Source organism: Cupressus sempervirens, chromosome 3 (genome assembly GCF_028749045.1).
Source record: "Cupressus sempervirens isolate cs-2001-9-10 chromosome 3, ASM2874904v1, whole genome shotgun sequence".
Lineage (NCBI taxonomy): Eukaryota > Viridiplantae > Streptophyta > Pinopsida > Cupressales > Cupressaceae > Cupressus > Cupressus sempervirens.
The window spans coordinates 59,842,398-60,130,755 of record NC_143120.1 but is presented as its reverse complement, the minus strand read 5'-3'; positions in this window follow the sequence as shown (position 1 = coordinate 60,130,755).

The following is a 288,358-nucleotide window of genomic DNA, read 5'->3' as shown; positions in this document are numbered from 1 at the left end:
TCTTATTGGAGAAAAATCAACCAAGAAAATTGAAGTTAGGAAGGAATCAAATCTAGTTATTGAAACCCCTTAACCTAAGGAAATTGATTAGAATAGGATTGAACCAAGAAAATCTACAAAAGTATCTAAAGAAGTTTAGCAAGTAAATCAACCTAAAAAAATGAAGAAACAAAGCAAATAGAGAAAGTTGAACCACATAAGGAGGCTAGACATGAGTTCAGAGGTAGATGTTTTATATGCAATGAAGTTGATCATATGAAGAGAGATTGCACAAGTAAGTATTTTAAACCTATTACTAATTTCTATTATTATAATTGTCATGGTTTTGGACATAAAGTAGTAGATTGTAAGAAACCTAAGTTTGATGGTAATAATGGAAATAGTAGAATGTTTAGGGATACTAACCTTGTAGGAAATGAAAGAAGGAGATTGCAAAGTAAATCTAATGATGGAGGAAGATCTAATGGAGCAAGAAACTAGATTATATGTTACAAATGTAACAACTATAGACACATTGCAAGGAATTGAAGAGAACAAATTAAATTAGAATGGAACTAAATAGGAAGAAAATAGGTACTATCCTCAACCCAAATTCCTAAAGAAATGATCCAAATTGATTAAGCACAAGAAAGTGGTCAATGCACAAGTGTATCAAGCAATGGAGAATAGGGAGAAAGGAGGTCCTATGGTCTTGATATTTGAAAACTATGTGCTTAAATATTGAATATATAAAAAACAAATACTTACATTGAATTTGGATAAATCTGGAACGTGCTAATTTCTAATGTCTGTATAGTTTTGGGAATCTCTACAACCTATTCTAGATTGGAAATGTCGAGACAAAGAAACCCAAATTTTTTTTTTTCCTTTCAAAGGGAGGTCAACCTTGACCTAGATAGAGGGGCACAATATTACCTCAAGACATACATGCACTGCTTTGATGAAATTTTCATTCACAGATCTCACAAGTTCAACAAAAAGGGTATCCAAATCTTTTCTTTAATTTGTTGTTCCACACTTAATTGTCAAAAGTAGAAAACCTTAATATGCATTAATCAGGCTACTTATTTAATTCCTAAAGTATTGACTTGAATTTGAAGTATTTATAATTTAATTAAATTATATCCTAAGGCTAATGTACAAAGGAATTAAAAATATTTAATTTAATAATTGTGATCACTTTAATTAATTGAATGAGGTTATTCAATTAAATGAAAAAGGCATTTATGAGGTCATATCTCACTTTATTAAATTAAATAATATCTTCAAAATATTCTCTTTAGTTCAGAAATGGAAACTCTGAGTGTACTATCTCTTGAATTGGAATCAACTTAGTTAACTTGTTCTCACACTCATGAAAAGCTCAGTTAACTACTTATCGTACTTAGGTTTGAAACAATTAACTTCACTTGCACAAGGAAGTTTCCATTTCAACTGAATCTTCTCTTTGATATTAACTCTCAATCCAAATTGATCTTGACCATTGATCAATTCTTGGATTCTATTTAAGGGACTCCCAATCCCTCATTACAAAAAGTTAGAATTTGAATTGTATTGAATTATTGTCGAACTAAGTATTCACTTGCTTTCTAGCTTTCATATTGCTTAGCATCTTGAATTATCAATTAGATTAAAGAATGCATACATTTAGCTTAATATCTTTTGTTTTCTAGATTGATTCTTGCACTTCATATAGATTAATTGCATAATCGTACTTTGCATAAAATCCTTCATTCTAGAATGGTCTAGTTGCCTTCTCCTCGTTATAAGAGCATATAAGCATAATCCTTCTAGTTAGGAGGCAACAAGTTTCATTGTTAGGCCTCTTGGATAAACAACTCAATATTTATTTGAGGATAATTCTACATCTAATGACCATGTTGAAGTGTAGGTGAAATATCCAAGGTCATATTTTTACGTATACATTTATGGCATCCATGGTGGGGCTAAGAAAAACAATTTTTTTGGCCTCATCTATCTTATTTTTGGACATTTTCATCATTCAATCATACTTACACATACAATTTTCCAGATTTTCACATGAAGATTTGAGTGTTTCACTAGTTTTTGTCCACTTTCTTGCATGAAAAAGTGCCCCATTGCATGGTTTCTCACATGGCACCTCATTTTCTCATGTGTGTAAGTGCAAGAGCTTGCACAGAATTGCACAAAATCTTGAAACAACATAGTTAAGATGTAGTTTTTCAATATGTTGTTTATCATTTTTCGCTAACATATTTTCTCTGAAGCATCTTTATTTCAATTTTTGTAATTTTCTACAGCCTAATAGTTTTCTGTAGGATGTTTGATGAAGACTCCTTCACACAAACTTTCCCAAACATGAATTGGTTGTGTGTTTGCAGGACACTATCAAAGATATGATTGTTGAAGACCAATCTTAAAATCCACTAAAACAATGTGTCTTTTTTTCTTGCTTTCCAACCATAGTCTAATTAGGGCTTGTGAACTTTGTAGGGTGCAAGAGAGAGGAAAAGGGGACTATGCTCTTCATCACTTGGAGGTCATGACCAAGGGTGAATCAAAAACCTAAAAGCCTCTAAAATATGACATTTGAGGGAGGCAAGCAACTTAGTGGTTCTCTAGTGTGAATCCTCTTCTATGATGAGATGATGATTTCCTTTTAGGGGATCAAAATCTTTAGAAAAGATGAGTCTAGATTCATTAAGGTAAGTTAGTGATTAATATGTTTTGTGTGTTTGGGTGAGGAAATAAGGTAGAGGAGTATGCTCTTCCCCTTGAGGGAAATCAAAAACTTTGACCCTTATGTTCAAACCACTAGTCCAAGTCAATCCTTTATAGGGCCTATCAGAGTGATCCAACCTCTGGGAATGACCCAAGTGAGCATACTCCTTTTGTCAGAGATTCCAACTCACTATAATAAAGAAGCTTTGTAGAGAAAAAGACTCCAAATCCATATTAATTCCCTCTCCTTCATTCTTGATGTCACATATCAAGGAGAGGCTCTATCTATTGCACGGGCTAGTAGCGATCCTAGTCTTGCTAAGAAAGTGTGTGCACTTTTAGATGTTGGTGTGGGTTGCTAGTCTCAATTTTTCTTGTGAAGCCACTAGGGATTAATACGAATAGAAGCCAAGTAAAAACCTTTAGTTAGGGGCTATGTGGTTCAACTCTGAAAGGAGGCATAATCTTTGTGCAAGGAGGGGGAAGAATCTCTCCTATAGAACTCACCACAGGCATGCTACTGGGTGTTGGAAGGTGGTATATATGCTTGACCCCTGCCACAAGGGTGTTCATTCAATGTATATGTTATTGAGCCCTTCAAATACACGAAAAATATGGGTGCCCTCTATGGGGTGACATGGCTATTTGAGGTGCATGCATGTGCATAAGTTGTGGGACAAAGGTTTTGCCTTCCCTACCATTTTTTGGTTTTAGGGATAAAGCATGTTTGTTATCAAGTCTTAAACATGTCCAAATCTATCTAAATAAATTGAAAGTCAAGACTCCCTCATCCCTCTAAGTTGCTTTGTCCTCAGTGGGATTGTATTCGACTACTGTTTGCTTCCCGTATCTTGTTGAAAACACTTTGTATTACTTGAAACCTAATGCTATTTCACAATCTGAAAATCAACCTTGCAATTTTTTTGTTATTTGACAAACTTACCAACAATCTATCTAGAATAATCTAAAATTTTCAAAATCTCTTCAAAATCTAGTTCAGTTGTTAGTCTAGTCCTAATTTACATGCATAGTTTGCAATATTTTGTGCAAGTACTTTTTGTCCTATCACTTCTTTGCATGGTTCTATCTAGATCCTCATGCGATTACTTGCACATCCTCATGCAAGATCTTGCTAACATAATTTTGGTTTGTCTGCCAAATCCTAGCACTTCTTCATACAACCTGTACCACATCTTCACACGATTTTAGATTGTTGTTTTGAGACTTTGCTTGTACTTGTGTACTTTCTTCTGCACCTCCTAGAAAATCTTCGTGCTAGATCTTGAGTCAAAACTATCCAATCAATTTGTTCAAGCTATCTACACTCTATGTCTAGTCTATTTCTTGCATCCATTTACCTCTTCTCTATCTATGAATAGTCCCAAATAGTGGCATCTTGCTTGGCTGATGACTTGTGATCTATACTTTAACTAGTTTCATCTCTCAATTGTCTTATTCTCATCCATTAGTGTTCATTATACTCTATGTCATGATAGTCATAATCTTTGGCTATTCTACCCTTTACTCAGACTACTCATACCTTAATGTACATCACTCTTCCATTAATTTTTGAGACTACATTTTAGTGTGATCCTTGTCTTGGTCTTTTCTTCTTGTCCTTATCTATTACTATCACAACAAGGAGTGAAAATGTGTTTTATCCCCTTAGACTTAGGTGAGGTCGAGCTAGGGGTCATAATCATGACAGAGGTTGCCTTCCATTTTATATATGATTTGTGTCCAATTCCAATGAGGAATCTGCACAATTTCCTTCACCTATTAGATCACCTCAAGTCTAGTGAACATTCTCCATACACTTACAATAAACCAAGAATCCCTTGTATCAAGAGGATCCTAAGGCTAGCAAAGGTCCCACATCTCTAAAAAAAACTTTTGAATTCTTTTTCAAAGGACCTTTCCAAGCACAACATATTGAAACTGAACGTGTTCCTACAATGGCTGATTACAAACTTGAACATGGTAATCACAACAAAAATCACAAACAACCTAGGAATGACAAAGAAAAAGACCATGATACTGATGGAGAATAGGAAGAGGTGGAAATACTTCCTAAAAACATAGCAAAGTTTCATAAAGGAATTTTTTTTCAAAAGGTCATGGAAATCCTACTTAACAAGGAGAAAGAAAAATACTTTACCAAACTTTCCCAAGAGGGAGCTAAGCTACCCCATCATTTCAACGTGGAAACCATCATCACACTTGAAGAGGAAACTAAGACTTCCAAACTCCAAAAACAACTAAAAATCATGTAAGACCAACTAGCTTAGATGATGAGTGATAAAGACAAATCCTCAAAAACATACACCTTAGATGTTTTTTGTCCATTTCCATTTGACAAGAGCATAGACATGCCTCCTTTTGCAAGAGGAGTATAGCTAACTAAGTATGATAAATACTTCGTAACTATTGATCCCCAAGATTATTTGTGGGAATTTGGTGCCTTTTCTATGGAATTTATGTATAATCAAACATATCTCATTCATTTATTTGCAAGAAGTCTAGGTGGTTAGGCTATGGAGTGGTTTTTACACTTACCTCCTAGTATCAAGATGTTTGATGAAATTCCCAACTTGTTTGTTCAACAGTATTCTCATAACATTCAACACCTTGTTAATATTCAATATTTATGTAACCTTAAGTAAAAGCTCAAGGAACCTTTCCTCACATTCCTTTAGAGGTGGAGACAAGTTTACACTAAGTATTCACGCAAGATTCCTGAAATAGAAAAGCTTGATGTTTTCACTGATAATATCTTGCCCGATTTTGGGTATAGAGTTCAACTTTAAGGTCCACACACCTCTGAAGAAATGGTCACACAAGTTATCCACAAAGAGGAATTCATGGTCAAGAAGGACGAACTTACCCTTCAAAAGGACACAAAAAAAGGATCCACCTTTAACAAGGACAAACCCAAGTATGTCAATAAGAACTGAGAAATTATACATGATGGGGTTGTTGAAAATGTCACTCCTAAACCTACTAAGGTAGCCTTTAATCTCAAAAATGGTTTCAATACAGCCAAGAATGTTGAGAAATCTCCTCTTGACAATAAGACATGTGGGAATAGATTGAGAAACTCATGGGCCACATGCCCTAAACAAGATTATATGCCTCTAGGTGAACCTTTGGATGTAGTTTACAAGACCTTGCTACAAAACAAGCTCATTTCACCATTGGACAAATCTCACCCCTATGATCTACAACCATGCTCACCATGGTGGAATGAAACCACATTCTACAAGTATCACCAAAATAAGGGTCACAAAACTAGAAACCACATAAACCTACATCACAAATTTTAGGACATGATTGATGATGGTGACATTGTGGTAGACAGACATAACAAGAACCTAGATCACAAGGATTTTGAGGAGCCCTTCCCATCTTATGAAAAAGGAGAGAGCTCAAAACCAAAGCCTAACAACAAGATAAACTATACATATCCTAACAATGATGATGAGATAGTCCATATGGTTGAAATTATGGATTTTGAGTACTATGATGTTGTTACCATCAAGGGCAAGAAAAATAACAATAAACCCAAGACACCATTTTTCTTGAGGGGCACTACTTCCCACACAACTGATAATACATCTTTAGAACATTGTACCAACACTATTACATGTTCTCACACCAAGTTGGTGCTCAAAGGCCCTATGCCTTCTACTCTTGATCTTGAGTAGCACAAAGATAAAACCCTTGCTGGTCCATCTGGAAAAGGTTCAAAACTCTCAACAAATTTAGTAGCCACTAGTTGCAGTGTTCTTGATCAATTGAAACAAACTAATGCTCAAATCACAATCTTTGAGTTGCTTAAAATCTTGCCTGCTCATAGGTAGATTTTGGACAAAGCCCTCACTAAGGAAAATGTTCCTCAAGATCTTGATCTTGATTGATTTCAATCTATGGTAGCTTATGTGACCCCACCTTACTTTATGTCCTTCTTTGAGGAGTGTGATAATTCACTAAGTCAGCCACACAATCAACCTCTAAAATTAAGGTCATGATACATTAGACATGTGTCTGTCAGGTACTCATCGATAATGGTGCTAGGTTGAACATTGTCTCTACTGCCCTACTTAGACAATTAAATTATTCTGTGGACTCTGTTGATCCTCATCACAAGATCACCATCAAAGCATATGACAAAGTTGAGCAAAAGTCTCTAGGTCTTGTAGTATTGCCCTTTACGTCGATCCTATAGAAAGGGATGTCACTTGTTAGGTCCTTGAAATTCCCTTGGCTTATAACATTCTGCTAGGAAGGCCATGGATATATGAGATGTGCACTATGCCATCCACATACCATCAATGCATAAAATTCCTATTTCATGGCTGTGAAGTCACTATTCCTACCAATACTAGCTATAACTACAATATGTTGAAAGATGCTGAGAACTTTGTCCCCACTAATAGGGAATCTATTGATTATCATGACAACAAGCTGAAGCAAATTGAGCAATTAGTCAAGTTGAAAGAAACTAGCATGGGTGAATACCACATTGAACTAGTGCTATCATTAACATCTCTTCCTAAGTCTCCTCATCATTATGGGAAATCATCTGAGGCAAAGAAGCCATTTGTGTTGATGCCTCAAACCAAGTATAATGGCACTTTTGTCAAGGCTACAGTTCCCTTAGAGGATGAAAGAAAAAATAGAGCCATTACTATGTGACTTTACAAAGAGGAGATTCCAATTGACCTAATAGATCAAGCTCATGAGATCACTCCTGAGAAATATGGCCCTAGTCTTAGAGTCATGAAGTTCTTTGGCTATAAGGGAACTGGTCCTATTGGATGCAATAACAATGGTCTAGTTGATCATATCAAAGCAATAGCTTGAATAAAAAAAGATACATCAAGTCTAGGTTTTAAGAAGGTTCCCTTCCATTTAGGGGTTAACAAATTCATACTAGAGCCTGAGAGTTCATCTAGAAATGAGTCACAAGCTGAGTTAGATAATCAAGAAGATAATTCAGATGATGATGATCCTTATCCTTATCCTATTCCTCATGATCTTGACAAATTCCTTGTTGAGCTAGATGAATTTGTGCCATATGTCAACACTATGGATGGTACTAGTGATTCTTCTAAGGATAATATTGATCCACACTGTGCCCATTCAAAATAGGGAGAGTCTAGTCAGGTGTTGCATGTTGAGTATCTATGTAAAAATCTAGATGATGAAGGAGAGTATGTCCCTATCACTGTTGGGGAATTCTATAGCTTGTCACCATGCAACACTAATTCTAAGGAATATGAATTTGACTCCCTTTCAAAAGTGACTATAGATAAAGACATTGACCAAGTTCATATCTATGAAAACCAACTCAAAGTGGGTGAAGCATCTAGGGTTAGGTTAGACAAGTTTGATCCAACTAGTGTGCTCGAGCCTTTGATTGATGATGTTAATACTCAAAGGCCTTCAAACATAGTTGTGGATGAAGCCACTCTAGGTCTCGAATTTCCAGTCTAAGGATTTAATGACTATGATGTGAATGTAATCAAACTCGCCACTACCCTTTCACTCACATATCCAAAGCTTATAGACTAGAATCCTAATACATCTAGTAAAGTCCCCACATTCTAGAACAACTATGCTCTTGCTTGCTACTTGAATGACATCGAACTAGTAATGTCTTCCACCAATGAACAAAGTGTCAACATGATTAAAGCTGACATCAAATATCTCAATAATACAATTAAAAAGAAAAAAAATAAAAGGTCTGATGGTGAAAACCACATTGTGACAATGTCTAAACACAAAAAGTAAAAATAAAAGATGCATCCAAGGGTGAAAACCTCTCTAAGGCACCTACAGATGAGATATTTTATGCACTTCCAAGTCACTTTCAAGAGAGATTATCTGTGTTGATAGAGATGACACAACCAATAAACTTGGGCATAAAAGAACATCCTCACATGATACATCTGGCACAGTTACTATCTCCTGAAGAAAAAGAGAAATTCATTGCCTTCTTGTGAGAGAAGAAGATAAATTTTTCTTGGACATATTTGTAAGAATCTACCTTAAGGCAAAATTTACCCAAGACCAAGAAACTTAAAATACAACAAATTAGACCAGCGTATGATCAAAATAACTGTATAGTATTCAATTCTATGTGCAAGTACACTAGGATTGCCTCAATATGCCTCTAGAATGCCTTGGAATCAACATCATGATAAGTCCAACAACTAGGCACATGTCCACTAGATATGGTTTATCCTCCATTATGCATGAAAGTAAGTGTGATGATGAGAGGATAAGCCTACAAAGGTGAAACATGCACATCAATGTTGTAGACAACATGTGCTAAATTAGGAGTGTGAAAATTTGTGTTGTCTACATGACAACTCAGTGAATGATGCAAACTCCTATGGTGTAGACACCATGTGCATAATTAGAGTTGCATACTTCTATGTTGTCTACATAACAACTCTAGAAGATGTGCAAACTCATAAGTGTCTCATAAAGAGAAATAATAAAATAATGCACTAACCTAAGTAAACTTAAGTAAAGTGTAAATAGTAAATACCTATTTACACCAACACCCCCCCCCTTAAGTGCAACTTAGGGGAGTGCACTTAAGCTCACTAATGCATAATGGGTCCTGGCTATTAGGCCATATTAGGTACCCATGTACAAAAGTAATGGTAAGAATGATGCAATGCAATCTCTCATAAAGCGGAGAAAGAGGGAAAACCTCATGGGAAAAACCCTCCTCCAAAAAGAGAGATAAGTAAAATAGAGAAAAAGAGAGAGAAGAAGAAGACCCCTTAAGAGGAAAAAATCCCTCCCAAAAGAAGAAGAAGAGAGAAGTCAAGGGACTCCCCTATCTACAACATCCTACACCCCCAAGAGATCTCACAAATGAATGTACTTGACCTTGGTGAAGGGTTTGGTTAAGATATTAGTGACCTCCTCTACTGTAGGACAGTACTATAGTGCAATGATCTACTCATGTATAAGCTCTCTGATATAGTGCATATGAACCTCAATGTGCTTTGTTTGCTGATGCTGAACTAGATGCTTAGAAATTTCAATGGCACTTTGATTATCACAATGAATAACTGTCAGCTTAGGTAGATCAAATCCAAACTCCTCCAGGATGTGCTATAACCAAAGAGCCTTTTTAGCTGCATTGATAGCTCCTCGATACTCAGCCTCTATGGAAGAAAGAGCAACATTTTTTGCACGTTACTTTGCCAACAAATAGGGCTAGAACCAAGGTAAAATATATACCCTGAAGTAGATTCTGAGAATCTAATTCTCCTACATATTCTGAATCTGTGTATCCAATCAACTGAAGCCTTATACCTACTACATAATGAATCCCATGTGTATGTGTTCCCTTGATATAGTGCAAAATGTGCTTGGCAGCCTTCCAATGAAGCTCATGAGGTTCTTGCATAAAGCATGAAACCATACCAACTGTAAAAGCAATATCAGGGCATGTGTGTGTCAAGTAGATAAGGCTCTCAATTAACTATCTGTATAATGTCACATCAACAAGTGAAGATGTGCACCTAGCCTCTAGTTTGACACCTGATAGGAAGGGAGTAGGATCAGTCTTGCAATCACTCATGTGAAACCGAGAAAGAAAGTCAAGAGCATACTTGGGTTGTGAAAGTCTAATCCCTGTTGAAGACTATACGATCTCAATGCCAAGGAAGTAATGTAGCAAACCCAAGTCTATCATGGAAAATTTGTCCTAAAGAGAGGTCTTGATAGTGGCAAAGATGGATGTAGTGATCCCTGTAATGATTAAGTCATCAACATAAAGCACTAATATCAAGTGAGAGTCATCCTTATGAAGAATTTAGACATTCAAATCAGAATGACATCTTGTGAAACCTGCTGAGAGGAGGAATGAATCCATTTTGGCATACCAAGCCTAAGGAGCCTACTTTAAACCATAAATAGACTTCTTTAATCTATAAACCATAGTAGAATCATGTATGAACCCCTGTGGTTGCTCCATATAAATTTCCTCATGAAGGTCACCATTCAAAAATGTGCTCTTAACATCCATCTGGTCTACAACCCATCCTTGAGTTGCAACAATTGCTAGTTTCAGGCGAATGGAGTTCATTTTGGCAACTGGTGCAAAAGTCTCTATATAGTCAATACCCAAAACCTATGAGAAACCTTTGGCAACTAGGTGAGCCTTATGTTTATCAACACTTCCATCTGTTGTAAATTTGGTTTGATAGATCAACTTGCATCAAACCACTTTTCTTCCCTTAGGAAGGGGAACTAAGTCCCATGTGTTATTTTTCATCAATGAATTGTATTCTTCTTCCATAGCTTTATCCCATTATGGAATCCCTAATGCTTCCTTTAAAGTCTATGGATTTGGAGTAATGGCTATGTATGCATGTGGAAATGACTTGTGTTGTGACCTAGTTCTCTGAACATCTAAAGGATTTCCCACCAATGAACCTACTACATTAAGAGTTTGCTATGCCCAATGAGGTTTAGTGGAAGAAGATGAAGGAATATCCTCAACTATTTGTTGACCCTGCAAAGGTTGTTTCCTACGAGTCAAGGTTGGACAAATTTCATCTTTTGAGTCACTTTCATCATTAAGATCACTATCCACATAGGAGGAAGAAGGAGGAGTTGAAGAAACCAAACTTGGATAGGTCTCTTCAAAATGAACACTCCTCTCATAGAAGATTTCATGAGTCTCTGGATCCATCAGTTTATATGCCTTGAGATGATTAGGATATCCAACAAATATGCATTGTTTTCTTTGTGGTTCTAATGCCTTTCACTTTTGTGGAGGTATCCTAGCCCATGCTGGACAACCAAAAACTTTGAAGTGCTTAACACTTGGTTTCCTACCACACCATGCCTCAAAAGGTGTTATCCCATCTAAAGCCTTATGCAAACTTTGGTTTTGAATGTAGTTGGCACAACACATGGCTTCAGCCCAAAACACTTGATCAAGAGACTTGTGTTGAAGCATGCAAGTAGTCATTTTCTTAAGGGTTCTATTCTTTCTTTTAGCTACACCATTCTACTATAGTGTGTATGCAACTAAATGTTGAAGATCTATCCCCACATGTGTGCAATAGTCTATAAGTCTAGAGTTGACATATTTTTTTCCATTGTCTATCCTTAGGATCTTAATGGCTTTTCCAGATTTCTTCTCAACTTGAGCTTTGAATGTGATAAAGTTGTCAAAGAATTCACTCTTATGACCAAGGAAAAAGACCCAAGTGTACCTTGAAAAGTCATCAATAAATGTGAGAACATAGCAGGCCTTACCAAAAGAAGGTATTGGAAAAGGGTTAGCTACATCACTATGAACCAATTCTAGAACAACAATTGCCTTCCAAGACTTCCCCTTATCATATTTCTCTTCAAGATATTTACCTGCTTCACAACCTAGACATACTCCCTCTGAAAACTTGACTTGAGGTAAACCAATGACCATTTCCTTGCTACTTAATTGCTAAAGGTGGTGATAATTAAGGTGTCCAAATCTTTCATGCCATAGTTTACTTTGAGTGTTTGAATGAGTTAACAAGGCAAGAGATGTGGACTTAGGCACAACATGTGAGAAAGAATAAAGTCTAGTCTCATGAATTGCCTTTCCAATCACCACCATTTAATCATCTTTTAAATTTTTTACCACTACTGTGTCGGGGAGGAACTCTACTTTTTTGCCACATCCATAGTGAGTGATTTGATAGACAGAGAGAAGGTTGGTACTAAGGTTAGGAACATGAAGTACATCCTTGAAGATGCCATTCTCTAACTCAACATTCTATTTACCTTCTACTTCAATTTGAATATCATTGCCCACATAGATGTAAGGTACATTTGAAGGTTTTAAAGAGGAAAATTGCTCCCTTGAAGCACCCATATGATGAGTTGCTCCTGAATCTAGAACCCATTCCTTAGTATTGTTTGTATTTTCAACTAAAGCTTGGCCCTTTCCCTTTGAAGAAGATGAAGAACCCTTGTCCTTGTATGTATTTGGAACATCAATTTTTTGTTTCCTCATAATGTTGACCAATTCATCAATCTACTTATCTTTGCACTCATGTTCATCATGTCCATTCCTCTTACAATAGGAACATGTTTTCTTCTCCTTCTTGTTGGAATTGTTCCCCTTTTGATTGTTCTTGGAAGAAGACTTTCCTTGTTGTGAAGAAGAATGTTGAGTGGAAGAAAATTGATTGGAGGATGATTGTTTTTTTGAGGAGAACTATTGTGTGTCATCTTGTGGCTTAGCCTTCCATTGCTTCTGTTTCTTGTTTGAGTTTTTGCCACTTGAATTACCTTCATTTTCTACCAAGGCTTTGGTTTTGGAAGACTTGAGAATTCCCATTCCCACTAGATTGTCATGTTCAAAGATCAACATTTTTGAGAATTTCTCGAATGAAGGCTTAACATAGGCACTACCCATTATCACTTTGTGTGTATTAAAGCTAGAAACAAAAGGAGCATATTCAGGTGGAAGATGAGTCATTATGTGTCTGATCATCTTTCCATCTTTAATGGGTTTACCACAATCCTTTAGCTGTGCCCTATACATTTCTACTTGGGTAAGATAGTCTTTAATTGTGTCAAAATTTCTAGGATCCAACTTGAGAAGTTTATCCTCTATGGTGTAAGCCATCTCTTCATCTACTGTCCTGTACAAAGCTTCTAGTTTAGCCCAAACCTCTATTGGATCTGTAAGCTTCCTAATGTGAAATTTGATAGGATCAGAGATATTTTTCAACAAGGTTTCTAAGGCCATCTCTTGTTTGGATTCCTAGTCTTCTTTATGAGCTTTATCAACATCAGTAGGAGGTTTCTTGGTTGCACTAGTGACATAACGCCATAAACCTTTTTCTACCAATGGTTCTTTAATGTTTTCTTTCCAAGTAGCATAATTATGTGGAGTTAACTTTGAAAAAGAACCCATGATTCAATAACACAAGATAAAGGAGACACAGTATATAGTACACACTCCCCCCTTTTCACTCAATAAAAAAATCCCCCCCCCCAAAAAAATGATTTTGGCACTCTATGTATAGTGCATTTACAATGGGCCACTTGCCAGAATGGACAAAGTGGGCTTTCTAATTTTTTTGATTACAACCTTTGTATAGAGTACAAATCTAGACTATTACAATGTAGCTCAAAATTACATCAATTGTGAAGCATTACAATGCAAAACAAGACCTATCTCTGAAGGTGATACTTTTGTCCAAATAAGACTATAATCTGACTACAGATCTGAAAACTAGACAAAAAAAATACACTTTAAAAAAAAATGGGACCTAAAAAGGAGTACAAATGAGCCCGTATGATGCCTTTGAAGTTGAAAAAAGTAAGACAAGTATAGTCACCAAAAAATCCTTATACTGACCAATCCAAGCACCAAAACCAGAAACTAGTTGCACCACTAAAAAATTCAAGAAATATTACCCAAAATATTAAAAAATCGCACCTGATTTGGAGTATGTATGATCAAGGTATGGCCATTTGAAGTCAAGTTACCAAACCAAAACTACATATGAAGAGGGGTCGATAGAGGAAAAAATTGTGTTAAATTTGATGGTCAAGTAGCAATCTCAATAGTTAAAAAATGCCTTGAAATGATGGTCAAATGGCCATCAAATTTAGGCCCGTATATTGCTAACATCAGCGTCTTCGCAATCCTATGATGATGTCACCCTGTACGGTTGATGATGTGGAAGAGTATAGAATTTTATGGAAAATATGATTTGTCACCTGGCGTGGCATACAGTCAGTTGATGGGGCACCTTGTGGCACTGACTGAGTAGATGATGACTTAGCTTACATGGGCTAACTCGTGGTAGGCATGTCCAAATGAGATCACTCCACATGTTAGAATGGGTTCGCTGCTGTGTCCATCTAGCCAAATCTTTATAAGCCACATGGCTATTTGATGTTAATCACAGGTGGTGCTAATGATGCAGGAGGTGGGGCTAGGTGGTCCACGTGTTTGACACAGAACTAGTCACGTGTCTTGAGCTAAAATTGCCATGGTCGTAGGTTTGATATCGCCACCCATTACTATGAAATAGTAGAGGTCGCCGAAGTTTCTTTTGCGATTGTCGAGATTTAAAAAAGTGGCAGGGGTACTATTAAATTTAGTCCCACATGCATAAGGGAAAAGGCTTATGCACTTTGTAAAAGGTGAAGCTCACAGCCTTTGTTGTGAAGGATATTGCCCAACTTGAGTTACTGCATGTTAGCAAAATATTCAACATAATTCAATTTGGGCGCTCATGGATTCAAACTACCAAATTTTAGTTGTGGGAAATATTAATGCCACTCGTCAATTAGAAATAAGGCACCAGATTTTTGAGCTAATAATGCTATCCAAAATCTTGCAAAAATAATCTGTATTGCGCAGGGCCAGGGTTGTCATTGCTTGGTGCTTGTGTTATAAAGTTTTCTCTGCCTGGCCGCCCAAAAATATTTAGAAAATAGTTCAAAAATATAGAAAAATTGTAGGAAAAACTAATGAATAAATAGATTCAAAAATAATTAATCAGATAAAAAAAAGATGATACCCAGATTTGCAAATTGGGTCTTCAGGTTTCGATTTGCAAAAAAAATTTCCCTCCCAGTTGACTATGGCCTAAAATAGGCAAATTTATAGTCAATCTTCACTGAATCATCACTTTAGATGCAATATCAAGGTCTTCTTTGGCTCTAAATGCTCCCAACTGTAGCTAATGCTCCGAATCTAAATCAGGTCCCTTAGAGAGATGAAACAATGAGGTCACCAATGGCTATGTGATGAGTATCTCCCTCAGCTCTAATACCATGTAAGAATCTACCTTAAGGTAGAATTTACCCAAGACCAAGGAACTCAAAACACAAGCACAAATTAGACCAGAGTATGATCATAATAACTATATAGTATTCAATTATATGTACAAGTACACTAGGAGTGCCTCAATATAAAGGCCTCTAAGATGCATCTAGAATTCCTCAAAATCAACATCATGATAAGTCCAACAACCATGCACATGTCCACCAAATATGGGTTATCCTCCATTATGCATGAAAGTAAGTGCGATGATGAGAGGATAAGCCTAGAAAGGTGAAACACACACATTAGTGTTGTAGACAACATGTGCTAAATTAGGAGTGTAAAAAATTGTGTTGTCTACATGACAACTCAATTAATGATGCAAACTCCTATGGTGTAGACACCATGTGTATAATTAGAGTTGCATACTTCTATGTTGTCTACATGATAACTCTAGAAGATGTGCAAACTCCTAAGTGTCTCATAAAGAGAAATAATAAAATAATGCACTAACCTAAGCAAAATTAAGTAAAGTGTAAATAGTAAATACCTATTTACACCAACAATATTTTGACATGCCAGGACTAGATCTTGATTTCATTATGCATCATTTTTCTATCGCACCAAGCATTAAACTAGTTAAACAAAAACTTCAAAAAATGCATCCTCATGTTGCATTTCTCATCAAAGCTAAAATGTAGAAACTTCTGAAAGCTAGTTTCATCGATGCTATCGATTATGCTGAATGGATATCCAACATTGTTTCAGTCTCCAAGCATGATAAATCTATTAGAGTTTGTGCTAGAATCCACAATCTCAACTTAGCATGTCTTAAGGATGATTTTCCACTTCCTAACATCGATATGATAGTGGACATGATAGTTGGATATGAGATGTACTCACTCATGGATGGGTTTTCTAGTTATAATTAGATCAAAATTATGCCAAAAGATTAGGAAAAGACTACTTTTACATGTGCATGGGGAACCTTCAGTTGGAATGTATTGCCATTTGGCTTGAAAAATGCTGGTGCTACCTATCAAAGAGTAGTCACTACAATTTTCCATGATATGATGCATAAGACCATGGAGGACTACATGGATGATAACTTGGTCAAGAGTGTAAAACAAAATACTCCTCTATAAGATTTGGGACCTATCCTAGTTTGCATGGAAAAGTTTAGTCTCAGGCTCAATCCTAAGAAATGCGCATTTGGTGTCACATCTAGGAAACTACTGGGATACATTGTGTCTACGAAAGGAATAAAGGTGGATCTATAGAAAGTTCAAGAAATCATGGATATGCCTCCACCCTACAACATCAACCACATGAGAGGTCTATAAGGAAGACTCCAATCTATTCATAGGTTCAGCTCACAGTTGGCAAATATATCACAACCTTTTACAAAGACTTTACATAAGGGTGTGAAATTTAGCTGGAGTCAGGATTGTGAGCAAAGCTTGACATAGATAAAACAATATCTTGCTAATCCACTAATCTTGATGGCTCCTATGTATGGGAACCTTTGATTTTGTACATCTTAGCAACTAAAAAATCTCTAGGAATCTTATTAGCTCAAGAGGATAACAATAACAAGGAAAGAGCTATTTACTATTTGAGTCGCACATTGATCTCTTATGAGATGAATTACAAAATCATTGAGAAAACTTCCTTGGAAGTTGTCTTCGCTTTCCAAAAGTTCAAAACATACATACTTGCTCACACTACATGGCTAGTGGCTAAAATTGATCCATTGAAGTACTTGCTCAACAAGGTGGCTCTAATAGGAAGATTGGCTAAGTGGGTCATGATACTTAGTGAGTTTTACATTCAGTATGTTGAATGAAAGGCTATCAAGGGACAAGTGATTATAGATCAGCTGGCAGATGCACCTATGCAGAATCTTCTCCCAATGAACATTGATTTCCTTGATGAGTTAATTCTGGCACTCACACACCAAACATGGGTGATGTTCTTTAATGGGTCCTTCACACAACAGGGATATGGTGTCGGGTTACTCTTCATAACACCATAGAGATAGTTATTGCCCAAAGCCTACAAGATTTTGTTTCCTTGTACAAACAAGATTGCTAAATATGAGGCTTTAATTAATGGCATGAAGATTACAGTTGAATGGAGAGTGGATTAGTTAAATATCTTTGGGGACTCTCAACTCATAATCAATCAGGTTAATGATGTGTATCAAACAAAGGATGAAAAATTGATCCCTTACAAACACATGGTTGATGACATGAAGAAATATTTTTCCCTAAGATCACCTTCTAGAAAATTCCTTGAAGAGATAACAAAGCAACTGATGCCATGGCTACTCTAGCCTCTTTCTTGTAAATACTAGAAAATGATCTTCAACATGAGTTCCTGGTGGAAGCATTACTCTACCTTGCTTACAATACCCTTAATTCTAGGATGATCTATTCTATTGTAGGACAAGACTCATCTCACTACCACCACATCTACTCTTATCTCCATGACCAAACCATTTCGAATGGTCTAACCTAGAATGAAAAACATTACCTTATTTGTAATGCTTCATGGTATGTCATTATTGTTGATGACTTATTTAGGAGAGGTCTCGACGAAACACTCCTTAGGTGTCTAGAACCCAAAGAATCCAAACACACATTAATTGATGTTCATGAGGGCATTTGTAGATCTCACTCAAATGGCTTGACACTAGCTTGCAAACTCATTAGAGCTGGTTACTATTGGCCAAAAATAGAGCTAGAGGCAATCAAGTATGCCAAGTCTTGTAAACAATGCTAGCTCCATGGGAATCTAATTCATGCTCCAGCCAAGGAGTTGATTCCATCTACCATATTGTGGCCATTTCAATAATAGACCTTTGATCTTGTGGGTTAGATTCACCCATTTTCTTCTAATGGACAAAAGTTCATTATTATGGCTACATACTACTTCACAAAGTGGGTAGAGGTAGTATCTCACCATAGCAAATGGAAAATTATAGCTATTTTTATCACAAACTACATCATCTATAGGTATGGTGTACCATCCTTCATCATTACTGATGATGGAGGACAATTTAAAAATAAAGACCTCAAGGAGCTGTGCAAAAAATTCAAAATCATGCAACATTGGTCTTCTATCTATTACCCCCAAGGTAATGGCCAAGTAGAGGCATCCAACAAGGTGATACTCAAGATCCTCCATCGTACAGTCAACAAATCTGGGAGGGACTGGCACCTCCAGATTAATCCAACTCTATGGGCATATAGAACAAGTATCAAAACTCCAATGGGTACAACGCCCTTTGCTTTGGTTTATGGAGTGGATGTTGTGCTTCTGATAGAGGTTGAGAAACATACTTTGAGAATCTCTATGAAGGGCCTCATTACTGATGAAGAATATACAATATCTTGACTTCAAGAGCTAGTGTTACTAGATGTACATTGATCAGTGATGTGTGATCATCTATGAGCTTATCAGTAGTGAATGTCTAGAAGCTACAATAAGAAATTCAAGCCACATGACTTCCAACTGGGTGATCTCATCCTAAGAAAAAATCCTAAGAATCAACAACAACAGGTCCAAAAAGGGAAGTTTGAACCAAACTGGCTTGGTCCTTACATAATCACTATAGTGTATGGATCTGGTGCTTACCAACTTTCTACAGCTGAGGGAGAAGTTCTCAAGGAGGCTGTCAACACTCTCCACTTGAAGTAGTTCTATAGCTGATCTGATCTTAGAAGCTATCCTAAAAAAATCATTACCTTGGTGAAAAACTAGCAATAGGCACCTTGGTAATAAAAAAAAATCAAAATGAGAAAAATACAAAAAAAATGAAAAATAGGAAAAGTGCCATTGACGAAAAACTGGAAACAGGCATCATGGTAGAGAAAAAAAAAAAAGCTCTGCCAAGAAGGTGAAAACCTGGCAAATAGGCACCTCTTATTCCCAATGTTTCATCTTGTAGAACATCTTTTGGCTTCCTGTACAATTTCTTTCCTACTTTGGTGTTCTACTCTTTCACTCATGTATCCATGGATTGAATCTTGTCGCAACTTGGGGGTGTAGACACCTAAAAACCTTTAGAAAATAAAGTATTTTTATTTTCTGAAAAAGTCCTGATGACATCATCATTTATTAATTAATTAATTAATTAATTAATTTTTATGCCATTAAATTCCTTTATCTTAATTAAAAATATTTAATTAAGGAATCCCTCCCAAAAATGTTTAAATCTTATTTAAACATTATTTCCTTATTTATTAATTATTTAATTAATAAATTGACCAAAAATCCTAAAATAAATAAAAAATTTATTTTTTGCCCAAAAATTGGCCAATTTCCTTATGACCAATAACCTCTTCCAAAATCTTCTAATCCTTCTTTAATTTCGATTAAAGGCTAATCCCATCATTTCCTACCCCTAACCCCAACTCAAAATATTTAATTAAAATTAAATATTAATCCTCATGTTTATTAAAAAAGTTTTAATAAATATCTCCTCAACCCAAACCCTTGAAATAAATAAAACTTTATTTATTTCCTAAAAATCTAATTTATCCTCACCTTAAGAAGTTCTAGACTCTTCTAGAAAGTCTTCATCCTCATCCTAGGAAATTCTAGACTATTCTAGAAAGTCTTTATCCTCATCCAAAATCTAGACTCTTCTAGAAAATGTCTTTAAACCTAATCCTAATCCCCTCCTAACCTTGTCACATTCCCTAAACAATGGGTTAAGACTTACTAACCCAAGCCAAAGTTAACAAATATCTCCTCCTTCACCCACCCTCATTAAATGCCATCCACTTGCCTATCCCTAAGCTAATCCTAAACCATCCTAATCCATCCTCTAATCATTTGCACAAGCCTAAACAAGCTTAAAACATTTCTAATCAAGTCCAAGTCGAATTTTCTCTCATCACCCTCAAAATATCTCAACCATAAAACTTTATGAAGTCCACTAGGTCATAAATGACTCTTACAAGCCCTTTTATTGCTCTTACAAGTCATTATGAGGGTCTTTATGAAGATTTTATCTCTTGAGCCTCCTTTGTTGACTCATCCTTGCCCTTTCCTCCATCCTCTCACCATGTGACATGTGTCACTCCTTGATTGGCTATAAGGAAGCACAATCCATGTGCTCTCCTCTCATGCAATCTGAGCCCTCCATGAGCTTTTTCCCATCCTTGCATCTTAGCCCTCAATCCCTCAAGCCTCTTGCCTATAAATTGGATCCTTCCCCTTTGCAAAATAACACAATCCATGAAGTAAAGTTATAATGCTATTTTGAGAGCCAAATTCATACTAAATCCATCTATCCACACCAAAAATCCACAATCATCCATTGAAGCCTTTGGAAGCATATTGAGCATACATCCTATCTTTTTAGATAAAGCTACTCAACAAGAGAGCTTCTCATTGAGAGAGCCCATTAATGGCTCATATTCTCAATTGAGAGCTCATCTTAGTCTATCTTGAAGTTTATGAATTTTGTTTAGTTTGTAGAAGCTTTATTTAAATTTGGTTTCTATTAGCATACTAACATTGCTCATATACATTTTGGCACGCCCGGTGGGACCCCGCATGGGTCATCTTCATTAGCTTTTTTAGTCAAGTTTTGTATGTCGTTTGCTGATTTTGGCTAATTTTGCTTGTTTTTGTGATTGGTAGGATTGTATAAATTGGTTTTGTAGGTCCACATGAGCATGAAGAAGACAAAGGAACTCATAGTCTATCTCCTAGTATTTGCAGATTTTTCAAGCTTATAGGTGGACAAAGCACTTGGAATTCTTCTTCCTCTTCTTGTCTATATTCTTCTTATTCCATCTACTTCTTCTTCTTCTTCTTGTGGGAGATCTTGGCCATTTTTTTTTTAAGGAAGCAAAATCATACACACTTCTTTTTAGTGCTTAAAATGAACCCCCAAATCATACTTAAATCCATTAAAAAATTAAAAATTTGCAAAAAAGAAAAAATCTTTTAACAAGTGAAACTAAACCAATCTAATCATTTGCATCCTTGCAACATCAAGGTTTTAGATGCATTCATGCAAAGTTAGGAACACTTCATTTTTGGAAATTTAAAAAGAACTTCAAGTTTCCATTTCAAAAGATTCAAAATCAACACTAAGTGCACACTAAAGTTCTTTTAAAAAATCTAATGAAAACTAAGAGTCCTAAATGGTTGCCAAAAAATTGTCCTAAAATCTTTGTTATTTGTTCCAAACAAATGTCTTGTTGCAAAATCTTGAATGTTTCTTAGGTTTTTCATGCATCAAAACAATCTAGGAATATCATTTTTGGGCTTAAAACATGCAAACTAGCACACAAAATCTTGAATGAAAACCAAAGTCCAAAGAGTCATTTTCACTTTTGAGTACAAAAATAATCTTGAATGATCTAAGGTTAAAACAAAGCACTTCAAAGTTCTTAAAACAACACACAAAATCTCAATCTTGAATGCTCAAAGGAAAAAAACTTGAATGTTTAATCACTTGTCTTTGAATGCATGTTGCTAAACACACTCTTGAATGCCATGGATTAAAATCAAATTTTTCTTGAATGCATGATTAAAACAACAAATCCAATCTTGAATGCCAAGGATCAATTAACCATTGCAATATCAAACACTTCATTTGGAGCTTTTAAAATTGAACAACTATTGACGTGGAGGGCCTCCGGGCGCGCGCTTGACAAAATCGAGTCTCACACATCTTTGCTTTGGGCTTAAAACAAAATCACACCAACTCTTGAATGCTTTAAAGGAAATTAATCGATACTTGACGTGGAGGGCCTCCGGGCACGCGAGTTTTCTTTTGTTGACCCTAACTCTTCTTTTGTTTGCATTCTTCGATCGATTTACTTTTGTTGGCGCTTCAAGTTGGAATTGAACATTGTCTCTTAAACATGAGTGCTTGCAAAGTCTAGATTAGCACACATAAGAGTCAGTTGGTAAAAGAACAAGCATGCTTTTTAGCCCAAGATCATCCAAGTCTTCTCTCCCCTTGTCGTCTTTCGAGGCCATCTTGGGTGCATAAGATTAGGATCCAAAATCTTGTCTTAGCTTTTTAGGAGGCCTGCTTGGGGATTTCATCACCCCTTGGGACGACCTCAACTCCAGCGTTCTGGCGGAGTATAAAGATCGGGAGGTGAATCCAAAGACAACTCTCTTGGGATCAAAATTTTGTCACTCGGGCTAAGCCTCAAGGAACTTTATACCCTTGAGAAGTGAAAGAGGAGAAGTGGGTTACCGCTCCTCTCGGCTGTGTGACATCTTTTTGGTTTCATCTACGGATTTGGGCCTCACGTACCTTGCGTATATCGAGGACTCCCTAGCTAAACCAAATTTCATCATTGTAGAAAGCTTCCTAGGCTGTTGGTGTGTTTGACGTGCTTGCTCCAAACTTTTGTCTGCTTGTTTGTTCATAGCTTTTGAATGAATGCTTGCCAACTTTGGTCAAAATCTCGAAAAAGCAGAAATCTCCCAGCTCAAGGCATACTTAGCGTAGTCACTGCCTCATCAAAAAATCATCCAAGCTCCCCCGCTGCAACCAAATCTATCTAGTTCCTTGCTTTAGAACAATCCCAAATCCAAAGTCCATCCAAATCATCCCCCTAGCCAGCTAGCAACCTAATCCAAAATCACCCAAGCCTTTAAAGAGTTGTTGTCACTTTGTCAAAATTTGCTATCCAATCAATCTATCCTACCAATCAACCAATCTCACCAAGGTTATCCCTTTGACAGAGCATTGTCTAGGGTAATCCAGCTTTGTCACTTGTATCCCTCATCACCTTGAGCTAAAGGTTGGGATCCACAAGTGGTCAATCTCGTGTCATGCCCATAGGATCATTAGTCTATCCTTAAGTTGACACAATCTTCACCAATCCAGTGCATAGGAAAGCAAAACTCTCACTTTTTGATAGCATGCCCTTGAAGTCTTCCATCCACAGGAAAGCCAAAAATCTCCATCCAATCCTCCTTAGGTCTGTCATACAGCTTTGACTCTCCCTAGGAAATCTTTCATCAGCCAATCCAAAATTTGTACTTAACCCAAATCCAACCATGAGCTTCCGTGTTCATCCATACGCAAGACCCCATCCCCATCAAACTCATCATCAAAGCATGAAGTACCAATCCTATCATGATGTGTTTGGTCGCATTGTCCTTGCTCCCGCCACCTCCTATTCCAATGATGATGAAAATCTTGTTGACTATGACAGGTATATTGAAAGCCTTAGAAACATTCCCCCAAGCATCCCCCAAAATCCAAGAGTTATTCCAAACTATCTAGTCATGCCATCCGATATTCCAGCTTCCCCTCCATCACCCCATCAACCAAGCTTCCAATCTTCCACCCCCATCACACTAGCTATTCCTGTCAATCCACCTCCACCTTCGACAGACGAGTCTTCAAGGAATCTCCTAGAGGAAATACAAGAAAATTCGCCTCCAACAGTCAATAAGCCATGTCATCTAATCCAACCATGTGAAGTAGTCAGTGATGAAGCTTCCCCATCTATAATATCACCTCCATCTCCCATAGCTATCATCCCCATAACATCCATCAAATTGCTTAAAATCCTTCCACTTCCCGAAAGCATCAAAATCCCACCACCTATCAAATCCCTCCAAATCCTATCCACATCGCCTCCAAGCATTTCCCAAATCTCTCATAATGACCCTTATGCATCCATCTTCTACTCACCCATCTCCACTACTGAATCTCCCATCTATCCATCCGCTGCCTTTGAAGAATCCATCCCTTCACCTCCTATCGCATCATCCACTCCCAACCAATCCTATCAAGATCCTGCCCAAAAGCATGTTGACATCCCCCAAAGAATAAATGAAGATATCATCGTACCATGTCTTCCATCCATAGTGCAGTCACCATCTCCTCCATCTCCAAAACCTCAAGCCATATCTCCTCCACTACAAGATATCTTGTCATCCTACCAGCTACATCAAGATCCTATCCTTCCATCTCCCCCGCTCCATGCTTCCATCTTACCACCTATCCAAGCTATTCCACCATCTATAATCTACCCTCTTGGTTCACTTACATTCATCCACGGTAGCCCTCTCTCAGCAGAAGAATTAAGAATAGAATCTCCCCATTGCAATACAGCTAATAAATCACTTCTACCATTTTCTACAAGCAAAAAGTTTCCTCAGCTTGCTCAAATGCTCAATCAATGGCATTATAAAGGTCAAGGTTTAGGACCACAAGAGCAAGGAATTAGAGAGCCTATTATTGCACAAAAAAATCTAGGATTTCATGGTCTTGGATATGTATCCAAAGGCTCACCATCTAAAGGTGTTGGTACACCACACCCCCAAACCAAGCCTATCTCCAAGTCCACCATGCCAGCCTCCCATCACTCCTTCAAGAAATCTTATGTCATCCCCCCTCCACCATCTTTGCAACCCAAAACAACCTACCATATCCCCCCTTCATCCGCTAAATCCATTTTGGGTCCCTATGTCCCAAAATCTACCATCCTCCATCCTCCTATTAGCCATTATAAAAATCCTATTCCATCTATTCCTATGCAAGATCAACAAAGGCACATATCAGGGCACATCATCCATCATTATCCCCCTACATTCTCTTTCATATCCTCTCCATCTCACAAAGCTTCTCCTAACCATCTTCCCAAAGCTTACCACAACAATGTAAATGCCAACTTCAAAATGCATAAAGCTAAAAATCCACATCCTAGGCAATCATATGTCTATTCTAAAAGACATACTCCAAAAATGAAAAATCCAATCAAAGAATGCAAAACAATGCAAAAGCCTATGAAAAGAGAATCCAAAACCATGTGGATCCCCAAGAAAAAAGTTGAAACCCAATGCATAATGGCATCCACCATTGCTAATCCCCCATCTAGTGACTCATGTCCCCCATCTCCTAACTCCATCTTGGGTGCCTATATCCCCAAGCATGCTTCCACAAATCCTCCATCACGCCCGCATCTACCATCTATCCCCCATATGCTCTTTTCACACCCGTTCCAACATGTGCCAATGTTGCTCTTGCAAGCATCCCCATCTCATGCTCCTTTTCAGCATTTTCATCCCTCCATCTCCTACCATCAATCCCATCTAATCCGATCTATTGCATAAATCACACATCCAGTGTACCAATAGCTAGCAACAAAATTGAACATTCCAACAGCCAGTGAAAAATCCCAAAAAAGCCAAAATAGCTGAAGAAAGCCAAAATCATTCCAGCTAAGTCCAAAGTCAAAAATTCGAAAAAGAAATGAAAAATAAAGCGTCCACTGGTGAAAACTTGGCAATTCGAGCGCCTTGGACAAGTACCATGATGAAAACTTGGCAAACAAGCGTCATGCGTAATCCTGCCATCCCCAGCTTAGCCTATCACCGTCATGCTTTTGGTCATCTCTTGACATCCACCTCCATCTTCCAATCTATCCACCTATCTTCCATCCTCGAGCTTCCATCTCACACCATCCACTAATCTTATGTAGCTTCAGCCAATCATCTCAGCTATCATCCATCTCCCTAGCCCCTTCAGCTTTTTTCATCCTAGCTTCAATCCTATCACATCCATCATAAGACCTCCTTCTGCATGTTATCTTCTGATTGGGGGCACTATATTCCTTGGAGATCTTGTCTTGTCCATCCTCCCTTGTCATTGGTATCTAGCTCTAGGCTATCCTCATGCAAACCCAATGTCATCTCTTTATATCCATCATAATCCTAGCTATCTACCATCCCATCCAGCCATCTCATCCTGCTTCTCTAGCTATCCTTGGTCACAAAATCTCTCATCATCATTGGATGCATCTTGCCAAATCCATATCTTTTGCTATCACCCCACCCTTAGCTTCTGCCTCTTGCACCAAATTGAGCCATCCCGCTATCCTCTCATCCTGAGCTTTTTTATCCATCTGTATCATACCTATCATTGGTCTGTTAGCTTGTACCATATCTTGATTAGCTCGCTTGTAAATATCTTGGTCTGTCAGCTTGTACATCCTCTTTAGCTTAGTACCATTGTATCTATCCAGCGTTCGTGTTAGTTCGTCCTTGGTCAGCATCTTGCACACATCGCACAACTCTTGGTTAGCTATTCCAATGCATCCTTTAGCTAGATCTCTTGTCACCAAAGTGTTCTCCTTCTTAGTTTAGCTTGCCAGACACATCACTCATCTAGATCCACCAGCTTAGGTGCTCTCCGATAGGTCCTTGCAGGATATAGCTTTCCTCATGTCTGATCTTGGTCCGTTAGTACCTCGTCCTACCCATCTTGTTGGCAAACGATTCTCTTTTGGATTTTCACTTTCTTTTGATTTGGGATCTTCCCTTTTGGGTCTTGAAGTATCTTTTCCAAGAAATCTCCTTGTTCCCTCCTCAAGGTTGCCACGATCTTCCATATCATGGTATGCTACGAATGGGGCAATTAGAGCGTAAGGTCTTGATCAGGTCTTTCGTTTGTTTTTCTTTTCTGCTTGTGGGTTCTCCAATGTCGTTTCCACGTTGCTTCCTCTAGGATTCATGTGTGATGTTGGGGCAATCCTTGCATGTTTGTTTTGAGTTAGTTTGTCAATCCTCTGGACAGTTGGTGAACAGGCCTTGATGTTCTTGGTAACCTTGGCAATTAACCAATAGTCCTATAGCAAATCTAGTGCTCAACTACATGGTGGTACTTCTCTTTGAAGTATCCCCCCGCTCAAAAAGCTTCAATGGTTTTCCTTCATCTCCATTATCCCCCATCCATATTCAGCATCTGTCTCTCCTACCCCAGCTTATGCATCAGTATCTCTTTGAATCACTCCTCACCTTTAGCTTTAGGGATCCACAATCCTAGTCTTAGGGATCCACCAATCCAAATCAACCCACCAAGCCTCATCTTTCAAGATCCACAATCCTAGTCCTAGGGATCTCCGAAACCCATCTTCCACCAATCTAACTCTTTGAAATCCTGTTCCATCAGCTTTATAATCCCCTCATCCATCTCCCTATCCTGGATTCCTTTTTATAGCGCTCTGCTCCTTCATCCTCCACCTTCCCTAAGGTCTTAAGCTTGCTTCCTCTTGTGCATCTGATTCTCCTTTATCATTCTCCCATAGTGAGAGTTTGAGCTAATTCAGCCCCTTCTCTTTGCCAATCTAAGTCTCCTTGCTCATCCCATATTCTTGTACTTTTCAAGACGCCATCGAGCCCCACTTTCTCTCCCCGCTGCCTTCTTGAGGGGGCATCTCACAATCCATTCTCTCCTCTTCTGCTCTAGCCTTGGGCATCTTATTTTCTTATCTTTGATGTCATGCCACTTGCGGCATCACATCAAAGAGGGGCAAAATGTAGACACCTAAAAACCTTTAGAAAATAAAGTATTTTTATTTTCTGAAAAAGTCCTGATGACATCATCATTTATTAATTAATTAATTAATTAATTAATTAATTAATTTTTATGCCATTAAATTCCTTTATCTTAATTAAAAATATTTAATTAAGGAATCCCTCCCAAAAATGTTTAAATCTTATTTAAACATTATTTCCTTATTTATTAATTATTTAATTAATAAATTGACCAAAAATCCTAAAATAAATAAAAAATTTATTTTTTGCCCAAAAATTGGCCAATTTCCTTATGACCAATAACCTCTTCCAAAATCTTCTAATCCTTCTTTAATTTCGATTAAAGGCTAATCCCATCATTTCCTACCCCTAACCCCAACTCAAAATATTTAATTAAAATTAAATATTAATCCTCATGTTTATTAAAAAAGTTTTAATAAATATCTCCTCAACCCAAACCCTTGAAATAAATAAAACTTTATTTATTTCCTAAAAATCTAATTTATCCTCACCTTAAGAAGTTCTAGACTCTTCTAGAAAGTCTTCATCCTCATCCTAGGAAATTCTAGACTATTCTAGAAAGTCTTTATCCTCATCCAAAATCTAGACTCTTCTAGAAGATGTCTTTAAACCTAATCCTAATCCCCTCCTAACCTTGTCACATTCCCTAAACAATGGGTTAAGACTTACTAACCCAAGCCAAAGTTAACAAATATCTCCTCCTTCACCCACCCTCATTAAATGCCATCCACTTGCCTATCCCTAAGCTAATCCTAAACCATCCTAATCCATCCTCTAATCATTTGCACAAGCCTAAACAAGCTTAAAACATTTCTAATCAAGTCCAAGTCGAATTTTCTCTCATCACCCTCAAAATATCTCAACCATAAAACTTTATGAAGTCCACTAGGTCATAAATGACTCTTACAAGCCCTTTTATTGCTCTTACAAGTCATTATGAGGGTCTTTATGAAGATTTTATCTCTTGAGCCTCCTTTGTTGACTCATCCTTTCCCTTTCCTCCATCCTCTCACCATGTGACATGTGTCACTCCTTGATTGGCTATAAGGAAGCACAATCCATGTGCTCTCCTCTCATGCAATCTGAGCCCTCCATGAGCTTTTTCCCATCCTTGCATCTTAGCCCTCAATCCCTCAAGCCTCTTGCCTATAAATTGGATCCTTCCCCTTTGCAAAATAACACAATCCATGAAGTAAAGTTATAATGCTATTTTGAGAGCCAAATTCATACTAAATCCATCTATCCACACCAAAAATCCACAATCATCCATTGAAGCCTTTGGAAGCATATTGAGCATACATCCTATCTTTTTAGATAAAGCTACTCAACAAGAGAGCTTCTCATTGAGAGAGCCCATTAATGGCTCATATTCTCAATTGAGAGCTCATCTTAGTCTATCTTGAAGTTTATGAATTTTGTTTAGTTTGTAGAAGCTTTATTTAAATTTGGTTTCTATTAGCATACTAACATTGCTCATATACAGGGGGCACCACCCTTTAGTGTCCTGGAATCTCTTTCATGACAATCACCAGTTGTTTTAGTTGTGTCTACCTACTATTGCTAGCATCAATCTTTATCGAGATTCTCCTCATAGAATCTCTTTCATGATAGTCACTAGTTGTTTCAGCTGTGTTTGTCTACTGTTGCTATTTTTACTCTTTGTTGAGATTCTCCTCAATGAATCTCTTTCATGATAGTCACCAATTTTTTCAGCTGCATTTGCTTACTATTGCTCATGTCACTCTTTGTTGAGATTCTCCTCATAGAATCTCTTTCATGACAGTCTTCAGCTGTCTCAACTGCATCTACCCACTATTGCTCATGTCACTTTTCGAGATTCATTTCATAAAAAAATATCTCTTGCATCAGTCACTAGTTGTTCTAGCTATGTCTATCTACTGTTGCACAGTTCTACTTAGATTCTTCACATTGAAGATTCTTCTTTGACTTCACTCCCCAGTCATTTTGACTACATCTATCTACTTTCATTACCCTACTAAAGAGATTTCTTTCACCCATGTTCTAGACATTAACACATGACATCAATCCTATAACACAAAAAATTAGAATGATATACTTTGGATATGCTAAGCATTTTATTTATTTGTTTTGCTTTCACTTCATCATGTCTCCTTGAGCAGCTCAATGATGTCATTCTAACTAGAGAAGTAATGACTGGGGCCATGATCTCTTCTTTGCTTTCTATTTGTGGTTTAGTTCCAACAATTTGAAGCATTCATATAAGAGGGGTGTCTACTATAAGAGCATCCATCTCATATTGGATGGTTGGGTGTACCTTGACTCCTTTTATATGGATACATCAATAAAATTAGTTTTTCTCCTTGGTTGTTGGAGTGAACTCTTCATGCTACAATAAATACTGATACTCATCCTACTAAGTGAACATATGGGTAACTGTGAGTATATCTAGCACACTTCTATCTTGGGTTATGAATGTAAGGGTCATTGCAGATAGAATACTTACTAATTACTTAGCATAAGAAGGATCTCTGATGTGTTTGGTGTGTCTACAAGAAAGCAACATTTTGGTCATCCTAGCATTTATGATTTGATGCTTATGTTAACTTGCTAGATCAAAAGGGATAAATATTTTGGTCATTATGGCTTCTAGTGCCTTGAATTCTTATATTTCATCCTGAAAAAACTAGAACATATGTCATATTCATATTCTCATGATTGTAACATTAGTGAGAATTATATTACATCTAGGGTTATGCTATATGCTCAATGATGATAATAGTCGAAGCTTGGTAACTAGACCTAGGGGTACATCTAGTTTTAGGTTGCATCTACTATACGATGGCATTACATACATTACTTGGTTCAGCATATGATTTGATTTCCAATCTACTTCCATCTGCTATGATGAGGGATTTCTAGTCTCTTCAAAGTATCATAATTCTTCATGACTGCACAAGCATATGGTTCTTTGGTTTACCTATTACTATCAAGCAAAAATATGAAACACTACATGAGATGTCAGTCAATTCATGTTTGCATTTCATTCATAAATTCATTTCACTACATTTACAACTGAAATCAAACATGAATCCATACATCACATCATGTTTTACATCTCATAATCACATCAAAAAATATCTCATGTACATCAAATTAAAAGGTAGACAATGACATGTCGGTATCAAAAGAATACATCAATACAAAAAATGGGTGCTACTCAAGCACTGTCGGTCAAAAATGATCCATAATGATGCTATCACACAAATCGATACATAGCCTGGACAAAACTCAGAGGAAAAATATATCATGTCTAACTCTATCTAGTACCCTCACCTCCTAGAGGAGGAGGAGGCAATGACATGTCTGGCCTAACTGGTGGTCTTGCACCCCCTAACTCTCAAGCATACTAGGAAAATTTGGGCACCTACTGAGTCTCATTGGGCACCACTATAGAGTAAGCTACAAAAAATAGGCCACTTGGGTCACCTATAGTTGGACCTCATCTTGCAGCATCTCTTCTCTTCGCTCAACTTCCTAGACCTACTCTCGTAATCTCAGGATCTCATGATCTCGCTTTGCTATCTAGGTGTCCTGTATAGCCACTTGTATCTAGAGCTCTCCTAGTCATTGAGAGGCCTATCATATCCACTCTCTCACTCTCCTTGGAGCATCCTTAGGTCCACTGATAGGATGATCCTACATCTCCTTATCCAACATCTCTGCCTACTACTCTGCAGATGCCTACTCCTTTGTACATGATCTCTACCATAGACTCTGCTCTGCCGTACTGCCACTAGCACCTAAATCTAACCCCATCTATCAGGGGGGATCTATACCTATCGAACCTGGTGTCTAACCTGCTTGGCTATTCCCTGTGGTGGCTATTGTTTGGCTACTAAACTGGACCTTGTAATAGTGCTTGTTGAGGTCATTGAGGCATGGGAGTTCCCATCCCTAATGGATCTATGAACTGTGGGAAGGGATGGTTGATAAAATATTCCTAGTAGGCAGGTGTCATCTTGACATTTTCTATCTCTAGGAGATAGTTCCACTATGTTGTAACTAGGTTGCACACATCTATCATAGACTTCCCAAGGTCTAACCTTGTTGACCACCCTTGATTAAGATCCCTAGCCACCCAGGAATATGAGCAATACTCCTGCAAGATATCTTGGGGCTGCTCATACTATTTCCATTCCTGACTGATTGGGAATCTCTCTATAATATGTGTGGCTTGGCCTAATAGTGTATGTGAGGCAAACATTCAGCTCAACTCTCAAGGAGCATCATCCCAATCCTTAGTCTCTCTCCATGACTGCCATACGATGAATACTAGGTCATCAAGATGTGTCCTCCAATGCTCAATATTACCTAGACCTGCCTAGATAAGTTGGCCCCTATACATGCATACGAATGGCTCCATCGACTCCTGTGCATCCTCAAAAATGGGTCGCATCACTGGCAGATGCTCCCATGCCTAGATCTGCAAAATGTAAACTCCAGTGGCCATGCTCCTTCACTTATTATAGACTATCTCATACATCTCATGATACATATGAGCAAGCATGCATTGTCCCCACCCAAATCTCTCTGAGGCATCTAACATCCGCTACAGCATCACACCCTAGCTGCACTTTAGTTCGTGTTGTCCTCTGCCTAGTACTAGGAAACAACTGATGAAAATGGCCAAAATTGAGGCCAACATATGCGTAGGACCATATGTATGGACGAGCTCATCCCATGTGATGGCTCACCCTATCACTCAACCCCTCTGGAAAATGGCTCTCACTACCTTTGTCCTAACTCTAGGCAATGTGTTGTAAACCATTCACATCCTATGGAAAAGTATGTGCAAAATCCTATGTATGTCCTCTAGGGTGATGGTCATCTCTCCTTAGAGTAGGTGGAAAGTGTTCATCTCTGAATGGAAATGCTCCACCATTGCTGTCAACAGGCTATGATTCACCAGCACTGCTGAGATCCAACATAGATATGCTAAACCCAATCTATCAATATGTGCCATGCCAACATCATTCAAGCTCCACAACAAAGCTTTGTAGGGAAAATAATAGGACTTGAATGCAATGCCATCAAAGACAACTTGCACACATGAGCAAAAATAACATGCAAATAGTTAGTACTCACTCAAAAAGTCAAAATGGCAACAAAACAAATGAAAATTTCTAACAAAACATAAAAAATGAAACTTTTAACTTTTCCAAACATGTTAGATTTTTGCACAAGAATGTATTTTCTTGCATGAAATTTTGCATCTTCCTGCAAGAAGGAAAGTCTTAGTGTGAGGAAAGACAAGACTATGAGTGAGATGCAACCAAAATCCTATGCATCTTGCATGAGAGGTGGGTATCTCCTGGGTGAGATTCCCCACTGGCACGCTTGAAGAAACACCACGCTGGTGGATCTTCATATGAAGAAAGATTGGGTTTGCGTGAGGAAAGAAACCCCCATGTGAGAACTGATAGACCTAACTTGAAAACATGCTAAAATGTGCTAAAAATACCTCATAATGCTTGAAAAAAATCAAATGGAAAGAAATTTTTTTGATCACTCACTAGAGGTCTGTAGTTTGCCAGCTAACTGTGTCATTGGGAGTGATCAAAATGATGTGTATGCATAGGAGTTGCCATCTTCCTCTCAGAGCTCTCTTCTTTACTAAAGACAAAAGGCACAAATGATTTGAAAATGACCTTTTGGACCCTTATATAGGTTTTGACCTAATTATTCAAAGTGTTTTGATTTGCATGAAAATCACCTCCTAGCTAATTTGAACATTCTGAATCCATTTTCGTGATCAAATTCAAAATCTAACACACCTAAGTAGCTCAAAAATGCATTTTAAAATTTTGGGACTGATGTGATCAAATGCTTGTACAATCCAAATTTTTTCTAAGACTTTGTGAATCTTGGAACCTTTTCAACTCAAAATTTCTTCAAATTTCATCAAAAATCTAGAAAAAGTCAACTATGGTCAAGTTTGGTCAACTTTTGGTCAAACTTGGTCTTCTGGACCTCCAACTCAACTTGAATTGATTTCAAATTTTCTTCTAATCATTCTGATCTCTCCACTTCTCTTTTGCCTCTTGCATTTCTTCTGTATCTCTCAATATATTGCTTTACATCATATTTCTGGTGTGTCACCTTTCAATTTTTCTCCCGAGGAGGCAGGATGATTACATCATTGAACTTGAATCTCAAATCATTTTGAATCTTCATTGCTTGGGGTATCTTGTTCCCATCTTATGTCCTCATTGCTAGGGGCATCTCATCACTTGGGGCATCTTCTTCCCTCCTATCTAGCATCTTTGTCATCTATCTCACCTTTTCATTAGTTGATCACATCTTATAGTAGTCTTTATCAGTGTTCGATGGATAGGTATTGGGACATGCTAAACCCTAGCTCTTGAGGATCAAGCCTTGTTCTGAGGATAATTCTATGGCTCATGATTGGATCTTGTTACCTTTTATGCTTAGGTATCTAGGTGTTCTATCTGGATCCCTTAAGGTTAAGCTCTGCTTTGAAGATAATCTTTAAAATGCTTATCAATTTAGGTATCTAGGTGTTCTATCTGGATCCCTTAAGATCAAGCTCCATTCTGGAGATAATCTTTAAAAGCTTGTTCAATCTAGGTATCTAGGTCTTCTATCTGGATCCCTTAAGGTTAAGCTCTACTCTGGAGATGATCTTTAAAATCTTATCAATTGGTCTTTGTGTCATTAATTTTGAAACCAATCTTGTCAATCTAGGTATTTACATGTTCTATCTAGATTCCCTAAGGTTAAGCTCCATTTTGGAGATAATCTTTAAAAGCTTATCAATTGGTTTCTACATCATCAAATTGCAGAATCAATCTTATTTCTTGATTTCTGCATCATGCTTTCTAATTTTCTTTTAATTGAACATGTTGCTTTCACATTCATTCAAAGAGGTGCAAAATGTAATACCACAAAATTGGCTCATTGCCATGTTAACCAATTCTGGTCTATTTTGATAAACTCCTAAGTCCTATTTTAATAGGCAATTCTTATTATGACTTTTGCTACTTGACTTAATTGTCAAATGCAGAAAACCCTAATCTACATTAATTAGGCTACTTATTTAATTCCTAAAATATTGAATCAAATTAGTCACATTAAACCTATTGATTAATATTTAATTTAAATTTGAAGTATTTATACTTTAATTAAATTATATCCTAAGGCTAATGTTCTAAGGAATTAAAAATATTTAATTTAATAATTATGCTCACTTTAATTACTTGAATGAGGTTATTCAATTAAATGAAAAAGGCATTTACGAGGTCATATCTCACTTTATTAAATTAAATAATATCTTCAATATCTTCTCTTCAGTTTAGAAATGGAAACTCTGAGTGAACTATCTCTTGAAGAATAAACTTAGTTAACTTGTTCTCACACTCATGAAAAGCTCAATTAACTACTTAACACAATTAGATTTGAAACAGTTAACTTCACTTGCACAAGGAAGTTTCCATTTCAACTGAAATTTCTCTGTGATCTTAACCATCCATCCAAATTGATCTTGACCTTTGATCAATTCTTGGATTCTATTTAAGGGACTCTTAATCCCTCATCACAAAAAGATAGAATTTGAATTGTTATCAAACTCAGTATTCACTTTCTTTCTAGCTTTCATGTTGATTAGCATCTTAAATTATCAATTAGATTAAAGAATGCATACATTTAGCTTAATATCTCTTGTTTTCTAGATTAATGCTTGCACTTCATATAGATTAATTGCATAATCATACTTCGCATAAAATCCTTCATTCTAGAATGGTTTGGTTGCTTCCTCCTCATTCTAAGAGCATGTAGGCATACTCCTTCTAATTAGGAGGTAATAGGTTGCATTGTCAGGCCTCTTGGATAAACAACTCAATGTTTATTCTAGAATAACTCCACATCTAATGACCATGTTGAAGTTTAGGTGAAAGATTCGAGGTCACATTTTCATGTATATAGAATTCTTGAAAGATAGAATGCTTGATAATATCTCCTTATGAAAAGTAGGTAATTTCTCATAGTAAGTAGATAGTTGTTCATGTGTGATAGATCCTTCATGTCAAAATGAGGGAGGAAGGCTTCCTTATATAGAGATCTAGGGCACAAAATCCTAGAGAAGGCCAAGATGGGAGAATTAAATCCCAATTAACTTTAACCCCTAGAAAAAGACCTAAAATAATGTAATTTAAGAGTGTATGATTTTGAAACCCAAAATAACTGATTTGGAAGTAAGAAAATGAAACTTTCTAAAGCATGATATCTGAAAACTCCCAGAAATTGAAAATTGGACATAGGGTCAAGGATGAGGTCAACCTTGCCCTAGGTTACGATCAAGATTTTCCTTGACCTAGGTTAGGTTCAAGGTCGACCTTGACCTAAAAGGTCATCCTTGACCTATAAAGTCAAAGTCCCAAGTTTCATAGAGAATGTTGTCAGAAATATGCTAGAAATAGAGAGAGAGAGAGAAGAAGAACAAGGGAGAAACTACTAAATCCATGCAAAAATCTATTCAAGATGGTTGGCATTACCCTAGACCACTTACTTGGAGGGCTAAACACTCTTAACATGGAAGTGCTTCCATTTTAAGATGATGCAAGAACTAATTAAGGAAGGAATACACATGTATGTTAGTATGCAATAACTTTGGACACATAGAAAGGTTTTGTAAAATGGATAGAAGGAATTTTAGCATGATTCCAAACTATAGATAAAGAAAACAATCTAGAAAGTTCACATACAGTTTTAGAAGAATTTTTTTTTGATGCACCTGAAGAAAGAATGAAATCAGCCATAGTGTGTGATTCATCTTATTTGAATTAAACATTTTTTACCAAAGATAGAGCATTAGAAAGATAGAACACAAGTTATAAGTCAACTTGAGAGTTATGAAGTTCAATTCAAAATATTTATGTTAGTCTCAAAATGGTTTTGACATTTGAGTGCCAACACACTTAACCACTTTCTACATTGAAGCCGAGTACACTATGTATGCCGAGCCATACCATGTGCTGAGTCAGAATTCCAATAGGTGCCAAGTGATCTTTAGGTGCTAAGAAATCTTTAGGTGCTGAATGAAGATCAAGTGCTGAGTGACTTTAGGTGCTGAGCATGATACAAGTTCCAAGTAATATAAAGGTGCCAAGTCACAGATGATGCCGAGCAGGATAGAATCACTATAGGAGCTGAGTGAGCTAGTTTCCTTATATGTGCTGAGTAACAAAAAATGCACATATGAATTTGAGAAGGCACAAACTCAGATGTAAATCATTTTTATGGCCAACATATGATGAATCTCGAAGGATCTAAGTGATAAGATCAAATCTTTTGTACTTCCTATGCAATCTGCATCCAGCCAATATAAAAATGGAGAAGACATGAAACCAATAATAAAAGTGCAAGAAATGAGTGGGAAATAAAGATTCAATATGGATCGTAGATCCATAACTAACCTTAAGTCTTTGAAAGTCTTTATAAGGAAGATAAAATCTCATTGTGCATATGAGAAAAGGAGTGTATGAGGAAAATATAGTAAAATTCAGAGTGAAGAGTGAAAGGACTTAGAGGAAGAGCAACAATTAGATATTTAGTTGATCAGAATAAAGAAAGCGATACAAATAGATATTAGATTTTAGAGAATCAAGATTAGAGAGAGTAGATCAAGTGCCTGAATTCAACAATCAAGGATTGTAAGCTATCAGGTTTATTATATCTAATACTCTCTAGCAATTGTATTAGAGAGGAAATCCTATGTTGATAGGTTAGCTTAATAGCTAGGTTTTTGATCCTTTGAAGAGGTGATTAAATCCTTTAACAGGGTGACACTTAATGAAAAGTGTTTGTAAATCCTTTAACTAGGTCACTATTGATATAGTGTAAAGCCTTTAACAAGGTATACCATCAGAAGTGGTCAAAACAATTATTGCTGTAGTGATTTTGTGGGTATCATCCCCACCCCAGTTTTATCTTCTTATTCCTGGAGGGTTTCTAGGTTACCAAAATCTAGTGTTATGTGTTGTTGATGCATGTGTTTACTTCATGTTTATTTCATATGTTTACATGCATGCAATCTACTTTCAGTTAAAAGTTTTAATGGATAAAGCGTAATACTTCCGATTCACCCCCCCTCTTAGAAGCATTCTTCCCATTTGAATATTCCAACAATTGGTATCAGAGCATAGGTTCTCACAAGGAGGAGCCTAACAACTTGGAGAAAAAGGTTAGAAGATGGAGGTCTTCAAACTTGGGAAGATAATAGAAAATCAAGTGATTGATGTTCAACTCACTCTACACAAATTAGAGGAAGCTAGAGAAGAATTAAAAAATCTTTGAAAAGAAGGAAGGATATAGCCATAGCTGAAAATGATATAAACTACAAGGAGATTGATACCATAGAAGTGATTTCCAATGGTGATAATAAGAGTTTGATGCAGCAATATAAAAACTAATGGAAAAGAATAGATCTCAAGCAAAAGAAATCAAAACCTTGAAGATTGAACAAGAATCACAAGCCATATTGCTTTGTGAAGTGACTGAACAAAAGAAAATAGCCATTGAAGAAAAAGCCATGATAGAAGATGACAAGAGAAATCTTACAAATAGATTGGAGGAAAAGACAATTGAGTTTGAAATATTCTCAAACTAGAAACCTTAAGCCAGATGATGAATGCACATCATGAGCTGAATATGAAAGATATTGAGATCTCTACACTCAAGATGCAAAATGAAAAATTGTAGAATGACTTGAGAAGAGAAAAGGAAATTTCAGAGAGTTTCAACAAACCCAATGAAGCCATCAAGTACTTTGAGCAGTTACTAAAATGCTCAAGGTCCAGCAATGACACTTAAGGATTAGGATATACTAGCACTGAAGAAGGAGAGCCATCCAAGATTGTAGAAGAAAGGAACAAAAAAGGTAAGAACACCAAACCTACCTATCATTTTTGTGGTAAGAAAGGACACACTTCTAATGTGTGTAGGAGAAATAATGCCCATCAGCATGATAAGCCTAAGAGTGCAAGCTATTTTCATAAGTGCAAGAAGCAAGGACATGAAGCACATGAATGTAGAACTACGACTATCAAGACACCAAGATTTGAAGGTCACTGCTACAATTGCAAGAAGTATGGACATAGAGTCTTTGAATGCAGATCAAAGCCCATGTGGACATCAAATCAATTAGCAAATACAAAAGGCAATGGAAATCACTACTATTGGGATTACAACACTAGGTATAGATGTCATTACTGTTAAGAATATGGAAATGTTCTTGAAAATTGCATAAGGACACATTTAAGAGGAAACTATAGTAGATGGTTGTGTCAAACCACATGTTTTAGTTTCTTGAAGACTGGTCATATTAGTAGGAATTTCCCAACAAGGTCCAAGGCACCAAGTTCTGATTTCAACAAAGGGAAGGAAAAGGCAGGCATTGAACACATCAGAGGAGAGATGACTAGGACATGGAAGAAGATCATGAGGTTTAGTTGGTTAGTAATGAGGTTAAACAACCCAAATTTAGGCCAATTCCAGAAGTCACCTACAAAAATGACCCTACTGGCACATTATCCACTATCCCATCCAAATTAGTTATGGTGCAAGATGTAAGGAAGTGTTATTAATGCAAAATTGGCACCATAGGTGATCTTGAAATATTCCAAGCCTATGACAAACTATGCGAGAACAAGATTGTGAAGGACAAATTTTAGATAGTCGAGAGAAAGGGTTCAACCAATGCCCTAGTTTACCCTATAGGATTCAAAACTAAATGGATACATATTGTTTTAAGAAGAATTCATGATGGATTTTTTTGGCTAGAGAAAGGTCCAATAAAGATTAAAAAAAGGATAGTGCATAGGGTTATGGGTTTTCCAACCCTAGATTGGCCTAAGACCCTATGCAGTGATTCCAAGGAGACCATTGAATAGAATACATGTGAAAAATGGAATAAGAGGGGTATGACTATTGATACTATCATTGATCCTCTTCTAGATTTTGTTGTGAGAATAATATCCCACAAATTTTATCAATCCAGTAGATTGAACAGTGTGCCATGCATAGTTGTTGATGTAGCCTACAAACTGGTAAAGAGAGATCACACATGTGTTCTGTCAGAACTTTTGTTGCAGCAGATAAATGAAAACCTAGGAGCAATAAGGAGATCAAAAGGTGCTCAATGCAAATTTGGTTCAGTTCTTATGTGTATATTATTTTATGTTATGGAAGAGTTTCCTTCTATAGGAAAGGTGAATTGGAATCCTAACAAAACTATAATTATACAAATCAATGAGTTAATTGATCAGATGTGTGACAACTTTGAAGCCCATATGACAAGCTATTTTGAGGATTTCAAGAAATCCATGATGCAAAGGGTAAGAATATAAGTTTCTTTGGTGGAAAAACATATCAATGACATATGCTTCTTAGTTGATATTGATTTCACCTATATCCAAGCAAAAATTCCAGGGGTGAGATGGCTAAGGCCATTGGGTTATGAACTAGATGTGGATGAAGCATCTACAGTAATCACTGCATTTCTTGCAGAAGAAATAGACAAGTCTGCCAAGCCTTTTGGTACATATGATATTGTTAAATCCAAAGTTGAAATAGAGTTAAAGACTACCTCTATAATTAAGAAGAAAGATAAATTGGTGAAGAAAATAAAGAACAAATTCAGTGAAGGAATTGAGGTGGCAGTAGAAGAAGAAGAAGAAGAAGAAGAAGAAGAAGAAGATGATGATGATGATGATGATGAGGATGAACAAGGGAAAGGCCCAAAGGAATTGACTCTAGGCCTAGGTGAAGATAAGGAGGAAGGTTTCGAGGAAGAAGAAGCCAAGGAAGCACCAACCCAAGCTGAGCCAAAGAAAAGAAAGGCAATAGTATAGCCTCCAACCTAGCCTAAAGAAAAGAAGGTTGCTAAGCCAACCCAAACCAAGCCATAGATACTAGTCACAAGGGCTACCACAAAGGCATCTTCACAAAAGGCCAAGGAACAAATTAAAGAGAAGAAGAAGGCCATTGAATAGATAGGTGAAGTGATGTAGAAAAGAAGAAAATATGTAGCACAACCAGATTCTGATGAGGAGGAGAGAATAGAGTCAGAAGATAACAACCAATTTAGAGTGGCAAGTCATCCTCCCAAACCAGCCATAGATAAAATTTGTGAAAATATTAAGAATGTAGATTTTACTGATTTGAAAAGTATTGATTTTAACAAGCTAAGTAGAGAAGAGCAAGACAAAATAGAGGAATCAGTATATTCCATGATGGCTGAATTTAAGTATACACCTCTAGAGCTACACAATACCATGCCTAGGGAATTATATGAGATAATTGAAAACAAAGGGCATTATTATCTGAAAATGGAAAAGGAGATAAGAGAATCCACCTTAGCACAAGTGATGCCTGACCTAACAAGAGGTCAAATAAATAAGGCTAATAAGAAACATAGTGGCAAGTTCACACCAAAGTATAGAGCATTTAGCATCCTACAAAACAAGATTGAAGATGTTGTCAATAAGTCCACAAAAATATGGAAGTTGATATATGGTTTGACTATTGTCAAGGATGGAGAAGAAGATTCCCTTGAGGGACAAAACACTGAACAAGAAGATAAGGCAGAACCTAGTGAAAGAGAGAAAGTAGAAGAAAAGGTTACAGAAAAAGAAGAAGAAGAGAAGAAGGAAGAAGAAAAGAAGGATGAAGAGGAGAAAGAAAAAGGTTAGGAGGAGGAGACACAAAAACAAAATGAAATGGCAACAACTGAATAGGAGCAACAACAAGACCATAGTGTGCAAGACACACAATTGCCACCTCCTAGCCATCCTCATGTAACCGTCACACTTACAGACACTATGAATATAAAGGATGTTCCTGACACTTCTTCCCATAACATCAATCCTTTAAATACAAAGGATCTCAAAAAGATCCTTGACCAATCCACACAACAAGAAAAATTATGTATAGATCTACTATTGGTCAGTGTGGATGAATTGCAAAAGGTAGTAGCTAAAAAAATTAAAGATAAGGTGAATCCACAAGAACCACCTTCCATCATCTCTATAGCTACCAATGATCAACTTCAAGTGCAAATAGTTGTTACATCAGGAATAGTTGACACCATAGTGCAGAAGCTGAGTATAGAAGGAGACAAAGATATAGAAAAAATAGGACAGACTGTTGTATCTGATCCTATAGAAAAAACATAAGGTGCACCTCCTCACATTTTTATAATTGACCAAGGTAGCATACATGAGGAGAAGGAAGCAGAGAAAATCCCTAAAGAGCAAGAGGCAATACAAACATTGATAAATTTCCCTACTTCGGGGACTCCTCCAAAATAGCCAAGCAATGATGCAATGCCACTACAAATGTCAGCACCAGGATCAAGTACTACAAAAGTTGCAAGGGTACTTCACTATGGAGACACTGGATTAGATGAGGAGATAATCATACCTAGTTATGACTCAAAAAAAATAAGCATTGAATAGAAGAAAGAGTCAAGAGATATTCAAGAAGGAGTATAAACAAAAGAAAGTATTACATGAGATTAAGGACATCTTTATGGATGCCTTCAGTTTGTAGTCACCAGATGAGACAAAGCATATAATGGAACAATTTCAGCTATTGTTGACTAGGTGAAAAATGAAGACAAAGAAACTAATGTAAAAATTATGGAATGGTTTGAAAGGAAATTCCAAGGGAAAGTAAATGAGAAAATATCTAGTGAAGTTGCATTTTCCCAGGTTGAATTGGAAAAGATGATTGACAAAGTGAAAAAGGTATATTCTCATTATACAAAAAGCTATGTGACTTTTCATACTTCACATAGGAGACAAGCCAAAGAATAATGAGCTTGGAGAGGAATCTGAAGATTTCAAGCATGCAGCTATCAAAAGATCAGCTCAAAGTGAGAAGAACTTAAATCAAATGCTTCACACCCAGAAGGAAGTAGCTATGTTGAAGTACTCCATAAAGAACAAGCCCATGCTGAAATTGTTCTCAAGAAAGATCCTAATATTTCTAATTTAGATGGACTTTTTCACCTTGCTGTAGTGACAACCATCCAACACAAGACATTGGAAATTGTTTTTCATAATTGGGATGCAACTCTCAAGATGATTATGGAGGTAAATAGTGCATTTTTGGCGAAATATGGTCTTAACCCTTAGTACCCTTTGAAATTTGTGTCAAAAAGGGGGAGATTAAAAATAAAGGGGGGAGATATAATAAGAAGAAATATAATAAGGGAGATATAAGAAAGGGGGAGATACATTGTATAACATAGGTATAGAGTACATAAATAGGGCACAGCTAAAGAGTATCAAATATATCAGAATTTTGGTTACAGGAATGGATAGCACAATCAGCTCAAGGGGAATTATAAAATTTTTAAGGTATTTTAAGGTATATTTTTCCTTGCAAAAATTTTGAACAAGTTTTGAGATTTTGAGATTTTGTGCATACGTTGAACATAATGAATGATGTACTTGTAATGCCCCGCCCAGAGATCCTTGGAAACAAGGATTCAAATCAAGCCAAGATTTTTATTTACAAGTATGAATGCACATGACAACATCATACAAGGATCACAAAGATCACAACAGAAGACTTCACCACAATCCCAGCAACCAACGAATCTCCAAATGCCACTACCAAAAGACAAATGTGAACAAAAGCCAGCAACCACCACAACAAGATGAGGGTTCAAGAACAACCACTCATCAACAAAACACTGAGCTGGGGTAAAATGCAGAATCTTGAAGTTTGGCTAAGCCTGAAATCCTCAAGCCCTAAAAATTGGCTAAGTCTGGATTTCTGAAGCCCTAAAATTTCCTAGAATCCTTAACTTATCTCTAAGAGGTCTGAAACCTATCTCAAATGATTTCTTGCATATATTAAAATATATATTAAGTATAAGAAATTAAATATACATCAACTTATACTTAAATGATATACTTTAAACCCCAAGAGACTAAAATAGAAACATGAAAACTTGATTTCAAGAGAAATCGACAGAATTCAAAATGCAACAGCACAAAATTGAAGAACGCCCAAAAGGGTATCCAAAACCACTCTCAAAAAGTTTGAATCATGAAGAAAAGTGCCCGCTACCAGCATGGGTAGGTTTTTCACAAAAATGGTGCAACACTTCTCCTTAAGGCATGTGACACTCTTCCAGTGTTGTACGACATTTCTCAAGAAGGCATGTGACACTTTTTAGCATCGTACGACATTTCTCAAGAAGGTGTGTGACACTCTTCCAGTGTCGTACGACATAGTTTGCATGGGCGTGCGATACTTTTCAAAGTGTTGCACCATGCTGAACAAATGTCGGCCATAGAAAACAAAGGCACTTCCAGAATTCAGAAAGGCAAAGAATAGACCAAAGAACCTCCACACCAGGGAGTACTGGATCCACATAGATTGAGGAGTGAACACTCGAGAGCAAGAACAACATAGAAAGAAGAACATCTTACCATCTAAACTACAATAGCAAGGAACACACTGAAATAAACAATGTAGTAAATAGAAATACCAGAAGAAACTAAATAACCAATTTAAGTACACGGTTCCTTCCAACTATTAATAGCATCATAATACCATCATGGGTCCTAGCCATCCCCCGCGCGTAACATCCCAAGCCACCGACCAGATCGTTAGTACTGTCATAATAGGGACATCACTACTAAAACATGCAACAATATAAGCATAAGGAAATCTAACATGCTAGTGATAACGCATAAGATAATCCTACCATAGATAACATCACCTATCACATGCTAAACAACAGTAAGCAATAGATATACTACTAAATCAAATAACATCATCTAATCATATGCTAAACATCATGATAAGGGAATGTGTCAAGTAAACTAACATCATCTAAACATGATATAAAAGCATCCCAATGAAAGCATAAATCACAAGAAAGCATACTCTGAAACCTGAAGTACCAAGTGAAAACATCCAGCAATGGTCGCACTAGGACAAAGATTGTCTCTGCACACCAATCCCTAGCAGTGGTGAAGGTAGCTACGCCTCCCAACCACATGGAACCCATAGGTCCACACCCACCATGTTGATGGAGATAATGTTCCAACCACAAACACACATAAAACACAACATCCATGGCTAACACTCACGCCAGACAGTATGATGGCTGCAACCAAGAACCTAAGACAATGCAAGGAGTACAGGTCCTAGTTAGACATTGAAAAGGCTGCTAAGTAGGGGCTGACATCATGGAGAGTTGCTTGGCATGAAAAAGCCCAAGCTCAGATCTATGTAGCTCAACTCCCTCAACGGAAGGCCAATACACTAAAGTACCATTTTATTATCTTAAGTTTTATTACCAATCACACATTTTGTTTAGTTATCACTTATTTAAAAGGTCACTAGGTTGCAAGATAGAAGCCCCCTCCATATGCTACCCTACCCTACCCATGCTCATCCTATGACAAGTGCCCCTGGGCATGCATACTCCCATCCCAACCCCCAATGATCATAACTTCCAAAAGTACCATGAAAGATCGAGCCTCGCAAGTCACTCAACAAATGTATGCAGATGTACTCATGTGTGGCGTACCACCATCATGAAGATCATAACACAAGGATAGGAATGAGAACACAATGCAAAGAAAACACCCAACTGAAAGCAACACGGGAAGGACAGATTCTACATGAATCCCAAAGCCAATAAAACCATACATCATAAAGTCACTCAACTGGCCTCAATCCAAGAGAATGGATTCTACATGAATCCCAATGATGTAACAAGACCAAAATTCATGAACTCACTCAATTGGCCTCAATCCGAGAGTATGGATTCTACACGAATCCTAGCATTCATGAAACAAAAGCAAAGGTCTAAAAGAAACCATAACAGGTATAAAATCACTCAACCGAACACAATGTCAGGAGTACGGATGCAACATGCATCCCAATGTAACATAAAAGTGCAAAAGTGGTCTGACTAATATCCAAATGGATCATCTAGTTCCACGACCCACATTGTGCTAAGAAAACCTGAGAAAACAGGGCAGCATGCAAAATGAGGTAAAAATCTCAAATTTTGGTAAATTCTAAAATTAAAACCCATTTGGCCTTTGGGTTTAAAAACCCCAAAAATCCAAAAATAAATGGAATCGAACATCATATGCAAAAATAGCCAGCACAATGGCGTAAAATCCCAAACCCTAATCCCAAAAAATAGGGAAATGTTCATACCCACCCAACCGTGTAGAACTAGCATACAAAAATGGAGGGGAACACTAGTTCTCAGCCTCCAAACAAACGGCTACCAAAAACAGAAGCAGAAATAGAGCAGAAGCAATAAAACAAGAAAACAAGAAAACCCTACCTCACAACCAAAAGGGAAAAACAGGAATCTAAACCATAAAATAAATATCTCACAAAAGTAGCTAAAAATCATGGGAATCCAAAGTTTCCCCAAGTTGGATCCAACGAGTCCAACCTCGCAAAGATCCCATGCCTGTAGCTCCCACAACGAACAAAACAGTAAATCCTCATGAAGAGGATTTTGGGTTTTACTCTCCAACTTTCCAATTTGAAAGTGAGAAGTGAGGAATTCAATTCCTCTTTGGATACTTATTCACTTTTCGGGTGAATAATCAATTAGGGCATTTAACCAGCCAATCTAGTTAAACCCCGAATCGACCCAAATGAAAATAGGCTATTCCTATAAATAGGAATTCATCTATGAAAAAACTGCCAAAAATTAAAATAAATCAAATAAAAAGCCCGAAAACCCAAAAACACAAAAATCACCTAAACAACTTTCGCAACAATGCAAACCTCTAAATGCACAAACATGCTTACCAGTCTAATCACATAATGCAAATGAGTTTCGATTTAATAATCATCGAAAGGTTTAAATTAAACATTTTAATAAAGGATAGATCGACATATAAGGACAACATTGGTAAAATATGAATGGTTGAATCACTAACTCCATGTGTGACTGCCAAGGATATAAATCTTGTACACTAAACAACACGATCAAGTGCAATTGCATATAATAACATAATTGAAGCAATAAATGCATTAAATAACCTAATTTAACCATTTATTTAATTATATTAAAATAATCTATTTACATCACTCACATTCGCATAAAGCATAACAATGCAGGAATGAAGTAAATAACCATAGCATTAAATCCATCACATAACAAAATTAGAGGTATGTCCAAATACTAGATAACCAGATATCATCAAAAAACACACTGTCATCTCAAAATGACATCATCATGCAATATGATTAACTGAACAACTTAGTAATCTAAAATCCATGATACTGGAATCAAAGTGTAACATCTGACCCTCAGGTCCTCTCAAATATAAACATAACATGAGTAACAAATATCTCTAATCAAAAATGTAACAAGGTAAATGACCGCAGCACATAACCAAATAATCTCACATGAACAATCCATTTAATTACTTACACATTTAATAATGATTGATTACTCTGCATTAAAAAGGCATTTAAAACACATAAGAAAACACAATCATAAACATGACTAACCACTGCAATAGGAACCTAGTCTAGTGTAGCATGGTAATAGAACATAGTGCAATCTCTGTACACATCTCAAGGTAATCATGAAACAACATCATGATACCACATCGATCATGGTAACCATTGGCACAAACATCAGTGAACCATAAATCAAATCATAATCTCAAAGATCAGTCAAAAGCATAATCAAAGCAACTGATACAGAAACATAAATCCAAACACCTCAATGGTGTAGACCACTCAGGGTCACAATCATGATCCATCACAACAAAAGATCAGCAAGGTTGCATCCATCAGGATGACTAACAAAATTCAAATGGGAGAGGCACTACAGTACTCATGTCAAAGGGGGAGATTTTTAGTCTCAGAATGATTTTGACATTTGAGTGCCAACACACTTAACCACTTTTTACATTAAAGCCGAGTACACTATGTATGCTAGGCCACAACATGTGCTGAGTCAGAATTCCAATAGGTGTTGAGTGATCTTTAGGTGCTGAGTAATCTTTAAGTGTTGAGTGAAGATCAAGTGTCGAGTGACTTTAGGTGCTGAGCATGATACAAGTGCCGAGTAATATATAGGTGCCAAGTCACAGATGATGCCAAGTAGGATAGAATCACTATAGGAGCTGAGTGAGTTAGTTTCCTTATATGTGTTAAGCATCAGGAATTAGAAAGTGCCAAGTAACATAGAATGCACATATGAATTTGAGAAGGCACAAACTCAGATGTAAACCATTTTTATGGCTGACATATGATGAATCTTGAAGAATCTAAGTGTTAAGATTGAATCTTTTGTACTTCCTATGCAATCTACATGTAGCCAATAAGAAAAATGGAGAAGGCATGCAACCAATAATAAAATTGCAAGAAATAAGCAAGAAATAAAGATTTAATATGGATCATAGATCCATACCTAACCTTAAGTCTTCAAAAGTCTTTATAAGGAAGCCAAAATCTCATTGTGCATATGAGAAAAGGAGTGTATGAGGAAAATATAGTAAAATTCAAAGTGAAGAGTGAAAGGACTTAGAGGAAGAGAGCAACAATTATATATTTAGTTGATAGAAACAAAGCAAGGGATACAAACAAATATCAGATTTCAGAGAATCAAGATCAGAGAGAGTAGATCAAGTGCCTGAATTCAGCAATCAAGGATTGTAAGCTATCAAGTTTATTATACCTAATAATCTCTAGCAATTGTATTAGAAAGGAAATCCTATGTTGATAGGTTAGCTTAACAGCTAGGTTGTTGATCCTTTGAAGAGGTGATTAAATCCTATAATAGGGTGACACTTAAGAAAAGTGTTTGTAAATCCTTTAACTAGGTCACTATTGATATAGTGTAAAGCCTTTAACAGGGTAGACCTTTCACAAGGAAAACCATCAAAAGTGGTCAAAAAAATTATTGCTACAATGATTTTGTGGGTATCATCCCCACCCTAGTTTTATCTTCTTATTCCTGGAGGGTTTCTGGGTTACTAAAATCTAGTGTTATGTGTTGTTGATGCATGCGTTTACTTCATGTTTATTTCATATGATTACATGCATGCAATCTACTTTTAGTTAAAAGTTTTAATGGATAAAGGATAATACTTTTGGTTCACCCCCCCCCCCCCCCCCCCCCCCCCCCCGCCCCCCTCTCAGAAGCATTCTTCCCATTTGAATATTGCAACAATTTAAAGGATGCAAACAAGATTTTGAGTACCATTTGATCATGTGAAGATTTAAGAAGCAATTCAAAGAAATTTGAAAATAAGTAAAGGTGAATTTGAGAAGCAATTCAAGTATTTTATAAAGCTTTCAAAGTATTTGAATCTATTGAAATGGAGAATCCTAGTATCAGTGATGTTAATGAGAGACCAAGGTATGTATTTAAAAGGTGCCCTTTCATATCTAAGGTAGATGATCCCTTAGGAGCATTTTTGCAAGTTCTAGAAAATTTTCTATATGTAGAAGATATTAGATCATAAATTCATTGAAAATTTGAGAGTATTGGAGATAGTAACATTCATAAGGATTTAGACCTAGTGTGTCAAGGAGACTTGTCATTGAAACAAGAGTTCGCACACTTGAAGGAATTGTACAGAGTAAATAATATGTCCTATATAGATTTTAATAACCATGAATGGATAAAAATCATTCTAAGTCATATTCATGAAGGAATGTTTTGGGTTGGAGATGTGCCTATCATGATTGACAATGACATGATTCATAGGTTAACTAGCTTAAGAAATGAAGGAAAAAACCAAGTCAATGAGAATAGTGTAAAGAAGATGGGGGAAACCAATCTAAAGACCAAACTAGATGGTAGGAATACGAGGATTCACCTGTTGGAAATATAAGAGGAATAATTAAGAGGGGAGAGGTGACTCAGTTACTACTAAAATAAATCCCAAATCCCTTAGATGTTAGTACAAAAATACAAACTAAAAAACTAAATGCTGTTAAAGCTCGGTAAATACACAGAATGTTGTAACTCGGTAATAACTGAATTAGCTCGATAAATGCTTAACATATAAACCTTTATATGTTGTTTGTGATTAAAAATACTTTAACTAAGTTGCAAAAAATTTTTAAAAAAATAGCATGAACACATTTGACACTAGATATTAACATGGAAACTCAATTTGGGAAAAGCCACCAATTACAACTAGTTACTATTTTTCACTCTTTTGAAGTGAGCCCTGCTAGGAGCCTACCTTGTTAAAGGTTACAAAACACACTGTTAGGTGTGACCCTATTGAAGATTTAATCACCCTATTAGGAGTGGCCTAGTTAGAGGTCTTGAGACAATTCACTAGAACTACCACCTTGTTAGAGGATTTGCAAATAGCTGTTAAGCCAACTCTATTAAGAGATTTAGATCATTGCTACAATGGTTAGAGAGTAACAATGAGATGACCTAATTTTAATGCAACTGAATTGCTGATTACAAATCTCTTTTCTTGCTTGTACTTGATCCTTTTTGATCAAATATATATTTTCTACTCTATAAGGATATTCTACTTTATCATTCAAATTCACTTCCTCTTCTCATCATTAAATCTTTAATAACATCTTCATTTCATGCACACTTTGAAATCACAACTTGACCTTATACTTATATCTTTTACTCTGTCAAGTTAGCACAAATACAACTTAGAATAATCAATATTCATCACCTTAGTTAGCTAGAATCAATAGACAAATCAATTAAGTTTAATACAAAAAAATAAGAAAATCCTTTGATAGCTGACCCAACTCGATAGAAACTAACTCAAAAATGATTTCCTTTCTTAACCAACAGAAGCTTGGTTAACACTACAAATTTGTGAAAATATTTTAGCAATTGAGTGAGCTTGGTTAGCACTGGTTCCATCCAACTTTCCTTCATTACCCAAGTGAGCTCAATTAACACTCACTTTCTACAATTTTTCCTTTGACACTCAAGTGAACTCGATAGACACTTCCTTCTAAACTAGGAAAACATAGGAATGCTCGGTAGACACTAAGAATTGTCTTTACTACCTGAGTGAGCTTGGCATGTATTGACTGATAATGATTATGACTTTTGTGTAACATCAAAGGAAACACACAATTAATTAATTTTATCCAAAAATCTCCCTCTTTTGCATTGATGGCAACACAAAATTTCATAGCATAATGAAATTTTGGATTTAGACTTGAGAACTTCCTCTATTAGTATGAGCTCTTCCTTTCACTGGATTGTGTCTACAAAAAATGCTACCAAGTTCATTCAAAACATTCTCCCTCTTTTAGAAAACTTCTTCTTTGGAAAAATTCTCCCTCTCTAGTTCCTTACTTTATTTAGGTTCCAAAAATTTCTCAAAGATATGATAGTAAACTTCTCCCTCTTTGAAAACACATGCCAAAGACAATAATTCTATAAATTCCAATGTACCTTAAGTATTAATTCATCTATAAGATGCCCTTGCTAATTATGCATCAACTTATTGATCTTCAACAGGTTCTGGTTGATGCATTTGCTAAACTTCATTTAGTGAATTTTAGATGGGGGAATCACCCCTAGTTTACCTCGTAGACACAGAAATGCATTCTTAGGTAATGGCTTGTTGAATATGTCTACAATCTGTTCTTTTGTAGTCACATATTCCAATCTGACTTCTTTATTCTGCACTAATTCTCTTAAGAAATGATATTTTATAGCAATATTCTTTTTTTTGGAATGCATAATTGGATTCTTTGATATGTTGATTGCACTGGTGTTATCAAAATATATGACTACTAGATCTTTGATCTCTACCTTTATTCCTTTCAATAGTTGTTTGAACCAAACAATGTTAGAATAATTGACTACTACTGCTATATATTCTGCCTCTACTATGGATTGAGATGTACAATTTTTCTGCTTGCTTGCCCAAGATAATAGTCTTTTACCAAGAAAGAATGCTCCACCACTAGTGTTTTTTCTATCATCAAGACTTCTTGTCCAATTAGCATTAGTAGATACTTTCAAGTCCAAATTGCCTCCAAGTTTGTACCATAAACCATAGTCTTTAGTACCTTTTAGATACCTCATGACTCTCTTGATTGCCATTATGTTATTTTACTTGGGATTTGCTGAGAATATTGCCACTATTCCAACTGCTAGAGTAATATCAAGCCTTGTGTGTACTACATCCTGCAATTTTCTAGTCATTGATTTGTATGTAGTCTTATCTAATTCTATAGAATCATTATTTTTAGAGATCTTATGTCCAGTAGAAATAGGGGTTTCAATTGGTCTTAAATCTTCCATTCCAAATTTCTTTAGTATCTCCTTGATATACTTAGATTGAGTGATGTAGATACCATTCTTATTATGTTGTATATGCAATCCAACAAAGAATTTTATCTCACTAAACATGGACATCTCAAATTCTTTACTTATTTCTTCTAAACATGCTTTGTACAAATCCTCATTTCCTATAAATATAGTATCATCAACAAATATTTCTACCAACACAATCTTCTTGTCTGGTCCTTCCTTGATATACAAACTACTACTATCATTTGTTCTTTTAAAACCAATCTCTACCAAGTAATTATAGAGTCTTTCATACCAAGCTCTAGGAGCATTCTTGAGACCATATAATGCTTTGTATAACTTGCAAACCATGTCTCTTTTTCTAGGATGTACAAAACTTTTTGGTTGTTCAATGTAGACTTCCTCATTAAGAATTCCATTCAAGAATGCAAATTTGACATCCATTTGATATACTTTAAATCCTCTATGTGCTGCATATGCAAGTAAAGTTATAACACCTTCTAGTCTTTCCACAAGAGCAAAAGTTTCACCATAGTCAATACCTTCTTCTTGAGAATAACCTTTGCACACCAATCTTTCTTTGTTTCTTGAAACTTTTCCATCTTGATTTAGCTTATTTCTAAATACCCACTTTGTATCAATTACATTTTTATCTTTGGGTCTAGGAACAAGAGTCCAAGTTTTGTTCTTTTCTATCTATTCTATCTCTTCATTCATTTGTTCAATCCCACTTCATTCATTATTTTCTAGAGCAATTTTACCACTTCTAGGTTCAAATTTAGCAAGTAAACATGTACCTTGTAAATTTTTCTCTTGTCATTGTTCCATCTAATTTATCTCCAATGATCTGATTAGGTGCATGATGTCTTTTGACATAACTTTCTAACATAGGCTCCTTGGTCTTTGAATGAGTTCCACCATCTTCTTGAATTTTAGTTTCAAGCTTAGGTCCTTCTATCTATGACTTGGGTCCATCAAGCTCAGTTTGAACTAGCTCGGTAGCCTCTAACTCAGGTCCTTCAGACTATAGCTTAGTTTGCACTGTTTGCAACTTGGTAGCTATAGGAGTTTCTAGGGACTTAGGAGATGAAGCTTCTTTTTTCTTAGATAGATTTGGTATGGTATCAGGTTCATAGTAAACAAATCTTATGTAATCTTCAGGTTCCTTCTTACTTTCTTCTTCACTCGTTTTTGCAAATTCATCAATTCTAACATGTGCACTTTCTATGATTTTGTGAGTAGAAAAATTCAAACCTCTGTATGCTTTACTTTGTAAGAGTATCCTAGAAATATGCCATCATAACCTTTTACATTAAATTTTCCTTTTCTAGATTCTTTCAATATATAATATTTGCTGCCAAATAATTTCAAGTAACCTACATTAGGTTTATAGCCATACCATATCTAATAAGGTGTTTTGTTTGAATCTTTCTTCAACTAAACTCTGTTCAAGGTGTGAGCTATAGTTTTGATAGCTTCCTTCTAGCATTTGAGAGCAACATTCTTTTCAATCATCAGGGTTCTTGCACAATCCATGATAGATCTGTTTCTTATTTTAGCTATCCCATTCTACTGTAGTGTACCAGGGGCTGATACTTGTCTTTTGATTCCTCTTTCAATGTAGAAATTATTGAATTCATAAGGGATGAATTCACCACCTCTATCTGATCTTAAGAATTTCAACCTTTTCCTAGTTTCCTTTTCTACTCTTGCTAGATACCACTTGAATTTTTGAAAGGCTTCTGATTTATCTTTTGAATACATTATTATCATCATTCTAGAATAGTCATCAACAGAAAGAATGAAAAACTTTTCTCCACTATAGCTTTCTATTCCAATAGGTCAACATAAATATGTGTGAACAATTTCCAAGACTTCTTTTGATTGATAGTCTTTTCTTTTGAAGCTAGTTTTTTCTATCTTACTAATTTGACAATTCTTGCATAGACCCATCTTAGGATTCTTCAAACTACACATACCTCTTACTCTTCTATGATTGCTTATCTTGACCAGATTATCAAAGTTCATATGATGTAGCCTTTTGTGCTATAACCATCTTTCCTCTACATGAGTAATAAAATAGGAACACTCATTGAGATCAAGATAAAAATATATTACCTTTTGTTTGCTTGCCAAATCCAACCAAATTTCCTTTTCCATCTAGTAGTTTGGCCACTCCATTCATGGATTCTACCTTGAATCCAATGTTGTTCAACTATGCCACACTCATTAGATTATGCTTTAGTCCTTCAACCCAATAAGCATTTTCACATACAAGTTCTTTAGTCAATAAAATACATCCTTTTCCTTTTATGTTACAAGGTCCATTGTTTCCAAATCTTACACTACCTCCATCATAATATTCCATATGCTCAAAATTTATTTTGTCACCAATCATATGATGTGAGAAGCCACTATCAATAATCCATTTATCATTTTTGTTAACATGAGAGATAAGTTCCATTTTGTCTCCTTCATCATCAAACTCATCTTTCACAACAATATATACCATTTCATCTTCACTATTATTAGAATCTTTAGCTATAAAACAAGATTTCTTACTTTTGTCCTTGAAGTTTTTGTAGCTCTTGGAGTCCTTCTTGCCTTTATTCTTATTACTTTTCTTCTCATCCTTGATTTCCTTATTTGGAAACCTAGCAGAAATGTGACCAACTTCTTCACAAGAAAAGAAAATTAGATGAACTTTACCTTTCTACTTTCCTCTTCCTTTGGAATAATTCCTTGCAAGCAGGGCTTCAACAAATTCAAGATCACTATCAGAACTATCTTTTGACGATCCGTCTTCTTCACTTCTTGATTGACTGGACTTTAATTTATTACCCTTTTCTTTGAGTAAGAGGTTTTCTTTGAGTGTGGATTCAATATTCTTTGAAGCAAGAACATAATTATCGTATTTGTCTAATTCAAAATTTGTCAATCTTCCAACTAGAGTATCCAAACCTAATTTATTATTTGGATCACATCTCATTTCTTCAATAGTAGTAGATACTCTAATTGCATAAATAGGAAGAAGATTTTTGAGCACTTTTATTACAATAATTTCCTCCTTAATATCTCCTCCAGTTGCTTTGATTTCACTTACACTAGCCTTGATCCTTTCCACATATTTCAATGTTTTCATCTTCTCTCATTCTCATTTGATCAAACTATCCTCTAAGGATTTTTGCTTTGGCTTTTCTTACATTGTCATCTCCTCCATAGATATATTTCAATTTGTTCCACATTTTATAAGAAATTTTACAATCCTTTACCTCATCAAATTCAACATAACTAAGAGCAAATGCAATATCTATCATCATGATATTATGATTCTTTTTTTCAACAATATCTTTAATTGATAGAGTTCTAGTGGGAGTCTTGTATTCAGCATCAAGATAATTTTAACCTCATATGTCCTTACCATGTTGCAAAATTGTTTCTCTTAGACATCCTAATCTTTAGCTTAGGTCCTTGAAACATTCTCTGCAAGCACCAAAAGCTTCGATACCAATTGTTGAAAATATAAGAGGATTAACTAAGAGGAGAGGGGTGAATTAGTTACTACCAAAATAAATTTTAGATCCCTTAAATGTCAGTACAAAAATAAAAACTGAAAAACTAAATATAGCTAAAGCTTGGTAAACACACAAAATGCTATAACTTGGTAATAACTAAATTAGCTCGGTAAATGCTTAACATATAAACTTTTAGATGTTGTCTATGATTAAAAATACTTTAAATAAGTTGCAAACACATAAAATAAAATAGCATGAACACATTTGACACTAGGATTTAACATGGAAACCCAATTTGAGAAAAACCACCAATTGCAACTAGTTACTATTTTTTAATCTTCTAAAGTGAGCCATGTTAGGAGCCAACCCTATTAGAGGTTACAAAACACATTGTTAGGTGTGACCCTATTAAAGGATTTAATCACCCTATTAGGAGTGGCTTGGTTAAAGGTCTTGAGATAATTCAATAGAACTGTTGCCTTGTTAGAGGGTTTGCAAATAGTTGTTAAGCCAACTTTGTTAGGAGATTTAGGTTATTGCTACAATGGTTAGAAAGTAATAATGACATGACCTGATTTGAATGCAACTAAATTGTTGATTATAGATCTCTATTTTGGATTGTACTTGATCCTTCTTGATCAAATATATCTTTGCTACCCCACAAGGATATTCTACTTTATCCTTCAAATTCACTTCCTCTTCTCATAATTAACATCTTCATTTCATGCACACTTTGAAATCACAACTTGACCTTAAACTTATATCTTTCACTCTATCAAGTCAGCTCAAATACAACTTAGAATAATCAATATTAATCATCTTAGTTGGCTGGAATCAATAGACAAATCAATTAAGTTTAATACAGCAAATTAAGAAAATCCTTTGATAGTTGACCCAACTCAGCAGAAACTGACTCAGAAATGATTTCCTTTGTCAACCAACAGAAGCTCAGTTAATAGTGCAACCTTTCAAAAATCCTTTGGCAACTAAGTTAGATCAGTTAGCACTAGTTCCATCCAACTTTCCTTCGTTACCTGAGTGATCTCAGTTAACACTCACTTTCTACAACTTTTCCTTGAATACCTAAGTGAACTCGATAGACACTACCTTCTAAACTAGGTAAACACAAGAACACTTGATAAACATTGAGAACTATCTTTACTGCCCTAGTGAGCTCAATATATATTAACTGATAATGATTATGACATTTGTGTAACATCAAAGATAGCACACAATTAATCAATTATATCAAACATGACCTCATAAAGAAAAAAAATGTGACAATGATCAGTAAGATCATTTGTTATAAAATGAATCATAGTTCAAGATTAAACTCATTACCCACTATATTCTTACATGGAGGATACTTGATGATTTCTAACAAGGAAAAGGTTAATATGTGTGACATTCTAAGGCATCAACTATGGACAACATAGAGAAACTAAAGAAGACAAGAAGTGTGGTGTTTAGGTTTGAGTCACTGCTGATACACTTATTCTTCTAATTTATTAAGTAATCTCTTGATATGCCTAATGGGAAATGGGATAACAATAACTAGTGCACCATGAACTTGGTCACATACCACTATAGGAAATAGTCTAAGGAGAGGATTGTTGAAGAAATAAACAACATGATGAAAAGATTTCAAACTATGATGAAGCAGAGATTTGGAATACGATCCTCACTAGTAGAAAAGTACAAAGAAGACATATTTCATGGTTAAAATAGATGTAACTTGTATGGAGGAAATTATGCTCAAGGTAAAGTTTATAAACCCTATGGGCTATGAGTTGAGTGAAGATGTAATAGAAGGGTATGCAAAGATCATACTTGAGTTTGAGAAGGACAAAGGAACTCCTAGATGTGGATCCTCAAAGAAGTAGAGAGAAAGATCTACAATAAGGAGATTAAGAATAATATTAAGAAGAAAATTCAATCAATTCTCAAGGAATCTAGAATGACCAAACAAGAATATGAAGAAGTAAAAGGTATATCCTTGGAAATGAAGTCTAGTAAATAGACTAAGGTGTTTGTGGCCACACCTCTAGTAGTAGCAAGACTTTTTGAAGGAATCACCATGGCAGAAACATCTTTACAAATATCTATTGTGTCCTATACTATAGTTGGACAAGTGTAACCTACTCAAGCCAAAAGTTAGAAGATTGAAGTAATGTAGATAGATGAGGAGAAATCCACTACTCCTCCAAGCACCAAAAAGTTAGAAAGAAAGGTTAAGGTTGAACCTAAAAATCCTTTAAGAAGGAAAAGAGTCAAGAAATAGGCCAAAGGACTTGACAAGAGAAGAAAGTCTCTTAAGATTGTTGAATCTGAATAAGAAGAAGTAGAGGAAGATGAAGAGACTGATGACAAGGCTATAGAGATGGTATTAGGTGAAGCCAAAAATTCAATAGGGAAGAAGGCACGAAAACTAGAGGTAGAAAAGATAAATGTACAAATTATAGATAATGATAATTAAATTTAGTTGAATAATTTCTATAGTATGTATAGCAATATGGATAGAACACAATTAGAGAGTGCAGTGGTAAGAAATATTATTTTGAAGAATAAAATATTTGAAGATGTATAAAGACATATACTAGAGGACTTGTATAATAGATTAATAAATAGAAGAAGATGAGTTATATATGAGGATAAGAAAATATGGGAGAACATGATCAAAAAAAATTTGTGAAGTCAACACAAATGATAACTTAGTCAGTATGATGAAAGGTATTGAACCATGGTTAAGAAACAAAAGAAGAGAAATTATTTTGATGCGAGGAAACTATGAAGAGATCAAAAAAGAAACTAAGGAAACAATCATTAAGTATATTACATCTATTCCTAAGATCTTGGAATAGAGTGCAAAGATAGGGGGAGAAATCCCTATGACTATTGAATAGACTACTTCAATAGTAGTAAAAGCATAAATTAATGATACCAAGATGGAAGATCTATCTTCAGAGATCTCAATTGGGCTAGATACCATGTAGATTGGTCAAAAAAAAGTAATAGTTAATGTCCTATAGGATCCTTTCAAGGATCTTGGTCAAACCATTATTGACAATATAGTTGGTTATACTAGCTTTGATGAAGAAAATGAGAAAAGAAAAAGTGAAGCAGAAGAAAAGAATAGAAAAGAAGAAGAAATAAGGAAGAAGGAAAAAGAAAAAATTGAAAAGAAATAAAGAGAAGAGGAAAGAAAGAAAAAAGAAGAAGAGGAAAAGAGAAAACAAGAGGAAGAAAAGAAAAGAAGAGGCAAAAAGAAAGCAAAAAGAGGAGGAAGAAAATAAGAGGAGAGAAGAGGAAAAGAAGAGGAAGGAAGAGGAAAAGTGAATAGAAGATAAAAGGAAAGAAGAGGTAGAAAAAAAAGAAAAGAGAAGAAGAAGAAAATAAGAAGAGAGAAGAAAGTGCACCTAGCACTACTCTTAGTCTTGTAGCACTCATAGGTTTAGAGGATGATGATCAATCAAAATTGATATCATCACTTAGAAAAATTATCAGCAAGAAGAAAAAGGTAAAAAGTTTGTAGAAAACTCTCATGGAAGTAACTGAGAAGATACAAGGATATTTGACTATGAAGTCACTTGATTCAAACCTTGAAGATAGGGAAAAAGTTATTATTCAAGAATTTGATGTTGAATTCACAAGATTGTTAGAGATTGCAATAGCACAAGATTAAGCCAAGCATGATGCATAGATATTTGACACTAATAGTTAGAACATCGGAAATGATTTATTGAATCTTGATACTTGTATCAAGACATTAAGGAAATCCAAGCTTGAAGGTAAAAACCTATATGTGAAGTGTGCAATGTATTTCTTTTTCACAAAAGACATTGATAATAAACTCAAGAAGAAGAATTCAAAAGTAAAAGCATTGTTAGATTAGGTATGTCAACCTGTTGTAATGATTGAATCAATTGAAGCATAGGTTGGCATGGAATATGATGAAATAAGTTTGTTGGAAGATAGAAAGAAAATGATGAAAAAGAGGTTCTTGCTTCTAAGATAACACCTATCTATGAAATTAAACACAATTAAGTGTTAGTTGGAGAAATGTTTGTCAGTCAAGACATCATTTGATAGTTTTGTTTACTTAGATTTCAATGTGGTGGAGATTACATCCTATGGATTATTTTCTCTCCTTAGCATCTAAGAAGGAGTAAATGATTCATGGGAGAAGAACATGAATAATATGACAATCAACTTTGGAGACTGTATTTTGTGCTTATTAGCCTAGTAGGGAGGTAATGAACTAAATTTTCACATGTAAATAATTTTTCACACCTTTTTAATTGATGTCAAAGGGAAGAAGTATATAAGAAAAAATTATAAAGTATTATGAGGTATAAGGTAAGGATGGTAATATGTTATGATCCACAATTTAGTAATTTTGAAAAATTTGTAAAGGCTAAGTTTTGAGAATGTTTTTGTAAGTATAGTTTGGGAACTTAGTCAATTTTCCCATATATTTCCATCAATGCCAAAGGAGGAGATTTTTAGAAATATGGATAAGATAGTAAGGTCAAGGGTTTTCATTTATGGAAACATATCATTCTAGAATAGAAGGCAGTACCTGCAACTGAAGAATCCATGATTAGAGACAAAAAATTGTCTAAGTGGTGTAGGAGCACCTAGGAACTAGGTGAGGGTCCTGGCTATTTTGGCTTATAGATGGTTCTAGCCAACCATCAAGAAATAAGGGCTATGTATGAAACCTGAATGTTTGTGATTTTTTAGTAATGGTTAGATTTGTGGGTGTGAAGGAGCTAAGGGTCTACATAGTCTCCTAGTTGCTTGCTTTGCTTAAATAGGCTTGCATAGTGTATAGGTCAACCAAGGGTTGATCAAAATTCCTAGATTGGGAAAATAAAGTTAGCAGCCAATTTTAAGTCATATGGGACTTCTATGCAGAGTATTGGTTTCATGAGTGACCAAAATTAAAAAAAAGTTGCAAAAGTTGCTCAAGCAACTTTTCATTTTTGCAAAAAGTTGCATTTTGACAACTTTGCAACTTTATCTTAAAATTGAACAAACTAATTATTTTTAGTTATGGGGTAGATATAGGAGGTGCACATACATAAAAGATATATATGGCCATCACACACCCAGGAAAAGGGTTGGTGTGCTTAAAGTATGAATTTCAAGTTTTGAAGGAGAAAGCTATTAGCACTCTTATACATAGGATTGTTGAAAATTGGATAATGAAGATATGTGATTATTTTCATTTATAGAAAAAAATGATTTACATTCTTGTAGTAAACCTTAAAAATATAGATACTTGTCTTTTGGTACTAAAAAAATTGTCTAAGTATGAAATTATTTTATAGTAGTGTATTCTTTTGTATGTAACTTATTACTGACATCATATTATGATTAGCCAAGTTAGATGGAGATAGAATACATGTTGATGATGACATTTAAATCCTCAAAAATCAATATAGTCTCTACAAAAAAGAGATATTCATGTTTTACAATTGAAATAGGACAACAAAATTAAAGGCAAAGTAATTATTTTATTTACAAAATAATTTGTTGACTAATTAGGGCTAACATCCTAGATATTTACTCTAAGTTAGAAAAGTGTATTATGGTGTTAGCTGACCTAGCAAAAATTTGTGAAAAGGCATGGTATTTATGCAAAGGATACCTTGAAAATTAAAAGTGTTGTGTGTTTGTGCATTTGTATTGTGACAAATGATATGCAAACTTTTTGTAAAGCAATATATGCAAAGTAGTTGAGAACTTGATTTGGTGATTGGAGATCAAGCTAAGGTCAGAGATTAGTCAAGAAAGAAGTTACATCACCTATACACTAGAGGAATAATTACTTGTTTAGGTAGTGAGCTCTTCTTGTAATTACAATTGTATATTTTGGTAGTGGGCTCATCTTGTATCTACTATACTACAACTCCTAACAGGGATTCAAAGTCTCCTTAAAGGGACTATTTATACTAAATTTTCTCATTGACTCCTAATAGGGTTCATCCTCTAACAAGGAACATATATATAAAAATAATATCTAGTGGGTATCATCCCCCCAGAGGTTTTCCTTAGCTAGGGTTTCCCTAGTTAACAAAATATGGTGTTATGAGTTATCTTTGTGCATGGTTACTATTACTATTTAGCATTACTTGTTTACTTTCTTATGTATGGCTCAAAGTAATAAATAATATTCAGTTGGCAACTAAATTTTGTAAATTTTGTAAATGGATTGGAGACCTAAAACCTAAAAAATATAAAGGATCTTAGAAAAGGGCATCTAGATAATAAATTATGTTTAGGGGTTATTTGTAATTTTTCTTGGTTATTGGAGCAAAACCTGGATAGGGGGCCTAATTGGGGCTCCAGGGCTACTAGGTCTAGAAGGAGAATTGGTCTACTTGGTGAAGTAGGTTTGTGGGATAGGGCCCAAAACCACTCCAAAATATTAAAACCAATATTTAGAATAAAAATTGAAGGTGTGGGAATGTCTACTTGGTGAATACTCATATTCTTGCAAAGATAGAAAGAAGTGCCTAGTAGGAAGACTAGGTAAGAAAGGGAGAGTGGAAGTGACACAATAAGTTGATGAGTTAGGTCTTGTAGAAGAGGATAGGAGTGAGGATCCTCTTGGGAATAGGGAGATTAGGTAGCCATGTAAGCTTATGAAAATCCTTGGAAGGTTAAGTAGGAATTCTCAACCTAGTTTGTGGGTCCAATTACACCACTAAGTGTTAGATAGTTTTGATATTAGTTCACAGGAAACTTTAGTATTGTGAATTCTACAGTAGTAATTAACATGTGTGCAGTCAATGATAGGTAAAACAAAGTGTCATGATGATGTACCTAAGTGCACAAATTAGTATAGTCAATATGGATAGAATTATAGATAAAACACTAGTAAAGATAGTAAACTCAGTGGAACAAAGCACAATAGAAATGAAGGAATAAAGAGTTAAGAAATTATTTTGGTCTCAAATAATCAATTATAATGTAAGGATGAAATCCTAGATATTTACCCTAAGTTAGCATAATGTGTGTAAGCATCAAGCTGACTACACAAGTATTTTGTGAAATAAAAGGGTATAATTAAAGAGTCACTACTTGTGAAGTAAAGATATGTGAGGCAATGTGAATGCGAAGTATATTACATATCTATGAACCAAGTATGTGATATGACTACTTATATGAGAGATCTATGATTTGAGTTCTAACGTAAGATTAGAGATTATGTGAAGTACAACATTAAACAAATAAGAGGTTATTGTATCTATCCTATTTTATTTAAGGAACTAAATTATATAATTGCATGTTTGGATAGTGGCCTCTTCTTGCATACATATATAATTGTATTACCAACTCCTAATAGGGTTGAGGCTTTTAACATGGCCTAGTCCTCTAACAAGGACCGAGACATGATATGTAATTTATAGACTCCTAATAGGGTCAATATCCTTAATATTACTCTTTTTTTAGTGGATCATCTTGTGGGTACCATCCCCACTTGGGTTTTCCCTTGGCTAGGGTTTCCCTAGTTAACAAAATATGGTGTTATGAGCTCTCTTTGTGAATGGTTTTATTTATTCTTCAACATTATTGGTTTACATTTATATTTATGTTGTAAAGTAATTAATAATATCTAGTTATATGCAAATTTTTCTATAATACTAATTCACCCCCTCTCAAAATTATCTATTTCTAATAAACCACTCAAATTTCTCTATGCTCTCAAAATCTATATGCAAGGTGAAAAAATATCTTCAAATTTTCAATAGATAATCCCTTTCACTTCAATTAGGGTCCCCATTAATGTTTTATTCACTGGAAGGTGGAATCCAGCTATCCCAGTCGATATTATGCCTTTGAACTTAGTCTTCACTATATGACTTGGTTATTCCATCTTACTCAACCTATACACTAGTTTGACATTTAAAGTACTTGGTCCATATTGCAATGCTTAGTCAATATAGAAAATTTTACTAATGTTTGACACCTATTATATAAAGATTCTTTTGTACCTATACTTTCATGGATCTTCTCTATTGCATCTTTCCTTATCTAGATATGAACTTTAGCACATTTTATGTTAGGAACTAGTGTAAGATATATCATTAATTATAACGTTCCTTACATACCTTTCTTGATTAGTTTGAGATTATATGATCACCTCCTCCATTGGATTGGGTGATCTCAACTCCATTTATTCTATTGTTTCCATATTCTACCTTTTTCTTCTAGTTTTGGTTCATCTCCTTCCTTGTTTGTTCAATGCCCCCTTTTACTTTACCCTTAATGTGATCATGATTCGAAGCTGATACTTGGGTCCTACAATTTTTTCTTAAATTTCCAAACTTGTGACATTTTAAATATATATTCTTAGGTGGATCATTTTGTCTTTTATTAGTCCAATAGGGCCTTGTTTGTGATTTGCATTCATATGCTCTATGTCCATACTTTTCACAATTTTATAATTAAACTTTAAATCTAGGTTTAGTAGGAATGTTTTTGATTCTTGATCTACATTCATGCATTTAATGTCCTTTCTTCTTGTAGTAAAAATAATAACTAGTAAACTTAGGTTTAGGATTTTGCATACCATTTTTGCTTCTATAGATGTTTGCAATATGACCAATTTTTTGATAATGATAGCATGTAGGATTTCCTTTTGATTTTGCATTTCTTGGTTCTCCACTCTTGGATGACTCTCCTTTCTTGGTAGATGAGTGTTTCTTTGTATGTGCTTATCCAGAAGTATTGCCAATTGACTTAGGTGATCTCATAAGTTCTTCAAAATATTTCATTTCTTTATTAGACTTGTTCAAATTCTCCACAAGTTATTTCTCAGTATTCAATTCATTCCTCAGCAAGTCATCTTGTGATCCTAGATTTTATATTTCCATATCCTTCCTATTTAACTCCTAATTTTCTAGTATTAATTGATTCATCATGTCTAGTTGAGTCTGTATCACCTACTTTAGTAATTGAAAATAGAATACTATGATTAATAAAGAACTCACAATATCAAATAGACTAACACTTATGAAAGAACAAAGGGAACACTATGGAGGGAAGTAGACCAAGAATGATAAGATCCTTGAGTGCAACCTTGATGACATTGGTGTGTCTGACTGTAGATGGATGTATGTTGAAGAGTGCTTTGAGCTTCAAATTTTGATCATGGGATTCAAGTGTGGAAATGGATGAAGGATTCAACAATGGAGCTGTGTATGGATTTTGACATGGTGATGATGTAAAATGGTTGTGTTGTAGTGGTTAATGGGGCATTATAATTTTTCATGAAATTTGATATGAATTGTGAAGGGACAGGGTTTTATTTATAGGCTAAGGGGTGATGAGATGAAGGGTTAGGATGTGAGGATGGAAAAACGGTGAGGGAGGGCTAGGATGCAAGGAGAAAAAAGCACATTGACTATGCTTCTTAAAAGCTCTATCCTTGTAAAAAGTATCATAAGGGGATTGAGTGGTCAATGTAGAGGGTCAAAAGGAGTTACAAGGGTGGAGGAGTGTGGAAGAGTGTGGAAGAGGGTTGGGGGGGTTAGAGGAATTTAAGGGCCATTAAGGCATGTATGGGCCTTAAAGTCTTTGGATAGGAATTTAGGAACATGGGGAGGAATTTTTACTTTAGCATGGGTTAGAAAGTCTTAACCCTTGCTTAGGGTTGTGCACATGTTTAGGAGGGGGGTTGGGAGGTAAGTGACTTAGCTTTGATGGGATGGGTTAGTTAGCTAGCTAAGTGAGGTTAGTGTCGATGAATGGGTTGGCTTAGGGGTAATGATAGGGTTTAGAGGTGGTTTAGGAATTTGGGATGATTTATTTAATAAAAGGGAGATGTGGGATTAAATTAAATAGATTTTTGCATTTATTTAATTTAATAGATGAAAGGGGATTTATTTGATAAGTTTATTTTAGGTTATCATTTAATTTTATCAACTGGTCTATAGTTAATTAAATAAATAAATAAACTAGGGGATGGCAATTAAATAATTAAATATAAAATATTTATTAATATGTTTTAGAAGATGACTAAATAATATTACCTAGTGGTTATGTAGGGACAACACTATTTCAAAGAAGTTTGAAACAAATGATGTGAAGATGATTTTTAAGGCACTAGAGTTGTCCTAGTCTGGAGTAGAAGAAGAGAGAATGGACTATGTGATGCCCCCTCAAGAAGGTAGTGGGGAGAGAAAATAAAGCTCAATGACTTCTTGAAAAATTTATAACAAGCTAGGATGAGTAGGACACTAAATTACTAAAAGAGTGTTAATAATGGTAGTTAATTTGCAAAAAATAATAGGGCAAGAGGAAAAGGGGGTTGTTGGAGGGGTCACAGAGGAGGATAGGGAATTATAAGGGGTCTAGGATGGCTAGAAAGGGTTATTGTCTCTCATATTGATGTTGAGATATTGTTATTTGAAGCTCTGATTTGCACGACAGGGTGGTTGCATAGGGATGACTAGAGCATCATGCAGAAGTGGTATGACAATTATGTGTATGATAGACACTAGACCAATCGGTAGGCTCAAAAAACTTTTCTTTGTGATTTTTGTATTTTATTGTTAGTAAATAGATTTGTCCTTTCTTATTTCTTGTGAAAATATGACTCTCAATGCCCAAGTGATGAACAATATCTATTTACAACAGTTGAAAAGCCATTCTTTGATTACTGGCTTCTCTCTAAATTGGTAGGTATAGCTCCCTATGTGAATGATGTTCAAGAAACTATGTTTCATTCCTAAAACTAATGTGGAGTATGCTCTTAACCTAAGAGAAGAAGAGGCAAACCAAATTAAGCCTAACTAGAACTTAATTCGGGCAAGAAAAACTTCTCAATACTAAAACAGATTCATGTACCCACACATCTTATGAATCCATAAATCTATTCGCATAAGGCTAGAATAAACCTAAATTCAAATCTAAACTATAACTAATAAATTAGGAATGTTAACAAAATATTTTAGCTGAATGAATCATAACAATACTTATCACACCCATTCATGATCTTGAAAATAAGGGAAAGAAGATCTGTTCCTCCTTAATTATTTGTAAAGCGAAAAGGAAACATGGACTAAATGCAATATTTACTGGAACAGAAAAATGATTGACATAAAATACCATTTAATTGAATCTACAACAAAAAGTACTTCACACCAAAAATTTTCTGACCTTTCATTAATCATTCAACTTCATACATATAGAGTTGAGAGATGACCGTTATAATAGGAATTTTAATTGGTTCATCTTCTGAGGATGACAAATGGAAAGATGCCAATTTGTTGTATTACAAAATTTACAAAATTTGCAAAATTTAAATCAAAGAATGAAAAGGGAGTGTCAAATAATTATTTAGACCTCTTTCCCTCTTCAGTTTTCACCCTATATGCCTTGGCAACTACTATAATTGGGATCATTTCTTCATGACTAGGCACATCTGCATTACTGAATCTTAAGAGCCACTTCAAATGCTCCTGAGACAACTCCTTTACTACATTTAGCTAACTTGTCAATCCTCCAATAGCCACATGTATGTATCGACCAAGTGTCTACAACTCTACCAATCTATTTTGACTGCTTGAAGTCATTCTAGATAGATTACTCAAGTATGTGGAGAAGTTATTTTTCATTACTTCTACCCTAATGAGAGCTTTCCCTTGCCCACTATTTTGTGGGTCAGTGTGTAATCCTCACATGAGTTCAAATGCTCTGTCTTGGATCTTCTTCACCTTTTCCCTTGTTTCTTTGAGTCCTTCTTCAGCCTCTTGAATCATCTCCTACTTAAATTGCATGTTTTGAAGCCATTCGAATAGAGGTTCAGTCCCCTTCTTCAAAATATTCACTTCAACTACCTCTTTTGCCTTCATTTGGATGACCATATTCAAGAGAGAAATACATTCGTCACACCTTGCCTTTTCTGTGGCCAAAGTGTTGTGATTAGAAATGATATTATCCTTCTCAATTTCTAATCAAAAGATAACATTTCCAATTTGATCAATCAGAACAGCTCCATCTGCATTGAGTTTCTCAATCCATTCTTTTCCAATCTGGCCAAAATGCCTATCCTTTTGAAGCTGTGAGATGAAGGCTTGCACTTCTTTTGCAATAGGGTTCTCAGTAGTAGCCACACCAGTAATGGTTGCCAATGGAACAACCAATTTCCTGATAAATTTTTTCAATTCTTTAATCTCAGCCTTCATTCTAATTTTTGACAATTTGAGGTCTCCAATTGTTCTTCTATCACTTCATTGCTTGATCTCCATAGGCCCACCTTTGTATCATGCCTATCCTCTCCAAGATCAATTGAATGTAGAGTGAAATCATCGGGTGTCATGTCCTCAATTCTCCCTACTTTGTTTGGGTTTGCTACCTCCATTATTAAGTGTCATGTTTCTGGATCTTGCCCAAGTATTGATAAATTCTTTTGCTTCTTAGCTTTTACTACTGTAGATCTAGAGTGAACTTCTTGAGATACAATATCCTTTGTAGGGATACTCTCTTCTTTCCTCTTTCTTTTCCTTTCTAAGGTATATTCTAGCCAAGAATCTATGCTGATCACTTTAGAAGCAACCCCAGGTGACTCTATACTGAACATCTTCTTCCTCACCGGAGTCACTGGCACTGAAGTTGCAAAAAAAGGATTCTAAGGATCCTAAAATAGAAGACTAGTAGAACTCGAGACTTTCCCTTGCTCTTGAGTTTTCCTTGTGGCTTCATTAGATTCAGTGGATTCACTGCTACTACTTTGTTCATCCCTAATCTCTACTATCTAAATGGGGGAACTAGTTGGCTTCAAAAAAGGAGCGCTTGTGATGCAGAGCCACACCTTGGGAAACTTAGGAGGAAAAAATCAGCTTGTAGATGGACCAAGGCTATGATGAGGAAATGGAGTAGCAGTCACATGAGGAGGTGAAACTAGAGTAGCAACATGAGGAGGTGAAACTAGAGCAACAACACCATCTTTAAGCTCTTTGATCCTCTTTTCTTCGATGTTGGCTTGGGCTCCAATAGCTGGTAGAGGACCACTTTGGCAAGTTGGAGCTATTGAGATGTTCTTCTCCAAGGGTTGATCACCTCCTCCTATAGATTAGGTAGGTCTTTGAGCAGTCAAAGTTGTAACACTAGGTGTGGTACTTTGAGAAGAAGTGGGAGTAGCAGTGGTTGGAGAAGCTTGAATAGTCTTGTTCCTACTCTAGCCCTTTTTTGCTGTCCACTCGACCCATTTTCTGGTTCTTTTGACAATCCAACCCATCATAACATCAAGGTCTTCCTCCACATCAACATATGGCTCAAAACTGATAGGAGTATTTCTGAATTTGGTCAAATATGTATTACTATACATATTTTTCCCATCATCCTCTAGCCCTTCCACCTCTAAGTTAATGCCCTATGTCTTTATTTTTTCTATTGTCAATCTTGCAAAAGCCCGATCTCGACTTTCAAACTCATTTTTACAAATCACCCAATAATCTTCCACAGTAGTAACATGCTTAATCACACTTCCAATTTGAAGCACATCTCTAGCATACCCATTTGGGTCAAACATAGCCCTCAACACTTCATATTCTTCTAATTTGAACTTGTTCTTGAATGCCTTGAGCATGTTTTTGGCATCTGATCGGGAATCACAACTGTATGCCCCAACTTTTATGGGAAATTCATATCCCTTTTCCTTCAAACTAGCACTCAACACATTCACTTGGATTACTTGTCTCATGATCTCAATGTACATGATCATACCATCTGGATATCTGGGTAGCTTCATGGAAAATCCATCGAAAGTTGCAAGATGCAAATATGAAAAAGATGAGAATTGGATGAAATAACTACCCAACTGACTGATGGCTGCCATTTCTTCTAGGCTAAATCTCCTCTCTGGACACCCTTGGAGTTCCCTACAAAGCCTCATTGTAACTGCATCATTAACTCTAATATAATATGCATAACTATTCTATAACTGTAAGCATGGGTAAAACTGATAACTCTTTACATCATTTGGAAAATTCTCTATTCTGGGAAGGCTTGATCATAATTGTAGGGAAGCCAACATATATATGAAGAAAGAAGACATATAAAATGAATTGTAGAACTTGGCTGCACTAAGAGCCCTAGACAGATGCTTACTTACCTCATATGCTCAGTCAACATATTGTGTATCCGAGTAGATAATTTGCACTAAAAAGAAGTATTGTTCCACAAAGTTAAGGGCTTCAACCTCACCTTTCAATTGATGCAAAAGAACTAGAATTTCCATGATCTCAGGCTTGAGATCAGTACCAAAAAGGGTTTTAGGAACTTTACTTTTAGCTCCTCTTGGCTTTTGTAACCAAGATCTCATGATCTCCTTTCGCCACACCATCTTCTTCAGAGAGAATTCGGACATAGCTCCTCCAATTGTTAATTCAAAGAACTCCTCTCTTTTTAGAATTCATAAGCAATTGACTACTATTTGTCTATCAATTGAGATTAACACTGTTTGATCAGGCAATAAGATCTGCTTCGTATCTGGGTTATAGTGATTAATACATTCAATAATTAGCTCCAGGGCTTGCACTAATACAAGAAATCTTGCTACTTCTACCAACCCACTTCTTTAGAGTTTCTTCATTATGGGATGGACTGGTTCTACCCTCAACCTTCTATGGAAATCTTGCATGTCAAAGAAACGGAGTGAAGTGTTTGTGATATTCTACCATGTAGACTTGATTCCTCCCAATCCATCAACTCTAGCAAATCTTGTTTCCATTTCGATTGAGGTAGAGATAATTTGGAAATTTTAAAACTCAAAATAAGATAGAGAGTAGAACTTTATAACTATGGGGATTTTGGAATCAATAATCAACTTAATAGGATAATAGTTCAAATGAGTAAGCAGTAGTTTGAAAATCTGTTATGTTCATCTCTATATAGAAACTCCAATCCACCCGTTAATCTTTAAAATCCATGCTACACAAATGACTTAAATGATAAATCTATTAGATTAGTAAATGTGGAGGTTACAATAGATTCTTTCTTGTCTTTTCACTATTTTTGTTGGCCCAATGGTTATTTTTCTTTATTACGGCTTACTTTCCCGTTTTCCACCAAGCTGCGAAGAATTAAGAATGGAGTACTCCGTGAGTAAAATTTTGATCAGCCATAATTTGAATAGAATACCTCCCTCAAAGTGATCAAAATGCTTCCCTTACCTTTTTTTAGCCTCCTATAATTGATTCGTCAAATAACCATGCTTGCAAGAGTGATCTTCCACTAGATGTGGGAAACTGCCTTCCTAGTTCAAAACCTACCGAGGAGAAGCTATTTTTGAGTTTTTTGCTGATGCCCTTTGTTTTACCTTCTCTACCCTAATCACTTTGATTTAAGCCTTTAGAAAATATAAAACTAACTTCGCAAGTGAAAGGTGGGACCCACTGGCTCACTTTATTCTTTTACAAAAACCTTTTTGGAAAACTGACTTCTTGGTTCAAAACCTGTCGAGGAGAAGTTGTTTCTAAGTTTTATACCATTTCCCTGTTTAATCATCTTAGTGAGTTTTGAAAGGTTCTCATAGTGAAAACATGGCAACACTTGAATGATCTATCCATAACATAATTTTCTTCTCTTCATTTAAGCTCGAGAATCGCATTTGGGAATCTTGATGGGGTTTCACCTTTAGGGTGCGAAACCCACCAAGGAGAAGATGAAACTGGATTTTCTGCCAGTCCAACTTTCTATAATTTCAGAACAAAATGAATTATGAGTAAGTTCATCTGAAGTAAAATAATTTAATAATCTCCATTGAGAAAGGTCCTAAACTACCCCAAAGACTCATGATGATAAACAAAACCCTCCCGGCCATATAATGCGAGAGAAGGGAAAGATGAAAACCCAATGGAGATACTTATTACTTGAGGAAGGAAAAGGGGCAACCTACTTGACTAAACTAAAAACAATACAAGCTAATCTCCACTTTGCAAAATTGGTACATGGTGAAAAGTGAGGCAACAGCTAGCTCTGATTGGGGACTTGGGTAGAGTATACCCAAGCAAAGAACTTAGAATCTCTAGTTTCACAAAGGAAATAAGGTGGAAGCACAACAAAAATAAGGCAGGACAAATAAGGAGATGAAAGGGAAGGAAAACCTAACTAGGAAAACATAGACAAGAACTAAACGTAACTATAATACAATATAGGGGTTACTTGTTTTTAGTTTGCAATTTGATAGAGCTTGAGACCCTGACCATTATAAGTCAGGGGTAATACTTCACCATCTTCATATGCCAACTTGAAAGAATTGTTTTTGAATGCCTGTTGAATTCTGAATGGACCCTTCAATAGAGCATCAAACTTTCTATGCATTCCTTTTAGGGCCTTTTTTTTGTCCCAAAGCAACACCATATCTCCTACCATAAACTTTTTGGTTCTTGTTCTTTTATCATAAAGCTCTTTCACTCGCATCTGATGCTGTGTAATGTGGTCCACAATCTCTCTCCTTTCTTCTTCAAGTTTGCTCAAATATAAGATCCTCTTCTCCAGACCATCCTTAAAGACATCATCCTCAATTACTTCTCTGAGTTTGTTTGTGGCTAATTCCAAAGGTAGGGGTAGGTTGGCTTCAGTTTCATAAACTAGTTCAAAAGAGGATATACCAATTGCCCTCTTGGATGTCACTCTATCTACCCAGAGTGCCTCATGAATCTTTTTGTGCCAAGTTTTTTGATTATCTAAGACTTGCTTCTTAACAATATTAATTAAATTCTTATTGCTAGACTCTTCCTGTCCATTCCCTTGAGGGAAATAATTAGATGAATGACCAATGGTGATCCCATACTCAAAAAACAAAAATCAGTAATCTCGATTGAAGAAAAATAGGATGCATTATCCATCACTAACTTAATAGGAACACCAAACCTAACCAAAATGTTTTCTTTTATGAATTTGCACACCACCTCAGAAGTAGTCTTCTTTGTAGCCTTAGCTTCTACCCATTTAGTGAAGTATTCAGTTGTGGTTATTATTTACTAATGACCAGCACTAGATGTAGGGCTAATAGGACCAACAAAGTAGAGGCCCCACTATTGAAAAGACCCTTCAATGATAATAGGTCTCAAAGGTAAAGTAGCTAATTGAGGACGTCCAAAGAACATCTTGCACTTTTCAACTTTGCTACCCATGTATATGCATTTTTAAACATCCCAAGCCAATAATAACATTGCCCTAATATTTTAAATGCTATGACTGAAGAAGAGAAATGTCCCCCACAAGCTTCATCATGGAATATCTTCAACAACCTTTCTTGTTGTTGTTTATCTACACATCTAAGGAAAGTACCATCAATAGCCCTTTTGTAAAGTTTATCATCCCAAATGACATACTTAGCTTCTTTTAGTTTTAGATCTCTTCTTTGCCTTGCATTTAGGCCCTCTCGACATTCACCATACATTAACAGGTAAGAGATGTTCTCAAACCATGGATCATAGAGACCTATAGCTAACACCAATTGTTTTTCACCCGATTCTTTTGACCTTCCAGTAATTTTGTTTTTTGAAATTGCCTTGCATAGAGCATTCCCTCTTATCAACTTGGTAGGTTTAATCTCTATATCATATTCTTGTATTTTTTCTACCCACACTCCTCTGACATTGCAACCTATATCCTATTGTGTTGATACACTCTTTACTGCTACATCTAGGGAAAAACTATTGAATGTGAATGCAAGACATAGAACCAAAAATGTTTAAGAGCCTTGACCACTAAGAAAGCATGTTTTTCAATTTGTGCATATTTGAGTTCATGGTTCTTTAAAGGTATGCTCATAAAAGAAATAAGAGCTTGTACTCCTTCATCGTTCTCCTACATAAGAATAGCTAACAATGTGTGTTCAAAAGCATAGCAATAAATGATAAAGTCCCGCTTATAAATTGGATGACATATTACTAGAGCATTAGCAATAACAATTTTTATATTATGAAAAGCTTGCTTCCCCACCTCATTCCATTTGAAATTTTAATTCCCTTTCATCATATCCACTATATGTTTAGTAGTTTTCGCAAAATCAAGCAAAAATCTTCTGAGAAAATTCACCTGCCCAAAGAAAGATTTAAACCCTATTTTTTTTGAGGGTAGGGTTAGTCTTTGAATAGCTTCCACTCTTTCAAGGTCAACTCTAATGCCTCCCTGGGACACTATATGGCCAAGGAGCTTTCCTTCTATCACATAGAATACTGACTTCTTTGGGTTGAGAGATATTCCATGTTCTCGACACCTTTGTAACACCTTCCTCAAATCTCCTATATGATTTTTTCTTTTTCTTGAGAACACAGTGAGGTCATCCAGGTATATGACTATGATTCAGTCTTTTAAATCAACAAATATGTTACTCATGCATCTTTGGAATGTAGCACCAACATTGATAAGTCCAAAAGGAATTCTACAATACAAAAATGTACCCCAAGGGGTAGTGAACACCATCTTATGTTGGTCCTTCTCCTCTACTTCAATATAATTATAACTTGAGAAGTCATCAAGCATGGACATCATTTCAGATCCCACCACTATTTTCAATAAATGGTCCATATTAGGAAGAGCAAAGTTGTCTTTCAAGGATGCCTGATTTAAGTTGCAGAAATTAGCATAGATTCTTATTTCTCCATTCTTTATTCTAATGGGTACTATGTTGGCTATCTAGGTGGAATGATGAATGGGATAAATAATTCTTGCTTTTAGCATCTTATAAACTTCTCAGAAGATGGCATTAGCGAATTTAAGATTATAGTTCCTTTGTTTCTATCAGAAAGGGGTTGAATCAAGCTTCAGTGGGATCTCATGTTTTAGCTTCCCATTTTTATAACTTTTCAAATCTTCATACCTCCAAGGAAAAACATCTCTCTATTCCATAAAGAGATTCTTTGTGGCCTCTTTCTCTTCAGGTGAACAAAACTTCCCAATGTTAACTAGTTTGTGATTATGAATGTCTCCAATGTTAACTACTTCATATTCACCTATTGTTAGCCCCTCTTCTGCTCTCTTCTACTTTATGTAAGCATCGTGTCTATTAAACAATTTTTCTAAAGCCACAAAATATGGAGGAATGGTATTACCTTTCAGTGAAACTTCTCCATTTTAACCCCATTTCTCAATTACATCAGAGCTTTCATGATCACCTCCACTAGACTCATGTTGAAAACTAGACTTGTCATTCTCTAAAAACATCTGCAAACTCTTGCCATCACTAAAGACTTGCCAAGATTCTATGTTATTTGGGATGGCAGATCGATATACAATTTTGATCTGGTACTTCTTATCTTTGAAATCTGGATGAGTGATGTAACACCCCAACCTTGCTTCCAAACCCCAAGCTCTCTCTCAGGGCTACCTTAGGTCATTCACTAGACCCACTAGGGCTTCTTCACACCCTATAATTACTAGGACCTTGCTCAAGAGATCCTAATCCTTCAGTTGGGGGTACACCAACAAAGTAACATCAAATTTCTTACTAGCCAGCTCCAGTCCGCTATTAACCCTCAAGTCCATCTATAGCTCCAAGGGTACCAGTTCTTCATCTAGGTTTTTTTTTTAGACTCCTTCTAACATCCATGACCCTAAACATTTCTGATTTCATAGGCACATTCAATCTACTAGGGAAGATACACCAAATTGCTCCAAAAAGGCTACTAGGAATTAGCCCTCCTAAATAGCTGGAAACAAGATTTCTTGAAAAACTTCTTAAAAACCCTACAAAAAAATTATATTTTTGGATACCCTTTTTAGAGTACTTCAAGATTCTGTAATTTTCTAGCCTCCAAACTTTCCGTACAATGAAAGTACAGTTTTAGGCCAAAAATGAGGATTTCAAGTGCTTTATCGCTGTTGTGATGGAAAACCACCTTAGACACCTTTCCAAGACCTCTCCTTTGGACTGGAGCAAGGTTAGACCTTTTCATTACTCGCTGTGTAGCCGGATTAAGGTATTTGTACACTCAATCCTCTCCATAACTCATTTTCCAACTGTGATTCCTAGCCAAGTTGCATTTGGCTTGCCTAGGGCATCACCTTAAAAATGCTTGCTGATGTTTTCAAGGGCCCTCCTTCTTGATAAATAATGTACATGGATCCTAGTTCCAAATCCCAAAATACCAGAGGTTTCCAATGGTGGGAAGTGGCCCTCAGATCCCATTTTCTAAGTGGAGCCCTGTTCAGATCAGCAACTTGCCAAGAACAAAAAGATTTTTCTACACTAATGCAAACAAATTAAAATGATCAAACCAACACTACAAAAAGATTAAAAAAAATATTTTAGAACTTTTCCAACATAAAAATCAGGCCATTCAATCCTCCTCTATTAAAAATGCCTTCAAATGCATAAAACCGGCAACAAAATACTTGCTCAATTCGTACAAAAATGCAAAACCAACTTGTCCAACCCCCTAAAAATGGCTGTCCTCACATTTTTAAAGGCTCCTCCATCAGTTCCATAACTGTTCTAAACAGTTAGGACGTTCTAAACACACAAATGCCAAAAAGTTGCTTTTTGCAAGAAAATGTTGTCATGACAACATGACAACATTTCAGCAACTTTTGTTCTACATGGAGTTAGACCTCCAAATTTGGCACAAAAACAAAGTAGACATATAATATGTATAAAATGACTTCAAATAAACAATTCAAAGCCATTGGAACCTTTCTAGACCATTTTAGCCTTTTTCGGACCTAAGTCACCTAGTTGACAATAGTCGGCAACTTCTAGCAACTTGGTCACTTTGGGTCTTGCCAAGTCTCCTAAACACACCTAAGGACCACATAGGACCTATTATTAGAATAGTGATGTGGCTAGAATCACTACAAGCCAAAAATAAAGAAATACCTAGGTTTCACACTTAGCCTACCTAGGTGCTCCTGCACCATACTCCCCCCTCCAACAAAGAACTCAAGGTGGATCAGTTTGCAACAAATCTAGAGGTATGCCAACCTTCTTGAACTCTGTCTCAGAAACCCATGTAGCCTCTGAAATTGGTTTCTCCTTCCATTTGATGAGGTGTTCCATGTAAACCTTGTGCCTTGTAGTCTTCTTTACCCTTGAATCTAACACCTTCTCTACCTCCAACTTGTTGTTTGTAGGTGTTGAAGCAAGTTCAAGATCTTCATGAACATCGGGACTGAGCTGAGATGGGTCACCTTTGTATGCCACCAAGTCTTGCACATTAAAAATAGGGGATATGCCCAAATCGGAAGGTAAATCTACCTTATAGGCATTTGCTCCATATTTAGCCAATATTTTGCAAGGCCCTACCCTCTTCATCTGTAACTTAGTAGGAATGCCTTTTTGAAGCCTTGCTTTGTTCAAATGGACCATCACATAGTCCCCAACAGCAAACTGAACATCCTTCTTCTTTTCATCCACCTTGGCTTTGAGTTTTAGAGTGTTGTCTTGAATAGTCTTCTTGACTTGCTCCTGAATCTCCTTCATGGTTTGTACAAAGTCTTCAGCTTGACCACTAATCTGATCCATGTTTCCAAGAAACCTTAGTTCACACACACCTCTTGGGTGCATGCCATAAACAATTTCAAAAGGACTCTTTCCGGTAGTCCTATTCTTGCTATCATTGTAGGCATATTCTGCTTGTGAGATGATAACATCCCAAGTCTGACCATACTCCTTAGTTAGGCACCTAAGAAGGTTACCTAAAGTTCTATTAACCACCTCAGTTTGACCATCAGTTTGAGGATGGTAAGCTGAACCAAAAGACATTTTAGTGCCAAGCTTCTTCCATAAAGTCTTCCAAAAGTGACTCATGAATTTCACATCTCGATCCGACACAATGCTTAATGGAAGTCCATGAATCCTTACAACCTCTTTGAAAAACAAATGAGCTATATGACTTGCATCATTAGTTGTCTTACATGGAATGAAATGTCCCATTCTACTGAATCTATCAACAACAACATAAATTCTATCATACCCTTGCTTAGTTTTAGGCAAACCAACAATGAAATCCATACTTACACAATCCCATGGTCTGCTAGGAATTGGTAAGGGCTGGTAAAGACCTGCATTGTTCATTCCTCCTTTTGCCTTCATACACACCATACATTGCTCCACATACTTGGTTACATCTTTGACCAATTTAGGCCAATAATAGAACCTTTGCACTAGTTCTATTGTCTTGCTGATACCAAAATGCCCACTCAAGCTGCCATTATGCTTCTCTTGTATTAGGTTCTCTCTCAGGGAACCTCTTGGTACACACAACTGGGTACCCTTAAATAGCAACCCATTTTGCAAAGTGTATTCTGAAAATCTGCTATGAAAGTGGTTTCCAAAATCCATGCATACCTTAAAGGCTTCAGCAAAGTCCTCATCATTCTTGTAAAGATTCTGAAAAATCTCCACTCCAATGCTATGGAGCTGAATCTCTTGGACTGTTAAAACCCTTCTACTTAATGCATCAGCAACCTTGTTCATTTGTCCTTTCTTATGCTTGATTGTAAAGGTGAAGGCCTACAAATATTCCATCCACTTCAAGTGCCTGTTGCTCAACTTCTCCTATGTGTTGATGTAGCTAAGAGCTTGATTATCTGTAAACACAACAAATTCTTTTGGCAACAAATAGTGTCTCCACTTCCTAAGACACTGGACTAAGGCATACAATTCTAGATCATAGGATGAGTATTTCTTCTTGGCCTCATTTAGATTTTCACTATAGAAGGCTACTGGTCTACCTTCTTGACTCAACACCCCACCCACCGCTAGGCCACTTGCATCACATTCTAAGGTGAACAAATTTTCAAAGCTAGGCAATTTTAGGATGGGTTGAGTAGCTACTTGTTTTTTTAACATATCAAATGACTTTTCAGCCTCTAAAGTCCACCTAAACTTGGACTTGACTCCCCCTTTTATGGTATCAAGAAATGGTGCACAAATACCACTAAAGTTCCTAATGAACTTCCTATAAAATTGAGACAAACCGTGGAAACTTCTTACCTCACTAGATGTGGTAGGTGTAGGCCAACTTAGGATAGCAGCAACTTTCTCCTTGTCCATCTTCAAAGTTCCTTTAGACACCACAAAGCCTAGATACACCAACTCTTGCTTGAAGAAGTCACACTTCTCAAGGTTGATAGATAGCTTCTCCTCATGAAGCCTCTTCAAAACCGCTTCTACATGCTTGACATGTTCCTCTTTGGTCTTGCTGTAGATGAGGATATCATCCAAATACACCACCACAAATTTGCCTGTGAAGTCTTTGAGCACTTCATTCATGAGCCTCATGAAGGTGCTAAGGGCATTGGAAAGACCAAATGGGATCACAAGCCATTCATAAAGACCATCAGTAGTCTTAAATGCTGTCTTCCATTCATCTCCCTCCTTTATTCTAATTTGGTGATACCCACTTTTCAAGTCCAGCTTAGTGAAATACATAGCACCTCCTAGAAAATCCATAAGGTCTTCAATTCTTGGAATAGGAAACCTATACCTGATTGTAATGCGGTTAATGGCCCTTGAGTCAGTACACAACCTCCATTTTCCTCCCTTCTTGGATGCCAAAACCACCGGGACTGCACAAGGGCTTATGCTCTTTTGGATCAAACCTTGGTCCATCAACTCTTGGACTTGTCTTGCCACTTCAAGGTTCTGATCTGGGGTTAACTTGTAGGCTGCCTTATTAGGTAGTGAGGCACCTGGAACAAAGTCAATTTGATGGCTGATAACTCTTCTTGGTGGTAGGGTAGCTGGTGTACCATCACTAACAATCTCCTTATACTTTACAAGCAACTCTTGTACCTCTGCTGGTAAAGGTTCTTGGACTGGCTTTTCTTCACTTGAAGCCTTTAGTATGACTGCAAATCCTTGGCTCTCCTCATGCTTGAGGTCTCTAATAAACTCTTTCTCTCCACATAGCAACACATTAGGCACCTTGGACTGTGGTTCATCCCCTTCTAATAATGACTGAATTTTGAAGGTCTTGCTTCCTTTCTTAAATGTTATGGTATTTTCCTTGCCATCATAGACCACTTCCCTATCAAATTGCCAAGGTCTCCCTAGCAAAAGATGACAAGCATCCATTGGCAAAATATCACATAATAAGCGGTCTTTATATCCTGCAATTGAGAAGTCCACCCATGCTTGTTCATTCACTAGGATACTTTGCCCTTTGTTAAGCCATGTGACCTTGTAAGGGTTTTCATGAGGTATCTTCTTCAATTTGAGCTTTGTAACAGCCTCCTCTGATATTACATTATCAGTTGATCCAGAATCAACCACCACCTTGCATACTTTTCCTAGGATCTTGCACTTAATCCTAAACAATGCCCTTCTATGTCCAGGCTCATTAGAAGCTGGTTCCTTGATTAGCACCCTCCTAAACATAAGATTCTCACCTTTTTCAGACTCAATATGGTCTATTTCAACATCCTTGCAACTTCTATTATCTTCTTGTGCATATGCTAGCCTTTTATCTTGGCTTGAGGAAGAGGGTTTGTCCGGGCACCTATAGGCAGGATGGCCTAGTTGACCACAATTGTAACACTTCATTGTTGCAAAGTAAGAGCTACTCCTACCTCCTCTACCCCTACTTGATCCTCCTTGATTGCCTCTCCCTCTATTATAACCACCTCTTGAAGAGTGGTCAATAGTTTGCTCCATGGGTTTGCTTTCACTTTGGCTCTTTTGATCACTACCTTTGCCTTGGTAGCCTCCTCTTTGATTTTTCTGATTTCTGCCTTTGCCTCTATCTTTGAAGTTAGAATCTCCTTTCCTCTTGTTCTTTTCTTCTACCTTCAAAGCTAGCTGATGACATCTTTGGATAGTGGTAGGGGCCCATAAGCTAAGCTCCTCTTGAATGTTCCACTTCAAGCCACCAAGATACCTTGCCACCTTGAGTGACTCCTCTTCTTGCTTCTTGGATCTCAAACACAACCTCTGAAATTCTTCAGTGTAGGAGGTCACATCAAGATCTTTTTGCTTCAGTCCTTGCCTCTTTTTATGGATTTGGATCTCAAAGTCTTCAGGTAGGAAGTTCTCCTTGATTTTGTTTGCCATAGCACTCCAATTTGCAATTGGATTCTTGCCCATGCTGACTCTTTCATCTTGTACATACTTCCACCATGTTAAGGCTGAGCCTCTAAGCCTTGACTTAGCAACCTTAACCTTCTGTGCCTCTGAGATACCCTCACACTCAAAGTGGTTCTCCATACCCTCTAACCAATCCATAACTGCATCAATATCCATCTTACCACTGAAAAGTGGCACTCCTTCCAAAGCTTTACCTCCTAAGGCTTTGATTGCCTTCAAGAAGGGCTCTTCTTGCAAGATAGGATCAGGTTTAGGTACAATATCTTCCTCTGCTACCTTTTTACCATTCCCATCTTCTTCTTCATCTCTTTTCTTGGCTGCCTCTACAACTGCATCTAGTTTTTGCTTCACCTCTTCTAGTGCTTCTTCAAGAAGCTGATTTCTTTGCCTTTGCTCATCAACTTCTTTAGCTAACTCCACATTTGTCACCATCATGGATTCTCCTACTGATTCTTCAGCGGCTTCCAACATTAACTACCTTTCCCAAATCTTTAACTAGGCTCTGATACCACTCTGATGTAACACCCCAACCTTGCTTCCAAACCCCAAGCTCTCTCTCAGGGCTACCTTAGGTCATTCACTAGACCCACTAGGGCTTCTTCACACCCTATAATTACTAGGACCTTGCTCAAGAGATCCTAATCCTTCAGTTGGGGGTACACCAACAAAGTAACATCAAATTTCTTACTAGCCGGCTCCAGTCCGCTATTAACCCTCAAGTCCATCTATAGCTCCAAGGGTACCAGTTCTTCATCTAGGTTTTTTTTTTAGACTCCTTCTAACATCCATGACCCTAAACATTGCTGATTTCATAGGCACATTCAATCTACTAGGGAAGATACACCAAATTGCTCCAAAAAGGCTACTAGGAATTAGCCCTCCTAAATAGCTGGAAACAAGATTTCTTGAAAAAAATCTTAACAACCCTACAAAAAAATTATATTTTTGGATACCCTTTTTAGAGTACTTCAAGATTCTGTAATTTTCTAGCCTCCAAACTTTCCGTACAATGAAAGTACAATTTTAGGCCAAAAATGAGGATTTCAAGTGCTTTATCGCTGTTGTGATGGAAAACCACCTTAGACACCTTTCCAAGACCTCTCCTTTGGACTGGAGCAAGGCTAGACCTTCTCATTACTCGCTGTGCAGCCGGATTAAGGTATTTGTACACTCAATCCTCTCCATAACTCATTTTCCAACTGTGATTCCTAGCCAAGTTGCATTTGGCTTGCCTAGGGCATCACCTTAAAAATGCTTGCTGATGCTTTCAAGGGCCCTCCTTCTTGATACATAATGTACATGGATCCTAGTTCCAAATCCCAAAATACCAGAGGTTTCCAATGGTGGGAAGTGGCCCTAAGATCCCATTTTCTAAGTGCAGCCCTGTTCAGATCAGCAACTTGCCAAGAACAAAAAGATTTTTCTACACTAATGAAAATGAATTAAAATGATCAAACCAACACTAAAAAAAGATTAAAAACAATATTTCAGAACTTTTACAACACAAAAATCAGGCCATTCAATCCTCCTCTATTAAAAATGCCTTCAAATGCATAAAACCGGCAACAAAATACTTGCTCAATTCGTACAAAAATGCAAAACCAACTTGTCCAACCCCCTAAAAATGGCTGTCCTCACATTTTTAAAGGCTCCTCCATCAGTTCCATAACTATTCTAAACAGTTAGGATGTTCTAAACACACAAATGCCAAAAAGTTGCTTTTTGCAAGAAAATGTTGTCATGACAACATGACAACATTTCAGCAACTTTTGTTCTACATGGAGTTAGACCTCCAAATTTGGCACAAAAAAAAAGTAGACATATAATATACATAAAATGACTTCAAATAAACAATTCAAAGCCATTGGAACCTTTCTAGACCATTTTAGCCTTTTCCGGACCTAAGTCACCTAGTTGACAATAGTCGGCAACTTCTAGCAACTTGGTCACTTTGGGTCTTGCCAAGTCTCCTAAACACACCTAAGGACCACATAGGACCTATTATTAGAATAGTGATGTGGCTAGCATCACTACAAGCCAAAAATAAAGAAATACCTAGGTTTCACACTTAGCCTACCTAGGTGATCCTGCACCAATGAGGGAGCAATAAAGAGGCAAAAACTACTAAGGAGTCAACTTTGGTATTCATCTCCCTTGGAACTGCTTCAATAGAAAAAGCATCCAGACCTTCAATCTCATCCCATACTCTATTCCTATAATTTTTAAGGTTGTGGTTTTAAATAGAATACTACCCTTTTATTTGCTTTACTATTAACTCGGCATCACCTTGAGCTTTTAAAATCTTTATCCATCTCTCTTTTGCTGACATTATCCCTAGTAATAAGGCTTCATGTTCTATAGAATTATTTGTATTCCTAAATTCTAGTTTAAAAGCCATAGGTTCTGGTTCTCCTTTTGGGGATATCAATACCACACCTACTCCAGATCTTGAAGAAGCATAATTTCCATCGAATTCAAGTGTCCAAATATCTGATATATTGGAAATTTTATCACCTTAATTTTCATCTATTTGTCCATTTATGCCTTCTTTAGTAAACAACATATAGTTACCAAATTCTAGTTCTTGATATAGAATTTGAGCTTTAGGATCATCTAACTTCAAAATTGTGAACTTTTCTTTTTCTTCAGGCTCTAGTTTCACTTTATTATTCCCAATAGGTATTACTACTTGGGACCAATCTAGTTTTATTTCTCCTCCTAAGTCATGATAGAAACTTCTACTTAACAAAAGTCCATAACTTGTTGGGATATTAGCTACTAGGATAGTCAATAGGAGCTTCTTTTCTAGATGTGAAGCTAAAGCTACCTGAACATCTTTAATCTATATGAATAAGGGAACTTATTTGGCATCCATTGAATAGCATCTTCCATTCACTTTAGTAAGATTGAGACCCAAATCTTTAGCTATAGAATAAGGCATAACATTATCTGATGCACCTGAATCTATTATACAATTACTGAGTCTACACCCATTGATGTACAATGAGATATAAAAAGGTTCAGGCTTTCGCCTAGAAGAGGTTGCTAAGACTGTGGAATCTTCTTGATTAAACAAACCATATGTTAAGGTTTCATCTTCTTTTTCAGCCATCATGTTACAATCAGCATCTGATGAGCTTCCTTTACATCGGTCTACCAGTATTTTTAACTTGGAAGGGTGTGATTTTAAATAATCAATAGTGAAAATTTGAATTTTTGACTCCTCACAAAACTAAATGAAATCAAAGGATGTCTTGTCCTTACCTATTTGTGAAGTAGATGCTCCTTGATTAGTATGTACATTTCTTGTTGAAGGACCAAAGTCATTCTGGTGAGTGTGGGTAGAGGTTTGATTCTTTAACCTTTGTCCATGGGTAAGCACTATGTATGAAGTTCCATCAGTAGTTGCATAACACTCACCTTTTGATTCAAAGTCTGATTTGTATTCTAAAAATAAATTTCCAGAGTCAACATTTGAACAAGAATTAGGTTTTGAACACAGAGCTACAATATTTAATTCATTAGTAGATAAAAACTACATCATACAAATAGTCTCCAAACAATTCTCACTATCATGATCTATGGTCAAATGGAAGACACACATATTTCCTTTTTTCAGTGCTGCTTCAATTTGCAACCTAGGTTGTGAACCTATCAACTACGGAAATCTACTTTCATTGCTTCTTCCTAGTGAGTTTTGGTAATTTTATTGATAAGAGTTATCGAATCTAGGTAATTACTTTTTCATCGCTACTAGTTCATTAGACAACTTCTAAATCATCTATTTTGATGATGTGGTATTACTAGAACTCCCTTTAGTTTGAAGTTCTTGTTTCCATTTCTTGTGGAAATTAAGTCATCCTCACATTCAATAGCTTTCTTCTATGCATCAACCAGATCAATGGGGCATGCTCTTCTTAGATCATAATTGATATCTAGAGGCATAGCACTAATAAAGAAAGTTTTTAGATTGCCAGGTGTGGGTCTATTAGTAGTAGGAACTCTGCTATAAATCTTATTGAAATTGGCAATGAAATCCCTCATGCTTATAGTTGGTAGCTTCTTAATTGAAGTCAATTGTGTTAGCAAGGCGTGTTCATCTTCTGCAATTTTGAATCTAGCCTCAAATTCAGTTCTCATCATGTCCCAATTAGTTATTAAGCCATTAGATAGATGATAAAACCAATCTACTGCACTATCTGTGAGGGTTTCTACGAACAATCTTACAACAACATCTTCATGTCCCACTCCTAAGATATGAGTAGCTGCAAAGAAAGCCTTAATGTGTTCATCTATAGTGACTTTTTCATCACCTAAGAATTTAGGAAAATTCTTCCTTGAGCTAGCCAGAAGTGGGTGGTAAGCATTTAGCACTAACGGTCCTATTGCCACGACCCATGGAGTAGCCATGATTGTTCTAGCAGCATATGGAAAAAAATTAACAACTAGAGGGGTAGTAACTCCATGAAGTACTAACACCTGACAAGTGGAATGTGAAGTGTTGGTGTCTTGATTTCTAACAAGGGAAGTGGATCTACTCTGACTTTTACCTTCACCTTTCTGCTTTGGAATGTCTAAAATAGGAAAGCTGAGCTTTGCTAGTTTATCAAAGGTGGAATCTTGCCCACCCTGTTCCTTGGTACTTCTAAGGAACCTAAGTTGTTCTAGGATGTTGGGTCTAGTTTATCTCTAAGCTTACTATCTTAATTGTCTTTCTACTCTCCAAATGTCTCTCCTTTGAACAGCTCTTTCAAAGGCTTTAGCTCTTCTTTCTTCTTCTTCTAATACCTGGCTAGCATTTCGATAATGTTCAGTGTTTCTTTTGTGCCTCCAAATGAATGTGTTAAGGGATGAAATTATATCCTCTTGGTCATCTTGAAAACCAAGGTTGAGTTGGAGCACTGGGATTATGTTTTCATGAGGAAGTAACATTTTCCCTCATGACATAGGCTTTTTGGTCAAGTGACTGTTCATTTCCTCAGTAGAGTCGCCAAAAGTTTGTTAGTAAACAGATTTTTCCTTTCTTGTTTCTTGTGAAAATATGACTCTTAATGCCCAAATGATGAACAATATCTATTTACAATAGTTGAAAAACCATTCTCTAATTACTAGCTTCTCTTTGAAATGGTAGGTATAGCTCCCTATGTGAATGATGTTCAAGAAATTATGTTTTTTTCCTAAAACTAATGCAGGGTATGCCCTTAGCCCGAGAGCATCTTTCATCTCTTCAGTCCTCTTTTCTTTGGTGTTGGCTTGGGCTCAAATAACTAGTAGAGGATCACCTTGGCAAGTTGGAGCTATTGATATGTTCTTCTCTGAGGGTTGATCACCTCCTCCTATAGATTGAGCAGGTCGTTGAGCAGCCAAAGTTGTAACACTAGGTGTGGCACTTTGAGAAGAAGTGGGAGTAGCAGCGATTGGAGAAGCTTGAGTAGTCTTGCTCCTACTCTAGCCCTTTTTAGCTATCCACTCGACCCATTTTCTAGTTATTTTGACAATCTGGGCCATCATAACATCAAGGTCTTCCTCCACATCAACATATGGCTCAAAACTGATTAGAGTATTTCTAAATTTGGTCAAATATGTATTACTATACATAATTTTCCCATCATCCTCTAGCCCGTCCACCTCTAAGTTAATGCCATATGTCTTTATTTTTTTTATTGTCAATCTTGCAAAAGCCCTATCTCGGCTTTCCAACTCATTTTTACAATCTGCCCAATAATCTTCCTAGTAGTAACATGTTTAATCACACTTCCAATTTGAAGCCCATCTCTAGCATACCCATTTGTGTCAAACATAGGCCTCAACACTTCATATTTTTCTATTTTGAACTTGTTCTCGAATGCCTTGAGCATGTTTTTGGCATCTGATCGGGACTCACAACTATATGCCCCAACTTTTATGGGAAATTTGTATCCCTTTTTCTTCAAACTAGCACTTAGCACATTCACTTGGATTACTTGTCTCATGATCTCAATGAACACGATCATGTCATCCGGATATCTGGGTAGCTTCAGGGGAAATCCATCAAAATCCGCAAGACACAAATATGAAAAAGATGAGAACTGGATGAAATAACTATCCAACTGACTGATGGCCACCATTGCTTTTGAGCTAAATCTCCTCTCTGGACACCCTTGGAGTTCCTTGCAAAGCCTTATTGTAAATGCATCATTAACTCTTATATACTTTGTATAACTATTATGTAACTACAAGCATGGGTAAAACTCATAACTCTTTACATCATCTAGAAAATTCTCTATTCTGGGAAGGCTCGACCATAATTTTAGGGAAGCCAACATATATATGAAGAAAGAAGACATATAAAATGAATTGTAGAACTTGGCTACACTGAGAGCCCTAGATAGATGCTCACTTACCTCATACGCCAAGTCAACATATTGTGTATCCGAGCAGATAATTTGCACTAAAAAGAAGTATTATTTTACAAAGTTAAGGGCTTTGACCTCACCTTTCAATCGATGCAAAAGAACTAGAATGTTGATGATCTCAGGCTTGAGATCAGTGCCAAAAAGGGTTTTAGGAACTTTACTTTTACCTCCTCTTGACTTTTGGAACCAAGAACTCATGATCTCCTTTCGCCACACCATCTTCTTCAGAGAGAATTCATACATAGCTCCTCCAATTGTTAATTCAGAGAACTCCTCTCTTTCTGGAATTCATAGGCAATTGACTACTGCTTGCCTATCAATTGAGATTAACACCGTCTGATCGGGCAATAAGATTTGCTTCATATCTGGGTTATAGTGATTGATACATTCAATAATTAGCTCTAGGGCTTGTACTGCTACAAGAAATCCTGCTGCTTCTACCAGCCCACTTCTTTGAAGTTTCTCCATTATGGGATGGACTAGTTCTACCCTCAACCTTCTTTGGAAATCTTGCATGTCAAGGAAACGGAGTGAAGTGTCTATGATATTCTGCCATGTAGACTTGATTCCACCCAATCCATCAAATCCAACAAATTTTGTTTCCATTTCGATTGAGGTAGAGATAATTTGGAAATCTTAAAACTAAAAATAAGATAGAGAGTAGAACTTTGTAACTATGAGGATTTTAGAATCAATAATCAACTTAATAGCGTAACAGTTCAAATGAGTAAGCAGTAGTTTGAAAATTTGTTATGGTCATCTCAATATAGAAACTCCAATCCACCCATTAATCTTTAGAATCTATGCCACACAAATGACTTAAATGATAAATCTGTTAGATTAGTAAATGTGGAGGTTACAATGGATTCTTTCTTGTTTTTTCACTATTTTTGTTCGCCCAACGGTTATTTTCCTTTATTATGGCTTACTTTCCCGTTTTCCACCAAGCTATGGAGAATTAAGAACGGAGTACTCTGTGAGTGAAATTTTGCTCGACCAAAATTTGAACAGAATACCTCCCTCAAAGTGATCAACATGCTTCCCTTACCTTTTTTTAACCTCTTATAATTGATTTTTCAAATAACGATGCTTGCAAGAGTGATCTTTCGCTAGATGCGGGAAATTGCCTTCCTAGTTCGAAACCTGTCGAGGAGAAGCTATTTTTGAGTTTTCTGCTGATGCCCTTTGTTTTACCTTCTTTTCCCTAATCACTTTACTTTAAGCCTTCAAAAAATATAAAACTAACTTCACAAGTGAAAGGTGGGACCCACTAGCTCACTTTATTCTTTTACAAACACCTTTTCAGAAAATTGACTTCTTGGTTCGAAACTCGCCGAGGAGAAGCATTTTTTGAGTTTTTCGCCGTTGCCCTTTTTAATCATCTTAGTGAGTTTTGAAAAGTTCCCGTAGCAAAAACATGGCAACAATTGAATGATCTATCCATAACATAATTTGCTTCTCTTCATTTAAGCTCGAGAATCACATTTGGGAATCTCGGTGGGGTTTCACCTTCAGGGTGCGAAACCGCCGAGGAGAAGATGAAATTGGATTTTCCACTAGTCCAACTTTCTATAAGTTTGGAAAAAAATGACTTGTGAGTAATTTCATCTAAAGAAAAATAATTTAAGAATCTCCATCGAGCAAGGTCCTAAACTACCCCAAAGACTCATGATGATAAAAAAAACCCACCCAGCCATACAATGCGAGAGAAGGGAAAGATGAAAACCCAATGGAGATACTTATTACTTGAGGAAGGAAAAGGGGCAACTGACTCAACTAAACTAAAAACAATACAAGCTAATCTCCACTTTGCAAAATTGGTACATGGTGAAAAGTGAGGCAATATTTATGTTATAGTGTTCCCACAAGTTTGAAAGCATGTTCCTATAGGCACAGGTCTGACATGATCACATAAGGGATCAACAGGACAAAGATCTTGCTAAAGTGTCAAAAATGGAGAGGAAAAATAGAAGTCATAAGCCATTTTTATGAGAACACAAATTTGGCTCGTAATTATTACAAAAATTGAAATTTGTTTAGAATTTCCCATAGGTTAGCGATCTCAATAGTGGGAACACATTCCATGTAATGAGAATGTAGTCTTGCAAGGAAGGGTGGTTTTAGGAGAAAGTCAACATGAGAAAGGGAAAAGATTGATAGGGAGGGGTAAAGGATTGGGCATGGTCCTGCAATGATTTGGAGTTGTGAGAACATAGGGGTGTAGGTTAGGTAGTGGGAACATAAGTTAGGGTTTGGTGGGACTAGAAAATGTTAAGGAGTGATCCTGCTAAAAAATGCAGCTGTAGGAATGTGGGGGAAAAAGATGGCTTGTGGGATTGCAATTGTGAGAACATGGGAAAGAAGTAAAGGACTAAGGGGGTGGGAAAAGGTGGGGTAATGAAACATGGGTAGACTATTTTTGGAAGAGGAATAGAAAATTAATGTCAATTTTGTTTGGCTCAAATGACATGGTCATTAGATGCCTTGGTGTCACAAGAGCAATGCATTGTTGTGTTACATGCCTAGAAGTAGTTTACATCAATAGACTAGGCAAGGATTGATACCATCAGACTTGGGTACCTAGCTAGGCTACCACATACACAGATGTACAGGGTGATGGTGACAACGTTATGTGAGTGATGCCATAGTGAGATTGCCACATTCCATCTACTAATAGGAAGATGATGGTTACCCTAGAGGACATATATAAGATTTTCTTGGTACCCATGTTGGGTATGCCAATGATTATTAGCAAGGAGTTTTCAAGAGAGGTGGCTTTATAGTGATTGGTGGGGCTTAGAGTCTAGTTCCATATTTGGAGGGCCTAGTTTCCATTAGATGAGCATTTGGATTGGGTGGCAATGGAGTAGAGGATATACTTTTATGTGTGCAAGTTGGTCTTAGGGTACATTGTCCTATATACTATGGTACAAGAGTGACATTGGCACTGATACCAATGATCATTCATATCATGGATGATAGAGTCCCTACTACGTGGGGTTTGTGAATGCTGGTTGAGCTATACCAAGATTTGTATCAAATTGTATACTAAGTGGTAGGGCACTAGGGGAGGAGTGTGAGTTTGCTAACATTACTAAAGGTGTGTACCTAGAAGCATATTTTAGTGCTTAGGCAAATTGGTCAAAGACAAAGGTAGGCAAAGGAGCCAATCATGTACAACTAGGGTGATCCTCTCACCTATCACCACATAAAGGAGGTTGAATACTAACAAGTCTAGTTAGATGAGGTTCTGTTTATCATATGGAGGTTGTCTATGGGTCATGGGCCATGGGTGGAGGAGAGGAAACATCTTCTTTATACCATTTTTCCATGTTTCATTTTTGGGTGCTTGGAGTATATTGCAAAGCAGTATTAGCTAGGTAGCACCCTGTGTCAGTTTGGATGGCCACAGAGTTCCCTAGGGGAGCCAAACTAGTATCAACATGTGATGAGGGAGTCAATGACCAGTTTTGGGCTAGCTTTATAGAGGGATGGGTTACTATAGGCATGGCAAGATTGAACACCACAAGATTGGGATTTTTTTGGTAGGGTGGCAGATTTTGGCTTGACGCAAGAGTATAGACATTATTTTGAGCACCCTAAGATAGTAGGTGAGCCTTAGGTTACTAGAGCATTGGTAGTGGTAGGAAAATCACTCAAGTGATGAGGCATGGAAGATATGTGGCTAGGGGCTTGAGCCAACAAGTAAAGGTGATGGTAAAGGAGGAGGTGCCACCGAGGTAGAGATGGAGGGTTGTAGGAAAGGAGAAATAAGAGGATGTTAGGTAGAAACTAGATAGAGGAGATGGTAGATAGGAGGGGGAGAGGCCACATGAGGAGGGTGGATAATGGTCATAGGGGATAGTGGGTGGAGGAGGGGATGATGGACTGGCAGGTAGGTATGTGTCCTTACAGTAGGAAGATGAGGCTACTAGCCAGCTACTATGGGACCTGCAATAGGAGAGAGACTAGCTCTGAGTAGATTGAGATGAGTTATGACATGAATTTAATGTGTTGTAGGGATAGGAAGATAGAGTGGAGGTAGATCTAGGGAAATTGTGGATGGAGTTAGGTTGGTTAGAGGGGAGATTTGATGTGATGGAGCGGGAGAGGCTATAGGCTACATTAGGTACAATCTAGGAGGAGAGAGACCGATTGGTGGTGGAGATGATGACTATGTAGGCATAGATGGTGGTGGGGGGAGGGGTAGAGGAACTAGGATGGCTAAGGGTGGAGGTAGTAAATTTGAGAGCACAAATGGTGGTGAGTGGTGGTTTGGAGGCACAAAGATGAATGAGGGGGGAGGTGGAGGATCTTTGGGAGAGAGAAATTTTTTACCATGGGAGATATGATGTAATGGTACCAGTGGATCTAATAGAACATTATAGATTATTGACATGGTGAGGTACAATTCACACACATATAGGCATGCAAGGAGGAGGAGAGAGTGGATGGAGCACTAGAGCTTTTAGAGGACTAGTGAGTCTCAGTACACAGGGAAAAGCCATAGGATAGGGAAAAGCCATAGATGAGATAGGGGGAGTGGTGGGAGGATTGATGAGGTAGAGAGTTTAGGTACCAGAGGAGGGAAAATGAGGTGTACACCACCATCACCAGCACCAGGTGTGTTGGCCTAGTTTTTCATCTTTACCATATGCTAAAATTCATAGTGAAAAGCCCTAGGTAATTTTTAATTTTTTTTTTCTTAGTAAAAACCAAGTTCAAAATTCTCAAAAGATAAAATAAAACCCTATTTGTATGCCCTATTTTTCAAAGAGGTATTCATTTTCAAAATAACACAAGATATAGTTTTCTCTAAGTTTTCTTTTATAAAGATTACTTCATTTTTATTTTTCATGAATAGACCTCTTAATTTTGAAGCTTACCTTAACCATGGTCATGTCTCCTAAGCATCAATGTGAAAATTTTTAAGCTATAGATGAGCAATTATGGTCAATCATTGATCTTAGTAAGATTGATGAATGACACTTACCCACTTTGAGAAGTTGAAAGGTTTTTAGATAAAGTGGGGAAGTGCCCTTGAGCCACATAGATTTGCTGATGATAGATCTTGTTTGCATTGTAATACTCTGACAAGATCCATTTTCCTATAATCTCATTGGTGAGCTCGTTCCTAGTGGGTTGTTCTAATTTTAGTCGTGATGCACCATTGATCTTTCCAAGATCAGTGGTGGATGCTTTACTGCAAGATGGAGTTGCTCAAGCTTTAAGTAATATGGGGAAGCATTGTGTTTACACCTATCTAGAATGATGATAGGTGAGATTTCACATATAGCTCTCATGTATGTTTCTTTTCCACTGCTGATTTTTTCATGATCAACGGCTAGTGCTTACCTGCAAGATGAAGATGAAAGGTTTTTAAACAAAGCAGACAAGCACCTTGTTGACATCTGGCACATGATTATATCATCACCACATTCTCTAAAATGAACTACTACTACTGAAAGATGTCATATACTAGTAAATAGGTGTAATGCATTCATTGGCCAAAATATTTGACTTAGTATTACCCAATGTAACTCTGTTCCACCATTGATCTTTGGCAGATCAATGAATAGTGCTTTCCTGCTATCTCGAGTTGCAAGATCTTTAAATAATGTGGGCAAGAACCTCAATGAAACATGTCTAGGATGACATAATCACTAGTATCTCATTCTATTTGAAAGATAAATATTGTTCCACCATTGATCTTTTCAAGATCAAAGGCTAGTGCTTTACTGCTTTGAGAAAGTGATCGATACTTAAACAAAGTGGGGAAGTACCAATATGACACATAATAGATAATGAAGTCATGGGTCCATCCTTTTCAAAGGTAATAATGGAGTCTCTATTGTGGTAATTGTCATAACACATTGGCTAGTAAGAAGATATGCTATTGGTCAATTTAGTTGACTTGGTGAAAGAAAGGTGTAAGTTGTTGTGATCATCGATCTACACAAGATTGATGATTGGCACTTACCTACAATTTAAAGTTGCATGATATTTATGTAATGTAGGGAAGCACTAATCTTCCATGTGATGAGGTTGGACTAGTTATGACGGACATTTTTTGACTTATGCCAAGTTAGAAAAAGGTGCTGAAATGGAATGCTAGTTGGGTCACAATATTAAATGTCTTATTTGCAAGATACTATGAATTTTCATAACTGTCAATCTTTAGGGGATCAATGACTAGAACTTACTCACATTATCAAAATGCTCAAACTTTAAACAAAGTGGGGAAGCACCTACTTGACATGTGTCTAGGATATTCTAAGCTTTAAAACAATTTTTATTTTTAAACAAAGTCATCTGATGTTGTGAAATCGATAGATGAAATTCAAACTAGAAGCATGACATAAAGTTAACAGCTAAAGGAAATTAATATTTCTCAGAACTCCTTCATGTGATCTTAATGCACTGGTGTAATTTGTAAATTCACCATTATTGAACCACACAATTGCAAAGAATTCTCAAAGTGCAATGGTTTTCAGAGTTAGGGAATTTTATTTTTTGCAAAGTCTTCAGTGAATTACAACATAATTTACAAAGAAAAGGACACATAATTCAACAAGTAAGTGGTCTATAATTGTTGAAAATAAATGAATTAGAATTGTGTGAATTTGATTTTTTCAAAAATGCCTCCATGAAAGGAATTCTTTGGTCACACTGATTATCTTAAAAGATCTGTCCATGATGATTTCCTTAAACAATTTCTTTTATCTATACATGAGATAGCAATAGGTAGAGAGCTTATCCCAAAAAGCCCTAGGTTGGTTGTGGGTGAGGGTTTTTATAATAGAGCCAATTGGGTGAGAGATGCTTAGGTTTCTATAGGAGGCTTAGAATTATTTTTAAAATGGTTTGTTGAATGCAACCTAGACACTCCTTTGAGTAATGTTTGGGAGTTTGATATGGGTAAATTAGTTGTTCCTGGGGTTTTCTTTGATAGTGATGTATTGTCTGATATGGCCAAGAAATATGACCATATCACTAGAATTTTTAAAGAATCATGTTGGAGAAAATCTTTTTAGGGTTTCACCTACACTAATTAGTGAGGTTTTTAAGCTCAACCCTAACCATGTAGTTCATGAGCCTATTGATATGGATGATCTTCAAGCAAGATAGGATACATAGAAGGTATATTTGAGAGCAGGGCTATCACACCAACATATATCTAAGATTCGGTCACTACCCTTGGTTACACCAAGCACCCTAGAGCCATTGATGAGGAAATAATTTGATCCTAGAGCCCAAGCCTTATAATTTACTCTTTGTAAGATATTTGGGATGGATGAGGAGGAGTGCATCTAGGGTTTTATTGTTCTTATTATGGCTCAAACATTGTAGTTTGGAATGAGCACCATTCTTGATTTTTCTACTTTCTTATTAGAAGAAATTCACAATGGTTTAATTGGAATATCTCAAGGTAAGGTGAACAAACCCTTTTTCTGGTATTCCTTATTGATGCATATATGTCTTTATCAGGGGTCACCTTTTTCTCCAAATAAATAAAGCTAGAACTATAAAGGGATGGAGAGAAGTTTCCAGTTCAATTATGTAGTGCTGAGATGACTTAGGGAGCTAGGGTTGCTATCTATGTTAGATTTGATAAATACTTTACATCAAGGATCAGATTGCTCTTAAGAGGGGATAGTCCAAGGATCCCATAGCCTCTACTAGAACTAATCAGACTTAAGGACCATGTCAAGAACTTGTTGGTCAGTCATAATTAGGGAGACATAATTCCACATAATGTTTCCACTATGATTAGGATTTATGGTTTCTTGGGGAAACCTCATGTTCTATCTTTTTATGTGCCCTTGAAGATAGGAATTGTAGAATTTCTATGGCAAATTGAAACAATTGAGGAAAGGGATATGTAAGGCAAAAGTAAAGGAACTTTTTTCCTTGTTGTTATTGTAGCTCATGATTTTGTTTTTGTTAAGAAAGGGTGGAGGAATCTCATTTTATTTTTGAGTAGATACATGGCAGAATCTCATACAAGATGCATTGGTCTAGAAGGATTCTTTGACCTCCTAAGGGAGAGGAAAAAAGATAAGGCTATTACACAACATGTATACTTCTCTGAAGATGTTAATAGAAATATTTTTTCATTAAAAGAATAGGAAGTTAGAAAAGAAAAATGGATAGTCTTCAATAAAGTCTTAGAATTCATTAATACTTTTGACCTTGATTATAATCCCTTGAAAGATAAGAAGTATTGGGGGGCTAGAATGAATGTATTAATGAATAATTTTGCTATAGTAATGCAAGCTATGAATGAAAAGAAGGATACTTTTGTTAAAGCATATCTTGATAAAGTAGAAGAGGTGGAGAGAAGAATAAATATCAAAATGGTAGTTACTCCAGGCCAATATACATTACAGAGAAGGGCAAGATGTATTGTGGCTCAGAATATACAACATGCTTCCCCTTACAGAAGGACAAGACTAGAGAGACCAACTGCCACTGGTGCACCCAAGAGATAGAAACTAGAACAAGGATCCTCTTCTCATGTGGAAGAGTATTGACCAACTCAAACCCCACTTCGAATAGAAGATGAAGCATCTTTAAGAGAAGAATTAAGAAAAATGGGTGGGGAAGGAGATATAGTGCTTACCATTGCTGATATAGAAAGAGGAGTACCTGAGGAGCCTCCCATGCCCTCCTTTAACCTCATCATTTTTTATTACAAAGGTAAGGTGATAGATCCTATTATTGATCAATCCTCTCAAAAATTCATCGATGATGAAAATTTTGTTAGATCTAGGACCTTTGCACAATTTCGGTGGAGGATAAATATAGGAAAATTTGAGGGAAAATGTAAAAAAATAAATGCAGAGCAACCAAATAAATTAGATTTTGACATTCATGAAGAGGTGAAGGCCAAATTTTTGGAGGATTTTGCCTAGCTAACACCTAGGCTAGAAGATAGTTGGTTAGGGAGTCAGGAGTCTTAGTTTTTCTTGAGTGGGACATAGGTAATGCTATGATTTTTGATTCCATCATAAAAGAAAAAGATGTGTAGTATATAACAGAAGAAGAGATATTACAATCACATAGGGGGATAAAATGTAATAATGATCATCAAGCCCTAGTCATATGGTCAATTCAAAAAAAAAAAAAAAAAAACTAGAATGCAAGAAATTTCAAGTGTAGAACATACTGGTGCTCTTACAGTATACAAGGCTGATGAAGTGGATAGTAAAAAAATTACAATAATGGTTCAGGAAATGTTAAATTTTGAGGATTTGGTAGCTAGGAAGGAGAAAAGTAAATTTTAGAACTCAATGCCAAGTTTGAAGAAATACTTAAGGCATACGAGGAGAGACTTGAAAGCCAAATATCCCAAATGGATAAAAAATTAGGAAAGAGGAAGATAGGAGAACCTAGCAGACCAAGGATTGCATATCCTCACCTCCCAGTTGAGCCATTTAAATCCACCCCCATTGTTGAGTTACTGGATACCCCATAGAGACCTGAGTTCTACACTACTGAAGATTTTGAAGAAGAAAAAACCAAGTTATATGAATTGTAGATTGAATTGAATAACCAATATGAGGAAAAATTCATGAAAAAAATCTTATACCTGATGGATAAGATTGATCGGCCAGCATTCTATGATTAGTTGGCAAGAATTCTAGACATGTGGGATGAGATGAAGCTCAAAGATGAAGACACATTAAAACCCATTGTCTAGAAGTGGAGTGAGAGAGATAGTGATGTCACTTCTATGTGTATCTCTATCATCCAGTTATCTTATGATCAAATTGAGAGAACTATTGATATGGTTAATAATCTGACAAAGTTTAGAGAAAAAATAATTTCTATTCAAAAGAGGATAGAAATTTTTTTTTCTAAATATATGGCAGAGAAGTTTGATTATTTCCCTAGTGCATTGAAAAAAGTTGACAATTAAAAGAAAGGGATGAATGGGGAAAAGAATTAGATGAATTATTATGCCAAAGAATGAATAGTTTTGTAAATGAAAAAGGGAATGTACTATGGGAAATAACCAATGAAGAACTTGTCAAAGTACAATTATTCTACAATGCCATTAGAAAAGAGATTGCTGAAATTGAAAAGGTTCAAAATTTTGTTATAAAAAAGTAGAGGGAAATCCTGAATTTTGATTGGCCTAATGACACTATTTTCAACAAATGGAAAGAAGAAATTTTTCCTTTAGAATAGGTGGTAGAATATGATGGGGTAGATGAGGATGCATAAGTAACTGTTACCTTAAAAATTCATGATGGAGACAATGAAGATTCCCGAGTTGAGGTTAACTTGTAGGTACCAAAACAAGACACATCATTAACAAGCTTGATAGCCACATACTTCGAGGAGTTAGAATAAAAAAAGAATTAATCATGGAATTCATAATTTTGGAAGTGTAATAGAAAAGAGGCCCACCTAAAGAATATCCTAATGTAAAGTTTTTTTTGTTACACACAATTTTGTGCTTTTGTGATAGTTACAAAATGTAAATGTCTTTTGTCAAAAGGACATTTGTCAATTTTCTATTCTTGAAGCTTGTTGCATCTCACAATATATAAGTGAGATTCCAAGGCTAGAGAGGGGGTTTGAATTTTTGTCTTTCTAAGTCTTTACTAAGTATGTTCACTCTAGCCTTTTTGATGAATACTTTGTGATATATTTTCTCTGCAGGTTTATGAGAATACATCAATTTGCCAAGATTTAGATGTTTGGTCTTGAGTGATTTTAAGTCTTTTTCAATTGTGTACAATTATTTTTAAAATGAAATTAATAAAAAGATGAACCGTGACCACATATTTTCTGGTTGAATTTTGTCTCCATTTCTTTTACTTGGTTATCTTGAAGTTGTATAAGCAAAGCTTGTTTAGTTGGATGCAATTGAATTGAATTGTATATCAATTCACCATAGCTATTAGTTCAATGAATTAAATAAATTCTTTAGTGGTAATGATAGGGTTTCCATGGTAATAGGAACGATGTATGTAAGTACAATTTTTAGTAAGAATTGTCAATAATGTTGATTATAAAGCAATTAATTAGATCTAGGAATTGAATGGACTCTGAATCCCAATGGATGAGGCATTGATCTATTAAATTCAATTTGTATGTGAAGAAATCATAGGCAATAATCAAGATCAAATTAAAAATCAATTTTTCTTTACTGTTCAAAGGAATTATCAATATTGGTCAGCATTGTTAGGATTAAACTATGAATAGAAATAACAATTACATGCATATATAACCAATAATAGAAAATAATAGATTACATAGAAAAGAACACAAGGCACCAAGATTTAACATGGTTCACCCAATCCCTAGGCTACATCCACCAAACAACAAGTCTGATATTATTACAATCCAATTATTACAACCTAATTACAATCCATAATCCCTTAAAGCTCAATATCGCTATAGGAACCAATTTCACATCACCACAATCAAACAATCCCTAACCCTAAGACCTTTTATACAAGTGTTTTTATGCCACTTTAGGCTTACAACATGTTGGCCATATGTCGGCCATATGTCAACCACAATGTCATCCATGGCCCAAAAGAATTTATGAAGTATGTAAAGTACTTTCCTTATCAGTCACCACAAACTAACAATCTTCCACTTGGGTACTGATTAGACTCCACACAAGACAACAATCTCCCCCTTGGAGACTAATCATGTAGTAATACTACTACCACATGGGGCTCCCACTAGGTCAAAACACCGTAGACTCTGTTGTTCTTTTTTTCATGTTTAGTCTAGGAGACCAACCAAAGCTAAAGATAAGTTTAGCTTCTCCCTTGTTAGTACCTTTGTAAACATATCTATTGGATTGTCATTTTTATGTATCTTTTCCAGCATTAACTTTCCATCCTCCAAAACTAATCTAATGAAATGGTACCACAACTAAATATATTTTGTCTTTGAATGTAGAGCTGAATTCTTTGCAAGATGAATGACACTTTGACTATTTGTAAACAAATAATTATCCCTTTGAGGGTGTCCCAATTCTTCCAAGATGAACTAAAGCCATATCATCTCCTTGGAGGCCTCTATAGTGGCAACATACTCTTCCTCTGTAGTGGATAAATCATTAACCTTCTATAACCTAGAAACCTAGCTCATGACTGTCTCATAACCAGTAAAGACATAACCTATAGTACTCCACTTGGTATCAATATCCCCTACCAAATCTAAGTCAACATAGCCTTGTAAATTAGTAGTAGAGCCCCCAAAGTGTAAACACTTATTTGATGTTCCTCTTAAATATTTGAGAATCCACTTGATTGCATTCCAATGCTCAATTCCAAGATGACTCATATATCTACTAATGACTCCCACTGCATGTGCAATATTTGGCCTTGTACATACCATAGCATACATCAAGCTTCCTAAAAATGAAGCATAGGGTACCTTGGACATCTTATCCTCCTCTTCTTGTGTCTTGGGACACATCTCCTTGGTCAACTTGAAATGACTAGGTAAAGGTGTGTTGACAACTTTAGCATTCTCTATAGAGAAATGTTGCAACACCTTCTCAACATAATCAACTTGAGATAGTTTCAATTTTTTGTTCTTCCTATCTCTACAAATCTTCATACAAAGGATTTTTTTTGTTGCCCCCAAATCTTTCATATAAAATGCATGTGTTAACTAGGATTTTAACCCCTTAATGTGATACATATAAGATCCAACTACAAGCATATCATCAACATATAAACATAAAATAATGTAGCTATCACCATCCAACCTCTTAAAGTAAACATAGTGATTTGAATGACACCTATTGTATCCATGCTCATGCATAAAACTGTCAAATTTTAGATACCATTTTTGAGGTGCTTGCTTCAAGCCATATAAGTTTTTCTTCAATTTGCACACTATGTTCTCCTTACCTTTGACCTCAAATCCCCATGGCTAAGACACATATATCTCTTCATCTAAATCACCATGAAGAAAGGCCATTTGAACATCAAGTTGCTCATAATGCAAATCTTTAGTAGCCATAGTACTTAAAATAGTATGGATAGAAGCCATTTTAACAACAAGAGAAAATATCTCATCAAAATTGATTAATCTTTTCTATGCAAATCCTTTTACAACTAACCTAGCTTTAAATATTTTCTTACCTCCTTTCTCTTCTTTCAACCTATAAAACCACTTATTCTATAAAGCCTTTTTACTTGCAGGCAACTTGCATAAATCCCATGTCTTATTCTTCAACAAAGGGTCCATTTCGTCTGTCATTGTAGATTCCCACTGAATCTAAGTATCCACCTACATAGTTTCATCATAAAATTTATGTTCACTAGCATTTGTTAATAAAATAGAATACAAAGAGGGAGAAAATCATTCTAGAGGTCTAATTTGCCTTGTTGACTATCTAACATTTACTGGTGTATGTGGTATTTGTTTTTGTGATTGTTGCACATCATGAGGAATGGTTGGAACATTATCTTGTGAAGTATCATCCAACACTATATAATCATCTTGCTTCTCATGTTGCTGCAAAAAATCTATATACAACACTTTTTCATTGAATATGACATCCTTGCTTCTTACAATTTTATGATTTTCAAAATCCCAAAGCCTATAACCAAATTCATTAATGCCATATCCAAAAAATAAATATTTCTTTGACTTAGCTTTCAGCTTGGTTCTATTTTAGAATCTATGTGAGCAAATGTTTCACAACTGAAAGTTTTGAGAAAAGAATATATCACCTTCTAACTAGTCCATGATTCCTCTAGAACAACCCAAAGGAGTAGAGGGGCCTCTATTAATCAAATATATAATAGTATTGACAACCTCTACCCACATGTGTAAGGGAAACCTAGCATGCAACCTCATGCTCCTTGCACGATCCATTATAGTCTTGTTCATGTGTTCAACCACTCCATTTTCCTATGGAGTCCATGGAACAATTTTTTGTCTATGAATACCATTAGTGGAGCAATAATATTTAAATTCATGACTACAATACTCACCAACATTATCAGATCTAAGACATTTGAATTTCTTACCAATCTCATTTTCGACTAACCATTTCCATTTCTTAAAAGTTTAAAATACATTAGATTTTTGTCTAAGGAAATAAATCCATACCCTTTTAGTTGCATCATCAATAAATGCAATATAATAATTAGAGCCGCCAAGGGAAGATATGTGAGCCAGTCCCCATACATTGGTATGCACAAGCTCTAATTTCTCCTTTTTGTTTTCCTTCCTAGTCTTTACAAAAATCACTCTCTTTTGTTTTCCATACACACAACTTTTACAGAAATCCATATTAACACATTTCAAACCTGGTAGAAATTTCTTTGAATGAGGTACTTTCATACCTTTCTCACTCATATGCCCAAGTTTATTGTGCCACAACCCTATATCCAATTTTACAGTAGCTATTTGTTCTCCTTGCTCAACTATAGCAACTATTCTTAAACATTCATTTTTTTTTGAAATAATTAAAGTAGAAGGAACAATATGACCTGTAAAAAGATATAAGGTTCTTACTTTCACACCATTTGCTACTACAAGGGAACCTTTTGTAACCTTCCAATTTTTATCATTAAAAGTAATTACACAACCCTCATCACCAAGTTGCCCTACTAAAATTAAATTCTTACTTAGCCTTGGAACATGTCTTACCTCATGTAGTAGCCCATGATTCCCATTCTACAACTTAATCTTAACTTTTCCCTTTCCAACAATCTGATAGAGTTCATAATCCCCCAAATAAACAAGCCCAAAATCCCCTTGGACATAATCAATGAATTAACCTCTATGAGGTGTAGCATGAAATGAAGCACCAAAATCTAAAACCCATGAATCATCAACACTTTCTAAAGATAGAAGAAAAGCATCCTCTTTGGATTTGTTACTAACCACATTTACCTCCTTGTCTCTATCTAGCTTATCTCCTTCATTTTTATTTCAATTCAAACAATCTTTCTTTTTATGCCTTGGTTTCCTATAGTACCAGTAGTCATTTTGTCCTCTCAATTGAGACCTCCTCCCCTTTGACTTTCTTCTTGATTTCCTACAATTTCTAGAATTGCTTCCTCTCTCAGTCATTCTACCTCGACTTTGTGCATTCAAAACACTTCCAAATGTAGATCCACCTAAGGATTTCCTAGAAGTTTCCTCACTCAAAATAACACCAATCACATCATCATATTTTAGGGTACTAGATCTAGGAACAAAATTACTCACAACCATTACCAAACCATTATAGCTTTCAAGAAAAGAACACAAAATCAAGAGAGCCCTAATTTCTTCATCAAAATTGATACCCACAAAAGATAACTAATTAGTAATAGTATTAAACTCATTTAAATGATCTGCAACAGATTCACCTTCTACCATTTTCATATTAAATAAACACTTCATGAGAAATACCTTGTTTGAAGTAGAGGGCTTTTCATACAGTGTCACTAGGGTTTTTATCAACTCTTTTGTTGTCTTCACTTTTGTAATATTAAATTCCATCGATGGTGCTAAGCATAATTGAATGCTTCCAAGTTCCTTTCTATCTAAAAGATCCCAGTTGTCATTTGATATAGATCCCTAATTCTTGGTTTTGCCTTCCAATGACTTCCATAAATTCTTTTGATAAAGATAGTCTTCCATTTGTGTCTTCCTTAACTAAAATTTTTACCCATTAAAACTATCAACCCTTAGCTTACCCTCATCTGCCATTGCTCCCACTTGACCATGAGACTCCCACTCGATTGTGAGACTTTCCTGCAAAGAATAACTAAAACAACACAAACTCACTCTGATACCACTTGCTAGGATTAAACCATAGAAAAAAAAAAATTACATGTGAATATAAACAATAATATAAAATAATAGATCACACAAAAAAGAACATAAGGCACCAAGATTTAACGTGGTTCACCCAATCCCTGGGCTATGTCCATCAAACAAGTCCCATATTTTTATGATCCAATGATTACAACTTGATTACAATCCATAATCCCTTACAACTCAATACCACTACAAGAATAAATTTCACATCACCACAATGAAAAAATCCCTAACCTAAGCCCTTTTATACAAGTATTTTTATGCTGCTTTAGGGTTATAACATGTTGGCCATATGTTGGCCATATGTTAGCTACAAAGAATTTATGAAATATGTATTGTACTTTCTTGATTAGTCACCACAAACTAACAAGCACTTATTTGCATTTGATCTCTAAGCCTTAGTTAGCTACTATTGCTAGAAACACTTGTAAATCTAAGAAGAATTTTGACCAAATCTACTCATAAGACATGTGTATTATCTTAAATTGTCATGAAACGCATAAACTATGTTTATGTTAGAGATAGGAGATGAGAATCAAAATGAAACTAAGAGATTCTTTCTCATTTGTATTCATTTCTTTGAACCATCCCTTAGGTATACCCACTGATGTAGGAGCATCCAGAGGTATAAGGGCAATCCTGTGTCACCCAAAAAAAAATGTACTTAGACTTAGTTTCTGTTTCATGTCTTTACATTTTTGGATACCCATTTGGGTCAAATAAAGGTTCCAACTCTCACAGTTCCACTATCAGTGCATTTGAAAATCTTGAAAAAATAGGAACATGCAATTTGGCCATCATTTTGGTGACCTAGAAGGTGTGAATTGACTAGATGAACGTAATTGTGATTTAGAGCATTCCAAAAAAACAATCAGGTCAAAAGGCCCCACGGTTTGAAAGTTATTGCAGTTTTTTGGGTTTTGGAGACCCCCTAAGAATGCTTCGAAGTTAGGTTAGGGGCATTAAATGACCTCAAAAAGGGCCAAAAAATGGGGGATGAGAAAATCTTTCCATAGGGCTATAGAGCACTTTGAGAGCTTTCCGAAAATGTAAATGGTTCGTCAATTGGAGCTACGGTTCAAAAGTTATGCCTCTCGGAAGTTCGGTTATCATTTTTGGATTCTTCTAGAATTGCACCGACTTTTAACGCAGCTTTCGGAACCTTCTATTTGGTTAGTGGATGCCTACCAGCACTTTCTAGAATGTAATCCTAGTCCTTAACCCTCTGGGGTCTATTTAAGGAGATTTCTGGCATTGTAAAAGGCAGTTCGGAGTGGAGTTTGAGAGGAGGTGCTAAAAGGAGAAATATTCTCCAGATTTATGCTATTGTAAGCCCTTAGGGCATGTTCTGAAGTTTATTTTCTCTGTACTATTTGTACTAGCTTATTTTCTTAGTTAATATAATTTCCCTTTTCTGTTGTGTCCATTCTGTTCTTGGGTTGTGTCCCCATCAAGTGGTATCAAAGTGGGTTTTCTTGAGTGTGTAGATAGAGCGCCGACTATGAGGCAATTTGCACCAGGACTGTGTGGTTGTGGGTTCAAGTTAGAAGATGCCTCCATGAAGAGAGCATGGTAGAAGGGCCAGAGCTATTGATCTTGAGGAGGTTAGAGCCCTCCAGATGCAGGTACAAGCATTGCAAGAGGAGCTTCGTAGAGGAGCAAATGTTGCTGCATGTGACAATAGTGAGGATGACAATGAAGAGGAAGTAATGGGACTAGAAGAGGAAGTTGATGGGGAAGTTCTGAATCCTATAGAGGAAAGGCTTTTCAGGGCCATTACTAAGTTTGGGAAAAGACCTACAATTGAAGTGGGTATATTTTCAGGAAATCTGAAACCAGATGAGTTGATCGATTGGATCAATGAACTGGAAGAATACTTTGAGTATGAGGATATAAGGGACCCAGATAGGGTTAAGTTTGCAAATACCAAACTGAAAGGCCATGCCAAAATCTGGTGGCAAGAGGTTCAACTGGAAAGACTTAGAAGAGGAAAGGAGAAGATCACAAGATGGGATCGCATGGTGGACAAATTGAAGAAGTAGTTCATTCCTGTGGACTACGAGCTTGATCTGTTTAAGAAGATGCATGGGTTAAAGCAAGCAGGAATATCAGTTCAAGAATATACAGAGGAGTTTTACTGACTCTCGATTATAGCAGGGCATGCAGAAGCAAATAAGGAGAAGGTTGCTCGTTATATCAGTGGGTTGCGACCTAGCATCCAGGAGGAATTAAGTCTGGTAAGAATGGCCAGCATTGAAGAAGCATACCAGTTTACCCTACAAGTTGAAGAGAAGCTGAGTAAAAGGTTTGAAGGAAGACAAAGAGGGCGCAGTCAAGGAGGAAGGGGAAGCGGTAGATCATCTGGAGGCCGCAATGAAACCCAAAAGAAAAATGAAGATGTGGGTACTAGCAGAAACCAGAGGAATGAGGGTTTCAACCACTCCCATGATCAAGACTTTGGAAATCAAAGAGGAAGAGGTAGAGGACATGGACAAGGAAGAGGAGGCTTCCGTGGTACTTGTTTCCATTGCAATGAAGAAGGTCATCGTGCCTTTGAAATGCCCTCAACGACAAGGAAGGATAGATAGGAGAGCTGAGGGCAAAGTTAGGGTTTCTCATGTGGATGAGGATGCACAATCATCACATTTAGAGGATGCAGAAAGAGGATAGCTCTTGGTAAATGAAAGAGTCCTACTAAGTGGTGAGAATGAACTAGGACAACGAAGGAGTTTGTTTCGTACCAGATGCAAGTGTGAGGATAAATTTTGTGACGTGATCATTGATGGTGGTAGCACTGATAACCTGGTATCAGAAGAGATGGTCTCTAAGCTAAAGCTCAAGAGGTAGAAACATCCCCAACCGTATCAGATTTCTTGGGTAAAAGATGATCATAAGGTCCTGGTAAGTGAACAATGTTTAGTAAAATTCAAAATTGGGAGTTACCATGATGAAGTTCTCTGTGATGTTATTTCGATGGATGTTTGCCATCTATTGTTGGGTAGACCATGGTAGTTTGATAGACATGCAATACATGATGGACATGCAAACACATACTCTCTGACAAAGGATGGAGTTCACCACAAATTGAAGCCCATGAAAAAGGAAGGTGAAAAGGTATGTAGCAGTGCTAGGATTTGTCTTGTTGATGGAAGGAACTTTTTAGATGGCATGAAACATCAACATATGTGCTATGCTTTGATTCCTAGGAAAGATAAAGAAGGTAGTAGTGAAATACCATTTGAAGTTTCAAATTTATTAGGGGAATTTGGAGATATTATCTCTGATAATGTTCCAGATGGATTGCCACCAGTAAGGTAAATCAGTCATCAGATAGATCTGATTCCAGGAGCTAGTTTACCTAACAAGGCTGCTCACAGGATGACTCCTACTGAAATAGAGGAGCTAAATAGACAGGTTCAGGAGTTGCTAAGGAAGGGCTTGATTCGAGAGAGCCTGAGTCCATGTGCAGTACCTGCAGTACTTGCACCAAAGAAGGATGGAGAGTGGAGGATGTGTACAGATTCTTGAGCTATAAATAGGATAACCATCAGGTACCGATTTCCTTTACCAAGGATGGATGATCTTATGGACTACTTGAGTGGAGCTCAGTACTTCACAAAGATAGATCTGAAGAGTGGCTATCATCAGATACAAATTCAAGAAGGAGATGAGTGGAAAACAACCTTCAAGACCAAGGAGGGTCTTTATGAGTGGTTAGTCATGCCCTTTGGATTGACGAATGCCCCAAGCACCTTCATGCGGCTCATGAATGAGATACTTAAGAAGTTCTTGGGAAAATTTGTTATTGTCTATTTGGATGATATTTTAATTTTCAGCAAGACTTTGGAAGAACATTTACTGCATATTTGTAGTGTCCTTGAAAGGCTAAGGGAAGAGAAACTGTTAATTAATCTAAAGAAGTGTATCTTTGCAAAAAGGGAGTTAGTCTATTTGGGGTTTGTTATATCACCTGAAGGTCTTAAAATGGATCTAGAGAAGGTAAAAGCCATCTTGGAATGGCCTACTCCAAGGTCTGCTACTGAGGTAAGATCATTTCATGGTCTGGTTAGTTTTTACATGAAGTTTATTAAGAATTTCAGTGGCATATGTGCACCCCTAACTGATACAATAAGAGGGGATAGAAAATAGTTCAAATGGACTGCAACAGCTGTGAGAAGTTTTGAATTTTTGAAGAAGAAGGTGACAGAATAGCCTGTGTTGGCACTTCCAGATTTTAGAAAAGTGTTCCAGGTGGATTGTGATGCTAGTGGTAGCGCTATTGGGGCTGTATTAAGCCAAGAAGGTAAGCCTATCGCATATTTTAATGAGAAATTGAATGATGCAAAGAAGAAGTATTTTGTTTATGATCAAGAGTTCGATGCAATAGTTCAGGCCTTAAAGAAATGGAGGCACTATTTATTGCCAAAGGAATTTGTTTTGTATACTGATCATCAGGCATTACAGTACCTAAATAGCCAAGGTAAATTGAATTAGAGGCATATGAAGTGGGTAGAATTCTTGCAGAGTTATACATTTGTGTTGAAGCATAGAAGTGGAAAATCTAACAGGGTTGCAGATGCACTAAGTAGGAGACAGTCACTACTTACAATAATGCAGGTTGAAGTACTTGGGTTTGATGAACTCAAGAATTTGTACCCTGAGGATCCTAATTTTGCTAAAGCATGAAAAACTTGTAAAGAACCTATTGCTATAGATAGAACCAAGTGGTTAGACTATTTGATTCAGGATGGCATGTTGTTCAAAGGTAGTCAATTGTGCATTCCAAGGAGTTCCATGAGGAAAAATTTGATTAAGGAGAAACACAGTGGAGGGATGGTAGGACATTTTGGTTAGGATAAGACCATTTCCATTCTTAGAGAACATTATTTTTGGCCTCAAATTACACAGGATGTGAAGAAGTTTGTACAGAGTTGCCAGGTTTGTCAAGTTGCCAAGGGGTTTAGTCAAAATACTGGCCTATATCAGCCATTGCCTGTTCCATCAAGGCCATGGGAGGACATAAGTATGGATTTTGTTCTTGGATTTCCAAGGACACAAAGGGGTAATGACTCAATATTCATGGTGGTTGATAGGTTCTCCAAAATGGCACATTTCATTCCATGCCACAAAACTCATGATGTTGTCCATATTGCAGACTTGTTTTTCAAAGAGGTGGTAAGACTACATGGTCTTCCAAGGAGTATAGTTTCTGACAGAGATACTAAATTTGTGGGGTATTTCTGGAGGACATTGTGGAAGAAGTTGAGAACAGACCTAAAATTCAGTTCCACGCATCACCCACAGACTGATGGTCAAACAGAAGTGGTAAACAGAAGTCTAGGAAATTTGCTGAGATGTTTAGTTGGGGATAAGCCCAAGGGATGGGATTTCATTCTACCACAGGTAGAGTTTTCTTATAATAACTCTGTAAATAGGAGTACTGGAAAATCACCATTCCAAATTGTATATGGGAATAGCCCAAGGACTGCACCAGAACTGAGGAAGATAAAACAAGGGGAGAGGACAAGTGCTAAAGCTGAGGAATTTGTTGAACATATCAAGCGTCTACATGAGGAGGTTCAGGCACACATAACCAAGATGAATCAAGAGTATAAAGCTAGGGCTGATCAAAGGAGAAGACATAAGGAATTCCAAGTAGGAGATTTAGTCATGGTACACTTACGAAAAGAAATATTTCCAGCCGGTACTTACAACAAGCTGAAAATGAAGAAATTTGGCCCCAACAAAATTTTGAAGAAACATGACTCAGGAAATGCATATGAAGTAGAGCTGCCAGATGGTATTCAGATTTCTCCCATTTTCAACATTGCAGATTTAACAGAGTATCATGATGATGGTGCAGATGAGGAGCTGGTTTTAGAGCCATGTCTAATTCCTGCTTCTAAGAAGGAGGAGATAGAAGACATTCTAGATCATAGTGTCGGTAGGAGTACCAGAAATAGGTAGTATGAAGAGTATTTGGTCAAATGGAAAGGACGACCAATCGAGGACTCAACTTGGATTTCAGTAGCTGAGGTTTCCCATTTGGGATTTCCTCTACCATCCATAAAGTGACAGGGTCACTTTTCAATCTACCTTGGGTGTCTGATGCAGGAGCATCCATAGGTATAAGGGCAATCCTGTGTCACCCCAAAAAAAATGTACTTAGACTTAGTTTATGTTTCATGTCTTTACATTTTTGGATACCCATTTGGATCAAATAAAGGTTCCAACTCTCATAGTTCCACTATTAGTGCATTTGAAAATCCCAAAAAAATAGGAGCATGCAATTTGGCCATCATTTTGGTGACTTAGAAGGTGTGAATTGACCAGATGAATGTAATTGTGATTTAGAGCATTCCAGAAAAAGAATCAGGTCAAAAGGCCCCACGGTTTGAAAGTTATTGCAGTTTTTCGAGTTTTGGAGATCCCTTAAGAATTCTTTGAAGTCAGGTTAGGGGCATTAAATGACCTCGAAAAGGGCCAAAAATGGGGGACAGGAAAAGCTTGTCCATAGGGCTATAGAGCACTTTGAGAGCTTTTCAAAAATGTAAACGGTTCGTCAATCGGAGCTACGGTTCAAAAGTTATGCCTCCCGAAAGTTCAGTTACCGTTTCTGGATTCTTCTAGAATTGCACCGACTTCTAACGCAGCTTCCAGAACCTTCTATTTGGTCAGTGGATGCCTACTAGCACTTTCTATAATGTACTCCTAGTCCTTAACCCTCTGGGGTCTATTTAAGGAGATTTTTGGCATTGTAAAAGGTAGTTCGGAGTGGAGTTTGAGAGGAGGTGCTAAAAGGAGAAATATTCTCTAGATTTATGCTATTGTAAGCCCTTAGGGCATGTTCTGAAGTTTATTTTCTCTATACTATTTGTACTAGCTTATTTTCTTAGTTAATATAATTTCCCTTTTCTGTTGTGTCCATTCTGTTCTTGGGTTGTGTCCCCATCACCCACCTTGGTTTTGCATAGCCTAAAGAGTAGGAAATCTATCTTGATTTCATTGTAGTTGGAGCCAAATAAGAAACACATTTAATTGTTTATAGGATATAGCTAATTCTTAGATTATTTGTGCTTTCATTATTTGGGTATTGAGTATTTTGTCACTTAATAGTTGAGAAACACCAACAGGATGTAGAGAGGTACCCTTCTAAGTCTCATGGAAAGGATGTGATGGATGAGGATGAGGAGCAGTAATATGTTGAATTTTGTACAGATGTATAGTTTTTGTGTTTTTGGGATGTATTTTTGCGGGCACAAACTAGATGTATTTTTATGGATATTAGCACTATATGGATACTAGATTTGGACTATGATGGACTTTAGTTTTTTTTAGGGGTAGGTGATGCATTCATTATTCTTTTGAGGTTGTGACATTAGATATATATATGAGCATTCTTTGGGGTGGGATATGGATGTACTAAGTATTGTTCCATGTGACCTTTTTACTATATTTTTTTGAGTTATCATGGGATGTATGTCGATAGATGTATGAGATGGACTTACATTTTGATGTAGGATGTGATGTTTGTATGATATGAAATGTAGGATGTTACTGATGCTTTGTGATGCAAGATGTGATGTTTTTATATGAGATGTATGATATGCATGATGTGATTTTTTTATAAGATAGACTATGATAGTGACACTCTATGATGTAGGATATGATGTGTTTGATAAGTTGTATGATGAGCTTGAAAAAATTTAGGATAATATTGTTAGAAATGCTTTAGAATAATTGAGAGGGGGGGAGGGGGGGGGGGGTGTGAATTGATTATTCAAGGTCCAAATGTCCTATTCAAAAATTTTCATCAAGTGTGCCCATCAAACTTATTCATTCATCCAAGATTTAACTTTCCTATTTAACAAGTTACTGTAAATCAACATGCAAGCATATTACATAAAAATATTAACACATAACATAGTGATTTACATGGAAACCTAATTTGGGAAAAAACATCAGTACCATGCTACTCAATTCTCACTCTTCTAAAGTGATGCCCCATGAATGGCCTACCCTGTTAAAGGCTACAACATACTATTAAATGCAACCTGGTTAAAGAATTAAACCACCATGTTAGAAGTGGGTGTGGGTAGAGGACTTTAGAACATTCACTTGGAATGACACCTTGTTAAAGGATTCACAAATGGTTGTTAGACCAACCTAAGTCCATAAGATTTTCTTTTACCCTGACTGATACAAATTCTAGAGAGTAACAATAAGGAGTTTTGACCTAATTACAACATACAACTTAGTTTGTAGATTTCAGATTGCTTCTCAACTCATTACATTGCTTGGCTTTCAGTCTCTACAAATCTAATAGCTTTCCCTCCTTTCAAGCATAGTCTCCTTGACTCTCCATACTCAATGAACCAGTGCAATCCTCTATTTTTTACCACTTGTCAAAGCAAAGTCTCTATGCTCTATTCTTCCTTCTCCTAGATGCCTTCTCTTTGACACCTTTCAACCACTTCACAATTTGGCACACCAGCAACTCTTGCTTCTTGTTCTATGACTCCTTAAATAGAAATCTAGAATTTCTTTTCCGACTCAATTCTTCCCTCCTTTAATTTCAACTTGTATGGATTAGGTAGGATTCATTGAATCTAACCCATATTTTGTTTCTTCTAGAAACATCATGAAGAATTCTCTTGAATTCACTCAAAAATAGTTTACATAAAATTTTGTGCCACCATCTCATCATCCTTATCCTCCAACTGGTTTAAAAATTTCAAGGTAACAACTTTGTCAACTTAGATTCACCAAATCTTTGTCGTTTCTAATAATGTAGCAGCTTGACACTATTAAAATTCTGGTGCTTGGCACATACTGTGTTACTTGACATCAACTATGTTTTATTGATGCTCGGCACCTAAAGTTTACTTGACACCTACTAATATTTTTTGACACTTGGCTCCTTCTATATCACTCGACACTTGAACTTCACTCGGCACCTAAAGTTTACTCAACAGACACTAAGTTTTGCATTTGCTCAGCTCCAACTAAAATTTTCTCAACTTAAACTAGCTTGCTTGCCACTTACTGATGAACTTAGTTTAAGCTTTGTAGGAAACCTTGTTGCAACTTATTCCTCCAAAGTTTCTCAATGTGACCAACCTCTATATCTTCAAGTATGTTATCAATACATCATTTAACCAATATCTTAGCTAATCCTTGTACTTCATTACAAAACCATAACTCAATCTTTCCCTTAAGTGCTCTTGTTACATCTTGTTGATTAAATCCTCTTCATCAATCAACTAAGTGATAGTACTTGGATCTAATAAGCAATTGTCATTCCTACAAATAGTAGGTTTGACATCAATGATAAAACAATAATTCAAAAAATTCTTTTAACAACACTCTCCCTCTTTCAATCAATCTTCTTCATCAATGATCTTTTCAATCAGATTTCCACCAATCTCCCTCTTTGACATTGATGGAAAACCAAACTATTCAACCATGTTATCAAAGTTCTAACTAGGTTAGAACAATAAGTCAAATGCCAAAAGGAAATTGTGTTACCATCAATTGTCTCATCTCCTTCTCTTGACCCACTCTCTAAACTGCTTTACTTCTATTTCTCCCTCTTATCTACTGTATCCTTTCTTACATTCTCTCCCTCTGTATGCATTTCTCATCTTCTGCTATTTCTTTCTCCATCCATGTTTTTTGATTAGTTTCTTCTATTTCTCCCTTAGTATTATTGAATATTGTTGATCAGTATCTAATATTCTCCCTCTTTGACAACAATGCCAAAGACATATTAACATCTTAGTATCTTATTATGCAAGTGTAAAATTTCTAGGTTCTTTCAATTTCTCCCTCTATCACCTTGCCTATGATTGATTTGGAACTTCATCACCTTAATTACTTTAGGCATGAATCCTAAAGAAAATATCCTCTACATCAGTGTGTAATATTTCAAGCAGTCAATTCATTTGATGCAGCGTAGTCTTTGCTATTACTTAAGTAGCCTTGGCTAGGGGTATTAACCCTAATTTACCTCTAAGATACTTGAAAGCATCTTTAGGTAGTGCTTTTGTGAAAATGTTAGCAATCTATTCTTTGGAGCTAACATATTCCATTTTGACTTATTTGTCTTCCACCATTTCTCTTACATAGTGATACTTGATTGCAATGTGCTTGGTTTTGGCATGCATTACAAGGTTCTTTGATATGTTGATAGCACTTTTATTATCAAAATAAAGTATCATAGGCTAATTTACCTCTTCCTTCATACCTTGCAAATTTTCTTTGATCCATATAATATTAGTGCAATTGATAGCAACTGCAACATATTCAGCTTCTACAATGGACTGTGAGGTACAAATTTTCTTTTTGCTGGTCCATGTAATCAATCTTCTTCCCAAGAAAAGTGCTCCTCCACCAGTGCTTTTATTTTCATCAATACTACCTCCCCAATCTACACCAATGTAGGTTCTTAGTTCAAACTTTTCACTTGTCTTGTAGTACAAACCAAATTCATTAGTTTCTTTTAGGTACCTCAGTATTCTCTTTACTACCATCAGATGATTTTCTCTTGGATTGGTAAAAAATCTTGCCATTATTCCAATAGTTAATGCAATGTCTAGTGTACTATGTACAACATACTACAGCTTTCCAATCATTGATCTATACATTGTTTGATTCACTTTAGTTGACTCATCATTCTTTGATAATTTATGTCTTGTTGCCATTAGTGTCCTAACTAGTTTTGAGTATCTCCTTGATGTATTTTGATTGGGTCACAAATATATCATGCTTAATTGATGTACTTGTAATCCAACAAAGAATTTGATTTCTCCAAACATTGACATTTCAAACTTATGTTTCATTTGACCAGAACAATCTTTTCATAGAGCATCTTTTTCTCCAAATATTATATCATCAACAAAGATTTCATATATCAAAATGTCTTTACCTTTTTTTTCCTTGATATATAGGTTTTTGTTGTCATCTACTCTCTCAAATCCTATCTTCACAAGATATTTGTGCAGTTCCTCATACCATGCTCTAGGTGCTTGCTTCAAACCATAAAGTGCTTTATGCATTTTGTAAACCATATCCTTGTTGTTGTCATTAACAAATCCCTCCAGTTGTTCTATGTAGACTTCCTCTTCATGTATACCATTCAAAAAGGAAGACTTCACATCCATTTGGTAGAATTTGAAACCTTTGTAAGCAACATATGCAAGTAATGTTCTCACTCCTTCCATTCTTGCAACATAGGAAAATGTTTCATCATAATTCAGTCCTTCTTCTTGTGCATAGCCTTTGTGAACTAGTATGGCTTTGTTTCTAGTTATCTCACCATTCTCATCAAGTTTGTTCCTAAACACCTATTTGGTACCAATTATATTCATATTAGCTGGTCTAGGAACTAGTGTCTAGGTTTTGTTCTTCTCAATTTGGTCTATCTCTTCTTCCATAGCTTTATACCAATCATCATCTTGAAGTGCATCTTTCACTATTTTGGGCTCAACCTTGCTCAACAAGTATGATTCATTTCTTAGTCTATTCCTTGTTATTGTTCTTGCATCCTTCTCACCAATGATTTGATTTGCAGGGTGATGTCTCCTTACATACTTGGCTAATCTTGGTTTTGTCCTTCTTCCCATATCTGATCCTTTAGCTTCAGAGTCATTTTGCTCTTTTCATCTGGTACTTCATCATTTCTTTCATGTATACTATTTTTAGAATTAGAATGTGAATTTTCTTTATTCTACAACTCAACTTCTAAATGTGGCTCAACATTCACTGGTTGTGACTTGGCCAATACTAAGATTTTTTGTTGATTTCCAACTTGATCAGCATTATTATCTTCAATAGTCATTCCTTCATATAAGTATACAAAAGATCTATAATCTTCTGATTACTTGGACACATCAACTTGGACTTCTACATGCTTATCAAAATTTACATTTGCACTCTCCACAATATTGTTCGTGTTAGTATTCAAACACTTATATGCTTTACTTCTAGTGGAGTATCCAAGGAATATGCCTTCATCACTTTTTGCATCAAACTTTCCATTTCTAGTATCTTTAAGAATATAACATTTACAACCAAAGACTTTAAAATGTTTTACATTAGGTGAGTGACCATACCACAATTTAAAATGTGTTGCATTTGCACCTTTCTTGACTTGGACTCTACTCAGGGTGTAAAAAATAGTACTTATAGATGTTGGAATTATAGATGGAGTAACTAGGGGGGGGGGGGGGGGGGGGGGTGAATCAGTTACCACAAAACAAATCCACAAATCCCTTAGATGTCTTAAATACCTATTTACTACTGATACTTGATAAACACTATAAAAATGTTGTAACTTAGTAGATTAACTAGTTATTGATCATCTAGCATTCATAATTATTAATATGCATGCAAAAGTTAAATAAAATGAATACAAGAGACACCAGATTTAACGTGGAAACTTAATATGGGAAAAACCACCAAGTAACTAGCTACCAATTTGTCACTCTTCTGAAGTGAGCCCTGTTAGGAGCTAAGCCTGTTAAAGGTTACAATACACACTATTAGGTGTGACCTTGTTAGAGGATTTAATCATCCTATTAGGAGTGGCCTTGCTAGAGGTTTTTAGAACAATTTAACTGAACTATCACCTTGTTAGAGGATTTACAAAATGGTTGTTAAACCAACTCTGTTAAGAGATTTTAAATCACTGCTACAATGGTTAGAAAGTAACAATGAATTGACCTGAATAAGATGCAACTAAATTTGCTGATAACAGATCTCCATTCTAGACTATTAGATCCTTCTCGATTAAATATAGCTTCACTACTCCTTAATGATCTTTGATCATCCTTCAAAATTCACTCTTAGTCCTTCTTCTCATCCACATCCATCACACACTTAGAATTCACAGCTTGACCTTATATATATACCATTCAGATTATCAAGTCAGCTCATTCACAAGTTACATTTACCAATAACCCATATATTAGTCGGCTACAAATAATAGATTAAACAAATAAACTTTATTTCACAAAATAATGGAATCCTTCACTGGCTGACGTTGCTCGGTAAATACTACTTTTAGAAATAATTTCTTGAGTTAACTATCTTAACTTGGTTAACATTGCAAAAGCTGCAAAAAATCCTTTGGCTGCCGAGTTAACTTGGTAGGAACTAGATTTCTTTCACTATCCATGAAAGCTTGGTTAGAACTGTTTCCTGCACTATTTTCTCTTGATGACCAAGTGAGCTTGGTAACAACTAAATTTCCTTTGCTAAACCTTGAAAGCTCGATAGCAATTGCTTGTGCAAGGTAAAGCCTAGGAATGCTCAGTAGACACTGTAAACCTTCTTTTCTAACCTTCTAAACTCAATAAACTTTGTGTTTTGCCTTGTTGACCATCTGAGCTTGGTAGACTCTGACTGATAACTGATATGACATCTGTGTATCATCAAAGACAACACACAATTGAACAATTGTATCCAACAATTGCCCTCTTTGGCATTGATGACAACACACCATGTCATAGCATAATGAAATTTGAAAATGGGTCTAAATAGATCTTTACTTTACAGAAATCTCCCTCTTTCATAATAATCTCTCCCTCTTATACAAGCTCTCATTTTCTTGCAAATTTTAGAAAGATATGATAGTATACTCTCCCTCTTTGATAACACATGCCAAAGACAACACAAATCAAATGAATAGCATTGTACCTAATGCACTAATTCATATGCAATGTCTTCATTACTTTGCTGCATCAACTGGTAGATTTTCAATTTTGTTCTTGTTGATGCATCATTAAAAACTATATTTTAGTGAGCTTCAGATAGGGGAATGACCCCTAGCTTACCTCTTAGATACAAGAATGCATCCTTAGGTAAAGGCTTTGTGAATATGTCATCAATTTGTTCCTTTGTATGGACATACTCCAATCTAATTTCCTTTTCTTATACCAATTCTCTAACAAAGTGATACTTTATAGCAATATGCTTAGTTTTTTAATGCATTACTAGATTATTGGATATGTTAATTGCACTTGTTTTGTCACAAAATATAACAATAGGTTCTTTGATTTCTTGCTTCATACCTTCCAATAATTGTTTGAATCACACAATGTTTGAGTAGTTTACTACTGCTGCAACATATTTAGCATGTGCTATGGATTGGGATGTATAGTTCTTCTTTTTACTCATTCAAGAAACCAACCTCTTTCCAAGAAAGAAAGCTCCTCCACTTGTAATCTTTCTGTCATCAATATTCTCTGCCCAATCTACATTATTGAACACTTTTAAATCTAGATTTCCTCCAAGTTTATACCATAATCCATAATCTTTAGTTCCTTTTAAATATCTAATGATCCTTTTGATTGCCATCATGTGATTTTCTTCTGGTTTGGCTAAGAATCTTGCCACAATCCCTACTGCAAGGGTAATGTCTGGTCTTGTATGCACTACATACTAAAACTTTCCAATCATAGATCTATACAATTTTTGACCCACTTCCTTCTATTCATCATCTTTGGTAAGTTTCAATCCAATACGCATAGGAGTCCCAACTGGTTTGCATTCTTCCATACCAAACTTTTTTAGTATCTCCTTGATGTATTTATATTGAGTGATGTAGATACCATTCTTACTCTATTGAATTTGAAGACCAATAAAGAATTTGATTTCACCAAACATTGACATTTCAAATTCCTTGTTCATTTGTTCTGAAAATTCTTTGCAAAGATCATCATTTCCTGTGAACAAAGTATCATCTAAAAATATCTCTGCTAAAAAAATCTTATTATCTGGTCCTTCCTTTATGTACAAACTATTTTTATCATTAGTTCTTTGAAAACCAATCTGAATAAAATAGTTATGTAATCTTTCATACCATGCTCTAGGGGCTTGTTTCAGACCATATAATGCTTTATGCAATTTGCAGACCATGTCCTTCTTGTTTGGATCAACAAAACCTTTAGGTTGTTCAATTTAAACCTCTTCATCCAATATGCCATTGAGAAATGTTGACTTGACATCCATTTGATAAACTTTGAATCCTTTGTATGTAGCATATGCAAGTAAGGCTCTGACACCTTCCAATCTTGCAATAGGAGCAAAAGTTTCACCATAGTCTACACCTTCTTCTTGAGAGTATCCTTTGCATACCAGTCTAGCTTTATTGCTTAACACCTTACCATCTTCATTTAACTTGTTTCTGAATACCCACTTAGTTCTAATTAAATTTTTGTCTTTAAGTCTAGGTACAAGAGTCCATGTTTTTTTTTTCTCTATTTGTTCTATCTCTTCATTTATAGCTTCAATCCAACTTTCATTTTCTAATGCATCTTTGACATTTCTAGGTTTAAAATCAATAAGTAAACAAGTGCCTTTCAACTTACTTCTTGTCATTGTTCCTTCTGATTTATCTCCAATGATCTGATCTGGTGCATGATGCTTCCTGGCATACTTGGCTAACACAAGCTCCTTGCCTTTTGAATGACTTGCATTGTTATCCTTCTATGTCTCAACTTCTAGTTCTGGATCTAGTTGCTTAGGCTTGGTAGATGTTGATTCGATAGCTTCTGTTTGCAACTCAAGTTCTTGCAACTCGGTAGGCATTAGCTCAGTTTGAACTTCCTATGACTTGGTTACTAAAAGACTCTGGAGTTGAAGATTCTTGATTAATAGGTATATTTGGCATTGTATTAGGTTCAATATAAACAAATCTCCTATAGTCTTCAAGTTCCCTTTTGCTTTCTTCTTCAGTTCTTTCTGCAAACTCATCAACTTTCACATGTGCACTTTCTATGACTTTGTGAGTAGATAGATTCAAACATCTATATGCTTTACTTTTGCAAGAATATTCCAAAAATATTCCTTCATCACCATTTACATTAAATTTACCTTTTGTATATCCTTTTAAAATGTAACATTTGCTTCCAAATACTTTTAGGTAATTTAGATTGGGTTTGTAGCCATACCCCAACTCATAGGGGGTCTTGAATGAGTCATTTTTCAGCTATACTTAGTTCAAGGTATGAACTGTAGTGCTGATAGCTTCCTTCTAGTATTTGATAGCAATGCTTTTCTCAATCATTAAGGTTCTTTCACAATCCATGATAGCTCTATTCCTTCTTTTAGCTATTCCATTTTGTTCATGAGTTCCTGGTGCTGAAACCTATCTTTTCATTCCCCTTTCAATGCAAAAGTTATTGAACTCATGTGAAATGAATTCACCACCTCTGTCAAACCTTAAACATTTCAGTTTTTTTCCTATTTCCTTTTCTACTCTAGCCAAATACCATTTGAACTTTTCAAATGCTTCTGATTTCTCTCTTAGGTACATGACAGTCATCATTCTTGAATAATCATCAACAAAAAAAATGAAGAATTTTTCACTAGTATAACTTTCAATACCAATAGGTCCACATAAATCAATATGCACAATTTCTAAAAAAAAATTAGACTGATAGTTCTTGCTTTTAAAACTATTTTTTTCTCATTTTGCCAATTTGACAATTCTTGCATAGACCAACCTCAAGTTTATTTATGTTAGGAATGCCTCTTACTTTCTTGAATTTACTTATCTTTATCAAGTTGTCAAAATTTACATGACATAACCTCCTATTCCATAACCAACTTTCTTCAAATTGAGCAATAAAGCATGAACATTCACCAAGTTCAAAATAAAACAAGTTACCTTTTGTTTGAGTGCTTGATCCAATTAGCTTTCCTTTTCCATCTAATAGTCTTGCTTTTCCATGCATAAATTCCACTTTGAATCCATTATTGAGTAGTTGTGCCACACTCAGCAAATTGTTCTTTAGTCCTTCTACCCAATATGCATTATCACATACAAGTTCCTTGGTCAGTGAGATTCTTCCTTTTCTTCTTATACAACAAGGTTCATTTTTACCAAATCTTACACTTCCACCATCATAGTCTTCAAAGCGTTAAAACTTAGTTTTATCACTGGTCATGTGATGAGAACAACCACTATCTATAATCCATGTATCATCTTTTCTCACATTAGAAATGAGTGTCATTTCTTCATCATTATCAGATTCATCCTTTACAACTATGTAAACAATTTCATCTTCTTCTTCATCAGCAAAATTATTAGAATCTTTAGCCATGAAACATGTTTTCTTACCTTTATTCTTAAATGATTTGAAGTCTTTCTTTCCATTACACTTGTGACCTTCTCATCCTTGTTTTTCTTATTTGGGAACCTAGCAGCAATATGTCCAATTTCTTCACAAGAAAAATAGATTAGAGGAACCTTACCTTTGTATTTTCCTTTGCCTCTTGAATATTTCCTTGCTAACAGAGCTTCAACCACCTCGAGATCACTGTCTAAACTCTATTTTGATTCTTCATCATTATCTGATTGAGGATCCTTTAACTTTTTTTCTTTTTCTTTGAGTGAAAGCTTGGCTTCAAATGCTGATTCAATGTTCTTGGTAGCTGGAACATAATTATCATACTTGTCTAGCTCAAATGTAGTCAATCTTCCAACTATGGCCTCTAAATTTATCTTATGATTTGCTTCACATCTTCTTTCTTGAATTGCAAAGACTCTGATTACATAAATGGAAAGTAGAGTTCTAATAACTTTCCTTATAACTGTCTCCTCCTTGATATCTCCTCTAGATGCTTTGATTTCACTAACACATGCTTTAACTCTTTCAACATATTTTGCAATGTTTGCATACTCTCTCATTCTCATTTGATCAAATTGTCCTCTCAATCTTTTTGCTTTGGCTCTTCTAACATTATCATCTCCTCCATAGATATCTTTCAGTGTGTTCCACATTTCAAAGGTGGTTTTGCAATCCTTGATGTCATCAAATTCTTCATAACTCAGAGAAGATGCTATATCTATCATCATGTTGTTGTGAGTCTTCTTTTCAGCAATATCATTGACAAATAATGTACCAAAAGGTTTTGCATATTTTTCATCAAGGTACTTCAGCCCTGTATCACCAATAGAATCCAAATAAAGTCTCATCAACCCTTGCCATGCTGAGAAGTTGTCCCTATTACATCTTGAAATTTCCCTCTTATAAGACATCCTAACCTTTGGCTTAATCCTTGAAATCTTTTCCTACAAGCACCAAAATCTCTAATACCAATTGTTGGAATTATAAATGGAGTAATTGAGAGGGGGGGTGAATCAGTTAACACAAAACAAATCCACATATCCCTTAGATGTCTTAAATACCTATTTATTGCTGATATTTGGTAAATACTATAAGAATGTTGTAACTTAGTAGATTAACTAGTTACTAATCATCTAGCATTCATAATTATTAATATGCATGCAAAAGTTAAATAAAATGAACACAAGAGACACCAGATGTAACGTGGAAACCCAATATGGGAAAAATCACCAAGTAACTAGCTACCAATTTTTCACTCTTCTAAAGTGAGCCCTATTAGGAGCCAACCCTATTAAAGGTTACAATACACACTGTTAGGTGTGACCCTGTTAGAGGATTTAATCACCCTATTAGGAGTGGCCTTGCTAGAGGTCTTTAGAAAAATTCAACTAAACTGTCACCTTTTTAGAGGATTTACAAAATGGTTGTTAAACCAACTCTGTTAAGAGATTTGAAATCATTGCTACAATGGTTAGAAAGTAACAATGAATTGACCTAAATAAGATGCAACTAAATTTGCTGATAATAGATCTCCATTCTGCAATATTAGATCCTTCTCGATCAAATATAGCTTTGCTACTCCTCAATGATCTCTGATCATCCTTCAAAATTTTGGCTTAGTCCCTCTTCTCATTTACATCCATCACACACTTAGAATTCGAAGCTTGAACTTATATATATACCATTCAAATTATCAAGTCAACTCATTCACAAGTTACATTTACTAATAAACCATATATCAATTGGCTACAAATATTACATTAAACAAATAAAATTTATTTCACAAAATAATGGAAGCCTTCATTGGCTGACCCTACTTGGTAAATATTTCAAAAATAATTTCCTGAGTTAACCATCTTAACTCGATTAACACTACAAAAGCTGCAAAAAATCCTTTGGCTATCAAGTTAACTCAGTACGAACTAGATTTCCTTCACTGTCCATGAAAGCTCAGTTAGAACTATTTCCTGCACTATTTTCTCTTGATGACTGAGTGAGCTCAGTAACAACTAAATTTCCTTTGCTAAACCTTGAAATCTTAGTAGCAACTGCCTATGCAAGGTAAATCCTAAGAATGCTCAATAGACACTATAAATCTTTTGTACTAACCTTCTGAACTCGGTAAACTTTGTCTTTTTCCTTGCTGACCATCTAAGCTCGGTAGACTCTAATGGATATCTGATAAAAAATTTGTGTAACATCAAAGGCAACACACAATTGAACAATTGTATCCAACAATAGATTCTCTCCAATACTTTAAAGCAACATTTTTTTCCATCATCAACGTTCTAGCACAATCTATTACTGACCTATTCCTTCTTTCAGCAATAACATTATGAGGTGGGGTTCTTGGTGCTGATGTTGGGCTTTTGATACCTTTCTCATTGTAGAATATCTCAAATTCCTTTGATGTAAACTCTCCTCCTCTATTTGATCTTAGGCATTCCAAACTCTTACCTATTTCTTTCTCAAGTCTAGCCAAATACCACTTGAACATTAGAAATGCATCAGATTTTTTCTTTAGGAACACAACAGTCATAATCTTGTAATAGTCATCTACTAATAGCATTATGTATCTATCTCCTAGGTAGCTTTGCACTTCTATTAGACCACATAAGTCTATATGGACTAACTCTAGTACTTCTTTGGAAGTGTATGTTTTTCTTTTGAAACTAGACTTAGTCATCTTCCCTAGTTAACATTGTTTGCACATTGTATTTTTAGGCTTCTTCAATTTAGGCAAACCTTTAACTTTCATATTTTTGTTGATGCTAATTAGATTGTCAAAGTTACCATGACACAATATTTTATGCCCATAACCACACATCATCAAGTCTAACAACAAGACAAGTTGCATCTTCCATATCTAGGTAAAATAGATTACCTCTTGTTTGTTCACCTTTTCCTATTAGATCTCCATCAGTGTCATAGATTTTGGTAGTTTTGTTTCCAAATTATACTTTACAACCTACATTGCCTAACTATGATACACTCAACAAATTGTAGTTTAGTCCTTCAACATAGTTTGCATTATCACATAAAATTTTCTCTGTAAGTTTAATTGAGCCTTTTCCTTTGATTTGACATGGAGCATCTTTACCAAATCTAAAACTATTTCCATCATATTGAGTGAAGGTAATAAACTTACTTTTATCTCCTATCATGTGATGTGAGCAACCACTGTCTATGATTCACTTGTCATTCTTGTTCACATAGGTTACCAATGCTATTGCTTCATCTTCATCTAATCCATCCTTCATAGCTACTGTAGACACCCACAAATTGGCAAGAATCTTAAATCATGCAATCCTAGTCAACCAAGACTAAATTAAAGAGAAAATTGAAAGAAACACAGCGGACTTTCAAAATCAAAAATCACATAAGGACATTAATCAAATATTAAATCAACAAGACATAAAGCAACTTTAAAAGAGGAAGAAAACAATTCAAATTCATAAAATAAAATTCAAAAAGGGAGGAAAGAAAAAGAAAAAAGTGTTCAAAATAAATCATTTATTAAATCAATAAAATCACTTTATCCTCACAAGATTGAAAATCTCCCTTTTACCATTTAAAAGAATTTGAAAAATCCTCATATTATCCTCAAAACCAAGTCTGTTGGACTCTTCCTCCTGGCCTCTTATGAGATATTTTGAGTTTCACTTTCACCTCCAATCTAAAGTGAAAATCTTGGTTCTTACCCCAACCCCTTCTGAAATCCTATAAACAGGAGGAAAATCTAAGAGGCAAGGGACCCACATTTTTATCCATCTACACTATAGGCATATTAAACTCATTGTTTTAGCATTTTCATTGTAGCAATTTCATAGCATTGTTAGTTTCATTTTGTATTATTTAGCTTCATTTATTGCATATTTGGTTCATAGCATGAACATTTCAAGAGCATTTCTAGGAGTTGTATTTCACATATAATCTACATTTTAGTCATAGATCTGCATTTTTAGCAATATCCCATTTTAGAATTGTTACTAAGAGGCTGGTCTGAGAGCTATTTTAGCAGTTGTAGTTAGGGAGACATGAGACACTTGTAGAGATTACATTCTGATGATGATGTCTTAGGTCTAGTATAGTTTTTCATCAGTCCATTTGCTTTCTATAGTAAGGTTTCATGAATATGCATTCTTGCTGTGTACAAAATGGCGCCCACCATGGGTTTGAACTAAAAGCCTCTCTATTTTCTAGTTTTTAAGTCTAATCTTTCATTTCTAGTATAGATCTATATTTTTATTTCTATTCTCTTGTGCAGATCTAATCAAATACAGGTTCTACTACGTCTGAGAGACCTCATATCAACAAGAACAGCATTCCAAAGTCTTTCTCAAGCATAGAAGGGCTAGATCTAGGTCTTTTGATGCTTCTGTGCTCTATTTCAATGCTTTTGAGAGATATTCTAATGCTGATGAACTCTATTTTTATGCATTTAATCTTATTGTGGTGCTTATACATCATTTTGTAACACATTTGCATTGTTCTGTAACGCATTTGCATATTCTTATAGTTCTTTTAAAGAGTTTTGTGATGCATTTAATCATTATTTTAGAGCATATGAAGCATCTTATAGCTTTTTTGATATTCTTATAGCACATTTGCATGATAAAATAGCGCATTTTCATGATAAAATAATGCTTTTACATAATAAAATAGCACATTTGCATAGTAAAATAATTCATTTGCATGATAAAATCACAAATTTGCATGATAAAATAGCGCATTTGCATGATAAAATAGTGCATTTGCATGATAGAATAGTGCATTTGTGTGATAGAATAGCATATTTTCATGATAAAATAGTGCATATAATGTTTCTTGTGATGCATATGAGCATTTCTATAGCGCATTTGATAAAAAAATGTAGTTTTTTAAATCTAACTTCTAGATCTGAACATCTTTTTCTTACAGGTCCCTTCTATGTCGACAAACAAGCTTTCAAATTGTAGACAGTGTGCAATAGGAATGAAGACCCTCATAAATTCACTTAGCCTTTGCTAGCTTTGAATCAGGTAGGTGGACCATAGCCCTTGTCAATTGAAAGTGTGGCATTTCTAAGTTTTCAAACATAGTTTAATAAGAATGTTCAATCTCACTAATCTGATAAAGAAGTAGGCCTATGCTCTCAACTCCTTAGAGTTGATCAGAATGTTTGACCTTCTATAAAGATCAGTTGTAGTTGAATGAGGCAAAGAACCCACACATAGTCTAATTAGGAGCCCCTGTGTCTTCAGTAGCATAAGGGATAGTAATTAATCCTTTGTGTTTGACATGTTTGGGAAGCCAAAATAGTAGGGATATGCTCTCACTCTCCCAAGTGATCAGATTTCTAGACCTATTTATGACTTCCATTTCTCACTTTTAACTAGGTAGCATAATCTAGCCATAGAAGGGTTACCTCCCAAGTTTCCTTAGCAAGGCCAATAAGAGGGATTACCCCCCAATCTTGCATTCCTAATCGAATGCAAGCCCCTCGTGTTTGGTGCATAGCCTTCCTCTAGTAGTTCCACAAGGGATTGCACCAAACCTCCCTGCCATTAGTGGGAAGCTCTCTATCATAGGAGAGGTAAATCCAAAAATAGTTAGAATACTAAGACCCACTAGTCACTAGCCTTAGATAACCTTGCTAGGAAGCCATTTTTTTTCATTTTCTAGGTGCGTGTGATTTTTTATTTTGTTTTGATTTCACTACTATTGTGCTTGAAAGTGCTTTAAAACTTAATAATGAACACCAATGCAGATCATAAACCTTCGAGAAAGACAAACCTTAAACTAGTATTGAGAAACTAAGTTTAAAATGAAGACATTGTTGAACAATCCTTGAAATAATGCATCTATTGCATAAAATAGTGCTTCTGAACATTCCTATAATGCTTCTGACTACTTTTATGATGCATATACCTATAAAATAGTGCATTTGAGACTTAAAACAATGCATCTGATTCAAGGAATAGTACATATGAAAGTTAAAATACTGCATTTGAGCATTCTTGTGATGCATTTGAGGAAAAGCATGAAATAGAAACTATCTGCAAACAAACAATAAATTTGGATACCCTTTTCTATGCTAGTATTTTACAAAGTCTAAAAATTTTTGTGTCTGATTGAAAAATTCTTTTGAAAACAAGTAAAGCTACATCATCATCAACCCAACAGTTATCATTATCTCACTTTGCACATCAAGCTAGAAACTTTTGAAAACACACATCCGTACCTGACTTTGCAAAAGTGGACCTTATCCTATCAACATTGGAAAACACCTTGTCCAATTTAGCTTGTTGCTACAAAAAAATCATGGTCAATGAAAAACTTTAACTTTTTGAAAAATGCCTAAAAACTAAAAGAATCCAACTCATCTTTCATGCCACCATGCAAAACAAGTGTACCAAAAAAATTGAAATGGTCGCCCATACGAGTAAGTGCTAGGATAGCAAGTAGAACTGTCAAATGCACAGAACCTCTAAACCTCCTAAAATTTACCACAACAAAAAATTGTGCACAGAACAAAGTTACTCCTAAGTCACCCTTATTTGATGAAAATTCAGAATCCCTAGCCACAATGGGCTCATTTCACATGAGGGATGATAGAAGCATTGAATCTAAAATTGAAGATTTTTAGTAAAATCCTAAACTTATCGATATCATGGAGAAGATACTAAAAAAACATAAAGAATGCTACATACTCACATTAGCACAACAAGGTGCAAAATTGCCATCTAATTTTGATGTGACCAATCTAAAATGAGATGAAGAAGAGTCACCTTTAGCAAGACTTACAACTAGAAATGGAAAAGATGAAAAGAGGAAAAACACCACTCATGGAGTTTAGCCTTGAAAAGGTGTGCCCCCTAACATTTGATAAAAACATTACCTTCACACCTTTTTCTCCAAATGTGCAAATACCAAAGTATGATAAATATTTTGGCATGTCAGATCCACAAGATCACTTGAGGCAATTCTATATGCTAAACATGGAGTTTTTCCATGACATGACATACCTAATTCATTTATTTCATAGGAGCCTTGGGGGACAAGCCATGGAGTGGTTCTCCATACTACCCTCCAATATTAAAACCTTCAATCAATTGGCCTCTATTTTTATCACCCAATATTCTTATAACATTGAAAGAGAGGTCACAATGATTGATCTATATAACACAAAAAAACTTCTAGGTGAATCATTCAAGAGCTTCCTACAATGGTGGAGGCACATGTTTGCTAAATATCATAGAGACATACTAGATAAGAAGAAGATAGATATCTTCATCAATAGTCTTTCAAAACTGATGAATTATTAGCTCCAACTCCAAGGGACTAAAGATTTCAAAACCACTCTAGAAAATGTGGCTAAAGTGGAAGAAACTTTGGTAAACGATGACATAATTAAATTATCTAAAGATGGTAAAGGTTTCTCTAGTAATTCCGCACAAATGCACAATTCCCCTAATTGGTCCACTAATAAACAAAAACCATGGTGGAGAAACAATAATAAAAATATCACAAATGATGGGGTAGTTGAAGCCAATCATGTCAAAACTCAAACTCAACCCCCTTTAAATCAACTGGGTCCCAGTGGTGCACTTCAACAAAATAATGCTTGCCCATTTTATCGACGTAACACAAAGACTCCCTCTATGTCTAACCAACAAGTTACTTACAATCAAGCTCCTCCACCACCAAGATATCAATCTTTTGATATACCTAAGGAGTATACACCCATAGGGGTGTCTTATGAGAGTGCTTTATAAACACTCTTAGCCAATGATCTCATCGTGTTACCAAAGGCTAAACCATATGAACCCCAAGTCAAGTTGAAATGGTGGAATGAGAAACACACTTGTGCCTATCATCGCAATAGGGGCCATTTGACAAATAATTGTTTCACTTTTAAGGGGGTCATCCAAAAAATTAATAAATGATGGAACCATTGAAGTAAACAATCTCAGTGATAATAAAGACCATATGGCCTTCAAGAACCCCTTCATGAGTCATGAGAAAGGGGAGTCTTCCAAGGTTAATCAAAATGCACATTTACAAACCAAGATTAATTATGCACACAACTACGATAATACCATTGGCATGATTTTTGGATTTGATGACACCATAAATGTCATCATAATTAAAGATAAAAATAAAAAATAGTCCTCAAATGCTATCACCCAAGGTCAAGCCTCCAAAATTATCCTACCAAGACTAGTGACAAATCCTGACTGAGTAGCTCTAGGTTCCTCCATGCCTAAGTATAACCTAGTTAACCAATTACTAGAGACTACATCCCACATCTCCATTTTCAAACTACTGCAAATCTCCCCAAAGCATAAAGAGATACTGACTAAAGCCTTAGTGCCAAATGATCTAGATGTGAGTAGATTCCAAAACATGGTTAGTAATTTAGTTGCTCCTCACTACGTATATTTTTCAGCTCAAGATGACATATCTATCATACAGCCACAAAATTCTCCTTTGCACATAGAAGTATTCATCCATAGGAACCAAGTTAAGAGGGCATTGGTCAATGGTGGGGCTGGTCTTAATATTTGCATGCTTAGTTTAGTGAAAGCCCTCAAGTATGTAGAGGATGCTATTGACCCAAGAAAAAAGATTACCATCAAGGCCTATGATGATGAAGAAAGGTCCTCCAAAGGGATGGTCATATTACCAATCAGAGGAGGGCCACTTGTGAAAGAAACTATTTGCTAGGTCTTAGGCCTATAATTAATTTATAAAATCCTACTAGGAAGACCATGGATACATGACATGCAAACTATTCCCTCTACCTATCACCAGTGCCTTAAATTTCCATACATGGGTCAAGAAATAACCATACCTGAAGATCAACACTTCACCCAGTATTGTAACTTACTTGTCCCTCATAATAGAGAAGAAGTTGATACACTGACATATGCTTGTAATTATTTTGCAGTTACAGGCACTTCACACTCCACTAACCAAATGAGCAACCACTTGTCAATATCAACAAAGGGTAAAGAGAAAGTGGTTTGTTTAGGTCCTTCTTCTCCTTTACCACCACCATCATCAAAAGATCATAAACAACTACACTATGAAGAAATGGATAAACTAATGAAAGAATTTGATAGAGAGTGTAAGTTGCACCGTAATGGGGTAGGCATGTATCTAGTCTCCCTATTTGATCCCCTTGCTTTCTTTGAGGTATCATAGAAAATTGACTTCCACCAAACCATATCATGTGCATTTCATCAAAGCAAGTGGTACACCTCCAAACCTAGTGGAAGACATTAGTCAACAAAACATTGACATCTCCTCACACCTCCATGGGAAAGGCTTTGACTTAATGAAAAATATGGAATATACAGAGATGGTTCCCTAGGGAAAGGGAAATAAATCATCAAACCTTTGATGGTACAGTTTAGTTCCAATAAATCTAAAATAGGGGTAGGGTATGATGGGTAGGACAAGTCACAAACCTCTTCTACCTCGATGTGGATACCCAAACAAAAGGATAGTTATACCTCAGAAACAACTAATATCATAAATGTGGATATGTACCTCTCAAGTTCACATACTATGGAAGAACTACCCATAAATACCTCCAATAATGAGGATGATGATGATTCTGCTAAGTGGGAATTTGAGTCACTATTTGAGGAATATCTCCACAAAAAAGAATGTGATGTTGTCCACATACCCACCCCCCGATAGTTTTTCTATAAAAAGAAGAAATCATAGTTCAAGATCCACTTCACCAAGAAATAGAGTACATCAAGATGGCTTAGAAGATGATGAACACATTTAAGGGTTTCTCTTTCAAACTTTATTCCCTGAGTTCTTTCTAGTAGAAGTTGAAGATGATTACTATGAGCCTCTCGCAAGCTCTACTTTCCCCAACTCTCTAGAAGAAGTCCATGTCATAGATCTGATGGATATAGTGTATGAGCCATCTAATGAAGTTGTGTCTTTAAACCCCATTGAGCCATTCCCATACTATGAATCACTTTCCCTAGTCCACCCCAAGCTCATAAACTAGGATACAATCGAACCTCATCACCTCCCTCATTTTGACACTGACCATGAAGTTTTCATCTACCTTAATGTGGTAGAACCATCTCGTCAATGAAGAAAAAAAGAAGAGCATAGAGTTAGGTTAGGTATCAATCACCTCAGTCACACTAGAGCAAGGCAAGTTTCCCAAAATGTTATTAACCACCACCAAGTTGTGGCTAATCTTGATAAAAAAATTGGAAACAAATAGAAGTGACATATCCTAAGGTGAAAACCCAATTGTGGCACTCGTGGATGGGGTAATTGATACCTTACCTAAACATTCTGAGGAGTGATCTTCTATTTTGATTGAGTCGACTGAATTGGTCAACATTAGCACAGAATAAGAACCAAAGGTCATTTACTTGGTATAGTCTTTGAATCCAGAAGAAAAGAAGGCATTCATTGAATTCTTCAAAGAAAGATAGATAAAATTCACATGGTCTTATGCAAACATGCCTAGCTAAGACTTGACCTTAATCCTCTACCATCTTAACATCTCTTTGGAGGTCAAGCCAGTGAAACAAAAACTTAGAAAGATGCATCCTCATATAGCCCTATTAGTGAAAGCAGAGTTGGAAAAACTAATCAGTACCAATTTCATTTAGCCTCTAGTGTATGCATCATGCATCTCCAATATTGTCCCAATATCAAAGAAGAATGGTAGCATATGCATCTATATCGACTTCTGAGATTTAAACAAAGCATGCCCTAAAGATGACTTTCCTCTCCCTAATATTGACACCATTGTCAATCTCATAGTAGGCCATTCCATTTTTTCACTTATGGATGGGTTTTTAGGATATAATCAAATCAGAATAGTCCCAGAAGATCAAGAGAAAACAACTTTTACTTGTGCATGGGGCACATTTTTTTGGAATGTAATACCCTTTGGGTTAAAGAACACTGGGGCCACCTATCAATGGGCCATGACCACTATCTTTCATGATGTGATGCATATATTCATGGAAGATTATGTGGATGACATTCTTACCAAATTCTATAGTTAGGAAGAACATCTTCCCATACTAGCCAAAATATTCACCCCTTAGAAGCATTTAAGGTCAGGCTCAATCCCAAGAAATGTTCTTTTGGCATCAAATTAGGCAAGCTCCTAGGATATATTGTCTTAGCTAAAGGGATAGAAGTTGACCCCGAGAAGGTACAAGCCATAGTTAGTATGCAACCTCCAAAGAACTTGAATTAGTTATGATCTCTTCCAGGTAGGCTTCAATTAGTGCACTAGTTCATTTCTTAGTTGGCAGAAAAGTGTATACCTTTCACACACTTGCTACATAAAGACATAAATTTTAAGTGGGATGATCAATGTTAGAAGGCTTTTGAAACACTTAAAACCTATTTGATGAATCTACCTGTATTGGTACCCCTGATATCACACAAACCATTACTATTGTATATCTTTGTAATGGATAAGTCAATTGAAGCCCTCCTGGCACAAGAAAATGACCAAGGAAAAGAACGAGCCATTTACTACATCAATCACACCTTATTCAACTATGAGCTTAATTATTATTTCATTGAAAAGGCTTGGTTGGCTGTAGTTTTTGATTCTCAAAAACTAAGTCATTATCTCCTAATGCACAAAGTCAAGATCATCTCCAAGATTGATCCTCTCAAATACCTTCTCAGCATGACAACATTCATGGGTAGACTAGCTAAATGGGTAATGATCCTAAGCAAGTTTGACATTGAGTATGTGGATAGGAAGGCAATAAAAGGATAGAACATTGATGATCAATTGGCAGATGCACCTCTAGAAAGTTCCAATCCTATCTTAGTTGACTTCCTTGACATGCACATTCTTCAGGCAGAGCCAGTAACATGGAGATTTTATTTTGATGGTTCCTACACACACCATGAGTTGGGCACCAATATTTTGTTCATCATGCCACTTGGTGTTACCATCCCCAAATCTTACAAACTATTCTTCCCTTACACCAACAACATGGCCAAATATGAAGCTTTGGTCTTGGGTCTCAAGCTAGCTTTGGAATGGAAACTGATGGCCTTAGAAGTTTATGGGGACTCCTAGTTAATCATCAATCAAGTTAATGATACTTATCAAACAAAAGATAAAAAATTGTTGCCTTATAAACATATAGCCGATGCACTCAAGGCATGTTTTGTTCATATTACTTTCAAAAAAATTCCCAGAGAAAGGAATAGAGTAGCAGATGTTATGGCCATCTTGGCCTCCTTACTTCAACTTTTGGAATAGCATGAGCGGTATGAGTTCCTAGTGGAAGAGGTGGTTCAACCCACATTTACTCAACCTAATTCCCCTATTGTTTTCCATCTAAATGCCCCCGATTCCCTTTGGTACAGTCCCATTATCACTTACCTCCATGACAACACCATTATGTCTGACCTCTCACATAACCAAAAATGAAATTTCATTTACCAAGCCTTCTGTTACACCTTGGTGGCTAATATGTTGTATAGAAGAGGTCTTGATGGTACTTTGTTTAGGTGTCTCAAAAAGGATGAGTCTAGAGTCACTCTGTAAGAAGTCCATGCAGGGATTTGTTGGTCACACTATAGTGGGTTCACATTAGCCAAAAATATTCTTAGAATGGGCTATTATTGGCCAACCATGAAAACAGATTCTATTGATTTTTTCCAAACCTATAAAAAATGTCAAATCCATAGTAACCTTGTTCATGCACTAGCCCAAGAGTTAAATCCTTTGGCCACACCATGGATTTTTTATCAGTGAGGTTTTGATTTGATCGAAGCCATCCATCCACCCTCCTTTGGTGGGCATAAATGGATTATCACTACCACCGAATACTTCACCAAGTGGATCTAAGTGGCACCACTTGTTGACTCTATGGGAAAATAGATCTCCTCTTTTATTCTCAGCCATATCATTTGTCAGTTTGGCATACCTCGTGCAATTCTCATAGATAATGCCTTGTATTTTAAAAACCAAATAATTAATAAATTATGTGAAAAATTTCACATTATACACCATTCCTCATCAATTTATTATCCCAAAGGCAATGGCCAAGTAGAGGCTACAAACAAAACTATCATCAACATCCTCAAAAGAACCATCAATGATACTTGTAGGGATTGGAATTTACAATTGAACCTTGCCCTTTGGGCCTATAGGAAAAGTGTTAGGACACCTATAGGTGTGACATCCTTCTCTTTGGTTTATGACTATGAAGCCATTCTCCCTTTAGAAGTTGAGATCCCCTCTTTGAGAGTTACACTTCAAGATATCCTATCAGGTGAGGATTACAAAGTGGCCCATCTAGAATAGCTCAAGTTTTTAGAAGAAAATTAGTATATAGTGCATAAGCATCTCAAAGTGTATCAGAATAGATTATTAAGGCATTACAACAAAAGGGTTAAACCTTGTGTCTTTCAGATTGGTGACCTAGTGCTTAGAGAAAACCCCAAGAACCAAGCAACAAAACAAAGAAAGGGAAATGGGAGGCCAACTGGATTGGTCCATACCTTATCACAAAATCCTTTGGGATTGGTACCTCTTGACTTTTAGATTGTGATGGAATAGAATTAGTAGAACCTATCAATAGCATCCATCTCAAACTATTTTATGCCTAAAAGCTTTGAGAAAAACATCAAAAAAATAAAAATAAAATTGGTATAAAAGAAGTGAGAATGCCACTTTTGTTTTAAAAGGGGGTGAGAGATAGCACTTTTGGACTTCCCTAAACAACACAAGGCCTTCAATGTTGAAAAGTGGCTGCAGTTAAATGGTTGATTCTCCATCTTTGAGATAAAATTTGGTTCATTGAGGCTTTCCATTACAATTGATAGAAGATAGGAATAAGAGAAATGGGTAGCATTTACAGTTGAATTATTTGGAGGTATTTAGAAGAACCTTATTTGTTTGTTTTGGGTTGAGAAGCTTATAGCCTAAACTAGAGTAGTCTATTAGGCTGGTATTTGATCTAGAATTAATTTTACATGTACCCAATCGAGAAACGTTTGTGGGTTATAGTTATGAGGTCTTTTGGCATCAAATATAGATTCATAGTAGCAAAAATAACTAGTATGGCAACAACATTAAAGCAAGGGAAACAGAGCTTATAACGACAATAATAATAACAATAACAAGAGCAAATCAAACCCCTTTTCCTTGACTGAATGTACACAATAGTGGGAACAACTAGTATGATAGCAACAACGGGGAGCACGACAAATTCAGCAACACACATAGTTTGATTATGTATTGAGATACCATAGACATGAATTGCAAGAAAATCAATGTACATCTATGTCATTCATCTTGCCCAATAATCTCCAATATTTATTTTAGCCCTCAGTCAACCCATTTTGTGTCATAAACTCCTTCATTACCTCTTTAGGTACCTCACATGGTCCTAGTTACCCTTGTATTCCACCAAATCCCTCTCACATCCTCTGTTTCACACCCACAAACCCAAAACTCATCCAAAAATACAAAAAAAAAATCCAAATATCATCCAAAAATGTCAAAAAAATTTAAAAATTGTCCAAAATGTCAAAAAAATTCAAAATTTGTCCAAAAATGTCAAAAAAATTCAAATATCATCCAAAAATGTCAAAAAATTTCAAAAATTGTCCAAAAATGTCAAAAAAATTCAAATATCATCCAAAAATGTCAAAAAAAAAAATCCAAATATCATCCAAAAATGTCAAAAAAAAAAAAAAAAAATTGTCCAAACATGTCAAAAAAAATTCAAAAATTGTGCAAAAATGTCAAAAAAATTCAAATGTCATCCAAAAATGTCAAAAAAAATTGAAAAATTGTCCAAAAATGTCAAAAAAATTGAAAAATTGTCCAACATGTCTTAAAAAAATTCAAAAATCATCTAAAAATAGTGAAAAAATTCACAAATAGACAACGCATTGAAAATGGGGGCAATTCTCGTCAATAGCACCCCAAAATTCATGTCAATTTCTCAATTTGGCAATACAACAAGACATCAACTCCCAACATGCCTCGTTAATATTAAGAAGAAGTGTGGTAATTTCTTGAAACATTTCATAGGACTTTGGAAAATTTGGCGTAACACAGATAGTGCAAGAGGTGCCCCATTTCCCTCCTCTTGTCAAGATTAACAATTCCCCACAAATCATTAGTCTTATTTAAGTTGTAGTGGCCATGATTAGTCTATGCTCCTTCAACAAATATGTCAATTCTATCTTGAAAACCCCAATATCTATCAACCTCTTTCACCCTCACTCAACCAAAGGCATAGAATAAGTAGGTGTAAGCAAGTGAGTTTGGTTTCTCCCTTTAGCACCTTTTTCAAGGCCCAAGCATCCTTTTGGACCCCTTTAGCACCTTTTTAGGTCCAAAGCGCCTTTTTTAAGGCCCCTCTAGCACCTTTTTCAAGGCCCACACATCCTTTTGGACCCCTTTAGTGCCTTTTTAGGCCCAAAGCACCTTTTTTAGGCCCCTCTAGCACCTTTTTCAAGGCCCACATGTCCTTTGGGGACCCCTTCAATGCCTTTTCAGGCCCAAAGTGCCTTTTTAGGCCTCTCTAGAGCCTTTTTCAAGGCCCAAAGCACCTTTTTTAGGTCCCTCAGATGCCTTTTTTGGCCCAAACACCTTTCTATAGGCCCTGTTTCACCATTTTTCAAGACCCCTAATGTCTTTTGGGTCCCCAACATGCCTTTTTTGATTCAAAAATACCTTTTCAAGGCCCTATTTTGCATACTTGAGACCCACGTGTCCTCTTTTGGGTCCGAAATGCCTTTTCATAGGCCTCGAGAATGCTTGTCTCATGACACACCTAGAGATACATCATCCTATTGGCATTATTATTATTTGTACTAGTTCTTCATATATGCATAGACATTCCTGCTAACTAGTCACGATTATCCTCACTCTATGGATGGTATTGTTCCCATTTTTACGAAAGTTAAACCATTCCAACTTTTATCAAAAAAACACAAAAACATTCAAATATTTATCAAACATCCCAAAAACATTTAAATATTTGACAAAATTACAAAAACATCCAAATATATTTTGAAAATACCAAAAATACACATGACAATGCATTACAATCAATATTAGTTGCCACAATAGCAAACACAAACTTTCTATTCACCTATGATAGCATTAATTGCATTACATCCCAACAATGTCTAGTGGATCATTTATTCTGGCCTCGCAAGGTAGGTGGCACAATAGGGTGTCCAATTAATGGTGTCTTTTCTGGCCTAGCTCTAGATGAAGAAGCTCCCGATGTCAACCCCTTATGTGTCCATACCACTTCCATAGAAATTGGAAACCTTCCACTATGTAATTGCGTGTTTAACAGATTTGTAAATTCTTTATCTATAAACCACCTCTCTCACTGGTCCTCATGTGGGAAGGCCTGATAATAATGTCCCATCCAATAAGTGGCTTCTTGGTGTACCTTGGTTGTCCTATGCATTTCCACAAACACATTCTCCACCAACTTGCTTACCCCTGGTGCGGTGATCCCTCATTGGGCCACATCCTGCTCTTGTTGCATTTGATCAATCATCATTCACCAACACTCCATGTCCACTTTTTCTTCACCCAAAAGCTATTGTAGTTGGCTCACCTTCCCCTCACTTAATGCTAACCACTCCTACAACTTTAATGCCAAGGAGTTTTCCTTCATGATTGCTTCCCTAAATGACTTTGACTATGACTACAATAACACTAGCTCATTCTATGCACTCTCCAAACCCACCTGTGCCATCTTCATCAATTCTTGCAGCCATTTAGACTTTGATCATTTCGCTCACATTCCAACATTTCTTCCCTCTGCTCATGCATGTTCCATGTGCAACTTTATCTCTAGTGATTGCACCCATGCCCACTCTGCATCTACCACTACCTGTAGTCATTTTGCCTCTGTTTGTGCCCCATCCTCCTAAACCTTCTCCATCAATCTTAGAAAAAATGTGACCTCTTGTTCTATGTTCTCCACTCGCTCTCTCGCTATTGCCAACAATTTCCATAATTCTTCCACATCCTATGATGCTTGATCGTTGTCTCCCACCTCTAGCTATGGCTCCCCCACATTTACAACACCCATTCACCCTTCTGTTGAATCTCATCCTAGTATCCTGAGGCTAATCCACTACTACGTCCCTCTCCTTCCTTCACCACCACTAAGACCCACCATGTTCTTCACAATTTCTCCCACAGACTTCTTAGGAGACTTTATTTCCCCCACTTCCTCCTCTACTCCCGATGTACCTTTGTCTTCTCAAATGGACTATCCTCTACATGCATCCTTGGCCCATCATTTTCCTCCCCTTGCAATGAATGTTGCACTATAGTCCCTAATAACATAATTAGCACTGAAAAAGGCATTTCTTCCATCTCCATCCCCACCCCTTTGAGTTGTGTGGGCCTTTGCACTGGTTGGCTTGTCTCACCTAGACCCAAAATTACCGCTTGGAGTTCTGGTTGTTCCACCCACTCCTCAAAAGCTTTCCTAACATGTTTCACTCTTTTCCCTTGCCTCATCCATCTTCCCTAGTTAGTGTCACCCTCTTGCTACGAGTGATCTGGTGAGCCTGACATACTTACACTTGCACGATACCCACAATTTCTCACTGTCTCCAACAATTGCACATTATCATACTATTCACCTCCTGATAGCCATCATTCACCCAAGCCTCATTTTGCACTAGTCTTCCACATATCCACCCTCTGCACCCTGCCACACTAGTACCTGGTACATTTGACCTTCAAATCTAACATTCCATCACCCAAATTTTCACTGATGCATATTGACCACCGAATTTTGCTGCTAAATCATCACTGACACATCCCACACCTTCCTATTCACCTGATACAACAAGTTACTCCCTGAAAGACCTAAGCAAAACAAACAAAACAATGTGATACTATTTCACACAACTAGAAGCATGCCTGGTTCACACATAATGGTTTTCTATGTTATCATGCACTTTTATTACCTTGATGATGTGTTCAACTAGAGGTACTGGGATAAAGTCATGATCTTTTGTTGGTTTTTTACTGTTTAATTCCTATGGTCCTTTGGTTTCACACATTAATGGTGTCCACTTATAAGAGCCTCCTCTTGGATGGAACGCCATGTGTACCTTGACCAATTTTGTGCACTAGCTTAGGTGAGGTCTTGTCTCTGACATGTGACTGGCTGGCATGCCTATTTTTGTTATTCTATGGCAATAGCTTCTATTTATTAGTGATTGTCATGTTTTTCTGGTATATTGTTCTTCTTTGTTGGTACTTCTTGGCGTGACAAAGTATTCATATTACTATAACCAAGCTAGTGGTGGTTGTACTCAGTCACTTTTATCACATACTCTATGATGACAATTAGTTTGCCTCTCTTTGAAAAAGTGACAGTTAGTTGCACTCATCTAGTTTGCATTTTTTCATCTTGGGTTCCTTGCGAAACAAATGGTTGGCACACAATTAGCATACAATTCACTGACATCACTCAATGATTTCATGACTAGTTATAAACAACATGTACAACAACATCAACATCACCCTCAAAGTGAGCTTATGAGCACTCATGGACTTTGTTTCTTCATCCCATCCATGCCAACGTTACATGTCATAAATTCACCATTAGATTGCACCACCTCATTTGCTACCTTGCATGGCTTTTGAATCTCAAACAATCTCATTTAACCAACTTCCATTTTCATCTAATTCATTGCATTGCCTTTTCTCATTCTCCATCTCTTTCATTTCACCATTTCATCACATTCATTTAGTGGCTTTTGAATCACAAATATTGACATACCAACTCAGCGCCTTTGAATCTCAAACAATCTCATTTCATATTCTATTTCATTTTCATTTCATGACCCATCTTATTGCATTTCATAACATATTCCTTGTCCCTCTCATTACATGTCATATCATTTCTTTTTCATCACCTCTTCCATATCATTTCATTTTCATCTCATTTTTATCTCTTTTCATTTTCATTTCACATTCCATATCCCATTTCATTTTCATTTTCTTACATTTTCAATTATCATTCCATTTCGTTACATTTTCACTTCATTTCACTACATTTGATATCATTTCATTCCATTACATTTTCATTTTCATTTCATTTCATAATCCATTTCATTGTCCATTTCATTTTCATTTCATATTTCATTTCATTTCATTTTATTCCATCTTCCATCTCGTTACCTATTACAACATTTCACTTCATTGCATTGTCATTTCATTTCATTAACTATCATGTCCCTACCTCTTATCTCATCTTATTTCATTTCCATCTAATGACATCTCATATCCCGTTGCATTTTCATTTCATTACTCATTACATTGCATTACTTGATCCATTTCATAATCAATATCCTTTCATTTTATATTCCATCCCATTCCATTTCGTTACCCATCTTATTTAATTTCGTACTCATCTCATTTTATTACATAATTCATTTCATTTTCATTTCTTATTCTATCTCATTTTATTTCTTGACATCTTACATTTCATTTCACCTCACTACTCATTTTAGTTCATTTCATTACATATCGCATTTCAATTCACCTCATTTCATTTCATCTTGTTATATATTATAGTCCATTTCATTACTCATTTCATTGCATTTTAATTACACATTTTGATTTGTTACTCGTTTCATTGCATTTTCATTACACATTTCAGTTCATTACTCATTTTGTTGCATTTTTGTTACTCATTTCATTGCATTATATTGCATTACCAATCATTTTCATTACCTCACATTATATTTCATTACATCACATTCTATTTTTCCATTTTATTCATCACATCTCATGTCACTATTCAATTCATTGCATTACATTACATATCATGTTATCACATCTCATTTCATTTCATGTCATTACATCACCAGTAACCTACCATCTATTCTGAATCATGATCCACCTAAATTAATCATTCACATATATGTACACATCTACATCCACTACCACCATAATCATCAACTCAAACAATCATCTGAAAGCATAAGTCCATGATATAACAAGTCTGAACATCAACAAGCTTGAATATCTCAAAAATCAAATAGATCAAATCATCAACATAAAAAGGTCATCAACATCAACATAAAAGGGTCCTCATCAGAAATGTCATACATGATAAGCCATGACAAAAGCTCCAGAACTCAACCCTATGTTGTACTACATACATCATCTGTCTGTGTCTGATCCAAAGATCCTTGCTCACTGGGGGAAATTATCCCATTTTGAATAATTGAACATCAAACAATGACATCAGTTTCTCATCACAAGTGATCATCCTACATCAATCAAATCTCAACATCTAGCTATTTAGCTAATGGTTCTATCTTGAACTAGTTATTTTTCCTAACATGTTAGTTTTCCCTACTCTATATCCTAAGGGGAGCACTTTTTCTATCTATCAACATTACTTGATTGATCCTACACATCACTTTGTGACTACAGATTCCCTATCAACTATTCTCATCAAATATTTTCATAAATAAAATTGGAACATCCCTATTTCACACATCCATTTTTCCAATTTCATTTCTAAGGGGGTAGTATACTGGGGTATCAATTTTTTTTGAAATATCAAAAATGTCCTACCACAACCAAAAAATTTCAAACATCAAATCAAACTAGGACATCCAAGCTGGGGCAAAAAAAATATCCTAAACTATCCAAAAATTTTCAAACATCAAATCAAACTAGGGCATCAAAATTTTCTAAAACATCAAAAACATCCTACCCTAGCCAAAAAAATTCAAACATCAAGTCTACCAAAACTGGGATATTCGAACAAAACTATTGCAAAACCAAATCAACATTGCAATCTAATCATCAAATCAACAACAATCAAATCATCAATGATCAAGCATCAAGCCATTGACAGATAGAGACCATGACAAAGACAAAAGAACAGAATATCACCAAATAGACATCCAATCATTAGAACTTGACATAAAATCAGAAAATCAAGGTAGTCTTTGAACTAATATGCTTCGCATATTAGCTCAAAGAGGGGCATTTGTAGACACCCAAAAATTGGCAAAAATCTTAAATCATGCCATCCCATTCAATCAAGACCAAATTAAAGAGAAAATCAGAAGAAACATAATGGACTTTCAAAATGAAAAATCATATCAGGACATTAATCACCTATTAAATCAACAAGACATAAATCAACTTTAAAAGAGGAAGAAAAAATTTCAAATTCATAAAATAAAATTCAAAAAGGGAGGAAATAACAAGATAGTGTTGAAAATAAATCATTTATTAAATCAATAAAATCACTTTATCGTCACAAGATTGAAAATCTCCCTTTTATCATTTAAAAGAATTTGAAAAATCCTCATATTATCCTCAAAACCAAGTCTATTGGACTCTTCCTCCTAGCCTCTTATGAGATATTTTGAGTTTCACTTTCACCCCCAGTCAAAAGTAAAAATCCTAGTTCTTACCCCAACCCCTTCCGAAATCCTATAAATAGGAGGGAAATCTAAGAGGCAAGGGACCCAAGTTTTTATGCATCTACACTATAGGCATATTTAGACTCATTGTTTTAGCATTTTCATTGTAGCAATTTCATAGCATTGTTTGTTTCATTTTGTATCATTTAGCTTCATTTATTGCATATTTGGTTCATAGCATGATCATTTCAAGAGCATTTCTAGGAGTTGTATTTCACATATAATCCACATTTTAGTCATAGATCTTGCACTTCTCATTGTAGATCTGCATTTTTAGCAATATCCCATTCTAGAACTATTACTAAAAGGCTGGTCTAAGAGCTATTTTAGTAGTTGTAGTTAGGGAGACATGAGACACTTGTAGAGATTACATTCTAATAATGATTTCTTGGGTCTAGTATAGTTTTTCATTAGTCCATTTGCTTTCCACAGTAAGGTTTCATGAATACGCATTCTTTCCATGTATAGCTACATAGATGACTTCATCATCATTCTCATCAAAATCTTGTTCAACAATGTAGCATCTTTTTCCTTTGACCTTATAATCTCTACTATCATCTTCTCTCTTGTTCTTGTACTTATTTCCTTCCTTATAGTTCTTCTTCTATGTACCCTTGTAGCAATTAAAGCAAATGATAGGCAACTTACCTTTGAATTTACCTTTGCCTCTATAGAATCTTCTAGTCAGTAGTGCTTTTAACTATTGTACATATTCCTCATCTATGCTATTATCACTGGATGCATGTTTTCCTTTTCTACTCTTCTTCCTTGATGTTACCTCCTTATTGTCTTTCAATGTTAGGTTGGCGTTGAAGGCAGATTAAAGGTTCTAAGGTCTGTAGTTGTCAAAGTTGGACAATTCAAATGCAGTAAGTCTTCCTACTATTCCTTCAAAGGTTAGTGTGTTTTCTTGTACACACCTAAGCTCTAGAATGGCTGAAACTCTAATAGCATAGATGGGGAGCAAGATCCTTAAGTATTTGCTATTGACAGTCTCTTCTTCCAATTGACCACCTAGGCTTCTTATTGCACTTACCACTTCTTTCATTCTAGTAGCATATTGAGCAGCATTTTCACCTTCCTCCATTTTCATATCATCAAACATTCCTTTGAGGATTTCTCTCTTTGCTCTTTGGACATTCGCATCTCCTCCATAGATATCTAATAAGGCTTTCCATGTCTTGAATGCAGTATCACAACCTTTGATGTCATCAAATTCAGCACAACTAAGTGTAGAGGCAATCTCCAACATTACTTGGTTGTGCTCCTTCCTTTTGTTCAAATCATCTGCAAAGAGGGGTCTAGTTGGGTCTACATGTTCTATTTTGATTGAGGTTTTTGCATAATCACCTATTGATGTAAGGTGTAATTTCATCAAACTTTTCCATGCAATGAAGTTGTCTTTGTTGAGCTTGGGAACTTATCTCTTGGACATCTTGATCTTCCTGCTTCTAGTACCTTGAAACTAAATCAATAGATGGCTTTGATACCAATTGTTAGAAATTATTTAGAATAACTAAGAGCTAGGTGAATCAATTATTTAAGGTCCAAATGTCCTATTCAAAATTTTTCATCAAGTAAAGTGTGCCCATCAAACTTATTCATTCATCCAAGCTTTAACTTTCCTATTTATAAAGTTACTATAAATCAACATGCAAGCATAACACATAAAAAGATCAACACATAACATAGTGATTTATGTGGAAACTCAATTTGGGTAAAAAAACTAGTAACATGCTACTCAATTCTAACTCTTTTGAAGTGATGCCCTATAAAAGTCCCACACTGTTAAATGTGACTTGGTTAAAGGATTTAACCACCCTGTTTGAAGTGGGCCTAGTTAGAGGACTTTAGAACATTCACTTGGAATGCTACCCTGTTAAAGGATTTACAAATGGATGTTAGACCAACCTAAGTCTATAGGATTTTATTTTACCCTAACTGATACAATTGCTAGAGAGTAACAATAAGGGGTTTTGACCTAATTACAGCATACAACTCATTTGTAGATTTCAGAATAGTTCTCAGCTCATGACATTGCCTAGCTTTCAGTCTCTACAGCTCTAACAACTTGCCCTCCTTTCAATCTTAGTCTCCTTGAGTCTCCATGCTCAATGAACGAATGCAATCCTCTCTTTCTAGCTACTTGTCAAAGTAGAGTCTCTATGCTCTATTCTTCCTTCTCCTAGATGCCTTCTCTTTGACACCCTTCAACCACTTCATAATTTGGCACACTAGCAACTATTGCTTCTTGGTATATGACTCCTTAAATAGAAATCTAGAATCTTGTTTCTAGCATAATTCTTCCCTCCTTTAATTTCAATTCATATGGATTAGGTAGGATTCATTGAATATAACCCATATTTTGTTTCTTCTGGAAACATCATGAAGAATTCTCTTGAATTCACTCAAAAATGGTTTACTTAAAATTTTGTGCCACCATCTCATCATCCTTATCCTCCAACTAGTTCAAAAATTTCAAGGTAACAACTTTGTCAACTCAAATTCAATGAATCTTTATCATTTCCAATAATGCAATAGCTCGACACTATTTAAATTCTGGTGCTTGGCACATACTCTATTACTCAGCATCAACTATGTTATACTGATGCTCGACACCTACTAAGATTTTCTAACACTCAGCTCCTTCTATATCACTCAACACTTGAACTTCACTTGGCACCTAAATTTTACTCAACACACACTAGGTTTTGCATTTGCTTGACTCCAACAAGAAATTTGCTTGGCTTAAACTAGCTTGCTCGACACTTATTGATGAACTTAGTTTAAGCTTTGCAGTCAACCTTATTGCAAGTTATTCCTCCAAATTTTATAAGTGTGACCAACCTCTATATCTTAAAGTATGTTATCAATACATCATTTAGCCAATATCTTAGTTGATGCTTGTACTTCACTACAAAACCATAACTCAACCTTTCCCTTAGGTGCTCTTGTTCCATCTTGTTGATTAAATCCTCTTCATCAATCAACTAAGTGATAGTACTTGGATCTTACAAGAAATTTTCATTCCTACAAACAACAAGTTTGACATCAATGGAAAAACAATAATTGAAAATATTCTTTTAACAACACTCTCCCTCTTTTAATCAATCTTCTTCATCAATGATCTTTTCAATCAAATTTTCATCAAATATAAATGGACAACTATAAAATGATCCTATAACATTATGATGATAAAAAATGGACAACTAAAAGTTTACGATAAAATTAACCTTAATACTATGACAATGAAAATGCACCTAGGGTTATAATAATGGAAAAATGGATCAAAAAGTATAATAATCCAAAATGGAGCTAAAGCTAGGATGATGAAAATGGGTTTTTTTGAAAACTATAATGAAAAATGGATCTTAAATCTTATGATTAAAAAAAAAAATTTATAACTATGATAAAAATGGATTTAAAAACTATGATAATGGATCTAAAACTATGATAATTAAACTAGACCTAAAACTATGATAATGAAACTAGATCGAAAACTATGATAATGAAAGTGGATCTAAAAACTATGATAATGAAAGTGGATCTAAGAAAAATGACAATGAAAGTGGATCTAAAATCTATGATAATGAAAGTGGATCTAAAAACTATGATAATGAAAGTGATGAGTTAAAAGGAACCATAAAAACTTAAAAGAGTTATGATGATGCAAATGATGACTAAAAATGAAAAAAAATTATGGTAATACAGTGAAAGATGAGAGTACATGATATAAAATGTCGGTAGAATGATAGGGAAACATGTGTGGGGATAGTACTTGTAACATTTCATTGATCAACCATAGCCTTTGTTTGGGGGTGGGGGGGGTGGGGGGGGGGGGGGGGTGTGGTGCACAACTTTAGTCATACTATTTGTGGGATATGAGGTTTAGGGAGAGGTGATGTTTTAGGGAGTTGGGAAGAAGGAAAAAGGGAAATAGGCCATTAGATTAGAGCTGAGGTAATGGGATGGAATATGGATGTTATGATAGGAGATATAGGGATGCTTTTTTAAGAATAGAAAGTGTGGGAGTAGGTAGGATAGATTTTGTTAGTAATAACATGTAGGATGTGATAAGACAAATGTGATAGAGGGAAGATGAATGAGATTATTATTTTCTTTTTATGGAACAAAGTGATGGGATAATGGAAGGATGCTTGAAGCTTGAAGGTGGGGAACTTCATAAAGTGAGCACTTAATTTGATTTAGGAATATTAGGTATATGCCAAGGTTACCAAGAACAACAAGTATTTTACCCCAATATTACATAGGACTGACATGAACAAGCATGCAATGATTTCCCTAACATCACAAAAGAATCCTAAAGGAATTAGAGTGGAACAATACTAGGAGATCCACAAGCAAATGATATTTCCCAATTACATCATGTGATCATGAATGAACACATGTTTGGAACATGCAAGGGTCATATTTGATTGACTCACAAGAAGAAAAAGACTTGATCAAAGCCTTTCTCTTGAATCACTCCATTTGTTGTGCACCATGATATAAAATATCACGGAGACCTTAAGGAGGGAACAACCAATTTCTTGGAAAAGATACATTTTAAGAACCAAAAAGTGAAATCCAATATCAAAAGAAATAATAAATCCATTAAAAGGTAACCTTCTTCCAAAGAGATTGGTAGGATTGGATACTGACAGACCAAGATTAGGCATGAGGAAGAATACATCCTATGAGGACCTTTTGGTAGTATTTAGAACTATGAAAAAGTTGGTAATCATAACTCCCTTTTATTTTTATTTTTATGAAAACTCTTTGATGACAAGGGATTTTTATTATAGGCTTTGAAGAATAACCTAGAATAGGAAGGACTTGAAAAGAGGATATATAAAAAGTGGACCAAGATATGTTCATGGGTTCTAGTGAAGTGATATGATATAGTATAGTGGGAAAAAAATTAGGAAGAGGAGATAGTGGAAAGGATCAGATATAACACACTATTATTGTAGGTACAAGTGCTATAATACATAGATATAGCATAGTGGATAAGTTACAAATATATGATACAGGGGATGTGATGTGTTTATTTAAACATGGAAATTTTATATTGGTTGGATGATGGGAATGATTGTTCTTGGGAAGCATTTATTGTAAGAAACTATGTTGTGGAACAACTATCAAAAGCCATTGTATGTGATGTGTTGGGTAGGATGGAGGTAGTTGTTGACTTGACCATGATGATGGTGGGTATTGGAGCTTGTTTTTGAAGATATTTATAGCATGTAGTGGAAGCTATGGAGAATTTTTTTGGTTGTATAAAAGGTAAGTGAACCTGATGAACGTTCAGTGCACTTGAGTGTATTTAGAAGCATGAGAGAAGTGTAAGTAAAGATTTGAACTATGTGTGAAGTATCAACATTAGAGTCCCAAGAGCAAACAAAAAAAATGCTAGAGGTGATAGAAGGAGGAATAGGGGGATGGAGTGAAGAGGAAAATGAAAGACAAGTAGAAAGAATGTGGCTGAGGAGATAGAAGTGGGGCATAAAGTGGAGCCAACAAGAAGGGAGAGAAACATAACCTTGTCAAAGTATGTGGAATGTGATCAAGTAGTGATAGATGCTAGTAAAATCAATCTAGCTTAGGATTAGGTAGAAGAGGGAGAAGGGGATTCAAACTTGTTGTAACTATTAGTAGAAGGTGTGATGCAATAAATAGAGTTGGGGGAAAAGATGAAGGAGATGAAATTTCCAGTGTGGGAGTGTTGTTAGAGGGAGTAGATATAAAAAATCAACCACCTATAGAAGAGACTCTACCGAAAGTTGAACAAAGAGTTGTGACACAACCAACAGGAGCCTTATGGAGGAAGGGAAAGAGTATTCTAGGGGACATGATGTCGAGCTCTAAGGAACAAAAGGGTGACCCAATGTTGTCTACATTTCAAGCATTCCAAGTGATGCAGTCTAACACTGTGGTATAAGTTGCACATGATGTAGTAGTGGTGAGGGAAGAGGAGCTTAAGAAAGCTCATGTGGTAGAAAAAGAATGGATGATGAGGCAGAGAAAGATGTGGAGTTGTTTTAAGGCCAGATCAAATGTCTCAAGAAGATGGCACTTGGATGGAAGCCAAATGCTTGGAAACAATGGTATTTATTGAATGAGCATAAGTGTAGACTATAGAGGCAATGTTAGCTACGAAGAGGGCTATTATGGAAAGATTCCAAAATGAACTAGTTCTACTATGTTCTCAATTTGAAGCATTTAGGGAGACATTAATGTAGAATAATAGTTTAGCATAGAGGGCACAATAATAGCTGAATGGAAGTAATGCATGTATTACTTGGTATCAAAATCAAATGAATATGGTGAAACATGAGAGGGAGTCAAAATGATAGCAAATAGATATGAAAGGGAATGTGATATTCTGCAAAGGGCAATGACTCTGCCAGAGGTAGAAACAATGCGTGCAAAGATGAAAGATGTTATGGAGCAATCTATAAAAGTTGTAAGAGAGACAACATGTTATATGGATTATATCATCATGTGATTTTTGTTAGGGTTAAACCATAGACATAAATAACAATTACATGCAAATATAACCAATATCAGAAAATAATAGATCACATAGAAAAGAACACAAGACACCAAGATTTAATGTGGTTCACCCAATCACTGGGCTATGTCCACTAAACAGAAAGTCTAATATTATTACAATCCAGTGATTACAACCTGATTACAATCCATAATCCCTTATAGCTCAATACCACCACAAGAACCAATTTTTGCATCATAACAATGAAACAATTACTAACCCTGAGCCTTTTTATACAAGTATTTTTCACTTTAGGGTTAAAATTAGTTACAACATGTTGGCCATGCATTGGCAAATATAAACAATAACTAATTGGTGAATAGTAGCCCAAAATTTTGTGCCATTATGAAGTTTGTAAAATACTTTCTTGATAAATCATCACAAACTAATAGTTTTTTTGGACCAAAGAAGAAGAGTTGGATATTTGGAGAAATAGTTTATGGAGTAGATAAACACTCTCTTCAGGCATGGTAGCATCTCAATTTCGATGGATATAGTCTAGTTTGGTTTGAGGATGACTCTAGGGGTGTCATCATATGGGAGTGCACAAGAGGGGAATGCCTATTGCAAGAAACCCAAATGTCCCACCTCCATGAGGGGGTGCTCAAAGAGCATGTTTTTTTTTATTTTGCAGTGTTTTTTGCTTTGTTTACAATGTTTGTGTGATTTTTTTTTGTAAACAAGTGTTCATGTGTTCTTGTTTGGATGGTTTGTAAGTAGTGCATGTTCAATAAATAAAATTTGTAGTGGATTTGGATTGGCTTATCCATTGTCTTAAATGGCTATCTTAGATTTTAAAAATGATTTATTGATATTTTAAAAGGAACCCTGGAAAATGTTATCTTGGGGCTTCATTAATGTTTTCATATAAACATGGTTGAGGTATGCAAAACCTATCCTGAAGGAGCAGTAATTATATGTAAACACTAGATAAATATGAAAACATTGGATCATTAGGAAGATAAATGTTTGTAAACACATTATACAAAAAAAAAAGATAACACAAAATTATTTCCTTGTTGGAAGGAACTAGTTTTGGGTTTTAAAATTTTATAAATGTTTGTGGGATTTGTTTTTGCATTTGTTTTCTGATGTTTTTGGCATTTTGTAGATTTTTGGAATAGTTGTACTTTTGGGAATTATAACTAGATAGATAGTATAACCAAATTGTTGGGGAACTCATTGAACTAGAGCCAACATAAGCTAAGACTCCTTGAAAAAGGAATACAAAAACTTATCTAGATGTATTTTGAAGGAAAAAAAATTCCAATTGTCCAATTGACAATTCCTTGTAAAGACTAGAAGGTATGGGGATCAGGATAGTGACAGTGATAGTATGGTAATATGATTTTGAAACACCTTGGAAAAAAATGGGGAGATGGGTGACTAAGGTAGGGAGAGATGTGATGGGAGATGGGTTGTTGGTTCCCTAATAGGTAATGAAAAGGCCAAATACACATGGTACATATCAGGAGTCTCCCACCAAGGTACCTATCCAAGGCACTTGAATTGCCAAGCTTTCACCATTGGATGTTTACTTTTCTTTTCTATTTTCTTTGGATTTTTTTAATATTTCTTTTTCTTTTTTTTTTTGGTTTTTTCCATAGGATTATCAAGATACATTGAGGGGATTAGTCATAAAATTTCTTGAGGTCAATGATGTTGGTGGGATCATTTAGTGCTTCACCCTCAAGTGTTGATAGCTTATATGCTTCTAAGCTAAAAGATGTAGTGATCACATACAGACCAAGCAATGTGGGCTCATACTTTCCCTTATTTTCTTGATATGCTTGGACTTTCATGTTTTCCGTGAGGACCATGCAACCTACTTGAAATTGTTAGGGATGAACCTTCCTGTTGAAGTGGCATTTGAGGTGATATTGATAGATCATGAGATGGTCATAAGCCTATTGCCTTTTTCCATCAAGAAAATCAAATTGTGTGAGTCTACCTACTCCATAATACTCATTTGATATCTACCCTCATAAAGAAATGCACAAGGATGGAGTTCAATCTCAATGGGTAATATTGTTTTGGCAGCATGGGGTTGTGCCTATGGATGTATAGAATGAAGTGTGGCAATCTCATAGGGTGAGGTTGATCTGTAAATGCCAATCATGACCAAAATCATTGACAATGTTCTTTAGGATCTTGAGTAGGGATTTTTTAGTTGGCTTAGCCTAACTGTTACCTTGTGGGAAATGGTGGTGAATGTGGAGGGAGGTGCACAACTCCTCTATATTAAGGTTCTCAAAGTTACGTCCATGTTAAGTGAAAATGGTATCTAGGACACTGAAATGAAATATGATATGATAGAGGATAAAATTGGAAAATTAAACTCCTATGGTGGTGATAAGTGGGATTTCTTCTACCCACTTAGTCAAATAATCAGTCATAGTGATTATCCACTTGTTTCTTTCTAAAGAGAGAGGTGTTATAACACCAATAAGGTCAAACCCCCAGCATGCAAATGGCCATGATGGTGCAATAGGTTGAAGATTTTGAGTTGGAGCTTGGATCAAATTTTCATATTGCTGATAGGGTAGACACCTTTTGACAAAGTCATAGGCATCATACTCTAGAGTAGGCTAATAATATCCAGCTCTAATTATTATCTTAGCTAGAAATATACCACTTGTGTGAGCACCAAAAATTATGGTATGTAACTATTTGAGAGTCATTGTAGCCTCATTCTAGTCCAAACATTAAGAGAGAGAGAGAGAGAGAGAGAGAGAGAGAGAGAGAGAGTCATGATAACCACAATGGTATAGGGTGTTAGCTATGATAGTGTAGCAGGATGCTTTGCAAATGAGGTTCTAGCTTTGGGTTCTTGTGAGATGGGGAGATATGATACCATTTAGTAGGTAAGTGTAAATTTCATGGTATTGTGGGGATTAGAGATCAATCAAGATGCATACTTATGTTAATTCATCATTCTCATATGTGGGCACATTTAGTTGCTCGACTAAGAATTCATATTGTGTAGCTTCTTGAGGAATCTCCAAGAGTGAACCAATAGTAGCCATGGTATCTACTACCTTGTTTTTCAATCTAGGAACTTGTGTAAATTAGATCTGAGTAAAGTGTTGCTTTAGTTGATCTACCAATTCTTTGTAAGGCTAGATTTTATTATCCTTAGTCTAATATTCATCCAGGACTTGTTTGATAATAAGTTGTGAATCTCCAAAGACTTGTAGCTCTATGATGTTTCACTCAAACTCTATTTTGAGCCCTACAATAAGAGGTTCATATTCTGAGATAATGTTGGTGCACTAGAACTAGAGTTTAAAAGACTTAGCAATGTAGTCACCTTGAGGGGTGACCAAGACTATGACAACTTTGGAACAATGGGATGTGTAAGATCCATCAAAGTATAACTTCCAAGATGGTTGTTCCTCTATCAAGTAGAGATGTTCATCTGGGAACTCCATAATGAGAGGGTGATCAAAAAACAAGGGATTTGTGATAGCTTGACCTTTGATGAATTCTTTGTTGTTGGAGTTGAGAAAAGCCAACTCCAAAGACGCCCAAGATCACCTGCATGCAAGAACCTATCAAAGAGAAGCCGAGGAGAGGAAGAGCATGGAGCAAGGGTAAAACCCTAAATGGGCATGAGAGACCACATATGAAAACACAATGAAAATGTATTTTCAATATACAAAAAGTGATGTGATGATGTGGTATGAAAATACAATGAGAGAGCCTGCTTATAAAGAGCTCATGGAAGCTTCTAGAACAAGCTAGAAGGTGGTAGAAGATAAGGATGAAAACTCAACATATATCCATAAAAGGTGGAACATGCTAGAAGGGAACAAACTCCCATGTTCTCAACAACTAACCACTACAACTATTAAATACTAAATATTAAATAAATGCATTTACCTTAGTAAGCTTAAGTAAATAGAATAAATAGTTAACAATTAACTATTTATTTACTCTGACACCCCCCCTTAAGTGCAACTTAGGGAAATTCCTTAAGCTCACAAAACTAAGATGAATGCAGAATGGGTCCCAGCAATGAGGCCATGTTAGGTACCCATGAACAATGCAAAAAAATGCAACCTCTGAAAGCAGGTAAAGAGAGAAAACCATGTGGGAAAAACCCTCCTCCAAAAAAAGGTAACCTAGTGAAGAACTAAAGAAGCATCCAATTAGGGAAATGTCCCCTAAAATAGGAACAAGGAGTGATCATGAAGAAGCATCACTGAAGCATGAAGAAGCTGCAAATCTACCAAACTGCTGATCTGAGGAACCTCCATGGAAGAAGAAGGCATGAACCAAGCATCTCTATATGGTAGATGATCCATCTCACCAAAATGCATAGGTAGCCAGCCAATGCAATCGCCTTGTATATAGGATCAACCACTAAATACATAGTTCACACTATCGAACCATCAAACCATGGATGCATTAGAACAATAGTATAAACCCCCCCTTAATGCAGATGGAGTGTGATTATAGGCAACTAAGAAGGTGGGCCAAAGTCTTTTGCAAAAGAACCAAGAACAACGAGAGAGGGAAAGAGATACAGACACCTATAAAGACACAGTCAAATTGACTCTACATGGGGCTAATGTCATGGAAGGGACATTCACTTGACAAAGGGAGAAGGCCTTAAAAAAAAAACAACTATCCCCCCCATGGTGCTTTATGAAAATAGTGCATGTACAACTGACTCAAAACAACGTTCATGATCCTCGAAATGCAAAAGTGGCACTTTATCTTAGTGTGATACAAAAAAGTGCTTCAAAATGATAGCTACAATGATCAAAACTGAAAAAAATCTAATACAAAAGAAAGTACAACCTAAAACAAAAGAAACCATACCAAGAAAATGATCCTCGAGCCTAAAACACTCAAGATATCCACCATATAGAAAAAATTCCAAAACTATGATAGAAAGAGCATGGGCCAAAAATTAAAGCAAAGAACTACATTTATAAAAAGGTGACAGAACCAGCTTTCCAAAAATATAAAGTTTTCAAAAAATGGGCATGGGACGCAAAAGATATGCTTGCCAGAGTCAAAAAAAGAACTTCAAAATTTGACTAAAAAAAGGGTAATAAAAAAGCATCAAAACCTAAAAATACTTGCACTAAAATCTTCATCTCAGAACCAGCTTTCTAGTGCTTCTTTCAGATTAGAAAAATACCTCCGTATGCAAAAGTTATGGCCAAAAAACCACAAGTAGGTCCAAAACAAAATCAGGAGAGGTGCATGCAAGGTTTGATGACATCATGCTAACATCATGCTGATGGAAAATCAAAAAGTTTTATATGAATCCTAATTGCAAACGGCCTTCTGGATCCAATGGTGATGTCTGTTTTGTCCCAATGTGCTCCAAAAAATTTTTGATCCCCTAATTTGAAGAAAAATGCACAAACAAACTAGGGTTTGTGACTTCAAATCACGGCTTCAAAAATCTTCAACCAAGCAGCAACAGGAAGGCTCTGATACCATGTTGGAGTTGAGAAAAGCCAACTCCAAAGATGCCCAAGATCACCTGCATGTGAGAACCTATCAAAGAGAAGCCAAGGAGAGGAAGAGCATGGAGCAAGGGTAAACCCCTAAACAGACATGAGAGACCACATATGCAAACACAATGAAAATGTATTTTCAATATACAAAAAGTGATGTGATGATGTGATATGAAAATACAATGAGAGAGCCCACTTATAAAGAGCTCATGGAAGCTTGTAGAACAAGCTAGAAGGTGGTAGAAGATAAGTATGACAACTCAGCACATATCCACAAAAGGTGGAACATGCTAGAAGGGAACAAACTCCCGTGTTGTCAAAAACTAACCACTACAACTATTAAATACTAAATATTAAATAAATGCATTTACCTAAGTAAGCTTAAGTAAATAGAATAAATAATTAAAAATTAATTAATTATTTACTCTAACACTTGTCAACATACTAGATGTCAAATTCACTAAGAAGCATGACCCATTTGGTTAGGTGCCCAGTGAGTCTGTGCATGAAAAATATATTTCAATGGATCAATCTTGGATATTAGTTACATAGTGTGACTCAACATGTAATGATAATGCTTCTGAGTGGAAAATACCATAGCTAGGTAAGCCTTTTGCATGGGCATATAATTAAGCTCATATTTGACTAGATTACAACTGATGTAGTAAATAGCTCTCTCTTTTCCTTCATCATCAAGATGTGCTAGAAGAGCACTTAGTGTTTTTGGTGTAGTTGTGATGTATAATATGAGTGGTCTTCCTACAACTAGAAGAACCAAGATATGTGGATTAGCCAAGTATTTCTTGATCAGTTAAAATCTATGCTAGAAAATAGAATCCCACCTAAAGTTTTGGTCCTTTTTGAGTATGTGTATAAATGGTTGACACTTATCTACTAGCTATGAGATATATTGTCTGAATGATTGCAACTACCCTTGGAGAGAGAAATGTTGTCTGAGTGTCTTGGGAGGAGACATATCCATGATTTCCTTGACAATTTGAGGGTCAATCTCAATACCATACCTTGATACAATGAACCCTAGGAGCTTTGCAGAGGTGACACCAAAGACATATTTCTTGCGGTTGAGCATGAGATAGTACTTAGCTAGTTGATCAAATACTTCCTCAATGATGGTGTAAATAAATATTTACTTATCACACTTTACTTAAGTTTACTTAGGTCAATGCATTATTTTATTATTTATTAGTTTGACACCTAGGAGTTTTCATACTCTTATGAGTTTTCTTGTTGACAACACTAGAGTAAGCAACTCTAATTCAGCGCATGGTGTCTACAACACTAGAGTAAGCAACTTTAATTTAGCACATGGTGTCTACAACACTGGAGTTTGCATAATTAATTGATTTTCCATGTAGACAACACAATTATTTGCACTCTTAATTTAGCACATGGTATCTACAACATAATTTTGCATGCTACACCTTTGTAGGCTTATCCTCTCATCATCACACTTACTCCTCTACTTAATGGAGGATAATCCACTTCTGGTGGACATGTGCTTGGTTGTAAGACTTATTAGTGTGCTGACTCCTAGACATTCTAGAAGCATTCTAGAGGCCTTTATATTTAGGCACTCCTAGTGTACTAGTACATGACATTACATCAATTCAATTGATATTATTATTTTGATCATACTCTTTTGGTCTATTCTCGTGCTTGTGCTTGAGTTCCTTGATCTTGGGTGATTTTACCCTAAGGAAAATTCTTACATGGTATTAGAGCTGAGGGAATTTCTCTTCACATAGCCACTGGAGACCAATCTTGCTTCACCTCTATAAGGACACCTTGACCTAGATCTGAAGTATCATAGTCATTGGGAGCATCTAGAGCCAAAGCAAACCTCACCATTATGTTCGAAACTTGGATCTGGTGAAATTTGACTATAAATTCACCTATCCTAGGCCATAGTAAAATTAGAGGCAATTTTTTTATGCAAACCAACACACAAAGGATCAATTTGCAAGTTTGGTATGATTGTTTTCTAGATCTAAAAATTAATTGTTCAAATTTGATTTAATTTCTTTGAAATTTTTGTTAGAGTTTTTCAACCATTTTTGTGCAAATTTTTGGAAATATTTTTTAGAGAATTTTTTTTGTAGGAACTGGGCAATGAAACCCTAGCCCTCGTAGGGAATATTCCCTATAATTATAGAATATTCTAACTTATACCAGTAGCCAGTGGTCAGGTTTAAATTTCCACTGGTGCACTACAAATTTTAGCACCAACCATGAGTCACATTCTGGTGAGTGGCTTCACATAACACGCACAGCAACCTTTGTTTCATAAATTGTGGGTTCTTTATTTTATACACTTCATAATTGTGTTGTGCACCGAATGTGGGACTAAAAACATCCCCACCAGCAAAGCTTTACCCTACCTTGCATTCATCTTGGTGAAAATGATCTCACATTTTTGGCATTCTAAACTTTCACTAGTGGTAGCTAACCCTCGCTGGCAGTCAATAATCCTTCTTCAGTAGATGATCAAAGACTCCAGAACCCATGATAGTTGAGAAAGTTTTTTGGCATGATAGTAGCATACAACCAACAGCCAAAAAATCCCCTACTACCACTGATTTTTTTGTATGGTAGAGATACCACCACATGGAATGACTCCATGACTACATAGTGTAGGCCATTTAGCTTTCATCCTACCCATTCATCAATGTCTATATGGAGCACCAGTAGTACTAGCTCACCACATCTACTCCTTACATGTTAGCAATGACACATTGTGTAGTCATACTACCACATGTTATTTCGTACAATGACCATATTGATTTGTACACATAGTCAGTCTACCACGTTAGCAAGGGGGATTTTTTGCTGATGTCAGCATTTTCCTATGCTAAATTTGATAGCTGTTTGACCATTATTTATAGGAAAAATTGAACTATTGCAATAGGCATTTGACCATCAAATTTAACCTCACAGTTTACTACCTAGACCCCTCTCCAAATGAAGTTTTGATTTTGCAGTCTGACTTTGAGAGGCCATAACTTAGTCATTCAAATTCCAAATTAGTTACAATTTTTTTTTGATTTTGGGTAGAATTTTGTAAAAAATTTAGTGGTGCTATTCTTTTCTAGTTTTGGTGCACGAATTTGTTAGAAATTTCATTTTTGGTAACATTCTGTATGGGCTCATTTGGACTCCATTTTAGGTTCCATTTTTTTTTAAAGCACTTAATTTTTTTTCTACTTTCTAAATCTACAATCAGATTATAGGGTTGTGTGGACAACAATATCACTTTTAGAATTAGGTCCTTTTCTACACTGTATTGCTTTGGTTACTCTTCAAAATTGTTTTACATCTGAGCTATAGTCCTTAGTGACAAATTTGAGCCTCAAAAGGTAATTGTAAATTGCAAATCAAAAGTCCACTTTGTACATTTTGACAAGTGGCCTATTGTACATGCACTACATATAAAGTGCCAAAAGCATCATTTTGGGGTGGTCTTTTGATTGAGTGAATAGGGGGGTGTCTCTTGTGTTCTTGTGTCTCTCTTTTGTGCTCTTTTTTCATTTTCTATATCATAGGTTCACCTAAAACTCCACTTCTAACTCCACATAATTATACTACATGGAAAGATATTATATGGACTAGATTAATAGAAAAATGTTTAAATCTATATGTTGATGGTACAATCACAAAACCCACTGATGCTATAGCACAAGTTGATTTGAAAATTAAAGACAATAAGGCTTTAGGAATTATCAGGAGTTGTATTCAAAGAGATCTCTTCTTCCACATTTCCAGCTTTAAGGAAGCCAAGCCTACTTGGAATAAACTTAAAGGGTTGTATGGTAAGGTGGATGAGGAAAAGGGATACCAAATTGAGGATGACCTACTTCTCTTGGATCCTAAGAATTTTGACACAATTCAAGATTATATCAACAAAGCCAATGAATTGAGAGCACTACTTAAGGATTATGGTAATCCCATGAAGGATGATCATTTGATTCATCACATCTTGAAGAGGCTACCTTCAGAGTATGCATCCTTTTTTTTGAGTTACAACACTCATAGGTTGACCATGGGAAGTGCCTTCACTAAGCCTACATTTGATGCATTTGCAAAAATGTTGATGTTGGAACAATCCAAGTTGATAGATATGGGAATTCTCAAGTCATCAAAGACCAAAGCATTGGTGGCTAGCAATGAGAAGTAATCAACTCAACAAGGAAAAATTTCTACCAACAAGAAGAAGTAGTAGAAGCAAAAATGATAATCAGAGACACAATAATCTACCTTATCACAACAAGGCAATTCTTCTTTCAACAAGAAGGGAAATAATGACAAGACGGGCAGACTATTTCGTGCATATTGCAAGAAACTAAATCATGATGAGTATCATTGCAAGACTAGGAGAATCAATAAGTTGGAAAACTTACTAAGGAAGAACAAAATCAATGTGCCAAATGCTTCCAAGGATTCAACTCCACTCACTTCAAAGGAAAAAGGGAAACCACTTATGGATGGTTCTAATTCTTTAGGGGAATGGATTCTTGACTCAAGTGCCTTGTATTATATGGGTTCTTCAAAAGGATACTTTTTTTCATTGAAGCAATCTAAGGTACCACACATCTTTGTAGGAGATGATACAAAAATGGAAGTTGAAAGGAAAGGAAAAGTGGAGATGGAAAATGGAGAGTTCAAAGAAGCTCTCTATGTTTCCAACCTTAGCACCAATCTCCTCTCAATCTACCAAATCACTCACTATGGAGATGGAAATAAAGTTGAGTTCCTTCCTGATTTAGTAATGGTGTGAAATCTTAAAGACGATTCATTGGTTGTAGTGGGTAAAGTCAATCATGAAAAAAGGCTTATTTCTTCTCCCACTTTGTGCCTAAGTCTTCTTCACATGCCTTGTTGACACAATCTCATTCACAAAGAAAATTATGGCATGTGCATTATGGAAATCTTTCCTTCCGCTATCATCATCAACTTTTCCCAAACAACATGGTCAAAGGTCTACCTACAATCAACTTTTCTAAGGGTGAATGTTCAAATTGTTCCATGGATATACATCTAGAGGAGAAGATTGATAAAGGGAAGTCTCAGAGTGCATCGGTTGCTCTTGAGTTGGTTCACATGGTCCTTGTAGATCCTTTTATAATAACATCAGTTAGCAAGAGTCACTACATCCTCACTTTCATTGATGACTTTTCATGCTACACATGGGTCTATTTTCTTGATCACAAGAATGAAGTGTTTGATAAGTTTCTAGCCTTCAAGAGTCATTTTGAAAAGCAATCAAGGAAAGAAATCAAGGTTCTATGTATGGACAATGAAAGTAGATATGTGAACTCAAGACTTAGAGACTTTTGTAAACTTGAGAGCATTGATCTTTAGAATCTAGTAGCATTCAGTCTGTAAAAGAAAAGTGTTGCAGAAATGAGGATTTGAACTCTTAAGTCTATGGAAATTTGCATGATTCAAGTCAAATCTCTTGATCCATCACTTGAAGTGAAAGCTATCAGCAATTCCAATCACATATTTAATAGGTCTCCTCATAATGCCTTAGATGGAAAGACTCCTTTTGAGGCATGGTGTGGTAGAAAACCAGTTGTGAAGCACTTCAGAGTCTTTGGTTGTCCAGCATGGGCAAACATATCTTCCAAGGAATGTAAGACACCACCACCCAGGCCTTGTACTTTCATCAGATATGAAGAATGTGTTAAGGCATATAGACTTATGGATCTTAAGACTAATGATATCTTCATAGAGAGGAATGTTCAATTTGAGGAAAGTTCACCTAGCTTATCCTCTAATTCTCTCCACACTTCATACATAGTAGAAATTGATAGTGACAGTAGTGATATTGATTCAATAGATTTAGATATGTGGGATCCTATTGACAAATGCAACATAATGTCACAACATTAGCACATTCCACATGCATACATTGCTACAGTGATAGGTTCATGTATTTCAACACAGTAGGGTACACCTAGTCCTCTAGTTCTAGCATTAGGGGATGCCTTCTTGACAAATATTTCAAGATTTTTTGTGAAGTCATACATATCAAATTTGGGAGACATCATTGATGATATACATCTACTCTTTGATGAAGAATATCCTTCTTTAGTTGTTATGAGGGCTCACTCTAACCCTCCTATCCATTCTCTACATGATCAGTCTTCACAGGTTGATATGATTGTGGATCCATTTATCATTCAAGTAGATAGTTTGTTCTTTTGGACATGTTATACATCCATCCTTTTTAGATTTGAAATTGTTATTTTTAGTAGCATTGGAAGGCACGGTAGTTAGTATTGAAAAAAGGATAGTTGAGTAGGTTTTAGAGACACCATTCATTATTGAGATTTTTTCTACATATTGGGGAAGCATCTCAATTTTACTTTAGATATTGTTTCTTCTAAAGGGGAGGAAAATTATTCAATAGTCTTGGATCAGCTTCTACATTGGAGTGACTATCACTAATCAACATTCTTCATTATGGGGGAAAGGGACTACCTTGTCTCCTTTCTTCTACTTCTTCTCTCTTAGGGGGGACCTTTTCCTCTTCTTTGATTGTGTTCTTCTCATACTTCTATTTTGTATATACTTGATGTGTGTCAAAATGGGGGGGGGGGTCTTGATTACTCCATCCATCCTTGCATATCATTTTTTCATCTCTCTTTTTGGGGGAGGGATTTTCCCATGAGGTTTTCTCTCTTTCTCTACTTTATGAGATATTTCATTGCACTCTGTACATGGGTACCTAACATAGCCTAGTAGTCAGGACCCATCATGCATTTTTCATCCTAGCTTTTGTAAGCTTAAGTGCATTCCCCTAAGTTGCAATTAAGGGTGGGTATTGGTGTAAATAAGTATTTACTTATTAAACTTTGCTTAAGTTTACTTAGGTCAATGCATTATTTTATTATTTATTAGTTTGACACCTAGGAGTTTGCATACTCTTATGAATTGTCTTGTTGACAACACTAGAGTAAGAAACTCTTATTTAGCACATGGTGTCTACAACATAATTTTGTGTGCTACACCTTTGTAGGCTTATCCTCTCATCATCACACTTACTCTTGTGCTTAATGGAGGATAATCCACTTTTGGTGGACATGTGCTTAGTTGTAAGACTTATTAGTGTGCTAACTCCTAGACATTCTGGAAGCATTCCAGAGGCCTTTATATTTAGGCAATCCTAGTGTACTAGTACATGATATTACATCAATTTAGTTGATATTGTTATTCTGATCATACTCTTTTGGTCTATTCTTATGCTTGTGCTTGAGTTCCTTGATCTTGGGTGATTTTTCCCTAAGGAAAATTCTTACACTCAAGGTGAGATAAGTAATCAAGGGCATTAAGAAATTTTTGATTAAAATATCATCCACATAATCCTTAAGGGTTTTATGGATGAGGTCATGGAAAATGACCATAATGGCTCATTGATAGATTGCCCCAGCTTTCTTCAACCTGAAAGGCATCATGTTATAAAAAAATTTTTGCCAAGGAGTAGTAAATGTTATCTTCTGTTAATCTTCCTCTACTATTTGAATATGATTGTGCCAGGAGAAGCCATCCATAAGAGATAAAAGCTCATGTCCTATAGTGAGATCGACAATCATGTCTATATTGAGGTCTCTAAAGTATGTGCAAATCCTGATATCACCAAAAGGCTTTATGATAGGTACCATGTTGGAGATCTAATCTAAGTAGTCAATTGGGAAAATGATCTTTGCATCTAGTATTTTTTCTAACTCTAGTTTGACCAATAAAGCAACTTTGGGATGCAGTTTATAAAGTTTTTGCTTGATTGGTTTTGCCTTTGGAGATCTACAACCAAGTGGTGTACCACTAACTTGGGGTTTAACCCAAACATGTATTCATAGGACCATGCAAAGCTACCACTATTTTCTTGAAAGACCTCGATGAAAATATTTTATTGTTCAAGTGGTAGAGATGTAATAATGTATGTGATCTTTGGTATCTCTATTAAACTAATATTGACCGGTTGGGTTTCCTCTTTCAGGACTGATGATATTATAGGCATGTGATCTTGCAGGAGAAGGATGAAATATGCATCCTCAGGTGCCTCAAAAAGGTTTCACTATTTGATACATCCTTTATTTTCTTTTCATTTATTAAGTGATTAGATGGTGCTCCAAAATAATTTTCACTAGGGAATACTTTTGCTTTTCTTTTTTGCATTTTATTTTCTTTTATCTATTCATTTTTGTGACTGGAGATTTCCTCCTCTCCAAAGTAATCCTTTGGATCCCACTTGTAGACATAAGATGGTTGTGGAGGTTTTTTCTTGTGTGGTCTTTCAACTCCCATGAATCTAAGTGCATGCTTTGTGGAGAATTCATTGACACAGATCATGCTTTGTTGGTCCCAATAAATGAGTTTAGGATGAGAGAGTTGCAATTCTATGAGGTTAATAGAAATTTCATGGAGCAGAAAGCCTCGTAAGATAAGTTCATCAAGGAAAATATTTTCATAGGCTTTCTTTTTTACTTCCTCAAGATTTTCTTCAACCTCAATGTGATTATTTTGGATGTTTAAAAAGGCATGACCATCTTTTGTGGTGCCTCCAGTTGTAGGGAGTTAGTAACCTAGGCCTTTTTTTTTTTTCTTCTTTGTAGGCTTCTACATGGTATCTAATGCTTGACTCTTCATGGGCTAGACCACCTCCTTCATAATCCCATTGTTTGGTAGCAAGGCAATGTGATTGTGGATATTTATTTTTGAAATAGTCAAGGATTTCTTCACTTTTTGGAGGTGGACCCTTGTATAACCATGTTCTAATATCTAGAGTTGTTTCCTCTCCATCGAGGATCCTATTAGTAACAAATGTGGTGTTCCCAAGTTTGTTCAGTTAAGAGACTATGTCTAGCTTTGGCTCCTGATAGATTAGACACCTTCTAGTACGTGGATCAAGTGGTAAAGCACTAAGAACAAAGGCATCTAAAAGATTAAATTCTCCACAACCTTGGTAGTTGATCTTAACCATGGAAAGAGTGGAGGCTAAAATGGTGTTCAAATCATGTAAAGTACCAAAGGAGCTAGACATGGTGTTTCTGATCTTGATTCTAGGACAATGGTTGGTATATGAAGCTTCTACCACATTGTAATGAGGAAAGGGTTCAAGATTAGTGTGGATGATTATCTTAATGCCATTATGCATAAATTTGACACACTGATGATATGCTGACGGAATGACCTTCATGGCATGAATCCATGGTCAATCAAGGAGAATTTTGTATGGAAGCTTAAGATCAACTACATGAAAAAATTATTTATTGAGTGGTTAGGCCAATTCAAACAAGTAGCAAGATAGTTCCTTTAGTGGTCTCTTCTGGGTTGTCACATGCTTTGATAGTGATGACTCATTTAGGATATATGTCTTAGTGTATCTTGCTTGTTTGATGAATTTCAAAGTACATGGATTCAAGGTCAATCCATTATCTATCATGACCCTTTTGATAGAAAAGTTAGAAACCATGATGGCTATGAAAAGTGGAAGTATATGATTGGGCTCAACAATTAGGATGACTAATGTTTTGAAAAATAATGCACATGCTACAAAAAGATGGCCTACTAGGTTAAGAAATTTGGCAGTGTTGATGTTAGTAGGGATGAATGAATCATGAATAGTACTATCAAGGATCTCTTCATAAAGTGGACTTGTGCATAAGAGATCTAAAATGGAGATTTGAGCTGGCATATTTCCAAGGTGTTCCAAGAGGTTATACTATGGTCCTATTGGGGTGGTCTTGATGGAGGTGGTCTTAATGGGGTAGATACAAATGGTCTAGCTATGTTGAGTCAATCTCTTCTAGTGGTGACCATGCATTGGGCATCTGGGCCTTTGATATTTATAAAATTTACAAAAAGTTTGACCTTAGATATGCATCCGATCAAGTTTCCATAGTCCAAGTAAGCTAATGTATAGTTCTAAGACTTGTCTCAGTTATCACCCTTTTTTTTTTAGCATTGTTTGGTTTGTTGGTGATAGGATTGTTTGTAGGGGCTTTACCTTTATTTTTGTTGTGTGGTGGAAAAGAGTTTTGATACATCTATAATCCTATATTTGGTAAGGCTTGTGCCCCCACTGTGATCTCCTTTTGGTCAATGAGATCTTGGACATAGTCCTTGAGCTGCATGTATTTACGGGTGGTATGTACCCTAACATGATGAAATTTGTAGAACTCATTTTCTTTATATTAGGATGCCCTAGACTAATTGTGTTTTAATAGTTGTATCAATAGGTGTAAAATAAGGTTATCCTCTACTAATTCATCAAACATATTATCAAGGGATTCACCCAATAGGGTGTATACTTGAGATTTCCTTTGAATGTGTGGTCTTGGTCCAGTTGAGAGTGTGATATTGTTGGTCTAATTTTGAGAAATTTGATTGTTTTGTATAGGTTTTTGTTGATAAAATATACTGGGTGTGTTGGATGCTGACCCAACTACATGAACATGTCGAGTGTCTATGGCTCCATTGATAACTATGTTTTTTTTTTTGTTCCAATACCATGGTTTGTCATTGTATTAACCTTGGTCTTGGCTATTTTCCTTATAGATCTTAATGAAACTATCTTTAATAAGTCCCTGTTCGAGGACCATACCCTTTTCCTTGATGTCTTTATATGTTTGGAGACAATTCATGACCATGTGATGTGTAAGAGATGAGGTAACATTCTGTGATAGTGCAAGAAATCCATGTTGTGAGAGTTTTCCATCTTTGTAAGTAGCCTACAAGGCTTTATCCTCCATTTTTTTGGAATGAACTAAGTCAACTATGGATAATTCAATTTTAACTAGGTGAGCATACTAGGATACAAAGGTCTATGATAGTTTAGGGAAAGTTTTGATGGTGCTATAAGGGATCCAACAAAACCACTCAAGAGTAGGCCCTCCTAAGCTCTTAGGAAATAGATGCATGAGAAACACACCATCATAAGCCACTTCTAAGAAATGCATATGAAATTCCTTGACATGTCTAATTGGATCTTGTTTACCCCTAAATTTATCAAACTTAGTGGTGTAGGAGCACCTAGGTAGGCTAAGTGTGAAACCTAGGTATTTATTTATTTTTGGCTTGTAGTGATGCTAGCCACATCACTATTCTAATAATAGGTCCTATGTGGTCCTTAGGTGTGTTTAGGAGACTTGGCAAGACCCAAAGTGACCAAGTTGCTAGAAGTTGCCGACTATTGTCAACTAGGTGACTTAGGTCCGGAAAAGGCTAAAATGGTCTAGAAAGGTTCCAATGGCTTTGAATTGTTTATTTGAAGTCATTTTATGCATATTATATGTCTACTTTGTTTTTGTGCCAAATTTGGAGGTCTAACTCCATGTAGAACAAAAGTTGCTGAAATGTTGTCATGTTGTCATGACAACATTTTCTTGCAAAAAGCAACTTTTTGGCATTTGTGTGTTTAGAATGTCCTAACTATTTAGAAAAGCTATGGAACTGATGGACGAGCCTTTAAAAATTTGAGGACATCCATTTTCAGGGGGTTGGACAAGTTGGTTTTGCATTTTGTACGAATTGAGCAAGTATTTTGTTGCCGGTTTTATGCATTTGAAGGCATTTTTAATAGAGGAGGATTGAATGGCCCGATTTTTGTGTTGGAAAAGTTCTGAAATATTGTTTTTAATCTTTTTGTAGTGTTGATTTGATCATTTTAATTCGTTTGCATTAGTGTAGAAAAATCTTTTTGTTCTTGGCAAGTTGCTGATCTGAACAGGGCTGCACTTAGAAAATGGGATCTTAGGGCCACTTCCCACCATTGGAAACCTCTGGTATTTTGGAATTTTGAACTAGGATCCATGTACATTATGTATCAAGAAGGAGGGACCTTGAAAGCATCAGCAAGCATTTTTAAGGTGATGCCCTAGGCAAGCCAAATGCAACTTGGCTAGGAATCACAGTTGGAAAATGAGTTATGGAGAGGATTGAGTGTACAAATACCTTAATCCGGCTACACAGTGAGTAATAAGAAGGTCTAACCTTGCTCCAGTCCAAAGGAGAGGTCTTGGAAAGGTGTCTAAGGTGGTTTTCCATCACAACAGCGATAAAGCACTTGAAATCCTCATTTTTGGCCTAAAATTGTACTTTCATTGTACGGAAAGTTTGGAGGCTAGAAAATTACAGAATCTTGAAGTACTCTAAAAAGGGTATCCAGAAATATAATTTGTTTGTAGGTTTGTTAAGAAGTTTTTCAAGAAATCTTGTTTCCAGCTATTTAGGAGGGTTAATTCCTAGTAGCCTTTTTGGAGCAATTTGGTGTATCTTCCCTAGTAGATTGAATGCGCCTATGAAATCAGCATTATTTAGGGTCATGGATGTTAGAAGGAGTCTAAAAAAACCCTAGATGAAGAACTGGTACCCTTGGAGCTATAGATGGACTTGAGGGTTAATAGCGGACTGGAGCCGGCTAGTAAGAAATTTGATGTTACTTTGTTGGTGTACCCCCAACTGAAGGATTAGGATCTCTTGAGCAAGGTCCTAGTAATTATAGGGTGTGAAGAAGCCCTAGTGGGTCTAGTGAATGACCTAAGGTAGCCCTAAGAGAGAGCTTGGGGTTTGGAAGCAAGGTTGGGGTGTTACATCAGAGTGGTATCAGAGCCAGTTAAAGATTTGGGAAAGGTAGTTAATGTTGGAAGCCGCTGAAGAATCAGTAGGAGAATCCATGATGGTGACAAATGTGGAGTTAGCTAAAGAAGTTGATGAGCAAAGGCAAAGAAATCAGCATCTTGAAGAAGCACTAGAAGAGGTGAAGCAAAAACTAGATGCAGTTGTAGAGGCAGCCAAGAAAAGAGATGAAGAAGAAGATGGGAATGGTAAAAAGGTAGCAGAGGAAGATATTGTACCTGAACCTGATCCTATCTTGCAAGAAGAGCCCTTCTTGAAGGCAATCAAAGCCTTAGGAGGTAAAGCTTTGGAAGGAGTGCCACTTTTCAGTGGTAAGATGGATATTGATGCAGTTATGGATTGGTTAGAGGGTATGGAGAACCACTTTGAGTGTGACGGTATCTCAGAGGCACAGAAGGTTAAGGTTGCTAAGTCAAGGCTTAGAGGCTCAGCCTTAACATGGTGGAAGTATGTACAAGATGAAAGAGTCAGCATGGGCAAGAATCCAATTGCAAATTGGAGTGCTATGGCAAACAAAATCAAGGAGAACTTCCTACCTGAAGACTTTGAGATCCAACTCCATAAAAAGAGGCAAGGACTGAAGCAAAAAGATCTTGATGTGACCTCCTACACTGAAGAATTTCAGAGGTTGTGTTTGAGATCCAAGAAGCAAGAAGAGGAGTCACTCAAGGTGGCAAGGTATCTTGGTGGCTTGAAGTGGAACATTCAAGAGGAGCTTAGCTTATGGACCCCTACCACTATCCAAAGATGTCATCAGCTAGCTTTGAAGGTAGAAGAAAAGAACAAGAGGAAAGGAGATTCTAACTTCAAAGATAGAGGCAAAGGCAGAAATCAGAAAAATCAAAGAGGAGGCTACCAAGGCAAAGGTAGTGATCAAAAGAGCCAAAGTGAAAGCAAACCCATGGAGCAAACTATTGACCACTCTTCAAGAGGTGGTTATAATAGAGGGAGAGGCAATCAAGGAGGATCAAGTAGGGGTAGAGGAGGTAGGAGCAGCTCTTACTTTGCAACAATGAAGTGTTACAATTGTGGTCAACTAGGCCATCCTGCCTATAGGTGCCCGGACAAACCCTCTTCCTCAAGCCAAGATAAAAGGCTAGCATATGCACAAGAAGATAATAGAAGTTGCAAGGATGTTGACATAGACCATATTGAGTCTGAAAAAGGTGAGAACCTCATGTTTAGGAGGGTGTTGATCAAGCAACCAGCTTCTAATGAGCCTAGACATAGAAGGGCATTGTTTAGGATCAAGTGAAAGATCCTAGGAAAAGTATGCAAGGTGGTGGTTGATTCTGGATCAACTGATAATGTAATATCAGAGGAGGCTGTTACAAAGCTCAAACTAAAGAAGATACCTCATGACAACCCTTACAAAGTCACATGGCTTAACAAAGGGCAAAGCATCCTAGTGAATGAACAAGCATGGGTGGACTTCTCAATTGCAGGATATAAAGACCGCTTATTATGTGATATTTTGCCAATGGATGCTTGTCATCTTTTGCTAGGGAGACCTTGGCAATTTGATAGGGAAGTGGTCTATGATGGCAAGGAAAATACCATAACATTTAAGAAAGGAAGCAAGACCTTCAAAATTCAGTCATTGTTAGAAGGGGATGAACCACAGTCCAAGGTGCCTAATGTGCTACTATGTGGAGAGAAAGAGTTTATTAGAGACCTCAAGCATGAGGAGAGCCAAGGATTTGCAGTCATACTAAAGGCTGCAAGTGAAGAAAAGCCAGTCCAAGAACCTTTACCAGCAGAGGTACAAGAGTTGCTTGTAAAGTATAAGGAGATTGTTAGTGATGGTACACCAGCTACCCTACCACCAAGAAGAGTTATCAGCCATCAAATTGACTTTGTTCCAGGTGCCTCACTACCTAATAAGGCAGCTTACAAGTTAACCCCAGATCAGAACCTTGAAGTGGCAAGACAAGTCCAAGAGTTGATGGACCAAGGTTTGATCCAAAAGAGCATAAGCCCTTGTGCAGTCCCGGTGGTTTTGGCATCCAAGAAGGGAGGAAAATGGAGGTTGTGTACTGACTCAAGGGCCATTAACCGCATTACAATCAGGTATAGGTTTCCTATTCCAAGAATTGAAGACCTTATGGATTGTCTAGGAGGTGCTATGTATTTCACTAAGCTGGACTTGAAAAGTGGGTATCACCAAATTAGAATAAAGGAGGGAGATGAATGGAAGACAGCATTTAAGACTACTGATGGTCTTTATGAATGGCTTGTGATGCCATTTGGTCTTTCCAATGCCCCTAGCACCTTCATGAGGCTCATGAATGAAGTGCTCAAAGACTTCACAGGCAGATTTGTGGTGGTGTATTTGGATGATATCCTCATCTACAGCAAGACCAAAGAGGAACATGTCAAGCATGTAGAAGTGGTTTTGAAGAGGCTTCATGAGGAGAAGCTATCTATCAACCTTGAGAAGTGTGACTTCTTCAAGCAAGAGTTGGTGTATCTAGGCTTTGTGGTGTCTAAAGGAACTTTGAAGATGGACAAGGAGAAAGTTGCTGCTATCCTAAGTTGGCCTACACCTACCACATCTAATGAGGTAAGAAGTTTCCACGGTTTGTCTCAATTTTATAGGAAGTTCATTAGGAACTTTAGTGGTATTTGTGCACCATTTCTTGATACCATAAAGGGGGGAGTCAAGTCCAAGTTTTAGTGGACTTTAGAGGCTGAAAAGTCATTTGATATGTTAAAAAAACAAGTAGCTACTCAACCCAGCCTAAAATTGCCTAGCTTTGAAAAGTTGTTCACCTTAGAATGTGATGCAAGTGGCCTAGCAGTGGGTGGGGTGTTGAGTCAAGAAGGTAGACCAGTAGCCTTCTATAGTGAAAAGCTAAATGACGCCAAGAAGAAATACTCATCCTATGATCTAGAATTGTATGCCTTAGTCTAGTGTCTTAGGAAGTGGAGACACTATTTTTTGCCAAAAGAATTTGTTGTGTTTACAGATAATCAAGCTCTTAGCTACATCAACACACAGGAGAAGTTGAGCAACAGGCACTTGAAGTGGATGGAATATTTGCAGGCCTTCACCTTTACAATCAAGCATAAGAAAGGACAAATGAACAAGGTTGTTGATGCATTAAGTAGAAGGGTTTTAACAGTCCAAGAGATTCAGCTCCATAGCATTGGAGTGGAGAGTTTTCAGAATCTTTACAAGAATGATGAGGACTTTGCTGAAGCCTATAAGGTATGCATGGATTTTGGAAACCACTTTCATAGCAGATTTTCAGAATACACTTTTCAAAATGGGTTCCTATTTAAGGGTAACCAGTTGTCTGTACCAAGAGGTTCCATGAGAGAGAACCTAATACAAGAGAATCATAATGGCAGCTTGAGTGGGCATTTTGGTATCAGTAAGACAATAGAACTAGTGCAAAGGTTCTATTATTGGCCTAAATTGGTCAAAGATGTAACCAAGTATGTGGAGCAATGTATGGTGTGTATGAAGGAAAAAGGAGGAATGAGCAATGCAGGTCTTTACCAGCCCTTACCAATTCCTAGCAGACCATGGGATTGTGTAAGTATGGATTTCATTGTTGGTTTGCCTAAAACTAAGCAAGGGTATGATAGCATTTATGTTGTTGTTGATAGATTCAGTAGAATGGGACATTTCATTCCATGTAAGACAACTAATGATGCAAGTCATATAGCTCATTTTTTTTTCAAAGAGGTTGTAAGGATTCATGGACTTCCATTAAGCATTGTGTCGGATCGAGATGTGAAATTCATGAGTCACTTTTGGAAGACTTTATGGAAGAAGCTTGGCACTAACATGTCTTTTGGTTCAGCTTACCATCCTCAAACTGATGGTCAAACTGAGGTGGTTAATAGAACTTTAGGTAACCTTCTTAGGTGCCTAACTAAGGAGTATGGTCAGACTTGGGATGTTATCATCTCACAAGCAGAATATGCCTACAATGATAGCAAGAATAGGACTACTGGAAAGAGTCCTTTTGAAATTGTTTATGGCATGCACCCAAGAGGTGTGTGTGAACTAAGGTGTCTTGGAAACATGGATCAGATTAGTGGTCAAGCTGAAGACTTTGTACAAACCATGAAGGAGATTCAGGAGCAAGTCAAGAAGACTATTCAAGACAACACTCTGAAACTCAAAGCCAAGGTGGATGAAAAGAAGAAGGATGTTCAGTTTGCTGTTGGGGACTATGTGATGGTCCATTTGAACAAAGCAAGGCTTCAAAAAGGCATTCCTACTAAGTTACAGATGAAGAGGGTAGGGCCTTGCAAAATATTGGCTAAATATGGAGCAAATGCCTATAAGGTAGATTTACCTTCCGATTTGGGCATATCCCCTATTTTTAATGTGCAAGACTTAGTGGCATACAAAGGTGACCCATCTCAACCCAGTCCCGATATTCATGAAGATCTTGAACTTGCTTCAACACCTACAAACAACAAGTTGGAGGTAGAAAAGGTGTTAGATTCAAGGGTAAAGAAGACTACAAGGCACAAGGCTTACATGGAACACCTCATCAAATGGAAGGAGAAACCAATTTCAGAGGCTACATGGGTTGCTGAGACAGAGTTCAAGAAGGTTGGCATACCTCTAGATTTGTTGCAAACTGATCCACCTTGAGTTCTTTGTTGGAGGGGGGAGTATGGTGCAGGAGCACCTAGGTAGGCTAAGTGTGAAACCTAGGTATTTCTTTATTTTTGGCTTGTAGTGATGCTAGCCACATCACTATTCTAATAATAGGTCCTATGTGGTCCTTAGGTGTGTTTAGGAGACTTGGCAAGACCCAAAGTGACCAAGTTGCTAGAAGTTGCCGACTATTGTCAACTAGGTGACTTAGGTCCGGAAAAGGCTAAAATGGTCTAGAAAGGTTCCAATGGCTTTGAATTGTTTATTTGAAGTCATTTTATGCATATTATATGTCTACTTTGCTTTTGTGCCAAATTTGGAGGTCTAACTCCATGTAGAACAAAAGTTGCTGAAATGTTGTCATGTTGTCATGACAACATTTTCTTGCAAAAAGCAACTTTTTGGCATTTGTGTGTTTAGAACGTCCTAAATTTTTAGAACAGTTATGGAACTGATGGAGGAGCCTTTAAAAACGTGAGGAAATCCATTTTTAGGGGGTTGGACAAGTTGGTTTTGCATTTTGTACGAATTGAGCAAGTATTTTGTTGTCGGTTTTATGCATTTGAAGGCATTTTTAATAGAGGAGGATTGAATGGCCTGATTTTTGTGTTGGAAAAGTTCTGAAATATTGTTTTTAATCTTGTTGTAGTTTTGATTTGATCATTTTAATTCGTTTGCATTAGTGTAGAAAAATCTTTTTGTTCTTGGCAAGTTGCTGATCTGAACTGGGCTGCACTTAGAAAATGGGATCTTAGGGCCACTTCCCACCATTGGAAACCTCTGGTATTTTGGGATTTGGAACTAGGATCCATGTAAATATTGTATCAAGAAGGAGGGCCCTTGAAAGCATCATCAAGCATTTTTAAGGTGATGCCCTAGGCAAGCCAAATGCAACTTGGCTAGGAATCACAGTTGGAAAATGAGTTATGGAGAGGATTGAGTGTACAAATACCTTAATCTGGCTGCACAGCGAGTAATGAGAAGGTCTAACCTTGCTCCAGTCCAAAGGAGAGGTCTTGGAAAGGTGTCTAAGGTGGTTTTCCATCACAACAGCGATAAAGCACTTGAAATCCTCATTTTTGGCCTAAAATTGTACTTTTATTGTACGAAAAGTTTGGAGGCTAGAAAATTACAGAATCTTAAAGTACTCTAAAAAGGGTATCCAAAAATATAATTTTTTTGTAGGGTTGTTAAGAAGTTTTTCAAGAAATCTTGTTTCCAGCTATTTAGGAGGGTTAATTCCTAGTAGCCTTTTTGGAGCAATTTGGTGTATCTTCCCTAGTAGATTGAATGCGCCTATGAAATCAGCATTGTTTAGGGTCATGGATGTTATAAGGAGTCTAAAAAAACCTAGATGAAGAACTGGTACCCTTGGAGCTATAGATGGACTTGAGGGTTAATAGCGGACTGGAGCCGGCTAGTAAGAAATTTGATGTTACTTTGTTGGTGTACCCCCAACTGAAGGATTAGGATCTCTTGAGCAAGGTCCTAGTAATTATAGGATGTGAAGAAGCCCTAGTGGGTCTAGTGAATGACCTAAGGTAGCCCTGAGAGAGAGCTTGGGGTTTGGAAGCAAGTTTGGGGTGTTACATCACTTAGGAACCTTGAAATGTTTGGGAAATGGTGTCATTATATCACCTATTTCAGTAATTACAAATAGAATAATAAGAATGAAAAAGCACACAAAATACCAAATAGACTAACACTTATGAGATGACAAAGGGAACAATATGGAGGAAAGTAGACCAAGAATAGTAAGCTCTTTGAGTGCAACCTTGACGACTTTGGTGTGTCTAGATGTATGCTCAAGAGTGCTTTAAGCTTCAAATGGTGAGTGTGGGATTTGAGCATGGAGGTGGATGAAGGATACAAAAATCAAGTTGTGTATGGATTTTGACATGGTGATGATGTAAAATAGATGTGTTATAGTGGTTAATGGGGCATTATAAGTTTGCATGAAAGTTGATATGAATTATGAAGGGAGAGGGTTTTATTTATAGGCTAAGGGGTGATGAGATGGAGGGTCAAGATCTATGAGGATGGAGAAAGGCTAAGGGAGAGCTAGGATGCCAAGAGAATAGAGCACATGGATTGTGTTTCTTTAAATATCCAGCCTTGTGACCAGTGTCACAAAGGAGATTGAGTGGTCAAAGTGGAGGGTCAAAGGGAGTTTTAAAGGAGGAGGAGTGTGGAAGAGTGTGGAAAAGGGAGGGTTAGAGGTATTTAAGGGTCATTAAGGAATTTAAGAGCCTTAAAGTCTTTGGATAAGAGTGTAGGAACATGGGGAGGACTTTTGAATCTATCTTGTGTTAGAAAGTCTTAAACCTTGCTTAGGGTTGTGCACATATTTAGGAGGGGGTTTAGGAGGTAAGTGGCTTAGCTTTCATGGGATGGGTTAGTTAGCTAACTAAGTAAGGTTAGTATGGGTGAATGGGTTGGCTTAGGGGTAATGATAGGGTTTAGAGGTGGCTTAGGGATTTGGGATGATTTATTAAATGATTTATTTAATAAAAGGGGGATGTGTGATTAAATTAAATAGATTTTTGCATTTATTTAATTTAATAGAGGAATGAGGATTTAATTGATAAATTGATTTTAGGTTATCATTTGATATTATGAATTGGACTATAGTTAATTAAATTAATTAATTAACTAGGGGATACCAATTAATTAACTAAATATAAAATATTTAATCAATAATATCCTAGAAGATGACTAAATAAGATTACCTAGTGATGTAATAATATTTAGGTGTCTACAGAGTGTTTGTAAGATTTTGCATATCAAATGACCTTTCTTCAAATCTAATTTCCATTTGTCTTTTTTCTTACTTAGCAACAACCTTGTCTTCTTCAACTTTCTTCTTTTGTTTGGTTACTTCACATAACCTTACTAACTAGATCTCATGTTTTGTTTTTAGTCCTATGACTTCTTCATTTAGGATACTGTAATTTTATAGTAGATTTGTAATGACTGCATCAATCTCACTTGAATTTCTAGTGTCAAATAGTCCTTGGGCACATCTTCTTTGTAAGTCAACCCATTTAACTGAATATCCATCTCCTTTCTCCTTTTTCAGGGATTTCCTCAGTTCTTGTCTAGCTAATTCAAGTTGTTGTAGTATGAGTTGGATGTCAATCCCTTGATTGTCAATAACTATCCCTAGTTTATAAGCCTCCATCTCCAAGATTTGAACTCCCAAGCTATTAGAATTTTTCACAAGAACTCATACTCTAATACCAAGATGCTAATTGAGAAGTCTTAATTGGGAAACCATAAGATACTTAGGGAGGGAGCATGAATTAGGATCTATAAAACTTTTACCTTTTAACACAACTTTACTGCATTCAACACATTTTCCATCTCACATCTAATGCATGCATAACATAACTTGTAAAATTAAATGCTATAAAATGTAGATCTAATATGTCAATCACATGCATGAAATGAAACTTATAACATAAGATTTAGTTACCTAGAAACCCTCCATGGTGAAGGTAAAATTGGGGTGGGGTTGACACACACAAATCTTCACTACTACAGTAACAAAGTTAACTTGTTAGGGTTACAATTTTGATCACTTTTGATGATCTACTCTGTGACGTCTCTACCATATTAAAGGTTTTTAAGACTACTAGGTCTTACCTTGTGAGAGGATTTTACAATTATAATAAAGTAATGACTTAGTTAAGACATTTACAAAGGTTTTTTTTTTATTAAGGAAAACAAGTTTTGAAGGGTACCTGAAACACTCTACAAATCAAAAAATATTCAGTGAAGCCCATACCAAATAGGACTACATCTCAAGTTGAAATAGGTCACTAACCAAGACAGGGTGACCATGGTGGCATCATAGATAACACAGTACACTACAGCTACAAAAATAGGTTTTGACTGGACACCTGAAACCCCATGGTGAAAAGGGAAAAGACAATCCCCAATCATGTCACACTAGAATGAACTAAAAGCCTATTAAAACCACTCTTTTATGAGATTATCCCTAATTCAATCTATTAAAACTAATTCAATATTGAATCCTTTATTTTCTTTGAAAAACTATCTTCGGATCTCCTCTCTTCAATATGATTGATCTCCGATCGAATATATCTTTACTATCCTTCACTACTTCATAAGGTCAATCCCTTTGATCTTCAAAACTTAACTCATTTTCCTTCTCTACAATGTTCACACTTTCACACTAGATTTACTCTATGATTGCATGAATAACTTGATTATTCACATTATATCTTTTAATGATAATGAAAATAGGATTTTGGATCTATATATTTAAAGATTTCTAAAGAGTTTTCTAGACTCTTCTCGTTTTCCTCTAATTTGTTGTTCACTAGTCATAGGAATCTATGATCTACATCATAAAATGTGTATTAGCCTCTATAACCACTTCTATAAATATTAAGTGTCCTATCTATGTCATCCTAAAATGGTTTACCTCAAAGTTTTTATCATTCCTAACTTGGATGTCAATTCTGAATTTCTCAACACGAACTATTTTTGATACTCGACATTCACTATTCTTGTTGTCCTCACTCAATCTCTACTATACTCAAAACCTTCTATCTAGCTCAACATCAATATCTCTAACTTCCTAGTAATGGCTGTACTTAATGACCAAATACTTGCTTGGATCCTATAAAACTCAACATATACATGTTTATTTACATGTCTTCATATGTCTCAACCTATATAGAGTAGTTCAGTTGCATTGATGATTGACTAACTCTACCTTATATATGACTAAGTGTTTGAAACTAATAGACAACAATAGTTAGAGATACCAACAAAAAGTTAGAATTCTAATTCTATAATTTCTTTGTATATGGCCACAACCTAGAAGGCATGACAATCAGTTTCCTTCAAGTAAGCACATATTATCTTCAACATGGGTCAAATCAACAGAAAAATAGAGGAAACATTGTGAATAACATCTTCTTTATGAGGAACAAATGGAGGGAAAATCTATATAAATATCAACCTTTAAAAGTAGAACAAATAGATCAAAATGGATGGAAACTCCATATAAATATCATCTTTCAAAGTGGAACAAATATAACCAAATGTAGGGAAACTCTGTATAAAGTAAGTGCACACCATTATAGGATGGAGGCATAATCCACAATCTAGATAAGACAACTATGTATTAGTTATACTGAGGGGTCCTCTATAGGTAACCTTTAAAAATTGTCTTTCGATGCAACTTACACAAAATACAATAAAATTCATATAAATCAATGGTATAAAACCATAAAATGCAAATGTGTGCATACAAAATGCTATAAAGCATAAAACTGCAACTATGTACAACTCAATAGATCATAGTAAACTTGAAGCAATTGTGTATGGTTACTCACAATCCCAAGGAATTTGAGGTAAATGTAGTGATACTTGGAAGAGTAATGAGCAATACAAAAGTATGAATATCGGGGAGAAACTTTATTGAGGGTGAACATTGGTACTTAACACATTTATTTGGCACAATAATATACTTATATAATTTACTGGTCATCTAGTCACAAATGCTTATATATTTATTTGAGCATATATGTATGCACCCATATATACTTGAATAAATATACCCTTAAAAAAATAAAAAATAAACTCAAATATATCAAAATGTTTATAAAAATCTAGACAAGATTTGCAATAAATAGGCTCTTAAAGGTGTTAATAATAAATTGTTTAAATATTGTTAATAAAAAACAATGACATGAGAAATCTATAGATGAGACTTGTAAACATAAATTGATTAGAAGAATCAATGATGTAAGAAATCTCACGATTTTAATAAGCATAAGGTTAGTCTAGACATTAAAACAAAGCTTAACTTTAGAAATATTATCTCAACTAACCATCCAATAAGCTAGATAAATCATATTGTAACAAGTGCCACATAGTGGCTAAGTACTTGCCTTGAATAGAAGTAGATTTAATAATAATTATATAAAAAATAAATATATTAATATTTGATTACTATTTTAGTTTAATTATTATAGTATAAATGATAAGTTTTTTATAATTTAAAATTGTAATGTAGAATGAGATTAGTAGTGACAATTAATTTTATATACTTTAAATTATAAATCATATTGTTGACATTCTATTCATGTTTGTTATTAGTGACATACACTTATTCAAATTTATGGGTGATCAAATCTTGTGTTATCTATTTTCATGCATGTCTTTACTTTCATGTTAATTAGAGATGTTAGATGCATGTATTGATTTCAGTTAAAAGGTTTTATGGCTTAAAGTTTGGTACTTCTAATTCACACCCCCTCTAAGAAGTATCCTTCCCACTTGTGAATTCCAACATTATCTCTACTTCTATTTTTCTTCTTCTTTGGAAATCTAGTAGCAACATGGCCAACCTCATTGCAATTAAAACACATGGATATGAATTTTCCTTTTCCTCTATGAAATCTCCTTACTAATAGTGCTTCAAGTTGTTCTACATCCTCCTCATTTGTATTACTATCACTACAAACATATTTGACCTTTTTCTTCTTCTGTTTAAGTTTCTTAAATGATAGTTTAGCTTTGAAAGTGGATTCAACATTGTCAGATTTGAAGTTATCAAAATTAGAGAGCTCAAAGGTAGCGAGCCTACCTACCATACCTTCAAGAGTCACATTAGAACCTAGTATACATCTTAATTCTTGTATGAAAGAAACTTTAATAGCATAGATGGGTAGTAGTGTTCTCAATACTTTACTCAAAATACTATCATAATCAATAATACCATTAGATCCTCTTATAGCATTAACAACATCTTTTATTCTAGAGCAATATTGAGTAATGTTCTCATCTTCTAGCATCCTCATGCCATTGAACTTACCTCTAAGACTTTTAGATTTGGCTCTAAAAACATTTTTGTCTCCTCCATAAATAGTGTGTAGAGTATCCTACATCTTCTTTGTAGAATCACAACCCTTGATTTCATCAAACTCAACATAACTTAGGGTAGAGGAAATCTTCAACATTGTTTGATTGTGTTCTTTCTTCTCTTTTAGATCATCAGCAGTTAAGGCTCCAACAGGATTGGCATGTTCAGTGGTGATGGTAGATTGTGCATGGTCTCCAAGACCTCCTAGGTGTAGCTTCATCAGACTTTTCCATTCAAGAAATTTCTTCTTATTAAGCTTGGGTACCTCTCTTTTTGACATCTTGAACTATTTCTTCTAATACCTTCAAAATAGTCCTCTTAAGCACTATGGCTTTGATAGAAATTATTGAAATTTCTTTAGAATAACTGGGGGGTGAATTAGTTATCTAAGGTTGAGATGTACAAATAAAACTTTTCAATGCCTAGTAGACCCATATGCATAAAACTTTATTATGCATGCATCTATTAGATCATACAACTCTTAAACTTTGTAGGTTATTGTCCTAGGTCAAAAAAACTTTGCAAAAATGTTGACATGAAACATAATAGATTTTATAACACATTTGACCCAAGGATTTTATGTGGAAACCAAATTTGAGAAAAACTACCACTAACATGCTACTTATGCTCATCTTTTGAAATGATGCCTTGTGAAAGGCCAACCCTGTTAAAGGTTACAATACACATTTTTAAATGTGGCCTGGTTAGAAATTTTCAACCACCCTATTAGGAGTGAGCCTTGTTAGAGGACTTTAGACCATGTTCACTTGGAATTTCAACTGGTTAAAGGATTTACAAATGGCTATTAGGTCAATCTTAATCCAAAGGATTTACCCTTGACTGATACAATGGCTAGAAAGTAACAGTAAGGCTTGATCTAATAACAAATTAAAACTCACTTGCAAATTATAGATCTTTCTTTAAGTCCTCTATTCTGCGTAGCTTTCACAAACTTCACCTCTAATATCTTTTTCACCCTTTAAGATTTCATACACTTAAGCCTTCTTGCTTTGCTTGCCAATAGTAGTCTCTTTTGTTCAGCCATTAAATGAAGCAATACCCTAGACTCCTTGTCTTCCTTTGGTTCTCACACATGACAACCTTTACTTTTGAGCATCTCTCTCTATAAATAGATATTTAAGATCTTTTTTTCCTTAACCAAATTATCCATTTTTTGGTTAGGCTAGATTAGGTAGGATACAATGAATATAACCACTTTTCCATTTGATTTCTCTAGAAACTTCTTCCTCAATCTTCCTTGAATTCACCAAAAAATGATTTGTCTTGAATTCTATGCCACTAGCTCATCATAGTTACCTTCCATATGCTTCACAAAATTCAATAAATCAAAATAGTCAGCTTGGATTCATAAAATCTATGATTTAACATGAACATTTTCACTCATTATCAATATATTGTCACTCAACTTCTATATTGATCTTCCACTCGATCAACACTAGTTAACTTAGCAAACACTAAAGTTGATTGATGCTTGGCACCAACTCAACTTTACTTGGCTTACACTATGTTTACTTGACATACACTAAATCTTCACTTTTCTTGGCTTCAACTAATTTTCTTCTTGGCTTGCACTAACTTTTCTTGGCACCTACTATGCACTCAGTCAAGCTTGGCAGACACAATTCTTCTTACCTATTCTTCTACACTTGATTAGTGTATCCAACCTTTGCATCCTTAAGATGATAAACAATACACTATACATCAATGTCTTAACTAATCTTTGTACTCCTTTTTCATACCATAACTCAACCTTTTCTCTAGGTTCTCATGTATGTCATTTGATAAAATCCTCTTCATCAATCAAATAAATGATAGTACTCAAATTAACTAAGCAGTTTTCTTACCAGCAAGTAGTAGGTTCTACATTAGTGAAAACAAAATGATTGAAATACATCCTCATACTTTTATCAATCTTTTCTCAAAAAGTACATGACAAGGCTATGCTATAAGAAAGATTTTAGTATGTAGAGATCCTTTTGGCCAACTTCAATACCTTCTCTGAAAGAACTTTACTTTCTTTTAGAAGCACCACAACTCTATAGAATATAAATCTTGCTTAAGGATTTCCTTCTCATCATGACTTAGTTAGGTGAGCTTGCATTAAATGGTAGTTAAAATCCAACATTTTGTGTTTGGGAGTCTTGGAGCTCAAGACCTTCTGATATGAAGGTGAATGTGCTAGGATTCCTTCAAAGTTGAGTCTTCCACCACTATTGTTGGCCAGCATACATATTTATGACATGATGGATAGTTAATGATAATAGGTAATTTTATTGTCAAACTATAATTTTTTTCATCTACTTGATGCATTTCAAGATTTTCAATGAAGTGGAGTGCTCTTATCAATTAGTGGCACCTCAAGAAGATAATTGATAGAGATTAGATATAAAAGCATATAAATATAAATACTTAAAAATCATATTTTCCTTGGGAAATCCCCTCCATCATTCCCTTCTTTCTATCCCATTTTCATGGTTTTTTAATTGTAATTTCCTCTTCTATAAGCTATTTCTATGTGAAGATATGATGCACGAAGGAACATTGAATGGATAACAACAAGTGGAATAAACTCAAATTAGACCATTGCATACTTCCTGCTCAAAGATGCACAAGGATGATATACACAACTTAATGAAACTATAGAGACTACAAGGCTAGATGTAGCATATTTGTAGGTATAATGATTTCACTTCACATATAAAGAAACCACAACATGCTCAATTATGAGGCCTTCTAGGTTGTAGCCTTATTACAAAATAAGAAATTTTATAATCTCACAGCCTTAGCTTGTATCCTCTATCTTCTATCTTTTAATAATCATCCTAAATCATCAAATCCTCATATCCCATTTCCTACATCTAACCAAGCTTGTTTTGTAGCTAGCTAAGCCACAAGTCAACTAGTAAAGTATTTAATTAAAATATAGGTCCATACTTGGAAGAGTAAACAAAAATCTCTACAAAGGACAATATGATATCATGTGAACTTGAAGTTAAGTCTACACATGTGCTAGGATTCATCTTCTAACTGTGCAAAATGCCATGTAATCAAAGGAAATCATGTTGATCATAACAAAATGTTTTGCTAGATGAAAAAGACAAATAATATGGAACAATAATAGCACTACACAACTCAAAGTAGATGATGTTGGAATAAGTATATGGGAAACGAGATATTGAGAGGATAGGGGGTGAATTAGGATCATAAACATTTATCATAAAAAATTTCCTTTACTTGATATCCAAATAATTTCATAGATCTATCAATAAAACTATAATACTGAAATATAAATGTAATAGATCACATCCATAACAATTCAATGCATAACAAAATGATTTGGTTATCTAGAAGCACTTCAAGATGAAGGTAAAACTAGGGTGGGGATGAAACCCACAAATCTTCATTGTTGCAACATTAAAGTTAACTAGTTAAGGTTACAATATTTGACCATACAATATGATCTACCCTATGAGGGGTCTACCTGATTAAAATCTTAAGAGACTATTAGGTCTCACCTTGTTAAAGGATTTTAAACTTAGAATAAAGTAAGGACTCTATTAAGATATTTTACCTATCTCAATTATAAAATAACTAATTCAATACATGACCCTTGATTTTCTCTACAAGTTGATCTTAGGTCTCCTCTTTCCTTTATCTCTGATTGAAATCTCCTAATTTGATAAGTCTATTCAGTCCTTCACTACTCTAATTTCCCTCTACTAGATCTACCTTAGAAAAATTTGCTTCACTGCTTCACTTGTGCATATCCCTTACACATTGTCATTATATTTTCTTGTATATAATTCTAGGGTTAGAATCCTCCTTAAATAAATGCCATGTCAAGTTTCTAGATCTTGATCGATGGCTTAAACATTGTCATTATTTTTCCATTTACATCTTTTTTTTGATTGGTTTGATTGTATACCTAGGGATCATTACCTTCCATAATGACATGTAATCAACATCTATTCTGGTTGTACAAATATTAAATTTCATAGAAACTTTGGCAAAAATGGTTTATATATGAGTTTGTACCATTACAAACTCATAAATCAAAACTAAATCACTCAGAACTTGAATATTTAGATGCTTGGTCATGCACAAACCTTGATGTTGTTTCTTAGATCATACTATATTCCTTGGGTCCCATATCTACTCAATCTCTATTGAATTCTCATAAATCACTATCTCACTTGGTATAAGTGTTGTATGATCAGTCATTACTAGATAACTTAGTCACAGTGATGACCTTGTAATCTTGCCTAGTAAATGACTTGAAAATGATTAAGTTTTAGAACACTAATTGAAAAAATATGCTTAGATTTCAAAAATCCCCCCCTTTAACATTAGTGGGAAAAACACTTTTTCATTAATCATTTTGTTCAAATATATTCTCCCCTTTGAGACCAAAACAAATCTCTTCCTTTCACATTATTGAATATCTCCCCATTTGCACAGTCCACATTTCTCATCATTCCTGCTTGCTTTTGTCACTAATGGAACTTGGGGCTATTGGGGTGAGTAGATATTTCTCAAAAATATTCTTATGACTTGCCACAAGATTGGCATAGCCAATATTCCATCTTTCTTTTACCTGATCCAAAAGCTGAAATTGAATCTCTAGCTTAGCAACTAGGTCAGTAAATCTTGCAATGTCTGAAAAAATTGTCTTTCTCTTCAAAATATCTTGAGTTACCAAGATTACTTTCTAAATTATCTCTATATGTGGCAATATTTGAAGTTAAATTAATGCCAACTTATGCCTTATCATTGCATATTTAGCTGTGAGCTTGGCTAACCTTGTCTAATTGAGTGTAAGTTCATTATAAGAAGATAAGCTTGAACTTGTGTTCTTTCCCAACGAATGAACATTAGCTTTCATGCTTGCATGCAATAGCTCTAATGACCGTGTAGTATTCACTGTAAAAAAATTGATATCACACAATTTTACATATAAAGAATTGATAGTGTTCAAAATTATTTTCAACTATGTAATAGATGTAGAAAGCTCAGGTTGTCTTTGTTTTAGTTTATGCAAGACTTTGTGTAACACTTAATTCTCCATTCTCCTTTTAGAACATTGTAAAAACTTCTCATTTGTCTCTATCATCTAACTAAATTTTGACAACCACATATACTAGCTGGTCCAAAATTAGATTTAGATTTTTTACATCTATAATTCCAAATGTATTTGTGAAAATATTTTTGGAAGTATGTAATACATGTCTTCTCTTTTGTTCTATTTTTAGAAGTTCTTATTTTTCCTTACGATTCAACAAGACTTGTAATTCTTGTATTTTCTCTCATGTAATATTATTCAAATCATATTTTGGTAATGTAATTACCTCATCAAGATTCATTGACTCATCATCATCCTCATCTACATGAGTCACATCCTAAGATCTAAAAGGTGTATCACTTGGTAGCGATAGTTGTAATTGTTTCCCCTTTTCATGTGATCTCTCCTTTGGTTGTTGTAGAGATGTAGATATCATCTATTGTGAAGGTTTCATATGGGTAGGTTGGAAAGCCTTTGCACTCAAAAATCAAATAAGAGATTAAGTGGTCTCTTTCTCTTTCAATGTGCCTTCATCCTCTATCATTTGGGTACATGAATCTTTCTAAAAATTTATATCTTTGTTCAAAGTTTTCACACAGATTGGTGGCATATATATAATTAATTCCTTACTAAGTTTCTCAGTACTTACAACCTCAATAACTAGTGTGACTAAAGTATCATCAATCTTCTTTATTTCAAGCATTGGATATCCAACTATCGATAACAAAATTGGGTTTGAACAGAGTTTTCTTGAGTTCTTCATAAAACTTTGAATTTCCTCTTCATTTAGTATATTAGGATTAGGTAGAGAGGTATCATGTCATCTTTAATTGTTACAGTGTCTTTTTTATCATATCCACTGACAATTTCTTCAATTTATGTTGCTAGCTTGGCCACTTCTTTCTTATAATCATCTTTGAATTATATAGGATCTTGGCCTTCCCTCTCCTCTATTGTTGGAGTAAGCAGTCTAAATGCTTCTTTCCATATTCTTATACTATCTTGCTCAATTTCAAGAGCTTTATTCTTCAAAATTTTATATGCCCTATCCCTTGGCATAAACTTTTTAACAAAATATTTAAGGGCTATAAACATGTGTGTCTTTCCTAAATCTAGCATAACTTGTGCTAATTTTTTTTCTCTTATTTTCTTTTCAATGGGAAATGCCCATTTCCACTTGCCATCCACTCTTTAATACAATCCTACTGGAACTCTAGTTCCCAATACCATGGGTGTGTGCCTAAACTTAATTAACATATCAATTATTATACCTTCAAGTTTTACTTGATCATCATTACCCAAAGAATCATACTGTAAGTCTTTGAGTGCCAAAATATTTGTTGATTCTTTGATTTTTTCACATACCTATTCTATAGTCATTGGTGGGAGTCTTTATACTACTTGTAGTTTGTTGCTTTGATCAAACTCTATCTTTTCTTCAACTTCTTCCTCCTCTTGTGCAATGATCATTTTCCTTGTTGGTTTGACTTGCACATCTTCTTGCTTCCTTTTCTTTGATGGATTTCCTAGTAATAGCTCAATGGGAGGTTGTGCTAAACTTCTTCTAGTGATGACCACATTTCCTTTTGGCCTTGGCAGTGTCACCATTTCTTGCATGTTTTTTCGAAGATCTTCCTTCACTTTAGGTTCTATTATTACAACATTTTTCTTCCTAGTGGCCTTAGGATTCACAACTATAAGTCCTTTGCTTTTGTCTTCCTTGGTCTCTGAGGGTTGTCTAGACACTTTTCCTTGTTCCATTCCACTAGCCTTGAAATTTTTTCATTTTCTTTTCTTTCTTGTCTTAGGTGTTCAAACATCTGTAGTTAGCTCAGCAATTATAGTCTCATATGTGCCAAACTACTTAGTACTAGCATCAATATCTTTTCCTAATAATATAGTGAGTACAACCACATCATCATCTACATTTACCTCATAGGACATTAGCCTTAACCATGATACCCTTGGTAATACTGCCTATGCATACATAAGATCTATGTCTACCATGAAACCTATTTCATCATAATATTTGTCTACAACAAACTTTGGAATCCTCATCCTTCATTTTAGTTTTGAACTCTTCAAAAGAGTGTTCCATCACTACCTCAAAATTTTCTCCCAACCTATCTATTAGTTCATTTAATTGTTTCATAGTAGTTCTATTTCTATCCCATCCAATCCTTCCAATAGTAAGAAAATAATTATGTACATAGAAAAATATACAAAATAATGGGGAGCCAAACTTACAAGATGAGTTCTTTTCTTTCCTAATTGCTTCTAGGTTCTTTGTGAGTTGATGCAACTACAACTCATAAAGGATGTATGAATCATCTTTATTCACAATTTTGTCACCCAACTCAACTATTGCACAAGGTATGTTGTTCAATATAATTGAGTGATTGATAGAACTTGTGTGCAATCAAATGAACAAAAAATTCAATTAGTGGATCCTTAATACTGTCTACTGACATTCCATGACCATTCCATTTTTCCTTGGTCAATTCTTCATTCCCATTCTTGGTTCCACTCATTATGCTCTTTGGTTGATGTAATGTAGGGTACCCAGTTACCCTTCAAATAATTCCCTTGTTTATCTTAATTGGTCCCCCTTCCAACCACATTTTCATGTTATGACCTTGGCTGAGCACAATCTTGATCCATTATATCTTGGAAACTTTAGGAAAACCTAGGGCATGGGTAATCCCTTTGTTAATAATGATCTTCAATTCTTCTTTCAGAATTCCATCAATGCATAGCTTGTCATATGCTACTCTTATTTTATAATCTCTAATTTATCCAATCTTACATTGATAGCATGATTTGTTATCTTGGATTGTCAAGACTCTAGGTGGAATTGATGACAACACTCCAATATCATCAATAGGGGTTTTAGTGTTAACTCTAAAATTTAGTGGAGGTCCCTAATTATTTATAATTATTTGTGTACTGATATCCTTTACTATTTAACTACTAGACACTAGTGTGAACTAGGGTTTCCAATAAAATCTTTTCACATAATACTTTTAGTAAATACCTTACTCAGTAATGAGAGTAATATGTACTTCACAATTTTTTTGATCACTTGCTAAGATTCTTTTCTTTGGTCATTTAAATCACTTTTACCACTTTTAAATCTTCTTGTAAGCTCTTTGATCACTTGGTGAGAAAAAATGAATGTTCAAATTTGATAAATACCTTCAATTTTTCATTTAAGGTATGCAATTAATGGCATCGTATTTAGATAGTGCATGCAATCTAGCTTGGTCTACAATTTTAGTTTGGTCAAGGTTATAAACTTGGTCATAATCATTTTACTTGTTTAGTAAGCAATATTTCTTGATCACTTGATCTATACCACAAGGTTCAGTACTTACTAATTTCTCACTTGTAATAGTCCTTAATGCATCCTAATTTACGTAGATATGAATTTGTATTACTTCTATGCGTGGAACTAATGTAAAATATAGCTTTGAGGATATAGTTCCTACATACCTTCTTTCTTTAGTTAGATGCGGTGTGATCACCTACTCCATTAGATTAGGTGATCACAATGTCTTCTACTCTACTACTTCTAGCTCTTACTATCTCTATCCATGTCTTCTCACCTTCTATTTTGTCATTTTCATTACTTGGTGTTGGTGTTGGTGTCCTTATTTTGTAGTTCTTACTAATAAGTACAACTTTGAGACAACTAAAGAATATTATCTCTCGTTTAGCCATTTCTTACAATTTCCTCTGAAATGTGTCCATACTCTCCACAATAGTGACAACTATACCATGTTTTATAATTCCAATTGTAGTAGTTTCCTTTCTTCATTGTATGAGTTTGTTTCTCAAGTGACCAGTGTGAATTCTTCTTAAGTCTACACTCATAAGCTTTATATCCATATTTTGGATAGTTGTAGCAATGTCCTTGGAATCTAGATACCTCTCTAGTTGAACTATTGTTCTTTGATTTGCATTTGTGTATTTGATGTCCTATTTTCTTGCAATTTTGACAATTATGTTAATCTTAGATTGGTTTTAAAAAGGCAGTGAAAAAATACATAGTCATTTTCTATCACTATTATAGTGCATGTCGAGTGATCAAAGAAAGCCAAGAAAAAAATGTGAGCCAAGTGATCAAAGAATGCCAAGAAAATAGTATGTGTTGAGTCACTCATGAGCTAAGAAGATTATACATGTTGAGTGATTCAGGAGCCAATTAAATAGTGTATGTTGAGCCATTTAGAAGTTGAGGGAATAGTTTTGGACATAGTTGTTTATAATGGCACAAAATTTTATGTAACCCATATTTAGGCAGATATACTAATTTTTTTACAATTCTAGAAGATAAGTATAGGGGTATTGTACAAATCCATAAGTAGTACATGATATCAATCAAATTAAGGGATGCTTTAAGAAGTAATATGGATCAAGCTCAACTATTGATTCTTACCTAACCCATTCTATCTATGTTTATTTAATAAGGAAAAACCTAAAGAGTTTGTATGCACAGAAGGAGAAGAATGCTAAGTGTAGAGAGAGCATTCATGGTGGCTATGAAGGTTATGACAATATTCTAAATTGTAGAATCAATTAGAAAGAATAGAGGAGAGCAAAGAGAGGATAGAGGAGACATATCTAATAAGAAGGATCAAACATTTATCAGCAAAGAGAAGATCTAACATTTAGAAATTGAGTGCTAATTGAAGGATCATGGTGTTGAATCATTTAATAGGTGATACAAATAAAATATCCTAATAGAATAGTCTTGATAGACTTGTGTAAATCTCTTAACTGAGTGCTTGCTTTATTATAAGTTTAAGTCCTCTAACAAGGTATACTTTTAACATGGTGTCAAAATCCTTTAATAGGGTGAGACATAATAGTATTTGTAAGCCTTTAACAAGGCACACCTCTCATAGGGTAGATCATAGTTTATGGTCAAACTCATTGTAACCATAATTGTATACACTTTATAGCTACAATAGTGAAGATTTATGGGTGTCATCCCCTCCCTAATTTTACCTTCTCATTGGAGAATTTGTGGGTAAAAAAATTATTGTGTCATGTGTTATTTGTTTCATGCTATGGATGAACATGTGTAACTAGTTATTTTAGTTTACATTATAAATTATTGGATGGATGTGTGATGAATATTTTATGGCTAAAGTTTTGATGAGCTGATTCACCCCCACTCGCTCAAATTTTACTTTCTCATTGTTATTTCCAATAGTTGGTACAATAGATCTTTTCTCTAGAAAGGAAAGTTTTATAGCTTTGGAGGTAAGATCTTGAAGATGGAAGTCTACAAGTTGGGAAAGACTATTGGGAACCAGATAGAAGTACATCTTTCCATACACCAACTCAATAAAATAAGTGATGAGCTACAACATTCGTTATAGAGAAGAAAGGAATTGGCTATTCACCTAAATGACACTCATTACCAAGAAGAAGGCACTACTGGATTGTTTGAGAATGGAAACTCAAGTGAATTTGATGCAGCAATTGCATATCTAATGGAAAAGAACAATGCCCTAACAAAAAAAGTGAAAAATCTAAAGATAGAATAAGAAGTCTAATCAGTATTACTATGTGAGGTGACCAAATAGAAAAAAAAGTTGATGAAGACAAATTCATGATTGAAGATGACAAAAGGACACTGACTAACAAACTAGAAGAGAAGACATCAGATGTGCAAAAGCTTTCTAACATGCAATTGGATACAATGAATCAATTGATGATTGAAAACCATGAATTGAATGGAAAGGACATTAAGATCACAACCCTAAAGTTACATAATGATCAACTAAGGAATGAACTAAGAGTAGAAAAAGAATTTTTTGAAAGATTCAACAAACCTTATAGTGAAGCCATCAAATACTTTGAGAAACTGCTGAAATATCTAAGACCTAACAATGATACTACCAGATTGGAATACACCAAAAATGAGGAAGGAGAATCATCTAAAAGTGGCAAGAAAAAGTAATAATAAAGGTCAAAACTAAAAACCCAATTGTCATAATTGTGGAAAAATTAGTCATAGAACAAATGTTTAAAGGAGAAATAATGCAAATCAAAACCCTAAGCATAAATTCAAGGGTTACTATCATAAGTGCAACAAGAAAGGACATTAGGCACATGAATACAAGACTAAGACCATGAGAACTCAAAGAGTTGAAGGATACTAACACAATTTTCTGAAGTATGGATATAAAGCATATGAATGCAGATCTAAGATGAAGTGGACATCAAACAAGTAGAAAAAGGTACAACAAAATGAAAATCCTATGATTGGCATTACAACACAAGTTATAGTTGTCACTATTATCAATAATATGGATGTGTTCCTAAGAATTTTATTAGAACACATTTCAAAGGTAACTACAATAGATAGTTGAGTGAGATTACATTCTTTAGTTGTCTCAAGAAAGGTCATGTCAACAAAAATTCTCCAACTAGGTCACTAGTGCCAAATAATGGAAGTAGCAAAGGCAAAGAAAAGGTGAAGGTAGAGAAAGTAAAGGTGCAAATGAACAAGACATGGAAGGAGAAGGAAGATTGCAACACATCAAGCTCAGATGAGGTCACCTCATCCAATAGATCAGGTGATCACATCATCCCCAACTAGGAAATCAACAGGTATGTATGGGACTGATATTTCAAAAGTTATATTATGCATCAGTTCCAAGAATCTAAAATCTAAAACATTCATATATACATGAATTAGGATGCAACATATTGATTAGAACTTGGAGGAAATCTATAGTTTTTTTATTTTCTATGTTTTTTTTAGCATGGAAATTTTCTAAGTTACTATCAAGTGTGAGTGATATTATAGTTATAGCTAGACATATTGCAAATCATGTATTAGCCAAGTGTGTCGAATGTCCTATGATAACTGAGCTTACATATGTGCAAGAAAAAAACATTTATTGCTGAATATGAAGGGTTATATAATTTTTTTTGACTCATTTTCACTTACTAAATTTTATAGAGCACATGAAGAGCACAAAGGAAAATTGGAAAAGAATATTAAAGTGTTTGTGAACTAGATTCAGCTGCTGCTCATTATCAATCATCATATTCAAAAGGAATTTAGCTATTGTTGAGTTACATTGTTTAAATTTTTGCAAACCCTAGATTTTTGGAATGACATCTAGCTCTTCTAAAAATGTTAGGAAAGAGGGTAAAGATATTTTCAATGTTCAATTGATAAGTGCTGATTTTAGGAAGCTCTATTTCCAAATGATAGCATATAAAGAAGACTCATCTAGTGCATTATTGATGATATCACCAAAAGTATTGATGATACAAGATGTTAGATGTTATTATACAAAAAATATTGGAGAAGTATGTGACATGGAGATAAGATATGCCTAAAATAAACTATGTGATAATGGAGTCTTGAGGGAAGAATATAAAATTATTGAACAAAAAGGGTTAAACCGCGCCCTAGATTTTGCTCAAGTGTTTAAGATTGAATTGATATGAATTTTTCTATCACATAGATGATAACTATATTTGGTTGGAAGGTGGACCAATTAAGCTCACTAAGAGGATCATTAACCAAGTATCAAGGTACCCTACCCTTGATCAACTTAAGAGCACATGAAGTGATGCAAAGGAAACTATTGAAAAGAATACAAGTGTAGTATGGAACAAAATAGGGATGTCTATTAACACAATCTTAGATCCCCTAATTGCCTTTTCAATGAGAGTGATTTCTCACAAGTTCTTCCAGTTTGATTGATTGAATAGTGTATCATGTATGACTATTGATTTAGGTTATAAGATAGCAAAGAGAGACCATTCCTATGACCTTGCCAAGTTGCAACCACCACAATAATTAGAAAACATGGAGACCATCAAGAAGGAAAAAACGCATCATGAAAATTTAGTTGTTTATTTGTTTGCATATTATTTTATGTGAAAAAAACCTTCTTCACTTTTGGTAAAGTTTCTCGAAAGACCAACAAGCCAATTGCACAAAAAAATTTAGAATTCATAGAATAGCTTGGAGATAACTTTGAGTTAGTAACAAATAGCTAGTTTGAGGATTTTAAGAAATCCATGAATCATAGGTTGAGAATCCCTATATCCTTAGTGGAAAAACATTATGATGATGTTTGTTTCCTACTAGATGTAGACCACACATATGTGTAAGCAACTATATCTATAGTGACATGGCTGAAGCCCTTGCCATATGAGATAAATGTAGATGAGGCCTTTGTAGCTATTACAACTTTACTAGCATAAGAGATTGACAAGAGTGCCACCTCATTTGGTAATTATGAGGAAGCCAAATCAAGGAAACAAATAGACTTGAAAATATCTACTATTTTTAGGAAGAAGAAAAAATTGGTGAAAAATCTGAAGGAAAGATTTGGTGAAGGGGGTGAAGAAGATGATGATGATGAAGAGGAAGAATAAGGACAAACCCATTGGCATTAATTTAAGGATAAGGAGAGGATCAAGAAGAAGATGTAGAAGGTTTTAAGGGAAAAGAAGTTGAGGAAGAACCAAAGGACACAAATGCCAAGAAGAGAAAGGCAAAAGAAAAAATAATGGAGAAACCTGAGAAGCATGTGAAGAAGCCAAAACAAAAGCCAATTGTACCTACTACTAGGTCAAGCACAAGGGCAACCACTATTTAGGAAAGTGAAGTTGCAAAGCCTAAAGGCAAGAGGACACCTAATATAGTAGATCCAAGTTATCATATTAAGAAGACATACAAAATATTGAAGAAGAAGTTAGTTTCTGAACTAGATTCCAATGAGGAGAAAATAGAGTCAGATGACCTGAGCCAATTTAAAGTGGTAAGCCACAATCCCTCATCTAACTTAGATAAATTGTGTCATAATATCCAGTCAAATTCAGATTTATTTAGTTTGACACATATTGAATTTGATAAGTTAGGTAAAGTTGATCAAAATAAAGTTGAGGAAGCCTACATTTAAATCAACTCCTCTATAAATTGCCAACTCACTACCCAAGAGTCTATATGAACAAGTTGAGAAAAGATATCAATATAGCTTGCAAAATGAAAGACAGATCAAGGAATCAATATTTTCCTAAGTTATGCTAGAATTAGACAAAAGAAAAATTTCTAAAGCTATGGAAAAGCATAAGACTAAATTTTCCCCCACATATAGAGCTTTCCATACCTTGACAAATAATATTGAAGATTTGGTTAAAAAAAGCACAACAATTTGGAATACAATAAATGGGTTATCTAGTCCAACAATCACAGAAATAGGTGAGCAAGTAATGAAAGATCCTATTTAAGGTGAAAAAAAGGAAGTAGATACTACAAAAGAGGAACAAGTCAAGGATGGTAATGTTGAATGTGTTGGTGTTTGAAAACGTTACCCATTTCCAATTACCCTAATGAGAACAAGATGCATCTAGGGGCAGCTAACTCCCATTATCAACACATCCATTCAGACACCAGGCCAACTATAAGGCATGACCCTTCTTCTTCTTCAGGCTCTGCAAAACCTAGGCGGGTAGACCTATAGATTCTTTATATGGTACCAACTGTCAAAGCATACACTGAATCTATTATGAAGCAGATAAAAAACCCCTAAATCTTCTACACTCAACCAGGAATCACAAACATGAAATAGCTAAGAACATAACTCATGAAACTGGCAAGCTAAGTGCGGGTTAACATTGAATAGCTTTCAACATAAAAGGGAAAATTGACTTAATATGTTGACAACAGCAAGACCCAAGTATGAACAACAAAACTTAATGATCCTATCTCTGACCAGTGCCTTATCTATTGGGCAATTAAATGAATCATAACCATACATCTCCTGGAAACCTCAAACGTATCTCTACATTAAGATCCCTGATCTATCTTTCACCTTGTGAATAGACATCTACTACAGAATGAATCTCATACTCAGAAAATCCTATCATGAAATCTGCAAACCCTGTGACAAATATCAAGCAATTACATGGTTCTTTGTTCCATAAGCAAGACATTTTAACCACATACATTTCAAAATGTAATGCAACCTAATTCATGCTCTTTGATCACAAATTAGAAGAAATAACAGAGCCATAATCAGGAGACAAGATTCAAACTGAACTTCAAACTTTTGCTGCACTTTATTTGTTTTCCTTGAAATCAGATACATGAAATGTACAGAAAATAACTCGTAGATCACCTAACAGAAAAGAACTATCTGCCTAAAACTTAAAATGCTGTTCAATACAAGAAGAAATGCTGAAGAATGGTCCCTCAGTGCCAAAACTGGAACCCCTACAAATGAAGAAAGAAAGAAAGATATAGCAAGAAATGAATTCCCGGATCTGATATGCAATTGCCAGGTGTCCACTTGAAATCCAATCCTCTGTAACTGAATAACTTCTTCCTTATTTCATCCCTTCTGATCTGATTTTGTTTCATCATTAATCTGTAACAAACTTGCAAAATATCCTTGCCTAATGATGAAAACCCTTTACTTGCCAAAATATCTGATAGAAAACCTCGTGTAGCTCAAACTGACTGATACCTGTGCAAAAACCAACTCAAAATTTGGAAAGTTCATCTTCTCCCGATTCCGACGATATATAACACTTCATACTTTGGTTACCGGAAGCGCCTGAAATTGCCATTTGAAAATGTCCCCTCTGGCTAAAAGTTCATGTCTGCACTTCTTTGAATTTAAATTTCGCAAAATTTAAATATTTCATAAAGTTTAAAACTTTACAAAATGAAACTCCTTTTATTTAAGAAGTAAAACTGCATGCCAATGTTATGAGAAAATGATAATAAAATATTTAATTTTTTATTACTCTTCACATTTTCCTTGCTCCTTAAAACTGTGGTCAAACCTCTTTTGACCGATGCCACGTCATCATCCACCTTGGAACTCGTGCCACATCATCATCTGCCAGACTTGCTGCCACGTCAGCCTCGCTATCTCGCTATAGTTAATTAGCGAGCATCTTCCCATGGCGAGGTAACAATGGCCCTCCGATCAGGACACTTGTCATCAATCTAAGCGCATTTGAAACTGGGCGCCACATCATCACCCATGCGTGCTCTGTCAAAATTTGGCTCTGCCTTATTGATGATGTCGCTATGGGACCCCCAAGCCTGCGTGAGCTTCTAAAAAGCCGTGTCTTTCAAGACACCTTGTTATGTGAGCATTGGGGTATAAAAAGACGTCGATGAACATCCACGTAATGCATGTGGGACATTGCATTGCCAGTGTTTTCCTTACTCTGCGTCTCTCCTTCAAAGGTGTGGCTCTCTCACTGCAAATTCACGGATGGGCTGCCTCTTATGGCCTTGCGTTCTTATTACTTGCGTGATCTTCATGATGGGACGGCTTCCAAATTCGCTCGTTCTTCTTGGCAACGTTCTTTTTAGTCACAAGTCTGCTTGTCTTTGCTTTGACCTGCATGTTCTGTTCATGCTGCTAGCAATTTTTTTTTATGCATGCTACTCTTGGGAATCTTGGATACCACCCCAAGCTTCTTCTGCAGTATAATTTCCAACAGCTGAAGCATCCTCCTCTTGCCTGCGTGGGACTGTTCTATGCATACATCCTGCTTTGCATTATGTGTGGGGATTCCTCCTTTCACTGCGTGGTCTCTGCTGAGCACTTGTTCAATCTTCCCACTTTTTTCTAATCTGGCAACATAGACTTGCACCATCTGTTTAAGTATTGAGAATATGTCCATCCTTTCATATTGATAGCAACAATCTGCCAATCATTTTCCCAAAAATTTCAACAACTGCTTGAAGTTGGTCACCTTCTTCATTTGTCCAATTCTTTTCGCATGATATGAACATTGAGACTGCATTGATATCTTGACAAGCACTGTGAAAGTATTCGATTAATGCCCAACATGTTTGAAATCTGTATCTAGTAAGGAAGTCGATTGTTTTGAACAATCATCAAAAGCTTTCTGTCTTCGACTTGCTTCACAATCTACACCAATGTGTCCTGCAACATATGTGGATGCCAAGCATTTCCAACGAACATAAGGCAGGAAAGATTTAATATTTTCTAAAGAAACTTCTATTTGTGAAATAGCTAAAAACTTCTCATCTAAGTGGTTGGCATCCTCAAAGTTTTACTCGGAACTCAAGAGTCCTGTTGATTTTCGTAATACTTTTCAACATCTTCATTTTTAGGAGGCCCACAATATCTATACGTAACCTTGGCATCTGTAGTTTCCTTAAATTTACCCCAGTCTTACCACATAGAAATTCAAAGCTTCCAATAAGGAAATATTAAAAACAAGTTTCATGTAGCCAATCCCCACTTTCCTTGTCAGTGTTACATTTTCACAAATCAATATCACTTTAGAACTCATGGCACCATCAGGACCCAGGGACATTTCATTAATTTGCAACTTGTCAATTTCATGCCAGGAGGCCTGTTGACTGCCTTTAAAAACTGACTCGAACAACTGACCAAGCTCTGAAACTCAGGATCTCTGTTCTCTTTAACATGTTCAACAGGCCTGCCAGATCTTGTTGCATGACGACATCAGGATCAAAAGTAATTGACCTCCGAAGTTGCCAACTTAAAATCACCTGCAGATAAACATGTTAGAAAATTGGAAAGTGCGTTTGGAAATGGCCTGGAAAACTGGACAAATGGGCACTTGGGGATTTGGAAACTGGGGCAGTGATTCTTTGTCATGAGGTGAGTATGACTATGCAATTTTGGCTCATGACGAATAACTGGGCACAAATGGCGGACGTTCAAAGTAGGCTATTCACAATTTTGCAACTGGACATGCTGACAGAAATCAATTTTTTGTGAATGGAATTGACCTGGAAAAGTATGCATATGGATTCGTCAAGTTCTAAAAACTGGCATACTTGTAGTATTTTCAGTGGAAAATATAGGGGAACAAACCGTCTGATCTTTCCAATCACAGATTTCAAGATATAACATGCCGAATAGGGGTACGGATCAATTTGGATACCTTAGCCGTAACCAAACAATGCAAACTGGGTTTTTGATCATGTTAGCAAACTAATCAAATGGATTCAACATGATCTCAAAATTTGAACATATGAAGTGTCTTACCCCTAGAACACAATGCAAAAAGAAATTTTTCATTTGGGTCAACTGGGTCAAAGATATGATTGGTCGAACAGGGCTTCCTAGAACTGTGAACAACTACACAAGTGTACAAAACAGTAACCGACCAACTTTGAGGGGTTCAAAACCTAGTCAAACGAATTTGAAAAGACTTGAAAATTGAAAGATAGGTTCTTTGATATGGATATTAGGTACTCTCAAAGTGGCGAGTTATGATACAATTTTGGACAAAAGATATTCGGGTTCAAACACAACCTCCTGTCGCTGTTTGACACTAGGGCAGAATTGCAAATTTGACAAATGCTTGAAACAGGATTTGGCCAAAAGACTCAGAAAGTCAATCTAACTTTACAAAATTCTTAGGCATGCTGAATGGAAGGTGCCAGAAGCGTTAAACACCTTAGGGGTCTCAACTGGACAGCCAGGTACAATCTCATTTAAAAGCATTTATAGGGCTAATTTTTCTCAACAGGGTTCAAAATTGACCATGCAATTTTTAGCGCCAACAGAATGCACTAAGGAGATGACAATGGAGGAAGCCACAACTGATGAAGATCAGCAAAATGTTCAAAATGAACAAGTGTCAAGTACCATTCCTCCACATATAGACCAAGTGAGTCATCAGGACTTGGTATAAATAAAGGATGTTCTTGATAATTCAGCTTAGAACATCAATCCCTTGACTAAAGAAGATTTGAAAAAAATATTGAAGGACTCCACCAAATCAACATAGCTATGCTTGAAATCCATATTAGTGAGAGTTAATGAGATTAAGAATTTAGAAGTTGCATCAGTAGGGAGCAACTAAAAGATGCATCTAATATACCCTCTCAATCTACTGAAGAAAAAGATAAGGAAATATAGGATCTACAAACAAATAATAGTGGAAACCCAGAATAGATAGCTATTACAACTAAACACAATCTAGAATACCTATAGTTGCATTTTAGATATAAGAGGTTGAGGCACAACTTATAGATACATCATTTCCTAGCCTAAATAATTCAAGAATCTTAGCTATATTAACTATTGAGAAAGATGGAAATGAAGTTCACACAAGTCAGGAAGCAAGTCCTATACCTACTCCAAAAACACAAGGTGAAGCACAACTAAAAGAGAATAAAGCTGATAAGACTAATGAGTTAAACGTGACTACTACACTAGAAGAATAAATTGTCATATAGACTTTGGTTACCCTACTAGCTCCTATTACTCCTCCCAGTAGTCAAGCTCTTTAGAGGACAACCACACATGTTACACCTTTACAAATATCATGGCTAAGTGTAAGTATATCAAGGAGCATAGATGATACATCTTTGAGGATGTAAGTTTGGATAAGGTGATTAAGTTGCCCAAAAAGTAAGTTTTACATGCGATAAAATACATATTTTATGATGCTTTTAGTCTCCTTGAGATGAACAAAGACAAGCCCATAATTGAGAAACCTGTCACTATCATTGATAAAATAAAGGATGAATACCTAGACTCAAATGTTAAACTTTTAGAATGGTTTGAAAGAAAATTTTACTCAAAAGGTACTTAAGAAGATATCTAGTGCTATTTCACTTAGATAGGTTGATCTAGAAACCAAAATAGAGAGTATGAATGATGCAGAGTGGTTAGCAGAAGTGGTGGAATGATACAAATACTCCTTCAATTTAGAAGGTTTCCCACTAGTCTTTAAGGCACTCCAAAGGTCAAATACCCTCAAAACACTCAATCTTGCCTCCAAGTCTCTAAGGTGGATGAAAAATGTGTAAGCAAGGTGTATCAAACAAGTTTCAATCACTTTTATCCTTTTATGCAACTCCCATCAATCAAATTCATCAAAACTATCTTCTAGGCTTAATAGCCCCAATTAGCCCTACAAAGATTGTTTTTTCTCCTTTTCTCAAAAAATTTCCAAAAGACTCAAAAAAAATTCATACTTTCAGATACCCTTTTTAGGGTTGTACAACATACCTAAATTTCAATGAAGACTTCTTTGGAATGTGTGCCTAAAAATGTGACTTGTTGTTTTTGAAGGGCAAATTATGAGGTTTTACAAAGCAACCATGCTCAATACATTTCCAAACTCCATGAAATTCATAGGATTATCATTATTTATGTCCAATTAGAGAAATCACTGACCAATTTAATTCTATGAGGTGTTTAGATACAAAACCCTCAAATCCTAGGGTATCACCAAACTAGGTCAATCTCTCACTTCCAAGACCCCAAACTCAAGATTAACCATGTATTCAACTTGTCTTCAAAGGTTATCAAATAAAAACCATACCTTCTTATGCTAGATGTACGGCTGTGTAAAGGTAGGCATCAACTTGGGTACCCAAAATCATGCTTCCAACACTCAACTTTACATTTTCTTCACATTCTCCTTCAAATCTTCAATCTTCTTTCATATTTAGGGTTAGTAAGACATGTTAGAACTTATAGGGTCCATCCCATGGGTCAGGTATGTATTCATAGGATGGAACCCTCATTTATCCATTGAAAAGCAATGCAAAAACTATGATATTTGGCATGACAGTAGCAATAAAAGTTGAAATGTATTATCAAATGCTATAAAAATGATTCAAGACTACTCAATAAACCCTTGCCAACATTTATTAAAGACTTCTACATTCAATAGACCTCAGATTTGTAAGAAAACCTCATAATTTCATTCAAATTTATGGCAGTCCGTACAGTTTATGTGTTCTCTCATACAATCAATGCTTCATACCTTGCAAAAAGCTATGACAACTTAAATAGGTTCCTAGACACCTGTCCAACTAACCAAGTTGGTTGAGATTAAACAAACAAATACCAAATTCCTACTTTCCCTCCTAAACACAAAGTAACTGTTAGAATTTGAAATTCAAATTTCCAACTTTGAATTTATGCATTTTCTAATTCCCTAATCTGTTTCACTGACCTATGAATGGTCAAATGAGTCTATTAAATGTCCTTAAACATAAAACCACTCCCAATCCATCCCCTATGGCTCTATTGACCATTTTTACAACTTGTTTCTAGGTCCTTACCAAGACTTCTAGGACTTTTGACTTGCAAAGCAAATTGATTATTACATAATGCCATTATTGTCTTTAATATGTCCCAATTGACACTCAAAGATGCCTTTGATCTTCTGTCTTCATTTTGTTCCAAGGTGTTCTTAGGTGACTGGAGAGGTACCCCTGCACCAAACACCCCACCTTTAAAGCAACTCTTGTCCCAAGAGTTAAGGGGTATTGTCTTCTTTCCTCTCATTCTTTTAGATGAATATTTACAACTTTTCACTTGTAATGTATCACCCTGCATATGAGCATTACCTACATACAAGTTATTAGAAACAAAAAACATTGGATCCTTGTTACCATTCATGGTAACCTTATTGCCTTCTGACTATGAACAATCATGTTTTGTCCTGGACAAAGACTTCATGGGTTGTTGTCTAAGGTCATATAGTCCCTACCCCTTATCCTTCATGGATAGACTCACTACTTTGTTTACTTTTATCACCATAGGACACCATATGGTACCTATCATCACTCCTTTTGCTGTCACTATCTGCTTACAATCATAAATTTGAGTTTTGTCTTAAACAATCTCCTCCATTATAACCAGAAGAGATGGCTTGTGTGGCAGACCTATCACATCATGTTGACTATTCCTCTATTCATACAAATTTACAGACTCTTTCTTCCCAAAACAAATGATCCTTTTTTTGTCATGACCAAGTAAAGGATATAACTTAAACTTCACACCATCTTTATGTACTATATAAACATTAGATGAGCCAAAATGAACTATGTTCCTTAAGGCTTGCCAAGGCCTTCCAAGGATTACATGGTAGAATGTCATTCGAATGACATCATATATAACTTGGTCTTTATATTCTCCTATAGAGAAATCCACTATTGCTTGCTCCCTTACAAGAATATTTTTTGCATCACTAACCCAAGATGCCCTATATGGTCTATCAATTGGAAACCTCTTCAATCCTAGTTTATTAACCATTTCATAAGACACTAAATTATCAAAGGAACTAGAGTCTATTATCATCTTGCAAATCTTACCATTTCTCATGCAATTTTTCCTGAAGATGGATGGTCTTATCTCCTTTTGCTGCTGCATTTGTGGTCCTCTTCTTACCATCAAGGATTCTCCTTCAAGTTCAGGGTCTGCATTACTATACTTCTTCTTTTCCTCTTCTCCTTGGGTCAAGGTGACTCTCTTCTTCTACTTCTTGAAATCCACACCTTTCTTAGGGTACTTGTAGGATTGATGCCCTACTCCTCCACATGTGAAGCATTTACCTATGAAAATACTTGGTCCTCTTCCACCTCCAAATCTTCCTCCTCTGAAACCTCCTCTTGTCTTAGATGTAGACCCTTTATCTTTGTCTTTGTATTGATTGTTTGAGTTATCAGACTAACTCCTTCCACCTCTTCCTCTCATGGAAGATCCTCCTCTATTGGTTTTCCTTTCATTCCTTCTTTTCAACTTCTCCTCTGCCCGGATTGCCAACTTAAAACATTCCCCAAGGTTCCTATGGATGTTAAAATGAATTTCATCTTGAATTTTGTACTTTAGTCCACTCATGTACCTTGCAACTTTCTCTTCTTCATCTTCTACCCCTCCTCTAATGCTCAGGGTATGAAACTACTTAGTGTTGTCATAACATCCATGTCTTTTTTCTTCAAGTTATTCCTCTTCATCTTCATTTGTATAGCCAAATCTAATGGTAAAAATTGACTTCGTATCATTGTCTTCATCCTCTCCCAATTTGAAATCTAGTTGAGGCCTCTAGCCATCCTCTCATCTTGAAAACTTGTCCACCAAGTAAGGGCTATTCCCCTTAACCTTTCCTTTACCACTTTTATTTTCTTTTCCTCTTCTATGTCTTCTAGATTAAAAAAAAATTCTAGTGCCTCTATCCATCCAAGCACTTCTTTACTCTCCATCTTGCCTTGGTAGATAGGAAAATCCATCCTTGTCTTTAGACTAGTACCTTGTGTTTCCTTTAGTATTCTTAGGAATCTTCTTTCCTCAGGATCATCTACTACTCCATGATGTCCTTGTTTTTGTCTTACATAGCATTATTCTTCTCCATCATTGTCCTCTTCATGCACTTCTTCATGAACCACTTCCCTTCTAGGTTGTTCTTGTCTGTCCTTTTCCAAGGCTTCAATTATTGCAATTAGTTGCATTCTTTCCCATCTCAACTATCTTTCTTCCCTTTCCTTAGATGCTTCAAGTTCCCTTTTCTCCCTTCTTTCCCTTTACAACTCTTGTCTCAATTCTTCCAACTCCCTAGCCATATGTCCCTTAGGAGGCATGTTTGCAAACTAGTTCTTATCCCTACTCAAGGACCTACTTACTGATGCTTTTATCTCACCAATAATTCCTTTGACACCTCTAATATACCTTTCAACTTTGGAACACACAAGGAGGGAATGAGCACTCCACGGTCTCAACAAAGGGACCAATATACTAAAGATAACAAAAGACTCTTGTGATGATGAATTCTGCAACTTATCAATGCCAAAAAAATACCTTTTTGATGCTCTAATACCACTTGATGTAGAGTGGTTAGCAGAAGTGGTGGAATGATACAAATACTCCTTTAATTTAGAAGGTTTCCCACTAGTCTTTAAGGCACTCCAAAGGTCAGATACTCTCAAAACACTCAATCTTGCCTCCAAGTCTCTAAGGTCGATGAAAAATGTGTAAACAAGGTGTATCAAACAATTTTCAATCACTTTTAGCCTTTTGTGCAACTCCCATCCATCAAATTCATCAAACTATCTTCTAGGCTTAATAGCCCCAATTAGCCCTACAGAGACTGTTTTTCCTCCTTTTCTTAAAACTTTTCCAAAAGAATCAAAAGAAAAATTGTACTTTTATATACCCTTTTTAGTTTTGTACAACATACCTAAATTTCAATGAAGACTTCTTTGGAATGTGTGCCTAAAAATGTGACTGTTGTTGTTTTTAAAAGGTAAATTATGAGGTTTTACAAAGCAACCATGCTCAATACATCTCCAAACTCCATGAAATTCATAGGATCATCATTATTTATGCCCAATTAGAGAAATCACTAACCAATTTCATTCTATGAGGTGTTTAGATATAAAACCCCCAAATTCATGCTTCAAAACCCTCAAATCCTAGGGTATCACCAAACTAGGTCAATCTCTCACTTCCAAGACCCCAAACTTAGGATTCACCATGTATTAAACTTGTCTTCAAAGGTTATAAAATAAAAACCATACCTCCTTAATCTAGATGTACGGCTATGTAAAGGTAGGCATCAACTTGGGTACCCAAAATCATGCTTCCAACACTCAACTTTGCATTTTCTTCACATTCTCCTTCAAATCTTCAATATTCTTGCATATTTAGGGTTAGTAAGAAATTTTAAAACTTACAGGGTCCATCCCATGGGTTAGGTATGTATTCATAGGATGGAACCCTCATTTATCCATTGAAAAGCAATGCAAAAACTATGAGATTTGGTGTGACAGTAGCAATAAAAGTTGAAATATATTATCAAATGCTATAAAACTGATTCAAGACTACTCAATAAACCCTTGCCAACATTTATGAAAGACTTCTACATTCAATAGACCTCAGATTTGCAAGAAAACCTCAGAATTTCGTTCAAATTTATTACAGTCCGTACAGTTTCTGTGTTCTTTTGTACAATCAATGCTTCATACCTTGCATAAAGCTATGACAACTTAAATAGGTTCCTAGACACCTATCCAACTGACCATGTTTTTTGAGATTAAACAAACAAATACCAAATTCCTACTTTCCCTCCTAAACACAAAGTAACTGTTGGAATTTGAAATTCAAATTTCCAACTTTGAATTTATGCATTTTCTAATTCCCTAATCTGTCTCACTAACCTATGAATGGTCAAATGAGTTTATTAGATGTCCCTAAACATAAAACTACTCCCAATCCATCTCCTATGGCTCTATTGGCCATTTTTACAACTTGTTGTTCCTAGGTCCTTACTAGGACTAGTTCTAGGACTTTTGACTTGCAAAGCAAATTGATTATTACATAATGCCATTATTGGCTTTAATATGTCCCAATTAACACTCAAATATGCCTTTGATCTTCTATCTTCATTTTTTTCCAAGGTGCTATTAGATAACTAGATAGGTGCCCCTGCACCAATGAAGGAGGTGTTAGAGAATATTTTCTCTTTCTACACCAAGCTATATGATGTAAATCTATTCACATAGGAAGTTCAGAGGGCTATTGACCAATTGCAGAGATATTTAAAAACTATAGGTACTATTCTTAAACTATATCTTGGTCAAATCCAAGCTCATTTTTAGAGATTACTATCCATTCAAGGTAGGCTTGCTGAGATGCAAACATTCAAGTTACCTTGATAAGTATTCAATCCATGTTAACCCCACACATGGAAGTTTTGCATAAAGAACTAGCCTATACTGAGACATGATGAATAAAGATAACCAAATTTCAACTAATGATGGCTTAGTTGACCTTGCTACCTAGCTAGATATTCACTATCAATCTCTATATGTAGCATATAATAATTGGGATGTAGCATTAAAAACTATCATAGAGATCCATAAATCATTCTTGGATAAGTACATTATTAGTGTGCCACTCATGACATTAGTATCAAAAAAGGGGGAAATTAGTATAATGAGGAAATGAGTTATGATAATAATATAGTTTTGAGTAAGGAGGAATAATAATTAAAAATAAGGAAAGGGAACATTGAATATACTCAGCAAGATTATGTGATTTAGATATAGAGAGGGAACATTTGCTCAGGGGGAGTAATGGAGAAATAAGGTACAATAGTGATAATTTTTTTAATTTTGAAAATTTTGAAATATTGTATGAGAGCTAAGTAATGTGTACATACTATCTAAGTTATGCTCATAATAAGGATTGTATATGCATGACAACATGTTTTTGCCACTCATGTCAAAGGGGTAGATTTTTAATCTCAGATTGGTTCTAACAAGGCAATGACCAAACACTTAGTCATTTTCTATCAGTATCATAGTGCATGCATGGTGATCAAAGTAAGCTAAGCAATTAGTATGAGCTGAGTGATCAAACCATGTCAGGCATCAGTTGTCAAAAAATACATGCTGAGGAGATCATATACACTAAGTCACTCATAAGCAGAGAAGAATATACATATCAATTGATTCAATTGCTGAGTAAACAATGTATGCCAAGCAATTTAGAAGCCAATTTACAACATTGAGAATGTAGTGATGGACAAGAATCAAAGCCTTCAAATGTCAAGTAAATAGTTTTGGACATAGTTGTTTGTAATGGCACAAACTTCTATGTAAATCATTTTTGGGCCAACATAATGATTGTTTTATGATTATAAAAGATAAGTATGGAGGTATATTAAAAATATTTATGTAGCAGATGCAACCAATCAAATTAAGGGATGCTTTAAGAGATAATATGGATCAACCTTAGCCATTGATTCTTACATAACACATTCCACCTATGTTATTTAATAAGGTAAATCCTAAAGAGTTTGTATGCACAAAAGGATATGAATGTTAAGTGCAGAGAGACCCTTCATGGTGGCTATGGAGTTATGACAATATTATAAATCATAGAATAAGTTAGAGATAATAGAGGAAATAAGATAAGGGACAAAGGAAACATATCTGATCAGAAGGATCAAGGATTTATTAGTAAAGAGAAGATCTGTCATCTAGAAACATAGTGCTAACTGAAGGATCATGGTGCTAAATCATTTTAACAGGTGATATAAAGAAGATATCCTAACCGAGTCATCTTAATAGACTTGTGTAAATATCTTAACTAGGTGCTTGCTTTATTGTAAGTTTAAGTCATATAACAAGGCACACTTTTAACAGGGTGTTGAAATCCTTTAACAAGGTTAGACCTAAAAGTCTTTGTAAGCCTTTAATAGGGAAGACACCTAATGCTAGAAACAACATTCCACCAAGATAATTGAGAGGGGGTGTGAATTGGTTGTCCAACAATTAAAACATTCATCTTCTTTACAAAAAACTTAACCATTCAACCAAAGTAAATAACAACCATAGTAAACTTCACATCAACAATTACACTAGATATGTTGACAAGGGAAACCCTTGATCAGAAGGAAAACCCTAGTGGGAAGGATTCCCACAAGATGATGTACCAATATAAATATTCCTTGTTAGAGGATGGACCTTGTTAGGAGTCTATTACAACATTTAGTACATAGAGTCCCTAGTAGGAGACTTTGAGTCCTTGATAGGAGATTCCAACCCCATTAGGAGTTGTGGTACAATGTATGCAAGATGAGCCCACTGCCTAAACATGCAATTTAAACTACAAGAAGAGCTCAATGCTCAAAAATGAAATTTACTATTATGTTCTTCTTTCCTTTTTTTTGTCAACCAAACCAATCACTGTTAGAGCTTGTAGACCAGGTCATGAACCTCAAATCCAAATGTCAAACCTTAGATCACTCAGCAAAACCTTAGTAATGAAGCTTCCTTCACTTCCACACTGCTCTGCTCAACTTCACATTCTACTCTTACTGATGCTCATCATTAATCATAAAACCATATATTTCATGTCATTCTTGATAAAGGAAAATTTCTTTCCTTTATATTGAGTCTTCAAAATAATTCCTTGAGTCAATTGTTAGACCTTCTCAATTAATTGTATCGGACCACATTAAGAACACGTTACACTTAGCAATAACACTAATATTTCATATTTCAACTTGAATAACTTTTTATACATTCAATATTATGACTATAAAACTTAGCCACATCATCATCAACAAGTCTTCTTCATGTCCTAAACCTCGATCCTTAGAGTATCAAATCTACTAAGAGATATAACAAGTTTACTAGAACATGTGTTTGTAAGCTCTATCTTAGAACAAACATCACCAAAACTTACATAATTTCTTCTAGACTTATCATTCCTTCTTCTAACAATAACTACATATACCAAATATTCAAAGTATCTCTCATAACCTTGGATAGTTAGAATACTCAACTAGTTGTCCATCCAACTTGATCTTTTTGTTGCTCTTCTATCAGATACCATAGAAAACTATTGTGTTGATATCAATGACAAACTCAGTCATGAATATAGCATATCATCATAGTAACATATCGACAATACTACCCCATAGGAATATCATCAACATTCATTCTTCCAACAATCTCCCCCTTTGGTATTGATGGCAACATTGATGAAAAACATCTAGTTCCAAGAATACCAATAAAAGACTATTCATCTTACTTTTCAAATCCTCTTCATCAACCATTCTCCCCCATTGATATACCTCAATGGAATTTTTGCCAAACTTTTATTCCATGCTATGTTTCTTTTAGACATACTATACTTATGCCAAACTTCTTCAACTATTATGCTTACTATTTTTTCATACTATTTTTCATGCCAAACTTCTTCTCCATTGATATCAAAGTCAAAGATTTCAGTAACTAACTTTACTACATCAAACTCTACTCCAACTGATTCTTACATAGCTCTAGTGTTCATAGACACTATTTAAAAACAAAATTCAACAAGAGTTGTAGATGACTCTATCCATCATAGATAATCCCCCATATAGGAAGCATCATCATTCAGTCCAAACAATAATGGTGCTCTATTACACTAGATTGATGCACTCTTGCATCTTCTATTGGAAGATTGGGAAGATTGTTGGAAAATTGATTGGAATTCTGAATGTTAATGATATTCCCATGGGGGAGTACTACTATGATGATATGTTACATTCATGACTGAATTTTTCATTGATGACAATATAGAAAGTTTCATGTCAAAATAGAAATTTTTTTATGGTATTTGATAAAAGAATACTAGAAACATCAAGTTGGTACAGATGACTAGTTGAGCATTATAACCACCTAAGGTTATGGGAGATACTTTTGAGTATCTAGTATATGCAATTAACATTTTACATGAGGTATGTTTTGGTAAACTTGTTATATCGAGGTTGACAACATGATGAAGACATGTAGAGGATGATGTGGCTAAGCTCGCTCATCATAATATTACGTGTACAGAAAGTTATTCAAGTTGCGAGTTGGAAGATTAAGGTTATCACTAAGTGTAATTTATTCTTAATGTGGTCCTATAATAATTGATTGAAAAGGTCTAATAGCCGACTCAGGGAATTCTTTTATTGATTTTGTATAAAGGAGGGAAATTTTCTTTTATCATGGTATGTGATGATGTCTAGTGATATGAATTTATGGATCAATGATAAGCAACATAGAGTGCAAAATGTGAAGTTGAGTAGAGCATTGCAGAAGTGAACGAAACTTCATTTCCAAGGTTTTCCTAAGTGATCCAAGGTTTGTTATTTAGATCTGAGGTTTGTGACCTAGTCTACAAGGTCTGACAAGTGATTGGTCTGATTAACAAGATAGAGGAAAGGACAGAGGAAAGAGGAAGACAATATGTTGCCTCACTTTTCATCCCTTAATCATTTTTCATAGTGGAAAATTTTGTGTCCTAGCAAGTTCCTAGGTATGTTTCAAATCTAAGTTCAAGCCCCCTTAGGTGGAAGGAGTCTTCATTGGACTTTTCATCTCCCCCATTCCCCACATTTCATAACCAGTAGTTTTCATCTTGTGTTGAGAGTTTTTATAGGCATTTTAGTACCTAATCTAATGTAGATTCCCATAACATGCAAGGATCATTCACAAGAGTCATATCTGATTGTAGCCTATCATTATCTCCATAGAAAAGATGATAGTGGAAATCTAGACTTCGCCTTCTCCTCGGCAGGTTTTCAACCTATGAAGGTGATTTCCTATGAAGAGCACCAAATGATACATACAGGCTGATGTAAGAAGGTAGAATGGTATCCTATAATAAATTTAGGTTCCTCTTACCATTATCTACTTTAGGAAGCATTCATAATCCATCACTGCTCTTAAAATCACTCCTGGTAGAAAACTAGAAACTAACTTCTCCTCAGTGGGTAATCAACCCATGAAGTCTATTTTTTGCAAAAGGCAATTCTAAAGGAAAGGAAAGGAAAGGTGGCTCCCTAATAAAGCTTTGCACTTGTTATGGACATCTCTTAACCCAAAGGAAGGAATAAGTCAAAAAGAAGAGTTAAAAGGAAAGCCTAGGTGAAGAATTGAAAATCATCTTCTCCTCATCAAGTTTTCATCCCATGAAGACAATTTTCCATATTTTAAAGAAAATCAAGCATGTAAGTGGATGGAACCAAAAAATTGTTTGTGAAACATCTTGAGATGATTATGGAAACAATCTAACCATTGTGTGAAAGATCTATTAAGAAGAATCTGATTTGGTAGATATTTCCTTACAGAGTACTCTATTTATAATTTTTTGAAACTTAGTGAAAAATGAGAAAGTAAATGTGAATGATAGAAAATTACTGTTGTCCCAATGAAAAAATGAAAGGACATCAAGTTATCCATTGAAAATGTGCATTTACTACTACAAAAAAACTCTCCTTTAATTCATGCATGTGGTGCGAACCCTAAAGATTAATGGATGGATTGAAACTTCTATATGGAGATATATGAATAGTTGCAAAATTTACCACTCTTACTCAAACTTTTATTCTGTTAATTTTCACAACCTCTATTTGAAAAGATAGTAACTATGCGTTTACCGTTCCTTTCTTTTACTAGATTTTGAAATTCACTCATGAATAGAATGGCAACTAGATTCACAAGTTTTGATGGGTTGAATGGAATCAAGTCTGCATTGCAAAATTTCACAGACACCTCTCTCTATTTCTCTGATATGCAAGACTTTTAGAAGATAGTAAGATTAGAGCCAATTCATCCCAAAACTGAGAAGCTTTGAGGATGTGAGCTAGTTGAAGTAGTTGGTTTTCTAGTAGTAGTCTAAGCCTTGAAATTGATCCATGAGTGCATAAATCATTACAATCCAGATGCTAGGAAAATTGTACTGCCAGATGATATGGTATTGATTTTTATTGATGGACAAACATTTGTGAATTGTCTACAAATTCTAGAATGAGAGGAGTTTTTAGATTTGACAATTGGTGGAGTTGACTCTAATTTTTCCACAAAGAAAATGGTCTAGAGAAAGGAGAATATGTAGTCATGGTTTCAAAAGTGACGGAGTGCCAAAAGTAAGGTCCCTAAGACCCTTTTTGGTACTAATCTCAAACCTAAGATTGTAGACATCCTCGTTCTCCTTCACATATTGAAAGGTGAGGTAGAAGCTTTAAATTTCATTAAGCAACATTTCTTTTTGGTACAAGTCATCTATTTATGTATCCAATATATTGACTAGGCTCACAAGGTAAGTGAAAATCTATCCAATGCTCTTAGTGCCACAAAGTTTTGCAACACCTTCTATATGAGATCTTTTCTAATTTACATGTGGGCTTCTCTAGAGTTATGGCCAAGCCTCCCAAGGATAGAAAATTTCCCCGATGATGTGAAGTCATATGAATCTACCCATGTTTGCAATTGGAAAATACTTATGTAGAATATATAAGAGTTCATGACACATTTAGAATGAGAATTTGTAGGGAGCTCCAAGGATGCATGGAGAGGAGATTCAATCCAGAAGCAATGGTGGCTATTAGTCAATTTGAAACCTTTTTCATCCAATTCTCATCTTTTTCATATTTGTGTCTTGTAGCTTTTGATGGGTTCCCCTTAAAGTTGCCAAGGTATCCAAGTGATATGATTGTGTTAATAGAGATCATGAGGCAAGCAATTGAAGTGAATGTGTTGAGTGGGGGTCTTAAGAAGAAAGGTTATGATTTTCTGATGAAGGTGGGAGCTTTCAGCTATGAGTCTCATTCTGATGAAAAGAACCTATTAAAAGTGTTTGAAATGAAGTATCAATTAGAGATATATGAGGTCTTGAGACCTATGTTTGGTCCAAATGGATATGCAAGAGATGTTCTCTAGATTAGTAGTGTGATAAAAAATGTCACTACTGTTGAAGACTATGGGGCCAATTGTAGAGATGAGTTCGAGACCGTGTTCGTGGTCTCACTAGGCTCATAATAGATAAAGTAAAAATGTATAAAATCAACCTTAATGTTGAAGGAATTAAAGATGATGGGAAAAATATGTACGGTAATACATATTTAACAAAGTTAAGAAATACCCCTATCATTTCAGGGCCCTATCAAGATGCTGGAGATGATCTAGATATTACGATGGGTTGAATTGTTAAAAGGAATGGGAAATGGGTCAAGTGGACTATAGAAAGAGGAAGACAAAGTAAAAGCACTCCCACTCAAGCTCTTTTAGCATTTGCCGCTACTTCCTCACAAGATGACACATCAGTTGTGACCCTATCCATCACTTAAGGACTAGCTCAATCAGCAGGTGGGGGTGACCAACCTTTAGGTAAGAATATTCCTTTGACCAAGACTTGTCAAGATAGCTCTTCTCTAGTGATTTGTACCTAGCCAAAAGTTGAGAACAAAGCAAAGGAGCCAAAAGATAATATTGCTACTCTAGTTCCTTCACCTACTAGTAGTCTAGTCCCATCTACTAGCCCTACACTTCTCCTTCTAAGTAGCCCTCATGTGGAAGTAGTGGACTTAGGTGATGGAGGAAGTAGTGATAGTGAGTCCATTGAATTAGATGAAGCAACCAAGAAAATTGTAGAGATAGAGAAAGGTCAAGAGTCCTCAAAGCTTGTCTCTCAAGCTCAAAAGAATCCTTTCTCTTCAGCCATGAAAATAATCACTCCAATCAAAAGAAAAATGTTTAGTATAGATTCTCTTGGGACAACCTCAAAGGTAATAGGCACAAATTCATGGTTAGAGGACACTTTGGAGATAAAGATAAAGAGGAAAGATCAAGGTGCTCCCAACAAGGATGCGCTATCCCTTGTTGTTTGTTCTGGATTTGCATTGACTAAGGTGAAAAAACATAATACCTTGTCTATCCTCAGGAAAGATCCTGAAACATGGCATTTAACAATGGAGATAGCCAAACCTAACAAAAAAGGAAAGATTGAGGATATGACTATAGATGATTCCACCATGCATTCAGTAGATCTCAAAGAAGCTAGACATGATACCAAGGTCAACTTATGGAAGTCCATGAATGAGGTGATTGAAGCACAACTAGAAAGTCTTTAGTTGTCAAAAGTTTAGATGAAAGTAGAGATACAAGAATTGAAAAGGTATATTAGACAATTGGTCACTCTGTTGGAAAGCATCTCTAGGATGCCCATGACTAGAAACCCCACTATTGTAGACATCTAGGCACTTATATCTCAACTCCAAGAAGACAAGCATTTTGGGAAAATAAATAGAGAGTGGAGTGAGAAGATCAAGGTGGAAGGACTCTCTGTTATAGACTAGATTGGTAATGCTATTTTAAGATTTGAAATAAAGAAAGATAATATACCATCAAATAGGGATACCTTGTCTATAGAAAAGGTAACTAGTGATGATTGTGTCTCTTTGTTGAAAGTGATCATCCACATTTTACCCAAAGGAGGTGAGCCCCTAGTTGTGTGGTTTTAGAGTATGCAATTCAAATCTAAAATGATTATGGTGGTAGAAGGACTTAAAGAGACTAAAGATAAAGTGAAGAAAGAGTAGGATAAAGACTATGAACTACTAAAAGGATTTCATACTGATTCACAGTCTAGTGGACAAGGGAAGGCAATAATTGGGGTAAGAGACATGTAGGAAAACTTCACAAACGTCATAGATGAGCTTATAGGAATAACTTCTAGTTTTTAGGACAAAATTTTAGATCTTTAGAATCTTGGCAGATGTGTGCACATGGCTATGGATGAACTTAAAGATTGGTTGGGCATTGTTAGGAATCTAGCCTAGGAGAATTCTAAGTGGCTCTTGAGGTACACAAATGTGCTTGTCCATAAGCATGAAGAGCTAATTCCAATCATTGTTGCCACCAAAGCCTATAGAGAAAAGGTAGAAAAAGGGAAGAAGGAGAAGTGATTCATATTCTACCCTTTCCATTTTTGTTTTGTAATCATTATAATAGGCAAAATAGCTCTTTTCCATCTATCAATTTTGAGAAGATGAACCAGTTAAACTTCCATTGTAATGGTCATCTTGGAGTCCTATATGTATGATAGTGAAAGATTAATAAAAGGTCAGCAAATTTTTGGTGTGATGTACTTGATGTTGTAGAGTCAATTGAATGGTGTTTTTGTATCAATCATTTGCTATTCCATTTGTAATAATTGTTATTTCCTTTTTGTTTCTCTTTATCCTAATTTGAAATGAGGAATAAATAGAGTTTTATTATGCTCATTTTAATATAGCGAGTTGGATATGATATCAATTGACACTTTAAGCTCAAATATATCCTTTAGATGTTTTCATTCAATATTACCTTTCTCTATAATTTTGTTCCTCGATAGATCAATTAGTCTTAGTGCATATTAACTATGAATTCATAAGATGTGTGAGTTTATTAGACTTAACGAATCCTTGAAACATTACTTCTTGCCTAAGTTAAATGCCTTATAGGTTTAACTTAGTTTACCTCTCCTATTCTCTACTTAAGAACATACCCTATTTAGATTTAGGAAATACAAAATTCATTGAAAATTTCACAATAGGGAGTTGTACCTAACAATTCAAATTAAAATAAATCTTCAAGAAGCCACTTTCCAAACTATTGTAATCACAATTTTTTCAGAAATTAGGGCACTTGTGATTTAGAACTAGAAAGAACAAATCTATTTACCAACACAATAGTAAATTACTCATTTGATAGTGAGCTATTCTTGTAGTTGAAATTGCATGTTTCGATAGTGGTTTCATCTTGCATACATTATACCACAACTCCTTATAAGGTTGGCACAACTCCTAATAGGATTGGCATGACTCTAATAGGGTTGGAATATCCTAACAAGGATTCAAAGTCTCCTAACATGGACTCATTATGATAAATGTTGTAATAGACTCCCAAAAGGTTCCATCCTCTAACAAGGAATATTTATATTAGCACATCATCTTGTGGGCATCATTCCCACTAGGGTTTTCCCTTTGATCAAGGGTTTCCGTAGTTAACATATCTAGTCTAATTGTCTATGCGCATCTAATTATCATTGCTATTTAGTTTGGTTGAATGGATAAGTTTTTTTAATGAAGATAAATGATTCAACCCGCCCTCCCCCCCCCCCCCCCCCCCCACCCCCAGTTATCTTGGTGAACTATTATTTCTAAAAATTGGTATCAAAGCTTCAGGTCCTTGAAGATAAAGTTTAACAACTTTGGGAGATCCATGGAGAACATATTCAGAGATGATAGTTCTGCATCTAATAGATGAAATTTTGACACCCAAGTGACGGAAATTCTTGGTGATTTATTAGATTTGTATAGAGAGCAGAGTATTAAGTTTTTAGATCCAAAATCCTTCTGTTGTATACAAAAAAATAGAAGTTCAAGCAAATATGAATCTAGAATAGAAGAAGACATAAAGATAAAGGAAGGTGTTGATCTACTTAGAAAGAGAGAACCTGAAGGTATGAAAAATTTTGTTTGTTGGACATGTAAAGAGTTTGGTCATTTTTCAAGTAAGTTTCCTAAAAGGGAGAATGAGTATAAGAGAAATCATAAAACTAGAAAAGATAGATAATGTTTGTATGCAAATGAAGATAATGATTCTAATGAACAAGCATTAAGTGCTAGTGATGATGAAATTGGATTTGTGGCAATTAAAGAAGAAATTCCAGAGAAGGTAGCTTTGGTATCATAGGTTGAGAAGAAATCTAATTGGATAATTGATAGTGGTTGCTCACATCATATGACTGGTGAAATGAACAAGTTTGTTTATTTCAAAAGTCAGGATCGATGAATTGTTAGAGTTGGAAACAATGCAAAATGTCATGTTAAAGGTATTTGATCTATAATTCTTAATGGTAAAACTAATGCTAAGGATGTATACTTTGTTGATGGTTTAAAGCATAGTCTTTTGAGTGTTGGACAACTATTAAAGAAAGGTTATTAGTTGAAATTCATAGAAAAGACATTCATGATCAAAGATAAAGATTTCAAGGTAATTGGAACAAGAACCAAATCTAGAGGTAATGTATTTTAGTCAAATCCTAGTGAAATGGAATGTTTCGTTGCAAAGGTAGATGAAAATTGGTTATGATATAAGATATTTTTTCATATAAAAATTGATAGTATTGTGAGGACTAGTAGAGTGTTTTTAGTGAAAGATTTTTCAAAGATTGTAAAACCTACTAACACAATTTTCAAGGAGTGTGTTTTGGAAAAGCATAATAGAACTTCTTTTCCTAGCCAGAAGTTTACCACTATAGAAAATTTGGAGATTGTACACACATATCTCAGTAGTCCTACAAAGACTAAAGGATTCTATGATGAAAGGTATTTTATGATTCTAGTTGATGATTTTTCTAGAATGATGTGGGTTGTATTTCTTTAAGAGAAATTTGAGGCATTTGACAAGTTCAAGATATTTAAGAATAGAGTTGAGAATGAATTTGGTATGAAGATGAAATGTTTAAGATTAGATAGAGGAAGATAATTTACTTCAAATTAGTTTAACATGTTTTGTGAAGAAAATGGAATTAAAAGACAACTATCAGCTCTAAGAACCCCTTAATAGAATGGCATTTCAGAGAGAAGGAACAAGTTAATTATTGAACCTAAAAGAGCTATGTTAGTAGGGAATGATGTATTGAAAACATTTTGGAGAGAAGCTATGAATATAACAGTCTACACTATGAACAAAGTGCAAGTTGGGAAAGACATAAACAAGACACCAAGTTATGAACTGTGGTTTGGTCACTCACCTATAGTTAAGTATTTCAGAATATGTGGAAGTAAGTGTTACATAAAGAGAGATGATGACATTGGTAAGTTTTATGTTAGAAGTGATGAAGGTAAGTTTCTTGGTTATTCATTGAAAAAAAAGGCTTATAGATGTTATAATTAGATAACTAAGACTATCATGGAAAGTAAAAATGTGAGAATTGATGAGAAATTTAGAATACAAGAGAGAATAGTTTATTACAATTTAGATGATGATGTTATTAGTAAGCCAAGGAATGATGAGGTATTTCTTGAGACTAATAATGAATTATAGAATGAAGGAGAGCCAAGGCCAAAACAATTCTCATAACCTTCAATAGAGACAAGAGTTGAGATAGCAACTCCTACTTTAGGAAGGAATATGATAAAGATTCACCCATCCAAATAGATCATCGAAAGCAAAGACAAAGGTGTGATGACAAGAAGTAGATTAAGTGAAGAACTATGCTTGATATCTAAAGTTAAGCCTAAGAATGTAGATAAAGAATATAAAAATGACTATTGGAAATAAGCTATGTAAGAGGAATTGGATTAGATAGAAAAGAATGAGACATGGGAATTGGTCCCTAGACTAGTAGACAAGAATATAATAAGAACTAAATGGGTATTTAGGAACAAGATGAATGAGCAAGGAGAAGTTATAAGAAACAAAGAAATATTGGTATTTAAGGTTATTCATAGCAAGAAGGAATAGATTATGAGCAGACTTATGCTCCATTAGATAAAATAGAAGCAGTGAAATTATTCTTGGCCTATGCAACATAGAATAAATTCAAAGTGTATCAGATGGATGTCAAGTAAGCATTTTTGAATGGAGAACTTGAAGAAGAGGTATACATTTTGTAGCCTCAAGGATGTCTTTTGGTAGATGAAAATGACATAATATGAAAAGTAAGGAAAGAATTGTATGGATTGAACCAAGCACCCAAAACCTTGTATGTGAGGTTGGACAAGAATTTGACAAATCTTGGATATAGAAAAGGTATGGTAGATAGTAATCTATATTGGAAAGAAACTGATGATGGTTTGATGATTTTGGTAATATTTGTTGATGACCTTATATTTTGAGGTAATGATGAAGAAAGTGAGAAGTTTTTAGAACAAATGAAGAAAGAATTTGAAATGGGTATGATAGGAGAGATGAAATATTTCCTAGTATTGCAGATTATCTAGAATAAAGAAGGAATCTTTATTTCTCAGACTAGGTACTTGAAGGATTTACTAAAAAGGTTTGATTTGGAAACATATAAACCCATTGGAACACCTATGGTAGCTAGACACAAGTTATCTATGAAGGATGAGACACCTACTATTGAGAAAAAAAAAATAGAGATCTATGATTAGAGGATTGTAATATCTAACTGACACAAGGTTGGATACAACAAATGTAGTTGGAATTGTTGCAAGATTCCAAGCTGATCCTAGAGAAGCACATTATGCAGTAGTGAAAAGGATATTTAGATATCTGAAGGGAACATCTAAGTTTGTATTATGGTATGATAGATCTAATAATTTCACTCTACATGCTTATACTGATGCAGATTAGGTAGGTAGTCTGGATGAAAGAAAGAGCACCAGTGGAGGAGCTTTCTTTCTTAGAGAAAGATTGGTTTCTTGGTTAAGCAAGAAGTAGGATTGTACATCTCAAAGTATAGCAAAAGTAGAGTATGTTGCAGCAACAAATAATTGGAATTAAGTCACTTGGATGAAGTAGATGTTGAAGAATATAAGGATAGAAATTAATGAACCTATTGTTATACATTGTGACAACACAAGCACAATAAATATGTCTAAGAATCTAGTGTTGCATTTGAGGACTAAGAACATTTCTATTAAATATCATATGTTGAGAGAAAAAGTTGTAGAAAAGGAAATAAGATTAGAGTATGTGAGCACTAAAGAGTAGATTGAAGGTATATTCACTAAGCCTCTTCTAAAATAGACTTTTGAGTATTTGCAAGGTATGCTTTGGGTATGCTCCTTCCTACATCCAAGTATAAGATGCAAGTGTGCATCAGTCTAGGGTAACAAAGTACCATTGTTGTTTGGATTGAATGTTGATGCTTTTTATATGGGGGGGGTATCTGTAATGGATAGATTCATCTAGACTCTTGTTGAGGTTTTTTTGAACAGTGTATTTTGACACTCAAGCTAGTAAGTTGTTGTTGAGTTTGATGCAAAGATGTTGATTGTAGAAAACTTTGACATTTATGTCAATGCGGGAGAAGTTTGGCATGAAAAACATTATGCTAAAGGGGAGAAGTTTGGCATGAAATATGTTGAGGAAGATATTCAACATAAGCATAGTATACAGAATGATAGTTTGGTATAAAGCACATTGAGGTATATCAATGAGGGAACATGATTGATGAAGAGGATTTAAAGATGAATAGTCTTTTATTGGTATTCTTGAAACTTGATGTTTTTCATCTATGTTGCCATCAATGCCAAAGGGGGAGATTGTTTGAAGATTGGGAAGACTATTAGAAGATTGATTCAAAGTATGAATACTAATTATATTCCTATGTGGGAGTACTACTATGACGATATGTTACATTCAAGACTAATTTTTTCATTGATGTCAACATAGCAAGTTTTTTGTGGTATCTAACAGAGGAGCAACGAAAAGATCAATTAGGTACAAATGACTAGTTGAGCATTATAACCACCCAAGGTTATGGGAGATACTTCTAAGTATCTAGTATATGTAGTTAACATTAGAAGATAAAAGGACAAGCCTAGAAGAAGTTATGTAAGTTTTGGTGATGTCTATTCTTAGATAGAGTTTACAAAGGCATGTTTTGGTAAACTTTTTATATCTCTTAGTGGAGTTGAGATCTTAAGAATTGAGGCTGAGAACATGAAGAATACATGTTGAGAATGACATGGCTAAGCTTTCTTGTCATAATATTGTGTGTATAGAAAGTTATGCAAGTTGCAATTTGGAAGATTAAGGTTATCTCTAAGTGTAACATGTTCTTAATGTGATCCTATAATAAGTAGTTGTGAAGGTCTAATAGCCAACTTAGGGAATTATATTAAGGACTCAATATAAAGGAAGGAAATTTTCCTTTATCATGTAATGTGAGGATATGACTTCATGATTGATGATAAGTAGTAGATAGCATGGAATGCAAAGTTGAGCAGAGCAGTGCAAAAGTCAAGGAAACTTCAATTGTTGATGTTTTGCTAAGTGATCCAAGGTTTGGTATTTTGATCTAAGGTTTGTGACCTAGTCGACAAGGTCTAACAAGTGATTGGTTTAGTTGATAGGGCAAAGGAAAGAGGAAGACAATAGTAAATTACTTGTTTGAGTAGTGAGCTCTTCTTGTAGTTGAAATTGCATGTTTGGGTAGTGGGCTCTTCTTCCGTACATTATACCACAACTCCTAACAGGGTTGGAAAAATTGCTAATAGGGATTCAAAGTCTCCTAATAGGGACTCATTGTACTAAATATTGGTAATAGACTCCTAACAGGGTCCATCCTCTAACAAGGAATATTTATATTAATACATCATATTGTGGGCATCATTCCCACCAAGGTTTTCCCTCTTATTAAGAGTTTCCCTAGGAAATATATCTAGTGTAATTGTCTATGTGCATCTTATTATGGTTTCTATTTACTTTGGTTTCAAATAGTTAAGTTTTTTTAATGAAGATAATGCATTTTCTATATCTAACCTTGTGTGTGTCAAATATTGCAATCCTCCAATTATAAATTTGTACTCTTTCTACTCCATAGTAGGTGTCTCATCCTTTATAGATAACTTGTGTCTAGTTACTATAGGTGTTTCGATGGGTTTCCATGTTTCCAAACCAAACCTTTTTAGTAAATCCTTCAAGTACTTAGTCTAAGAAATAAAGATTCCTTCTTTATTCTATACAATTTGCAATCCTAGAAAATATTTCATCTCTCCTATCATACTCATTTCAAATTCTTTCTTCATCTCTTCAAAAAATTTACTACTTTCTTCATTGTTTCCTCCAAATATAATATCATCAACAAATATTATCAAAATCTTTAAACTATCATCAATTTCTTTCCAATACAAATTACTGTCTACCATACCTTTGCTATATCCAAGCTTTGTCAAATTTTTGTTCAACCTTGCATACTAGGTTCTGGGTGCTTCCATCAAATAATACAATGCTTTCCTTAATCTATATACTATGTCCTTGTCATCTATCAAAGAACATCCTTTAGGAATCTCAATGTATACTTCTTCAAGTTCTCCATTCAGAAATGTTGACTTGACATCCATTTGATATACTTTGAATTTATTCTATACTACATAGGCTAAGAACAATCTTACTACTTCCATTCTATCCACTAAAGCATAAGTCTCCTCACAATCTATCCCTTCTTTTTGTGAGTAACCTTTACATACAAATATTTCTTTGTTTCTTACAACTTTTCCTTGTTCATTCTTTTTTTTTCTGAATACCCATTTAGTTCCTATCATATTCTTGTTTGTTGGTCTAGGAACCAATTTCCATGTCTCATTTTTAACTATCTAATCCAATTCCTCTTTCATCACTTGTTTCCAATAATCATCTATACATGCTTCATCTACATTCTTAGGCTCAACTTGAGATATCAAGCATAGTTCTTCATTGAATCTGCTTCTTTTCATCACACCTTTGTATTTTCTTCTGACGATTTGTGTGGATTGATAAAGTAGGAGTTGCTATCTCAACTCTTCACTGTGTTGAAGGTTTTGAGCTTTGTGCTTGCCTTGGCTCTCCTTCATTCTATAGATCATTGTTAGTCTCAAGAAATACCTCATCATTCCTTGTCTTAGTAACAACATCATTATCTAAATTATAATCAACTATTCTCTCTTGTATCCTAAATTTTTTATTAATTCTCACATTTGCACTTTAAATAATAGTTTGAGTTCTCTTATTATAATATCTATAAGCCTTGATTTTTAATGAATAACCAAAAAACGTTCCTACATCATTTCTAGCATCAAACTTACCAATATCATCATCTCTTTTGACATAACACGTACTCCCAAATTTTTTGAAATACCTAACTATGGGTGAGTGACCAAACCATAGTTCATAAGGGGTCTTGTTTGTGTCTTTTTTGACTTGCATTCTATTCATGGTGTAGAATGTTATATTAATATCTTCTCTCCAAAACATCTTGGATACATCACTCTCTGCTAACATAGCTCTTACAACTTCTATAACTAACTTGTTTCTTCTTTTTGCAATGCCATTTTGTTAAAGGGTTCTCGGAGTTGATAACTATCTTTTAATTCCATTTTATTCACAAAACATGTTAAGCTCATTTGAAGTAAATTTTCCTCCTCTATCTAATCTTAAACATTTAATCTTCATACTAGATTCATTCTCAACCCTTTTCTTGAATATCTTAAACTTATCAAATGCCTCATATTTCTTTTTAAGAAATGCAACCCACATTATTCTAGAAAAAATCATCAACTAGAATCATAAAATACCTTTCACCATAAAATCCTTTAGTCTTTGTAGGATCATTGAGATCTATGTGTACAATCTCCAACTTTTCTATAGTGGTAAACTTCTTGCTGGAAAAAGAAGTTTTGTTATGTTTTTCCAAAACACAATCCTTGCAAATTGTCTTAATAGGCTTTATAATCTTTGGAAAATCTCTAATTGCAAACATTCTACTAGTCTTCACAATACTATCAATGTTTATATGAAAAAATATCTTATGCCATAACCAACTATCATCTACCTTTGCAACCAAACATGTCATTTTAGTAGGATTCAACTAAAATACATTACCTCTAGATTGGTTTCCTATTCCAATTACTTTTCCATCTTTATCTTTGATCATGTGTGTCTTATCTGTGAATTGCAATTGATAACATTTGTCCACTAATTGTCCAACACTCGAAAGATTCTTCTTTAAACCATCAAAATAATATACATCCTCAGTGTTAGTTTTACCATCAAGAGTTATAGATCCAATACCTTTAACTTGGCATGTTGCATTATTTCGAACTCTGAAAATGCCTTCATCCTAACTTTTAAAGTTAACAAACTTGTTCATATCACTAGTCATATGATGTGAACAACCACTATCAATTATCCAATTAGATCTCTTCTCAACCTATGACACTAAAGTTACTTTCTTTGAACTTTCTTCTTTAATTATCACAAATCATATTTCATCATTACTAGCACTTACTACTTGTTCATTAGAATCATTATCTTCATTTTCATACAGATACTCTCTCTCATTTCTATATTTGTAATTTCCCTTATACTTTTTCTTTCTTTTAGGACACTTAGATGCATAATGACCATATTCATCACAAATCCAATATTTAAAGATTTTCTTACCTGCTTTTTCTCTTTTTTCTATAAGGCCTACTTCTTCTTCAATATGTCTATTCTCCTTAGATCTATTGCTCATAGAAAAATCTCCTCTAGCACTTGTGCTTCTTGATAGACTAGGTCAAATACTCAGGGCACTGAAAGTTGTCTCTATTCTAGTGAATTATCTAGATTGTCTAATCTCATTCTCAACTACTTCAAGTCTTCCAAGAAATGACTCCTTTGTGAAACCTTTGGTACAATATATTAACAACTATATCATATGAATTGTTGACTTAAATGGTTTTGTTAGAGTCTTTAATATCTTCCATATAACCTCATCATCCTCTTTGGTTCCTCCTTGAGCTTTGGTACCTACAATAATTTCTGATATCCTACCTATATATGTTCTTATAGGTTCATCTTCCACCATTTTAGCATTTTGAAATGCACAAATATAACTTTTTAGCCTCAATTTCTTAGAATGTGCATCACCTTCAAAATTATTCTGCAAAGCTTTCCAAATCAAATGTGAAGTAGCAAGTGATTTTACCTAATTGTACTCAATTTTAGGAAGTATAGTCAATAGTGCTTCTCTAGCTCTCATGTCACACATAAAAAGATCTCTTTCTACCTTGGTACAAGTTTACAAATATTTTTCAGCTATGATTGTCTTTGCTGATTTTCTCAAGATCCAATATCCTGGACCCATACATAATATATGTGTCTTCATCTTTTCCTTCTAGCTATAATAATTTTTTCCATCAAACTTCAGACTATCTTTCCTTAACATGTTCACCATGGATCTCCCAAAGTTGTTAGACTTTATCTCCAAGGACCTAATGCTCTGATAACAATTTTTAGAAACAATAGTCCACCAAGATAATTGGGGGGAGATAAATCAATTATCCAACAATTAAAACATTTATCATCTTTAAAAAAACTTAATGATTCAACCAATGTAAACATCAACCATAGTAAAATTCACATAAACAATTATAGCAAATATGTTGACTAAGAAAACCCTTGATCAGAGGGAAAACCCTAGTGGGAATGATGCCCACAAGATGATATACTAATATAAATATTCCTTGTTAGAGGATGGACCTTGCTAGGATTCTATTACAACATTTAGTACATAGAGTCCTTGTTAGGAGACTTTGAATCCCTATTAGGAGATTCCAACCATGTTAGGAGTTGTGGTACAATGTATTTAAGATGAGCCCGCTAACCAAACATGCAATTTCAACTACAAGAAGAGCTCACTACTCAAAAATATAGTTTACTATTATGTTTTTCTTTGCTTTGTTCTATCAACCAAACCAATCATTGTAAGACCTTGTAGACAAGGTCACAAATCTTGGATCCAAATATCAAACCTTAGATCACTAAACAAAACCTCAATAATGAAGTTTCCTTCACTTCTGCACTACTCTGCTCAACTTCACATTCTATTCTTATTGTTGTTTATCATCTATCATAAAACCATATATTTCATGTTATGCTTGATAAAGAAAAATGTCCTTCCTTTATACCAATTCCTTAAAAGAAAATTCTGAGTCGGTTGTTAGATGTTCTTAATTAATTATTATAGGACCACAATAAGAACATGTTACACTTAGTGATAACATTAATCTTTCTTCTTGAAACTTGAATAACTTTCCATACATGCAATATTATAACTAGAAAACTTAACTATGTCATCATCAACATGTCTTCTTCATGTCCTAAATTTTGATCCTAAGAATATCAAATCTGATAAAAGATATAACAATTTTACCATAACATGCCTATGTAAACTCTATCTCAAAATAGACATCACCAAAACTTACATAATTTCTCATATGCTTATCATTCTTTCTTTTTAAGTTAACTACACATACCAGATACTCAATAGTATCTCTCATAACCTTGGCTAGTTAGAATGCTCAACTATTCATCCATACCAACTTGATCTTTCTAGTGTTCTTCTATCAGATACCATATAAAATTTATATATTGACATCAATTCCAAACTCAGTCATGAATGTAACATATCTACAATACTCCCCCATAGGAATGTCATTAGCATTCATACTTTCAACACCTCATAGGCTAGATCATAGTTTATGGTAAAACTCATTGTAACCATAATTGGGTACAATTTACAGCTATAGTAGTGAAGATTTGTGGTTATCATCACCACCTAAGTTTTACCTTCTCATTGGAGGCTTTCTAGGTAACAAATTTATTGTGTTATGTGTTATTGTTTCATGTTATGGATGAACATGTGTAGTTGGCTATTTTAGTTTACATGCTAAATTATGAGATGTGTGGTGAATGTTATATGGTTAAAATTTTGAAGTGTTGATTAAAACCCCCCTTCCCACCACCCCCTTAGTTTATTTTCCCATTGTTATTTCCAACAAATTATCACTTGGCTAAGGTTTAGGGATTTTTTTACCATTTTTGCTTTTGAAAATGTTGATTGTGTGTCCAATTTTCCCACCATGATAATATGTATATTTTCCTTTTGATTTATCATTCCTTTGTTCTTTGCTTTTGGATGATTCTACTTCTTCAATAGTTGAACATTAGTTGAATCCAAGTCCATAACTTTCTTTTTCTCTAGGTGACTTCATCAAGTCTTCAAAATTATTGATTGCTTCATTTGGTTTTTTTCATCCTCTCTATGAGTTCCTTTTCATGCCTTAGCTCATTTTTCAATTACTCATTATGTAACTTTAGATTTGTGATCTCCACATCCTTTCTATATTCTTCCTAATTTGCAAGTACTTTTTGATTTATCATGTCAAGCTGATTATTTGTAAGCTTTTGAACTTCAAATGATGTTTCTTGAAGTTTTTTTTTCTTGAAGTCTTTTACATATCTTTCTTTTTTCTTCTGCATCCATGAGCTTATCTTCCATTTCTTTCTTCCTTTCTTCAATAGCTTCACAAAGTGTAACTGATTGAGTTTCTTGTTCTATATTGAGATCTTTTACTTCCTTCACTAGAGAACTATTCTATTCTAGCAATTTTGTCATGGCTTCATCTCTATTACCAATATTTCCATTGTCTAGTGGTCCTTCTACATCAATTTCTATATATTGATTGTCATTAAAATGTATAGCCATCTCTCTTCTTCTTTTTAGGGATTTTCTTAACTCTTCTCTTGTTGTTTCCAAATGTTGCAACCCCATCTAGATTTCAATAATATGATTCTTAATTAAGTTTCCAAACTTATACACATCCATCTCAATGATATTATCCTCTCAAGCTATTGGGATTCCTAAAAAGAGAACTAGCTCTAATACCAATTGTGGGAATAAGTATATGGGAAACAAGATACTAAGAGGGGGGGTGGGGGTGAATCAGGATCTTAAAATTTTATCATAAAAATAATTCCTTTACTTCATATCGAAATCATTTCACAAATCTATCAATAAAATTATAATACTAAAATATAAATTTAATACATCACATCCATAACAATTCAACACATAACACAATGATTTGGTTACCTAAAAACACTTCAAGATAAAGGTAAAATTGGGGTGGGGATGAAACCCAAAAATCTTCATTGTTGCAACTATAAAGTTAACTAGTTACGGTTACATTGCTTGACCATAAGATATGATCTACCCTATGAGGGGTTTTCCTAATTAAAAGCTTAAGAGACTATTAGGTCTTACCTTGTTAATGGATTTTACACTCAAAATAATGTAAGGACTTTGTTATGAGATTTACTTAGGCCTGTTAGGACCACTCCCTTAAGATATTTTCCCTATCCCAATCATAAAATAATGGATTCAATACCTAACCCTCGATTTTCTTTGTAAGATGATCTTGGGTCTCTTCTTTCCTTTATCTCTAATTTGATTCTCCTAATCTAATAATTTTATTTAGTCCTTCACTTCTATGATTTCTCTCTATTGGATCTTCCTTCTAAAACTTTGCTTCACTCCTTCACTTGCACATATCCCTTATGTATTTTCATTGCATTTTCTTGTATATGATTCTAGGGTTAGAATCTTCCTTAAATAGATGACATGTAAAGTTTCTAGATCTTGATCAATGGATTAAACTTCATCATATTTTTCAATTTACATCCAAGTTTTTGTTTGGTTAGATTGTACACCTAGGGATCATTACCTTCTATAAGGATGTGTAATCAACATCTATTTTAGCTCTACAAATATTAAATGACATAGAAATGTCATCCAAAATAGTTTATATATGAATTTGTGCAATTACAAACTCATATATCAACACTAAATTACTTGACACTTGAAGGTCAGCCATGCATAAACCTTCATGTTGTTTCTCATCTCATACCATGTTCCTTGGCTCAAATATCCACTTGGTCTCTACTGAATGCTCAGAAATTACTATCTCACTTGGTATAAGTGTTGTATGCTAGATCGTTACTTTATAAATCAGCCATAGTGATCACCCAATAATCTTGCCTATTAATTGACTTGCAAATGACTAAGTGTTGGAAAATAATTGGCAACATCAGCTTAGAGATCAAAAAATGACACATGGTAAGTTTCATGCTTAGGAAAAGGGTCAAAGGTAGGTTCTCCACATGATAATAATATAATACAACATGAAAATAAAACTAGCAACTTCTACTTCTTGAACATAAGACTAGTATAGAAAAAAGAAATATTTTTGGTTGATACAAGATTTCTTAAAGATCCAAGATGCTCCTACATCAAGATAGAAATAGATCATGTATATTTAGGAAATAAAGGTAGAAGGTAGATTAATTATGGTTAGAAGTTAAGTTTCTCACCTAGAGTTCTAGATGATTGTCTATAATTAAGAAGAATGTCGACTGGTCTAGGGTTAGTAAGTTGATAATTTTACCCTCCATTTCATTGTAACACCATCATTATGAATGAAAATAGTACTATATTTTCTATAGTTTAGCTTCCATGAAGAAGTTTCTATCTCACCCAATGCATGCTAATATTTTTAAGTTACTATTAGAGTAGAGGAATCCTAGAGTGCTTTCTATGGGGTTCATTAGTCTTTGAAAGTAGTGGGATCTTTTTGTTTTATTTCTATTATCATTCTTGGCTTGGATAAAATTGAATGATCTTGTTTACTTCAGTACTATTTCATTTGCAACACTTATTTGTTTTAGATTGATTGATTGAGAATATGTTTAAGTTTTCTTACTATTAAAGCATGCATTTTCTATAATAATAATACAAAAGTAAACAATAGGTAGATTAAATCTACAACCCTTGTAGGCTCTTTTATTTTTTATTATTTACTTTCTATAACCCCTTGGTTCCATCCTATGATATTTGCCCAACATAATTCATATGATCTATTGCTAAAAATAACATGGATAAAGAATTGCTAAAGTATTTTCCCACCTTATTTTCCTATAAATTTAACCCTTTCCCCTTTACAATCCATCCACAAATATATGCAAAATTATCATGCCCTTTTGAAGAGAAAAAACATTTTGCATACCTTTACTGTGTCAAAATTCATCCACACTTTGTAATCCAAACTCCATCCATCTGCATAATAATCAATCCATTTGTATCTATTGGAGCTTGAGAAAGGCATCAATGAGCACACATACTATATGTGAAAAATAATCTACACTTTGGAGGCTTCTTGGAGGAAAATATTTTTTTCTCTTTTGGTGATTTATTTCCATTGTGTAGGTCTTTTCATAAGTGTTGCATCATTTTAGTTTTTTGAATGCTTTGATAATATTGCATTTTTTTCATTTTAACTTGCTTGTATAGACTTAATAGCCCAAAATCAACACTATTCAATAGTAGACAACACTACACATATCAATAATAATATTTAAATCATTAGCATTGTTCCTATTGAAATAATTCTCAATAATCTTCATTTCCAATAACTACAATGCATATTATCAAATCTAAAGTTGACATTAATAATGACACATACTACCAACAATTTTAATTATGAAAGGAAATCTAATTTTTAATACATAAAACATGTCATGTATGAAAAAAGAAGAAAACAATAAAGAAAAGGGCACAAAAACTATAGGTATCACCAATTGAACAAACCACCATGAGGAAGAAACTTCATCCCTATCATCATTCACATATGTTGAATTAGATAAATTATCCTTTGAGATAGAAGCCTTAGATTTACCCTACCACTCATTGTAAATTTCTCTATGTGATTTATTTTTGGTGCCTCATTTATGCACTTGATAAAAAAAAAAAAAGGTATAAATATGTATTCTCTTATGGGTACATTAATGTTTCATATTGATCAGTTTAATTGTATTCCAGGTCACATTAGTATTAAAATATTTGATTCTTGACACTTTCCATTTCAAATTTGGAGCAAGGTATTAATTTTCCTATTTCTCAATTTTATTTTTCTAAAGATTCTAGTTTTAGTAGAGTCTATGTGCTTTGTTATTTCCTCCTCTTTAGGGTTGCTACTTTCTTCTCCCTTCTATTTATTAAAATAGTGGTACTTTTTTTCTTTTAATTTAATAATGTACTAACATTCATCAATGTATTTTGCAAAATTATTTATCAATATTTATGCAAATAAATTTAATATAATAGCTATAGTACCATAATTTTTGCTGGCCATCTAGACCTAAAAATCTAATTTTATTATACATTATTAATATTATTTCTCTTGAAAAATTAGAAGATACTCCAATAAAATATATCTAGTCTTATTGTGGTTATATATACTAGTATTTTCAATTATTTATGTATATTTAATATTTAATAAATTATTCAAATAAGTGAATAATAACATAAAATGCACCTGATTTATCTATACATAATAAATAAAGGATAATAGTATATAAGATGACAATTTTGTGTAAATTGTATCTCTAATCTATACAAAAAAAAGTAGTAATGAGTAAGAAAAAATAATTCAATGATATAACACGTCAAGATGATCTTTTCATTAGAAACCATTATTTCATTTATTTTCAACTCTTTTTTTAATAATGAATTTAGAAATTTTCAATTTTGAAAATCATTACTATTGAATTTGAATAATAATATTAATGATGACTCTAAAGTTGAGTTGGATGTGAAAACTACTTATAAAATTAAAATTCCTCCCAAATAATGTAGGCCTAAGTTCAATGAATATTATGAAGAAGGAAAGGTAAAATTGAGTTAGACATTTACACAAATTATAACATCAATATTCCTCCCAAATTATGCATGACTAAGTACAATGAATATTATGAAGAAGAAATGACAAAATTTCCTTAAGTTGACATTATGTTTTTGTAATAATAAGCTAGTAAGATATATGTAAATGTGTCTCTATGTCATTTATGTATTGACAAAATTAAAGATTGATAGAAATAAACTACAATTTTTGTATCATAAGAAGATTTATTTTCATCCATTAATTGATCATACGAAGGGATAATACACAAACACTCAATTAAGAAATTGAATATTTTGAAGAAATACAATAACAAAAAAAATCAAGCATTACTTATTATTATTATTATTATTTATATTGATAATTATTTAATGATATTGTATTGATACACAATATGGTGTCCATTATATTTAAAGAATTCAATGTATCAATATAAATTTTGTATAACTATTAGATAAATATATTATAGATTATGCATAAAATATCTTGTGTGGGGTAATGAAATAAATTATTAAAAACACAAATAATAATGTTAATTTTATCTATCTTAAATAAATAGTATTGATTTATATTATTATTTTTACATTTACTTCATTATATTTTTTATTTCTTATTTGCTTGAAGTGTATAAACATTTTAATGTGATCGTTGATACTAGCATAAGATACCCTTGAAGCCCACATGAAATACTTTTAACCTAGAGCTATGAACTAGTGAGGCCATAAATGAGGGACCTCATCCCCATATAAAAAATATGAGGCTTGAAACCATTAGGACATTGGATCATTGAAGGCACAATCTCATAATCACAATGTCCCATAGAGGTTTGAACCTTGTTGTGGACAATAGCACCACCACCAATGATCGACACATCAAGTTGTGAGACCCTATTCTTTTTTATCCATAATATATATTATAAATAAAATGTACTAAATACATTTTTTTTTTTTCAATATTTTATTCAAGAATATTATTAATTTTTATATCATTGTTGAAAATCATCTATAATACTCAAGTATACATTTTTCTCCATCCGCACGTAAAGGACTCATTTAGATAACCCAAAAATATCATGAAAAGATAAGAGAGAGGAAAGGTGTGTTTCCTTGAGCCAACTATCATCCCAGAACTAGATTGTTAAACCAATGCCAATTTATCAATTCATGGCTTGAAAGAGTAAAAACCTATAATTGAGGATGGTGTTCCATATTTTAGACATTGTCGTGGTTCCTTGCACATTTATGTTATAATGATATATTTCTTTATTTAAGTATTTAGTATACATAATATCACAAATATTTTCTTATATCGATGAAGGTTCTTACCAACCTTATCAAGAAGGGCTTTGTTAAGGTGAGTGATTTTCCAAACATAGACCTCCCATATATTTTGCCTAACAAACTAAATCCATCAACTTCTCCTTCATTTCACACCAAGGATATTTCTTTATATTTTCCCTAGTTTATTGGCCTAGTTATAAGAAATTCTAAAGAGTGGAATGAAGTAGAAAAATATCCTCCTAGAGACTATTTGAGTAATTTCAACTTTCCTTCACTACTTAGGAGTTCTCCACTCCATCCATCTTATTTTCTTTGCATTTTTTCCATAATTGAGTTCCAAATTGAGTTTGGAGCCTCTTTGACTAAGTGGTAGCCTAAGAGAAGTATCAAGAAGATCAATGCACTAGCATTCAATAATATTCTTGACTTTGTTCAAAAGGGACTGATTAGTGTTAAAATAAAATAAACCCTAGGAACACCATCTACAAAGCTAGAATAAAAGAAAGTAGTCACCCATTCATCAATCAAAGGAATCACCTACTTGTCAATACCAAATCTTTCAAGAACTTTGAAAATGAAATCCCACTTGAATATATCATAAGATTGGAATATTTCTAGTTTGAGAACCATTCTTATAAGTCTGCATTTTCCTATGGAATGGAAGACTTCATGGTCAATAATGGTTGCATCAAATGTTGTCTTCCCAAGGATAAAATCATTTTGGTTGCAATTAATAATATTTTAAAGCAAGGTTTTAATTATACTAACCAAGAATTTATGAATTATTTTATAGGACACATTTCAAAGGATTATTGGTATAAATTCATGAAGTGAAAACAATTCAAATCTTAGGAATCAAAGCAAGGAAGGGGAAATTCATTTTTTAAAGAAGTCTACCCATTCTAAAGAAGTCTCTAGAAACAACAATCACTTCAAGGTCCATAATACCCCAGCAATCCTAAAATAAAATGGAAGGTATAACATCAAGATCTAGGGACTTAAAGGAACCAATAGAGAAGGTAGCATGATACAATTTATTATTATTGGGTCCATGAGTTGTGCATGATCAACCCTAAAAAGACCATAAAAAATACATATATCATCCCCCAATGCCTTGTATGATAAATCCAAGGCCAAGAGACCTAGCTTCACATCCTCCCCAACAATTCTTTTATGTGCATCTTTAAGGCGAAGGATAGTGTTGTTAGAAATAGGAATTACTGAGAGAGGGGATGAATCAGTAACTTAAAAACTTTAGGTGCTAATTAGATATTATTTATTATTTTGAACCATACATAAGAAAGTAAACAAGTAATGCTAAATAGTAATAGTAACCATGCACAAAATTAACTCATAACATCATATTTTGTTAACTAGGGAAGCCCTAGTTAAGGAAAAATCTTGGTGGGGATGATATCCACTAGATAATATACTGATATATATGTTTCTTGTTAGAGGATAGACCTTGTTAGGAGTTAATGAAAAAATTCACTAGGAGATTAAAACCTTGTGAGGAGTTATAGTACAAAAGATTTTAGATAGAAAGGCACTTGGAAGCATTCAATTATACCTAGCACTATTGGTGATATTTAACATTACAAAAGAAAAGATGATGGAAGAGTTGATGCAAACCCTAGCAAAATTGTATGGAAAGCCCTCCGCTTGAAATAAGGTATTTCTCATGAAGTGTTTATTTAATATGAAGATGAAAGAAGTGTTGGAAATATAAGAGGAGTAACTAAGAGGGGAGGGGTGAATCAACTACCAGAAAAATAAATCCTAGATCCCTTAGATGTCAGTACAAAATAAACTTTGAAAATTGAATACTATTGATGCTTGACAAACACGCATAAAAATGCTATAACTGAGTAAATACTGAATATGCTCGATAAATACTTAACATGAAAATCTTTAGATGTTATCTTTGATTACCATTTCTTTAACTTAGTTTCAAACACATAAGAGAAAATATCATGAACACATTTGACACCAAGATTTAATGTGGAAACCCAATTTGAGAAAAACCACCAATTGCAACTAGTTACTATTTTCACTCTTCTAAAGTGAGCCTTGTTAGGAGGAAACCCTATTAAAGGTTGCAAAACACACTGTTAGGTTTGACCTTGTTAAAGGATTTAATCACCCTATTAGGAGTGGCCTTGTTAGAGGTTTTTAAACAATTCAAAAGATCTGTCACCTTGTTAGAAGATTTACAAATAGCTGTTAAGCCAACTCTATTAAGAGATTTAGATCACTACTATAATAGTTAGAAAGTAACAATGAGATGACCTAATTTTTTATGCAACTAAATTGTTGATTATAGATCTCTATTCTAACTTATACTTGATCCTTCCTGATCAAATATATCCCTTCTATTCCACAAGGATATTATCCTTATTCTTCTGATTCGCTTCTTCTCAAAATCATCAAATCTTCCATACTCCCACACAATCTAAACCACAATCTTGACCTTATACTTTTATCATTCATATTATCAAGTTGGCTAGAATACAATATACAATAACTAATATTCATCTTCTTAGTCGGCTAGAACCAATAGATAAAAAAATTAAACTCAATATGCCAAAAAAAGAAAATCTTTTGTTAGCTGACCCTACTTGGTAGACACTAACATAGAAATGATTTTCCTATATTAACCAAGTAAACTTGGTGAAAGCTGCATACTTTCACGTATCCTTTGGTAACCAAGTGAACTCAATAGAAACTAGTTCTATCTAACTTTCCTTCATTAACTGAGTGACCTTGATTAACACTCCTCTTCTATACATTTTCCTTTGATGCCCAAGTGAACTTGGTAGACAATGCCTTCTAAACTAGGCAAACACAAGAACACTTGATAGATAGAAAATTATCTTCACTACCTAAGTGATCTTGTCATGCACTGATTGATAATGATATGACATTTGTGTAACATCAAAGATAATACACAATTAATCAATTGTATCCAACAATTTCCCTCTTTGGCATTGATGGAAACATAACATGTCATAACACAATGAAATTTTTGGAACAAGAATTAAGGAACATATCTGTAGTTTCATTTTGATTCACATCTATGAGAACTTTCTCTATTAGTATGAAATCTTTCTGCCTTTAGTTTCTCCCTCTAACATAAAACTTTTTTCTACAAAAACTTCTGCCAAGTTCATTCTCCCTCTTTGATATCTCTATGATAGCACATTTCTCCTTCTTTTTAATTAAAATTTCTATAGTATATGATAGTAAATGTCTCCCTCTTTGACAACACATGCCAAAGAAAATAACTTTGTTAACATCAATGTACCTCAAGTATTGATTCATTTTTAATATGCCCTTGTTAATACTACACTAACTGATTGATCTTTAATTTGCTCTAGTTAATGCATCACTAAACTTGATTTAGTGAGCTTTAGATATGGGAATAACCCCTAGCTTACCTCTTAGATACAAAAATACATCCATAATTAATGGCTTGGTGAATATATCTACAATTTTCTTTTGTGTTCACATATTCCAATTTAACTTCTTTATCTTGTATAAAATCTCTTAAGAAGTGATATTTTATAGCAATGTTCTTTGTCTTGGTATGCATCACTAGATTCTATGATATATTGATTGCATTGGTGTTATCATAGTATATGACTATTGGATCCTTGATCTCTATCTTCATACTTGTCAACAATTGTTTGAACCAAACAATGTTAGAACAATTAACTATTGCTGCCACACTTAGTAGATTATGATTTAACCCTTCAACCCAATAAGCATTGTCACATACAAGTTCTTTTGTCAAAGAAATACATCCTTTTCCTTTTATGTTACAAGGTTCATTGTTTCCCAATCTCACACTACCACCATCATAATCTTCCATGTGCTCAAATTTTGTTTTATCTCTAGTGATATGATGTGAACAACCATTATGAATAATCCATGTATCATTTTTTCTAACATGAGAAATAAGTGCCATCTTATCTCCTTCATCATTAGATTCATTTTTTACAATAATATATACCATTTCATCTTCATTGTTATTAGAATCTTTAGCCATAAAACAAGATTTCTTATCTTTGTTCTTGTAGTTTTTGTAGTTCTTGAAATCATTCTTGCCGTTGTGCTTTTTTTTTTTCTTTTCATCTTTTTTTCTCTATTTAGACACCTTATAGTAATGTGACCAACTTCTTCACAAGAAAATCAGATCAGAGGAACTTTACCTGTGTACTTTCCTTTCCCTTTGGAATACTTTCTTGCAAGTAGGGCTTCAACAACTTCAAGATCACTATCCAAGCTCTCTTTTTTTTCTTCTTCTTCATTTCCTAATTTACTAGACTTTTATTTCTTACTCTTTTTCTTGAGAGAGAGTTTATCTTCAAATGTAGACTCAATACCTTTTAAGCTAGGAACATAGTTATCAAAGTTATCTAACTCAAAAGATGTCGATCTTCCAACTAGAGCATCCACAGATATTTTATTATTTGGATCACATCTCATCTCTTGAATAGTAGATACTCTAATTGCATAAATAGGAAGAAGACTTCTAAGTACCTTGCTTACAACAATTTTTTATTCAATGTCTCCTCCAGATGCTTTGATTATGCTCACAGTTGCTTTGATTCTTTCCACATATTTTGCAATGTTCTTATCTTCTCTCATTTTCATCTGATCAAAATGATATCTAAGAATTTTAGCCTTAGCTCTTCTTACATTGTCATCTCCTCCATAAATGTCTTTTAGTTTGGTCCACATTTCATGTGTTGTTTTACAGTCCTTTACTTCATCAAATTTAGCATAACTAAGAGCAGATGCAATATCAATCATCATGATATTATGATTCTTCTTTTCAACAATATCTTCAACTGATAATGTTCTAGTGGGAGTCTTGTATTCACCATCAAGATATTTACAACTTGAATCACTAATGGTAGCCAAATGTAACCTCATAAGTCCTTGCCATGCTACAAAATTGCCTTTGTTCAACTTGGGAATCTTTTTTCTAGAAGACATCATGATCTTTATCATAGGTCCTTGAAACTTTCTCTACAAGCACCAAAAGCTCTAATAACAGTTGTTGGAAATATAAGAGAAGTAACTGAGAGGGGAGAGCTGAATCAATTACCACAAAAATAAATCTCATATCCCTTAGACATTAGTACAAAATAAACTCTAAAAATTGAATACTGGGATGCTTGGCAAACACACATAAAAGTGTTGTAACTCGGTAAAGACTAAATATGTGAGGTAAATACTTAACATGACAATATTTATATGTTATCTATGATTACCATTACTTTAAATTAGTTGCAAACACATAAAAATAAAATATCATGAACACATTTGACACTAGGATTGTGGAAATCCAATTTGAGAAAAACCATCAATTGCAACTAGTTACTATTTTCACTCTTCTAAAGTGAAACCTATTAGGAGCGAACCCTATTAAAGGTTACAAAACATAGTATTAGGTGTGACCCTATTAAAGAATTTAATCATCCTATTAGGAGTGGCCTTGTTAAAGGTCTTTAACCAATTCAAAAGAACTATCACCTTGTTAGAGGATTTACAAATAGTTGTTAAGCCAACTTTGTTAAGAGATTTAGATCATTGCTATAATGGTTAGAAAGTAATAATAAGATGACCTGATTTCTAATGCAACTAAATTGCTGATTATAGATCTCTATTCTAGCTTATACTTGATCCTTCCTAATTGAATATATCTTTTTTACTCTACAAGGATATTCTTCTTATCCTTCTAATTCACTTCTTCTTAGCATCATAAAATCTTCCATACTCTCACACATTCTAACCCATAATCTTGACCTTATAATTATATCATTCATATTGTCAATTCAGCTAGAATACAACTTACAATAACTAATATTCATCTTCTCAATCGGCCAGAACCAATAGATAAAACAATTAAACTCAATATGCCAAAATAAGAAAATCTTTCGTTAGCTAGCCCTACTTGGTAGACACTAACATAGAAATAATTTTCCTTTGTTAACCAAGTGAACTCAGTGAATACTGCATACTTGCATAGATCTCTTAGTAACCAAGTGAACTTGGTAGACATTGGTTCTATCAAACTTTCTTTCATTAACTGAGTAAGCTCAGTTAACAATCATCTTTTGTAGGTTTTCCTTTAATACCCGAGTGAACTTGGTAGACACTAACTTCTAAACTAGGCAAACATAGGAATACTTGATAGGCACAAAAAACTTTCTTCATTTCCTGAGTGTGCTTGGCATGCACTAATTGATAAGGATATGAAATTTGTGTAACATCAAAGACAATACAAAATTAGTCAATTGTATCCAACAAGAAGGTGTATTTGTTGAAGATCAGTTAAATGAGTTTAATACTATTACTAGCCAGTTATTTTCTATGAGTATTAATTTTGATGAAGAAATTAGGGCTCTCTTGATTTTGTGCTCTTTGCCTGAAAGCTGGAATGGCTTGGTAATTGCTGTGAGTATTTCTATTTTTGGATCTAATACCCTAAAATTTCATGATGTGATTAGTGTTATTTTGAGTGAGGAAACTCATAGGAAAACCTTAGGTGGATCTATATCAAGAAGTGCTATGAACACACAAAGTAGAGGCTGAACAAGTGAGAGAAATTAATTCCAAAAATCATGGAAAATCAAGAAGAAAGTTAAAGGGGAAGAGGCTTCAATCTAGAGGACCAAGAGATTGCCAGTACTGTGGTAAACCAGGGCATAAGAAGAAAGATTGTTAGACTTGAAAGAACAATGAAGAAGATAAACTAGAAGGGAACAAGGAGACATATGTGGTAAGTAAAAAATCCAAAGAGGATGCATTGCTTCCTACTTTAGAAAGTATTTATGATTTATGAATTTTAGATTTTGGTGCTTCATTTCATGTTATACCTCATAGAGGTTATTTTATTGATTATGTCTAAGGGAATTTTGGGCTTGTTTATTTGGGGGATAATGAACCCTATTAGATTGTTGAAAAGGGAAAAGATAAGATTAAATTGTAGAATGGGAATCATTAGCTACTACATAAGGTAAGACATGCTCCAAGCATGAGTAAGAATTTAATTTTAGTAGGGCAACTTGGTGATGAGGGTTGTGTAGTTACTTTTAATGATAAAATTGGATGGTTTCAAAAATTTCCCTTGTAGTAGCAAAAGGTGTTAAAGTAGGCACCTTATATCTTTGTATAGGTAATATTTTTCCTTCTACTTTGATTTTTTTAGAGAAAAATGAATGTTGAGGAAAAATTATTTTAGTTGAGTAGGGAGAACAAACAAATGTTGTAGATACTGATACAGTGCCATGGCACAACAAACTTGGGCACATGAGTGAGAAATGTATGAGAGTACTACATTCAAAGAAATTTTTACCAGGTCTAAAATGTGTTAATATGGATTTTTGTGGAATTTGTGTATGGAAAAAAAGAGAGAGTGAGTTTTGTGAAGAGTGGGAAGGAAAAGAAAAGTAAGAGATTAGAAATCATGCATACAAATGTATGGGGACTAGCTTAGGTATCTTCCCTTGGTGGCTCTCATTATTATGTTAAATTTATTGATGATGCAACTAGAAAAGTATGAGTTTATTTCCTTAGATAGAAATTTAATGTATTTCAAAATTTTAAGAAATGGAAATACTTGGTTGAAAATAAGACTAGTAAGAAATTAAAATGTCTCATATCTCATTATGGTGATGAGTATTACAGTCATGAATTTAAAGATTATTTTTCCACTAATGGTAATCATAGATAGAAAACTATTCCAAGGACTCCACAGAAAAAAAGAGTGGCTAAATACATGCATAGGACCATAATGGAGCATGCAAGAAGCATGAGGTTGCATTCAAGGTTTCCCTTAAACATGTGGGTGAAGGTTGTCAATACTATTGTATATTTGATTAATAGAGATCCCTCTAGTCCTTTTAGCTATGGTATTCTAGAGGATACATGGAATGGTAAGAAGGTGACTTATTCTTTTTTCAATACCTTCGATTGTGAAGTATTTTCTCATATAGATTATGACAATAGAACCAAGCTAGAAGCTAAGTCAAAGAAATGTATATTTGTTGGATATGGCATTGATGAATTTGGTTATAGGCTTTGGAATTTTGGAAATCATAAAATTGAAAGAAGTAGAGATGTCATATTCAATGAGAAAGTGTTGTACAAAGATCTATTGCAGCACCATGAGAAGAAAGAAAATGATTATATAGTGCTAGATGATACTCCAAAAGATGATGTTCTAGCATTTCCTCATGATCTACAACTGCAACAACAAATACCACACACCCCAGTGAATGTTAAATGGTCAATAAGGCTAAGTAGGCCTCTAGAAATATTTTCTCCTTTTTTGTATTCTATTTTACTTACTAATGTTGGTGAACCTTAATGTTATGATAAAGCTATGTAGGTGAATACTAAGATTCAGTGGGAGTCTGCAATGAAAGATGAAATGGACTCTTTATTGAAAAATAAGACTTGGGATTTATGCAAGTTGCCTATGCGTAAAAGGGCTTTACTAAATAAGTGGATTTATAGGTTGAAATAATAGCATGGTGGTAAGAAAATATTTAAAGCTAGGTTAGTGGTAAAATTATTTGCACAAAAAAAGGGTATTGATTTTGATGAGATATTTTCTCTTGTTGTTAAAATGACTTCTATTCGCACTATTTTAAGAATTGTGGTTACTAATAATTTTCATTTGGAGTAGCTTGATGTTAAAACAACCTTTCTTCATGGTTATTTGGATGAAGAGATCTATATGGCACAACCACAAGGATTTGAGGTCAAAGGTAAGGTGAACATAGTGTGCAAATTGAAGAAAAGTTTATATGGCTTAAAGCAAGCACCTTGACAATGGTATATCAAATTTGACAGTTTTATGTATTAGGATGGATATAGTAGGTGTGATTCAAATCATTTATTTATTTTAAGAGGTTGGATGATGATAGCTACATTATTTTATGTTTATATATTGATGATATGCTTGTAGCTAGGTCTAACATGGATCATATTAAGGGGTTAAAAGAATAATTAGCACATTCATTTACTATGAAGGATTTGGGGGCAGAGAAATAAATCCTTGGTATGAAGATTTATAGAGATGGGAGAATAGGAAATTGACATTATCTCAATCTGATTATATTGCAAAGGTGTTGCAACATTTCTCTACAGAGAATGTTAAAGTTGTCAGCACACCTTTACTTGGTCATTTGAAGTTGACTAAGGAGATGTGTCCCAAGACACAAGAAGAGGAGGATAAGATTTCTAAGGTACCTTATGCTTTGGCTATAGGAAGCTCAATGTATGCTATTGTATGTACTAGGCAAGATATTGCATGTGCAATGGGAGTTGTTAGTAGGTATGTAGTGCTGCTAGAATATGTTTTGTTGATGGAAAAGAGTTTCTCAAAGGTATGAAGCATAAGCATATGTGTTTTTATATAATTCCAAAAGATAGTAAAGAAGAAGTAGAGGAGGTGCTTGTAGAAATTACAGATATGTTGGGAGAATTTTCTAATATTTTATTAGATAATGTACTTGATGGAATGCCTCCAATGAGGAAGATGAGTCATCAAATAGAATTGGTTTTAGGAGCCAATTTTCCAAACAAGGCATCGCACATCATGACACTAGTAGAAAGTGAAGAGTTGAATTGAGAAGTTCATGAGTTGTTGCAGAAGGGGTTGATTTGAGAGAGTCTGAGTCCATGTGTTGTACTAGTAGTATTAACACCAAAGAAGAATGGAGAATGGAGGATGTGCATAGATTCTCACACTACTAACAAGATCACAATCAAGTACAAATTTACATTGCCAATGATGGATGATATTATGGACTATTTGAGTGGAGCTGAGTATTTTACAAAGATGGATCTAAAGAGTGGGTACCATCAGATTTATATCAGAGAAGGTGATAAGTGGAAGATTTATTTCAAGACAAAAGAAGGACTATATGAGTGGTTAGTCATGCCTTTTGGGCTAACTAATGCACTAAGCACTTTTATGAGGCTCATGAATGAGGTACTGAAGGAGTTTCTTGGTAAGTTTATCATTTTTTACCTAGATGATATTTTAATCTTTAGTAAGACATTGGAGGAGAATTTGATCCATATACACAAGGTGTTTGATAAGTTGAAGGAACAAAAGTTGCTAACAAACCTGAAGAAGTGTAGTTTTGTAAAGAAAGAGTTGGTGTACTTAGGATTTGTAGTCTTAGTAGAAGGTCTAAAAATTGACCCAAAGAAAGTGAAGGCTACTCTTGAATGGCCTACTCCAAGGAGTGTGATAGAGGTAAGATCTTTTCATGGACTAGCTAGTTTTTATAGAAAGTTCATAAGAGGTTTTAGCAGTATTTGTGGACCCTTGACTGAAACAATGAGAGGGAATAGGAAAGAATTCAACTGGACTATAGGAGTAAATAAGAGTTTTAATCTATTAAAATAGAAGGTTATTGAGCAGCCTATTTTAGCACTTTCTAATTTTTACAAGGTGTTTCAAGTAGATTATGATGCTAGTGGTACTGAAATAGGAGTTTTTTTAAGCCAAGAAGGTAGCCTTGTTGCTTATTTCAATGAGAAATAGAATGATGCAAAAAGAAAATATTTTTTTTATGACTAGGAATTTTATGCTATAGTTCAAGCATTGAAGAAGTGGAGACACTATCTTCTTCTTAAGGAGTTTATTTTGTATACTGATCATCAAGCTTTACAATAGAATAGTTAAAGAAAATTGAGCCAAAGGCATTTAAAGGGGTTAAATTTTTGTAGAGTTATACATTTGTTTAGAAACACAAGAGTGAGAAGTCTAACAAAGTTGTAGATGCTCTTAGTAGAAGAAATTTTTCGCTCACAAAAATGCAGATAGAGGTGGTTGGGTTCAAGGAACATAATACTTTGTATCCAAATGATCCTAATTTTAGTGAAGCATGGGAGGCTTGTATAGAACTTGTTACACTTGACAAGAAAAAGTGGATGGATTTCATGATCTAAGATAGTATGTTGTTAAAAGGAAGCTAGTTGTGCATTCCTATAAGTTCAATGAGAGAGAATATCATCAAGGAGAAGCATAGCATAAGATTGGCTAGACATTTTGGCAGAGATAAAACTATAGCTTTGGTTCTTGAGAATTATTACTAGCCACAGTTGCAAAAAGATGTGAAGAAGTTTGTACAAAGTTATAAATTATGTTAGATGGTGAAAGGAGTGAAGCAAAATACAGAGTTGTATCAGCCATTACCTATACTAAAAAAGTCGTGGGAGGATGTCAACATGAATTTTGTTCTTGGATTACTGAGGACACAATGCAACCATGATTTTATTTTTGTGGTGGTTGACAAGTTTTCAAAGATGGAACATTTTATTCCTTGCAAGAAGACTAGTGATGTTATTCATGTGACAGAGTTTTTTATTAGAGAAATGGTGAGACTACATGGTCTACCAAAGAGTATAGTTTCAAATCACTATACCAAATTTGTTGGGTATTTATGGCATACATTGTGGAAGAAATTGAAGAAAGAGTTGAAGTTCAGTTCATCACATCATCCACAGACTGATGGATACACAAAAATTGTGAATTGTAGTTTGGGAAATTTACTAAGATGTTTGGTTGGAGACAAGCCAAAAGGATGGAATATGATTTTTCCATAGGTGGAATTCACATATAATATTTTTTTCAATAGGAGTACTGGTGAATCATCATTCCAAATTGTATATGGGAGTAGTCCTAAAAATGCTTCTAAATTGAGGTAATTAGATAGAGGAGAGATAAGTAGTGCTAAAGTAGAAGAATTTGTTGAACATTTGGAGTACATCCATGAGGAGGTGAGGAAGCACATCATAAAGATGAACACACAATACAAGGCTAAGGAAGATGTGAAAAGGAGGTATATGGAATTTTAGGTTGGAGATGAATTCATGGTTCATTTGAGAAAGAAGCATTTTCCAGTTGGTACATATAATAAGATCAAGATGAAGAAGTTTGGACCATGCAAGATCATGAAAATTCATGATTCTAGATATTCTTATGAAGTGGAGTTTCCCATTGAACTGAATATTTCATTAATATTTAATATTTCAGATTTGACGATGTATTATGAAGGAGCTGATGGAGAAGAAGTGGTAGAAGCATAGTGGAGTATCCAGTAGCTAGTTCAGCTACAAAGGAGATTGAGGAGATAATGGATAGTCATGTTGACAAAAGTGTAAGGAACAAAACTTATGAGGAATACCTAGACAAATGGAAAGGGAGGTCAATAAAGGATTCATCATGGCTAGCAAAGGAGGAGGTTAATTGTCTTGGTTTTCATATAAACACCTAAGATGTGATGGAGTCACTTCTCAAATTACCTTAGTTGTCTAATGCAGGAGAATCCTCTGTGTAAGAGAAATCTTGCATCACCCGAAAATATTTTATTTTCAGCCTTCTCTATTTTAATAAGGACTAGTAGATAGGGTGGTTACTATTTATGAGAACTTTCTATTTTTAGTAAGTTTTTCATATGAGCTCAAAATGTTTTAATTTTTTATATGATAGTTCATTTTAGAGTTATAAGCCTACTATAAAAATCTCATTGTTCTAGCTTAAGTATCAGAGATGTTATTGCGCATTTTCAATGGAAAGAAATTGTAGAAAAATCTTCAAGCTCACCATTAGAGGCCTTATAGTGCCTAGATGAGGTCTAAAAACTCAATGGAAGGGCCTTGTGCAATTCCTAGCCTATAGATCAAGAGCTAGCATTTCTAAAAAGTGGTTATAATAGCCAATCAAAGCAACAATTTGAGAGTTATGGCCTTCCAAAGTTGGGCTACCCAAAATATCTAAAATAATTGTCAAAGATGTATTTGGCTGACTCTATATGTATTGTTAGGGTGTATCTGCACTATATATTAAGTTTCATTATTTAGAACCCTCTGAGGTAGCATAAAATTTCCTATTTAAGAAAGGCCCAAGAATTCTCTAGGACAGCTCTAGTTAGTAGTTCACAACTTTGTCATGTAGATTATTGTAATGAAGGCATCCATTTGGGTTAGCACATTGTAATTGTGAATTTTATAATTTTGCATTTGTGGGGATAATAAGAAGTCCATATTTTGTTCTCAAATTTTTTATTGTTTCTTTATTTCTATTATGAGTTTATGGTATTAAGGGGAGCACCCTTCATTAGTGTTGCATCATCTTCAACTAATGATATGTATCATGAGGTTGACATCCCATCTCTAGTAGACATCTTTGTGGATTCTTTAGTAGACCATTTGAGGGCTATTAGTACACATTTTTCTGGTGATCTAATTTTAGCCTATCATGTTATTTAGTTATTTTCTAGATAACCTCTTAGTATGGTGCCATCATATGTGAGTGGTATCATCAGAGGTACATCGGAGGCATAGGGTGGTCAAGGGTAGGAGGACATACATGTTGCAATTGCAAATACAACTCCACTATAGACCATAGTTGAGGAGGATGCAACCCCCCTTACTAAGGTAGGTTCTTACCCACCATGACATTTATTATTCATAGATATGCCAATAGATCCTATGCTTTACATTGGAGATATGACCTTTAGTGATACAAACTTGAGTGATATTGGTAGACATACATTTGCAACAATGATGTCATATGGGGACTTGCAGACACCTATGCATCCTATGCAGTAGGAGACATAGGTTGAACTTTACAAAAATGTCTATTTAATTGTCTATAAATATTCTATTTAGATTTAAATATAATATTAAATTCAATTTATTGAAGTATAACTTGTGACATATTTATTTTTTCTATTGCATACAGAGTGCATCTATAGCTCCTGAGGGTGGAGATGAAGAGATGCCTGTTGACCCTAGTCATCTTGACTCGTAAGTAAATTTGATTGTGTGTATGTTATTATTTATTGAATATATACACATGGTAATGATACATTTATTCTTATATTAGACATAGGGTTTAAGATCTTGTGTTAGACAATCACATTGTGGAGTGCGACATGATCATGTTTGATATTTATACATGTCATATACATGAGTTTGGCTCATGTATTTTAGATGTTTGATATTGATTTATGATGATATCATTATATTTATATCTATGAGATATTTTACATTTATAGCACATTTATATTTGACATATTTCACATTTGCATGAGTTATCTAACCATTTGCATTTATAGTAGACTTATTTGATATTTGCATGAGTTATGTGACCATTTACATTTATAGTTTACATATTTGATATTTTCATGAGTTATGTGACCATGTTTATAGATAGTTGATATATTTGATATTTACATTTATATAATATCTTTTACATAAATGTCCAAACATGTTTTTGAAATCTCTATACATTATTTTTTATATAATTGTTAATGTGTAAGAAATATACATGTTCTATAAATTAATGAAAATTTGTTTTACATAATTTTCCTGGTGTGTTGTTAATGTAAATAGAAATAATTGCATTGTTTTTATTCAGACACTTAAAACAATGTAAAAACAAAAACATGTATAAATATTGAAAAAACATTTAAAGCAATGTAAACAAAAAAATAATTTATGTATATATAAATTTAAAATATTTTTATGAATTATTAAACCTATCTTTCAATCAAAAAGTTGTTGATACATATTATTAGGATCCTCTCTATATTTAATAATCTCTAACAAATTTTCATGCTCCTTGATATCTAACCTCCACTTTGGTTTGGTACATCATTTTTTGGGACAATGTCAAACTAAATCTTTATGGCTAAAACCAAGTGATTGTAATGCAAAATTTTTTGGCTAGGCATGTATTCAATAAATTGAACACCATTGTGGTCAATTTTTGTTTGCTAATAATAGGTGCCCACAAATTAAGATTCACTTTATTGAGTATTCTTCATAATATACAAAAGAAATCATTTTTTACGATTAATCTCTCACTCTCTAATTACTTGTATAGATCTCATAAGGGGATAATCCTTCTATAACAGCTAATCAAGTTGGATATGATTGGTTATCATCACCTATAGTTGGTTCAGTCAACTTGATTTTCACTTGTGTGCATCTAAGTAAATAATAATCTACACCTTCCACATTTTAAGATCTGCATACATAGCAAAGTTGTCACCTACAAATGTAAAAAAATAATGGAAACTATAAATAAATAAATATGAAATAAATTAAATATAAAAATGAAACATGTTTGTAGAGACTCATCTGGAACAACTAAATTAGAAATACATTCATAATTAGCTGAATATATAAGATTATGAATCTCTATGTCATTGTCATCTTCTTCATAAGGGGTGTTGTTAAACATATTCGCCTCTTTGCCAAATATTTAAATTCAAATGATAGGTCCATCCAACTATCACATCCCACTTTTTATATTAAATATTCAATTGGAATACAAAAAATGAATGAAATAAAACTTAATGTATTTCCTTATTCCTAAGTTTATTTCCTGACCCCCACAACTTTCCCTACCATCAGATCTTCTTAGATCAGGTCATCACCTTGTTGCCTTATGAATTTACAAGGGTCTTAAGGAAGGCGACAAAGCAACAAAAGGACATGTAGCATGGTGGACCCTCCTACCTTGGTTCTAATAGAGTGCATCATACTTCTTCCTAGCCATCGATCTTTCCAATATAGATGTCTCTTCTTATGTCACTATGGGAAAATGATTGGCTTTTAGTTATAGAGACATAGTGAGCACTTGCCACGTAGATTGTGGGTCCTTTTTTTTCCTGGTAGGCCACAAAAGTGAAGACTTGTTAGACAGGTTAGCAAAAGGCCATGTTTTCATTGGTTGGTGCACTAATAGGTTGGTTGTACCTTAAAGGCCATTGGATGGTGGTAGATCAACATCTCTCATTATGTCGCTATGGGAAAATGATTGACTTTTAGTTATAGTGACATAGCAAGGATTGGACACGTGTCCTTGTGGGCCTAGGTGGAGAGTAGTAGTTGCAATGATGCTAAGTTGGTAGTTTCATAAGGCAATCATGGTTAGGGCTTTAAAAGGTGGCACAGTTGTGATGATTAAATGTTCAAACACATGAAGACTTTATGGGGTGGTTGAAAGATAAAAGACTATTGGTCCACATGGCTTATCCCAGTTGTAGAATTCAATTGACCTGTCAACTTTTGCTGATTTGTCAAAGCCAACTATGGGAAAGAGAAGGTTTTCCTACACAATCTAATCTTCTTGATCAATTCAAACCAATCCTGAATGAATACAAGACTAGAAACAACAAAGGACATATCTTCATTTTCTGGGTTATCCATGTTAGGATAAACCACAGACAGAAATAAAAACTACATGCAAATATAACCAATAATAGAAAATAATAGATCACACAAAAATGAACACAAGGCACCAAGATTTAATGTTGTTCACCCAATCCCTGGGTGATGGGGACACAACCCAAGAACAGAATGGACACAACAAAAAAGGAGAAATTATATTAAATAAGAAAATAAGCTAGTACAAATAGTACAGAGAAAATAAACTTCAAAACATGCCCTAAGGGCTTACAATAGCATAAATCTGGAGATAATTTCTCCTTTCAGTACCTCCTCTCAAACTCCACTCCGAACAGCCTTTTACAATGCTGAAAATCTCCTTAAATAGACCCCAGAGGGTTAAGGACTAGGAGTACATTCTAGAAAGTGCTAGTAGGCATCCACCAAACAATTAGAAGGTTCCAAAAGCTGTGTTAGAAGTCGACGCAAATCTAGAAGAATCCAAAAATGGTAACCGAACTTTCGGGAGGCATAACTTTTGAACTGTAGCTCCGATTGACGAACTGTTTACATTTTTGGAAAGCTCTCGAAGTGCTCTATATCCTTATGGACAAGCTTTCTTCATCCCCCATTTTTTTGCCCTTTTTGAGGTCATTTAGTGCCCCTAACCTGACTTTGAAGCATTCTTAGGAGGTCTCCACAACTTGAAAAACTGCAATAACTTTCAAACCGTGGGGCCTTTTGACTTGATTCTTTTTCTGGAATGCTCTAAATTATAATTACATTCATCTAGCAAATTTACACCTCCTAGTTCACCAAAATGATGGCTCAATTACATACTCCTATTTTTTTGGGATTTACAAGAACACTGATAGTGGAACTGTGAGAGTTGGAACCTTTATTTGACCCAAATGGGTATCCAAAAATGAAAACACATGAAACATAAACTAAGTCTAAGTATATTTTTTTTGGGTGACACAGGATTGCCCTTATACCTCTGGATGCTCCTGCATCAAACACCCAGGGTAGATTGAAAAGTGACCCTGTCACTTTATAAATGGTAGAGGAAATCCCAAATGGGAAACCTCAGCTGCTGAAATCCAAGTTGAGTCCTCGACCGGCCGTCCTTTCCACTTCACCAAATACTCTTCATGCTGCCTATTTTTGGTACTCCTACCCACACGATGATCTAGAATGTCTTCTATCTCCTCCTTCTTAGAAGCAGGAATTGGATATGGCTCTAACACTAGCTCATCATCTGCACCATCATCATGATACTTTGTTAAGTCTGTAATGTTGAAAATAGGAGAAATGTGAATACCATCTAGCAGTTCCACCTTATATGCATTTCCTGAGTCATGTTTCTTCAGAACTTTGCAAGGGCCAAATTTCTTCATTTTCAGCTTGTTGTAAGTACCGGCTGGAAATTTTTCTTTTCATAAGTGCACCATGACTAAATCTCCTACTTGGAATTCTTTATGTCTTCTCCTTTGATCATCCATAGCTTTATACTCTTGATTCATCTTGGTAATGTGCGCTTGAACCTCCTCATGTAGACGCTTGATATGTTCAGCAAATTCTTCTACTTTAGCACTTGTTCTCTCCCCTTGCTCTATCTTCCTCAATTCTGGTGCAATCCTTGGGCTATTCCCATATACAATTTGGAATGGTGATTTTCTAGTACTCCTATTTATAGAGTTATTGTAAGCAAACTCTACTTGTGGTAGAATCAAATCCCATCCCTTGGGCTTATCCCCAACTAAACATCTTAGCAAATTGCCCAGACTTCTATTTACCACCTCTGTTTGGCCATCAGTTTGTGGGTGATGCATGGAACTAAATTTCAAGTCTGTTCTCAACTTTTTGCATAATGTCCTCCAGAAATACCCCACAAATTTAGTATCTCTATCAGAAACTATACTCCTTGGAAGACCATGTAGTCTTACCACCTCTTTGAAAAAAAAGTTTGCAATATGGACAACATCATGAGTTTTTTGGCATGGAATGAAATGTGCCATTTTGGAGAAACTATCAACCACCACGAATACCAAGTCATTACCCCTTTGTGTCCTTGGAAATCCAAGAACAAAATCCATACTTATGTCCTCCCATGGCCTTGATGGAATAGGAAATGGCTGATATAGGCTAGTATTGTGACTAAACCCCTTGGCAACTTGACAAACCTAGCAACTCTGTACAAACTTCTTTACATCCTATGAAATTTGAGGCCAAAATTAATGTTCTCTACGAATGGCAATGGTCTTATCTCGACCAAAATGTCCTGCCATCCCTCCACCATGTTTCTCCTTAATCATATTTTCCCTCATGGAACTCCTTGGAATGCACAATTGATTACCCTTGAACAACATGCCATCCTGAATCAAAGAGTCTAACCACTTGGTTCTATCTACAGCAACAGGCTCTTTACAAGCTTTCCATGCTTCAACAAAATCAGGATCCTCAAGGTACAAATTCTTGAGTTCATTAAACCCAACTACTTTAACCTGCATTACTATAAGAAAAAACTATCTCCTACTTAGTGCATCTGCAACCCTATTAGATTTTCCACTTCTATGCTTCAACACAAATGTATAACTCTGCATGAACTCTACCCACTTCATATGCCTCTGATTCAATTTACCTTGGCTATTTAGGTACTGTAATGCCTGATGATCAGTATACAAAACAAATTCCTTTGGCAACAAATAATGCCTCCATTTCTTTAAGGCCTGAACTATTGCATAGAACTCTTGATCATAAACAGAATACTTCTTCTTTGCATCATTCAATTTTTCACTAAAATATGCAATAGGGTTACCTTCTTGGCTAAATACAGCCCCAATAGCATTGCCACTAGCATCACAATCCACCTAGAACACCTTTCTAAAATCTGGAAGTGCCAACACAGGTTGTTTTGTCACCTTCTTCTTCAGTAATTCAAAACTTCTCACAGCTGCTGCAGTCCATTTGAACTCTTTTCTATCCCCTCTTATTGTGTCACTTAGGGGTGCACATATGCCACTAAAATTCTTAATAAACTTTTGATAAAAACTAACTAGACCATGAAATGATCTTACCTCAGTAGCAGACCTTGGAGTAGGCCATTCCAAGATGGCTTTTACCTTCTCTGGATCCATTTTGAGACCTTCAAGTGATATAACAAACCCCAAATAGACTAATTCCATTTTTGCAAAGATACACTTCTTTAGTTTAATTAACAGTTTCTCTTCCCTTAGCCTTTCAAGGACACTACGAATATGCAGTAAATGTTCTTCCAAAATCTTGTTGAAAATTAAAATATCATCCAAATAAACAATAAAATTTTTTCCCAAGAACTTCTTAAGTACCTCATTCATGAGCCGCATGGAGGTGCTTGGGGCATTCATCAATCCAAAGGGCATGACTAACCACTCATAAAGACCCTCCTTGGTCTTGAAGGCTATTTTCTACTCATCTCCTTCTCAAATCCGTATCTGATGATAGCCACTCTTGAGATCTATCTTTGTGAAGTACTGAGCTCCACTCAAGTAGTCCATAAGATCATCCATCCTTGGAAAAGGAAACTGGTACTTGATGGTTATCCTATTTATAGCTCGAGAATCTGTACGCATCCTCCACTCTCCATCCTTCTTTGGTGTGAGTACTGAAGGTACTGCACATGGACTTAGGCTCTCTCGAATCAAGCCCTTCCTCAACAGCTCCTCAACCTATCTATTTAGCTCATCTATTTCAGTAGGAGTCATCCTGTGAGTAGCCTTGTTAGGAAAACTAGCTCCTGGAATTAGATCTATCTGATGACTAATTTGCCTTACTGGTGGCAATCCATCTAGAACATTATCAGAGATAATATCTCCAAACTCCCCTAGTAAATCTAAAACTTCAAGTGGTATTTCACTACTACCTTCTTTATCTTTCCTAGGAATCAAAGCATAGCACATATGATGATGTTTCATGCCATCTAAAAACTTCCTTCCATCAACAAGACAAATCCTAGCACTGCTACATACCTTTTCACCTTCCTTTTTCATGGGCTTCAATTTGTGGCGAACTCCATCCTTTGTCAGAGAGTATGTGTTTGCATGTCCATCATGTACTGCATGTCTATCAAACTACCATGGTCTACCCAACAATAGATGGAAAACATCCATCGAAATAACATCACAGAGAAATTCATCATGGTAACTCCCAATTTTGAATTTCACTAAACATTGTTCACTTACCAGGACCTTATGATCATCTTTTACCCAAGCAATTCGATAGGGCTAGGGATGTTTCTCCCTCTTGAGCTTTAGCTTAGAGACCATATCTTCTGATACCAGGTTATTAGTGCTACCACCATCAATGATCACGTCACAACATTTATCCTCACACTTGCATCTAGTACAGAACAAACTCCTCTGTTGTCCTAGTTCAATCTCACCACTAGTAGGACTCTTTCATTTACCAAGGTCTCTCCTCTTTTTGCATCCTCTAAATGTGATGATTGTGCATCCTCATTCACATGAGCAACCCTAGCTTGGCCCTCAGCTCTCCTATATGTCCTTCCTTGTCATTGAGGGCATTCAAAGGCATGATGACCTTCTTCATTGCAATGGAAGTAGGTACCACGAAAGCCTCCTCTTCCTTGTCCACGTCCTCTACCTCTTCCTCTCTGATTTCCAAAGTCTTGATCATGGGAGCGGTTGAAACCCTCATTCCTTTGGTTCCTACTAGTACCCACATCTTCATTTTTCTTTTGGGTTTCATTGTGGCCTCCAGATGATCTACCACTTCCCCTTCTTCCTTGACTGCACCCTCTTTGTCTTCCTTCAAACCTTTTATTCAGCTTCTCTTCAACTCGTAGGGAAAACTGGTATGCCTCTTTAACGCTGGTCATTCTTACCAGACTTAATTCCTCCTGGATGCTAGGTCGCAACCCACTGATATAACGAGCAACCTTCTCCTTATTTGCTTCTGCATGCCCTACTCTAATCAAGAGTCAATAAAATTCCTCTATATATTCTTGGACTGATCTTCTTGCTTGCTTTAACCCATGCATCTTCTTAAGCAAATCAAGCTCGTAGTCCACAGGAATGAACTGCTTCTTCAATTTGTCCACCATGCAATCCCATCTTGTGATCTTCTCCTTTCCTCTTTTGTTTCTTTCCAATTGAACCTCTTGCCACTAGATTTTGGCATGGAATTTCAGTTTGGCCTTTGCAAACTTAACCCTATCTAGGTCCTTGATATCCTCATACTCAAAGTATTCTTCCAGGTCATTGATCCAATCGATCAACTCATCTGGTTTTAGATTTCTTGAAAATACACCCACTTCAATTGTAGGTCTTTTCCCAAACTTAGTAATGACCCTAAAAAGTCTTTCCTCTACATGATTCGAAACTTCCCTGTCAAATTCCCCTTCTGGTTCCATTTCTTCTTCTTCATTGTCATCCTCACTATTGTCACCTGTGGCCACATTTGCTCCTGTACGGAGCTCCTCTTGCAATGCCTATACCTGCCTTTGGAGGGCTCTAACCTCCTTAGGATTAATAGCTCTAGCCCTCCTGCCACACTCTCTTTGTGGAGGCATCTTCTAACTTGAACCCACAACCACACAATCCTGGTGCAAACTTCCTCACAGTCGGCGCTCTGTCTACACACTCAGAAAAACCAGCTCTGATACCATTTGATGAGGACACAACCCAAGAATAGAATGGACACAACAGAAAAGGGGAAATTATATTAACTAAGAAAATAAGCTAGTACAATTAGTACAGAGAAAATAAACTTCAAAACATGCCCTAAGGGCTTATAGTAGAATAAATCTGGAGATAATTTCTCCTTTCAGTACCTCCTCTCAAACTCCACTCCAAACTGCCTTTTACAATGCCAAAAATCTCCTTAAATAGATCTTGAAGGGTTAAGGACTAGAATTACATTCTAGAAAGTGCTAGTAGGCATCCACTAACCAAATAAAAGGTTCCAAAAGTTGCGTTAGAAGTCGACGCAAATCCGGAAGAATCTAAAAATGGTAACCGAACTTCTGAGAGGCATAACTTTTGAACCGTAGCTCCGATTGACGAACTGTTTACATTTTTGGAAAAATCTCAAAGTTCTCTATAGCCCTATGGACAAGATTCACTTTTCTCCTATTTTTTGGCCCTTTTTAAGGTCATTTAATGCCCCTAACCTGACTTTGAAGCATTCTTAGGAGGTCTCCACAACCCAAAAAACTACAATAACTTTCAAACCATGGGGCCTTTTGACCTGATTCTTTTTCTAGAATGCTCTAAATTATAATTACATTCATCTAGCCAATTTACACCTCCCAGTTCACCAAAATCATGGCTCAATTACATACTTTTATTTTTTCAAGATTTACACAAACACTGATAGTGGAACTGTGAGAGTTGGAACCTTTATTTGACCCAAATGGCTATCCAAAAATGAAAACACATGAAATAGAAACTAAGTCTAAGTTTTTTTTTTTGGGTGACACAGGATTGCCCTTATACGTTTGGATGCTCCTGCATCACTGGGCTACGTCCACCAAACAGCAAATTTGATCTTATTACAATCCAGTGATTACAACCTAATTACAATTTGTAATCCCTTACAGCTCAATACTGCCACAAGAACCAATTTTGCATCACAACATAATGAATAATACCCAACCCTAAACCCTTTTATACAAGTATTAAACCATTTTAGGGTTATAACATGTCGGCCATAATTAGCCATAACCTTAGTGGAAAATCTATGAATGGAAAATAGTACCAAAATGATTGGCGAATAGTACACCACTAATTATGAAGTATGTACAGTACTTTCCTGATTAGTCACCACAATCTAACAATCTCCCACTTGGGGACCGATTAGGCTCCACACTAAACAACAATCTCCCACTTGGAGACTGATCCTATAGCAATACCACTACCACATGGGGCTCCCACTGGATCAAACCACCTTGGACTCTACTGTTCTTTTATTCATGTTCAATCTAAAAGACCAACTAAAGCTGAAGAGGAGTTCAGCTTCTCCCTTTTTACAACCTTTGTCAACATATTTTATGGATTGTCATTGGTATGTATCTTCTCCAGCTTTAACTATCCATCCTCCAAAATTGACCGAATGAAATGGTACCGCAACTGTATGTGTTTGGTCTTAGAATGCAGAGCTAAATTCTTAGCAAGATGAATGGCACTCTGACTATCTGTGAACAAATAATTATCCTTTTGAGGATGTCCCAATTCTTCCAAGAAGAACTAAAGCCATATCATCTCCTTGGCTGCCTCAATAGCAGCAACATACTCTGCCTTTGTAGTGGATAGAGCAGTAATCTTCTGTAACCTAGAAACCCAGCTCACGGCTGCCCCACCAACAATAAAGACATAACCTGTAGTACTCCACCTGGTATTAATATCCCAGCCAAATTTGAGTCAACATAGCCCTATAAGTCAGTAGTAGAGCCCCCAAAGTGTAAACACTTACTGGATGTTCCTCTCAAATATCTGAGAATCCACTTGATAGCATTCCAATGCTCAAATCCTGGATGACTCATATACCTGCTAACGACTCCCACTGCATGTGCAATATCTGGCCTAGTGCATACCATAGCATACACCAAGCTTCCTACAGCTGAAGCATAGGGTACCTTGGACATCTTATCCTCCTATTCTTGTGGCTTGGGACACATCTCCTTAGTCAATTTCAAATGACCAGGTAAAGGTGTGCTGCCAGCTTTAGCATTCTCCATAGAGAAACATTGCAACACCTTCTCAACATAATCAGCTTGAGATAGCATCAAAGTTCTGTTCTTCCTATCTTTGCAAATCTTCATACCAAGGATTTGTTTTGCTGCCCCCAAATCCTTCATAGCAAATGCATGTGCTAAGTGGCATTTCAGCCCCTTAATATGATCCATGTTAGACCCAGCTACAAGCATATCATCAACGTATAAACATAAAATAATGTAGTTATCATCATCCAACCTCTTAAAATAAACATAGTAATCTGAATGACACCTGTTATATCCATGCTCATGCATAAAATTGTCAAATTTCAGATACCATTGCCGAGGTGCTTGCTTCAAGCCATATAAACTTTTCTTCAATTTGCACACTAAGTTCTCCTTACCTTTGACCTCAAAACCCTATGGCTGAGCCATATATATTTCTTCATCCAAATCACCATGAAGAAAGGCTATTTTAACATCCAACTGCTCTAAATGCAAATCTTCAGTAGCCACAAGACTTAAAACAGTACGAATAGAAGTCATTTTAACAACAGGAAAAAATATCTCATCAAAATCAATTCCCTTTTTCTGTGCAAATCCTTTTACAACTAATATGGCCTTAAATCTTTTCTTACCTCCTTCCTCTTCTTTCAACCTGTAAACCTACTTATTATGTAAAGCCTTTCTACTTGCAGGCAACTTGCACAAATCCCATGTCTTATTTTTCAGCAAAGAGTCCATTTCCTCTTTCATTGCAGACTCCCACTGAATCTTAGTATCCACCTGCACAACTTCTTCATAACTTTCAGGTTCACTAGCATCAGTAAGTAAAATAGAATACAAAGAGGGAGAAAACCTTTATGGAGGTCTAATTTGCCTCATTGACCATCTAACATTCACTGGTGTGTGTGGTATTTGTTGTTGTAGTTGTTGCACATCATGAGGAATGGCCAAAACATCATCTTTTGGAGTATCATCCAACACTACATAATCATCTTCTTTCTTCTCATGTTGCTGCAATAGATCTTTGTACAACACTTTCTCATTGAATATGACATCCCGACTTCTAACAATTTTAAGATTTTCAAAATCCCAAAGCCTATAACCAAATTCATTAATGCTATATCCAACAACGACACATTTCTTTGATTTAGCTTCTAGCTTGGTTCTATTTTCAGAGTCTATATGAGCAAAAGCTTCACAACCGAAGGTCTTGATAAAAGAATAACTCACCTTCTTACTAGTTCATGCTTCCTCTAGAATACCATAGCCCAAAGGAGTAGAGAGACCTCTATTAATCAAATATACTGTAGTATTGACAGTCTCTGCCCACATGTGTAAGGGCAACCCAACATGCAACCTCATGCTCCTTGTGCACTCCATTATAGTCATGTTCATGCGTTCAACCACTCCATTTTCTTGTGGAGTCCTTGGAACAGTTTTCTATCAACAAATACCATTAGTGGAGCAATAATCTTCAAATTCATGACTGCAATACTCACCACCATTATCAGATCTGAGACATTTTAATTTCTTACCAGTCTCATTTTCAACTAAGCATTCCATTTCTTAAAATTTTGAAATACATCAAATTTCTATCTAAATAAATAAACCCATACTTTTCTAGTTGCATCATCAATAAATGTAACATAATAATGAGAGCCACCAAGGGAAGATACCTGAGCTAGTCCCCATACATCTATATGCACAAGCTCTAATTTCTCCTTTTTGTTTTCCTTCCCAGTCTTTACAAAACTCACTCTCTTTTATTTTCCGTACACACAACTTTCACAAAAATCCATATTCACACATTTCAGACCCGGTAACACTTTATTTCAATGAATTAATTTCATACCTTTCTCACTCATGTGCCCAAGTCTATTGTGCCATAGCGTTGTATTAGAATCTATAGCAACTATTTGTTCTCCCTACTCAACTGCAGCAATTGTTACTAAACATTCATTTTTCTCTGAAACAATCAAAGCAGAAGGAACAATATGACCTATACAAAGATATAAGGTGCCTACTTTCACACTTTTTGCTACTACCAGGGAACCTTTTGAAACCTTCCAATTTTTATCATTAAAAAGTAACTACACAACCGTCATCACCGAGTTGCTCGGCTGAAATTAAATTTCTACTCAGCCTTGGAACATGTCTTACCTCATGTAGTAGCCAATGATTCCCATTCTGCAACTTAATCTTAATTTTTCCCTTTCCAACAATTTGACAGGGTTCATTATCCCCCAAATAAACAAGCCCAAAATCCCCTTGGACATAATCAATGAAATAACCTCTATGAGGTGTAGCATGAAATGAAGCACCAGAATCTAAAACCCATGAATCATCAACACTCTCTAAAGATAGAAGCAAAGCATCCTCTTCGGATTTTTTACTTACCACATTTGCCTCCTTGTCTACATCTGATTTATCTCCTTCATTTTTCTTTCGATTCCAGAAATTTTTCTTTTTGTGCCCTGGTTTCCCATAGTACCAGCAATCATTTGGTCCTCTCGATTGAGACCTCCTCCCCTTTGACTTTCCTCTTGATTTCCCACAATTTCCAGAGTTACTTCCTCTTTCAGTCATTCTGCCCCTGCTTTGTGCATTCAAAGCACTTCCCAATGTAGATCCACCTGAGGATTTCCTACGAGTTTCCTCACTCAAAAAAAAATTGATCACATCATCATATTTTAGGGTACTAGATCTAGGAAAAAAATCACTCACCGCCATTACCAAGCCATTCTAGCTTTCAGGCAAAGAACACAAAATCAATAGAGCCCTAATTTCTTTATCAAAATTGATACCCACAGAAGATAATTGACTAGTAATAGTATTAAACTCATTTAAATGATTTGCAATAGATCCACTTTCTGCCATTTTCATATTAAATAAATGCTTCATGAGAAATACCTTGTTTGAAGCAGAGGGCTTTTCATACAATGTTGCTAGGGTTTTCATCAAATCTTCTGTCATCTTTGCTTTTGTAATATTAAATGCCACTGATGGTTCCAAGCATAATTGAATGCTTCTGAGTGCCTTTCTATCCAAAAGATCCCATTCAGCCTCTGACATACTTCCTTAATTCTTGGCTTTGCCTTCCAATGGCTTCCATAAATCCTTCTTATATAGATAGTCTTCCATTTGCATCTTCCATAACTAGAAGTTCTACCCATTAAACCTATCAACCCTCGGCTTACCCTCATCTTCCATCGCTCCCACTCAACCATGAGACTCCCACTTAACCGTGAGACTTTCCTGCAGAGGATAGATGAAAGACAACCTCACTCTAATACCACTTGTTAGGATAAACCATAGACAGAAATAAAAACTCCATGCAAATATAACCAATAACAGAAAATAATAGATCACACAAAAATAAACACAAGGCACCAAGATTTAATGTGGTTCACCCAATCCCTGGGCTATGTCCACCAAACAGCAAGTCCGATCTTATTACAATCTAGTGATTACAACCTGATTACAATCCATAATCCCTTACAGCTCAATACCGCCGCAAGAACCAATTTTGCATCACAACATAATGAAAAATACCCAACTCTAAACCCTTTTATACAAGTATTAAACCATTTTAGGGTTATAACATGTCAGCCATAATTAGTCATAACTTTATGGTGAATCTACGAATGGTGAATAGTACCAAAATGATTAGTGAATAGTACCCAAAAAAAAATCGAACCCCACTAATTATGAAGTATGTACAGTACTTTCCTGATCAGTCACCACAATCTAACAATCCATCTACTTGGTTAGAATGATTAATAATGTCATTCCTATCTTGCTAGGGCATCTGAATGTGTGCTAAGATCATATTTTCTCTAGATATGTATGATTGTTCTTTGCACTCTTAATGAAAGTTTTTGTCCAGTAACTTTTAGTTAAAAAATATCTGAGTTATGCCTAAACTATAAAGGAAAATTTTGTAATCTTTTTTAGGGTCAAACCTTCTTTGTTTCTCTGGTATTGCTCTAGCATGCTACTATAAATCCCCTTTGCCTTTGAACTATATGACATTCTAATTTATTTCCTTTAGCCATTAATGTATTGTGCAAGACCTATTTTCCTCTCATTATGTATTGTGGATATGTGCAATTTTGCATGTGATTGTTAGATTAAAACAAGTCAGGATGTGTATAGCCTTTGGTGTCATGATGGTTCAAAAGTGCATGTATGGGCAGAGATTGGTTTGAACACTCTATTTTTGGTGCATCACCCCTTAGGTTAGAGTATGTAGATTTGCTTTTATGCATTCTTTCTCCTTTTTCCTCTCTGAGTATAGTTAGGTGCATCCTAATAGTAAAGGAAGTAGGCCTTCTCCGGAGACTCAACCTCATAGTTCAAGTCCCACAACTTGGAGGTTGTTTCCATGTTTCATAAGGTTGTCCTTACATAAAAACTTTGGACAAGGGTGTGAACTTTTGTGACAACAGGTTTTGGCAAGCCCGGTGGGACTAATCATTTCAACTACATAAGTCTATTGGTTAGCTAGTTGATCTAAATCCATTGAGAAATTAGGTGTTATTCTTAGTGAAATTAACCTTTTGAAGCATTCAATCAAACACCATGGCAACTCTAATGTACATCTTTTGGTTTCACACAGACATAGTGCAGGTATGTAAAGATCATCCATGATCTTGGTGATTTTCATTTTTCTATGAAATTATAGTTTTTTTATGAAGCACCACTCATGAATCCATTTTGTAGAAGAAAATGTTGTTCCTCCCTTCGAGGAACTGATCATGGATTTTGAGCCCTTACAAAAAAAATGAGGATCTATTATGAGTTAAGCAAGAAGAGATCCATTTGTTGCAGAAAATAGTCCTCCATGATATGGAGGATGGAAAAGAGAGCCTCAAGGATAGCTCTACCCCTGAGGAGGAACATGTTGATAGGCATGAGGTTGTCCCTCAACCTATACATATTACTATAGTAGAACATGAGGATTCTAATGAAGACACTTTTTGGGATGATCCAAAGATGTTTTGTTCATCCTTAGACATGAAATAATTCACTCCTTCATTAGATGATCATGAGTTGCAATAGCAGCAAGTGGAAAGGTTACACCATACCAGTAGCTCCCAAGGAGGTGGCTCATGAGTATCATGAAGATAAGGTGGAGATCCTTTCTTCACAGTAGGAGGAGCCACTCCCAATCTAGTTGGAGACTACCATTATAGAGTACAATCAAGTGGCTAAGGATGATTCTTCTGGCCCTCCACCATCAAGAGGATGTTGCATTAGGCATCTATCTGTACAAAAAATTAGCAAGTTTCCCCCGGTCATGCTTATACTTGAGCATGAGGGTGGATTCTACAAAGACGAGAATATATGTTTTTCTCCACAAGGTAACACCCTAGTGTTGGAAAGCTTCATTTTTTATAGCATTGAGAGGAAGGTATTTCATATGGCAGCATGTTTGTTGTGCTTGCTACTATTTTTAGTTACCCCTATGTATGGGGAAAGAAATCAACTGGGGAGGAAGGGGAGCTACTTAAACAAACTTGTCAATGAGTTTGTTTAACCTTGCATATTTGTAAAATCTTGTACATAGTTAGAGTATTTTTGTTTTTAGTTTTTTCCCATTTTCCAACAAGTGCATGAGCACAGGTTTCTCTCTATGAGATAGTCAAAATTTTGAAGTTTTGAAGTTGTAGAGGTTGAGAGGGTTTTGGTTTTTGGTTTCAGTTGTAGATTTTCTTGTTTTGTTGTTGCAGAGGTAGGGGTAGGGTTTCATAATGCATAGGATCCACATTTCCTATGACTCTATAGCCTAATGGATGCTTTAGACCATTGATCTTATACATAAAAGGCTTTCATCCCCTCTAAGTTGTTAGAATGTTAACCATATTTGCCTCCACACCAAATATTTAAATTCAAATGATAGGTCTACCCAATGGTCAGATCCCACTTTTATATTAAATATTGAATCAAAATATGAAAATGAACAAAATAAAACTTAATGAATTTCTATATTCCTAAGTTTATTTCCTACCCCCCACAACTTTCCCTACCATTAGATCTTCCTAGACCTACGGTCATCGCCTTATCGCCTTGTGAACTTACAAGAGTCTTATGGAAAGTGATAAAGAGACAAATGGACACATAGCATGGTGGACCCTCCTCCCTTAGTTTTGATAGAGTGCATTGTACTTCTTCCCAACCATTGATCTTTCTAAAATCAACATCTCTCATTATGTCGCTATGGGAAAATGATCAACTTTTAGTTATAGTGACATAGCGAGCACTTGTCATGTGGATTGTGGGTCCTTCTTTTCTTGGTGGACCGCAATAGTGAAGACTCATGAGATAGGTTGGAAAAAGGCCATGTTTCTATTGTTTGGTGCACTGACATATTCGGTGTACTTTCAGGGAGTGTTCAAGAACAGTTGTTGCAATTGAGTAAGGAATAGTTATTGTAGATTTTGATACAATGTTGTGACACAATAGACTTGGAAACATGAGTGAGAAAGGTACGAAAGTAATTCAGTAAAAGAAAGTTTTACTAGGTCTAAAAGGTGTTAATATAGATTTCTCTGAAAGTTGTGTGTATGGAAAACAAAAGAGAGTGAATTTTGGGAAGACTAGGAAGGAAAGTAAAAGTGAGAAATTAGAGCTTGGGCATGCAGATATATGGGGACTAGCTCAAGTATCTTCTCTTGGTGGCTCTCATTATTATGTTACATTTATTGATGATGCAACTAGAAAAGTATGGATTTATTTCCTTAGACAAAAATCTAATTCAAACTTTTAAGAAATGGAAATACTAGTTTGAAAATGAGATTGGTAAGAAATTAAAATGTTTTAGATCTAATAATGGTGGTGAGTATTGTAGTCATGAATTTGAATGTTATTTCTCCACTAATGGTATTTGTGGACAGAAAACTATTCTAAGGGCTCCATAAGAAAATGGAGTGGTTGAATGCATGAACAAGACTATAATGGAGCATGCAAGGAACATGAGGTTGAATGTTGGGTTGCCCATAAACATGTGGGTGGAGGCTATCAATACTATTGTATATTTGATTAATACATGTCTCTCTACTCTTTTGGGTTGTGGTATTTCAGAGGAAGCATGGACTAGTAAGAAGGTGAGTTATTCTTTTCTTAGAACTTTTGGGTGTGAAGCATTTGCTCAAATAGATTCTAAAAATAGAACCAAGCTAGAAGCTAAGTCAAAGAAATATGTATTTTTTGGATATAGCATTAATAAATTTCGTTATAGGCTTTGGAATTTTGAAAATTGTAAAGTTGTAAGAAACAAGGATGTCATATTCAATGAGAAAGTATTGACAAAGATCGGTTGCAGCACCATGAGAAGAAAGAAGATGATTATGTAGTGTTGGATGATACTCCAAGCTGGTGTTCCAACAATTCCTCATGATCTACAACAATTGCAACAAAAAATACCACACACCCTAGTGAATGTTAGACAGTCAACAAGGCTAAGTAGACCTCTAAAAAGATTTTCTCCTTCCTTGTATTCTATTTTACTAATAGATGCTATTGAATCTAAATGTTATGATGAAGTTGTGTAGGTGGATACTAAGATTTAGTGGGAGTTTGTAATGAAAGATGAAATGGACTCTTTGCTAAAAAATAAGACTTGGAATTTATGCAAGTTGTTTGAAAGTAAAAGGGCTTTACGGAATAAGTGGGATTACAAGTTAAAACAAGAGCATGGAGGTAAGAAAAGATTTAAAGCCAAGTTAGTTACAAAAGGATTTGCACAGAAATAGGCATTGATTTTGATGAGATATTTTTTCTTGTTGTTAAAATGACTTCTATTCACACTATTTTAAGTATTATGGCTACTAAAGATTTTCATTTGGAGCAGCTTGATATTAAAACAACCTTCCTTCATGGTGATTTAGATGAAGAGATATATATGGCTTAGCCATAAGGATTCGAGGTCAAAGGTAAGGAGAACTTACTGAGTAGATTGAAAAAAAGTTTATATGGCTTGAAGAAAGCACCTTGGTAATGGTATCTAAAATTTGACAGTTTTATGCATGAGAATGGATATAGCAAGTCTCTTTCAGATCATTGTGTTTACTTTAAGAGGTTGGATGATGATAATTACTTTATTTTATGTTTATATGTTGATGATATGCTTGTAGTTGGGTCTAACATGGATCATATTAAGGGACTGAAATGGTAGTTAGCACACGCATTTTCTATGAAGGATTTGGGGGTAGGAAAATAAATCCTTGGTATGAAGATTTATAAAGATAGGAAGAACAAGAAATTGACATTATCTCAGGCTGATTATATTGTGAAGCTATTGCAATGTTTCTCTATGAAGAATGCTAAAGCTACCAGCACACCTTTACATGGTCATTTGAAGTTGACTAAGGAGATGTGTCCCAAGACACAAGAAGAGGAGGATAAGATGTCCAAGGTACCTTATGCTTTGGTTATAGGAAACTTGATATATGTTATGGTATGTACGAGGCCAGATATTGCACATATAGTGGAAGTCATTAGCAGGTATATGAGTTATGCAAGAATTGAGCATTGGAATGTAGTTAAATGGATTCTCAGATATTTAAGAGGAACATCCACTAAGTATTTACACTTTGGGGGCTCTATTACTGATTTACAAGGATATGTTGACTTAGATTTGGCAGGGGATATTGATACCAGGTAGAGTACTATAGGTTATGTATTTACTGTTGGTGAGGCAGTCATTAGCTGGGTTTGTAGGTTATAGAAGGTTAATGTTTTATCTACTATAGAGAGAGAGTATGTTATTGCTACAAAGGCATCTAAGGAGATGATATGGCTTTAGTTCTTCTTGGAAGAATTGAGACACCCTCAGAGGGATAATTATTTGTTTAGAGATAGTCAGAGTGACATTCATCTTACAAAGAATTTTGCTCTGTATTCAAAGAAAAAACACATTAAGTTGTGGTACCATTTCATGCACTCAATTTTGGATGATGGACAATTAAAGCTAGACAAGATACATATAGATGATGATCCAAGGAATATGCTTCAAAGTTAGTGACAAGGGAGAAGTTGAATTCCTCTTCAGCTTTGGTTGGTCTTCTAGATTGAACATAAATAAAAGAACAACAGAGTCCTGTAGGGTGGTTTGATCCAGTGGGAGCCCCATGTGGTAGTGGTATTGCTATAGGATTAGTCTCCAAGTGGGAGATTTTTGTTTAATGTGGACCCTGATCAGTCCCCAAGAGGGAGATTGTTAGATTATGGTGACTAATCAAGGAAGTACTACTCTGGTGACTAATTAGGGAAGTACTGTACATACTCCTTAATTTTTTAGGGGGCCATTTTATTGGCATTTTATGGCTGACATGTTGTAACTAATTTTAACCCTAAAGCAACAAAAATACTTGTATAAAATGGATTAGGGTTAGGGATTGTTTCATAGTGAGTGATGTGAAAATTTCTTGTTGTGGCGATATTGACCTATTAGGGATTACAAATTGTAATCAAGTTGTAATCATTGGATCATAATAATATTGGACTTATTTTTTGGTGGACATAGCCCAGGGATTGGGTGAACCACGTTAAATCTTGGTGTCTTACATTCTCTTCTATGTGATCTATTATTTTATAATATTATTTATATTCACACGTAATTGTTATTTCTGTCTAAGGTTTAATCCTAACAAGTAGATCATAGACAATTTAGAAAAAAAAAATTGAGTTTAGAAGCTTATTATATTTGACTATATGTAACACTAGAAAATCTTAAGACAACTAGTTGCATTAAATAATTGCTAATTTATATTAAGAAAGTTATTAAATATATTAAATAATTCAAGTATTTAATAATTTTAATAGTTTTCATAATTTTTTTAAATACCTAAATTAATTATAATAATTGATTTAAATCAAATTTATTAATACATTTAAAATACACAATAAATTTAATTAATTGATTTCAATATAGAAATAATTTAAAAAATCTAATTTCTAAATATTTCTACAATAAATTTGATTTAATTCAATAAAATTGAATAAAATTTAACTTTTTTAATAGTACAAATGTAAATATGAATAAAATATACAATTTTTTAGAGATAAACTTTACCCATAAAATAAAAAAATTATTTTATTGTTTAAATGAAATAAAAGTTTTAGGCTAGCACATATGACCTTGTGCGGGCGACTTTTGGATCATATGAATTTGATCAAATCAGGTCCAGCCATATCAAATTTGGATGGACCCCATCCGGCCAAAACTATCTATGTGTCATTTGATGTGGCACTTTTTGTCATGGTTTTTGCAATTCTAAAGAACTTAACACTTCGGAGGCCAATTTCATCATCAAAATTAAGGTTTCAAGAAAAACAAAAAAAACCACTAGATAGAGCTTGTAGTCAAAATTATGCTAGAATAAAAAAAATTTATAGGTGACTCAATATTGATTACAATAATTGTAAACTAATGCAAGTAGGTATTTCAATATTGAAGATGATGCACATTCGAAAAAATATAAAAATTAGTAGATGGTATCGAAATAATTTTAAAATGATGAATTTTTCTCCTTTCATAATATATAACATTTGTACTAGTTAACATGGATTTACTAGGGAAAAGATGGTGGGAATGAAAAACTATTAAATTATGAAAAAGTTCAACTTAAAATAGTTATAAAAAATAAAATATACAATTATTTTGATTTTTTTTTTAAAATAGTTCTAGGTACATATGTCATCAACAACATACTTCAAATTTAGATGGAAAAACATTTTTTTACAATTATTTTTGTGGTGGGAACTATAACCCTTGATTTTCTGTATTTTTTACACTATAAAAAAAGGTCATTGAAAATTATAAAAACACACTATTTTTTATTTTTAAATTTTTTAAAAAGATAACAAACTTAAACTTCATCATTCTATACACATTTCATTGGTTTACGCCAACTTAAAATTCAAAACAAAAATATAACTTTTTACATTGTTGAAGTTTAACACTTTTTTTTGATGTTAGCCTTTTACTTTGTAAAATTTTGTACTTTTACCCATGTTTAACTTAACACTTCAATACTTCATACAATGATCAATTAATACATTATCTTGTCAAAGACTAACTAATCAAGTGCCCATTGTAATTCCAACATACTTGCTCCTCTTTACTCAACAACTTCACAAGTTCATCTAGTTATCTTTTTTCAAAACCTCTTAATTTATCAACATATAAGGCATTCTTCACTACTAGTAAATGTCTCTCTAGTAGGTTTGACATCAATTTTAGTTTCCAACAACAAACAAGGTTACATAACAAGCATGGATGACTCTAATTATGAAAATGGTTGGAGTCCTTAATCATTCTGTTGAGGCTACCATCTTCCCTTCTTAGCTCCCACAATGTTGTTTCTTGCTTCTCTAGCTTTTCTTTCATCTTTCCTAGTACCCCACCTAACGTCAGTCCAACAGTGTCCTTGGAAGCCTCCATGAAAGAAACATGCATAAATGTAGGGTTGCAAATAGAGTTTTTTATCAGAGTATCAGAGGGACGGAAATTGGGTGTTCTTGACTTCAGAGGGGGGTAAACATTAAAAATGTTGTGTGGTGAGAAGTTTTGTTATTATGCCAAGAGGTGTTCTATACAATGGTAGCACAAATGCCCAGTATGAGAATATGCCAAGATTCCTTGTCAATAAAAAAGAAAAGGCAGGAGTTACAAACTTCTAAATTAAATATTAAATTATTATATCATAAAATAAAAAATATTCCTGAAATAATAGCTAGCTAAAATAATAGGATGTGAAATGGAGGCCCAAATAATAGGCCCAAAAAAATAGGGCCAAAACAAGTAGGAGCTGAATAAATAGGGCCCAAAAAATAAGGCTCGAAGAAATAGTGGCAAAATAATTTCAATATGATTTTTTTTTGTTAAATATAATTTTGCATGCAGATTCATGCTTTTTTTTGTGGGGAGTGAGGAATTTCAAATAAATTTGTGGAATGTAAAGAGACATCTACTGGGGGAGATGAGGAGTCTCTCACAAGCTATAAAACAAAGGCTCCTCATTTCATTTTCATTTTATGTTTTTGCAGGTTGGAAGAGGTGAAGATTATTGGAGGATTAGATTGGAGTTTTTGAATAGGAGTAGATTGAAGTTTTGGAGTAATTTTTTTGCTGGTGAGATTTCTATTTTTTATTTAGATTTAGATGTAGATGTAGATGTAGATTCAGATTCAAACTTATTGTAATATTCTACTTTGATTTAGATTTTAATTTCAATTAGGTCCATTTAGATTTAGAATTATATTTGAAATTGTTTACGCTTGCATTTAATAGTTTAGTCTTGCATGTTTGATATGTTTGGTTTAGATTTAGATTTGCATTCAAAATATTTTGAGTTATATATTTTATAATACTTTTTGTTTACATATTTTAAAAGAGCATGTTTCAAATTAGTTTTAGATTTGCATATTTCAAAATAGTTCTAGTTTGCATGTTTTAGATTTAAATGTTTCATAATAGTTTTACATTTGCATGTTTCAAAGTATTTGTATTTTCATGTTTAAAAGTATGATTGTATCATTTATGTGGATGACAATATTACCATATCAATACAATTTATATTTTATTAAAGTTAATGATTTATTTAAAGTACATGAATCATACATTTAGTATATATTTTATCATTATTAGATTATAAAATATAAAAAAAATCTCGAAATAATAGTTGGTCAAAATAATATGAAGTCAAAAGGATGCTAAAATAATAGGTCCTAAAAAAAGAGGCCAAAAATAAGACCCAAAAAATAGGGCAAAAAAATAGGACCCGAAAAAATAAGGCTAAAAAAATAGAACCCAAAAAAATAGGGCTGAAATAATTTCATTAAATTTTTAAATATAAATATTTTCTTTTTGTTAAATTTATTTTTGCATGCACATTCATGCTTATTTTTTGTGGGGAGTGGGGGAATTTGAAACAAATTCATGGAATGCCAAAAGACATCTATTGGGGGATATGAGGAGTCTCTCATAGGTTATAAAACAAATGCTCCACATTTCATTTTCATTTTGTGTTTTTACAGGGAGGAAGAGGTGGAGATTATTGGAGTGGATTAGAGTTTTCGAAGAGGAGTAGATTAAAGTTTTGGAGTAATTTTTTGCAAGTGAGATTTCTATCTTTTAATTTATTATTGCATTTAGATTTAGATTTAGTTATGTATTTAGAATTAAATGTAGATTTAATTTCAAAATTAGTCATAATATTCTCCTTTGATTTAGATTTCAATTTCAATAAGTTTCATATAGTTTAGCCTTGCATGTTTGATTTAGATTTAGAATTCAAATTGAATCAAAATCTATTGATTTAGATATTTGATAATACATTTCATTTGCACGTTTTTAATCTGCATGTTTCAATTTAGAATAATATTTACATGTTTCATATTAATTTTAGATTTGCATATTTCAAAATGCTTTTGGTTTGTATGTTTTAGATTTGTATGTTTCATAATAGTTTTATATTTTCATGTTTCAAAATATTTATATTTTTCACGTTTCATAATTAAATTTTATCATTAATGTGGATGGCAAGGTCACCTTATCAATAAAATTTGTAATTATTAAATTTAATGATTAATTTAAAATAAAAAATCATATACTTAGTTTATATTTTATCATTATTTAATTAGATTAATTATGTGTTTCATTTAAATATTTTTCATAGTATATATAATTTTTTATTAATATTTATTTTTGTAATGTTTGAAAAGTGGAAGACAATGCCACCATATTTCAAGCATTACAATCTAACTATTTCATTTGAAATAGTTTTGATTTTTATTTATGTTATTTTAAAAATTATTCATTTGAAAGAATTTGTGTCAATTATGAATAATTTTTATTCTGATAATTTCTATATGTTGATGTTTGTTTATAAGTTTGCAAGTTACTATTTGAGTTATGGATGCCTCGAACAGAGAATCAAACATTATTTGATACTAACTTGACTACTTCAATGACCTCAAATGATTTCTTTGAGACCAAGTTTGACAAATGCCTACAAATAATTAAAGAGATGTGCACAACTATAACTAAAGTTGTGGAGAATGCAATATTTCCAATTGACTATGTTGAGGAAATGGAAGTAATGCATATTAAATATGCATAAAAATTCATGTGTGACACATCTACAAAAGTGGATGGGTTTCCCTCAATGATGAAAGAAGTCTTTCATGATCATTTTTCAAACAAAGGTCACAAAAGGATCCTAATCATTGAAGAATGTAACATGTATTTACACCATTATAAAGATTTTTATTTTTTGTATATGGTTCATTCTTGTCTCCAGTTTTAGAATTTTACTTCTAATTAGTTGTATTGGCAGTTTTATTTCCCCATTGTTCTATGCAACTTTCATGAAGAAGAGAACAAGAAAAATATATATATTATTGTACAAAATATTTCTTTAATGGATGTGGCTACTAAATTTGTTAATTAAGAAAGAAAATCATAAGTCTAAATAGATGTCCTTAATGATAAGTATATTTATTGATTACATTTCTTAATCATTGCAACAAAAATTGCAGTAGCATTATTAAAAATTCAACAATATATAATGTTCTCACATTATCATGGAAAAATAATTCCCATAAAATTGATTCTTATATATCCTTTCACACTTCTCACATCATCTAAATAGTTGTGTTGGGACTTATAATTTCTCTTTTAAGAATTAAAATTTTTCCACTATTTGAGTCATTTGTATAACATATATCTTGAATTTGACCATAGTTGTACTCTAAATACTCCAACACTACACCTAAATCTCATACTTCCCTTAACCATGTTCCTTATTTTAGTGCAACATTTAACCACTTATTAACCCTAACCATAACATCAAGTGTCATATAAATGAAATTGTAAACCTTGGATCCTAACTCTAACTCTTATTCTATATATGACTATACTAAGAATTTAGTAAATTATGTACCTTAACCTAACCTTATATGTACAAGAAACTAGAAATAATATTATATTTTTTATAAGTGGAAAAAAATAAAAATAAAAATTATATATATATATATATATATATATATATATAGAGAGAGAGAGAGAGAGAGAGAGAGAGAGAGAGAGAGAGAGAGAGAGAGAGAGAGATGGTGTATCTAGAGAGTAGGGAGAGAGAGCGATAGAGGGAGAGAGGGAGAGGGGGAGAGAGAGAGAGAGAGAGAGAGAGAGAGAGAGAGAGAGAGAGAGAGAGAGAGAGAGAGAGAGAGGATGGGAGAGGGAGGGATTACATTATTAAGAAGGTTAATAACTTGTATCACAATAGCACTAATCATGGGCACTATAATAGAACTAGCCCACATAAGAATTTAACTTGACAATTACGCTAACACTAAGGTAAACTATAATAATAGCACTACATTAGCTATAATATGATTAATAAGATAGAAATAAACTTAACTACAATAATAACACAAATCTTAACTCTAACTCTAATTCTAACTCTAACTCTAACCCTAACCCTAACCCTAAACCTAAACCTAACCCTAACCCTAACTCTAACTCTAACTCTAACTCTAATTCTACCCGTAACCCTAACCTTAACCCTTTAAAACCCTAACTCTATACCTAATTATAACTTTATCCCTAAGCCTTACTATGACCCTAATCCTAACTGTTATTCTAACTCTAACGCTAATTCTAACCCTAAGCCTAACTCTAATTTTAACCCATATTCTAACTCTAACTCTAACTCTAACTCCAACTCTATCTTTGAGCCTAACCCTACCCCTAATTCTAACCCTAACACTAGCTCTAATCTAACTCTAACCCTAACTATAACTATAACTCTAACTCTAATTGTAACCCTAACCCTAACCCTAACCCTAACCCTACCCCTCATCCTAATCCTAACACTATATATAATGCTAATCCTAACCCTAACACTATATCTAACTCTGACTCTAACCCTAACACTAATTCTAATCCTAACCCTAACTCTAATTCTAACCCTAAATCTAACCCTAACTCCAACTCTATCTCCAACTTTAGTTGTAACTCTAACTTGATCCCTAACTCTAACTCTAATTCTAACCCTAACCCTAACCCTAATCCCAACCCTAGCCCTAGCCTCAATTCTAGCCCTAATTCTAACACTAACACTAGCCCTAACACTAACACTAATTATAACCCTACCCCTAATGCCAACCCTAACTCTAATTGTAACCCTTGTGCTAACCCTAACCCTAATTTTATCCCTAACTCTATCTCTAACCCTTCTTCTAACTCTAATTCTAACTCTAACTCTAACCCTAACTCTAAATCTAACTCTAATCCAACCCTTATTCTAACCCTAGCTTTATTTGTAACTTTAATTCTAGCCCTAACACTAAATCTTACCCTTACCCTAACCCTAACTCAAACTCAATCTCTAACCCTAATTATATTTGTAACCCTAATTCTACCCCTAATCCTAATCCTAACTCTAACTCTAACTCTAAACCCCTAACCCTAACCTATATATCCCTAACTCTAATCCTAATTCTAACCCTAATCCCAATTCTAGCCCTAACCCTAACCCTAACCCTTTAACCCTAAGACTAATTCTAACCCTAACTCTAATTCTAACTCTGATGCTAATTCTAACCCTAACCCTAATTCTAACCCTAAATCTATATCTATCTCTTACCTTAACTCTAACTCTAACTCTAACTCTACATCTAATTCTAACCCTATCCCTAATTCTAAACCTAACTATACCTCTAACTCTGACTCTAATTGTACCCCTAACCTTAACATTAACCCTAACCCTGACTCTAGCTTTAAACCTACCCCTAATCCTAACCTTAACAATATATATAACTCTAACTCTAACCCTAACCCTAAATCTAACTAGGTAACTCTAACCCTAACCCTAAATCTAACCCTAACCCCAACTCTATCTCTAACTTTAACTCTAACTTGAACCCTAACTTTAACTCTAATTCTAACCCTAACCCTAATCCTAATCATGTCCCCAATTCTAACCCTACCTCTAACTCTAACTCTAACTCTTATATTAACACTAACACTATCACTACCTCTAATTTTAACTCTAACTCTAATTGTAACCCTAATCCTAATACTAACCCTAATGCTAACCATAACCCTAACACTAACCCTAACCCTGACTAACCCTAACCCTAATTCTAACCCTAACATTATTTCTAACCCTAAATATAACCCTAACCCTAACTCTAACTCTAACTCTAACCCTAAGTGTTTTTCTAACCCTAACCCTAACCCTAACTATATTTGTAACCCTAATTCTAACCCTCGCCCTAATTCTTACCCTTACCCTAACCCTAACCCTAACCCTAACTATATTTGTAACCCTAATTCTAACCCTCGCCCTAATTCTTACCCTTACCCTAACCCTAACTCTAACTCTAATCCTAACTATATTTGTAACTCTAATTCCAACTCTAACCCTAATCCTAACTCTAACTCTAATTCTAAACCTAACCCTAACTCTAACCCTAACCCTAAGTCTAGCTCTCACCCTAACTCTAGCTCTAATTGTAACCTTAACCCTAACAATAACCCTAAATCTAATCCTAACTCTAATTCAAACCCTATCCCTCACCCTAATTTAATCCTAACTCTAACTCTAACCCTAACCCTAACCTTTACACTATCCCTAACCCTAATTCTAATATTAACCCTAACCTTAACTCTAACTCTAACCTTAACCCTAACCTTTACACTATCCCTAACCCTAATTCTAACCTTAACCCTAACCTTAACTCTAACTCTAACCCTAACCCTAACCCTAACCCTAACACTAACCTTAACCATAAATATAACTCTATCCCTAACTCTAACCCTAAATCTAACTCTACCATAATTGGACTCTAACCATAACCTTAACCCTAACTTTAATCTTATCTCAAACCTTAACCGAACTGTGACTTTAACCTTAACCTTGTCTCAAACCCTAACCCTATCCCCACAATAACCGTAACCATAACCATAACAATAGTTCTCTAACCCTAGCCTTAACCATGAGCATTACTCTAACCCTAACCTTGACCATAAACATAACTCTACCCCTAACTCTAACCCTAATTCTAACTCTACCATAATTGGACTCTAACCCTTACCCTAAATATAAGCATAACTCTAACCCTAACCATGAGTATAACACTAACCCTAGATCTAACTCTACCATAATTGAACTCTAACCCTAACCCTAACCTTAATTTTAATCCTAACTCAAACCCTAACCCTAACTCTAACCTTAACCTTGACTCAAACCCTAAACCTAACCCTAATCATAACCATAACCATAACTCTAACACTAACATTAATTATGACCATAACCTTAACCATGACCATAATTCTAACCCTAACCTTAACCATAAACATAACTCTAATCTGAACCTTAACTATAACTCTAACAATAACCGTAACCATAATTCTATCCATAACCTTAACCATAGCTCAAACCTTAACCCTAACTCTAACCCTAACTCTAATTCTATCCCTAAGGTTAACATTAACTATAATGGTAACTTTGTCCCTAACCATATATCTACATATGACTATAACATTTTACATTACAATATCCCAAAAATAAAATATATTTTTTTATCTCAATTAAACTCCTTATATTAAATTTTAAAAAATATTTGACTCAAACCCTAACCCTAACCCTATCCCCACTATAATCCTAACCATAACCATAATGATAACTCTAACCCTAACCTTAACCATAAACATTGTTATAATTCTTAAGAATAACTAAGAGGGGGGGTGAGTCAGTTATTCAAAGTCCAATGCCACTTTTTCTCTCAATCCTCAATAGCACACAACTGAAACTATCATGCATGTAATTTGAACATTTAAACAACTATGAAAAGTAGACATGCATCACACCATAACACTAAGAATTTGATTACCCATAAACCTTCCAAGAATAAGAAGGTAAAACTGAAATGGGGATGATACCCACAAAATAACTGCGCAATTGATTTCAACCACTTCTGATGGTCTACCCTATTAAAGGCCTGCCCTATTAAAGGCTACAACACATTGTTAAATGTGACCTTGTTAGAGGATTTCACCATACTATTAGGAATGGGCCTGGTTAAAGGACTTTAGAACATTCACTTGTAATGTCACCCTATTAAAGGATTTACAACATGGCTATTAAACCAACCTAAGTCCATAGGGTTTATCTTAACTGTTACAATTACTAGAGAGTAACAATAATGACTTTTGATCTGATACAACTTACAACATATCTTGCAGATTATAGATCACACTTCGGTTCAATCCTTTGCTTGGCTTTAATCACTGCAGCTCTGAAAGCTTGTCATCTCAAGCTTAGTCATCTTGAGTCTTCTTACTCATTACACCAATGCAATCATATCTATGGTCACCTATCAAAGCAGAGTATCTGTACTCTCTTCCACCTTAGCACTTTCTTCATCATTTCATAATTTCATGCTTGACCACCACACCACACTATGCTTTGTGACCTTATGACTCCTTAAATAGAAATCTGGAATACCTTTCTTGCTCAATTCTCCCTTTCCAACTTTAGGGTTCCAACAGATTAGGTAAGATACAATGTATCTATCCCATATTTTTCTCTTATCTAGAAACTTTGTCTATAATCCAATTGTATTTTCCAAAAATGGTTTACATAGTGTTCTATGCCACCAACTCATCATTCTTATCTTCTATCTGGTTCACAAAATTCTAGATAACTACCATGTTGGCTTAGATCTGGCGAATCTTCAATTTTCAAAATAATGCAGCACCTCGGCACTATTGGTTTACTGATGCCCGACATCCTTTATATTACTTGGCTCCTATATTCTACTCAACATCTATTGGTTTACTGATGCTCAACACCCTCTATATTACTTGGCTCCTGTATTCGGCTCGGCATCTAATCTTCACTCGGTACTTGATATTTACTTGGCACTTGAAGATCACTCGACACTTGATATTTACTCGGCACTTGAAGATCACTCGGCACTTGATATTTACTCAGCACTTGAAGATCACTCAGCACACTCTAAAGGTGAACTTGCTCAGCTTCAACTAAGAATCTATTCGACACTAACTAGCTTGCTCGACACTCTCTTATGAACTTAGTTAGGCTATACAAATGACTTAGCTAAACCTTACATCTTTGATATGTCTTGGTCTGTCTATCCTCTGTGTCTTAGAGTATGTCATCAATACACTATTTCATCAATGGCATAGCTGATCCTTACACTTCATTGCAACATCATAACTTCAACCTTTGTCTAGGTACTCTAGTTACATCTTATTGATTGCCACCTCCTTGTCAATCAACCAACTTATAGTATTTGGATCACTAAAGCAATTGTCATTCCTGCAAGTAGCAAGTTTGACATCAATGACAAAAAAATGATTGAAAATATTCTTTACCAATTCCATTACTCTTCATTCATGAGCTTTTCAATCATTTCCAACAATCTCCCTCTTTAGCATTGATGGCAAACCAAACTGATCAATCGATCAACTTAGTTACCACCAAAATTACATATATTTTCTGCTACTTTTTGCTTCTCCCTCTTTACTGCTACATCCTTACTACTAATCTTATATATCTCTATCTTTCATATATATCTCCCTCTTACTTTGTAGATGATCCTTTGTAGATGATCAGTTTTCTACATATATCTCCCTCTTTTACATAAATGCCAAAGATGTAACATCTTAATCATGTGAAATATAAGCTTTGCATCTCATATTGTCTCCCTCTGTCACCATGCTTGTGACTGATTTGGAGTTCCTACTTCTATTGTTATCTTCTGCATCATTCTTCTAATATTTTAATGATTTGTTTCTATTGATGCAGGTAGCTTCTTTGCTTTAAACTACTTGATTTAGGAGCATTACCCCCAACTTGCCTCTAAGATATTCATAAGCATCCTTAGGAAATGGTTTGGTGAAGATATCTGCAGTTTGTTCCTTTGTGTGAATATACTCCATCTTCACTTGTTTGTCTTCTACCAATTCTCTAACATAGTGATACTTGATTGCAATATGCTTGGTTTTTGCATGCATTACTGAATTCTTGGATATGTTTATAGAACTTGTATTATCACGATACAATATCATAGGTTTGGTTACCTATTCTTTCATTCCTTGCAATAAATGTGTGAGCCACACAATGTTTGTGCAATTGACTGTTGTTGCCACATATTCTGATTCTGCAGTGGACTGAGATGTGCATGTTTGCTTCTTGCTAGTCCAAGTAACTAGTCTTTTACCTAAAAATAATGCTTCTCCACTTGTGCTCTTTCTGTCATCAATTTTGCCTTCCCAATCTGCATCTGTGTATGCATTGAGCTTAAAATTTTCATGCTTTTTATAATATAGGCCAAAATCTTCAGTTCCTTTGAGATACCTCATTATTCTTTTTACTGCTATGAGATGATTCTCTTTAGGATTAGCAAAGAATCTAGCCACTATTCCAACTGCTAATGCTATGTCTGGTCTGCTATGTACAACATATTGTAGTTTTTCAGTCATGGATCTCTACATTTTTTGATTAACTTCAGTTGATACATCACTTTTGGATAGCTTATGCCCTATTGCCATTGGTGTGCTGACTAGTTTGGAGTCTTCTAATCCAAACATTTTAAGTATCTCTTTGATGTACTTTGATTGTGTCATAAATATACCATGTTTTAGTTGATGTACTTGCAAACCAACAAAAAACTTGATCTCTCCAAACATAGACATCTCAAACTCATGTTTCATTTTGTCTGCAAAACTTTTTCGAAGCACTTCCTTTCCTCCAAACACTATGTCATCCACAAAGATTTCAGATACAATAATATCCTTACCTTCTTCTGATTTGATGCACATGTTGTTGTTATCATCGGTTCTTTCAAATCCTATTTGCACTAGATACTTGTGAAGTCTCTCATACCATGCTCTAGGTGCTTGTTTCAGACCATAGAGTGCTTTATCTAGTTTACAAACCATATCCCTATTATTTTCCTCAACAAATCCCTCTGGTTGTTCAATATAGACTTCCTCTTCCAATATACCATTCAGAAAAGTAGACTTTACATCCATCTGATAGACTTTAAAACCTTTATATGTAGCTTATGCAAGTAAAATTCTTACTCCTTCCATTCTTGCAATAGGGGCAAATGTCTCCCCATAGTCTAATCCTTCTTCTTCAGCATAACCCTTACATACTAGTCTGGCTTTGTTTCTAGTAATCTCACCATTATCATCTAGCTTGTTTCTAAATACCCACTTGGTGCCAATCACATTCTTGTCAACTAGTCTGGGAACCAAACTCCAAGTTTTGTTCTTTTTTATTTGATCAATCTCTTCTTCCATAGCTTTATACCAATCACCATCTTTTAATGCATCATACACTATCTTAGGTTCAAATTTTCTTAACAAACATGATTCATTTCTTATTCTATTCCTTTTCATTGGTCTTGCATCTTTGTCACCAATTATCTGTTTAGCAGGGTGATGCCTCTTCACATATTTGGACAATCTTGGTTCTGTCCTTATTTCCATATTTGATCTTTCAGATTCAGGATCACTATGCACTTCATTGTCAGGTAGTTCTTCATCTTTGTCATGTGTACTAACTTCAGAGTCAGAATGAGCATTTTCTTCATTCTGCAACTCGGCTTCTAAATGTAGCTCGGCATTCACTGGTTGTGACTCGACTAAGACTGAAACTTGTTGTTGAATTCCAATTTGATTGATAGTATCCTTATCAATAGGCATTCCTTCATAAGAATATACAAAGGTTCTATAGTCATCCATTTTCTTTGATTTTTCAACTTGGACATCTGCATGCTCATCAAAGTTTACATTTGTGCTTTCCACAATTTTGTCAGTGTTAGTATTTAAACACTTGTACACTTTACTTCTAGTGGAATAACCAAGGAATATGCCTTCATCACTTTTTGCATCAAAATTTTCATTTCTAGCATCTTTAAGGATAAAGCATTTGCAACCAAATACTTTGAAATGCTTTACATTGGGTGAGTGACCATACCATAATTCAAAAGGTGTTGCATTAGTACCTTTCTTGACTTGTACTCAGTTCAGTGTATGAATAGCCACACTTACAATTTCTCTCTAATATTTTAGAGCAACAGTCTTTTCCATCATTAATGTTTTGGCACAGTCAATCACAGATCTATTTCTTCTCTCAGCAATTCCATTCTATGGGGGAGTTCTAGGAGCTGATGTTTTTCTCTTGATTCCTTTGTCTTTGCAAAATATCTCAAATTCATTTGATGTGAATTCACCACCTCTGTCTAATCTCAGGCATTTCAAACTCTTTCTTGTTTCTTTTTCAACTCTAGCCACATACCACTTAAACATTTGAAAAGCATCAAATTTTTGTTTTAAGAACATAAGAGTCATCATCCTGGAATAATCATCAACAAACAACATTATATATTTATCTCCTTTGTATCTATATACTTCTATTGGACCACATAAGTCAGTATGGACTAACTCAAGTACTTCTTTAGATGTATAGTTTTTACTCTTGAAACTTGACTTGATCATCTTTCCTAGTTGACATTGTTTGCACATGATATTGTCAGGCTTTTTTAGTTTAGGTAAACCTCTGACTTTCTTCATTTTATTGATATTGACGAAATTATCAAAGTTGATATGACATAGCCTTCTATGCCATAACCACACATCATCAAATTTTGCAACAAGACAAGAAGTATTTTCCAGATCAAGATAAAACATATTACTTCTTGTTTGAGCTCCTTTTCCTATTAATCTACCATCAGTATCATAGATTTTTGTAGTTTTATTTCCAAATTCTACTTTGCACCCTACATTGCTTAACTATGAGACACTTAGCAAATTGTAGTTTAGTCCTTCAACATAATATGCATTATCACATGAAATTTTCTCTATAAGCTTAATGGAACCTTTTCCTTTGATTTGACATGGAGCATCATTACCTAATCTAACACTATTTCCATCATACTGAGTAAAGTTAACAAACTTACTTTTGTCTCCTGTCATGTGATGTGAGCATCTGCTATCTATAATCCATCTATCATTCTTGTTCATACATGTTACTAGTGTTGTAGGCTCTTCTTCATCAGATTGGTTCTTCATGGCCACGTAGACAACTTCATCATCATTATCATTAGAATCTTCCTCAACAATATAGCACTTCTTACCTTTGTCTTTGTAATCTTTCTTATCATCTTCTTTTCTATTTTTGTACTTGTTACCTTTTTTGTATTCCTTTTTTTATGTACACCTTGCAGCAATATGTCCTAATTCATTGCAATTGAAACAAATGATAGGCAGCTTTCCTTTGAATTTTATTTTGCCTCTGTGGAATCTTCTAGCTAGCAATGCTTCTAATTGTTCCACATCTTCCTCATCAGTGCTACTATCACTGGATACATATTTCATCTTTCTTCCCTTCTTTGATTTCACCTGTTCAGCATCTTTTAGTGATAGCTTGGCCTTGAAAGAAGATTCAACATTCTCAAGTTTGTAGTTGTCAAAGTTAGATAACTCAAATGCAATGAGTCTACCCACTATACCTTCAAAACTTAGATTATTTCCTAGCACACATCTTAGCTCTTGTATAGCTGATACTCTAATAGCATAGATAGGAAGTAAGGTTCTCAAAAACTTACTATTAATAGTATCATCATCTAATTGACCACTCAAACATCTTATTGCATTTACCACTTCCTTTATTCTAGCAGCATACTGAACAACATTCTCACCTTCTTCCATTTTCATATCATCAAACTTTCCTCTGAGGCTTTCTCTTTTTGCTCTTTGGATATTCTGATCTCCTCCATAAATGTTTGATAGGGCTTTCCACATCTTGAATGCTATGTCACATCCTTTGATATCATCGAATTCAACATAGTTGAGTGCAGAAGCAATTTCCAGCATTGTCTGACTATGTTCCAGTTTGTTTTTCAAATCTTCTGCAATAAGAGTACCAGTGGGATCAACATGTTTAGTAACAATTGAATTTTGGGCATAATCTCCTATGGATCCAAGATGTAGCTTCATCAAGATTTTCCATGCAACAAAGTTATCTTTGTTGAGCTTGGAAACTTCTCTCTTAGGCAGTTTGATCTTTTCTGCTTCTAGTCCCTTTAAACTAAGTTAGCAGTAAAGCTTTGATACCAATTGTTATAATTCTTTAGAATAATTGAGAGGGGGGGTGAATCAATTATTCAAGGTCCAATGCCACTTTTTCTCTCAATCCTCAATAGCACACAACTGAAACTATCATGGATGTAATTTGAACATTTAAACAACTATGAAAAGTAGACATGCATCAAACCATAATACTAAGAATTTGATAACCCAAAAACCCTCCAGGAATAAGAAGGTAAAACTTGGGTGAGGATGATACCCACAAAATAACTGCACAATTGATTTCAACCACTTTTGATGGTCTGTCCTGTTAAAAGCTTGCCCTGTTAAAGGCTACAACACATTGTTAAATGTGACCTTGTTAGAGGACTTCACCATACTGTTAGGAATGGGCCTGGTTAAAGGACTTTGGAACATTCACTTGGAATGTCACCCTATTAAAGGATTTACAACATGGCTATTAAACCAACCTAAGTCCATAGGGTTTATCTTAACTGTTACAATTACTAGAGAGTAACAATAATGACTTTTGACCTGATACAACTTACAACATATCTTGCAGATTACATATCACACTTTAGTTCAATCCTTTGCTTGGCTTTAATCGCTGCAGCTCTGAAAGCTTGTCATCTCAAGCTTCGTCATCTTGAGTCTTCTTACTCGTTACACTAATGCAATCATATCTATGGTCACCTATCGAAGCAGAGTATCTGTGCTCTCTTCCACCTTAGCACTTTCTTTAGCATTTCATAATTTCATGTTTGACCACCACACCACACTATGCTTCATGACCTTATGACTCCTTAAATAGAAATCTGGAATACCTTTCCCACTCGATTCTCCCTTTCCAATTTTAGGGTTCCAATAGATTAGGTAAGATACAATGTATCTATCCCATATTTTGCTCTTATCTGGAAACTTCATCTAGAATCCAATTGTATTTGCCAAAAATGGTTTACATAGTGTTCTGTGCCACCAGCTCATCATTCTTATCTTCTATCTGGTTCACAAAATTTTAGATAACTACCATGTCGGCTCAAATCTGGCGAATCTTCGATTTTCAAAATAATGCAGCATCTCGGCACTATTGGTTTACTAATGCTCGACACCCTCTATATTACTCGGCTCTTGTATTCTACTCGGCATCTATTGGTTTACTAATGCTCGGCACCCTCTATATTACTCGGCTCCTATATTCTGCTTGGCATCTGATCTTCGCTCAGCACTTGATATTTACTCGGCACTTGAAGATCACTCGAAACTTGATATTTACACGGCACTTGAAGATCACTTGGCACACTCTAAAGGTGAACTTGCTCTACTTCAACTAAGAATCTGTTCAGCACTAACTAGCTTGCTCGACAATCTCTTATGAACTTAGTTAGGCTATACAAATGACTTAGCTAAACCTTACATCTTTGATATGTCTTGGTCTGTCTATCCTCTGTGTCTTAGAGTATGTCATCAATACACTATTTCATCAATGGCTTAGCTGATCCTTACACTTCATTACAACATCATAACTTCAACCTTTGTCTAGGTACTCTAGTTACATCTTATTGATTGCCACCTCCTTGTCAATCAACCAACTTATAGTATTTGGATCACTAAAGAAATTGTCATTCCTGCAAGTAGCAAGTTTGACATTAATGACAAAACAATGATTGAAAACATTCTTTACCAATTCCATTACTCTTCATTCATGAGTTTTTCAATCATTTCCAACAAAACATAACTCTTCCCCCAAATCTACCATAATTGGACTCTAACCCTAACCCTAACCCTAACTATAAGCATAACTCTAACCCTAACCTTAACCATGAGCATAACTCTAACCCTAAATCTAACTCTACCATAATTGGACTCTAACCCTAACCCTAACCTTAATTTTAATCCTGAATCAAACCTTAACCCTAACCCTAACCTTAACCTTGACTCAAACCTTAACCCTAACCCTAACCCAAGCCTTACTATAACCCTAACCCTAACCATAACCATAACCATAACCATAACTCTAACCCTAACCTTAACCATGACCACAACTCTAACCCTAACTTTAACCATAAACATAACTCTAATCCGAACCTTAACCATAACTCTAACAATAACCATAACCATAACTCTATCTCTAACCTTAACCATAGCTCAAACCCTAACTCCAACCCTAATTCTATCCCTAAGGTTAACATTAACTGTAATGGTAACTTTGTCCCTAACCATATATCTACGTATGACTATAACATTTTACATTTCAATATCCCAAAAATAAAATTTATATTTTTCTCTAAATTAAACTCCTTATATTAAATTTTAAAAAATATTTTGCACTATAATTTTATAGTAACTTCATACAACTCTAATTAAAAATTAATTAACAATTTTATAGTAACTTTATCAAAATAAAAAATAAAAAGTAAATATTTTTCCTATTGCGCAACGACTGCCACTAGCCTATATATACCTCTATATATATTATGCCGAGAGTAATCGTTCTTGAGGCACCTATTTTTATTTAATCCCAAAGTTATTTTATTTGGAGTTGAGATTTATGAAAATAAAAATAGGTGCCTCGAGAACATTACTCTTGACATAATATATATAGAGGTATATATAGGCTAGTATTATCAAGGGTTTCTTCTATCATTTATGTGTTAAGGTATAAACCTATACCATATATTTAGATTGATAAAAAAAATTATCTTAATATTGTCATTTTATTTGTATAATCAATTTTAGTAGTTCCCCAGTAAATTTGAATCTATATTTAGCACTTGAATGTATCATTTCTCGTTCAACCATTAGAAAGAAATAATCTTGTCTTGTACATAGTTGATGTATAAAAATCCTTTTTTTACACTATAAAAATAATCAATAAATAAAGAAAGTGTTATAATCTTAAACAAATAAATAGATTATATATTAAGACGTTGATCTTATATTTAAATTTCATTTATATCTATCGTAATATGTTCGAATATTATTCATCATCATATAAATTCTTACATGTACTATGACTTTTAAAACATGGACATCTTGGACCGAAAATAACTCCAAAACATTCTTTTCTATTAATCCATGATTGCGTTTATTGTCAACCCTTTTGTTAATAATCAATCATAATAACTTCTACATATAAAACGTTGACAATAGTAATAATAATAATAATAATAATCATGATTGTAAATGAGAATTAATTTTACTCTTGACATGTACCATGGGCTGTAAATATATGTTTTCAAACAAGTTATAAAATTAATCTCGTCTATGTCTCTATCTATAAATATAAATATGAGTAGTTTTATGCATGCAATACTTTTGCGTGAGTAATAGGAGAGAGAATATTTTACATACAGTATTATGTTAATTAGTTGACAATAATATAATACAATATCTATATTATAATGAAGAATCATTTTGTATGTTTCGTTTCGTTTCTCATTAAGAGTAATTATTTTTAATATAATCAATTTGGATTAGTATTTTATTATTAAAAGTCTTTTTTTTTTTGTAAGATGTGATTTTTGTTTTTAGAAGACAAACCAAATGATTATATTGTAAAATGATTATGTATTTGTTTTGGTCAAGAATATTATATTATATTATAATTTCTATAAATGTAATTGTAATATTTATAGTGTTGTAAATTATACACTTCATCAATGTGTACAATTTCATGTTTATTAACATTGATTTTATTTTATTTCATCTTACTATGCATTATAAGTCTTTATGATCTACAATTAATTAATACCAAACTCAAAATACAAGTTCTTTTATTAATCAAATATCATCAAACATTTATGTGGGGCATTCATTACAAGGGTGTCCCTTATTATTTCACCCATTTAATCATATTTTTCATACATAGGCCCTATTTTGTAATAAGTGGCCTATAGTATGTTTATGCTATCATACTTCAAATTTGTGCATATTTTGAGTATCCCATTATCCTATTGACCCTAAACTAAAAATTGGGCCATGATTGCCTTGTAAAGGGCAACTCAGATGTAAGGGGACCCTTATATGTGATGCTTGTTAGTGCAAAGTTATATGTTTTAGGCCCATGTGTGGACCTAGATATTGGATCACCTTGTCTTACACTCCTTTTTTTGAAGAGTTCTTTATGATTTAGGACCTATCCTATTTGTGGTAACATTTTTATGTTCTTGGGAATGTAATTCAATTCTTGGTCAACTTGCATGTCACATGGCTTGTATAATGCATTGTAATTGATCTCTTAGGGTAGTAGTATTATCACTGAATATAGTTAGAGGATTCAAGGTCTTTAACCAAAGATCTTCTAAGTAATTAGGTTTGTTTTTCCTAGCATGTCTGAAGGTATGTTACCAATTTGATGTACTTGATTCTCCAATTAAATAAAGATTGATCCGCATTTGTCCACTTATTTTCCTTGTTGTTTCAGTTATTTTTTACTCTTGATACATGTGTGGAAAAATCTCTTTGTCTCTCCATTCGTGATTGCACCAAGTGGTATCAAAGTGAAGATGTTGTTCATTGTGAAGGTGAATTTATTATTTATGTTGTGAAGCCCTAGTTGATTTTTGTGGTGTAGAAGAGTTATGATCTAAACTATAATTGTACAAGACTTGAAAATATGGTTCATGGAAGAAAATAAGAAAATCCAAGTGCGATGAACATGTTGAGATAAATTGTAGCCAAACTTGAAGCTATGGAAACTACCCCAAAAAGTGATAGACACATTGAAGATGAGTGTGAATGAAGTTGATGAGGTTTCAGTTGAAGGTAAAGAAGCTATACCTAAATAAGGCACTAAAATATTCCTTAGAGCCCTAATAAGAGTGAATATCGAAACTCATTTCAACCCTTTTGATTATAATGGAAAATTGGATTCCAATGAATTGCTTGATTGGATCTATGAGATTGAAGATTATTTTGAATATAAAGCACCAATGCACACAAGAAGTTAAGGTATGCAACTATCAAGTTGGAGGGGCATGCATCTTTATGGTGGGCATACTTGTAGTTGGATAGACAAAAGAGAGGAAAAGAGAAAATCAAGTCATGGGATAAAATGATGAATAAGTTGAAAGGCAAGTTTTTATCATGAGACTAATAAATTAATTTGATAAGGAAAGTACAAAACCTAAGGAAAAACAAATTGAGTGTGAAGGATTATATTAAGGAGTTCCATAAGTTGGATATCAGGCCTAGACATATGAATTATGACGTTGAAAGGACTTCAAGGTATTTTAATGGTTTAAGGATATCAATTTAATATGAGATCAGTATGGCTAAAATGTAAATCATTGAATAAATTTATCAATTTCCCCTAAAGGAAGAAGAAAAATTGAATAAAATTCATGAGCATAGATAGGAGAAGAGGTGGAATATTACAAAAAAGTGGATCATTTACTAGAGGAGGTAAATATTACCCTAATAAAGGAAAGCCAAAATAGAAAGAAGAAATTTGATTTAGAGGAGGTGGAAGGAGTTACCCAAGAGATAATTGATCTAGTAGTTATAAGAGAGAGGAAATAATATTGTTTAAAGGAACTTGTTTCAAATGTGAGGAAGAAGGACATCGAGGTTTTGAATGAACCCAAGGAAAGTAGAATGGTAATAATAGAAAGAATGCATTTGTGGAGGAAGGGCCAACCATATATTGTTGAAATTCTTTAGAATAACTAAGAGGGTGGGTGAATTATTTATCCGAGGTCCAAATGTACAAATAAAACTTTTCAATGCTTAGTAGACCCATATCCATAAAGCCTTATCATGTATGCATTCATTAGATCATACAATACCTAAACTTTGTAGGTTACTATCCTAGGTCAAAACAACTTTGCATAGATGTAAACATGAAACAACATAAGAAAATTCACACAATTTGACACAAGGATTTTACATGTAAACCCAATTTGGGAAAAACCACCAGTAACATGCTACCAATTCTCACTATTATGAAGTGATGCCCTATGAAAGGTCGACCCTATTAAAGGTTATAATGCACATGATTAAATGTGACCTGGTTAAAGGATTTCAATCACCCTATTAGGAGTGAGCCTTATTAGAGGACTTTAGACCATTCCATTAGAATGCCACCTAGTTGAAGGATTTATAATTGACTGTTAAGTCAACTTTAATCCAAAGGATTTACCCTAGACTTATACAATGATTAGAAAGTAATAGCAAGGCTTGATCTGATAATAAATTACAACTCACTCACAAATTGTAGATCTCTACTTCAGTCCTCCATTTTTCTTGGCATTCATACTCTTAAGCCTTCTTGCTTTGCATGCCAACTGCGGTTACTTCTGTTTGACCACTAAATGAAGCATTACCCTAGACTCCTTGTCTTCCTTAGGTTCTCACACATGACAACCTTTCTTTCTAACCAACTATCTCTATAAATAGATTTAAAAATTCTCTTAACCACAATCATCCATTTTAGGGTTAGGTAGGATTAGGTATGATACAATTAATCTACCCACTTTTCCATTTGGTTCCTCTAGAAACTTCTTTGAAAATCTTACTTGAATTTTCGTCAAAATGGTTTATTTTGAATTCTATGCCACTATCTCATCATAGTTATCTTCCACATGCTTCACACAATTCAAGAAAACAAAATAGTCAACTCAAATTCATCAAATCTTTGATATGACACATTTACTAGCACTTGACATCAATATGTTGTAACTTGGCCAACACTAGTTCACTCAGCAAACACTAAAGTTTACTAATGCTCAACACCAACTAAACTTTACCTGGCATATGCTAACAATCCCTCAGTTTGCACTATTTTTCATCTTTTCTCAAGACCTCTTATTTTTCACTTGACTTCCACTAATTTCTACTTGGCTTGCACTGACTGCTCAGCAAGGCTTGGTAGACACTTTTCATACTTGATCTTCTTTTAGTCTTAACTTGAGTAATCTTTCATTTTAGACTTTAAGTGGATAAACAATACACTATAGTATCAATTTCTTACTTGGTCTTAGTGCTACTTTAACATACCAAATAACTCAACCTTTCTCCAGGTGCTATTGTTATCTACTCTTTTCTAATCCTCTTCATCAATCAACTAAATGATAGCTTTCAAACCAAAAAGTAATTGCCTCACTAGTAGATAGAAAATTTGACATTATTAAATAATGATTGTTCCATTATAGGTTCTTCACTTCAAAAAAATCTTATATCAATAATCTCCCTCTTTGGCATTGATGAAAAACCAATACCAACAACAATACCAAAAAGAAAATAAATCTTTGAAAATTCTCCCACTACAAGAGTAGTATATCTCATTCCTCTATGTAGGGTAATGTGAGCTTTGTAAATTTCCTTTACTACTCCCTCTTTCTGATAGTCAGGCATCTATCTATCTCTATACTTATGTTTTCCTACATTTATCTTCATGTATTCTATCTCCCTTAGTACTTTCACCCTCTAGTGTATTATCTCCCTCTTTTACAAAAATTCCAAAGGCTTGGCATCTTTGTATGCATATATAATCAATTCAGGTTCTCCCTTTATTACCTTTCATGTGACTATAAATCTTGTAATACAACTCCTTCATTACTTTAGGTAGCTCCTAAAGTAACATCCACTACATCAAGTTTTAAGATACATCGTTCAGCTCTATTGATGTAGAGCACTACTCATGCTTCTTAAGTAGCTTTGAAAAGGGGTATCACCCCTAGCTCTAAGATATTCATGTGCATCCTTAGGTAAAGCTTTTGTGAATATATCAGCTATCTATTCTTTTGTATTCACATATTCCATCCTTACTTATTTTTCTTGAACTAAATCCCTCAAGCAATGATACTTGATTGCAATGTGCTTAGACTTTGTGTGCATCATAGGGTTCTTTGGTATATTTATAGCACTTGTATTATCACAATAAAGTACAACAGGTTGAGTGATTTCCTTCTTCATACCTTTGAGCAGTTGTTTGATCCATACCACATTTATATAATTTACTATAGTAGCCACATATTTATCTTCAATAGTAGATTGAGATATGCAATTTTATTTCTTGTTGGTCTAGGTGACCAATTTCTTTCCTAAGAAAAATTCTCCACTACCTGTGCTCTTTTTGTTATCAATGTTTCCATTCCAATCAGCATCTATGTAGGCTCTTAGCTTAAAATTTTCATTTTTCTTGTATTATAGACCATAGTCTTCTATTCCTTTTAGGTATCTCATAATTCTCTTAACAACCATAAAATTATTCTCCTTAGGATTTGTAGAGAATCTTGCATTAATCCCAATAGATAATGCAATGTTAGATCTGCTATGCACTACATATTGCAATTTTCCAATCATAGACCTATACAATGTTTGATTCACATCAACTGAATCATCATTCTTTGAAAATTTGTCTCCTATCATCATAGGTATGCTAACTAGTTTTGAATCTTCCAATCCAAATGTTTTCAATATTTCTTTTTCATGCTTAGACTAAGTGATGTATATACCATATTTCATTTGATATACTTACAAACCAACAAAAAACTTGATCTCTCTAAACATAGACATTTCAAATTATTTCTTTATTTCATTTTCAAATGCCTTACATAATGTATCTTGACCTCCAAATATCAGATCATCAACAAAAATTTCAGCTAGTAAAATACCTTTACCTCCTTCTTTCTTCAAGTACAGATTGTTGTTATCATTAGTCTTTTAAAAACAAATCTTCATAGGATAATTGTGAAGCCTTTTGTACCATGCCCTTGGGCCTTGCTTTAAACCATATAATTCTTTGCATAGTCTACATATCAAGTTCTTATTGTTAGCATCAACAAATCCTTCTAGCTATTCTATGTAAAGCTCTTCTTTTAATATGTCATTTAGAAATGCTAACTTCACATCCATTTGATAAACTTTGAAACCTTTCTATGCAAAGTAAGAAAGTATAGTTCTTACTCCTTCCCATCTTGCAATAGGGGAAAATGTTTTCCATAGTCTATTCCTTGTTCTTTTCCATAACCCTTGCAAACTAATCATACCTTATTCCTTTTGACTTCATCATTCTCATCTAACTTGCTTATGTACACCCACTTCATTCCAATCACATTCTTGTCTTTTGGTCTAAGAACTAGAGTCCATGTCTTGTTTTTCTCAATTTTCTTAATCTCTTCTTTCATGAATTTACTCTAGTCCATATTTTCTAAGGCATCTTTCATTGTATTAGACTCATGCTTGCTCAAAAAATATGTATCACTTCTCATGCCATTTTTTGTCATAGGTCTAGCAACTTTATCTCCAATAATTTTTTTAGCAAGGTGATGTCTCTTGATATACTTTGACAATCTTTGTTTTTCTTTTCTTTCTTCAATAGGTATGTCAACTTCAAAATCACTATGTACTTCTCTATTAGGTAATTCAACATCTCTTTAATGTATACTTATCTTAGAATTAGAATGTGCCTCACCTTTCGTCTATAACTTGGCTCTTGACTGTAACTCGATTCATGAATGCAAATTGACATTCATTGTATGTGAATAAGCAGTCATTGAAACTTGTTGCTGATTTACAACTTGGTTTACAAAATTTTCATTAGTAGGCATACCTTCATAAAAGTATACAAATGATGTGTACTCTTCAAGTTCCTTCATAGATTTAGCTTCATATACCTTTGTATATTCATAAAACTTCACATTTACACTTTCCACAACTTTGTTAGTGTTATTATTTAAACACTTATAAGCTTTACTTATTATGGAATATCCAAGGAATATACCTTCTTCACTTTTAGCATCTAATTTACCATTCATGAATTCCTTAAGAATGTAGCACTTGTTTCCAAATACCTTAAAATATTTTATATTGGGTGAGTAT